The 288,358-nt window shown below is 45.4% G+C and overlaps 1 protein-coding gene across 7 annotated transcripts; it reads right to left on the bottom strand.

Annotated features, from left to right (window-relative positions):
* Nucleotides 1-37,644: 37,644 nt before the first annotated feature.
* PAX2 (paired box 2) lies at nucleotides 37,645-146,780 on the bottom strand. Of its 7 annotated transcripts, none has more exons than XM_036735727.1 (11): nucleotides 146,762-146,780; nucleotides 140,731-140,841; nucleotides 136,310-136,478; nucleotides 135,160-135,357; nucleotides 98,615-98,700; nucleotides 97,518-97,637; nucleotides 63,089-63,264; nucleotides 60,947-61,073; nucleotides 42,292-42,393; nucleotides 39,634-39,720; nucleotides 37,645-39,095 (listed from the first exon to the last, which is right to left on the bottom strand). In XM_036735727.1, exons 2-11 carry the CDS (start codon nucleotides 140,771-140,773, stop codon nucleotides 39,019-39,021), a joined length of 1,185 nt encoding a protein of 394 aa, XP_036591622.1. In that variant the 5' UTR covers nucleotides 140,774-140,841; nucleotides 146,762-146,780; the 3' UTR covers nucleotides 37,645-39,018. The 7 variants fall into 7 exon arrangements, with proteins under 7 accessions (XP_036591622.1, XP_036591618.1, XP_036591621.1 ...); XM_036735726.1 differs by lacking the exon at nucleotides 146,762-146,780 and adding an exon at nucleotides 87,874-87,942 and having other exon boundaries at nucleotides 38,955-39,076; nucleotides 140,731-140,836; XM_036735728.1 differs by having other exon boundaries at nucleotides 39,019-39,095; nucleotides 136,310-136,475.
* Between the last annotated feature and the right edge of the window lie 141,578 nt (nucleotides 146,781-288,358).

Here is a 288,358-nt window from a genome sequence, read left to right on the forward strand (position 1 = left end):
GCTGTTATCATCATTCCATTCACCCCAACTATTAGCCAGTTCCATCTTTGTCCTTCTTTTCCTTTTTTAATAAGCCCCTTTTTTGTCCTTATCATTCACAGCCCGTCTCAGTTTTAGTACTAATGACACTTTTCCCTCAGAACCATGTCACTCCTTTGTATTCAACCTGTTAACATGCTTTTGCTTCCAACATCTTCTATGTGTCTTTTAAAATTCTTGGTTGGTCAGTGAGTTCCCTGTGCATCCACATCAGGCTCTTTAGATGGCTCCCCTCTTTCATCCATCTTTCTTGTTCCTTGGTCTCCAGTTTCCCCCTTATGCCTGAGACAGAGTGAGCAAAGGAAAAATCTATTTAGAAGGAAGAATAAAGTTACATTCTATTTTTGTAACAGGGGAGACATATGTTCGGAATGCTGAAAGATGGATCTGCCCAAGGCATAAACAGACATCTTTCAAGCTTCCAAATTTACCCTAGTCCAACTAATGTCCCTCAGACTCTCCTGGTATTAAAGATGTGCAAACTGCAGCTCTAAGATCAGACCTCTAAGACTGGCTCTCCTTTCTAGAACTCTGCTGGCTTTGTTTATCCCAACTTCCCAATCCTTAGATTTCTCTATTGGTGGATGTATAACCAATAGTGCACCTTTCTAACAAATTACTAAGACTGAGTAACACTTAGATGATTCAGGGGTTCTGTAATACGTAATCACAACTTTATAACTAAACTATTCAAGATGCATAAATCAGCATAACGTACAGGATGGCCCTGAAAATCCACAAAGGCTTTCCTGCAAGTGGGACCTTCCTGTGTCCTTTTGGGCCTATACCTGTGTGTCTTCACAGCATCAGAGAATTTCAGAGACAGAAGGAGCCTTAGAAGTCATCAAGGCTGACCTCTAAACTCTACAACATCCTTCCAAAGTGGTTGTCCAGTTTCTGCTTGAAGCTCAAAAAAGGGGCAAGCTACTATGTGTGGAGGCAAGTGACTTCACTTTGGAACAGCTCTAATTGTGAGGAAGTTCTTCATTATATGAAGCTGAGATATGCCTCTCTCTACCCCGAGTTCTCCCCTCTGGGGACAAGCAGGACAAGTTTTAAGTGACAGTTCTTCAAATACTTGAAGAAGTTATCAAGAAGGGAATAAAGGAAGGGAATAAGCATTTATATATTGCCTATCACGTGCCAGGCACTGCGCTAAGTGCTCTTAAAAATATACTACTCTATCCTCACAACAGTTCTTCAAGGTAAGTGCTGTTATTTTCCCCACTTTATAGCTGAGGAAACTGAGGCAAACAGGGTTAAGTGACTTGTCCAGGGTCACACAGCTAGTACGTGTCTAAGGCTGGATTTGGACTTAGGTCTTCTTGACTCCAGGTCCAGGGTACCACCTAGGTGCCTCAGTCTTCTTGGTAAACGCCCCTAGTTTATTCAGGTGATCTTTGTGTGACATGCTCTCAAGTTCTCTTGCCAACCTGCCTTCTCTCAATGTTCTCCAGATGTCACTTTATTCTTCCTTCTAAACAGATTTTTCCTTTGCTCACTCTATCTCAGCCATAAGGAGAAAATGGGGGACCAAGGAAGAAGAAAGATGGATGAAAGAGGGGAGCCATCTAAAGAGCCTGATGTGGATGCACAGGGAACTTGCTGACCAACCAAGAATTTTAAAAGGCATGTAGAAGATGATGGAAGCAAAAGCAATGTCCTTCTTAAAACGGTCCAAATACTCCCTGGGAGGCTATGTTTGAGTATGCTCTTGAGCAACTGTGATTCTCTGTTCCCATGGGGCTGACCTATGGGTAAGGGTGGTTATGGAGAAACAGGCCTGGAAGAATGATGATGGGGGTGAACCAGTTTTAACAGATTCTGTTTTTTTAGACCTAAGTTGTTCATGGTTTCAGTTGGGTCTGACTCTTCACGATCCTGTTTGTCATTTCCTTGGCAAAGATGCTGGAGTTGTTTGCCTTTTCCTTCTCTAGGAACTGAGGCAAACAGAGTTAAGTCACTTGCCCAGGGTCACACAGCTAGTAAATGTCTAAGGCTGGATTTGAACTCAGGAAGATGAATCTTCCTGACTCCCAGTCCTGGGGTGCTCTATCCACTATGCCACCTAGCTGCCCTTAAACCTAAGGGCTTTGTACAAAGCACTTGAAGAAATTTCTGTCACCCCTACGTTTTGGGGGGAAATAAGAATAAAGGGTAAAGGAAGATGGTTGAGTAGGAATGTCAGTCAGAATTGTTTTCCAGAAGAGAAAAATCAGAGACCTTTATGGCCTTCAGATTAAAGGCCTTGGAGTCCTGAGTGTGGGGAAGCCTGGCCTTCAGTAAAGGGCAAAAGGCCTGGATCCTCCGTGAGGGACCTGGTGCATTTAAGGCCAGGACATTGGTTTCTCAGAGAGCAGTGAGAGAGGTGTTGGACTTTGGGTCTAGCAGATCAATCTGGATCCAAGGTTGCCTAAGGAAGCTATGCTTTTGACTGGATACAACTGGGCTCTGACTTTCCATTGAAGATGCTGCCTGGGATAGAGCCTTAGTCTTGATCGACTCAAGCTCTATCCCAGAGAAAGGAAGTTTCTGTACCATTGAATGTTATCCAGAGAACATGTGATTTTTGATGCCTATCTCTGTGGAAATAGATGGGGGTACCTGAGGCAGCTTTTGGGGCAGAACTCAGGAGAAAGGTGGCTTCCAGGAAAGGGAGCAATCATCAGTGAAGGCCAAAGCCTGGTCACCTCTAGAATATCACTTATTCACCTTTTCTGTCTTGCATTTTCAATCTCTCCCTCTACAATGGCCCTTTCCTCTCTGCCTACAAATCCAATGAAGTCTCTTCTACACTAAAAGACCTTTCCTCAACCCTGCTGCCTCCTCAAGTGAGTAGCCCATCTCCCTTTTTCATTGCCACACTACTTAAGAGTCATTTGTACTTGCTATCCATTTACTTCCTATTACCCCTTTCCCTCTAACCTTCTGCCCATATCATTCAATACAACCTACCCTTTCCAAGGTCATTAATCATTTCACCAACAAATCTAATGAATGACCCATCTTTTCTTGGTCCTCGTTCTCTGAAGCATGATTGATTTCTCTGACGCATGCTGAACTCTTCTCCTTAACCTTTGGTTTTTGTGACGTTACCCTCTCCCTGTTCTCTGCCTACCTCTCTGACTGTTCTGCTTTCATTTCTTCTTCCCTTTCCTCCCAGCTTTCAAAAGGTAGACAACTACTAAGGTTCTGTCCTCAACTTTCTCTTCTTCTTTCTATGCTTTCTTCCTTCGTGAATTTATCCATTCCCCAATTTCAACTACTACCTTTGTGCAAGATGGAAATCTTAGGGGTCATATTCTCTAGCCCTAGATTTCCCCTTCAGATTCCCTAAATGAGAACCATCAACTTGGAACTCCCTGGGGCCATATTTCTTCACCCATCACTATTTTCTGACTCGCCACCCGTGTGTTCTCCTGGCCTCTGCTTTCTACTTCTTCATCTGGAATCTGTATCAAATAAATATTATCATTGCTGGTTCTTTTTATGTAGGCAAAGAACAGGAAATCAAGGGAGCTTCCGTCCTCTGGAGCATGGATGAACAAAGTATGGTATACGAATGTGCTAAAATACTGTTGTGCTGTAAGGCATAATGAAGAGGATGGTTTCATAGAAACCTGGAAAGACATGTATGAACAGATCCAGAATGAAGTGAGCGGAACCAGGAGAACATTTCATAAAATAATAATTCTGTGAAGACAAACAATTTTGAAAGACTCAGGATGGGACTCTTGTCAACACAAGGACTAACCACAATTCCAGAGGACTCATGATGAAACATGCTGAACACTTCCAGAGAGTGAAGTGATGGACTCGAGAGTGCAGATTGAATCATATTTTGGGGGTCAAGCCTGGTCAATTCGAGAGTCTGTTTTGCTTGACTATACTAGTTTGTAACAGGGAATTTGTTTTTCTTGCTTTTTTAATGGGTTTTGGGTGAGAAGGTAGATCTTCACGAAAATAAAATAAAAATTTTATTGAAACATTCTCATTGCTTGTGGAAAGGGGATGCCAACCAACTGTGTTACTCTTTCACCCTTTCCTGTGACTTCCCAGGCCAAAACATACCTCTCTGGTCATCACTCCTTTAGGTGTGTTATTACCCTATTCAAATGTAAACTCCCTGAGGGCAGGGCCTATTTTACTTTTGCATTTGTATTCACAGCATTGTAATAACATGATTTTTTTAACATAGCTTCTTTGACATTCAACATAGCTCTTATTAAATGCTTTTTCATTCATTCATCAGTATCAGAGATTTGGGGGGCAGGTCCACATTTTGCACTCTTAAGGATGGTTCTTCTCTCTTTGACTGACCTCTAGGCTCAGACCCGATCTTTGTGGTCACTCTGACAGAATAGCTTTCAGGAGCTCCCTAGTCCTGGCCTGAGGTCATTGTTTGTTGTCTTCAGTCCCTGAGCATGCTAACTGGCCTTTCTTCTCTCATACTCATGCTCTCCTCCCATTCCCATGAATATCCTGGTGGATACTAGGTCCTTCCCTGTGTACTGAGAAGGAACCTGCTTCTCTCCAACACATCTGAGTTGGAGACCACTGACCTCATTGCTCATTCTCAGTGCCCATTTGGTGGTACAACGACAACATACATTTTAGAAGGAACTACTAAATCTCCCTCCCCAAAGAGTAGCCAGGTCCTTTTGGGCCTATTTTATAAAGCCACCCTTGGGGCTGCTTTTGTAAGCCAGCCTAGCTGCTCCAAAGGAAGAATGTGGGGGTGAGTAGAAAAGTTTCTAGAGAGCAGAGGTATTCCTCCAACCCCCAAACTCAGTGGGAAATGCTGATGTAAGCAGGAGGCCAACTATCTGGACACTGAGGCAAATGGGACCGATTGGCTGGTAAGCCAAGCATAGAGCCGAAGGCAGACTCATTTGAGCAGTGCAAAAAGAGAGCCTTTCTCTAATCCCATGAGGACTCTTTTGTGTGAGGGTAGGGGCCACTAGACCTTGCATGTACAACAATTAGAGGATTTCTAAAGTAAAGAGGCACTCTGTTCCAGAAGAGTGTGTATCTCCTGCTTCTACCATGAGTTTTATGGATGGTGCAAGTCCAGCTAGAGGCAAGCCAAGATAATTTCTTTTTCAAAGGTGAAAGCTAAACACTTGGGGCAGCTAGGTGGTGCAGTGGATAGAGTGTCAGGTCTGGAGTCAGGAAGCCCTGCGTTCAAATCAGGCCTTGGACGCTTAATAGCTGTGTGACCCTGGGCAAGTCACTTAATCCTGTTTGCCTCAGTTTTCTCATCTGTAAAATGAGCTGGAGAAGGAAATGGCAAAACCAGTCTAGTATCTTTGCCAAGAAAACCCCAAATGGGATCATGGAAAGTCAGACACAACTGAAATGACTGAACAACAACAATCCAAACACATAGGAAACTTCATTTATTTTCTTTCCAGGGAGAATCTCATCCCTTATGATAGAACTTTAAGGCTAGAGGCCTCTGCCGATCCCTGGGGAGAAGTAGGACCTCCTAGAAAGGGGGGAATTGTAATTAACCATTTACAGGTTACTCTGAGTATTTTTCTGTGAAGTGAGATAAACGCTGTTGTACGTATAGATAGCTAGGCTGGGATCCTTGAGCTGGAGTCAGGAAGACATGAGTTCAAATCCAGCCCCAGATGTTGAGGAACTATGTGACCTCAGGCAAGGCACTTATCTCCTACTTTCCTTGGTTTCCTTGTCTGCAAAATGAGGATATTAATAGCACCGACCTTCTAGGGTTGTTCTGCAGATCAAGTGAAACACTATTTATAAAGCACTTTATAAAACTTAGAGTGCCGTATCAATGCTAGCCATCGTTCCCATTACCATCCCATGTGCGGTGTTAGCTTGAGTGCCTGCAGGAGACGGGCCTCTTCTACCCACCTCTGTGGAGACCTGTGGAGACACAAGTGATAATCCGAGGTTTCTCGAGGAAACTCTTGGCGAGGGGGCAAAACAATCCAGAGAAACATGACTTCAGGACCCAAGATCAGATCTTTTTCATGTAAGCCCAGAGCTTGTGGTGCTAGGCCATCGGTTCTGCAGGGTCTAGATGAGATGCAGCCTTTGCATTCATCTCATTTCTAGTCAAGTACAGAGTTAATAATAATGCATTAATGACCTTTCAGGCCTGCAGCTTGGCCACTTCTTCTGAGCACCCACGATCCTTCCAGGTTACCCTCGGTCTCCGTGTCAGCTTCAGCAAGTTCCTATAGGCTCCCTGTTGTAGCACTCTTACTCTGGTACTGTATCTTTAAACAAAAATTCAAACCAAAATACAAACTCTTTTACCAAGCCCAGTTGGGAAATGGGGGGGAATTTCATCATATTCCTTAATTTTGACCTCCATCCTTGGCCTCTCTCCCAAATTCTGGTTCTGCATTTCTAATTCCCTGCTGGGCATTTCCACCTGGATGTCACAGAAATAGCTCAAACTCTACAAAATCAAAATTAGACTCAATATCTCCTCCTCTAAACCTTTTCTTTTTTTCTAACTTTCCTCTTTATACTTCCCATTCTCCCACTTACCAAGTTTGGAAATATCAAACCTGTCTCTAACTCCTCCTTTCTTGCCCTACAAATTCTGTCTGTCGCCAAGTCTTTTTTCATTTTGTTTCTGTAATATCCTTAGCATCTCTCCTCTCCTCTCCTCTCCTCTCCTCTCCTCTCCTCTCCTCTCCTCTCCTCTCCTCTCCTCTCCTCTCCTCTCCTCTCCTCTTCCTCTCCTCTCCTCTCTTCTCCTCTCCTCTCCATTTTCATGGTCCTCACCTTAGTCTAGGGTCTTGTTACCCCAGTGATGAAACAGTCCACATCTCATCTTGCCCTGCCCTGGGTAGTTCTCAGACTACTTTTTTGGTGATCTATAAATCATCATACAGGATGGTATGCATATAGGATAATCATAATCAGAATAATAGCTAGCATTTATAGAGGGATTTAATTTTTATAAAATGCTTTTCAGATTTTTAGATCCTGATTCAATTAAATTCAAATACTTCATGTAATACATTGAGGAAGATATAAAATTTAGATATCAACTTTTTACATCACATAAGCTAGTAGGGAGATAAGACACAAATACGAGTAATTATAATATATAATATTAACTGATAAAATGCAGTAAAGGGTTACTAAACAAAATGCTATGTAAAGTCTAAGGAGGAAGGTTGTTTATGAGAGCCTGAATATAGTGGAAAGAGTGACAGATTTGGAGTCAAAGAATTTAGGTTCAGATCTGGCCTGGCTCCTGGGGCCTCTGTATCCTCATATGTAAATTAGAGGTTTGGAAAACAATTGAAACCGAATTTTGTAAATTATAAATACCAAGCTTGGCCTAAAAGCAGAGCTATGAGAAGCTTCCTCCTGACCAATGTCTTTGTAGATGAGATAAGCTATAGATATCAAACATGGGAAATGTTAGACTTTCAGTATCTTGGTTAGTTTCGCTAAACTATTTTTTCCCCTCTTTCTTTTTTTCTTCTTAGTTATATAACTCTCTGGGAGAGGAAGACAGGTGCGATATACTGGGAAATGAACTTTATTCAGTATGCAATAGAGAATCACTCAAGATTTTTGAGCAGTGGAATGAAAAGACTAGAATTATCGGGTAAGAACAATTATTCTTACAGTGGGTTTGAGGGAATAGACAGTTGAGGTGAGAAGGTCCATCAAAAGGCTATTGCAAAAATCCAGGCTGGGGAGAACGAGGACCTCTCCTGGGTGGTGGTAATGGAAATTCAGAAAAGGGGACAGATAAAATGGTAGTTTGTTGGTTATAAGAGGTGAGGGAAAGGGAAAAGTTGAATACCCTTCTCTATCAGACTAGGAACTCCTCCTTCCCTCATCTCACCCTTCTCCCTGCTGTTCAGCATCCCTAGTGTTCCATTTCCTTATGGTCATAGGAAATGTGTGTCAACACTACGAGGGTCCAGCTCAGACTTAAAGAGGCAGAGGAGGGCTAGCCTTACTCTCTATGGTCATTTCCCTTTAGGCCACAGTTCTTGACCCTCTGTTGGGGATAGGAGACATCCTTCTGGCCAGTCTGTCCTGTGCCCAAAATGCTAGCCCCAGTTTTGACAGTCACTTTGGTCTTTGGGGAGCCAGATCCTTTTCTGTCTGGGCATTAGTTTCCCACCTATTTACTTCTGGGTGAAACTGTTCCAACTTGGAATCAGAGTGCTTTAAAAATATGAAAGAGGAGTATGAAAGAGGAATTTCAGCTGGGCATTACCAAGTCTGAACTAGGGGTCAGGATTGATTCCACGTATCTGCAAGGGTCCCATGGCTTTTGACACAAGCTTGCCCAAGAGAATAAGGAAGGGCTTAGAAGATGCTGTTAAGTACCCAGCTGTAACACCTCGGCCAACCTTGTAGTGTATTTATATCTAAGACCCCAAAGGGCTTGCAGCACTTTTCAATATACAGATCACTCGCTCAGTCAGATAGCATTTATTAAGCACCTAATATGGGCTACATATCACGCTAAGTTCTGGGGTCTTCCTCAGGATGGACAACAGAGGGGAATGCAAACAGGAAGGGCCAATTGGTTTCCCAGACTCCCCAGAGCTGCATCCTCACAAAGAGGTTTCACCTGATTGTCCTTCTCTCACTCCTTCCAAAATACACAACCCAAATGGGGACAAAATAATGGGTCAGCCTAATACCTATTTAGAGGTTCAAGACCTCCCTATTTCTGTTTGTTTTTTTTTTGGCAGGGCAAATTGGGGTTAAGTGACTTGCCCAAGGTCACACAGCTAGTACATGTGTCAAGTATCTGAGGCCGGATTTGAATTCAAGTCCTCCTGACTCCAGGGCTGGTGCTCTACTCACTGTGCCACCTAGCTGCTCCAGACCTCCCTATTTCTATCTGCTGCCTCCAGGCAGCCTCAGAATGGGGGAGTCACCGGCACTCTTGTTAGGGTTATTGAAAACAATAGTTGCTTTTTTGCCCTGCCTATCAAGTGTTTTGCCTTCTTGATGGTGCTAATAACTTGGAAGAAAGAACACGGTGCAACATGATGACAGGCTCATGCAAGGAGTAGTAACTAATTTATTAGACCAGAGTCAAGGAACTATATTTGGGGTACAAAAGATTTGGATGAAGTGGCAGCAGAGGGGACCAGTCCTATGTCATCAGCCATCTGCTAAATATTTCCACTGACATGTCTGAAATGCAATGCATCCTATCTAAACTTGCCCCTTCTCCAAATGTCCCTATGTCTTTTGAGAATCCTGTCACCATACCGTATAACCTTGGAGTCATCCTTAATGTTTCCCATGTCTTGCTACCCATATCCAATCAATTGCCAAGTCTTGTCAATTCAACTTCCCCAACATCCCTTGTATCCAGCCCCCTTTTTTCTGCTATGGTTTTGTAACCCTGACCAAGTCACTTAACCTCTGTCTGCCTCAGTTTCCTAACCTGTAAAATAGTGATGATAATAATAACACCTACCTCCCAGGATTATTGTGAAGCTAAAAAGAGATAACATTTGTAAAGTGCCTAGTCAACTTTAAAGCACTACATAAATGCTAGCCACTTTTGTTATTACTCACATGGAGAACACCCTAGTTGAGGTCCTCATCTGCCCGGACTCCCCTATTATTTCTGACATGGTCTCTCTGCTTCCATTCTCTCCCTCTCTAATTCATTATGCATTCACTTGCCAAAATAATCTTTCTAAGGTAAAATCTATCTATATCGTTCCTCTGCTCAAAATCCTCCAATAGTTTTCTGTTGCCCTGGGATAATTTTTTTTCTAATTTCTTATTTTTTAAATATTTTATTTTTTCCAATTACATGTAAAGACAATTTTTAACATTCATTTTAAAAAGTTTTGAGTTCCAAATTTTCTCCTTCCCTCTCTCACCTCCCTCCTCCCTGAGACAGTAAGCAATTTGATATAGGTTATACATGTGCAATCATGCAAAACATATTTCCATATTAGTCATGTTGTGAAAGAAGACATGGACCAAAAGAAAAAAAAAACATGAGAAAAATAAAGAAGGTGAAAAAAAGTAGGCTTTGATCTGCATTCAGACTCCATCAGCTCTTTCTCTGAATGTGGATAACATTTTTCATCATGAATCCTTTGGAATTGTCTTGGATCATTGTATTGCTGAGAATAGCTATGTCATTCACAGTTGGTCATTGTACAATACTGCTGTTAGTATGTACAGCATTCTCCTGGTTCTGCTCACTTTACTTGGCATCAGTTTGTGTAAGTCTTTCTGAGATCCGCCTGCTTATCATTTCTTATAGCATGAACATATTCCATTACAATCATATACCACAACTTGTTCAGCCATTCCCTATTTGATGAGCATCCCTTCCATTTCCATTTTTTGCCACCACAAAAAGAGCTGCTATAAATATTTTTATACAAATAAGTCTCTTTCTTCTTTTTAAAAAATCTCTTTGGGATATAGACCTAGAAGTGGTATTGCTGGATCAAAGGGTATTCACAATTTTATAACCCTGTGGGCATAGTTCCAAATTGCTCTCCGGAGTGGTTGAATCAGTTCACAACTCCTCCAACAGTGCATTAATGTCCTAGTTTTCCCACATCCCCTCCAACATTTATCATTTTCCTTTTCTGTCATATTAGCCAGTCTGATATGCATGACAGGGTAGCTCAGAGTTGTTTCAATTTGCATTTCTCAAATCAATAATGATTTAGAGCATTTTTTCATGACTATAGATTACTTTGATTTCTTCATCTGAAAACTGCTTGTTCAGTTCAAACTATTTATCAATTGGGGAATGACTTGTATTCTTATAAATTTGACTCAATTCTTTATATATTTGAGAAATAAAGCCTTTATCAGAGACACTTGCTATAAAGCTTGTTTCTCAGCTTTCTGGCTTCCTTCTAATCTTGATTGCATTGGTTTTGTTTGTGCAAACTCTTCTTAATTTAATATAATAAAAAATTATCCATTTTACATCTAATAATTCTCTCTATTTCTTGTTTGGTCATAAATTCTTTCTTTCTCCATAGATCTGACAGGTCAACTACTACTCTCTTTATCTGCTTATGGCATTACCCTTAATGTCTAAATCATGTACTTATTTTAAGCCTATCTTGGTATATGGTGTAAGATGTTGTTCTATGCCTGGTTTCTGCCATACTGTTTTCCAGTTTTCCCAGCAGTTTTTGTCACGTAGTGAGTTCTTGTCCCCAAAGCTGGGATCTTCGGGTTTATCAAACTCTAAATGACTATTGTTGTTTACTACTGTGTCTTGTGTATTTAATCTATTTCACTGATCCACCACTTTATTTCTTAGCCAGTGCCAGATTGTTGCCCTGGGATAAAATATAAATCAAGGCTTTCTGCCCTCTGACTCTAACCTTTCTTTCTAACCTTATTTAATATTGTTCCCCTTCATGCACTTCATGGTCCAGCCAAACTGTGCTATTGATTGCTCCCTAAACTCAGCATTGCATTTCTTGCCTCTTTGCATTGATGTAGGCTGTGTCCCATACATGGAAAGCACTCTTGCCTCATCTCTCAGAATCCTGAGAGTTTTCCTTTTTTTTGGAGGGGGGAAGGCAGGGCAATTGGGGTTAAGTGACTTGCCCAAGGTCACACAGCTAGTACATGTGTCAAGTGTCTGAGGCTGGATTTGAACTCAGGTCCTCCTGACTCCAGGGCTGGTGCTCTACTCACTGCACCACCAAGCTGCCCCTTGAGAGTTCCTTCAAGGCTCAGCTTATGTACTACCAAATGTGTTAACAATTAGAGCTATCTAAAATGAGAATGTGCTGTTTCAAGAGGTCCTGGGATTTCTATTGGGATTGCTGTTTGTCTTTTGTTCTCAAAGAGGACCATGATGTCAGGGAGGTGATGCCATGACATGCAAGTGTGAAGTCACCAGCCTCACATTCTCATCTGGACCTGTCTGGGAGTGTGTTGGTAAGCAAAATGGGCTCTTAGCACTCAATTCAACCAAGTGCCCTTGAAGAGTTTGGCTTTTGTTTCCTTTGATTAATTCAGTGTGTTTCATTGAGTCTTACTAGGTGCTAAGCCCCAGGCCCAAACCCCTATTAGGTGCTAAGCCTATGTGGGTGTGAAGCTCCCAGGGTACCAAGGGGAGGTGCTAACTCAAGAGCTAATCAGAGGAGCCTAAGTTCCGGTCATTCAGATGACGTTTGATGACATCTGAAACGGTATAAGAAGAGAAGACAGAGCTATTAGCGCAGGGCTCTCACTCTTGGTGGAGCGCTGATGCATGATGTGAAGACTCCATGCGAAGACTCCAGGCAGCTGTAGCTAAGAGCCCTCCAGCTCGTAAACCTGGATGTTGGGACTTTGTTAAACTCTGATAACTGTGTATGGGGATTTGAATCAGACAAGGTCTGTCTGTCGATGTTTTTAATTTGTTTGTATTTGCTCCTTAGTTCAGGGTGCTGGCTTTTCCCCCTGAACTAAGTGAATGGTATTTGTATGCTGAATTAAAGTAAGCTTGTCAACCCCTTGACATTGCTTTCCTTACTAAAGCAGATCAAAAGAACCTGGGCTATTGCAGAGTGCTGGTAGCGTGCTTGTTGTTGGGCTTGTGTTGGTCTTTCACCCTCACAGCAGCTGCTAGCCAGATTGTTGAATCAGGGACCAGTGGCCAGATATGGATAAGGACAACTGGAAATGGTGCAGAATATAGTGGAGGACCTTGGCTTTTTCAAGCTAACATCTTTAACAGGTCTCAGTTGACTGGGGCAGTGCCTATACAGTGATTAAAGTTTAATAAGAAATGAAGCAAAAAATGGTCTCATTAAAAAAAATTAGAGATCTGGGAGGGAAGACCCTTAGGGTTTCTGGCCAAAACGGAAACAATTGTTATCCTGTTGGGATTGGTGGGAAGGGGTTGAGTCTGGGCTGGGCTAGGAGACCTCTGAGGTCCCTTCCAGCTCTTACATTCTGTGATTCTATCATTTTGTGATCTTACCCCCCTCCCATTTTGTTGTTAGTGCTACTTTACTACTCAAATTAGCTTGTATTTACTTACTTAATTGACATATTGCATATCTCAGTAAAATGTAAGCTCTTTGGGGGCAGAGGCTTAATATTATATTGAATCTCCTGTGTCTAGTAGAGTGCTTTACACCTAGAAAAAGCTGGATGAATATTTGTTTAATTGAATTATTTGCTCAAGAATTTCTGGGATCTATCTGCTCTCAAGTCCTCTCATCCTTATAAAACTGAAGCATTTCAAATGGGACTGACAGACATAGCCCATACATTTGTCAGAGCCATACAGGTTTTAGTGTTGTGCTGAGACCAAGGCTTGCATGACTAGGCCCTAGTGTGGGGTATGGGGCTGTTCCTCATTTTTCATTCTTATGAACGGTCCTGCTATGAAAAATTCCCTTTGCACAAATTAATGGTTTTTTTAAAAAATTATTTAGTTGGGGTAATATTTCCCAAAGTTGAATTATAGGATCAAACACATGAACACTAGAGTAAATTTTAATACACACTGAAAAATTCCACTCCAGAAAGATCGAACTGATTGACGTTGACACCCCCCCACCATAACTATGCCTGCCCCTCCCCCAGACCTACCTGAATGTATTTGCTTCCCCTCCCTGGCCTGGGAGTATGATTGCTGCCCAGTCTCTTCAAATGTTCCTTTTTCTCACAGTCTAATGTGAGTGGATATAAAGACTTGCTCAGAGGTCAATGATCCGAGTCAAGTCAAGTAAAAAAAAGCATTTATTAAGTGCTCAGTATGTGTCAGGCATTGTGCTAAGTGCCGGGGATACAAAGAAACACAAAAAAACTGTTTATTGTCCTCAAAGGTCTCCTGTCCTAATGAGGGAGACAATATGCAAACAGTTATATACAAACAAGACATATACAAGGTAAATTGGAAGTAACTGGAGAGAGATGGTACCAGCATTGAGGATATCGAGGAAGGGCTTCTTGCCTGAGTCGGGATTTTAGCTGAGACTTGAAGGAAGCCAAGGAAGAGATGAAGAAGGAGAGAATTCTAGGCATAGGAGAGACAGTGAAAAGGCCCAGATTCAGGAGATGGATGGTCATGTGCTAGGAAAAGCAAGGAGGCTGGTATCATTGGATCATGGAATAAGTGGAGGAGAGTAAAGAGGAAGAAAGCTGGAGCTCAATGGGAACAGAAGATCTTGGGACAGAGAAATGGCAAGATATGGGTAGATGATATCTGGGGCCTAATAAGCAGAGTAAGGAAGGAAGAAAAGAGGAGAAATGAGACCCTCTTATAAAGGCACCTGAAGGCACCTTCTGTTTGCATTAGAGCATTGGCAAGAATCTAGCAGTTGCAAACACAAGTGAACAAATAGCATCAAATATCCTTGGAAAAGGCCCAGAAAAAGAAAGGGAGGGTCTATTGTAGTAAAAGCCTCATTCAGGAGCCTCCATGGAACAAGTAAGCCATGGCACAGCTAAGAGGCAGTTAGTAGTAAGAATCAACCACGTGGTAATAGCAAGAGTGACAGAGACATAAAGATCTCAGTTTTCAGCAAGAGTGGAGGAATAGGGCGATGTTCTACAGGGAGTGTCCTATGTTTGTATGTCTTCCACTGACAAATAATAGCTATGTGTACACTAGTTTGTCTACTGACTGAAGGAGAAGGTAAAAGTCAGAAAGAAATATTCTGTTCCTTTGCTTAACAGGGAAAATGAAAGATTTTTAAGATATGACAGTGTGGCATGGTGGAAAATCTATTGGATTTGAAGTTAGGGGACCTGGGTTCAAATCTTGCTCCTGGTACATATGTTATCTTGGTCATGCCACTCCATTTTGGGCCTTTTTTTCTTTGAAATGAGGGACTGAACTACAAATTTTCTCCTAGTTTCATGATCCTGTGAAAGAATGGAAAAAGTACTTTATGGGGAAAATAAAAAGAAAAATAATATGAAGAGTTGGAGGTGTCTAACTTGTGTTAGAAGGTTGTAGGATGGAAATGGGATACAGAAAGGGAAGGAAAGAAAGACCCACTGAACATCTGGAGCTATGTGATAGGTATGATATTCTTTCCATAGATGATGGATATGGACCTTCTAAGGAGAAGGAAACTTCTCATGTTCCAATAGATGATAATAGGTACATGGGTTCACTAGGAGAAAGACAATCCAATACTGGCCAGAGAAAGAAGAGGTGAGTTGTATTGGTTAGCAACTCCCTGATAAGAGGGACTGAGCCATAAATCATGCAACTCTGAATGGGCGGAAAGCATCACTTTGTCCACGATGTGCTCCTCTGGTGCTCATAACAACATGGAGCTGATCCTGACTTCTCGAAGATTATATTAGTGGAGTGAAAGTTGTAAGCAGTTTCTAATAAGCTGGACACTTGGTGATGAATTCTTTGGCTATAGTGATCCATGAAAAAAAGAAAAATACAAATATCCTTCAGTCCTATGTGGTCCATCTTTGCAGAGACAGTTGCAGAATGACAGAATAATAGGTCAGAAATGCTAAGAATCACACAGTTTTTAGACCATCAATAAATAGTAATTGAACTGTTACTTAACAAATATATGAATCCCTGTACAACTGGAGAAGTTGAATCATGTCAACCTTGACATTCTTGCTATAGATAAAAGCAAAAGGCAAAAGGAGGCTGTAGCTACTTATAAGTATGGCTCACAGATTCTCTTTGGAGATAGCTCTGGAAAGGCAAATGAATGAATTGGTACTATCATTCACCTAGAAGCAATACACTGCATCTCATGGAAGGCTTGGTTATATTGTTTTTCAGTGTTCATGGTAAACATTTATAAAATGACCACCATGAAGAAAATTGCAAGTTATGCCCCAGTGTCTGTTGGAGGTGATAAGGAGGAAGAGAAATTCTACAAAAAACTCTATAAATCTTTTAAAATTAAATCAATGTACTTTAATACTTAGACAATGGAAAATATGATTTAGGAGTAAGAAACAAGAAAGATCAGAGGCCTGTAGACTACATAGAATTCTCATGCCTCTATGTTATGAACAATTTTCAAGAAGAGAGTCAGGAGGTACTATACACAGCAAGCACTGACTAGCATCACAAAACATTAAATTTATTATATATTGACAAGAAGTGCCTTATTAACTATGTTAGAATCATCTCTAAATCAGCTCTTTGTTTACAATTAGGCCATTTACTAGTTAAAATAAGGGAAAAAATCAATACCTGATTAGAAGAATGAGTGAAAATGAGAAAATATGGTATGCAGTTGAGGTAACTTCAATCTGACCTATTTAAATAGTTGATTGATGGCAAAAATGGGAAATGGATAAAAGAATAGACATTGACACAAACTATGGTCATTTGCTTAGGAAGTTTAACTAGTGTAAATTGGTAACCCCAATGAAGAGATTGAAAGAAGCTAAAACTGTGTCAGATAGCAAATACTTAATCTCTTTGCCACACACAGAGATATGGATCTTCAAATGAGGGCAGCACTAGTTTAAAATATAAATTCATTTGTAAAATTTTTAAAAAGAGGATGATGAAAGAGCATGGCCATGATAGTATAACCTCATCAAACAGCAGGAAGAGGTAGAAGGCATTGGAAAGAAAAACATTAGCAAGAGATCCAACTTACTCAATCAGCCTGAAAAAATTTAAAGATGAAACTAGAAGGAAGATAAATAGGTGAAAATGGAAGAGATCTGTAAATATTTCCGTCCCAGACTTTTTTTTCATCAGAGCCAACACATTCAGACTCCAGCTTTATAGTACCCAAAAGAAAGAGCAATGACACTAAAGAAAACAAAGATTAGAAGAGCAGCTGGACCAGACCAGGTATATAAAGAGGAGGTCCGTGCTGGAGGCCATCTAATTTTGAAGGTATTAAGGAATTGATTTTCAAGATATCCAAAAAAGGGCAGAATATAAAAAAACTTGGAAAATATTACAAACATTAGCCCATATTTTTTAACATCATTATACTTTTAATGATGCTATATGGCTGCAGGTCATGGAACACTACAGTCTCCAAAGAGTTCAAGTTTAGAGTTATTGAAAGGGCAATGATGAGTATGAGTAGACTGCAGTATATTATATATATTATATAGATTGCAGTATATCATATATACTGAAAAAATAGTTAGAGAAAAAACTAACAACCACTGACCCACATGGCTATTTTCCTGTCCATACATCAATGAAATCACAGGTTCAGTCTCTATCTCCTACAAAATTATTATTAGAATAATCTAAACATATATCAAAAATACTTACAAGGCATCCTTGACCTTGGCTAAGGTTTGTCACAGCAACAGGAAGGACTTTGCAAATGATATTAGATCATATATCACATCTTTAGCATTACACAATTGACTGAGAAGTGCGGGGAATACAATGTTGATTCCCTTATGTTTATTGTTGATTGATTGACTGATTTTATTAAAGGGGCCATCCCTTTACTTACTTCTTAAAGAGGCCGATTCATTGAATGGGCATTGCCTCACTCAAAGTGAGAACTTGAAAAGACAATAGGTTAAAAAAGCCAAGGTCTCCCACTGCGTCCTGGGCAATCAACAGTCTTCCTGATTGATATCTGGCCACTGGACCCAGATGGCTCTGGAAGAGAAAGTGAGGCTGGTGGCTTTGCATAGCCCTCCCTCACTCAAATTAAAATCAATTACAAGTCATGTCATTATTTCTCTGATGTCATGGTGCTCTTCCAGAATGAAGGACAAATCACAACCTGTTGACTACTTAAAAAAGGCATTTGATTCAGTGGAGCCAAATTCCATCTTAATGGCTTTCCTTCAATGAGGTGTCTTCCATGTATGTGTTAAAAATCATACAAGATTACTTGAAAGATACAGCAGCTAGAGCTTTGTATGAGGACTCTCTGAGTTTTAATAATAAGAATGGCATAAAACAGGAAGACATATGTTCTCCAAAGAATGGGAGGTAGATGTTATGAATGTCTAACACAAGAATCCAAATGGAAGAAGGATTTCCTGTGGATGAAGAGGTTATCCAGGTCTTTCTGTTTCTAGACAACATTGAGATGATTGCACAAAGCACTAGAATGTTTCTGAGCTTCTAGGTGGGATTCCTTATCATCCAAAAGAATTTACTCTAACCATCTACACAGAAAAAACCAAGTAGAAGAACTCTTGCTATCCAGTCTATGCTATGCAGTTGGATGGCTAGCTCATAGAACCAGTCTATTAGTTCATCTATCTTGGACAGATACTGTAGATGAACAATGAATTGGTCCCAGAATTAATAGAAACATAGAATAAACTGGATCATGTTTGGGAAATTGCATGGTGCTTTTGATGACCTCAAATGTCTCCCTGAATCAAAAGTCTATCTTTTCGACATCATTATACTTTTAACGATGCTATATGGTTGCAAGTCATGGAACACCACAGTCTCCAAAGAGTTTGAGTTTAGAGTTATTGAAAGGGCAATGAGTATGAGCAGACTGCAGTATATTAGCAATGAAGAATAGCTCAAGAGAACCAGCATAAAGAATGTCACACAGAAGGAAATGCAACCAAAAAAGAGGTAGACCTATAAGCATTAACCAATGAAAGCCCACATGTTCCATTGGTGAGGTCAAGAAGCCTAGAGGAAAACCTCCAGAACATAGGGTGGACCCCTTGTAGAGACTTCATGGAAAGATCTAGACAGGAGGTTGTGATTTACACCATATCAGTAAGATAACAAATGCATTAAATTATCAAAGTAAGGTATCACCGAGACTTAGAAGGATGTGACTAATAACAAATTAAATAAAAGTAGCATTGTACATCAAGGAGATGTACTCATGTGAGGAAATCCATGAACCAGAATTGGGAGGCAAAATGGAGAATTTTTTGAGGCTGTGGAGTCAGAGGACTTGGGTTCAAATTCTGACTCTACTACTTGTACGAACTTGAGCAAATTATTTACCCTCCCCAGACCTCATTTGACTCAATTGTAAAACAAGGGGGTTGGATCTCTAAAATCTCTTCTAGTTCTAAATCTATAAGCCTAAAGGATCAATGGAGAGAGAAACAAAAACAACATTGTAGTGAGAGTATACTATAGACCACCTGGCAATAGAGAGGAAAGAGATGATGAGTTTGAGAAACATCACAAGTCTAGTATAGAAATATGATACATAGTAGAATCATCAGGCTATGCCCCTTGCCCTCTTCAGAAAAGACTGTTTGCCTTAGTCATTCTCTCCCTGAAACTTGCCAAGAAGGTTCTGACGCCTAATTGATTTTGAAATTCCCCACACATATACCTTCTTCAGAAAGCTTTCTCAGATCCATCTTCAATGAAGCTGCCAAATTGTAATTTCTAAAGTGCTATTCTGATCATTTAATCCCCCTGATACAAAAGCTTCAGTAACTCTCCATTGTTTTTAGAAAAAAAAATATAAATTCCTCTGTTTAACATGGAGAGTCATTCAGAGCCTGGTTCCAACTTATCTTTCTAGGCTGATTACACATTATTCCCTCTCATGTATATTAGACTTCAGTCAATTGGCATAATTGGGATTTCTTGTACAGAACATTCTATCTCCTGCCTCAAGCCTTTGAGTAGGCTGTTCTCCATGCCTGAAATGTTCTCCCTCTTTGAACCCCTAACTGCTTTTAAGGCTCACCTCAAGGTCTATCTCCATCCAGATACCTTTCCTGTTACCCTGAGTTGTTAGTATCATTCTACCCAAAGCTCTATATTTGTTGTATCTATAAATCCTATATTTATTTACCTGTAAGCATTTTGTATCTCCCCAGTAGAATGCAAGCTTCTTGGGGGGCAGGGACTGTCTCACTTTTGCACACGCATCACTTAGCATAGTGCCTGGCCCATTTAATAAATGCCTGATTGATTGTGGTAGGTGACTTACATTATCTGGTTAGCTTCTGGAGCTTATTTTCTGATAGAAGGAGAATATCTGGTAAATTTAAAATTTGTCATAATGATAACATTCTTCAAAATATGGAGAAAGTGATGAGGAAGACTATCATGCTGGACCTGATTCTGACTAATTTGGAGAAACTGGTGACCAGAATAAAATAAGCAAATGAAGAAGCATTTATTAAGTGCTTACTGTATGCCAGGCACTGTGCAAAGTTCTGGGGATAGAAAAACAAAAACTGAGTCATCTTTTCTCTCATTCTCATATCCCTTATAGGGATATAATAGGGGACGGCAGCACTTAAAAAGTGGCATGATGGCCTGGGAAGGGAGTTTCTGGAGAGTCATCAGGATGGTGAGTTGATCCTTAGGGAAATTGATTGGAACTTTGCAGAGGTAATGGAACAATGGTATTTTTGATTTGATTATTGTGCCTAGAGCAAGAGATAAAAAGTCAGATAGGCAGAGGCAGGTACTGGGTAATAGGCAGATAGTGAGATGACTTGGGTGGACAGATAAATGGGATATAAAAATGAAGTATAGTCTGGTCTAGGATCTGGAGTCAACTAGATATAGTGGGTTAGGTAAATTTGTACTCAGTCTTGCTGAGTTTCAGGGTGGTAACACCAAAGATGAATAGAAAAATTTTTCCAGGGTCATAAAGGGACATGGATTCTGGAGGTCTGCTGTGAAGAATGCTTGTAGAGGTGGAAGAAGTGAGACAGGATGGCCTGTGCAGATGACTGGATGTGATATGATGGTGTTACACATAACACCCTCTCTGGGCTTACTCTCCCAAGTAGGAGGTTAGGAGAAAGCCCATTTTCCAAGGGGAATGACTATTTCTCCTCTCAGCGTTCTAGGAATAGTCCTAAGAGGTTGGGGTTTCTATTGCCATCATTCACAAGCCTTCATCTGGCATGCTCCCAATATAAGATCAACCAGTTGATATCAATTAGCTTTTATCAAAAGATATTTGCTGAGAAGGTATAGCAAAAACATTTGTTACAAAGCAACTTCCTCCCCACCTTAAAACTGGGAGGTGAACTCTTCCTTCATACGCACGAGGTCCCTGGAAGGGGATGGCTTAATTCAAAAGGCCGTAAGTAGAGAAAATGGGGTGCTGAGGAGCACTTGAGACTCTTGGCCCTAGGAGCCCTTTTCTCCTTTTTGTGGAGTTCCCACCAAGTTAGATTCTAGGTGTGGCATCACCCTCTTGCTCAGGTGGGCTGGCTCCTTACAGGTTCGAGCTGATGGGTCAGTCCATTGGTGGTCTGGGTCAAGTAGGTCACTATATAGGCTCATCATCAGATTCAACGGGCACTGACAGATGCTCCAGTTGCTGGTGGGACCTCTCCAATGTCTCTGATGGATCTCCTGAATGCATCTGTCATCTATGAAGACTCATTCTCCTACCATCAGGAAAGAACAAACAGGAAAGAAACAAAGGCTCCAATCATTCATAGGCACATGGTGGCTGGCTGGGAGAGAGGACAGGTGTTGTCCCTCCCACTAGCTCAGAATCCCAAAGCAGTTCCCATCTTGATTGTTGCCAGGAAGGAATAGTGCAAAGGGGCGGAGGGTGGGTTTATCAGTTCTTTTGTATGCACACTCAGACCCAGCTCTGTGCCTCCAGAGTCATCAGTCCCTTCAGTGCTTTAGCCAACCAGAACACTCTTCATCACCGCACAGAATCAGCCACCCAATTATTCATGAATGGAAGTAGGCTCACCAAAACCACATGCTGGATTGGAAACAGGCAGGGAATATTGTATATGCTTCATATGACCCACCAGGAAGGCCAAGTTTGGGCATGGTCCAAGGATTGAGACCTCATTGGCCAGTCCACTCACTACACATGGTTTAATCTGGGGTCTGGTGCAAGAAATTATGGGAATCTTGGGAGGAAAGAGCCATTTTATCTTAGACTTTATGCTAAACAAAAAGAGTATAGTTGGACATAATGTCATATAGTGAGACTTCACTCTCTCAATCCGTATGTAAACTAGCAAGTCCTCAGCTCAGTTGACTACATCTCCCCCTCGGCATTCTAGGGGTACCCCCTGAAGGCAGTGGGGTTGTTCTAATGTCATCAGCTTGAGGCCTCATTCTCTGCCTTCCAATATCAATTGACAATCATTAGCATGGCATCAACATCTAACCAATGAACATCAATTAGCTTTTTTTCCTCTTTTCTTTTTTAAAAAGTTACAAACCAAACTTTAATATTCATGACTGAAATCCAAGTAATTGTGCCTATTAAGCAGAATGGAAACTGTTGTACAGGAAAATTCTGTGTGCCCTGTGTTAATGGAACTTTCAGGCTGCTGGACTCTCCAAAATCATGTACCCAAGCACTCAGTAAAGCAAAAAACAATAAAATAAAAAGATTCAGACTGTCCAAGAAGAGCCCCAAGTAGCAGCTTAACTGCATGGCAGATATACCACATTGGATTTTATGCCTTTAGAAGAAATTCTGCAGGAGCTTCAGAGGAAAGAAGACATTGTGGTTGTAAACTTTCACCTGGCCAATTTCAAATAGGTTCCAAGAAAAACAGAAGAACATCATTATAACATCGTTGCTATAAGTGGCTGTGGAATCAGTGGAGACTTCTTTCTTTAAAAGATATTTTTATTTCATTAAATATTTCTCAATTACATTTAAAAATTTTAACATTCATTTTTAAAAATTTTTAGTTCCAAATTCTCTCCATCCCTCCTGCCCCTCTCCTACTGCTTGAGAAGGCAAACAGTATGATATTGATTATACATGTGAAGTCATGCAAAACATATTTCTATATTATCCATGTTGCAAAAGGAACACATAAAAACTCCGAGAAAAATAAAGTGAAAAAAGTATGCTTCAATCTGTCCTCAGAGTTCATCAGTTCTCTCTCTGGAGGTGGAGAAGGTTTTTCATCATGAGTGCTTTGGCATTATATTGGGTCATTATCTTTCACAGTTGATCATCCTCAAAATATTGCTGTTATGAGCAATGGCGTTGGAGTCAGGAGTAACTGAGTTCAAATCCAGTCTCACACTCTTACTAGTTGGGCAACCCTGGGCAAGTCGTTTAATCCTGATTGTCTCCAAAAAATGTATTTGTTGTTCCTGTGTACAATGTCCTCCTACTTCTGCTCAGTTTACTTTGCATCAGTTTGAAAGACTTCCCCAGGTTTTTCTGAAACCATTCTACTTCTCATTTCTTACAGAATAATAGTATTCCATCACAGTCATATACCATAACTTGTTTGGCTATTCTCCACTCGATAGGCATCCACTCAGCTTCCAATTTTTTGCTGCCACAAAAAGAGCTGCTATAAATATTTTTCTACACATAGGTCCTTTTCCCTTTTCTTTGATCTCTTTGGGACTTAGTGATATTGCTGGATCAAAGGGGATGCACAGTTTTATAGCCTTTTGGGCGTAGTTCTTTGTCTTACTTCTTGCCAGCAAGGTAAGCATTTTAATCAGTTATTCCGACATCCACCCTCTGCCTCTGGGGTAGGACTCAGAGGACCTCGGGCAAGGTGGCCTGGGACTGTTTTTGCACTAGCAATTCCACAATCTAGTCTTTTGTATGAACCTCAGGGTTCAGTCATTTTCAAGAAAGCTCTTGGAGTGGTGGAAGTGTCTGCCAGGCTCCAGCTATCTCCTCAAAATGGAAATGTCTAAACTTCTACTGAAAGTTCTCACACTGGGCCTTGATACTCCAGAAGTTCACAGGGTTGGTGGTGTTCTGGTCTTAGATGGAATCCTCTTCTCCATTTGACATGGGGGCCTGGGTTTTTCTAGCAGACTATGGATGGTTGTTGTTGTTGAGTCATTTCTGTCGTGTCTGACTCTTTGTGACCCTGTTTGGGGTTTTCTTGGCAAAGATACTGGAGTGGTTTGCCATTTCTTTCTCTAGTTCATTTTACAGATGAGGAAACTGAGGCAAATAGGGTTAAGTGACTTTTCTAGGGTCACACAGCTAGCAAGTGTCTGAGGCCAGGTTTGAACCCATGAAGATGAGTCTTCCTGACTCTGGGAGCTCTATCCATTATGCCACCCAACTGCCCATCCTAGTGAAGCCTTGTATGGGAGGCCAGTGTCACAGACACCTCTAGCTTCTCAATCATTACCATACCAGGTAAGACTTCACTTATTTATCTAGGATTTCTGCCCAAATCCCTAAGAAGCACCTTTTCCTCCTCAAAAACTAAGGAAAGAGAGACCCTTGACCTAGTTTGTATCTCCTGACACTTTTGCTAGACCTAAAGGTTCTCTCTTGGACCTGTAACTTGGTGCTTCAGCACTTGTATGGGGAGTGGTTCTCAGCTGCAGCAGGGAGCAGGGTTGGAGAGGGAGGGGAAGGATGAGAGGAGGAGTGAGTCACCAAATGAGGATTCTCAGGAGGAATTCTAGGCTAGAACAATTAGCTTTTTTCGTTTCTTTTTTTGGGAGGGGAGAAGGCCAGGCATTTGGGGTTAAGTGACTTGCCCAAGGTCACATAGCTAGTAAGTGTCAAGTATCTGAAGCCAGATTTGAACTCAGGTCCTCCTGGCTCCAAGGCTGGTACTCTATTCACTGCATCACTTAGCTGCCCCACAATTAGCTTTTTTCAAAGGGACATTTACTGAGAAGATAAGTCAAGAACAGAAGTACAAACCCATCCCTTCCCCCTGCCTGCCCAAAGCAGGGCACACTTTCCTCTCTGTTTTCTCAATCCCTGGTAAGTGTGGGCACCAACTTGAAGTGGCTGCTATAAACATTCGTCCTGCCATATATATAGAAGAAGATATACATATATGTATATATACACATACATACACACATGTACATGCATTCACACAAAAGTCACATAAACACACGTTTCTAGATATATTCAGAAGCAGCTCTTGTTGGTGAATGGATAGAATCAGCCTCCTGCTTGTAGCATATGGTATCTCCATTGTCGGGTTGGATCAAGTAGGCTATTTCTCAGGGCTCCTCTGGCTCACTGGAACCACCAGTTGGAAATTTCTGGTATGGACTCCAGATCCTGGTCCCTTGGTGGCTCTTCTAACCTTTCTAAGCTCATAAGGTAATAGCCTAGTACATTCTTTCTCCTACCTTCAATCCCCTGAAAGTAAAAAGAACAAACACAAAGAAACAAGGTGCCATGTGTTCAAGACCACATTGCAGTCCTACGGTTTACCTCCTATCTCACTCTATCACAGGGAAGAGAATTATTTGTTATGTTAGTGTCTTTTATGTGCACACTCAGATCCAGCTCAGCAGCCAATTACAAGACTTTTCTTCATCATACCATAAGGAGGAAGGAAATAATTGCAGGATACCTGCACATGCTCTAAAGTGGAGGGAAGGATCCTTACAATGCCTGGAAGCAGGTTCCTTGAGCATCCAAGTGGGCTGGCACCAGGTAAAGCAGATTGCTCAAAGAACCAGTCTCCTATTGGCCTCAACTCCACTACAATCCCAAAGAAGAAAATAGGGAAATAGAGAGGAGGATAGGGAGGATCCCATGGTCCAAAATTCTACAGGGAAAGTTAGAATTAAATTCTGAATGCACAGAGGAATATATAGCTGTAGAGCTAGAAGGACTTCGGAGGCCACCTGATACAGTCTCCTCATTTTACAGATGAGGAAGCTGAGGCCCAAAGGGTCTAAACCCAAGGTTATATAGTGTCAGAGGTGAGATTTGAATCTAGATTCTCTGACTCCAGAGTTAGTATGCTCTCCAATCTATCATGCTACCTCAAGAGAAGTAATTACAAAAAGAGGAAAACTGTGAGCTGCATATATATAATAGATATATACTCCACACACTATACACACACACATGCACACACATATACATACTCTATATGCACACTATATATACACACATATATAAGCAACTCACGCTTTTTGCATATATAATAGATATACACTCCCTACATACATGTACCATATATACTCTCTCTATATAAGCCACTCACTTCATAGAGAATAGATATATACTCTATATATACACTATATATATATACACAATCTATATACACATACCACATATGCCTATATATGCATATATAAGCAACTCCCACTTTTCATATGTAGAATAGATATATATTCTATATACATACTACACATATATACTATATGCACTATATACACACACTATATATACACACATATATAAACAACTCACTTTTCATAGAGAGAAGAGATATATACTCCATACATACACACTACATATATACTCTCTATATACACATGCACTATATATATACACACACTTACATTGGCATATATAAGCAATTCACACTTTTATATATGGAATAGATATACACTAATAGTATATACCATATACTCTATATATACATATGTAGGCAATTCACACTTTTCATATATAGATAGAATAGATATATACTTTCCATATGCATACTATATAAAATATATATATATATATACAATATTTATACTTTCTATACACACACTATATATACACATATGTAAGCAACTCACACTTTTCATAGAGAGAATAGATATATACTTTCTATATATACACTATATATAAAATATATACACTATTTATACTTTCTATACACACATTATATATACATATATAACTCACTTTTCACATATATGAATGTATATAGAAGTGCATGCATGTATAGTGTGTGTGCATGCATGCGTGTGTGTGTGTGTGTGTGTGTTGAAGTTCCCTACCCAATCACATTGATCTCCTTAGGTGACTCACCTGCATTAAGACTTTTGGGACACCACATGCAGAGTCAATAGACATCATCATACGAGGCTGATGGAAGTATGCAGAGGACTCTAAGTAAATAGACAGACCTGTGAGAGACTCAAATGGAGAGCAGGCATTCTTGAAAAAAAAAACCCATAACCATTGGATCTCAGAGTTGAAGGAACCTCCAAGGTTATCCAGCCCCTGAAAAGCAATACCCTCTACAGTGGTCAACCAGCTCTGACTTGAAGACCTTCAGCGATGAGCCTGCTATATTCCAGCTCATTCCTCTCCGGAATGGCTCTAATAGCAAGCTTTTCCTTAAAGAGAGCCAAAATCTCCTCTGCGACTTTCACTGCCTTACTTGTTAGTGTGTCTGCCCCTCACAACCCAATCTACCTGCCCTTCCTAGGCTTGGAGGGGTGCCTGGTACGTGTCTTAGTCCCCCAGTCCCGTGCTGGTGTGTTCCCCAATGCCTAGAGGAGTTGTGGCTACGCCCCACAGTCCCTGAGTGAATGCTCTCCTCCAGACCAAGGCGAGTGTTTCTATTCTGCCCCAGGTCTATCTACTCCTTCTCAGCCCTGAGTGTGTTAGTCTCTTGGTTATTTCGTGTACTCTCCTCCAGAGCTGGCTGAGGTGTGTCTACTCTCTCCCAACCCCTGAGAGTGTATGTCCACTCTCTCCCAGCTCCTTGTGAATGTCTGATCCCCCCCAGCTCTAGGTGAATGTGTTTATACTCCCCCAGCCCCCTGTCAATGTCTCTTTCTCTAAGCCCTGTGTATTTCCTCTCCACTAGCTCTGGTTTGAGTGTCTCTGCACCCCAAAGCCCTGTTTCCCCACAGACACGCAGGGCTGGTGGAGAGCCAGCATGGAGATGTGTGCTTCCCATAACTCTTGCATGCTCACCCCTCCCAGACTGTGTTTCTATACACCACAGCCTTTTATGACTGTATGCCCATGGCCTCATGTGTGCATCTTCTTCAACACAGCCCTATGTGAGCATGTCTGCTCCCCCCAGCCTGGCCAACATTGGACTTGACTATTTTTATTTAGCTCTGCTGGGTCAATATCTCCATGCTGCTGCCTTAAAGTTGTTTTACTTTGCATTTTGTTAATCACTGGGTCAGCGGCACATTTTTCCATTTGATGATTTTCTGTCTCTATTTCCTCAGGTGTAAACTGCCTGCTCATCTCCATTTATTGAGGGGAGTTGGGGTATTGGGCTGTAGAGATTTGTATTGACAGTTACATTTTAACAGGCACCTCTGGCCTATCTGGGCCCTAAATTTACAATTGCCTTTTGAGGAGAGAGTGGTTTCTATTGTGTCCCAGCCCCAGATGAGTCTATCTACTCTCAGTGATTCTGTCTACTCTCCTCCAGGTCTGGGTTAGTTTAGGCAATCTCTGCTTGGACCACTGCAACAGATTCCTAACTGGTCTGAAGTCTGGGGGTCTGATCTTCCAGTCTATCTTTTAACATTGCCAGATTTAATCAGTTCTTGTAAAGCACATCTCTGAATATGTCATTCCCTTGCTCAAAAATCTTTCATGGTCCTTCAGCCTCCAAAATTCATTTGCTCAATTATTTATGAAATAAACATTGAGTGGCTACTATATGGAAGGCACTGTGCAAAGCACTGAGGGGGGATGCACAGTTGAATAAGACCTATCCTCTTCACTTGGGATGAGCTCTGGGTCTAACAGGGAGAACATAACGAATGCAGAAATAACCAGAAAACAAGGCAGAACATGATTAGGCCCATAGAAGAGGAAAGAACAAAGAACTTTTGGCGTTCTGAAGAAGGAGAGATTACTTCTGGTTAGAGAGATCAAGGATGGCTTCATGGAGGAGGTAGCACCTCAGCTGGACCTTGAAGGATAGGCAGGAATTGGATAGTGAGGGAGAAGGGCATCCTAATAAGGAATGGTTCAACCTTTAGCTGCTCATGCTCCTCCATGCAAGCTCCTCTCTTGCTAGGCCCATGCCTTCTTCTTCTCTGGTCTGTTCCCAGATCACCTCTCCATCTTTACTTCAACCATTCCTTCTGCTTGGAGTCCCTATCCCCTCACTGCATCACCCCCCAGATCTTTGCCTTATTTCATTCAACCCATCCTCCAAGACCCAGCTCAAATGCCACCTCTTTTGTGAAGCCTTTTTAGGAGCTCCAGTTCTATCTGTTCCCTCCCCTGGATTCCTAGAGGTTCTGCCATTTGCATCATGGAATTCAGCTCCCATCTTTTTTCTTATGTGAGTGAGCCTTGTCTCCTGTGAGTTTCCTGAGGGAAGGGACCAGGTCTAGCTCTTTTACTCCTCTTATCTCTTCCCAGTGTAGCTGAAGACAAGTTGACCACTGAAGGGAATGAAACCTACCCCCAAACACTTGTTGAACTAAGCCTAGCTTTCTATCCAGATAAAGACCAAAGGATTAGATGGTACCAGAGCTGGAAGGAACCTTAGAGATCAATGAGTTCAATCTTCACATTTTATAGATGAAGAAACTGAGGCTTCTAGAGGGAAAAGTGGTATGCTCATGGTTCTGGATCCAGGAACTGATCGTTAACTCAACCATCTTGACATGAAGTGTTGGTCACTGGGACGTCCCAGCCTGACTGACTTCCTGTCTTGATCTAGGAGGGCCATGAAGTTGAGAAAGACTGGGTAGAGTGGGATGGTAGATTGTGATTGGAGTTGGGTTATGTGGAGACTAGGACTCAGGAGGCTGAGGTGGGGGTAGGCAGGGGCCAGGGCCAGGGCCTGGTGACAGACGGACGGGTTGGGCCAGGCCGCCCTCTCCTCCCCCGATAATTAATCCCGCGCGGGGGCCGCGGGCGATGACAGGGCTGTCTAGCGTGCACTTAAGCATTAAATGACCAATTTCTGTCAGACTAACTTCCCAGCCTCCCCATCCCCTCCCCTCTTGCCCGCCCCCAGCCTGCACCCCCTCCCTCCACTCCCCGCACTCCGAGTTTTTCAGCAACTGATGGCTCCTGGTTCATTTCTGTGGAATTAATTGGTCCCTGAATGAATTCTGTTGACAGGGCAATTTATCATGTGTTTGGGCTGACAGTGCGGGGTGGGGGGGTGAGGTGGGGGGGGGTGAAGAGAGATGGACAGGGTGGGGGCCAGAAGGAGGGGGAGGGGGGCTTGGGTCGTGACTAAAATTGTCCTGAGCTAGGGGACCTGAAAGGCCCCCATCTCTGCAGTTTGGAGTCCTGGGAGGGGCTCCCACAGTTATAACCCCAACTCTTAGAAATTTCCAACCCCACAAGTTTGAGGAACCCCCTCAAACTTAGCTAGACCTCTTCCTTATCTCCCCACCCCCAACTCTCCAATTCTTCTACCCACTCCACCCCCCTGGGATGAGGAGGTTCAGCAGCTGAGGGCTCAGTACCAGCATACATTAACCCTCTGCATGCTAGAATGGGCCCAGGGATGCTGGTGGGAGAGTGGGGGAAGTAGAGGAGGAACTCTGCATGTGTATGTGTGTTGTAAGGGGGGAAGTGAAGGTCTGATTAGATTGCAGGTTGGGGGGGATGGTCCCCTGAGAGCTAGACGGGCAGCCGGCGTGGCTAACAGGGACCTTGGGGACCAGCTAATTAGGGCTAACTAGGGATTGGAGGGGGGTATCATTGGCCAAAAAAGGGCTATTCCTTTTGTCTTCTTCCTTAGGCCGCCAACCCCACATCCATCAGTCACCACTTTGACCAAGGCCCCATCTCCTGGATGATTTGCTGGGCACTGGAGGAGGTAGAGCCTCTACCCTTGGGACCTCTAGGTCTGAGGAAAGACACTAGATAGATTCCAACTCAAGAAGCTGTCTCCCAAATCCCTGATACACCTGGAATGATTGCCTTTTCCCCTCCCTGCCTCGTCTCCTTCAAGTCCTATCTCTTGCCAGAAGCTTTCTCTGACTATTCCAGCACACAGTGACATCTCTTATCTCTAAACTAGGGCAATCTTTCCTGTCTATACCATATGGTTTAGTCTTCAGTCATATACAATCTTACCTTATTCCTCACTGTGCCCTATGTGGTAGCTTTATCTCCTTAGACAGACTGTGAGCTCCCTAAGAAGGAGGGCATTTTTTCCTCTTTATTTTTTTCCTTATTAGAGGGACCTATGCCCAAAGACTCTATGCTGGACTGAAAGGAACACAATCAAGTTCTGCCTGACAGTGAAGGCAGGAAGGCCAGGAAAGGAAAGGGCTGGAAAGGAATGTGTTGGTCAAGGTGTGGTAAACTGAGCTGGTTTTCTGGAGGAGGAAAGGAGGAATATTGATCAGAGCTGGGAAGAGGCAGTGGAAGGACTGAGGGTTTGGAGGGGATGGCAAGGTGTCTTATCTGTGGAAGAGTAGAAAGCTAGGTCAAGCTGGAGCTGAGACTAAGCCAGAGTCATGACGGTGGACAATAAGAACAGGCAGTTGACTGAACACACTATACATTCAGGCTGTCTGACCTCCAATTGGGTATGTCATTCAGCAACCATTTAATTCATTTTTAGTAGACTTCCTATCAAGCAACTGGTCCCCAAACTGCACCCAAGCTTAACCTCGATCTTAGCTTCAACCTTTCTCTCAGCAGATGTCCTTGCTTCCTACCCTTTGTATTCTTGATCTCATTCCCTTTTGCCTCTTCCAGGATCTTGTTACTCAGTCATGCCTTCTCCAGCATCTTCAATCTTTCCCTCTTCTGATGGAAAATATATTTAGGTCTCCTTTATCCTAAACAATACTTTCCTTATTGCTCTCTTTGAGCTATTATTTTGTTCCTTCTTTTAAGTTCCAAACTTTTAGAAAGAACCATCTACAGTTCCTTTGGCATGCTTATCAACCACTCACTTCTCAGGCCCTGAAATTTGGAGGCTACTCCTTCACTCAACTGACAGCTTATTTCAAGGTCACCAATCACTTACTAATCACTAGACCCAATGTTGTTTTCCTTAGTCTTCATTCTTCCCGAGTTCCCTGCAGCATTTGCTGCTGTTGTTTACTCCCTTCTCAATAAATCAACTTCACAAATACTTATTAATCCCCTACTATGTTCTAGGTAAAGGCAACGTGGTAAAGTGGATAGAGAACTAAGTTTTTAAGAGTTAGGAAGTCCTGGGTTGGAATCCCAACTTTGACTTTCACTAGTGATATGACCCCTACTAAAATCACACTTCTATGTGCCTCATACAACTCTCTGGGATTTATCTGTCTAGATCTGTCTTGGTGGATGGAGTTATCACACTGGAAGTGTCCTATACTGACAACATCATAGGTCTTTGGTGTATTTGTATATGTCCAGGACACTGTACTTTGCACTGAGGAATGCAAAGATGAATAAGGCACGGTTCTGTGTCCTCAAAGAGCTTAACATTTGATTTATCATTAGGGGCTAAGACAGAGGCACAAATAAGTATGAAATACATTAGAATAGGATAATTTGCCACCTTACTCTCTTGCTCCCATTTCTTCTACTATGAAATATAAGCTTTAGCCTGACATTGAGGACCTTCCATAATCCGGCACCAATTTCCTTTTCCAGTGTTATTTCATATTACTCCCCTTTATATACTGTACATTGTAGCAAAGTTGGAATATTCCCCAAATTCAACATTTCATCTCCTATTCCTGTCTATCTGGATGAAACACCCCTTATCCCTGGAATGCGGTCTGTTCTCATCTCTAACTTTGCGAATCCTTATCTTTCTTCAAGGCTCACTTGAGTGCCATTTCCTTCTTCTAATCCCATAGCTATCAATGTTCTTTCTCTCTTCACATATTCTTACAGTATTTTGTTTTATCTTAGCTTTTACCCCTTCACTCTCTACCTTGTATATTCTTGTTATTATTGTTCAGTTGTTTCAGTTGAGTCCAGCATAGCTTTGTTGCTCCTTTGCTTAAAAATTCTTTGTCATAGGACAAAGTCTGAGCTAGTTTAACACTCAAGGACCTCCCCAATGTGGCTCGCCCTTCCTTCCTTGTTATATAGCTACTATGCTCCACACTTTAGCTATGCTGGACTATCCATCTTTGTCTGCTCATCTTTCCTGTCCCCTTATATTCGCCCAGACTGTTTCTTATGTCTGTAACACCCTCTTCCAATCTCTTTTGAAGTCCTACCCAACCTTCAAGACTCAGCTTTGATGCCACCTTCTTCATGAAGTGACATCCGATCTCCCTAACAAAAAATGATCTCTCTTTCCTCAGATTCCTTATAACATCTTGTTTAAATACCTCCTTTGCATTTATCAATAAACATTTATTCAATTCAATATTTAGTTATTAAGCACCTACTAAGTGTAAGGCACCACATCTGGTACCCAGGACACAAAGATTGAAACCAAACAGTCCCTGACCTCATAGAGTTTACTTTCTACTAGAACAATGCAACATGTATTGAGATGAATATAATGAACAAGGTGGGAAGGCTAGGAGGTGAAGTGGATAGAGCACTGGGCTGGGAATCAGGAAGACTCATCTTCATGAGTTCAAATCCAGCCTCAGTCACATACTAGCTGTGTGACCCCAGACAAGTCACTTATTCTTGTTTGCCTCAGTTTCTTCATCTGGAAAATGAGCTGGAGAAGGAAATGACAAACCACTCTAATATCTTTGCCAAGAAAACCCCACATGGGATCATGAAGGGTTGGAGAGAGACAAGGAGAGGGCCAAGGAGAAAGCCCTATGGGTGGAGGTTACCAATATTTAGGATGCCTGAGGAGGAAGGACAATGATTGGAGGAAGGAGAAAGAAATCAGAAATAGGGGGCATAGTAAAGAAAATAATCGATTGACAAAAATATAGCTGAGTACAGTAAAGAAGGCCAGGATTGAGAGGCAATTTAGTGAATTTGGAGTTAAGGTTGGGGATAAACTACAGAAAATTTTCTGGGGAGGAGAGGTTTGAATAGGGTAGAGAAAGGAGGGTTGAGGGGCTAGGAGGAGAGACAATAAGAAATGGGAAGAAAGTTAACAGAATACAATGTTATATAGAAGCCAGAGATTGAATACCAAGAAGGAGCATCCAAAATACCAAATGTTACAGAGGGATAAAGGAGTGTAAAAACTAAAAACAAGCAAAAAAAAACCCCTCCCAACAACTAGGCCACTGAATTTGGACATTAGGAAGTTATTGAAGAGAGCTGTTTTGCTGAAGTGGTAGAAGCAGACGCTAGATTTCAGAGAGCCACGGAATTAACGGTGAAGAAGTGGAGGGGGAGAGTAAACTTTCTAGGGCTGAGATTGGGTGGCAGCTTGAGTGAGTAGTGGGGTCAAGGACAATCTCTTTTACAGGAGAGGAGAGATGGTAGCATGTTCTTAGGCAACAGGAAAGGAGCCAGAGGAGAGGAAGAAACTGAAGAGGTATGAGAGAGGGAGGGTTATTGATGGAGTAAAATCTGGGAGGAGATGGTCCATTGTCTAGGTGGAGAGATAAACTTTGGGAAGGAGGGACATTGTCTTTGGAGGAGAAAAAAATTTGTGAAATTAAGAACATTTTGAAGTGTGGAGGGTATAAATTTAGGGAACTCATATTAGGTGATCTGGGCCTTCTGAGCAAAATCAGAGTAAGGGCAATGTTGTCGGCTGAGATGGAGCGGTGGTGATGAGGCTGGACATTCAAGGAGTAAATATATTTGGAATGGAAGCTGTGGGGAATGTGATAAATGGATGTTAGATAAATAGTTTGTGGAGCACTAGCAAAGACTTAATAGCATAAATTAGGCTCAACAATGAATTTGTAGTGTTAATCTGAGGTGCTCAGGGCCCAGCAATAGGAGAATAGATGGTGGAGGTAACCCAGAGATGAGGATTACCAAACAGGCCAGGACATTAGAATACAAAGGGCAAGAAAGTGTCAACAGTGGAATAGTCCCAATCTAATGAGATAACATGTAAAATGCCTTGCAAACCTTAAAGCACAATATAAATATGCTAGTAGCATCATTGCTATTATTGGAAGGAGTTCTGGATTTGGAGTCAGTGCTCCAGTTCGAATTTGAGCTTTGCTTCTTCCGACTTGCTTGACCTGGAGTAAGTCACTTCACTCTTTGTACCCCAGTTCCCTCCTCTGTAAAATGAGGGGAATGAACTCTAAGGTCCTTTCTCCCTCTAAATCTGGGATCCTATTGGCCAAGATTAAGTGTGCCCCTTTAGGTAACTGGTAGTAGTAGTAAAACATTAATGAAATGATTGATCTTAGGGTTCGGGATGGGTGTGGAGGGATAAGAAACTGGAGGTGGTGGGACAGATCAAATGAAAAGGGAAGGTTTCCTAAGGGGCTAGGGATCCTGATAAAAACAAAGAGCAATGAGTGAGGCAATGGGAGAGGTGGAGGGACAGGAGATTGTGATCAGAGTTGGGAATGCACATTCAGAACCTTGGAGATGGAGCAGTTCTAGATCATAATAGGGTCTAAGGGGAAGCTTTGGAGGCTGGTACCTGATGTGGAGATTGAGGGAGGACAAAGGAATTGAGACCTGATTATTTACTTTTTTTAAAGGGTCTATTAGAGCAGGAAGAGAGTAGAGAAGGGAAAACTGGTTAGGAGATTATCATAGTTAATGTTAGAAGTAATGAGGACTCCAACTAGAGTGGTCTTTTTATCCCTAGTGCCTGGCAGAGTATCTGGATTGATTGACCAATGTCAAAGGGGCAGTAGATGGCACAGCAGGAATTCAAACCTAGGTCTTCCTTCAAATTCAGAGTTCTTTTTAATACCCTCTGCTCCTTTAGCACCTACCATCTGTGTAGCTCATTTGGAACTGAGCGTGAGCACCCAGCCTAGAGTCTTAAATTCTTTTCTCATCATGTGATTCCTATCATTTAAGGAGGAAAAGATCCAGGTGTGTTACCTTTCCTTCCATCTTTCCCCTTTTCCTGTGTGGGGAACCCAGGCCTAGGTATTCAGGGATGTTTACTTCTCTTCTGTTTTCCTCCAGTGGCTAACTGCCCTGGCCTCCCACAGCCTCAAAAGATAGGATCTGGCCCACTAGGAAGAACCAGACACAGCACAGTGGTTGGATCCATAGGGTCTTTGTATGGCCATCATTCTCAGTGTCAGTGTCCCCAGCTTTGAATTTGGAGGTTAGGGCTGTCAGGCCCACCTGGTCTTAGACCAGCAAACCCCTAGAAAACTGGGAGATAAAAAGAAAAAAAAAACATTTCCCCTCATGTGTGAACTGCCTTCTTTTCTGTCTCCACCCACCATCACGCAGTACATGCCTATATCTGTCAGCCCTCATTCCCCCAACGAAGAAGTGGAAGGACTAATAGCTCTATCACCCAGCAGGTGCTGCCCAGACTTACACTTAGTCCAGCAGCCTCAAGATCTGCTTCCTCATCTCCCTTTTCCCACACCCAGCTGAGAGTTACCGATTTAAATCCACCTCCGCCTTAAACCCAGAGACCAGTTTAGTGGTTCCACCTTCAGAGACAGAAGCTACTCTTTCCACCTAAATACCTAATTCCAGGAGGGGAGGAAGGGGGAGGTTGAAGCCCTTCCTAACCCGACTGCTGATTGGCTGTTTGGGCGCTCCAAAATGGAAACTCCATCTCTAGTGAAGTGGCGGGAGGGTAGATTAGGCCATCAGCTCTACCTTTGACCTACCTGCCCATTCTGATCTAGTTCTGTAGGATATGAGTGGGAGGAATCACGAGAATGCGATAGGTGGGATCAGTGGGAGGGGTGAGTGTTGTGGTGGTTAATGAGGGACTTAATAATCGGGGCAGTGGGAGAGGGCTAGTGGGGAGTGCAGTGGAGGGTGTCAATGAAGGGAATCAGTAAAGGCCCTCCGAGTTTGAGAGAAAGAAGCCAGGAGTCTTTGGGAGTGACATACAAAATTTCATTTATTATTATTATTATTTATTTATTATTTATTTATTTATTTATTTCTCATGTGCACAAAAGGAATCAAACAGAACCGGCGCTGAGGGAGGCTGAAGGAATCTGGGGAAGGCTGAGGGAGGCTAAGGGTCAGACCTAGGCAGAGGGTGACTTTCAGAGTCTCCCAGGCTCAGGTCCCTGCCCTGTCAGTCAGTTGTTCCGGCTTGGGTCAGGGCAGGGTTCGCCCCGGGGCGCCGACAGTTCAGTAAAACCATTGTGTTTTCTCACTTTTCTCGGTAAAGTTCTGGGAGGAAGTTCAGAGACAGGCCAGGTGGGTCAGGGAGGAGGAAGCCTCCCTGGGGCTCCGGCTCCGGACTCTTCCAGTTAAAAAAAATTTTTTTTCACTTTTTATTGACTTTGTTTCTGTTATTTCGAGTCGTCACTATCCACAGGTGAGGAAACATGCAGGCACAGCCGCTCTGGGGAGGGGACCAGAGGAAAAGAGGGGAGAAAGAGAAAAGGAAAAGAAGGGAGAGAAGAGATGCAGAGTGGAGAGAAGGGGAAAGGGGAATGGAGAGGAGAGCAGAGAGGGAAAGAGGAAAAAGGAGGGGGAGTAGAGGGGAAAAAAGAGACTAGAAGACAGCTACTAGCAAGAGGGGCTGCTCAAGCCATCAGTTTCCCAGGACAGGAGGGTGCAGATATGGGGGCCAGGCAGGACTGAGAGCTCAAGGATGATAAATCAGGCCTGGTAGGAGGAGATGGTGAGGGAGAAGCCAGTAGTATCAGAGGAGACACACAGAAAGAGAAACGGGGTGGAAGCACGCGACCGAGAGAGATGGTTTAAAAGGGAACAACCACAGGAGAGGAGTCCACAGGAGTCATTTTGCATAGTGATTTCTTTTCTTTCAAACCTTTTTTTGCAACATAAAAAATCCCCCCCCCCGCCCCGCGCCCCTCCCCCACGTGCTGTGCTTTATTGGGTATGTATCTTGTGTACCCCCTCCCCCCATCTCCTCCCTCCTCCCCCCTCCCCCCCAAAGTGAGCGGCGACTCTCACAGCACAGACAGCAGGGCTTATCTACAGGCGGGCAGCGGGTGGCTTTAGTCACTACGATACAGGATGGCCCAGGCCGGGAGGGGCATTGGAAGGGTTTATATACACGAGGATTCGCCTTCACACAACACACACCGTCTTTCTATAAAGCAGCAGCCATAGGCTTTTTTTTTTTCTTTTTGCAAATACCATAATATTAAATAATTGTAGAATTTGAGGTCCCCGCCCAGTCCTCGCTGACTAGTGGCGGGCCTGCTGACCCCCAAGCCTATCTCAGGCAGCGAGAGCTCAGACACTGCCCTATGCTGACCCGACTTGGACCCCAAACCCCCTGGCTTGGCTCCGTGGGGGGAGGAGGAGCGGACCACGCTGGTCCGGGGCTGTTTCACCAGGTCAGCCCCAGACTGAGGGTCTATGTCCAGTATCAGGGCCGGGACCAGTTCTGGGATGGGGACTGGGACCCATTGCTCTAGGGTGACCCAGACCAACTGAGACTGAACACGATTGTAAAGGCTGAGATGGAGTGGGGAGGCGTCTGAGATGCAGGGTTAAGTGTGTCCCAGGGTTCCGGGAAGCCCATGGGGGCTGGGGAAACAGCAACAGGGGCGGTAGTGATGGTGTAGGGTGTGGCGGTTTTGGTGGGAAGGGGAAAGAACCAGACTAAGTCCAGTTAGCTGGAAGGGCCATTTGCCCTGTATCCCATCAGCAGAGATACCGTCTCGCAGGATTCTGGCCCCACGGACATTCTGCATCACATTCCCCCTTACGTCCTGGGCTGGGTGGGGGAAGGGAAAGCCCAGCGCACTAGGGGTCGGGTGGGTAGTTCTTTCCCTTAGTTTATAACTTTTTTGTTCAGAATTTTCTTTCCCCAAACCTTCCCGGCAAAGCGGCTTAACACCGTGTCGCTCTTTCTCCTTCTGGTTCCGCAGGCTGTGGGACGGGGAGGGGAGGGTCAGGGCTGGCCTGACCGGGTCGGGTTGGTGGGGGCGTGATTGCTGTCCCTGCTCTTATAGTCCAGCCCGCTTGACTTGGCTGAGGCCCAGGCGAGCACACCCATCATAGGCTAGGCGTGCTACACCCTGGCCAACGCCGCAAGACCCTGCCCCGGCCGGAAGAGGCGCACCGGGAGGGGAGGGGGCGGGCGCCAGACCGGGCTAGGGCACATCCCTACGCCTCCCGCCCGGCAGACCTGCAGGAGACTGAGGAGGGCGGCGAGGCAGAGGCCAGAGAGGGGCAAAAGGCTGGGTCTGCGGATACCTCTCGGGACTCAGCCCGTCCCGTCTCAACGGGTCCCGGATTTAAAGAAAGACTGCAGGGCAGGGAAAGGGGGAAATGGGGGGGACAGCGGTCAACTGGGAGGCGTAGCGTCCCGTCCCGTCGCGTGGCATGGCGTGGATCCTCCCTCCCTCCGTGCGTGGCGGCGGGAGAGAGGCCAGCGGCGGGAGAGAGGCCAGCGGCGAGCGAGCGGGCGAGCAGGCGGGCGGGTGGGCTTCAGACGGGGACAATGTGCAGGCCAAAGCTGTCGGCCTGAAGCTTGATGTGGTCTCCGCGGTAACTAGTGGCGGTCATAGGCAGCGGCAGCAGCGGCAGGGGCGGAGCCCCGGGGGGTGGCACTATAATAATAAGGGGAACCTGGAAGTTAACACAGGAGAAGAATGGGCTGGGTGAGAGGACAAACAGGAGAACAAAAAGGAAAAGTAACTCAAACCGAAAACCCCCGGGGCTGTGACATGGGGGGGCGAGGAGCGCCGAAATGTCCGGCTCTGGGGGTCTTGGCACTTTGGCCTCTCTCGGCCCCCTCCAGATTACCCGCCTGGAGGCAAACAGCGATAGCCTGGGAGGATCGAAACCTTTGGGCCCACCAGACGCACAAGGACCAGCCAGCCCATCACCCGTTTGCTGAAACCTCCAGCGACAGGGAATTTCTGGTCACAAGTGCACTTACTTAGGTTTGCCTGCCCTGCCCTGCCCAGCCCATCTGGGACAGGAGGAAGGAAGGAGGGGGACCGGTCTCTATGAAGGAGGAGTCTAGTTCGAATCTCAAGTCTGAGCCAACCAATCCCACCCCCCACCCTCCCACCCCCACCCCCATTGCGGACGTGAGTGGGGCTAAAAATCCGGGAGGGGGCAGGCGAGCAGACAGACAAGACATTCTGGTGGCCGTACTCACTTAGTAAGGCCGGGTTGCTGAATCTCCAGGCCTCATTGTAGGTTGTGTACTGAGGGTGGCTGTAGGGATTGCCTGAGAACTCGCTTCCTGCAGGGAAGGGAGAGGAGACAGGAGGGGAGTGAGTCCTAGGGATTGCAGACACTTTGAAGGACAGCATCATTATCATCATAGGAATGGGCATTTGAGTCTCCTGAAGTCGAAAAGCCTCCTCCCCTGACACCCAGGCCTGGCTTGACCCAGACAGACAGATGATGGCTTGGAGGGGTAGACAGGGGGAGCTTGTTGAGTGGGGTGAGGAAACTAGTTTGGTCCCAGGACCCCCAGGGCAGAGGTAGCTGGATCCCAAGAGTTCATCCAAAGGCTGCTGGGGGATGAGTGCATGCCTACTCAGCAACACTCTGTTTTGCTCCCCTCCTTTTCTGATGGTGATTCCCTTTACAGGCTGGGAAGCCTGGCATTATCTACTGCTCTTGTTACTGGGGAGATGGCACTGCCCAGTGGGAATCAGCAGGAGGACCTCAGATCCTCTATGTGCCAAACCAACTTGAAGGGCTTGGGCCATTCATTGAACCTAGACTTCTGGGTTACATTGCCAAGAATGGACCAGAGGGCAAGAGACCCATTTTCCCACAATTGGTGCTATTGAGAATGGCCTGGAATGGGGCGGGGGGAGTTGCGGTGTTCCATGCCCATGGACACAGAAAAAGCCCAGTAAATGCTTCTTATCCATTGTCATGCCCAGAGGATATCACAATGTGGTCAGAGCCCACTGCAGTGTGGTCGAGGTTAGTTCTCTAGGGCTACAGGGGACTGGAGAAGAGAAATATCATAGAGTACAAGACAGGAAGAACATAGATACTTCTTTGGTCTAACAAGGGAAGGAAGACCAATGTTTAGGGCCTCTGGGAGCCCTGAAGAGAAGGTCAGGCTCTCCAAAGGCTTAAGGGTGGGGGTGAGATGACTCCCGTTAGCTGGCACTGGCTGTCCCCCCTGCCTCCTCCCTTTCTCTCTCGTCTCAGAAAGGCCAGGCCTCTGAGTTTTTCTCTCACCCTTTCTCCTGTGTGATGACCCCAGACTGTTTACACTGATCCCGCAGCGCAGGTTAAGTAGAGGAGAAGGAGCCCCTCTCAGAGAGGGAGCTGGGGGGTGGGGGTGGGGGTGGAGGGGGGATGCAGCCACTGGAAAGCCTGTTTATTGACGAGGAGGGAAAGCATGCGTGCAGCAGGATAATGAGCTTCTGAGCTCAACTGTGACCAAGAGGAACTGAGCTATCTCCTTCCCCGATCGCTAATGAAACAAGTGTAATTTCCTCATCAGCACTGGATTCTGTTTAACGACTCCCCTCTTGCCACTGCGGCTCCCCTGCCTCCCACCCCCACCTTCCTTCACCCTCCCTCACTTCCCTATCCCCCCTCCAGCTCCCTAACTCCCTCCCACTGACTCACTTTACCCCCTACCCTCCCTTACCCCTTATCTGCCTGCTCCCTTACTCCTCCTAGGGGGTCTCCTCACTTCCTACCTTCTTCCACTGTCCTCATACCATCCCCCACTCATCTCACCTCTTCTCCCTTGAGGTTCCCTCTTTATCTCCTACCAGTTTCCTCATCTCCACACCTAATGCCCCCAACTCCTTTGGTATCCTCCTGTGTTTACAGGGTGTGGCCTGGGATAGACAGCACTACAGACATGCTCCTCTAAAGTCTCCAGCTTGTAGGAGAAAGGAAATTATCGAAGGGCAAAGGTGTGGAAGAGAAAAGGCACCTAGTCCCACCGTCTTCATTTTGGGAAAAGGGTTTTCATAAAAGAGATGCACTTACTGGGAGAGCCAACTCATTCTCCAGTGCCCTATCTTTGAGTCATGGGAAAACAGGGGCAAAGTTGTAAAGAAGGGAAATCACCTTCTGCACCCTACCTACTTCCCTCTAAGATGCTGCAAACCAATCTTGCCTCTTTCAGACAAAGGGGAGAGTTAACTGCTGGTTGTAGATATATAAACATCAGGTGATGACTCCCATACTGGGGTAAAGGGCATCTCTTAGGAGGAGGTGGTTTTATTTCTGGCTTGTCTCCCTAGAACTAGAGCTCCTCTGACCCAGAACATATCCCGAATCTTAGGCTGTTCCCTGCCAGAGTGAGGGAAGGAAGTGCTGCTCTGCGCTGCTCTTCCCAGCCTCCCCACTGGGGGCTAGTGTTAGCCAGGGTGGCTTTGTCTAGGTGACTGACATTTGTCCAGAAATGGTGCTTGACTCCAGGTTTCCATGGAAACCAGGGCAGGCTTTTCAAAGCCACCTCAGCTTGGCCTGGCCCTAGCTCTGGGTATATAGTCAGCTAGCTGGCCAGGGCCTGGGGTGGGCTCTGGGTACTGATGGGGGCAGCAGGTTAAGGATGACTGCACTATGGTGGTGGTATTGGGGGCAGATATGTATCCCTGCAACCATACGAGGGGGGGTTTTTCCAGGCTTGGGCTCCATTCAGCCTTCACTGAGGAGAGGAAGAGAAGGAAAACATCTTTTGGGAATAGCAGGGAAAGAAGTTGTATGACTGGAGGTAGAGGTTAGGAAAGAGAATCTGTACTCACAGAACACCTATGATTTAGTTTCCCCAAGCATGACCCCTCCCCTTCTCCCCAGCCTTTGACTGTGGCTTTTTATCACCTACCAGGCACCATTCCTGCCAGGGTAGAGGTGGGGTAGCTTCCCTGGCCAGTGGGGGGAACATGGGGGGGATAACCGGGCAGGGTGGTACTCGCCATGTCACGACCTGAAAAGAGACAAGGCACGGGGGTGAGGGGCTGGTACTTGAACCAGGTCACTCTATGAAAAGAAACTGCCACATGATCATGTGTGAATAGCAGTATGTGTGAGACTGTATCTATATATGTATGTACCTTTTGTGTGTTTGGCTACCATGTTTTCTCAGGGGCAACAGAGAACACAGGATACAGGGTTGGGAGAAAGGGAATTTTGATATTTTGATCACCTATATATATTTATATTTAAAAATATATATGTATTTGATTAACTCCAATATTTATTTGTATGTTGTCTCTCCCATTACAATGTGAGTTTCTTTGAGACAAAGAATGAGTTTGCCTTTTTTGAAATCCCCAATAGTAAGCACTTAACAAATGCCTCTTCACTTGATTTCCTGGTCTCTCTACTGCTTCCCAGTAGGTAGTTTCTCTGGTAACATCACCACCCTTTCACCACCACACCCAACCCTTCTTCCCTTGGACCTCCCAATTTTAGTCCATTGAAGACCTTCTAAGGTTCTAGGGAATGCAACTCTCTCCACATCTCCATCCTGATACTGTCCCTTCCTGAGTCCTTAAGGACATAACCTCACTAAGGACATTCCTTGGTTTCTCTACGGCAAATTCGGGGGCTGTCAGGTCAGAGCAGAAGAGGGAGATGTTTTGCTGTTTGTTTGTGTCACATTTTTCTTTGGAAAATTATGTAATCAGTTAGTTATACAAATTGAATGGAGAAGAATTATAAACTTAAACATACAATATGAGTTGGAGAAACTGTCCCAACGTCTTCCCTATGTTGGTGACCCTTTGAAGTGGATGACTTTACCTCCTACTTCACTAAGAAGATGGAGGCCTCCATCAGCCCTCATTTCCATTTTATGCATCTGCTTCTTCATCTTTTTCCTTCCTCCCTGTCTTAAGTTATGTTCCTTCTCCTCTCTAAATCCAATACTTTTATTTGTGCCCTGGGGAAAGGCCTGGACTTCATGAATCCCTCCCAGTTTCACCAGGACCTTTTTCAGATTACCCCTCCTTTACCATCTTTAACTTGTCCCCTTCCATTAGCACCTTCTCTTTCTCAGTCTACCTTTTCTCTCTACCTCTTGTAATCAGTCTTCTGACTTCACTGCTCCACTGAAACATTTCCTGAGGGTCATCAGTGACCAAACCTAATGATCTTTTCTAACTCCTCATTCTCTGCAATCCCATTGAAGTACTTGACACAGTTGACCCAGTTGGTTGGAAACCATTGAGTCCACCCTTCACTTTACAGATGGAGAAACTGAGGTATAGAAAGATTAAGAAATTTGTCCAGGGTCATATGGTCCACCAAGGTATGTTGATATTTGAGGTGTGATTTGAACACAGATTTTTCTGCCTTCAAATACAGTGCCCTATCTACTATTCCACACTACCTCACCTGAGAAGACCTAGATTCAAGTCCTACCCCTGATACATATTGGTTGTGTGATCTCAAATGAGTCACTTCTTATCTCTCAGTCCCCCCTTCCCCTCCCACCCCCCAAACTATGTAAGACTAAATTGCAGAGCTGGTGACAGTCTCCATCAGAAGTAAGAGCTCCCGATATGGATAAAATCACAGGACTAGTAAAAAATATTTTTAAACATTTTGCTGGCACCTTTAACTCAACATGTTTAAAACTCAAGGCATCTTTCCCTTAAAACAGTTCATTTCCCTGCTCCCCGGCTTTTCTCTTTTTGTCAATGGTATTACCATCCTCCCTTTTTTCTGTTTTGAAACTCATGTTTTTGAGTCATCTCTGCCTCTTCATTCATATCCTATCTTCCACATCTAATCAATAAATCCTATCAATTCTTCTTTTGATGCCTCTTAAAGACTTCCACTGCTACCATCCCAAGCTGACCTTCAGATCATTTGATATCTAGATTCCTTCTACAACCTTCCCAATGAGCTCCCTGACTCCAGAAAAGTCCTAAACTGTTCTACATACCTCTACCAAATTAAAAGTCCTTAATTATTATTTTCATCACATCACATCCCTTCTCAAGAACCTCCAAGAACTGGTTCCCTATTTCCTACCATATCAAATCTAAACTCTGCCTGACATTCAAGGCCCTCCACCATCTGGTCCTATATCCTCTCCATTAGCATCCTTCTACTACTCTCTAGCATGCTCCCTCCAGTCTAATTAGGCTGATGTCCTTATTATCTCCATACGTGAGCCATGTTCTTTGTCACTCCTACAGCTTTGTTTCTGTCATTTCCTATGCTTGATATGAAAGTGCTCCCCTCTTTCACTGGCTTCTCAAATCCTTTACATCCTTCAAGGCTCAGCTCAAGATTCTGACTCTTTCTTGAAGCTTTCCCAAACTTCTACAGCTTTCATTGATATCTCTATTTTTCTGAGTATTCAGACTCTGCCCTACACAATTTAGCACTTTAGCTTGTCCTTTTCAAGTAGACTGTAAGCTCCCCGAAGGCAGGGACTGTGTCTTCTTTTTCTTTATTCTCCATAGTAATAAGCGCATTGCAGGTGCTCAATAAATACCTTTTGATTAATTGTGCTGGTAATCAGTACCACACAATTTAACATTTAATTATTCTTTCATTGTTATGTCTCTGCTAGATGTAAAGGCCAAAAAAAAAAAGTGGGTTGGAATTTCAGGGACACACATTCTCCCTTCCTCCCAAAATTAAATTGTGGATTCGATTATTTTAGAATGATGAATAATGTATGTAAGAATAGCTTTGCACAAAATCTTGTATTGTATAATTCTTAGAAATAATTTTCTATATTTTAGATACAATTTAGAAATAAATTTCTAAAAATGCATTTATTGATACATGATCTTTAGAAAATTATTTTAAAAAATCTGCAGTAGAAAGATTTTTGTGCAAAGTTGTTTCAGTATCAGCATATTCAGTATTCCTGTAAATTCCTATAAAAGGAAAAGAAGCAGTCTGGAGCAATGCTGTTGACTCAATCCCTATCTTTGATTGAAACCACTCTCTCTGAAGATATCAGAAACTTCATGATCATTAAACCCAGTGGCCTTTCTTTATCCTCATTCTTCTCAATCTCTTGACATTTGATGCTATTGACAACCCCTCATTTCCCCACCCCCCACGTCCCTTGGTTTCAGGAGCATCACTCTCCCCTGCTTCTCCTCCTTCTTTTCTGACCACCCCTCCACTGTTTCTTTCCCCTGGATCTTGCTCTCTCTATACTGTCTCTCTTGGTCATCTCTTCCACAGCTTCACTTAACACCTCGATTCAGGTGACTACCAAATCAACATCTCTGACCCTGACTTCTCTTCCTACGTCTTCAGCTGCCTATAGGACATTTCTGCTGGGATGTTTCATTAACATCAAATCCAACATGTTTAAAACTGAGCTTATTGTTTGTCTTAATCCTGCTTTTCTTTCCAGCTTCACTGTTTCTGTCAGTGCTGCTACCATTTTCCCGATCTCCCATCTTTACAACACTTGGCTTTTCCATTTCCCTCACCTCTCCCATCAGAAGAATTGCCAAGTCCCATCAATTCTCCTATTGCAAGAACTTTCACGTGCATCCTCTTTTCCCTAATCCCACTGCTGCCACCTTAGTATAGGTTTTCACTGTCACCCACCTGGACTATTGCAATAACTCCACTACCTCCAGACTTAGGTATATTTCAGGTAGTGTCACTCTTTTACTCAAAACTCCGTAATGTCTTTTCATTGGCTGCCATATAATGTCCAAACTTCTTTGCTTGAGATCCCAGACTTTGCACAGTTTGGTGCCAACTTTATTTATATTACCCCCCTCCATCTACACTACTGTTCAGACAAACCAGATTACTTACTGTCCCACATACATGTCCTATACTTTGAATGAATGAATGAAAGAATGGTCTTTTATTAAGTATTTACTACATGCCAGGGACTGTGTTAGGCACCGGGAATACCAATACAAAAAACGAGACAGTCCCTGCCCACAAGGAACTTCCATTTCTATCAACCAATGAGCAATTATTAAATGTTCTCTGTTTGCCAATCACTGTTTTCCCACTTCTATGCATTTGCTCACACTTTTCCCTATGATCCTTTCAACCCCTCCTCCTACTGAAATCTTACCTATTGAAATCCTAACTTTCAAAAATCATGATCCTTCCGTCCTTAGAACTTACAAAGCATTCTGTTTGCACCTTTCTTTTATCATTTTGCCTTATAGTTACATGTTCATGTGTCTGTTTAAGACTGTACTTGACAGTAGGGCAGAGACCCCCTGCCTTATCTAAGTTATGTATCTCCTTATCACTTAGGTGATTAATACATGTTTATTGAATTAAATTAATTAAATGTATGGGTCAGATGTCTTTTGACCTACAGAAGATACTAACATTTACTTTTCTAGGAGCTTTCTTCTTGTTGAATTTTGACCTAGAAACTGGAGGGCATATTCCAGTCTTAAGGACAAAGCATTATGTAGTAGAAAGAGCAACAGGTCTGCCAGTGATGGATCATATGGCCTCACACAAATCACTTAATGTTTCAGAGCCTCAGTTTCCTCATTTGTAAAAAGAGAAAACCTCGTTCTGTGAGGAAAATACTTTGTAAACTATAAAGTATGTATACATTTGAGCTAGGTAGTCCAGTAGATTGAGTCCTGGACCTAGAGGCAGGTAGACCCAATTCAGACACTGTGTGACACTGCACAAGTCACTTAATCTCTCACCAGTAAAATAACATAGTTGAACTTGCTCAGTTAATACCTATTGACCAACTAAGAAGCCTTGTGCTATAATAGGAAGAATATTGGCACAGAACCTGGGTTTAAATCTCAGCTATCTTCATGACTTTGCTCATCAGTCCATTTTATGACTAGTGTGACTGAAATAGCAAAGGGGGATGTTGGTTCCTTGACCCCTGCCCACGCTGGCAAACCAGAGATGTTTAGCCTGGGGAAAAAAGACACTTAGGAGGTGACATGTTGGTGGTCTTCAAATATATGTAAGGCTATCATGTGGAAGACAGAATAGATTTATTCCATTTGGCTCCAAAGGGCACACAGGAAACAGTGAATAGATAAAAGTTGGGAGGGGAGGAGGCTGGTTTGTTGTAAGGGAAAACTTCCTAACAATTACAGCTATCCAAAAGTGGAATAAGCTGCCTTAGGAGGTAGTGGGCATTCACTAATGGATGGTTTTAGATCAAAAGTTGGATGGTGATTGGTCAGGATGTTGTAATGATTCTTTGCCATCCTTTCCAGCCTTTAGATTCTGTATTCAGTGATTCTATGACTAGATAATCTCTAAAGTCTTTTCTAGCTTTAAATCCTATGATCCTGAAAGTAGCATCCACTTATTCCTGTGGATGTTAGAAACAAGAAGCATATTATTCTGCTTGCCTAAAAGGTTTTGGGATGAAGAGTAAGGATTGATTTAAAAATTTTGGAGTTAGAAATTGGAACCTGGGTCCTTCCAGCCCTGGGATCTTTAGGTCTACAAAAGGGCTGAGAAAGGGCATACTCCATTAAGAAACATAAGTTGTAAGAGTTTAAATTTATCTGAACTCCTATGAAACTATATTTCAACTGTATTAGCGTATTTCCCCAGCCTACGTAAATTGTAATGCGGTTCTTAGTAATCTGTTTTTTTGCATGTGTAAAATTATCTACCCAACATTAGCAGTGAGGCCAGCAGGGCCTGCAGGGATGGAAAGCTGCTTATAGTTAATACACTTGAGGGATACCATTAATCAACATGTACATGTTGAATGTAGGGACCCTAGTGTTTATAAGAAAACTAGTCACTAAACTACTATTCTCTCAGCAAAATTGCAAGACCAACTTCGAACGTACAGAAACTTTTCCCACACTGCAAGTTACTCTGATAGGAAAAAAATCATGATTTGCAAATATAGTACAGTGAAGCAGAAAGAACACCTAAATTGAGAATCAGGAGACATGGATTTTGCTCCTGGCTCCTCCATTAGCTTCCTGTGTGACTTGAGGCAAGTCACTGTCCCTTTCTGTGCCTTAGCTTCCCATCTGTAAAATGAGGACATGGATTAGTTGATTCTGACTTCCCTTGCCGGTATGAAACTTGATGAATCTGTAAAATGCATTACCACCAAATGAAAAATGAATTCTTAAATGCTTTTGGAAGGGGCAAACACAGTCCCATATGAAGATGTGTCCTGTGGACCATTAAGCTAGTCTTTATGGGTGTATGTAAGTAGGGTCATATTGCAAAAACGTATAAATCACTCTTCTCAGGACTCTATTTGCAGCTGCTTCTATCCCTAATATCACAGGATTTTGTGCATAGTGAGTATGCCATAAATATTTGAATATAGGAATAAGTTAATGAGTGGGTCTCATCACAAAGAGCTGCCTATGCAGTATCTTCAAGTCACCATAGATTGCAGGCAGTTGTGTGGCACTGTCAGTGGCCTCACTTATAGATGATGCCAAAAGATCAGGAATACATTGACCCAACTCTTGTCAAAGGAGTCTATTCTTCTGGAACTGCCATTGTCAATAACAGAAAGAGCATCTTGGAAAGAAGTCTGTAAGTTACTAAGATCATCATATGGATGGGTTTTGGAATCTCTGCCAGAAAGAATCAACATAGCCCTGCTCTTTACAATGCTTATGCCTGGATGGACAAATGTGAGGGAAGAAGGAATCATAGACTAGGTGGTAGGGCATGTCAGCAATAAAATCTATGAGGTCCTACTAAAGGGAGGGAATGGTGGCGTGTTACTCTTGCCAATTGAAAATGCAGGTAACAACCAAAAAAAGCCTCATAGGAGTGCATAACAGAGAAATAGCCACATGTTACTTGCAGGGCAATGTATAGAGTATGCTTTTAATAAATGTTAGTTGAGTTGAATTATCAAGCAAATGAATGTTATTCATACTGGGATTTCTGTCTTCAAGAAACAGCAAGTGGAAATGCAAAGAATAAATTAGTGGCATGGAAACTGGTGTAAAACTCAATGGGGTGGAGTGGTAATGTCCTTTGAGAGTTTTACTAAAAAATAAAGACGGTCTTCAAGAAATACTAACAGTTGAGGATCTTAAAGTACCCAGAAGTGTGCGGAGTGCTGTGTTAGATGAGGATGTCTTCTGAGTTCAAATACAGAACTCCCTGAAGATTCTAAAGACAATTCCTTCAGCAATCACAGCATCCAAATCAGACAGTGCACTTATGTCAGGCATTCCTTACCAAATGGTCCAGATCAAATCAACTGCTGCAAATCTCCTGGATCCAAGATTCAAAGCAAACATGTAAGTGATGATAGCCTTGATTCTGCATTTGACTGGATTGCAAAACAAACTAATACCCAGGCACTGGTTTTAGAGAGATCTGTTTAAATAGTGTAGAAAAAGGTCACATTTGGATGTTTGGTCCAGGAAAACCATCTAAGATCCTGCTAAACACATATCTTATGCAACACGGTAGTAGGAAGGTCTTTGCCCTATACAATGTCCATCTCTTTGAGCTTTTTGCTGGCTTCAGATGTCTCTACCTTCTGAAAGATACGACAGAAACCAATCTATACTTGGAAATAGAATAATTCAGGACCTACAGAATCAATGAATGTATGGTAGGAGTAGTCTCAATTTAAGCTTCAGTTTTTATAAGTCCACAAATTAATAAACTTGCATGTTATAGTTATCTATTTATGTATCTTATCCCCATTTCCCCTTCTCCCCAATACACACTAGACTGCAAACTCCATGAGGGCAGGGTCTCTCTTTTATCTAAACTTTGTCCCTTCCCTAGCACCTAGAACATGGTTATACAATTGAGTTGAAGATGGAAAAATAAAGCATCAGAATATGCAATGACAGCACAAACGGCGTTATTAGACAAAGTACCATGGGATAAAGTTATATTCAAGTAGATTTAAAGGATTTTTTAAAAGCTTTTTTTGTTCAGTTGATTTTCTCATGATGAGTATTGGATTCTCTATCAGCTTGGCATGATTATATAGGAAGACCTATGTCAGGAAAACATAGTACCTTTGTTACTATAATGTTAATGTTTTCATTGAATTTTTGACATGCTTCTCATAAACTTCTCAAAAACTTTTAGCATTGCTTTTCAAAACCAAAAAAACTATGGTCTAGTTGTCTAAAGTTCAACAGCTTATAGATAATTCATTTGTAAGCGAACAAAATCATTTAAAAGGCAAATTCAATGAGTAAATTTATACTTAACTGAATAAATAAACTATACTTTAAAATCATACATGTGAAACACAGAGTACTACAGTGTCAAAGCTGGCACAGATCTCAAAGGCCATCACTATTGTCCAAGTCCCTCATTAAAACAAGTAAGGAAACTGAGTGACAATTTTACTACCAAACTAATATATATGCATATATTTCATATATGTGTGTATGTATACACACATATACACAGTATACACACATGTAACCATGTATGTGCATGTGTCTATACATGTACACATAAATACAATACACATGTTCTTGAACTAACCAAGTCAATTTACATTTATAAAAGGCACTATAAAAGAAGTATTGTATGTCATTCTTCTTCATCCCTAAATTTCTACCTCCCTTCTCTCCTTGTCCTCTTCAAATTTTCTAGAAATTTTAAATCCGTGGCCTCCTCTCCAGTCATCTCCAGCTCATTGAAGGCTATATTTAGATACCATGTCTTATACTACTTTTCTATCCTATCCCTAGTGCCTAGTCTTGTGCTGGACATAAGTCTGGGGCTCAGAAAATACCTACCGGGATAAAAAGACAACAGGACTTCGGAGTCAGAAAGATCTGGGCTAGAGTCCTAGCTCCTCTATTAACTCTTTGTGTGACCTTGTACAAGTCACTAACTCTGAGCCTCTGTTTCCTCATCTGTAAAAATCAAATGATTGCAGCATTTATAACTAGAAAAGACCATAGAAATCATTTAGGCTAAACTCTTAATCTACCTGCCTCATATAGCTGTTGTGAAGGTGTTTGTAAAACTGTAAGTTTGTTAGTTGCAAGCTGTTAGGAAATACGTAGATAGGGCTTTTTGTGGTCCAATTCTCAGTGGGGTACACTACCTTGTAGATCAACTGAAACTGATTCCCTGTGGGAAGTCACACTAGTTCTTTTCAAGGCTAATTATCTGTGGGTTTGGTGGGGCTGGTTCCTAAGAGAATTTCACCAGCAATGAGAGCTGGGAAGAATGAGCTAAGGTTTGGTCAGTCCTCAGAAAAGGACTCAGTGACCAGGCTGCGTAGCCTTAGTCTTGAGTCAGCCATCAACCAATGGGTGATGGAGGGTTGCTGCTTCTGCTTTTAGAGATTAAGAATTCTACAAAATAGCTTTTCTCTAACCACCACTGGGCTCTAGACTCAACCATAGTGACAGGGTCTCTTTAGGCCCAAGTAATGGGAGGCCCCAGTAAATATTCTTTCCACTCTGAGCCCTGCTAGGAACAAGACTGAAGCTGGAGAGCAAGGGATAAATGGCTCCCCAAAAGGAGGTACAGACAACTCCAGTGTTGGTGAAAGGGACTGCAGCTTGAAGCTAGGCTCAGGGCAGGGGTGGGTACTGTGGTATTCTTATAAAGTCTGGAGCCCCTCATGCTGGGTGGGCAGAGGCTAATCCTGTTTACACAGTCTCCTGATACTCCAGGTTTTCCAGTTCCTCTCAGGCTTTATTTTGTTCTCTGAGAGCACTGAATTGTCAGCTCTAATCCTTCCTAAAGCAGGGTGTTTTTCAGCCGCTCTGTGTAAGTGAAACCCTAATCCCAAGGAAAACGGCCACTTAAGCTGCTGGCGCATTAGGTCCGCCTCTGACCAGCCCCAGGATTTCCTCCCTCCCTGCCTGCAGGCCCAGCTGCCAGTCCAGAGAAGAGGAGAGGATTCCAGTTTGAAGGCTTCCAAAGCCCTCTCCCAAGTGACAATAGCAGAGGGTTTCACTCCCAAAGCTCAGGGCTAGGAGAGTGTTCCCTCTTTTGTCCTGAAGCTTCTGGCTGCACGAATGGGCAGAAATGGATACATTCCTATGGGTGTGAGAGGCTAGAGTGGGGAACAGGCTTCCTTGGTTACTTTGGGGAGAGGTTCATCTTCCTGTCATCTTGGGAGAGGAGGAGGAAGGGGGCTCTTCTTTTCCCTCAGGGTAGTAGCTATGGAGAATGGGTGCATACATGTGTGGAGGTTGGCTTCTCCATTTCCCTGAGTAATGGGTGGTAGATAGACCCTGCCAAAATATCTCTGAGCTTCTGAGAGCAGGGCTCCAAAAGATCCATGAAGCATTCATTTGGACCCCACTAATTAGGAAGTTGTGATCATTCAGATAGGCCCAGGCTGATTGGCTTTCCCTTTGCTCAGCAAACCCTTTCTTTATGGAGAGGCCAAATTAATGAGATAAACAAGATCTCAGGGACAAGGTCTAAAACATTTAAAGGTACAAACTTTTCCAGCACCAGCACTTTAGAGGCTGTGTTTACATGCAAACAGCTAATATGCTAACTACAAACCTAGCTATTCATTAAAACATGCTCCCAGAGGCCCTAGACTAGAAAACATGTTGTTAGCCTAGTTGGATGGTGAAATCGATTTCTTTGAAAATGCTCTATGATTCAGATGTGTCACTAAGTCACACTGGCCTCACTCCTTTAGACTAGGTGTTCATAATCTGGTATCTTTTGGACTCCAGTGTATTTTATTTTATGCATTTGAAAAACATTATTCTGAGAACGAGGTCTATCGGTTTCACCATTCTGCCAAAGGGGTCTGTGACACCAAGAAAAAGAAAAGGTAAAAAGCCCTGTTTTAGGTTCGATGAATCAATGAGACCATGAGACCTTCAGAAGGAAAGAGGAGGAAGATTATGAAATAAGAAAAATAACATGGATTCCTCAATGTCCCCTAAACACATTTCATATCTCCCCCATCTCTAACACTCAACCACAGTGTGCTCCATGCAGCACACCTCTGGGGAGATCAGCCTGCCATCAGGATTGGGATTTGGGTTGGCACTGGATATGGGTTTGGGAGAATGTGGGAGGTAGTTGGGTCTGCATGACACAGAGAGAAGTAGGGATAGAGATGGGGATGAGGGTAGATTTAAGCTTAGAAAGAGCTAAGGGATGTATGTGCATGTGTATATACATGTATACATACACATAATACACATGTTCTTGAAATAACCAAGTCAATTTACATTTATAGTAAGGGCACTATAAAAAAAGTATAGTATGTCTAAGGGATGGAGGTGAGGTGGAGGACATAGCTCTAGTCCATGTGAAACTTGGGCTGATTCCCTAGACTTTAGATTGAAGTGGGTGCCTCTGTTTTTGACTCCCCTACTACTTCATCAACAGGACACTCTCTTGCGCAGGGCTGCCTCTTTCAGGGGAGACAGAAAGAAGAGCGAAGGAGAGACCAAGAGTGGGAGGGAGGTCGGGGCACAGGTACTATTTGTCAATGTCTCACTGCTATGGAAATACTGCGGTTACTTAAGTCTGAAGCCTGGGGACTGGACTCCTCAGGGATACACAGAGGAATGTGAATCTCCTCTTCTGGACTCTTTGACCTAGCTGCCATGTCTTGGCTGGGGTGGCCTTCATGACACCGAAGAAGAGCTAGGATGCTGAGCTCTACTTTGGTCTGATCACAACAGAAAAGGACATTCTCTCTTTCCAAATTTCTGCAGCAGCCAGGCTGCCCTTCTCTTTTCAAGGCAGGAGAGGGAACTGGTGATCTCTGTGAAGAAATTCCTTTCTCCTGTCAGTGGTTTTAAGCCCACAGGCACGGGCAGGAGACCTCTTCACTCCTTAGAACCTTTATTACTCTCTCCTCCCAAAGAAGGGGTTAGGTTGTTTGTTTTATTGGAGGTGGGAGGTGGAGGGAAACCAGGGAGGAGAAGGTGACTACTTTGGAAAGGGAGGGGGTGTTAACAACAGGAAACAAAGAATTTTTAGGATTGAGGCTCTCAGGATTCATTGGGAGGGACAGGAGGTGGGACCTAGAGAATAGGAGACATTAAGAATGCCAAGGGGTTAAGTTAGGGGAGAGGGGAAGAGACACCAAGTCTGAGGATTCCTAGTCTCCCTGGGCTTGGGGCCAGGGGACGAATGAGCATTAAAAGACACTGAAATTATTGACCTGGGGTGGGAGTGTGGGTGGAGAGAACCCTGGTGGGAGCAGAATACTCCCATTTAGGCTTGCCCCTGACCTGCTGTGGGATTGTGCCTCTTTGACTATCTCAGGATTCTATATGGAATTTTGTATCTAGGTTTGGTTTCCTCCGCTGCTTCAGCAGAAGGGGGAGACAGTGTTGGGGAGGCAGGGCAGGTGGGGAGGGTTGCCGAGCTGTCAGTAGATGATTGTCTTTAGACTGGGTAGGTTCATTCAACCCCTTAGCCTCAGAACCTGCTGTTTAAGTTAGGACTGAGGTGGGGGAAGAAAGGGCCCTCCTCTGCCTGACAACCCTTAGTATCCACTGCCTTGTTTTCTATGACTAGTTCTCTACCTAGGCTTCATGGTTTCCTGAAGAGTAGCAGATCTAGGGGCAGCTAGGTGGTGCAGTGAGTAGAGCACTGGCCCTGGAGTCAGGAGAACCTGAGTTCAAATCCAGACACTTGACACATGTACTAGCTGTGTGATCTTGGGCAGGTCACTTAGCCCTAATTGCCCTGCCAAAAAAAGTTTTAAATAAAAATTAAAAAAAAAACTAGCAGACCTAGGGCAAATCACTTTTCCACTCTGTGAGCCTCAATTTCCATCCTTTGTGGGGAGAGAGACAGACAGACAGACAGATAGAGAGAAAGTGAGACCCTTGAACTATATGATCTCTGAAATTCCTCTCAGCTCTGACATTCTCTGATCCTTTGAATCTTTTCCTTTCCCTTCTTTTCTCTTCCTTGGTATCTCCCATGCACCTGTGCTTACCTTCCCCCCCAGGGGACTGAGGTGTACCTTGATACACGGACACTTTGACCACTTCCTGGGTTTCCTGGTTGGTGCAGAAACTCTCTGGGCATTCCATTTTAGGGGAGCTGACTGGGTCCTGAATGTACTCTCACCTGCTTGCTGGCCCTTCCCTCAGCTGTAGGAAGGAAGCTTGGCTTAGGGGTGGGGGTGGGGGGGGCCTGATTTCCCCTCCCAGCCAAGTTTCTCATCTTCCTGGTCCCCTTCTCCTTATCACTTCTAAGACTGGGCTCTGTTCCAGACCAGCAGCCTCAAGCAGTGGGCTGGAGAGAAGAGGCACGGCTGAGCTAGAGCGGCCCAGCAGAGGAAGGGAAAGTGGGTGATAAATTTAAATAACCAGCTCGACTGGGCAGCTTGCTGAGTTGTGATGCAGGGAAATTAAAATCTGGGCAGAACTTTCAAATACCACCCTGAAAAATTGGTCTCTTGGTGCCAGGGGAAAGAGTGAAGTGTAAGGAAGGAAAGAAAGAAAGGGGAAGTATGCAAGGTGGGGTGCTAGCAGGGCCTCTCCTAGTCACTCTTATGGTGACCCTAATTCCGTGTTTCCTGGGCCACTGGCCCTCTCCTTCACTACATACACACACACACAAACATACACATACAATCCAAAGGCTTCCCTCTCTTAACACTGTCTTTGTGGAATAACTGCCTCAAGTGGCTGGTTAAGTTTGAAATCAATCTCTTCCTTACCAGGATGTAGTAGTAATACCCTACATACCAAGCCCTCTTAACTGGGCCATTTTACTTAGAGCTGGTCTTCAAAGTGTCCCAAGGAAGGAAATGTCCCTCATAACAAGTCTAGGCCATACCAGGCTGCAAGCCATACACAGGCTTTCAAATTACCTTTAGCATACACCTGGCTGGCTGGTTCTCTGATGGGGCCTGGCCTCCTCTTCTTTCCCTCCCCACCTCTCCCCTCCCCCAAAGCCTTTCATTCTCTCCAACAAAGCAAGACTCTCAAGAATCTTTTAGTAGGGTTTGTAAAGACACTAAGAGCCTCTCCTAGACCCCCTCCTCCTCCTCCCCTGGCTAGTGCCCCTTGGCCCCTTAACCCTCACCTCATTTAACCCTAGAGATACTCAGAGCCTAGTTTTGACATCTTCCAACAACATACTTAACAGAAAAATGGGAAGGGAGCAGGAACTCCACCTAAGACACAATACTCCCAATCCCTATCTCCTCTTTCTAATTACAGATTCCCAAGGAGGCAAAAAGTGGAGGGGGTGGGGCAGGCAGGCCAGAGACCTTTAGGGCATCGAGCTCTGAGATGGCCCATGAAGACCTGAACAGAACCCAGGTTCTCACCTTGACAGCACCTCCAGCAGACTCTGCTTGTCCCCATAATAAACACATCATGAATCATTCATCTTTAATAGATTATGCAAATCAGGAGGACATAAAATCAACAAAGATCAATAACTGCAGCCGTTTAATTGCCAGCAAAAACATTTTAAGAATGAGCGTAATCTGCAGCCCTTTCTCGGGTAATGGCGCCATTAATCCAAACATTGGATCTTGGCCTAAGTGTAGAAAAATCATCCCCCTTCTCTGCCCCCTCCTCATGCCCTCCCCTCCCCCACCCCCCCCCACTTCTCTCTTTTTGGTAATTTCCAGTTTCGGAGCGAGTTTCCCCGTCATTACCACTGGTGAACAGCTCCGAATGTTAATGGTTCTGCTTTTGTTACTTCTCGCTTGATTGAAATGTCGCATACAGATTGAGATGTTAGTGCTAACTTGCCACCTGGGAATGTCAAGCTGGGTCTGAAATGAACTTTTCTCACACTTGGATCCAGATGGATCAGCCGGAGATGTTCCCAGGCTGAGCTGGGACTGTTCCAGGGCCATTGGGGGTGGGGGGGGGTGGGGGGTGGAGAAGCACGGAAGGTGGAGGCACTTTCTGTATCAGCCAAGTGCTTCTCCTGCAGTGGGAGCCCCCTGCACCCAGAGCCACATCCCTGACTCAGGCAGTCCCTTGGTGGTTTGGTGGTCCACTCAGGAAAAGGGAAGACTCCCTTGACTTCTCCTCTGCCATCTCCCTGGGGAGTTCCAGTTTGGGGATAGTTATGATAACACCTCTCAATCTGTGCCCAAGCCTGGAGAAAGGCAACCTGGAGTCTGCCAGCTGCTTCCAGCTCATTCGGTCAGACTGGCCTAGGAAAGCTCTAAGGTCAGGTTCCTAAGCACTTGATTGAATAGTTGTTCTGGGAGAAGCCACATTCTATCCTAGGCTACTCTGTCACCCCTTCAGAACTTGGCTTTGAAGAGTCAGGTTCTTTGAGCCACCCCTGGGCCTAGTGACTTTTGACAACTTCTAGCTCCCAAATCTTCAGCTGCATGACTACCTCTGTGCCCAACAGAAGGGCAGCAAAATGGTGGTCCTAATCACCATCTCATGGAGGACAAGGAAAAGCTGCTATTTAGGCTCCTGAGATAGAGGGCTAAGGCTGGATCTAGTCCTGCCCCTCATTCTGTGGGGCAGAGACATCTCTCCATCCCAGGACATTAGCCATCAACAATGTCCCCCCACCCTCCACTCTCCACTTCCACTAGTCTTGGCCAGGATTGGGGGCCTGCTCTACTCAGCAGGGGCTCTGATGCCTGCTCCCTGCCGATGCTGCTGGCTGTGACGCAGAGCGCCTGCAGCCCCTCTGCCAGGTCCCCATGCCGCCTCCGTTCCTCGCTTGGCGGGTAACGCCTCAGTGTCTCCCAATCCCCACCGAGGCCATTCTCAATCATCCTGTCTCCCAATGAACGGCACATTGGCTTTAGTGTCTCCAGAATAATTAGGTGAATTTTAATAACACCTCAATGTGTGTCTCTCACACTTGGGCACTTTCCTGGCCCGGAAACTGTTCTGCAGTGCCAGGCACCTTCTGTGGGGCAACCAGGAGCTTCTGCAGAACTGGGCCTTTCACTCAGCCACACCCCACCCTGCTACTGCCCCCAGCTCAGGCCACCCCACCATCTTCCTACTTCTCTGACTTGTTCCTTCTCTTTCCTTTTTGCTGCTTCCTCCTACCCCTTCCCAAGAGTGCCTCCCAAAGTTCTGTCCTTAGTCCTCTTCTATCTCTCCACATTCTGTCCCTTGGCGACTTCATCTACTCCCATGCCTTCAATTCTCACCTCTATGTAAATGACTCTTAAGTCTCTGTCTTCACCCTTCATTTCTTCCCAGAGCTCCATTCCTGTATTTTCAACTGCCTGCTACATCCCTTTACTTGGATATCCTGACCTCAGACTCAACATGTTGAAAACTGAAGGGCTCATCTGCTTTTTGGAAACCTGTCCCTCCCCATAGCTCAGCCATTTCTGTGGGTGGCTCAGCCATCCTTCTAATCCAGGGAGGCTCAAAACTGGACTCATCTTTGACTTTCCTCTCACCCTTCACTTCTAATCATTGACCAGCTCCTGTTGATTCTGTTTTCTCGATCATTTTTATCTGATCCTTCCTATCATTTCCACTACAACTAACCTAGTCTTCTTGCTTGGACTATTGAAATAAATAGGCTTGTGACTGGTCTTCCTGCCCTCAGGCCACCTGCTCTTCAATATAGTCAGTGTATTCCTTCACATTCCTGCCCAAGGACTTTTCCTAAGCAACATTATGATCATACAACCCTCCTGTGAAAAAGCTTTATTTGATTACCTATTGTCTGCTAAATGTGGGTAGCACAGGGGATAGACCTGGGGCTAGAGTCAGGAAGATCTGAGTTCAAATCCAGTCTCAGATACTTACTAGCTGTGTGACTTTGGGCAAGTCAGTCAATTAACCTCAGTCTGCCTCAGTTTCCTCAATGGAAAATGGGATAATACTAGTGCCAACCTCCCAGGGTTGTTGTGAGGATCAAAGAGATAATATTTGTAAAGCACTTTGCACAGTGCTTGGCAGAGAGAAAGTACTATATATGTATATATGTATATATACTATGCCTATATATAGTAGGTACTAGCTATTAAGGTTTAAACTCCTGATTCTGATACTCCAGGCTATCCACTATATGATTCCAACCCGTATTTCCAGATTTTTCTCATACAGCTTCCCTTCTTATACTCTGCGTTTTACCCAAAGTGAACTGCTCTCTGTAATGTTTTTCCTCCTCTCCATTTTTGTTCTACTTTCTCCCACATCCATGCCATTGCTCAAGCCATCTCCCAGACTCAGAAATGGACTTTCCAGCCTCACTTTCTTTCACAAAGCTTTCCCTGATGGCACCACTCCCCTCCACCCCAGTGAAAATGACACGTCTCTTTACAAAATGTTTCATAGCCTTTTGCCAGAATTTTCCTTGTGCACTTGCCTCACACTCTTGCGTATTAGTTATTTGTGTACTTGATTTTGTCCTATTCCCAGAAAATAGGTTCTTCATCTTGTCTATTTTTACATCCCTGATGCCAGGCCTAGTGCTTCACACACCAAAATAATGAACAAATGTTTGTAGCATTGAACCAGTTGCCCATAGGATATCAAAGGAACCCATCCTGCCCATGCTGATGCCTGGATTGCTTCGCCTACTGCCTGAGTGTGGCAGCCTGGCCAATAGCAATACATATGGCTCCAGGACAGGAAATGATGATCATCTGACTGTCCACTGGGCAGAAGACAGACTGGGGGGCTGGTGGTACCTTGGCCTCCTTATGGGACTCCCTCCCTCCCCAAGCCTCTAGTCATGGTCACTCATGTTCCCTGGCCCTGCCTGGGTACCACAGTGAAGAGGAGAAATAGGGCAGGAACCAGCAAACACTTATTAAATGCTTGGGAAGCTAGGTGTTGAAGTGGATAGAGCGCTGGGCCTGGAGTCAAGGAGACCCAAGTTCAAATCCAACCTCAGACCCTTAGCAGCGTGACCCTGGGCAATCACCAGACCTCTGCCTCAGTTTCCTCATCTGTAAAATGGAGATGATAACAGCACATCTACCTCCCAAGGCTGCTGCAAAGATCAAGTGAAATAATGGTTTTCGAGAACTTAGCACAGCGTCCAGCACACAGTAAACATTATTAAATGCTTATATTATTATTATGTACAGGCAACTATCCTAGCACCTAAAAGCTGGCTGAGGATGGGGTACCAAGTGCCTTTCTCTCCCCAGACAGGACATTCCCACCCCCCACCCCTATTTGCTCCAGACTCAGCCAAAGCTCAATAACTACTGCATCTTGGGTAAAATGGTAAACATGAAAGAGGAGCAGAAAGGCAGCTGGGTGAGCTGGTGGCGAGAATGAGCAGCACTGGCTCCCAGCACCGGGCCTAGTTACAGAGTCATAGATCAGCAGAGCTGAAAGGGACCCAAGAGATCATCCGATCCATTCTCCTCATTTTATAGACGAAGAAACCGCAGGCTAGAGGAGGAGATGACTTACCCAAGGTCACACCGATAGCGAGTATCTCAAGCTACTTCCCCCCCACCCCCCAGTTCAGAAGTGCTCAGGGGCCCCAGAACACAGAAAGGAAGCCAATTTCTCTTACTCCTTTCCCTACCCTCCATCTATCTGCTCATCTTGTTACTATCCCTCCCTCCCCCTTCAATGTCACTCACTGATGAATTCCCTCGCTATAAAAAAGACACCGTGACTCACGCACCGGACGCCGTCCACCCCTCCCGCTCCCCTCCCTCACTGAGGTGGGTGGCTTACCGGTGACCACGGGGTACGTCTGGCTTCCCGACACGTTGCTCCCCAGGTCAGGGTTTGCTGAGGCAGATAGACTTGATTTGACTTCATCAAGCCCAGGGGTCAGAGCTGGGAGGGAGTACTCATTCCCCTGGGAGGAGAGAGAAAAGCGACAGCTATTGATGCACTGAGAGAAAGAGAGAGAGAGAAAGAGAAAGGGACCATTCTGGTGCAGATGGGGAGGAGGACCAGGGGAGTCCTCCCAGATGGGGAAGAAGGAGGAGGCCTGGAAAGGGGAAGGTCTCAGAGGAAGATGAAGTGTCCCTACTGTGGGGGAGGGGGGGAGACTGCTTCCCAAGGGAGAGGGATGTGCGGAGACTGAGTTATTGCAGGGGAGTGGGGGTGGGGGTGGGGTGGTAACTTTGAGTTTCTAAGGGCTGTAAAAGAGCAGGAGTAGGCCTGGATCATTCTCCATTCCTCCCCAACCCAGAGCGTGAGGGGAAGGGTGTCCTTGTGGCTCCCTAGAGTGGGGAGCATAAGGGAGGAAAGAGGAAAGGTACTGGCTATGGTAGATATTCTGGGGTGAGGAAAGAGGTTCTTGAGGCCTGCTTGCCTGCCTGGCAAGGCTTGACTTTCTGAGTGGGTATGGGTTCCCCTTCTTCAAAAACAAACAAAGAGGGCTCAGCGGGCCCCCTTGCTCTCTGCTTGTGCACTGGGGTATGAAATTGGGGAGGGGGAGAGTCCACATGGCTAACAGAAGGGTGGGAGGGGGCCAGTCATTGACTCTGAAAGGGTGTCCTGCCCGAAACACGCGGCTAATTGCCTTTTTATTGCGGCAGCCGCCAAGCCAGACCCCAGAGCTGGGCAAAGGGGGAGCCTGCACAAAGCAGGAAAAGTTGGTCTGATTAATATTACGTTAAATTAAAACTGATTTTCTGCTCTTTCGGGTCCGTTTTTTTCCCTTCCGCTTCCTGGCCCCCCCAGCGGGCCCCCTCCCCTCCCTGGCTGGACGGGATTGCCTCGTCATTTCCAATTCCTTCTCGTATTGATCTTCCTGTAGAAATCAGTTTTGTAATTAGCTGCAAATTAGGCCTTCTACTGGGGGTGAAGCTGCCCCCTGATTTATCACCAGAGTAATTCGCTGTGATCGGAGAGAAATTAAAATGAACTCAATTAGGCTTCGGATTTGCTTTATGGGCCCTGCTCCGAGTTTCAGGGGGAAAAATGACTGTGCTAGTGTTTAATAGTGTAATGAAAGTAAATAAAGGTTATTCATTGTAATACAGCCGGGGACAGGGCGAGCTCACGGAGCCGGCCCAGAGCAGCCTGAGACTCCTTTGTTGGTTTATGGCTCGGGGCACCTTAAAAAGACTTTTGATTTTTGTTTTATGAAGACAAACAGCTTATGGGATAAAAGGACAGGCTGGGAGGAAGGCAAGTAGCTAGCTGGAAGCTGAAGGGACCTCAGAGCAAAGCTGAGCTGTGCTGTCCAGAGCTTCTGGGTGTGTGCCAGGCTGTACTGTGTGTGGCATGTGTTCTAAATGTGCTCTGTGTGTGTGTGTGTGAGTGGCCTCGATCTATGCATTCTGCACATCGAATACTACGTGGGTGCCTTTTGCTCTGTATGTGTAATCCCTGCTGAATGTCAATGCCATAGGCATGTATGTGGGCTCTGACTGTGTTTGTGCCTGTCCTGTCTCGGAAGCATGCCCCCAGTCCGGCCCTCTGATATGATGGGGAACAGCTGAAGGTTTCATTGGAAACCTTCATTGAGCTTCCAGCTCAAGCTGGCTTCCGGGTCACCTTGGGAAGTCTAGGCCATGGAGCAGGTGACAGCCTGGATGCTGAAGGAACTCAGAGTGAGTCCCCTCTCCAAGTGCTAAAGCCCTCCCCACTGTAGATCGGGGCAAAAGGGTTTTAGAGGCCTGAGCAGGTTTCCTGAAGGACTGTAGGGAGAGATAAAGTCAAAGTCAGGGGTAGGAGATGTGACCTAGAGTACCATAGAGTGGCGGGTTCCTTCCTGCCAGAGTATATGCACATGCCAAACACACAAGGCCATATAAGGGGTATGCGCATGTGTGTCTTGTGTCTATATTCTGGGAAGGCAGGTATGGTTCAGCTTAGGACTCTCACCCTTGAGGCCCTGGGTACTAGGATACCCCTCACCTGCTCCGATTTGATGTGCTCTGATGTCTGGAAAACATCGGGATAGGAAGGACGCTCAAAGACCCGATCTAAAGCTTCCAGCTGTTGCTGAGTGAAGGTGTCCGCTCTCAAGTGCTTCCGCAAACTGTCCACACCACTCTGGGAGTCTCCATTTGGGACAGAGCCCTCGGACACATCTGAAGGACATACAGCACAGGGGCATCAGTGCTAGACTAAGATACTGGAGGGGGAAGAAAGCGTGGGCAAAGGGGATGCTCAGCTTTGCGCCAGGACGTGGGCCATACTGCTGTCATCCCTTGACCCTGGCCAGCTCTCACCTTGTGTGGTGGAGAGGAGCCAGGAATGACAGAACCAAGGACCATGAGGGTGGAGGCAGTACTTGAGGGAATTGTCTCTGGCCAGGGATTTGGAAAGATGAGGGTGGGAGGAGGAAATGAAACTGGTGAAAGCTTGGGAATCAGGGAAGGATGCTGAGAACAGACTAAAGAAGCTTCCCAGGTATGAGTTCCCCTGGCCTGTGGGCCTCTCCATTCCCAGAGGCTAGGCCTTTTTTTAAGGGAGGAGGTGGATTTACAACTCAGGCTGGCAACATGAAGGCTGTGGAGAATCAAAGTCAGCTCAGTGATGAGTTGTGGTTCCACCGATTCCCAGGGTTGAAAATCACCAAATTTCTGTGGCTGAGTGTAACATGGCAACTGAGTAAAACAGTTAACTCCACTAGAAAGGGAGGAGGAGTTCTTTGAGCAAGGCTTAGGGAGTCAGGGTGGGGGCCAAAGAGGACAGGTGACCTGCAAGCAGGGGTTGGAGTTGGGGGAGGTGGAAACTAGAAGCAGAGGCTTCTATTGTCAGCCATCCTCTTCTCTAGGGTCAAAGTCCATCCCACGGCCAGGTGCTCCCCAGTTGCCAAGCTGTGGTCTAGCTGGAGCCTTTCTTCAGGACCAACCTCAGGTCCCATTTTGGGGATCAGATGAGTGCTTGGCTCTCCAGCCACTTCCCTCCCAGTCAGGGGAGCTCAGGTCAGGCCTGCCAAAAAACCCTATTTGGAGTAGCACTGCTCTGATTCCTCTTTTAGATTTCTTATCCTACATTTCCCCTGTGGAGTCTCAAGCCCAGCCCCAACCCTGGGGGTCTTTGACTTTGCTATACTCAACTCCTTTGGCAGAGCCCAGGGACTAGGACTGGGCCCACAGCCAGGGCCACGCCAAAAGCACAGGGGATGTTATATATATCAGTTTATAGGTGATTATATGATATGATATAATCAATATTGCATTATATACAGTAACACCGTACAGTATCATTCGTGAGACCATAGAAAATATTACATATTGATTAACCTCAACCTGCAGCCATTGTGTGTGTGAGAGAGAAAGAAAGAAAGCAAAGGAGGGAGGTAGGGGAGAAGGGGAGAGAGAGAGAGAGAGAAAGAGAGAGAGAGAGAGAGAGAGAGAGAAAAGGGGGCAGAGGGAGAAGGAGAAGAGAGAATGGGAGTAAGAAAGAAAGAAAAAAGGAAGGAAGTGAGTGAGGAAGAAAGGGAGAAAGAAAGAAAGAGAGAAAGAAAGAAAGGAAGAAAGAAAGAAAAAAGAAAAAAAGAAAAAGAAAGAAGGAAGGAAAGAAGGAAGGAAAAAGAAAAAAGAAAGGGAAAAGAAGGAAGGAAAGAAGGAAGGAAATAAGGAAGGAAGAAAAAAGAGAAAGAAAGGAAGAACAAGGAAAAAGGAAAAGAAGAAGAGAAAAAAGAGTAGGGGAGAGACATCGAATGAGGAAGAAAGAGAAGAGAAAGATGAGAGGAGCAGACGGAGAGTCTATGGCACGTGTATACACATATATGGGGAAGAGGGCAGGTGTGCATATAAGTTTGTGGGAGAAAAACATAGATGTACACACATGTACAAAAACAAACATGTACAGGACAAGGATAAGTGTGTAAAAGAGAAAGAGATATGAAAGGTGGCTCTGGGACATGCTTGCCCACCATCAAGAGTCATGACAGTTGGCCTGTGTTGAGCCTCTAGAGCCTTAGAACCATAAAATTGACCCAGAGAGGTTATGTCAACGTCACAGAGCGAGTTGGGTACAGAGCTAGGAATTTTGACTCCCCAATTTTCTTGGTGGTATAATATCCTCCTTTTTTTCTATTTGTATTGCATTTGTGTATGTTTCCATATGGATGTTTGTATATTGTTGTATGCATACAGCATGTTCCCATGGGCAACTGGGTAAGTACATTTCAGTGTGTGTGTAAATGGCCTGGATGGAAGTGCATCTGTATGTCTATGTCTGTGCAGACACTTTGGTAAGTGTGCATGTATGTGTATGTTTGTGTGTGAATGTGTGCATGTATGAGAGAGAGAGAGAGAGAGAGAGAGAGAGAGAGAGGTAAGCCCTTGTGGGATGGAAGCATCACTGCTGTCTGAATCTGGGCAGCTCTTTGCATATTTCACTGTCTCCCCCACCCTTCATGGAGTCCTCCTGCCTCTGAATGCACCTCCCTGAAAGGCCACATGGAATTGTTCCAGGCTGTGCTGGCAGGGCTGAGGTAATGTCTCTGTGTGTCTGTGTGCAAGTGCGGGGCTGCTGAAGTGTGGTCAAGCGATTTCCGGAGAATTGGGCATGTGCAAGCCTTGGAATATGGGTGCATACAGCCTCTGTGTGTGCACATGAATGCATGCATATATGTGGGGGGCATGTGTATAGCTGTAGCATTGTGTGTGTGTGTGTGTGTGTGTGTATGTGTGTGTGTAAGGGTTGAACTGCAGCTTTGTCCTCAGGTCACTGGCTGGAGGAGTCTCTCTTCCTTCATTTATTCAGGGGCCCTTCAGATCTTGACAAATCTGTCACTCTAAATTTGCGAGAGATTATGGTGCTCTCTCCCCAGCCCGCAGAGAGGTGATATATGATATCTGCTGCCCCTATTGATTGCCTGATCTGGTGGCAGAGGCCGGCGAAATGAACTTGAAATGAACATCATGCCTCAACTCATTGTGCGTATAATACACTACTTAATCCCACATTTTTCAGCCGCTATGGAATTCAATTGATCAATCATGTTCCACTGATAGTACTGTTTTAGGGGTTATTGCTGCTCCCTCCACGCACTGACCTTTTTATTTATTTATTTATTTTTGTAAACTCAGGCCCTGGTGATAAGACGGGTTACAGAGCCAGCCAAGGTGGGGGGGGGGGGGAGGAGGAGGAGGAGGAAAAACAGCAGCAGAAGCCAGCTGCAAAGAGGAGGAGGGGAAATGGGAGGAGGGATGGGAGGAGGATGAAGAAGGGAAGGGGAAGAGGGGGAACAGAAGAAGAGAAGAAAGAAAGAGAGAAAGAAGGATGAATTGAAAGGGAGGGAGGAAGGAGTGAAAGGAGACAGAAGGAGAATTGAATGGAACAAAAAGAACAGGAAAGGAAAGAGAGAAAAAGGAGTGGAACTATGTCAATGTAGGCCATTTTGGGGAGGGGTTATTGGCCCAGTCAAGCTGGGCCTGTTGTGTGTGCTTTAGGAAAGCTCAGTGTTGGAGCTCTCCAGAGGTGGAAAACAGCATCCAGTGGCGCTGCAGGGGAAGTGAGGACTGGAGGTAGGCAGAGAGGCTGTTCCTGGGCCAGAGAAATGGAAGGAATGAAAAGGCTGCCAGAAAGGTAGAAGTAAGTGTTATGGTGGAAGAAGCTGGGAGGGAGGAGGGAGATGTGGAGAAAGCAGGCCTGGGATGGGCTTCAGTGCAAGAAGGAGTATGAGCCAGAGAGATAAAGGAGATGGGAGGGTGGGAGGGAGGGAGGGAGAGAGGAGGGGAGGAAAGAAGGAAGAGAGAGAGAGAAGAAGGGAGAGAAAGAGGGAGGGAGAGAGAGAGAGAAGGAGAGATAGAGAGGAAGGAAGGAAGGGAGAGAGAGAAGGAGGGAGGGAAAGAGAGAGACAGACAGAGAGAGACAGAGAGAGACACTTCCCCTTTCACTCCTTCCTCCCTTTTGCAGAGGAACTCAGTAAGCAGTACTGGCCCAGGAGGCCTTGGACTTAGGCTAGCACCCAGAGAAGAGGCTACAGCTTAGTCCACTGTGCTCCTTCTTTCTTGCTTTCCAAATATCCATGAACTGTTCACCCACTGGCTCTTTTTTTCCTTTTCTGCCCCAGGGGTTGGCATCAAAGTTCCCCTAAGGGTCTTTCCCAAAGAACCTAATCTGCCTTTTTAGGAACGGGAAACAATCCAGGGACAGGATATATCCCGGAAAGCCTAGAGCAACCTAACTTTCAGACACTTGATTTCATGCACAGTCCCACATGGCCGGGCACCAGAACCATGCCCCAGTGAGGACCTGGTCACCAGAGAGCAGATGGTCAGTCTTTGTTTATGGGAGTGTGTAGTTCTATTACTAAAGGAACAAGAGGACTTTGGTTTTAGGTGTTCTCCCTAGTAAGGTAACACACACCCTGAGGTCGTGGAATAGCAAGGACTTTAGGGGAGCGAGCAAGTCTAGTATGCATGTATGTGTGTAACATTGAAAGACTCCATTCAACAGCCAAAGAATATATCCTTTCTGAATGACTCAAACTTGGGCACCTGGTCCTCTCTAGCCCAAAGAATAGGGGCCAGGGCAACCAGCCAAAGTGCCAAACCCAAGGATGCCAATGTCACAGTATTGATAACCAACTTTAAAACGATCCCTTAATGGGCACACGACTGCCAGAAAGAGGCCAAAACATGGCACAGGGGACAGTGTCGTAGTTCCATCCCCAAGTCTGGGCCAGCTACTTCTAATCTGTAAAAGGTATCATGATGCTGGCAGAGAAAGCATCACGTCAAACTAAAAGTGTCCTGTGGCTGGTGGGAGAATAACAGAAAGACCTAAACTATGGGGGCCTGAGCAACACTGGAAAGCCAGGGTAGACAAAGTCACCAGTCTCTGTTTCCATCCAATGCAGTAAACATGTAATAAGCACTTACTTTGTGTACTGTGGTACTGCTCTGTATCACATAAAAGTAAGACATACCCTACCCTCATGGAGTTTACAGATGTGACAATGCAAGATAAAGCTTGATAAATGTACCACAGAGGGGCAAAGTATCATTCCCTCCTCCCACCCCCATAAATAAGATGGGGAGAGATCAGGAAAGAAGGTGGCATTTACACTGAACTTTACAAGAGGCAAAAGAGGAGGCAGGTAGAGCCTTGAATGGAAGACAAAAGAGTCGAAACTTTAATAAGTAAGCAGTAGGGAGCCACTGAGGATTCTTGAGCAGAAAAGTGACACGACAGTTCTATGCACAACAAAGACTCATCTGGTAGCAGCAGGAAAAATGAATTGGAGGAAGGAGAGAGTGGAGACATAAACACTTTTTATGTGTCAGGAATAAAGAAGAAGGAACAACGGAAGAGGCAGTTCTGAGGTAGATCAGCAGGACTTGGCAACCGGTTGGATAAGGAAAGGTAAAGGGAAGGGAAAAGTCGAAAATAACTAAGGTTCAACTGTTGGGGGAAGGAAAGGGGAAGCGTTCAAGTATTATACAGCATCTCCTATGTGCTGGACACTGTGCTAAATGCTTGACAAATATCTCATTTAGTCCTCACAATAACCCCAGAGGTAGGTGCTGTTATTTCCATCTTACAGATAAGGAAACTGAGGCAAACAGAGATTGAGTGACTTGCCCAGGACCACACAGCTAGTGAGTGTGAGGGTGGGGTTGAATTTGAACTCAGGTCTCTTAATTCCAGGTCAGGGCCCCATCCACTGCACCACCCATTTGCCTCACCTAACTTATGAAAATAATAAAGTCTGAAGGAGGAATAGGTTTAGGGGAAAGATAATAAACTCGGTTTTAGACAGGTTGAGTTTGAGGTGCTATTGGGTAGAGATGACCTGTACGCAGTTAGAGATTCAGATCTGGAGCTCAGAAGGGTGGTCAGGGTTGGACATGTGGGTGCACAGACTTGAGAGCTCAAGTTATGAGAGCGAATGAGATTGTTGTGGAAGGGATTATAGAGAGAGAAGTCCAAGGGCTGAACCCTGGAATTCAAAACATCTACCTGAAGGAGCTGGGAAGAGGAAGAGAGGCCAGTGAAGAAGATGGTAAGGAATGGTTAGAGATATGGTAGGACAGTCAGAAGATAAGAGGGTTGTAGACAGTGTGAGATGCTTTAGAAAAGGTGAAGGAGAGTGGAGACAAAGTCCACTGGATTTGATACTTGGGGGACCAATGATAACCTTTGAGAAGGCAGTTTCAGTAGCATAGTGAGGGTGAGAGCTAGTTCAAGTGGGTTGAGGAGAGAATGAGTGGCATAGCTATAAGGTATAATAAAGCTTTTCAAGAAGTTTGGCAGTTAAGAGGGGGAGAGGGATAGGAGAGTGAAAGGAAGGCTGTTTTAGGATTGGAAAGATGTGAGTATTCTTGTTAAGAGATGGGAAAGAGGCACTGGAGAAGCAGATGTATGGTGTGGGTGGGAGTGGGTAACGGGTGGAACAAGATCCTGGACAGGGCAAGAGGGAATGGGAGCAAAGGTGCTGGATGAGAGATTGACCTTAGCTCACAGAGGAGTAGAAATAACTCTTCTTCTGTAATGAGAGGGAAGGAAGAAAGAGTGGACAAGGATGCCAAGGTCTGAGGAGTAGAGGGAGCAGTTAAGGGAATTTCCATCATGTGACTTCAATTTTCTCAGTGAAATAGGATGCTAAATCATCTACTATAAATATAACTATAAATAGGAAATGGAGATTCAATTGGACAGAAGAAATGGCTTGAGATAGTTAATATGGGAAATGAGAGAGGAAGTCAGAAAGAGTAAGGTAGAAGGACTGTCAAGCAACAGTGAAGGTCCAGATGAGATCACATACCATAAATTAATAGCAGGTGAACTCAGCTTGGTTTTGTGACTTCTTCCAGTGATTTCCAAGTTTGGAGTGTGGGGGTGGGGATGGGGAGAGTTACCCATAGAATGAAAACCAATAGATTAGCTTTAAGAGGCTCCACTTCCCTTTGTCTTCCTGTGTATAAAAAAGCACTCACCCTGAGTGTTGGGACCCCTCAGATCCAGACTGTGGTTGCAGAAGGGATGGTTTTTCTAGAACAACCATGTATACCGCTTCTCCCTTTGGAGACCAGAACCAGATGAGACTGAGGGTGATCTGGCAAATCTGCTTAGTACATATATTCTTGTATCCTTTTAGTATATGGGTAAACCTAGTGGTTTATTAATCATCAATAAACATTATAGTTGGATTTAAGGGGTAGAGAAATATGAATCGGTCAGAAAGAAAGGAAGGTCAGGGGTGAGGGGCATGGGGGAAATCCTAGCAAAGTGATTAGCAAGTTATGAAGCTGGCACTAACCATGGAATCATGTGATCTAGGACTAGAAATTACCTTAGATATCACCTAGTTCATTCCTCTCCTTTTTCAGATGAGGAAACTGAGGCCCAGAGGTAAAGCCACTTGTCTAAAGTCACACAGTAGCAGAGTCTGGATTTGAATCTGGGTTCTGTGCCTCCAAATTCAGTGTTTTCTCTATACCATTTTGCTTCTCAGACTAGAGGATCAAGGCTCAGTATGGAGCTCACAAGGGAGATGGACTGAGAGAAGAGTGAGGGTTTAGTGGCCAGAAGTTTATGATAAGAGTGAAGATATCACTTTGTCTTTGGTTTGTCGCTTGTACAAATTAATCAATCAGAGAGAAGAAACACTTGTCCTGTACCTCTGTCTAAGGCCTGTCTCCCATGTCCTTGGTCCAAAGCTACAGTTCCCTTTCTTGAACTCAAGTGAAGTGGTCTCCTCCCAAAGAACTCTCAGGGGTGGCTCAGGGGAGGGGTAAGGGGACACTGGTCCCCATATCCTAAGCCACACAGATGTGCACACATTAAGGGGCATCATTAGAAAGGGAGCAGAAAACAAACCAGCAAACACTCAGCTCCCCTCACCTAAGGCAATCAGCTTAGATTATGTTTCCACGTGGGCTAGCTTATGGCGTTATAGATGTGGAACTCAAAGGGACCTCAAGAGCGATCTAGCCCAAACCCCTCGTTTTACAGATGAGGAAACCAAGGCTCAGGAAGATTAAGTGACTTGATCAAAGTTACCCAGAGGTGGGAATCTGAGCCAAGGTCCCCAGATTCCTGAGTAAACCCTCTTTCCATTGTTTGTATCATGATGCTTCAAGCCTTTGTCTGCAAGGAGAGGATGTCTGGTATGGCTGGAAGAGTCTTATCTATGTTATTTACTATTTATATGATAATCAGCATGTTATTAAGCCTCAAAATAAGGGGTTTGGACTGGATCTCTAAAGTTCCTTCTAGCACTAAATCTGTGGTCCTATGATCTTGGTGGGGGGGGGGTGGTCAGGATAGAGTGAATATGGGTGTGTTCACCCAACCTCAGCATATAAGGACTAGGGATGCTTGTGGGAGGGTGAAACAGGTAGTTTTAGGGAAAAAATAATAAAAAGAAAGCTTATGCACCCACAGGATAGAAATTCACCTGAAGAGGAGACATATGCTACAAATAAAAGAATCACCCTCCCTCCCATCCCCGCTAAAGGATTTGGCTATTTCCTTGATGACGGTTGGTAAGGGCTAAGGGAAACGGGGATTGTTAGAGATGGGCCCTGAGTGGGGGGCTAGGGAGGGTGTCAGAAAGGGTCAAAGGGTCTGTGAGGAGAGAGAGAGAGGGAGAGAGAGGGGAGGGGGGGGAGAGAGAGAGAAAGCACTGAGGCAGGATAGTCCGTTTCCCAGGCTTGCTCTGGCTTCTCAGAGCTTCATTCTCACCCTTCTATTTCTGCCATGGCCCCTTTCCCCTTCTGCTTTGCTCCCCCTTAGGCATCCTCCCTGGATATCCCCAACCCTCCCCAACTGCCAGTTGTTGCAGTTTCAAACTCAATTGTTCTCCTCAGTCCTGAGGCAAATGGAGTCATTAATTACCTTCTATCGGCTGGGCCGAGTTCAGAATGCGATCAATATCCCCGCTTGTCATTCAGGGCTGCCTAGCCCCCCACCCCCCAGCCCAGGCTCAGCTCCTAGCTCTCAGGGGGGCTGGGTAGCTAGAGTTGAGCTGCCACCCTACCTTCTCATCCAGCCGAGCTGGGGGTCAGGTTTGGAGGGTGGAGCCTCCTCCATCTAATGTAAGAGCGACATGATAATGAAGAGGGGAGGAAAAATGAAGCAAAGCAAGGATTACTGGATGATAATGGCAGAGGTGTGTTACTGGGATGGTATGGGAAGGGAATAAAAAAATGGGGGCCCAAGGAAATGCTGGCTTCAACACCCCCATCAGCCTTCTGCTTGTATCAGGAAAATGACATTTCTTTTCCCTTCCCCCTAGCCTTCCTTTGAAATTGCTGGGAGGTGTGCTGGATCCAGACAAATGCCTGCTCCCTAGTGTTCCTGCAAGCCAGTCAGTAGCAAACACCCCTGGAATCACCCTGTGGTCCAGATATACTAGCAAGGGAACCCAGTAGCTCCAAGAATGGGTTCAAGAGGAAGGGACTGGAAACATTCTGGAAATCTGGCTCCAAATACCATATTTCTATGCAATATCAGGTTCTATTCTGTTGCCTAAACTAGAACCTCTTGTGATCCTGTCAATCCACATTTCAGTCAGAATAGGGAGGGGAAAGGGCAAAGGGGTCAGAGGCACCAACCCTGCTAAAGCCAGGTACTGACAGGGGAGGTGGAGCCAGACAAGATGAATCTCGAGGAAGATGGCCTGGAAGGGGTGGAATATTACATTCAGATGCATTTAGGAGACCTAAGTTCTAATTATGACAGAATTAGCCAATTTCACTAACTCATCTATGGGAATTTCAGCAAGGCACTTCCTCTCAACTTCCTCACATGTAAAATGGGAGAGATTTGGTTAAGGTTCAGCTTTCTGCTAAAAGCAAAGTTTCTTTCTGATGATTTCATCCCTTAGAAAGTAGAAGAAAGTGATGAGGGGAACTGCAATTCTGGACTTGATTCCAACCAACAAGGAGAAATGAATTGATGAAGGAGGAAAGATGTTGAGAGAAAAGTAGCCATGTCATCTTAAAGTTCATAGTAGACAACGAAAAGAATTCTGGTCACTGTGGGCCATGTATCTGAGACTTTAGGGGAGTTCTGAGAAATGATAAGGAAGATGAATCTAGAGGAATGGGAAGTGTTCAAAGAAGAAATTTGATGATATAATTGTGAATCATGCCAATGAAAGTGTTAAAAGCACCAAAGAACCAATGTGGCTATACAGGGAGCTCTCTCAAGCAGTCAGATCTTTAATAGTCTTGTACAAAATATGAAAAAAAGAAGCAGGTAAGAACTAGGAGTCACCAAAGCTGACTCCGATACCCCTGTTCTTTCCCCTTCCTAGCCTGACCAACCCCAGTTTGTTCATAGTATCATAAGATTATAGAATTGAGAACTGGAAGAGACCTGAGGGACCATCTAGTTCAACCCTTTCATTTTACAAATTAAGAAACTGAGACCCAGAGGAATGAAGCACTAGGTCACACAGGTATTAAGTAGTAGAGCTGGGATTCAGTGGAGAGAAGGTTGGACTTTTTCAAGTGGGAATTTAATAGAAAATTAAGGGGAAAGAAAAGAAAATGAGAAAGCATAAAAATGGCAAGCTTACAGAGTCCTCATCCTGAGGTAATTAGAGCCTTCCCATAAGTTGGATTTGCTGACCCTGGTTTCAGGGCACTTCTGTTCTGGTTATTCACATCACCTCTGTTTTCAGTGGATGGGCAGCTAGGTGGTACAGTGCATAGAGAAATGGGTTTGGAATCAGGAGGAGACTCATCTTCCTGAGTTCAAATTTGACCTTAGACCTTTACTAGCTGTGTGACCCTGGGCAAGTCATTTTAACTCTGCCTCAGTTTCCTCATCTGTAAAATGAACTGGGGAAAAATGGCAAATCACTCCAGTATCTTTGCCCCCCCCCCCAAAAAAAAAACCCAACCAAATAAAGTCACACAGAATTGGACACAGCAACAGCAACCACAATTTCAATGGATGCCAGACCAAGCTGTTCAGGCCCCACAGATTCAACTTGATAACATTACCAGATCAAATGGGATCCTCAATTCCATCCAGAACCTGCTTCTAAGTCTTCTTTTATGATGTGAGTCCCCAGGTCATAGAGTCATAGCTTAACAGTGGCAAAGGACCTTTTTAGTAAGTGCCTACTATGTGCCAGGCATGGTGCCAGGCAATGGAAATACAAAATCAAAGGGGGAATAGCCCTTGCCTTAAATGTACTTATATTCTATTGGGAGGTGGGGGTGTGAACCAACATGGATACATGCAAATATATGCAGAATATGCACAGAATAAGTACAAGGTAACTTAAAGGTTGGGGGAGGGGGGAAGGAATGTAATGAACTTCCTTCATCTGAGGGATTTTGCAGAATATGACATACTACTGCCTTACCTATATCATCATTCTAAAGATGAGGGTGGCCTAGAGAAAATATGACTTACCTAAAGTCATGCAGGGGGTATGTGGCAGAGCTAGACTTTTAATCTGTGTCCTATGATTATAAATTCAGCATTTTCCCCATAATATTTGCTGTCTACTAGGACTCAGAGGGCATCCCTTTAGTCCTAGGTTTCTATGTTGACATATTTGGGCATGGGACGGTTCCCATCCTCCTGGCTAAGGAAGGTGTTTCTCTATCTATCCCCAAAGATTCCTCTTCTCAGGCTGTTCCATACAGACTTTTGTTGCTGTTTTGTTGATTAGTCATGTCTCACTCTTCGTGACCCCTTCTGGGGTGTTCTTGGCAAAGATACTGGAGTGGTTTGCTATTTCCTTCCCCAGCTCATTTTACAGATGAGGAACTGAGGTAAACAGGCTTAAGTGACTTGCCCAGGGTCATGCAGCTAGTAGGTGTCTGAGGTCTGATTTGAACTCATGTCCTCTTGACTCTAGGCCCAGCACTCTCTCCACTGTGCCACCTAGCTGTCCCTAGCTGTACAGACCTAGCAAATCAATTGAACAAACAGTTATTAATCACCTACTACATACATAGCAGTTTGTGGGGTGAGGGTGGGGATGGTCTGGGCATATAAGGATGAAAAACAATAGCCTCTGCCCTCAAGAAACTTACAGTCTTCTACGGAGGATATGGCATATACACAGAGAAGCTTCATTTGAGCCAAGAATATTATAGAGATAAAGGAAACATTTAGATGAAATGCCAGTCTCAGCAGAGGGCATCAACATCCTAGCCATCTTGATGCATTACATCATCTCCTTCCAGTGATTCCAACCAAAGACTTCCTCTCTCTTTCTGTTTCCATATCTTCTACCTCAGTTTCTCTCTCTATCTGAAGAACTGAGGGAGGGCTCTAGCTCTCGGGTCATTAGCAGAATATATATGCCTAAGGAGCCTGGGTTCAATCATCAGGCAAGCTCGGGTTACCAGCCCTACCCATTTTCCTACATTCCCCCCTGTGGAGTGGTTCTCCAGAATTGTATCATTACAGGTTTACAATATCAAAATTACTTCATACATATAGTGACAAAAAAGCTTGTTCTTCACTGAGCTAAGATGACAAAAAGCATTTTTTAAACATGCTTAGAACAGGGAGAAAACAAGGCTAGACCCATTGTTTGGGAAAGATGACAGAACAACTGAACTACTAAGCTCCTGTGTTCTTTACCAAGATTGAGATTCAACCTGAAAAAAAGTGGAATAAATATTATAAGGAAGGAGTTGCCATCCATGATAGATAAAGGAGATAAGAAAGAATTGAGTTGTACACATTCAGATCTCCAGGCCCAGAAGAATTCTGTATGGGAGTACTAAAAACAAAGCAAATGTGACTGGGAAGCTACTGTCATTTTAAAGGAATCTTGGATAAGAATGAGAGAGGCACCTAAGGTCTAGAGATGAAGAACTGCCCTGAATTCCAGAAAGTGTGGATTGATAAACTTGAGATTGATCAATAGCAAAATTCCAGGACAGATTTTCCAACATATGGTTTGCAAACATTTAGGAAAGAATGAGGTGATCACTAGGAGCCAGCATGGATTCACTAACAAAAAAAGAACGTTAAACTACTCCCATCTCATTTTTGACAAGTTTAGACTGGGAAAGCTATAGGCAGAATGTATCCTTATTTCAGACAGTTATTTGACAAAGCCATTGTCATCGACAAAGAGGAGAAATGTAGACTATGTCAAACTTGAAGCCTATTGGTTGCTTTCTGCAAAAATCCCAAGTGTATCCCCTGCCACTGATTAAAATATAATTGGAAAATGTTTGCAAATACATAAAAATACAATACAACATAGATAATATTACTTAGAGGTTTTCCAAGTCAATATGCATTTCTATTTGAGTTTGACATCACTAGACTAGATGATGAGTTAAGTGGATTTCAGGTGGTTGGGGAATGACCATACCCAAAGAGCGTTCACTTGTGCATCAGAATAAAACTAGAGGGAGATTTCTAATGGTAAAGAACAGGACATTCTCTGTTCTTGGTCTTTGTCCTATTCAATATTTTTATTAAAGGTGCTGAAGATATGGAAGGAAATCTTATCAATTCTGAGTCAAGATTAAAAATAATTTCTATAAGCTAGAATGATGGGCCAAAATTAACAAGAAGAAATTCAACATGGATAGAAATAAAGTCCTACACTTATGTTTGAGAAATCAACTGCATGAAAAAAGGATAGGGTGAAACCTGGCTCAACAAAAATTTGTGTGAAAAATAGATCTTAAGGGTTTAGTTGACCCCCAAGCTCAATGTGAACCAAATCTCAGCTATGGCACAAGTTAGGAGACTATGAGCAAGTCCCTTCTCTGTTTTGTCTGTAAAATGAAAAAAAAAACAACTTATATTACATGCTGTCTACAAGGTCTCTTTCAGTTTAAAAATTCTATCAATATAGTGTTCCAGTCAAAAGGTGTTACAGTCCCACCAGAATCTGTCCCTCCAGACCATATCTTCTATAGGTATTTGGTTCTGGATATCACATTATAGGGTTCAGGCCTGGAGTCAGGAAGACTCCCCTTCCTGAGTTGAAATCTGGTCTTAGAAACTTACTACCTGTGTGACCCTGGGCAAGTCACTTAACCCTGTTGGCCTCATTTTCTCCATCTGTAAAATGAGCTGGAGAAGGAAATGGTAAAACCACCCCAGTGTGTTTGCCAAGAAAACCCCAAATGGGGCCACGAACAGTCAGACACCGTTGAAACGACTGAACAACCACCACCACATGGAGGAGGAACATTCTCTATAATACATCCTTAGGAGAGCAACCAGGATAAAACAGAGGGTGCTCTGAAGGGAGGGACCAAGTCTGACACAACTTTACTCCATACAGTATCTGCATCCAGTAGATTCTCAACAAATACTTTTGGAATGAACATATGGAACCATGCTATATAAATGAATCTGTCTTCAAATATGTGAAATTCCATCTCACAGAAGAGGGATTAGGCAGCCACCTGGGTTTGAACCCTTGGCATCTTTGGCTCTTTAGTCTCCTATACCCTTCACCCCTCACTTTCCCCCACCCCCGATACAATCAGTTGCCAAATTCTGTTGATTTTGTCTCTTCCCTGTCTCTTGAATTGGTCTCCACTTTTCCATTCCCACTGCCATCAGTTTAAGCCCTCACTATCTCTCCCCTGGACTATTAAGACACCTTCCTAATTGTCCTTCCTGCCACCAGTCTCTCCCTAATTTCAAATCATTCTACATAGACTGGCAGATTAATCTTCCTTATGCCCCTTTCTGATGTCACTCCACACCTCAAAAACCTTCAGTGGCTCCCCAGAGCCTACCAAAAGAAATGAAATGCCTGTCGAATTAAATAGAAAGTCCAAACTCCTTAGCCCGCCATCCAAGGCCCTCGACAGACTGGCTCCAGCCTACTTCTACAACCTTCCTCTCCTTCATGAACTTTTTAGTCTCATCAGACTAGACTACTTACCATTCCTTGATCTCATCTCTACCCTCCCTCATCTCTGTGACTTTGTTCAGGAAATCCTCATCACTTGAATATACTTTTTCACTGACTCTCATCTCTGCCTGTTGAAATCCGTTCCTTCCTTACAGGCCCAGCTCAGACGCCACCTCCTTGACAAAGCCTTCCTTGATTCTCCCAGGTAGAAGAGATCTCTCCACCTTGGGATATCGCCTAACCCTCTATTTGGACCTCTCCATTTTATTGATCATATTTCAATTCCTATTGTAGCTATTTGCACATATGCCTTACCTCCCTACTATTAGAGATGGATGGTAAGGCAAAAACAACATTGTGCTTGGGGTCACAATGGGGTTTGTAATTCCAGAACCACAATAAAATGAAAACAATGGTGTTTCTAGGGCCTTAAGCCTTAGTTCATCTTCGTTTTCCTACTGCCTAGCACAATGTCTTGAATGGCCTTGTGCCATGTAACTTGGGGGGGGGGGGAAGAGAATATTGGGGCAGAAGTTACAGAGGGTCTATATTAGCGAAAACTCTAACAATTATAGCTGTCCCAAAAAGGATATAGGTAGTGAGTTCCCGGTCCCAAGAACTGTTCAAGCAGAAGCTAGATGCCTGAATAGGAGGAAATCCCTATTATTGGACTAGATGACTTTGATACTGTCTTGCAAACTTTAAGTGTCTCAGATTTCATTCCCATCCAATATAACCCCCCTTCTTTTTGCTGCCCTCCTGCATGTGCCAGGATCACTTCCACTTTCTTGCTATGGGTCACACTCTCCCCCTCTCCCAGCACGTCTCTCTCTCCTTTCAATCAAATCCAACCTAACTTTCACTTTCAGCTGGAGCTTCGCCTCCTCCATTCTTCTGACCTAGTCCGACCTCCCCTTCCTCAGAAAGCCTATTGTCCTTGCACAACAGAGTTCATCATTTAATTGTTCTGTTTCGTGTGTCACATCGCTGTGACCAGACTATGAGCTCTCTGAGGCTAGAAACCATATTGCATAATCATACATCTTTTGCTCCTTTACAGAGTTGGCCTGTAGGAGGCCTTCGTAGGTTGATGGTAGGAACATATACAGCTCTTATGCTACAGACACCAAGTTGAACAGAGATTAGGAGAGGGTTTTCTTGGTATCCTACCTGTTTTTCCTTGTCAAAAGCCAGAGACTTCCAAGTATTTGAGGGGATTTAAGGGCATCCTTGTTTGACAACAGGGGGATGACTCCTCAGGCTCCTTTCCTTTGGGATTTCTATGCATGCATGCAGCCGCACTCGTGTTTGTGGGCTTACCTGTACCCCAGGGTACAGAAGACACCCAGGCCTCCAGGGGCATGTTGCTTATTGGGCTTCTTCCCCCAGTTTGAGATGAGGCAAGTAGGCAAAAGCATCCCCAGGCTATTTGAGGAATACAGAATAGAAAGTAGGTATGGACATTTCCCAGGGTAAAAAAGAGACTAGAGGCTGATTTGCAGGTGCCCATAGTCACTGAGTCACATAATTATGTGAGAATGATGGTAGGAAGAGGAGATGGGAACTCCTAGGTGGGGGGAAGAAGGGATACAGATGTGGGGGCCCAGGAGTCTGCAGATGGGGGAGAAGGAGGAGAATACATAGTGAGGAGAGGAAGTGCTCCAAGTATGGTAATAGAACCCACCTGGCTGCATCACTCTCCCTGCCGGAGTACAGTGGTGAGCCCTAGTACTGCCATGCGGATAGAGGCCGGGCCTGGCTGCCCCCTCGGTGCAAAGGGGAATGAAGGCCCGGGGAAGGAGCTGGGGAGAGCTCATAGCCAGGGCCCAGGTCCTCTCCCTCTCCTCTCCTCAGGCCCCCGTGGGGTAGTGGCCTTTCTTTTCCAGTATGAACGCCGGTAGAGCAGGAGCTAGAGGGGAGATCAGTTAGAAACCCCTCCTGAGCCTGGAAGGAAGGGGGCTTTGTTAGCTCAAAGGACAGAGGCAAGGCGAAAAATTACATACCACGCCGCCCTAAGTATGCTTGTTTAGAGAAACTGCTTGCATTTATGAAGTCTTTGGTGCGGAAAGCAGGGTTGCAAATGACTGCATCAGAGCGACAGTAAAGGCCATTAATTTCCTGTTATGTTTTCCTGTGTTGGGGGCTTTATTAATTTAATTTTACACTGTCGAACAACAGCGAGAGCTGACACTGCCACACTGCCAGGGCTGGGGTTTTCTTTCCTTTTGTGTGTGTAGCAGGGCTTTGCTTGACATGCAAATCAGCACCATTACCCGAACCAATAAAGATGTGGGAAGGGAAGGGGAGAGGGAGGGGAGGAGGGAGAGGGAGGGGGGAGGAGGGCTAGAGAAGGGAGGAGAGAGAGGGAGGGGGAGGAGGAGGAGGGAGAGGGAAGGGAGGAGAGAAGAGGAGAGGGAGGAGGGGGAGAGAAGGAAGAAGGAAGTGAAGGAAAGGGAAGATAAAGGAGAAGAGAGAGGGGGAAGAGAGAGAAGGGATAGCCATGTCCGGTCAGTCCTTATCCTCTCTATGCCCATCTGTGCCAGGCTGTCCAGGCTCCATCTTATGAAATCAGCAGTTTCTCCTCTAGAATTCATTCCACTCATCTTGGCCTCTCCCTTTTTAACTTCTCCCTTTCTATGGACTGGATCTGTCCTTCTAGCCTTCTTGGTTTTTGCCCTTCTCCCTAGAGTTGGTGACCACATCTCAATTCAGAGCCCTGTTCTTCCAGGGACCACTGCCATCTCTACCACTTTGTTGGGGTGGGGGTGGGGTAATGGACAATGGGATAAGGTAACAAAAGGAATGGTATCCCCAAGTCACTCAGTGATGATGATGAGGATGAGAGCTAAGATTTATATTGGGCTTGAAGATTTGCAAAATCATTTTCTTCCCCGATCTCATTTGAATTTTATAACCACCTAGGAGGTAGTTAGTGGGAGTGTTATCCCTTTTTAACACATTAAGAAGCCACAGTCTCAAGGAGATTACATGACTTAGCCAAGGTCACCTGGTCAGTGAGCGGCAGATGAGATATGAACCCAGGGCTTCAGACTCTAAGTCCAGTGCTTTCCCTATATGTTGCCTGCACACTCGAGCCATAGCAAAAGTCTTCTGCCAAGAGACCAATCTTAACCACAGATTTCTCTTTCCTTTCGGCTCACTTCCCTGCTTTATATGCAAACTGTTGTTTTGGTATAAAGTCCTACTCCATCTTCACAGCATCTGTGTGTGTGTGTGTGTATACACACATGTACACGTATATATGTGTACACACATGCATTCTATGAAAGAAGAAACTTAGCAGTCAGAGATACTTGAAACTCATCCAAGACTTCCACAGGAAGCCTCTTGTGCTGCTTCTCAATATTTTGGTCCAACAATTACCTCCTGAGAGGTAATAGCATGGCATAGGGATAGAGTGCTGACCTTGACACCAGAAGACCTGAGTTCAAGTCCAACCTTGGATACACCATGTGACCCTAGGCAAGTCTCTTTACTTTCAGTGCTCTAAGATTCCTTAAGATGATACAGCTGCAGGGAAGGTCCTGACCTGCCTTGGAAGAGGGTGTTTTCTCACCTGGGCATTTCCCATACCAGTGAAATCACAGGGCCAGTCTCTATACTGTCACCTCCTAAGAGATGACATTTACTGATCTTCTAACCTGCTGCCTTCTCCTACCCAAGTGGCCAGAGCAAAGAGGCTCATCATCTGAAGACAAAGCAACTTTCTGGGAAAGAGCCCATCACCACATGGACTCTGTGCCCCAGCTGGCCTACACAGCCTTCTGCAGGCTGTCCACACTGATCTCACTGAAGTTGTTCATACAACTTGACCGCCAGGATCTACACAGCCTGTCTGCGTGGGTCAGTCAAGGTCAGTATGAATCAGCTTAACACATTGCCCATTCAGAAAGGAAGCAAAGAGGGATTGGGGCTCCTGGAGTCAACCTTGCTAAACCCACTATCTCAACACCCCTGCTGGTCTCCCTTGCATGCCAGGATCTGCAGACTTGCATAGGAGCCAGAGTGTGTGTGTGTGTGTGTGTGTGTGTGTGTGTGTGTGTGTGCATTTCTCCCTCCCTCCCTCCCTGGCTGGCTGGCTGGCTTGCTGGCTTGCATGCCCACACTTTCTGCTTCAGGAGCTCTTTGGCAGGCACCGAGAGGCCTGTTGGATGAGATCCAGCGCTCCCTGAGAGAAGCATAAACTTCATAAACTGCATTGACTTTAATGCAGGTTCCTGGGGCTGCCATCCCTCAAGCTTGCCAGCCCTCCCCTCGTCCTCTGTCTCCCTCACATTTTCTCCCTCCTTGCCCTTCCACGAGCCTGTCCTTCTCCCCCAGAGCTCCCATTCCCCTTACGTAGACACAGGCACACACACCGCTGTCCAGCCAGCTCTAGAGAGGCCTGCAACTGGAGCTCCCTGCCCTTCCCAACAAAGAGAGGAGATTAGTGCTAGACCCCAACCTTAGTCCTGAGCGAGGATGCAACCACAGCCTCCACCCCAAGGAGCCACAAGGAGACCCTCAGAATGCCTCTGTCCACTGTCAATGAACAACAATGGGTGCTTTGAGAGGAGCAGGTTCCCTGGGTGAGGAGCTGCCGACAGTCAAGGGGATGCATGAGATGAGCTACAGGCACAGCCAAATTAGGAGGCACCTGGAGGCCTGGGGCTATATACCTCCAAGAAGGGAGGGGAAGAAGGGGAGACAGAGCTGGAAGGGGCTAGGAAGAGGCCTCCACACAGGTTGGGCTTTCTGAGGCCTCCCTTGTCTGCTGCTGTCAAGGTCAGCAGGTTCGGGTTCACCGAAGGGTCAGGATGGTTTGAATTACTGGCTCGGCAGCAGCTCGGCTGCTTGTGATCCATCTCCCAGTCCTTGAGTGGGCCCATCCCTCTCCTCCCCTCTCTCCAACGTCCCCAGCTAGACTAGAACAGGAGAGCCCCCCAAACCTCTGGAACCCAGGAGCCATGAAGGGAATCTACCTCCAGGGCCCTACTTTCTACAAGAGATGACCAGGCTACCAAAGGGATGCTGGGGACCTTGGCGTTACTCTCTAAGTGGGGACAATCCTCTCTCTTTCTCTTGCCTACCTTCTCCCTAAATCCCTGGCATGGCTAAAGGGTGTCCCTGCCAGCCAAACTACCCACTTGCCTGCCCACCCCTGGCCCTGGCTCACTGGTCTGAGGATGAGGAGTTAGACAAAGAGGAGATCTCTCCTCTCCCTGGCAGTGCAGCAATGCCTAGGGGACAGCCTCAGCTCCCTGGGCTCCTCCTCCTCCGGTCCAGAGACGAATGGGGGAGAAAGGGCAGCGCTGAGGCAGCAGATTTCCAGATCCGTGCCCTTGCCGGGTGGGGGAAGGGGATCAGACGCCTATCTGCAAGGAAGCTTCTAGGGAAGGGTAGCCAGGACTAGATAAAGTGTGCAAGACAGTGTGTCCGACGGGAAGGGGACCCTGTGAAAGGACCTGACAGCTTCTGCCTGGGCTGAGCACCCCCTTCTCACAGCATCCTGGGGCACACGTCGCTGTGTGTGGGATTTTTGAGTGTGTCCTTGTCATACAAATGTCGTGCCTAGCAGTCCTGGGAATTTTCCCCATGTTTTTGTTCTTTGTTCTAGATCTCAAAATGCTTCTTTCTCCATTCAGTCTCACTCTTTTCTCTATCCTTTGCACACAGACCAGCTGAGGTATAGAGGTGGTTAGTACTTTGGTCAAGGTCCCTGAAAGAGGAAGGCTTGCCTTCCAGCATACATTTCCATGCATCGAGGCATAGCCCTGTGTTGTCATATATGTACAGGTAATGGAAGGAGAGAAGGAAGGAAAAAAGGAAAGAAGGGAGGAAGGAAAGAAGGAAGGAAGGAAGGAAGAAGGAAGGAAGGAAACAAACATTTGTTAAGCACCTACTATGTGTCAGATACCATGCTAAATGCTTTACAAATTTTACTTCATTTAATCCTCACAACAACTCTGGGACATAAATGCTAGTATCATTCCCATCTTAAAATTGAAAAAAACTAAGGCAAACAGAGATTAAGTGACCTTCCCAGGGTCACACAGCTAATAAAAGTATAAGGCTGGATTTGAACTCAGATCTTCCCGACTCCAGGCCCAGCGCTCTATCCACTGTGCCACTGTCTCCAGATAAATTAATTTGTGTATGTGCACAGTACCCACAGTGGGCGCTCAATCAATGTCATTTGTTAGGTCGGTAAAGTACAAGCACAGATTCATACCAACTTATATATGTGTGTGTGCATATATAGCATGGCATAGTGAAAAGAACACTGGGTTTTTAGTTAGAAGACTCTGAGTTGGAATTTTAGCTTTTGCTACCTACTACCTGTGTGACCTTGGACAAGTCATTTCCCTGTCTCTGGGCCCCAGTTTCTTCAACTATAAGATGAGTGGGTTAATAGAATTCCAGTATTAGACTGGAAGGAACCTAAAGTCCAACTCTCTAATTTTACAGATTAAGAAACCAAGGCACAGTGATGTTGAAAAATGCAGAAATTACAGAAGAGCTGGGATTTGAACCCAGGTCCTCTGACTCCAAATTCAGTCCTCTTTCCACAATACCACTATGAACCTATTACGGTTAATGTTCAAGAATGGGCTGATGTCGAACATTCCCCAAAGAGGCCAACCAGTCTGCAATCTGCGATTTAAGTCAAAACAAGGAAAATTCTCCATACTACCTCCTTTGAGTAGGAGTGGCTTAATGTGCCACATCACATAGGAAACGTAGAATTAGGAAATTAAAGCCGGCTTCATACTTTGAGGTAGTATGGATAGAATGCTGGACTTGGAAGTTAGGTAGACCTGGGTTCAAATCCTGTCCCTACCCTTACTAGTCGTGTAAGCCACTTCCCTTCTTTCTTTGGGCCTCGGTTTCTTCATCTGAAAATGAAGGTATTGGATTAGATGGTCTCCAACCTCCCTTCTAGCTCTAAATCTATGACTTTACAGAAGTTTTCCTCTATCTTAATTGACATGAAACATCAAACATTGACTCATCCCTCAGGTCAGAATTGGACATTAGGCAGGTACTGAGCGTTAAGAAGCCCAAATACACAAATCTGTGAGCTATGCCTGTATAAAGGGTAGGGACACATCCTTGTGAATCTAGTTTCTGGATTGTCTTCTGACAATTCTCTGTAGTACAGGAGGTTAGACAGCATGTCCCTCCAATACTGATGAACACAACTTTATCTTACAGATGTTGAGGACAATCCATCCCCTCAACGTCTATGCTCCAGATGTGGCTTATATTTCTTTGTGCCAGATACATTAAAGTAAATCCTTCTTACAGTGCTTTTGAACACCTCGGAGAAGGTTCCATGCAAAGAGAAGGCTTTCATGCCCTGGAATGCAAAGGGCACCAGGTCCTCAGCTTTTCTTCTCTGCAGAGGTCAGAGAATTCCTCCCCCAGAGCAGGCCGGCAATTCCCTTGAGGTTTGCTGGAAAAGGGAATCAGACCTGGACACTGGGGAACAGAAAGGCTGGACAGTAGCCAGCCTGACTCTAGTCAATCTTGTATGTTGTCCGGATAGCTTGTTTTGTTTATCCAATGTAGTACTTTATATACACTGCCCAGGCCATTGGCATCCCGGGACTTATCCACCCTTGCTCCCAAGGGAACTGCTTCACAAGGTAATGTATTGTCTCCCTTGCATGGTATAGTGGAGAAAGAGCTGGAACTAAAGCCCTGAGTGAGAACCCAGCCTCTGCTAATTACTGACTCACCTGGAGCGAATGATTTTACCTCTCTAGGCATTAGGTTTCTTATCTGTAAAATGAGGAAACGGAACTCATTGATTTCCAAAGTCTCTTCCAGCATGAAATCCTGTGATCTTAGGAGTTCAGCAGGACTTACATGCAGAGAAAGACTCTGGGAAGCCTCTGAATTCTCTGGGCTTGTACATATGGCGCTACTATGGAACCCCATAGGCTAAGCAGCACTATCTATGGGGGCAGTGTGGCTTGTGTGACTCCAGATCACCCACACAGTTTGATATTTTAAATTCAATCTAACATCGAAGCGATTACAGGCATTATCCGGTTCTCCAGGAGACTGTTTTTAGACACACACTACTTACCCTATCTAGTCGTGTACACAGACATTCACTGGAAGCCAAGTGGTCCCAGATTACTGACCTCACCACTCCTGCTAATCCTTTCCTCATCCTTCATACCCAACAAGCAATTGTGCTCAACCCCAAGGGAAGGGGCTTCATCTCAACTTCGGCCTCCAGTCTCCAAAGTCAATTTCCCCCAGCAGTCCAACTTCAAGATAGCAGGCTGTTGTTCTTGGTCCCAGTACCCAAGAGGGTTTCACTTGGGACCTTTTCCCCTTCCCCTAGGTCATGGAAGTGTCCCCCTTTTCTGCTGACTTCTTCGCCCTTCCAAGCCATCCTCCTCCCTACACCAGCAAGAGAGGAGAAGTGTGTGTTTGTGGGGGCAGGTCAATAACTAGGGCTTGACTGGCTTCCTTTAATGAGCTACAAGAAGCCTACTCCAGCCACAGAGTCAGCCTACAAAAGGAGGTGTGAGCGGGCGGCCAGGAGCCAAGCAAGAGCCTAGCGGAGCCTCTCAGGTAATTGGTTTATCTATCTGGAAGCAGGGGGAGCAATCTCAGCACAGACAGACTAGCAGTAAAGTCTCTTCCTTAAGGCTATTTCCTTTGTCTTTTCAATTGCTTGCACATCCATGTGAGAGAGAGAGAAAGAGAGAGAGAGAGAGAAAGGGAGAGAGAGAGGGAGAGAGTGTTAAAGAGAGAGGGAGAGGGAGAAATGTTAATTTGTGAATTAATGGCTTTTCTCAGCGGAATTGTAAATTCAAATGTCACCTCACACGGTGACACCACCACCACCACGCCGCCGGTCTGCTGAAGAAGCAGTGATAAGATCCCCCACCTCCCTCAGCGCCCCTCCCTCCCCAAAGATAGCTGTGGAGTGGAACATGCTACTTTTAATTTGCAATAACAACACAACAGAGGTATGCTGTAATGACTGCCTTTCCCCAACCCTCCTCCCAGCTTCCCAGCTCCCCCTCTCCCAGGTCAGTTGGCTCTCCCATTTTCTTCCCCCACCCTTTACTATCCCCTTGCTGTTCCCAAACATAGCCTGCAGTTTAGTCCAGAACACTCAGCTAAGGTGTCCCCCACCCCAATTCCAGCAGGGCCTGACCACATTTGGGGTGAGAGGAAGCTCTTTGGAACTGAAGATGCTGCAACCCTCTCTTCTCCTTCAATAATCAGGGAATTAATGACCCTGAAGTTAAAGTGAGGCTGATAGTCAGGCCCTGCCCAGCTTTGGGGAAAAGGCTTCATTGTTTTCAAGCAGGAGGCGGGCAGCAGTGAGGGAGATTCATGGATGGAGATTGAATATGCAATTTTCTTTCACCTTGCCAAGAGCTGCCCCTGGGCTGTGCCTGGCCTAAATTTTTCCTTTTACCATCTCTGCCTTATCCGGCCCTCCCACCTCCCTTCCATTCTTTCCAGAAAATTACCTTCAAAATTGATTTCCACTTTTACAAACAAATATAATGGGAACACGGGAAAAAACTTGGGCCGTGATGAATTAGAGCTGTCAGGGGCTTCCAAGTCTCCTTTGCTTTTGTTTTACGGCCCGATCTGCTCTTTCTTTTTCCAAAGGCTGGCAGAAGTGCCCTCACCACCACCTTCACTGGCAGACCTGATAGTGGGCAGCACCCTGTTCTCTTCGACCAGCCCACTACAGTGCTTCAAGATCCGCCCCCCATCCTCCACCCACCTCACCAGTGATGAACCCTGTGCTCTAGACCCTGTGAAGTTCCAGGGAGGCCTGGTTCTCCTCCTCCTTGGCTCCCTGGCTGCTTAGATGGTCTCAACTGCCCGAAGGATGTCCTTGATCCCCAAGACCATGTTGCCCCAACCCCCATACCTCTTAAAGTCCAGACCAGATGCAAACCTCCACCTCCTCTAAAGTGGGCAGGATCAGTGTATACTTTGACTAGAGCAAATGAGAGACAGACAGACAGACACTGAGAGATCCTGAAAGGCAGGCAAGCAGGTAGACAGATAAATCCCATAAGACAGACTGAGATCCAGAAAGAGCAAACTCTACTTGAAAGAGCTGAATGGGGCTTGAATTTTGGAAAGGAAAAGGGGGACAGGGAACCCCAATGTTGGTTTCCACAATACTGTCTCATGAGGCTATACCTGGAAGGAGGCTCCAGAAGAGCCTATGGGTAAAGCAAAATGCTTTGCACATAGTAAATGCTTAATAAATGCTTATTCATTCATTCATTCAATCTCAGAACACACTCATGCCCCATGATAAGTTTTCAGCAAATCCATACCCCTATATCCAGGGTGAAATCCTCTCCTCATACCCTATTTCCCCTACTAAACTCCTACATGCTGTGAAAAGATCCTGTATCATCGGCCAGGACCCTGGTTGACCTGGTCACTGCAGTTGGTCTTGCCAGGGCTCACAAATTAAGATACCAGCTTGTGTCTAGGGCCTCCTTTGGGACCCAGCTTTCCTGCTCCTCACAGGTAACATATTTTGACCAGTCTCTTCAGCATTCTGGCCCTTGGTCCTGTATCTTCCCCTAACAGCTACTGCCATTATTCTGATACCTTCTTGCTCTAATCTGATCCTCTCTTTCCCCCTGCTAGACAGATTGAGATTTAAACAAGGATATTTATTTGTAGGGACAAGAGTAAATTAGTAGATAATACAGAGGGTACAAGAAGTGATCATGCAAAAAAAATTAGCTGGCCAGTGAACAACTAGATGCTTCTAATAACTCCATAGTAATTATAAGCTAGATACTCTTCAAGCCTCATCTGAGATTCAAGGCTTTATGCCTTCTAACTTGAAGCTAGAGTTATCAGTCTTCTATTTCTCCTCTTCATCTCTGACCATTCCTTCTTCTTGGTACCCTCCATCTTAGACTTGGTTCTGCCCAGCTTCTTACAGGGCTCATCCTATTAGCAAGTGAAAAAATCCATGCCCCTTTCACCGCCAATCAGCAAGAGTCATAGACACCTATCTGGTCTCCGATGCTCCACCTACACATTCCCATGTGATCACTAACTGTATCAGTAACTATGCCACTGTCCCCTCCCTCAGCTAAGGAGTTTTCCTGAACCAGGTATACAATTATACAAGTTATTTTAAATGCAATCCAATACAGCATATCTCCAAATTCATAAGAATATCCCCTTTCTTCACATTCTCACAGCTCAAAATACTTCCAGATACAAATACCATTCAGAGAAATGAAATTCTACCCAATCAAGATGTATTTCCAGACTTCTTCATCCAAGGATTTAATACATATATTCTCTCTCTTTCTGTCTCTGCTTGTCTCTATCTTTCTCAAAATTATATATAGACATCTGGACATAAACACACATTTCCTGAGTAAATACACACCTCAACATGTGTGAGCTATCATGTATGTGAAGGGAGACAGGGAGAAACAGAGATATCTTCAATTCAAAAACATTTATTAAGTGCCTACTATGTGCAAAGTACCATACTAAGTTCTGAGGGTACAAAATAAAGCCCAGTCCTCATCCTCAAGGAGTTTATAATCTAATATGGGGAATAAGCCATGGATGCAAATAATCATAATATGAGACAGCATGTGACAGGTACGCTGGAGAGATGAGAATATTGAGGACTAAGTAATCACTTCCAGCTGGGGGAGGCCAGGAAGGGCCTGATGGAGGAGATAGCAGCAGATTTGTGTTAATGCAAAGGGAAGATTTTAAAGTCAGCTGGCTGTGGGAGTGGTGGGGAGGTGAGGGAAGGGAGTCCATTCTAAGCATGAGGAAAAGCTTGAACAGAGATGAGAGACAAGAGAGGGCAGGATGTGAATGGGGTGGGTACAGAACGATGAAGAATCCATTTGGGCTGGAACAGAAAGTATGTTAAGGGAAGTAATGTATGATGCTGAGAATGGACCCTGAATGTCAGTGTAAGGAGCAGCTGGGCAGCACAGTGGCTAAAGCACAATGAATAGGCCTGGAGTCAGGAAGACCTCGCTTTTGAGTCTTTCCTGGAAAGTTTACTCGCTGTCACTTAACCACTCCATGCCTCCGTTTCCCCATCTCTAAAGTAGGGGTCGCACTAGTACCTCCCCCCTAGGGTTGTTATGAGAATCAAATGAGTTAAAATGTGTAAAGCACTATATAAAACTCACTTCTACTGTTGTTCTTGTCTGTATCTTATTTGTAGGCCGTAAGTTGCTGCTGGAGATTTTTGAGTGGATGAATGAGAGTAGGGGTAGGTGCATTAAGATTATTTGGGAAGGAGAACAAAGGGACAGATTGCAAAGGGGAGAGATTGGAGCAAGAAGACCAGTTAGAAGGCTATATAATGAGGGGGAAAGAAAAGAAATAAACATTCTCATAGTGTCTACTGTGTGCCTGGCACTGTGCTAATTTAATAATTATAATACATTTACAAGAGACAATTACAATAGTTAAAATAATAAAAAAAATTATAAGATAATGAGGCTTTGAGCTAGGATGGTTACCATGGGAAGGGAACAGAGGAAAAGGAAAGGGACATCTGATAGGAATTGGTAACTCATTAGAAATGTAGGGAATGGGGAAGGAAATAAGCATTTACTAAGCCCTTACCATGTGCTAGGCTCTGAGGTAAGCACTTTACAAATATTATATACAGCAAAAATTGACAAATAAATGTAGAGTAAGTTAAAAGATGACTTGGAGATTTTGAACCTGGGTAAATAGGAGTATAATGGTTCCTCAGCAGAAGTGGGGAAGTCACCAGGGGAAAGCTTTGGGGAGGAAGCTAACCATTCTGGTCTATACCTGTTAAGTTTGGTATACTAATAGAACATCTATCAGGCAATCGGAAATATGGGGCTGGAGTTTGGAGGAGAGGTTGCAGCTAGAAATAGAAATTTGGGAGTCATCTACACATTGTAGATGTGTTAATTAGCTCCACAGGAGTGGATTAGAACAGTAAAGAGAAGATTGTAAAGGTTTTGTGGAAAAAGAGGACTGAGGACAGACTTATGGGACACCGAAGTTAAAAGGATAAATGAAGTGAAGGAGTCGGGAAAGGAGACAGGGCAGAAAGGGTCAGAAAGATGGGAAGAGAACTCTAGATACAGTGTCACTGAAGCCATAGGAACAGAGTGTGGCAACAAGGCGGAGGTTTGGGAGTGAATGCCTGTAACCTCTGCTGGTAGGGAAGGAGGCTGGGGCTGGTGGATCACTTGAGTTGGGGAGTTCTAAGCTGAGATAGGGCCAAAGCACATGGCTTTCCACACCAAGTTAGGCACCAATATAGTAAGCCCCTGGGGCTCCATTTGCTACTGGGCTGCCAAGAGAGGGGCAAACCCACTCAGGTCAGAAGCAGCAGGTTAAAGCTTTTCTGCTCATCAGTAGCAGAATTGGCTCTCTGAATGACCACTGAACGTCCAGTCTGGGTGAGATAGGGAGACCCACTCTCAAAGAGAGGATGAGAGACAGACAGAGATAGAGACACAGAGAGACAGAGGCAGACAGAGCCAAAGAGAGATAGAGTAACAGACAGAGATAAACAGAGAGAAGGGCCCTGGTCAAACACTGCAAAGAGAAAAAGTCCTTTGGGTTTGTTGATAAGCAAGAGGTCATGAATGACTGGAGAAGTGATTTCAGTAGAGTGGTGGAAATGGAAGCCAGACTGACAGGACCTAAGGAGTGAGTGAATGGAAAGAAAATGGACTACTCTTTCCAGAAATTTAAAGGTAAGGGGAGAAGGGAGATAGAGAAATAGCTTGAGAGAGGTATCAGGGTCAAGGGAAGGTTTTCATAGAATTGGGGAATGACTGTGTTTGAGTATGTTTGTAGGTCAAGAAGAAGGAACCATAAGAGGGGTGAAGATTTAAGATACACAATACAGGGAATGATCGACAAGTCAAGGTTAAAGGAACATAGGAACATAGATTTAGAGCCAGAAGGGACTTCAGAAAGATCACTTTAGTCCAGACCCTCCATTTTATAGATGAGGAAATTAAAGCCCTGTGTGGGAGAGTGATTTGCTCAAGATCGCCTATGTTACAAGTAGCAGAGTTGAATTTTGAATCTGAGTCATTTGGCTCCAAATTTCTCTATCTTTCTACTATATCACACTTTAGTAGTTCTGGACAAGATGAGAGGGGGATGAGATCAAGGTGTACAGGAGTAAGGGTTAACACAGGCATGGCTGAAACTCCACCGAGCCTGGAAGGGACAGGGTGAAAGACAGGAGGGAAATGAGGACAAATTTAGAAGCATGGGATAGGGAAGTTCAAGTTAGTTGGTTATCTCACTAAAGTATTTTAGACATTTATTAGAAGGGAAGGAATAGGCCATCTCATTCAGTCCCCTCATTTTACATGAAAACTAGCTCAGATGAGGTAATTGAGGCTCAGAGAGGTTAAACTACTTGCCACACAGGAAGTGAGAGACAGCATCTGAATCCTGGTCCTCTGACTCTGGGATCAGGGTGTTTTACATTGTACCACTGCCTATCGATTTATTTACACCTAAACATGTTTATAGTATACTAAGAGACACAGCCACGGCTCGATCAAACATTTATTAGCAGATAGAGATGGACAAGGGCCAAACTTCCTGTGTATAGTCCTTTACCACACTGGTCCTGACCATGGCAACCCACTCCAACAAAGGGCCTGGACACAGAAGTGCTATGTGAGCTATGTTCAAGGAAGTTCCTGTCTAATATGACTTCACTTTCCCTCTTTTCCATGGTTCTGCCCATTATGCCTTTGAAATTCATGGCCTGTCCTCACAGGCCTACTCCCAGATACATTCATAACTACCTGCCAATAAAAAAGCCTGCACAGGCCTCCAGCCACTTTCAGGAACTACTGGGCTCTAGGGGCAGGGAGAAAGGCTGGTCCAGGACTACTGGACCTTATAGATCCCCCAGCTCTGCAGCTCTCAGCTGGGGACTTCTTTCTTCTCCCCCCTGCCCCCAACCACGGGCCCTGAGCAGAAGCCTCAGGTGTTACTCCTGTCCACATCCTAATCTCCCTGCTTGCTTTAAGTCAAATCAGCACAACACCCAGAGGGACGTCTTAGTGAAAAGCTTGCTGCGAAAATAAACGACTTTTTCAGGCTACAGCTTCATCCAAATCAGAAGGGAGATATTAAAGAAACTGATAGGAATCTGCCATTTGCAGCCACACAACCTACCAAGCATAACTATATTTGCTGGACACCACAATTCACTAGGTGTCTAATTAATTCAATGCAAACTTCTGGCCTCTGGCAACCTCACACTTGGAAGGAAAACACACACACACACACACACACACACACACACACACACACATACATGCATTCATTCTCCTTCCTCCTCACCATGCCTCCCCCCACCCCCACCCCAGCAACAGACACATGACCTCATTAGGATCCTAGTGGATCTACTTTGACTCACTTTCCCTTTCTCAAACTGTAACCAGTAACATTTAATGTACAGCAATGTTCCAAAACCCAGATGGAAGTTATTGGATAAAGATGTAAAAGGAGGACTGGCTAATGTGGGCCCACTCCCCCATCTCAATGATAAAACATACATTCTTATGTCTCTACTGCTATTATGAAAACATGTTTTCTGTTGGTGCCACCAAAAGCGCCAGGAAGCCCTCCACCCATCCAACCGAGCTAATATTAATTGGATGCTTAAAGATAAATATTTCAGCTGCAGTCATCAGGTACACTCAGAGTCACAGATGAACACACAGGCACACTCCAACTGACCCATTGCTTTACCACAACCCCAGGCTTGCGCTGGGTCACACCATCATAGCACACTTTAGGAGTGAATTTTCCCCACCAATCTCCCACTCTGCTCCTGGATGGCTGTCACATTTCCCAAACCTCTACCCTGGTAACTTCCCCCACCTCGCCCCATTGAAGGTCTGGTCAAGAGGCTTCTGACTCATGCTATAACACCACTTCTCTCCCACAGAGCCCAAGTTGATAGGTCCTATACTAATAACCCCACAGCTATGATTGCTGCAGATTCTAATAACGCTGTCCATATTATGAGTGCCAATGCCAATAATGCTCTGGGTATTATCACTGTGAACACCAATAACTCCTGCTGAGATTGTCTCCAATAATGCCAGCACATACTGCAGCGATTGTCCTCGCTAATGCCCATCCCTGTGACATTGTTAGAGCTGAAGAATGGGCCGCACTGTGCTGAGAGGGAGGGCTGGAAGGGAAAATCAACCTCCTTTAAGCCAAGAGGAAGCTCCTTGAGGCCTGCCCCCAGGAGCTGGTGCTCCTGATCTCAGTAGTTTCCTGTCAGCCTAATAGGCCTGCCCTGGGCCCAGGGTGGCCTCTCATGGAAAATGCCAATCATATCCAGTGCCAAATGGAGACCAAGGTGGTCAAAGCAGACCTACTCTCCTAGTGAGCTCCTAGGAGAGGAATGTGATACTTAAGTTCTTCCACTTCCCTCCTCCCATATTTTTGGTCTCCTTCTTGCCTCTGTCCTCCATCCCATCAGACCCAGTGGATGAAGCACTCATATACACCTGGGCATCTGAGTAGCCCCTCCCTTAGCCCCCTTGTACAGTCTGACTGCAGGCTGCTTTGCTACCTTTGCCTGGCTGGAGAGTTGGGCTACATCATCTTGACATATAATTATCTGCGCTCTTCTTAATCATCTGTGTTGCTACCTAACACAGGCTAGAACTAGTTGCACGTTGTAGGCCCTACATGAGGGCTGGGAGAGAACTGCCCCCACTTTCTCCTCTCTAGCCCTACTGCAGTACTCCAGTGCAGAGTCAACTGGGTTGGGGGATACTTAGCCTCCCCCTTGGAAACCCTCTCCTTCACACAAGAAGGGAAACTATCTTATCATTTCTCTTTCTCTTTTTTAAATCATGGAACCCTTTGACAGTCTGAGAAGCCTATGGACTTCTCAAAATGTTTGTTGTCTCCTTTTATAATTAAAGGAAACATCGAACTTCAGTTAGAGGCTCATGAAAATAAAGACGTAATTTTTTTTCCACCCAAATTCACAGACTCCCCTGAAATCTATCCACCTAGTAGGTGTTCCTGTTCTGGAGTAAGGGAAATCTGAGAGAGAGAGAGAGAGAGAGAGAGAGAGAGAGAAAGAGAGAGAGACAGAGAGACAGAGAGACAGAGACAGAGAGAGACAGAGAGACAGAGACAGAGAGAGACAGAGACAGAAAGAGGGAGACAGAGAGAGACAGAGAGACAGAGACAGACAGAGAGAGAGAGAGAGAGAGAGAGAGAGAGAGAGAGAAAGAAAGAAAGAGAGCAGCTAAGCTTCTGACCTCCCCTCCCACTCATCAGGTCAGTCTCCAAGGGTACCTTGGTGGGGAAAGGATGTTAAAAACCAAAAACAAACATGGTCAGTTCTCCAGGGAGAAAAGTAGTCTGCTCCAGCCAGGCCTAGCATACAGTGACTGTACTCTCCTGCCTTTCCCATACCCTGCTGCAAATTGGTTCAGTCTACCAGGTTCAGTCTAGCCTGAAGAGCAGAGAGAAGACTCACTCAAAATTCATCCCAGCGGTGTAATGGATAAGAAGGGAAAAGAATATGGTTGCATGGCTTGCCTCTATCTTCTTCCACACCAACACACCATCACCACCTCCCCGCCACCCCACCAAATAGCCCAGGCCTCAATATATGGAAGGTGGGTAGTGGGGAGAAGAGATGCTTTCATGGATTCCTGGAATTGGAGGGGATAGGAGGGATGAGGAAGCCTAAAGATCGAATACTTTTGAGGATTTGAAATAGATTTGAAAATCCCTCAGTTCATCTAATGTACCAGGGATTGGAAGGAAATAAGAATCCTCAAGTCTGGGTAGAAGCAATGGATACACACTCATTTTCTTCTCTGATACAACCCCTCCCTCCCCATAACTCTACCCAGGTTAGATTTGGGGGTGGGAACCTTTTTCTTACCACCTCTAACCCTAATTCAGCACCACCGTCGCCGCCAAAACAACCAAAATGAAATTTAGTGAGTGGTGTAGCCCGTGGCAGCCAAATGGGTTTGGATATTTCAGAAGAAGGCAAAATAGAGCCAGACAAGCTGTTTCCCTGTGAAACGAGGCCATTAGGGCTGCTGGAAGGAGTCCAGCACCAGGTCATCACTATCTTGCCAGGCCTGGGGCTCTCACATACTGTCCCCTCAGCCTGGGGTCCTCAAACACACTGTCCCCTCCGCCTGAGGTCTGGGGGCTTCCCCCATATTGTACCTTCAGACTGGGGGTCCCCTCAGCCTAGGGCTTTTATACACAGTGTTCCTCACTGTTATACACAGAGTGCCTTCGACCTTTAGCTCGAAGCCTAGGGCTCTCACACATGCATACATACTGTTCCCTTAGAGTAGGGCCTAGGGCAATCACACAGACTGTCCCTTCAGCTTGAGGGCCTTAAACTCATTGTTCCTTCAGCCTGGGGCTATCATACATACTGTGCTCATAGCTTAGGGCCCTCACACACACTGTCCCCTCAGCTTGGGGTCTGGAATCCTGGAACACATTGCCCCATCAGCCTAGGGCCCTCAGGCCTACTGCCCTCATATCCTGAGGCCCCCATATATATTATCCCCTAGATTGGAATCTGGGGGCTGTCACACTGTCGCCTCAGCCTGGAATCCTTACACAGAACCATCTCAGCTTGAGGCTTTCACATACATTGCCCCCTCAGGTTTGGGGCCACTCACTTATACTATCCCCTCAGTCTGGAGCCCAGAGCTCTTATACACATAGCCTCTTAACCTGGAGGCTTTGGATCCAATGGGAGTATATAGACAGGGCTTTGGGGAATGTGGAGTCTCAGGGGTTAGGGCCTCTGCTAAGACTGTACCTATAAGACTACCATCCAAGCAGACCCAGAAAACCCAACTGTCCTCAAAGAATCCACAATTTTCTAGCTTTTAAATTAAGGGGCAAGTGGATTTGCCAAAGGGAGGAAAGGGAAAAGTTCTCAGAAAGACTGAAATGTCTTTCTGCCCTCTTTTCTTCCCTCCTTCTTTTTCCTCCCTGCTATCTTGACTTTGTGTTGGAATGTTCCAAGCAAATGGAGAAAGTAATCATTTTATATGGGGGTAAGAAAGATACCACCCCCCCACGATTGTTTAAATAAAATAAAAATAAATAAAAATTGTTTAAATAATTTTCAGGTGTCATAGAGAAAGAACATCAGGGTATGACATCTTCCCCCACCTTGACAGTCTGGGGTCAAGTAAAAGGAATAGGAGGAGCTTTGGTACTAACTTGGTTTTACGTGAAACCTTCTTAAGGCAAGTAGTTCCTGTTCCACCTAGAATCAAATGGGGATAGGGTGAGTCCCAATGGTAGGTGAGCAGATGGTGGAGCTGATGGCAGAGCCTGCACCCTACCTCTGTCTGGGAGCCAGCAGGGTAGTGGGGGGACCAGGCTTCACTACTAAAACTGATCTCACCAAAGAGCAGCTGCAAGGCCAGACCAGAAACCGGAGCCCTGTGCCCGGGGACAAAGCACGCAAAGAGGAGGCCAAGTCTTTATCCTGCTCCCTACCTTCATCACGTTTCCTCTTCTCCCCATTGGAGCGAGGAATCCCCAGGATCCCATTGATGGAGTATGAGCCCACAGGATCATTGGAAGCACTGGAGACAGGAGGGGAGGCCGTGCTGGGAACTAGATAAGGCAAAGTGGAAAGGCTGTCAGGAGAGCAGAGCCCCAAGTCAGGGTGGGCAGCATTCGGAGGGAGCTCATAAATTCTTCCTCTTTCTGGTGCTTGATATGGGCCACCCCCATTGCTACAATTCAACCCTATTTAATTCTCCCTCATCTCCACAATCTGCTCTCTGGTAATGTTGGTCCGAACCCAGGCCTTCCTTACATCAGAGACAAGATACTCCCAGGATATTTTGAAGGGATCACAGGAGGCATGTCAAGATAAATTCAACTAAGGATAGAAAACTTAGCAAAGTCCATTCCACAGATACCTCCATATATAGCCTCGTCCCATTTCTTAGGCCAGATGAAATCACCTTGGAGCAGGCATTTTTTCCTTAGTTCTTACCCTTCAAGGCTGAACTCCACACCATGGACTTCAGATAGAAAGAAAAGAGAAGGGAGAGGGAGAAATCCAAAGTACACAGCGAGTAAATGAGAAAGATAGAGACGTAGGAAGAGGGAGGATTAGAGGGTAAGAAAGAGAGAGACATAGGAATGAGGAAAGACAAGGAGGAGGAAAGAAGGGAAAAAACCCAGGGAGGTAGAGATTCAGAAAAGGGAAGGAAAAAGGAGTAAATGAGGCAGGAAGAAGGAATAAAAGGGGAGAGGTTGAGTGAGGGTGAGACAGATAGCAAAAGGACAGTATTAGATGCGGAAAAAAAGAAAGGAAGGAAGAAGAAAGAGAAGTAAAGTGATAAGAGAAAGGAGGAGGGAGAGAAAAGGATTAGGGAGAAGATGGTCTGATAGCTTTCCAAAGGGAAATCCTAAGCTCCTTGGTGCCCTCTAAGAAAAGCGGGGGAGTTAGACCACGTCTAGGGGCCTCTGTTCCACCTGTCCCTTTGCTGCTGGTGCTCAGCTCACGGGGCATCTCTCATTTGTATTGCCTTGGGATCCTCCCAGGACCTACAATCTGTGCGTCCATCCCATCTTCTTACCTATGGTATGGCCAGGAGCTGTCACTCCTGTCCCCGTCCCATCTGGGGTTGGGTGGAAAGGCTGCTGAACTTTGGTCCGGATGATCCTGCAACAAACAGTGGGTCAAGTCAGAAACTTGGTTGACCCCAGTCCAGCCACTGGCTTTGATTTTTTTTTTTGTTTGTTCTCCCTAGCGCCTTAGCTTCCTCTCATCCATCTGCTCCCAGTTGCCCAGCCCTGACTGCTGCAAGGAGCAAGTTTTCCCTCCCGTTGGCTCTGCCAATCCAATCTAGTGTAGCTCAGTGAGGAAGCAATCTGCATTCTGTCCTACCCCTGGGCATCATCCAAATTGCAGCTTCATTTCAGCAGCAAGGATAGAAAAGGCAGACCAGGCAACAGCCCTATACAGCACAGCATGGCACAGTAGCTAGCATTTCCCATTCTGGGAGGTTGGGGGAGGGAGGCTTACACTCTCTGTGGTGGAGTCCCATTCTCCCCCCCCCACACTGCCTTTGAACAAGGCACATAGGAATTGGGGGTGGGGATGCCGGCAAGCAGGCTCCGACCTCATGGAAGTGCTCTGATGCATAGAGGAGGCAGAGGGGAAGGCACCCTAGCTTAAAAGGGAGATGCCAGGATGTTTCCAGGGGACCAGCAAGGATTGCTCAGTAGAAAGTAGGAAGAGGGCAAAAGATGGTTCACAGGTATGAACCCCTCCTTGGCATTTGTCTTGTCGCTGAAAGATCACACATGGTCCCAGTGTGAAGCCTTCACTGGAGGAAGTTGTTCTACTGTTGCTCCAACCTACTGGCCTCATACAGCCCAGAGCCCCAGTCTGGATCCATGGAAGATCAATCTCTACCCAGAGAAAATTTTTTCCCTAGATAGCCATTCATATCAGTTTGCTCAGCTGAATGACCTGCCTGGGCCTATTTGCTCATCAGTAAAACAAGCAATATTCGATTTGGATCTCCACACCCCTTCTAGTCTTAAATCCTATGATCCCATGAATACAGGTCAGTTCAATTCAATCAACATATACTGAGTGCCTACTATGTGTAAAGCTTTGGTTGGAGCTCTGTGAATTGACTCAGAGTAAAGGGAACCAGATAGAAGTCTCAGGTTTGAAGGATGATTCAGGTTTCCAGGGTGTCTGACCACCAACCTAAAAGACCCACCCAAGGACCAATGCTTAAGAGAGGGTCCCTCAAAACACTGGACAAGTCAGGTGTTCTGCAAAAACCTTTCTCAATGAAACTACTACTTTTTCCTTGGACGTTTTTAGGGGAATTGGTCTTAATTAAGGCTATCAGCAGGATTAAAATTAGTATTATTGTGAATGTATAGTCAACAAACAGTTATACCTACTACATGCAAGGCCCTGGACATTATTATTAATTGAACACTAGAGGTTTGTAGAGCACTGTGCTAGGTGATGGGGAAAAGCAAGGATGACAATACTCTCTTCAAGGGACTCACAATCTGCTTTTGGAAGTCAGATAAAAAGATGATCCAGAGCACAAACCAGCTTATGATTGGCTGGTTGTCACCCTTCATTCTCAAAGAGGACCAAAATGACATCACTATGCTGGAGTCAAGCTTCAATGCTAAGGCCAAATGAGTGCAAGAGAGAAGTGCTGTGGGAGTTTGTGGAAGGGGGAGAGCACTGTAGGTTGATACATCTGAGAAATGTCTGAAAAAGGACTCTTCCTTTTTAGTAAGAGCTAAGCTGGGTCTTAAAGGCAGCATATGACTTAGATAAGAGGTTATGCAGGTGTTGTGGAAAATGCACAGAAGGCCAAGCATGGCAGCATATGCCTGCATCCTCTGATATGGCGGGAGCCTGAGACTGGTGCATCAACTGACTGCAGGAGTTTGGAACTTCGGTAGGGCTAAAGCCCATTGGGATGTCTGTGCTCACTTTGGCACTAATGAGGAAAGCTCCCAGAATGGAGAAGAAAGGAAGGAAGGAAGGAAGGAAGGAAGAAAGAAAGGAAGGAAGAAAGAAAGGAAGAAAAAAAGGGAGGAAGGAAGGAAGAAAGAAAAAAGGAAGGAAGGAAGGAAGGAAGGGGGGAAGAAAGAAAGAAAGAGAAAGAAAGAAGGAAAGGAAGGAAGAAAGGAAGGAAGGAAGGAAGGAAGGAAGAAAGAAAGAAAAAAGAAAGAAAAGAAGGAAGAAAGGAAGAAAGAAAGGAAGGAAGGAAGGAAGGAAGGAAGGAAGGAAGGAAGGAAGGAAGAAAGGAAGAAAGAAAAAAGAAAGAAAGGAAGGAAGAAAGGAAGGAAGGAAGAAAGAAAGAAAGAGAGAGAGAAAGGAAGAAAGAAAAGAAGAAAGGAAGGAAGAAAGAAAGAGAAAGAGAGAAAGGAAGGAAGGCAGAAAGAAAGAGAAAAAGAGAAAGGAAGGAAGAAAGAAAGAAAGAAAGAAAAGAAGGAAGGAAGGAAGGTAGGAAGGAAGAAAGAAAGAAGGGAGGGAGGCAAGGAGGAAAGAAAGAAAAAAGAAGGGAAGGAAGAGAAAGAAAGGAGGAAGGAAGGAAGGAAAGGAAGAAGGAAAGAAAGAAGAGGAAGGAAGGAATAAAAAAGAAAGAAATAAAATTTCACTGAATTGGGAATCAGGAGTCTTGGGTTCTAGTTTCTGTTGTGCTATTAATTGGTTGTGACCTTCAGTTATTCATTCCTTTAGTAACCAGTTTCTTTATCTATAAAATAAGGGATTAAAGAATATCAAAGGTACCTTCCTACTCTAAAAGTATTTGTGTCTTTGATTCTAAATGAGAAAGAAGGAGGGGAAGAGCAGTAGAAGTAGAGAGAACGACAGGAGCAGAGACATATAGGCAGGAGTGTACTTGGGGCTTTTTTCTCATGTGGTCTAAATCTATTGTTTTCTGGGAGAAAAGGAATTTGGGGGTTATCCTTCAATTTCTGGGGTTGTCAATGAAGAGCCTTTGAAAGGTTGGGGGTAAGGGGAAACTGAACAAAGCAGTGCTTTAGAAATATGAATCTGCCACCAAAGCATAGGACAGATTAGAATAGAGGGAGTCCAGGAGGGAGGAGACTAGTTAGGAGGCCGTAGCAACAGAACAGGCAAAAAGTGACAAAGGTCTGGACTGAGACGTCAGTGATGGGCATGGAAAGAAGAAGACAGATTGGAGAAACATTGCAAAGGAAGAATCAAAATGAAGAATCCACAGGATTTGCTCCGTCACTGATGAGATGTGTGGAGGGAAGAGGAAGAATCAGAGATAATTCTGAGGTTTCAAGCCTGGGTGACTAGGAGATTAGTGGTACTATTGACAGAAAGAAGGAAATCAGGAAGAGGGAAAGATGATGAGTTTGATTTTTAAACATGTTGTGTTTGAGGTTGGCCTGGGGTATTGAGGTGGAGATATTCAGTGGGCCATTAAATATCTAGTACCGGACCTTCACAAGAGAGAGCAGAGCTAGAAATGTAAATTTAGAGATCATTTGTATTCAAGTGAGAGACTCAGCCTGGCCTGCGGTGGAGAGAGAGATGGCCTTGGAGCCCCGAAGACATGATGTCAAGGCATACCTCTGACACATACTCGCTGTGTGACCCAGGGCAATTCACTTAACCTCTCAGGGCTGTAGGCCAGAGATGTCAAACATGGCCCAGCAGCTGTATTCAGCCTGTAACGCTCCAGAGGATAGCCCCAGATTGAAATGTAATTGGGAAATATTTTTTAAAATAAATAAGAATACAACGAAGCATATATAATATTATATTTTAAAACTAAGTCAATACCGGGCCCTCAGGGATCCTTATGTATAGATTAGTGGCCTCATTTCTATTTGAGTTTGACAACACTGCTCTAGGTAACTATCTAAGCCTATGAGTTGTGCTAGCAGAAGGAATTTCCTCTTCTGGGAGGTGCTTATACCTAGGAAATCATAGATGATTCAGTCTTGATTCCTCTTCCTATCCTTGCATTTCTTTGAATGACAGTTGAAGTCACTGGAATGGATGACATCTCAGAAGGAGAGAGTATAGCTAGAAGAGTAGAGGGCTGACATCTGAACCATTAGGGATACCCATATTAAGAGGGTAGGAGGAGGACATGGAGCCAATGAGAGACAGGTAAGAGAGAACCAAGATAGTGTAGTATCATGGAAGTCAAGGGAGTATCAGGAAAGGGAAGCAGTCTCCGATGTTAAATGCAACAACTAAGAAGGATGAGGAGTGGGAAAAGGCCTGGGAATGAGATCGTTGATGGCCTTGGAAAAAGCCATTTCAGGACCACTGTGACAAACGGATTAAGTATCTAATGGGAAGTGCAGCAGTAGAGAGACTTAGACTATCCTTTTGAAAAGTTTTGGAGTAAAAGGAAAGAGGTTTGGCTCTAGCACAAGGGAGTAGAAGGCTAGAGGGAAAGAGGTTGGCTGGTTTTTTGTTATTGTTTTTAGATTAAGAGGGGCACGAGCATGTTATTGGGAGAATGGGGAGAGCCAGGGGAGAAAGGGAATGTTTGATCATGCAACAGAGGGAATCTTTGACAGGGTAAGGACTGAGAGAGGATGGGAGGGGGTGGAGTCAAGATCATCAGACAAGGGTTTCCACATTGGATTGAAAGGGAACATCTTCCCTCAGAGTGGAGGAAAAGGACCCAGGAATGGTAAAAACAGATATTTTTTCAATGCAAGAAGGCTGAATGAAGAAGCTCAAATGACCTTTCTCTGAAGGAGGAGGTGAGGTCATCTGCTGAGAAAGGAGTTGGGTAGAGGCTGGAGAGTCTAAAGAAGATAGAAAAGGGTGGGGAGTCTCCCAGGGAGTCAACGTGAGATGAATAAAAGGATTATTGGACGGCCAAGGCTAGTTGTTCCCAACCCAGGAGCAGAAGGCTCCAGAGCCTGACAATGGGCATCCTAGGTGGCTCTGAAGTCCCTGGGTTTGGGATACAGATTCTAGTTGACGGGCTATGGGCCAAGGGTAAGAAATGCTGAGGCTATGAGAAGACGTGGCTGCAAAGCTTAGCACAGATAGGGCTCTCCTTGATGGGCTGCTTGTCTTTGTTACCCAAAGCCTCTGACCCCCAGGGCACTAGTGCAGATTTAGCTGAGTCAGAAAGTGATGGAAAATCACTATTCTCCGACAGCAGTTTGGTGGTGCGTGGTGAAGGAGCTGGTCGGGGCTCCTGCTGTCGGGTTACTAATAGTCCTGGTGTCTCTGCCACCAACCCAGCGGGCACTCAGTCCCTGGGGCTGATCTCAGGATACTTGAGAGCTGGCAGTGTTGGGGAAAAAAACCCACCATTCCCCTGAGGGCCAAGCATTTCCTTCCTGCATCCAGGATAAGAGTTCAACAATGAAGAGCAATGTAAGAGATAAGTATAGGTCACAGGATCATAGAATTAGTGCTGAAAAGGAATTTAGGGGTCATCTAGTCCAACCCCTCACTTTACCGATGAGAAAACTCAGGGAGATTAAATAACTTGCCCAAAGTCACAGATAGGAAGTAGGAATCAGGATTGGAATCCAGGACTTCTGACTCCAAACCAAGTGTTCTTTCCATGGCATGGGACTACTCAGTTTCTGTCTCTTTGAAGGGCATAAGGGTAGAGCAATGCAGCAAATTTATTTGCCTACTGCATGCTCCACCATAGAGGCTGCTGGGTCCTCAGTTTCCTTATTTGTAAAATGAGAGATTTTGGGCTGGATGACCTCTAAGATCCTTCCTAGCTTGAAATGCTATGAAACTTATGGGGTGGCTCCCAATCAGGCTCACATGTGTATGTACATATATAGATATATGTGTATATGTATATATATATATATATGTACATACACATACACATATATATATACTCATTCATGGCCTCAGAAAGACTAGATCTCCGGATATCACTCCACTGCCACTCAGCAGGCCAAATCTTAGATCTTAGGGCCTAGGGTACTCTTGTTGAGTAGTTACTATTACCTCCTCACTCACCCTGCACCCCATCATTGGAGGGTACACCTAAGAAGTTCTGGAGACTCATTACTTTCTCTGACTCCATCAAGAGAGGGTTGGGCTAGCAGCTCCAACTTCTTTATCTGCTCTTCCCTCTCTATGCAGGCTCAACTAAATACATGCTCTGTGTTCTTTCTCTCCTCTTCACTTCAGACCTTCCCCCTAAGAAGGCTCTGGAATTCTGGTATGGGCCCCAACTCAAGAGGGACTGCCAGCCATGGGTCTTAAGGCCTTCCACAGAGCCAAGCCCTTCCTGTAGGCGCTCCAGGATTGGTGGGGAAACACAGCCCAGGCAGGGTGCTTCTCTTCCCCAGTGAAGCCTAGTCATAGGCCACATCATATTGCAGACCATATCGAAAGCCCTGACAAAGAGAGAAGGGTGGTCTACCTGGAGACAGATTCTCTACAAAGGATTTGTGGAACATTGAAGAGAATAGAGGCCTGAGAAGGAGAGGATAGGTGGGACTGCCTGGTCCTCCCCCTCTAGGCTCTGTCCTAGTGAGAAGACCTGTAGAGATCAGGAGTTGGCTCTTTCTCAGGGGCAGCTGGTACTTCGTTTAGGCCTGGAAGGCAGATGCAAGAGCTGGTATTCAGGAAGGTCACTAAGAGCCTCATACTCAAGAGAAGTCTAGATGTTTGGATAGGGCAACCTCCTTCCTAGCTAAGTCTCCAGGAGTCAGAGGGTCCATATGGGTTAAGAGTACAGACAGGTAAATTCTTTAGTACTTCTAATGAGAATTAAAATAATAGAATCTGTCTCATAATAAGTTTTTTAAACCGACACTGAAGAGAACAATCTCAAGCTTCTAAGAATGTGCCTAGGATATAATCTGGTCCCTCTTTTGTCTTTATTCTCTCTCTCTCTCTCTCTCTCTCCCCCACACACACTCCCTTTTCTCTGTCTCTCCTTTCATATGTAATATTTTTATATGCAATATATAATTCTCTCATTCCCTTTACTTTCTTTTTTTCCCAGCTTCTCCTTTTTTTTTTTGGTCTGTCTGTCCATTTGTCTCTGCTCTCTATCTGTGTCTCTGTCTCAGTCTGTCTTGGCCTGCACCCTGAAGTACCAGTGTGGCTATGTGAGTGTATTGATTCCCCGGAGCCGGAGGAAAGCAGGAGGTAGAGCTGGGGTGCAGGCATAGGGATGGAAATAGAAGGCTATAAATTATTTGTGACAGGAAAGCAATAGTGCCAGAGTGCTGAGCACAAGTCCTGTGTCACTATTAGATTCCTTTTAGCCTGATGACACTGTAAAAAAGGTTAAGTGTCTGCTGGAATCGTACACCTGGGGGGCCGGGACAGCCCGGGAGCAGAACAAGCCACCGAGAGCAGGTATATCAATTCTGCAGGCCAATAATATTCCTCTCATTGATCGCCACGCAAAGTTCAAAAATCTCATTACAGCCAGGCAGACCAGGAACTTTTTACAAATCAATAGAGTGATATAATGTATGTATACTTAGTACAAATGTATCTATTCATCTATCCATCCATCCACAGTCCGCCTCAGGGTTTCCAAGTTAACCTTCCCATCATATTATGTTATGTTATGTTATGTATAATATTATATTGCACGATGTATTATAATAAATGGCTTGTGAAAACTCTCCCTGAGGAGGGGACAAGAAGAGGTCCTGTTAGCATTGAAGTGACATCAGACATCTCACCTTAGACTGTGGTGGCATCCAGTAGCATCTTGTCTAGACCTAGGTCTATCAGGGTTTTTAGGAGGAATGCTCCTGTGCCTCTTTGTGGAAGTCCAATGGGGAAGAGAAGGAGCCTGGAAGAGTAGAACATACTCCCAGATTCTCCTTCCAGTCTGTCAATGACTGCCACATTCTGAGTCACTCCAGAGGATTGTATGTCTTGAGCTAGAAGGCACCTTAGAGGCCAACCGGGTTGTTACTAACTTTGAAATGGGGACCACACCACCAAATGAAACCAGGTGATGTTGGCTAGAGCATATCATGAGGATTTTGCCCGTCTTGGCCACAGAAGCTTGACCAATTAGACAAAACAGGCTGTCCTCTTCCCATGAAAATTAACTTTCTGGTGCTGGCTTGTTTAAGTCCTGAGCCACAGTGGCAATTGGCACAGAATACAGACCAGGAGGGGATGAAAGAGTCTTGGAAGAGAGAAACAGAGAGAAAGGGAGGGAGGAAGAGAAGAGAGAGAGGAGAGACAAAGGAAGAGAAAGAGGAGAAGAAAAGGAGAGGAAAGAGAAAGAAAAAGGAGAGGAGAGAAAGAGGAAGAGAGGAGAGAGAGTGAGGAAGAGGAAAAGAAGAGAGAGGGAGAAAGAGAGAGGGAGAAAGAGAGAGAGGAGAGAGAGAGAGGAGAGAGAGAGAGAGAAAGAGAGAGAGAGAGAGAGAGATAGAGAGAGAGAGAGAGAGAGAGAGAGAGAGAGAGAGAGAGAGCCCTTCTGACTTGGCAAATCCAAGGGCCTACTAGGTACACTATTTCTGACCAGCTGGTCCCCTATGTTCGCTGATCCTGAAGTGTGATTGCCTCAATCAAGTGGACAATGAGGCTTTTATTCAATGAATCCATGCTTTGGAGATCCATAGTCAAGTTCAATCCCACCAACAAAACTTCTTGTGATTCATGAAGTCAAGGGGATTTTGACCAACTAATCCATGTAATTGCCTCCACTCCCCTGGGTCCACAGGTGCCTTTCCTAAGCAACCCACTCTAGCCATGTGCCCCTAAGTCAATCAGCAGCAAAAGCATCATAAGACTTTTCCCAACAGGATTTCAAACATGAGCTATAGAAGATTATTTTTTAAAGATTCACTTCCACTAGAAATGACACCCACTTTTCTGCTCCTCAGAACTATTACAATATTCACCCCACACTGCCAACCTCCAGGGCACACCATTCACACCAGAATGCCTCCCCTCCCTGGTCACTAAAGTGTATCATTCATACCATACTGTTCCCTCAGAAGTCTAGGGTCCAATATCCATCATCCCACGCTATCCTCCAGAGCCCTAAGGTACACCATGCAATCTGCATTCGTCGGACCTCCCCTTCGTCCTTCTTCCCCTCCCCATCTCAGCTCCAAACCTTAAGACTCTGCATACGTATATAGCTGTAGTATAGTAGAAAGGACACTAGGCTTGGAATCAGGAAAAACTGGGTTTGAATCCTGGTTCTATAACTTGTTATCTGTGTGACCTTAGGCCAATCATTTAATCTTTCTAAGCCTTCAGTGTTCTCCTTGGTAATTTGGGGCTAATAATATCTGCGTTATCTGCTTCTCAGGTTGTTGTGAGAATCAAAGGAAATAGTATTTAAAAAGTGTTTTGAAACCATAAATTGCTATATAAATGTAAGTTATTCTTCTGCACTAAAATTCCACTCTGGTGCTTCATTGTGACATTGAAGACAAACACCCTGACAGGGCCTACCGAACAGGACAGACTTCAAGTCCTACCCTTGCAACAGACTGGTATACTGGGGCAGCCTCTCTCCATTCCTAGAGTTCCAACACCAGAAGACTGACCACACCACATGATGAATGGGGAGGAGGGGTGGCTGCCGCAATTCCCAAAATCATCTGATACAGATAAGGTTCTTCTGGCCAGGCTGCTTGGAGGGGTGACCCCCTACCTAGGTAGAGTGAGTACTCCTAACAATAAAATCATAGTTTTTGAAGAATTACTATGAAAATAAGAACTCTGTTTTTATGAGATCTCCAGTCCCAAATTGAGTCTGGCTTTGAGACTCTTAAGGAGTTTAGTGGCATTTTCCCCCAAGGAGCTAATGTGTGCACTCTCCTCTCTCTCTGGTCTCTCTCTCTCGCTCCTTCCCTTCTCCCACTTCTCTCTCTTTTCCTTTTCCTTCTCCCCTCTCCTCTCCCCCCTTTTCCTTTCTTCTTCTCTCTCTTTCTCCCCCCTCTCTCCCCCTTCTCTCTCTCTCCCTCCCCCTCCCCTTCTCTCTGTCTCTCTCTCTGTCTCTCTGTCTCTGTCTCTCTCTCTCAAACACACACACCACACACGAGAGAGAGAGAGGAGAGAGACGAGAGAGAATGAGAGAGAGAGAGAGAGAGATAGCCCTAGTCTCTCCCAGAGCTCAAAATCATATATCGCCAACTTTCTATCAGGTGTTTATATTTGAGATGTCCACAGACATCTCAAACTCAACATGTCCCAAACAGAATCCAGTCGCTTCCCCGCACCACCAAATGCACTTCTCTTGCTAACCTTCCTCATTTTCTTAACTTTTCCTAGGGTCTGATCATATCATTCCACTGTTCAAAAAGCTTTAGTGGTTCCCTATTGCCTCTGTGTTATGTTTGTCCTTTGTTTTTGAAGAGGACCATGGACATTAGGGAAATGATGACATGACTTGCAGTTGACTTTTATTTGAATGAGAAAAGGCTGTGCAAGGTCACCAGCTCACTTTCTTCTCCAGAGCCTTCTGGTTAGCATTTCAAGTCTTTTACAGCTGGCTCTGGTCTGTCATCTAGCATTCCTCTCACAAACTTTGTGGTCTGGCCAGATAAACCTACTTGCAGAAACTTAACAGGACAGTCAGTCTCTCACCGTTGGGCCTTTGCCCAGGCCATTCCCTATGCCTGTAATGCACTCTCTTCCATTTACACTTCTTAGTATTTCAACATCTGCCAAAGTTGACTCAAGTACACCTCATACATATGACCTTCCTGATGTTTCCACATACTAAGGCTTCTCTGATTGCCCTTCCCCAACAGCCTGAGGAATTCATCTTGTGTGTTATTGTATGTATGTAAGTATGTATATATGTAGATATACGTACACATATATATTATATATGTCTGTATGTGTGCATAAAACTAGATATTAAATTATTTATATATTTCTCTTTCCTTTGCCAAATTCTGAAACTTATCATTTTAGAGATCACAAAAAATGTAGGAAATCTTTTCAATTTCCTTTTTTTTAACAAAAGCTATAAGTATCTATATTATTAAAGTACAACCTCTTTGTGGGACTGGACTACATTGTTAGGCTATTTAAAAACTTATTGTGGGGGGTCTGAGTCCCTTGCCTCCAGCTTCTTCATTTCCAATGGTACATCTGGGGCCTCCAGAATAGCCCTGCTGTTGTCTCACGGCTTAAGAAGAATGAATTGAAATGCACACGTACGAGTATATGTGTAGCACCTGGCAGGGGGAGGGTATACCCCATAGCTATAAGACAGGTGTGCAGCATGAAATGGTGTTCTATGAACAGCAAGAGAGAAGTTGTCTCTCTCTCTCTCTCTCTCTCTCTTACACACACACACACACACACACACACACACACACACACACACACACACACGCATGCACACACACATGCACTCACATGCACAGGATCATAGAACACAAACTAGAAGGGACTGAAGGTGCCATCTAACCCCTCATTTTAAAATGAGGAAACAAAAGCCATGGAGGTTAAATTCTGACTACCTGAGGGTCACACAGGTAAGTGTCAGAGGGAGGATCTGAACCCAAATCCTGATCATGAGACTCTGTTGAGCCACCAAATCACTCAGTTTCTGTAGTGATTCAAATTGGGCTTTTCAGGGGACAAATGAGGTTCACTGCAAATCAAGACATCACATTCCTGATGCCCATTGGTCCTCCTCCAGACTGAAGGATGAACCACAAAACAACAATAATTCAGGGGGAAAGCATGCAAGCTTTGGCAATTTGTTACACCTATCAATTGGTTTGGAAAACCCATTTCTCTTGGGTCACGGTCAGGAAGATAAGCTTTACAAAGCAAGGACCAAAGTTTGTAAGCTAGAGGAAAGGAGGGGAGAGAAGGCTGGTGATAGTCCTAAGTTTTGTCCTTGGTCAATTTTTAGATAGCTGATCATAATTAGTAAAGCTTGCCTCTATTGATAGTATTCCATAGGCTATATTAGTCAGATATCATTATCCCAGACTCAAAAGAGAAAGTTTTTATTATGACATATGGAGCAAAACCGGAAATGTCACTGTCTTGAACATGTCTGGACCTCCAGAGTCATGCTTTGGTTTATGTCTTTCTCTGCCCCTTTGCCTGGAATGCCTAGCTTCTTTTTCTTTGCTGAACTGAATCCTCCTCATCCTTCAAGCCCTGGTCTAATCCCTCATCTTTGAAATCTCCAGACTGCTCCATCCCACAGTGATCACTGTTTGATCTCAACTGCAATAACACTTGGTGTTTGAGTCACTCGTTTGAGAATTAATGTCTTGTCCTATCACATCTCATATTGTACTGAACTGTTATTTGTCTTTTGTGTTGCCTTTTTTTAACATGAAAAATTATATTTTGGATGTGTTTCATAATCAGATGGTAAGCCTCTTAAGGGAGGGCAGGGATCCTGTAGCCTAGCACAGTGCCTTATGTGAAGTAGACATTTGATAAATATGTTGTTAATTGGTCAAGTCCTTGAGAAAGGGGAATCTAGGTGGCAGAGTGAATAGAGTGCTAGGCTTGGAATCAGGAAGACTCATCTACCTGAGTTCAAATCTGGCCTCAGACACTTACTAGCTGTATGATCCTGGGCAAGTCACTTAACCCTGTTTGCCTCAGTTTCCTCATCTATAAGATGAGCTGGAGAAGGAATAGCAAACCACTCCAGGATCTTTGCCAAGAAGACCCCAAAATGGGGTTATGAAAACCAACAACAACAAAACTGAAAAAGTTAGCAAGGTATGGCTGGGGAGGGGGCTGGAGGAGCTGGCCAGGCAAGAGTCATTTCTTTAGTGTGGTTATATTACTCCTGGTCAACAAAGATCACTAAAGTAGGTGCTAGTCAGTCACTTTGGAGCCAGGGCCCCTGAGCAACCTTCTGGTAGCTTACTTTGGCCTAAATCACCATAGCCTAGTCAAGATATGATATGCAGGGCCTACCTCACTGGAAACTCTAGACTCTGACTACAATAGACTTTCATATTATTATTTCCATTTTCTCCCTTCACATGTTCTGCCTTCCAGTCAAACTAAACTACCACCTGTTCCCTGACTTTATCCTGAATTTTCCTACTTCTGTGTATCATCCCACACTTCCTCTGCGTCCCTGCTTCTTGGAATCCTTCTCTACATTCAAGACCCAGCTCCAGTGCCAAATCCTCTATGAAGCCTCTCTTGATCCCCCAGCTAAATAGGACCATTCCCTTCTCAGATTTTCTTGGGACACTTTGTTTGGAGCTCTCCTTTGCCTATATTATAGCCAGCCTTTTATAATACTTATTTGCTTACATTTTCTATACCCCTTTTTAGATTGTAAGCTCCTTGAGGACAGGGACAGTGTTGTTTTTCAATTCAAAGAACAATTATTAAGTGCCTATTTTTTTAGGTGCTGGGGATACAAAGACGAAGAAAGATACAGTCTCTGCCCTCAAGGACCTTATAATCTGTAATACAAAATATACATATACATATATGTATAATTCATAGTACAGTGAGAGATCCAGACAATTCTTTTAAATAGGTAAACACACCCTTTCACATCCTTATATGATTTGGTTTTGTTATTATATGACACCCAATGCCTACCCCAACAGAGTAGGCACCCAACAAATGTTTGCTGTTGAAATCTCAGCCCCATAGAAGCCTACTGGGAGACCCAAAGCCAAGAGACTTGGCCAAGCATAGAGTATACATCAAGTTAATGGGCTAAGGATGCAGAAGCTGAAACCAGATCCTCAGTGAGAGAGTTCTTCTAGGGTTTCTTTCAGGAGAGCTGTGGAAGGTTGTAAGCAGCCAGCCAGCCAGCCAGTGTTTCATTAACCTTGGGCATGTACTGGTCCTATCCAGCCCCACCTTTGAAGTCCTTCAGGTGGCCACTATTGCCACCTCACCAACTTAAAAAAGGTAAGAAGTTCTCCCAGCTTTGAAAAAAAATTAGCCGCTGCCTAGAGAATTGGGGGGCTGCAATTATAAATAGCTTTATAAACATTTCTGATCAGTTCCTGGATGATAGAGCCCTGATGGGTGGTTGAGGAAGCTATACTGTTGAGTATATGCCTGGCCTTCTAAGGCTGACATCAAGGAGAAGCGCCAGGTCCTCCTCAATATGTCCCTCGGTGCCCATGGCAGAAAACAGAATTCTAGGCCGGGAGAACCATGGGGCTGATGGAGGGGGGATAGTTCCGATGGGCTTGTAAGGAATGAATTGAAAGCATATGGATTAATTTGACTTTAAGATATGCATAGGTTTAAAAATAAGAGGAAATGTGTTTGACAAACCATTTGGAAACCAGTCTGAGGCGCTTGCCAAACCAGAGCGTGACCAGATTAATCACACTCTCCACTATGCCTATTCTCGGATTTTGTCAGGGCCCTCCAGGTTAGAACCGGGTCTTTCTGTGACAGAGTGGGCTGGAGGAAGACCTGCTGCCCAGTTCAGCACCTTCCTTGAAATGTTCTGGCTCCAGAGGTTAGGGAGAAGGGCTAGGATTTTGCTTACACAGTATTTTTGTGCCAAACCTCCTTTCTCTAGAAGTGGCCAAAGTCACACTTAGAATGATGGGATCGTAGCATCTTAGAGCTGGAAAAGGCACATGGGGAGGCCATCCAATCTGATCCCTACCTGGAAGTGAGTCTTCTACGCACTCCACAGGAAAATTAGAACCTACTCTTTTCTATTGCTCCCTTTGCATGGACCCTCTGTAGATAATTGTACCCTGTGGCAGGAAAGGCCTCCTTAGGCCTTCCCAATTCCAGGCTCTCCCCTTTTCAATCCAGCCTGCACACTTCTAGCGAAGAGAAAGAGTTCTGAATTTCGTCTCTCACATTTACTCCATATGTTATATTATGTCACTTAAGCCCTCTGAGACTCAGTTTCCTCATCATAGAGTAGGGATGATAATATCTGCAGTGTCTACACAGGGTTGTTGAGGGGATCAATAAAATAACGTATGTGATAAAGGTTTTGAAAACCTTAAACATAAAAATAATGTATATACATATTAGTATAAATGAATATAATTATTTAGTATGAATATTTGTATGTTTATATTAAAATTATTTAAATTTTATATTGTATTATACATATTTAGTACAATGATTATAATTATTTAGTATAAATATTGTATGTTTACTATTAAAATTATTTAAATTTTATATTTGTATTATAAATATTTCGTATAGATTAGAATTATTTAGTATAAATATTTGTATATTATAATTATTTAAATATAATATTTGTATTATACTTAGTATAAATGATTATTATTATGATTCCCTTCTCACAAAACTCCAGTGGTTTCCCATCTATTAGATCAAGTTCAAATCATGGATCCCGGCATTCAAGGCTCTCCAAAGTACAATCCTAAACCATCTTTCCGCAGTACGTGGAAAGGAGATCAGCCCTCAGAGACAAACCCTAGAACAAATCCTGCGTGGAAATGCTTTGTTTTCCTCTCTAATGGGTCCTGCTCTAGGAGCTGGAAAGTAAAGAAACCTTAAGTCTTGTTGCTGCTGTTGTGGCTGTTGTTTGGAAGGGGTGGAACTCAGATGTAAGGGTCAGCATTTCTCAGGGTTTATCAATGGCTTTGGGACATACAAATTGGTCTCTATTTTGGTATAGCTTGACGTGGTCAGGATTGAGACATCTGAGAGGTGACCTGAGTAGATCTATGCATAGGCAGTTTAGCAAAAAACATACGCGGACAGGTAAATAGAAATATCTGTTCATGCGGTGCATGCATGTGCCTGTGATCTGTAAGCACGAACATTTGTCCTGTAAATGAGACTGCCTTTTTTCAGTTAGATAACTGTTGTAAGTTTTAGTATATTTCATGTGCACGGTGAGTTTTCTTACATATAGGACTCCTGTATGTACAGGTATGCAGGATGGTATGTCCATCTAATTTCTTGCATTTCTGAATGTGCCTGTACATTCAGAATGTATCTGTACCTATGTCTTTTGTGTGAGGGATTATCTGTGTAAACTTATTATATTATATGAGTGTATACATATTCATACACATACATATAAGTGTGCATGCAAATATAGACCCCGTCCTTGTTTACTTTCTAACATGTTTCACGATGTATATTGTCTGCATGCTTGCCTATACATCAGTGTTGATGTGTGTATTTGTGAACTTGTGTATCTCTATCTATGTCCAGGGTAGGGGAATGGGGAAAATGAGAGATATTAAACACCAAGCAAATATGCAATAAATTCCATTGATTTTACAAACTCCAACTGTCTTCAGTCTCCTTCTGTTCTTATCCTAGGGGCATTGCAACAAAACCCTATTTTAAATACCTTTGCTTCCCCCTCCCCTCCCCAAAAAAGTGTCAATATTTTATTTGGATTTTTAACTTCGCTCCATAACAGTTGTTTGACCTCCTGACTCCTATGAGTCACATAAATTCTGGGACTTTATTCAGGAGCCATGTTCCTGCTATTGAATAAGCAATTTGGGAGGGTGAATTAATGACTTGTGCTGTTGCTGGGAGTCCCTGAAGAAATATTAAAATTGCTTGCAGACTGAATCAATACTCAGCGAACACCCAGCAAGAAGACTTCGGCTCTAGAAGGGCCACAGGCTGTGGCTTGGGGGAGGAAGGGGATTCCTGCACCCAGCTTGGCCAGCCCCTTGCCCTCCCCCTTCCTTTCCCTGGAGCTCTGTCATTTCAAGTTATAGCAAAGCCTTGTTATGGCCCCAAATAGGGTAGAGCTGATCTGCCCTGTCTTGAGAAACCAGGGCTCAGGGGACAGTTTATTCTCCTAGTAATGAGAAGCTGGAGGCTTATTGCAGGTGAAGGCTCAGGCCATCTTGGAGCCCCTCCCAGCAATCGCTGCTGGCTTGGAAGGCCACAATGAGGTTGGGGAAGCCCAGATGGGGAGGGGTCTATTCTGGTCTACAGTTGTGTCCCTGCCTGCTGTCTATGCATAGGAAGGCTTTGCACAGCTGGTCGCTAATGAGAGAGCATTGGCGGTGTGTTCCTGACTCCATCTGTGTGTTTTGACCAATGTTTGCTATTGCTGTGGAGGTCCTGTGCTCACTGCCTGAATTTCCCTCTTTGTGGAGGCATGGGTATGACTGGGGGTTTGGAGTTGTATTGTATTGTATTGTGCCGTCAGTTTGTATTGTATTCTGTGGGTGCATTCCAGCAGCTGGCTTAGAGTTTGGGCTTTACGACATTATATGGGGGAGGGAGGAAAATAGGTGCACTTTGTATAGCATTGAGTTGGAAGGAATTTGAGTATTGTTTGGAGGTAATGTCTATGTTACTGTTTTGAATTGTGGCATGTGCCTTGATCATATCTGTGTCTTTTTTTTGGTAATATGTGTTTCAAAGGTTAGGTGAATGGGTGTCTCCTTGGTGATGTAGGTTGAATAATTACGTGAGACTTGAATGGCCCTTCTGGCATTAATTCACCTTGCCTATTCCAGAAAGAATGCCCCAGGACAAAACCTCTTCTCAAAAATCTCCAAACTAGCCGGTGAAAGAGAATCCAGAATCCTCCCTGTCAGTAACCAAGAGACATATCCTCTGATGAATAGCCCTGATCTCTATACCACACTAATAAATAGATTATTCCTCTAAGACCAGTTTCCCACTCCCACTCATGAGGCTGATTTGGACCATTTGGTCCTGGAGCCAAACCCTGTACCTGCAGAAGTCCCAGGACGCTGGAGAGAAAGAAACTCATACTTCCACAATCCCCCTTCTCATTACTACAACTAGCTGGAGTGAGAAAACTAACAACAGAAGTCTTCATTCTAGCCCTAAGAATCCCCCAGCAAGTCCCAGTCCAGTGACTTTGCCCGTAACTCTTTCCTTCGCACTTGCCACACCTGGCCAGCCAAGGACTCTATGATCTGACACACAAGAAAATTCCTGGAGCTAAGGGAATATGGACACTTGTACACCCTTGTCTGAGAGTACTGCAACATCTGCGAGGAGGAAAAATGAAGGTCCATGTGTTGTGCCGTAGCCTCCTGATCTGGGCCAGGTTCATGTACACCATGAATGGGGCAGCCTATGGACTTATTTCACATGTGTGGAATAGGCCATGAGTCTCTACATATGGCATGGTGTTCTGTACACTAAGTTGTAGGTAAATGTTTGAACTCACAGCTGTGCATGAATATAAGAACATATGGTAGGATGGGGGGAGGAGAGGAGGAGTATGCATGTCAGCATTTCTTCTGGTTCACATGTGTAAGCATGAACAGAACAACTTCCGAGGTCTAGACACCAAGAAGTACGAGTGGATATGTTTGCATGTATACTTACAGAAGAACCCAATGTCAAACCTGATGTGAACAAAGTATGTGCATTGTTTAAAAGTGGAAAAATGAGGGAGGGCAGTGAAAGAAGATCATGGGCTCTCCTTGGGCCTTTGGCCTAGAAGAGCCAGGGGCTGAAGAGTGTATGGCTGGAGCATCCTCACTAGAACTCTCTCTCTCTCTCTCTCTCACCCCCACCCATCTTTCTCCTCCCTTCCATTTCTCTTCTCTTCTTTTCTCTTCTCTTCTCTCTCTTCTCTCTGTCTCCATCTTCTATGTCTCTGTCCATCTGTATATCTGTCTCTCTGTCTTCTCCCTCCTCCCATTATCTTCTCTTCTGTCTATATCTTCTCTGTCTCTGTCTGTCTGTCTCTCTCTCTTTCTCACTCCCCTTCTCCTCTCTTCTCTTCTCTTCTCTTCTCTATCTCTGTCTGTCTGTCTCTCTCTGTCTGTCTGTCTCTGTCTCTTTCTCCCTCCCTCCCCTTCTCTTCTCTTCTCTTCTCTTCTCTTTCTCTTCTCTTCTTCTCTTCTCTTCTCTTCTCTTCTCTTCTCTTCTCCTCTCCTCTCCTCTTCTCTCCTCTCTTCTCTTCTTCTCTTCTTTTCTCTTCCTCTCTCTCTGCCTTCTCTTTCTTCTCTGTCTCTGTCTCTTTCTACCCTCTCTCTCCTCTCTCCCTCAGTATTGTGCCCTCTGGCACTGACAAGATCTTCTTCCTGACTCTGGCCATTTTCACTACCTGTCATCCTCATCTCTACTTCCTGGCTTCCTTCAAGTTCAGCTAAAATCTCATCTTCTGCAGAAACCTTTCCCATCACCTTAATCCCAGGTCTACTCTTTGCTGTTATCTCCAGTTTCTATTATCTGTATCTTATGTGTACATAGTAGCTTGCGTGTTGTCTCTCCCATTAGCTTCGTGAGCTCCTGAGGGCAAGGATTATCTTTTGCCCTTTCTTTGTATCCCCAGTGCTTAGCATAGTGCCTGGCACATAGTAGATGCTTAATAAATATTTATTGATTATGGACTATATTGTTTTAAATTCCCTTTTTGTGTTTTAAGTTAAAGGAAAATTAACTGAATTTCCAGAACATAGACTTAGTTACTCAGCAGATTTAATGTTTATTTCCTACTTATTAAGCCAGATCTTTAATCAATAAATAGATAGGAATTAGTCTGACCTTCCCATATTAGGGAGAGTGTATAAATTCAGGTATGTAAGTTGTGAGGAACAAGAGTTGAGAAATAAGAAATTTCTATGGGTTGCCCAAACTGGCTAAGCTAAATTTCTTGGTGGCCCCTCAAAGAGTGAGTGGCAAAGACATTCTCAACTAAGCTGAGGAAGAATGAGAACTCCAAGTTAAGGATAGGAAGGAGACCTCAGCCCCCTTCTAAGACTTCACCAAAGCTTTCCTTAAGAAAGGCAGGGGATCTGGGAATAAGGTCTCCACATAATTGAAAGGCAGGGTTGCATAGTGGATAGGGTACCAGAGTCAGGAAGATTTCGTTTTGAATTCAACCTCCATCACTTATTAGCTGCATTGGGCAATCTCTGTAAAACAGAGATAGTAATAGCATAGACCTTTAAGGCTGTTGTGAGAATCAAATGAGATGTATGTATGTATGTGTGTATGCATGTATACATGCATGCATGCATGTAATGTGTGTGTGTGTGTGTGTGTGTGTAAAGGCTAGTGGTGAGAAGTTAGGGTAGTGAGTAAGCAGAAGTAAAAAAAGAAAAATGGAGGGTGAAGGAGAAGGGGCAGAGAAGAGGAGAAAAGGGATTTGCAAACTTTGTAAACACAAACCTATATAAAGGCTATATAAATATAAGTGATTGTGGTTATTTACTACTTTGGAAAACCAGGGTTTCATTTTCAGCTGGGTGGGCACAAAGTGAAGGGAAAAGAATTACAATTAGTCATTAATTTGATAAATGTAAACACTTGAATCTCACATTTCAGGTCCCAAACTGAGACTTTTACATCTGGGTTATCAAGCAAAAATGTTTTTGCCACCTTTGCCTAGGAAGAATTTTGAATCTTATCTTATTAATTCTTATCTCAGCTTTGTCCCCGCAAGCAAAGCTATACGGAAGAACCAAAGCCAGAAACAAACTCTTACCCATCTCACCCATTACCCCTTTAGATAACTGAAAGTTTTGAAAAATTTGGGCAAAAGTGACTTCGGCTTGAATTAAAAACTGCCAATTTTTCCTTTAGTTTGTCGGTGCCTACATGACTGAGCCTGAGAAACCGTAAACCATTATGAAGTCTGGCCAAAGCCACTTATGGACTGAGTAGGTGAAGGCCATTGGTTTTGTGCACTGGGGTCTCAGGGCCAGAGCTGCTGTGGGCTTCTCAGGCTTCCATTGGATTTTGACAACTTTTAGGAGAAGGGCCCAGAAAGAGCCCAGTGAATTCTAAGTCACCCTAACAGCAATGAAGATACAGGTAGAGAGTGAAGAACAGTTACTCCCACCACCAGCTGCTTATAAGTTTCTTTCCTTTTAGCTTTCGCTCACCTTTATTTCTCCATCTCTCCTCTCCCCTTCCTTTCCATCCTCTCTCTTTCTTTTCTTCTCATCTCCATCCCTTCTTCCTCTTCTCTTCTCTCAAATTCTGACCCTTTCCTTCTCCTTTCATCTCCCTTTCCTGTCTTTCCCTCCATAGCATACAAGAAGCTTGGGAATACCAAAGACATCTGCCAAGGGTTTTCCCTATACCGTTTCCTTTTATATTAGAAAATATACCATCAAATGTAAAGTACCACAATCCAGGAAATCTAGAAAATGCCACCCTTAAGATTCTCACTAAAAGAACAGCAAGCCTCATCATATAGGAAGAGTAGGCACTCACCCATGGTTATACATTCCCATTTAAAGACAGGTTACAGGTGCAAAGTGAAATGGACAACCGGGTCAGGTGGATCAATCAAAGTGCAAAGAAAATCAGTTTTCCCTGAAATCTTTATGTAATTGAGGCAAAGGATTGTCTTTCTTTAAACATATGGAAAATGTCCTCAGTTATCCACTTAACTTGCACAGTCCCCAATGAGCTCCTCACTTGTTGATGGAAACTGAGGGCCAGAGAAAAGTGACTGAACAAGGAGGGTTACAGGTGGGATTTAAACCAAGGTCCTTTGAGTCCAGAGTGGTTTCTCTTTTGTCCCACACTAACTCCCTATGCACTTCATTATCTCGTACATTTACATAGTCACACCACATCTATAAACTCCCTGATATCATTCTTATTTAATAACTTGTGACAAAAGAGAACATTCCTTTTATTTGTTTTGTTTTAAACACACAAGGTGTTAATCAATTCTGATTTCTGCTTTGTCCACTGACCAGCTGCCTAATTCTTGTTCTTACTACTTGGGACAAAACAATATACCCCCCCAAGCCACAAAAACTTCCTTATTGGTTGCCACTCCTCTTAGAAGACTAGCCAAATTCGGCCAGCCCCAAAGAAGCTCCCTGAACATGGCTTTCCGGCCAGCTCCAGACTCCTGTCAGGTCAGAGAACCAGGTTTGGGGGTATCAGTCACGTTGGTTTCCTGTTTCCAAGGCTTTCTTTTCAGACTGTTGAAAGAGCTATGAGTTTTGTTGTAGGAAAGTAGCTTCTCTTTGGCTAGATCTCTAAGTGGAAAATGATCTATAAAAACTGAGAAATTCAATTAGCTGAATGTTTCTAACCCTAATCCTAAATGTTTCTAAGATCCAGATACTTAACATCACATAGACGAAACTTCTGGATGGCTGACCCTGAAGGCTGTCCAAGCCACAGGCTAATATGGCTACTTTGGCTTTCTTTATAATCAGATCAGATCAGATCACTGTAAAGCAGGCTGATCATGGTCCAGTCGAGCTGAGATATCAAGCTAATGGTGTCATAGCCAATTAGGTCTCAACACACAGATGCTGCCTCATCCAGACCATGCCAATGGGCAAGCGTGTGCTTGTGCACGCTTATGTCTCAGGTACATATTTTAGAAATCTATACATAACATAATTAGTCTTTTGCCATCTCCCCTCCAACCCACCTTACCTATCTTGCTTCAGCTAGGTGATGCAGTGGATGGAGAGCTGGGCCTAGAGTCTAGAAGAGCTTACTTCAAATCCAGCCTCAGACACTGGTTAGCTGCCTCACTTTCCTCAACTGTAAAATATGGATCATAACAGTACCCACCTCCCAGGGTTGGAGTGAGGATTAAATGAGATGATATTTGTTAAGTACTTGGCACAGTGCCTGGCACACAGTAGATACTCAATAAATGCTTACTCCCTTTCCTTTCCTCCCCAAATATTAATGTCAACTTCACGTAATCCCTCCATAAGAGGGGTGACATCACCAAAGGGAATTCATTTCTTATCTTTGGTTTTATCTCCTTTATTTAAAAAAGAGACATCTTTATATGCAGGGGACAACATGGCTTAGTAGAGGACAAGTCCTGGAGTCAGGAAGACCCCATTTCAAATCCTGCTTCTGACACATGCTAGCTATGTAACCGTAGATGAGTCATCCGTCCTTTATCTTAATGAACCAGGCAAATCTCTAATATTAGGGGTATACATAAGTTGCTGAAATGTATTGGTGAAGGGAATACACAGAGGAACTAAAAAATCAACTTCATGTCATTCCATTCAAAAGCACTTGGTATTACAAATTTTCAAATGACCTACCTGCCTGCCGGTCAACGTGCTGGTTGCTGAGGAACAAGCATGATGCTTCCCTCCAGTGTATATGTGTCTTTATTCTTATGTGAAGTCAGCTATTCCTATATGGGTTTGCAGTATCTTTTCTGGCTTGTATCTATGTGCTTCATTGTCTTGTCAATGTATCCTCATATTGGAGGTATATCTTAGTGGAAAAGACAAGAGCCCTAAACATTTTAGAGACCATTTCTAGTTCTGACCCACTCCAATAATGAAGCAGGACCATGGAGAAGGGCCCCAAAGAACTGATCTCCTCCAAAACCTCCCTGCCCTGCCTCACCCTCACAAACACCACCAACGACATTACTGTGAATGAGAGGGTGCCTCTAATGGACTTTGGGCTGCTATTGGAGGGGAGTGAAGAAGGTTTTCTATATTCTTTGGTGCTTGGATGCTTCTTTCCCCTTCTTCCTCTCTTCATCACTGGCTTTTTAATCTATCTCCCAATGAAAAAGGAAAATCTGCATTTGACCTTGAACCTAGTAGGTAACCCTGGCCTCTTCATTCTCACTGTAGCCTGAACTCCAAGGGTAGCAACATCTGAGATCAAAACAGTCACCTTCTCTGCTGGTCCCTGGAGGCTGGTAGTCGACCAGCCAGAGGGACTAACCTAACACTCCAGTCATGAAAATAAATCCCATTGTATTTGCATTTTAATTTTCCACATAAACAAAGGCCCAGAGTACATGGCTCCAGCAGCATCACTGGACTGAATTTAATTAGAAATGAAAAGTTTATAGGGCCCTCTTTAATGCGATTAATGCTCAGTTAACATTTATCACATACATATGCTGGAATCGCCTTTTCTAAGCAGCCACAGGCCATGAAATGAATTTCTTCCTACTTTTCTGTGCCTGCCTCAGGGCTGTCTCCTGGGGAGGCTCCTGGCTTCACTAAGCTGCCTCCCTGGGGAATAGGACCCACTTAGACTTCAGAGACTGGTTGAAGGTATCTGGAAGGAATGGAGAGAGGGAATCTTACCGGTAGGAAGGTCTTACCACTGGGTCACAGCAGATTGGCTGGTTAACCCTCAAAAGCAAGACTCTTTCTGCCCTCTTGTCCTCCTCCATTCTGAGGGTTACACTGTGGGCTTTGGGGGTGGGAAGAGAAGCTTACTGCCAAGGAGCCATCTCTATATCCCACTGGGGGCCCCCTCCCCCGATCTTCTCCCTTTTCCTTCCTCCTTCTTTAATTCAAAAGACGATTGTCATTCATTCAAGACTGTTGGAAGGCTTTTTTTAAAAAAAATTCCTTATAATTCCAAACTGATCAGGGAAAGGTAGAGGAAAAAAAAAGATAAACAATTCCTTCCCTCTTTCTATCTGTTCTCTATCCCTGGTATAGACAACCTGGGCTAGGAAAGTGGCCTATGCCTGGCCCTCCCCTCTCCAGTGTTAGCTCGTTAGGGAAACAGCAGGGGAGTGGGGGAACATGAAACCTCTATTGGTCCCTAGAGGAAGGATGGCCCTTCCTTATCTTATCAAATTCTCTTCGCTCTTCAATTATAGTCTATTGAGATTGGCCTCTTAACCCAAACAAGCTAACTTGGTTAAGGAGGAGTAGAAGGAAAAGGAGGAGGAGGGTGCAGAGAGATGGACGGGGAGAGAGTCCGAGATAGGTAACTCCGCAGGTGATAAAAGGAGATAAAAATTTTGAACCTTGGAAATCACTCGGAATTAAGCACTTTGGCAAGCATGAATGAATGATTCTTCCTAAAACATGCTCGATCATATTATACTCATATACACATACTCATACTTGCCCAATCATGAAAAATTCATCTTTTTTCAACATGTGCATACCAAAGCGTGAAACTTAACATGTAGAGCCAGAACATGTATGTTCATATGTGTGTGCTTCCCTAGACACATCATGATACTTTACTTACACGACAAGATTGATATATATATAGAGGACTCATGAAAACCCCTGCCTCTTATTCATCATCATATATGCCTGGGGGTGGATAAGCATTCAAAGCTATGGTAACAATGTACAATCTAAGCTAGAGCGGACATTTCAACAGGAACTTTCTTGACATCTCCACACAATGCCAGAGCTGCTGGGTTGGCCCACAAACTCCTGTTTCCTAGTAGACAAATACCAAAATCCAAAAGTTTGAGGGACTCATACTCCACACAGTATTACTAGCACATAATAACCAAGGCAAGGTTACCAAAGTGACCCTGTATGCTTTCGCTCCCCCCAGGGTCCCAGCACACACTCGGCGATGCCGGCCGAAGAGGAGCAATACAGAAGAGTGAGGAAAGAGGCCATTGGATGTCATCAGAATGCAGGGATCCCCTCCTTTCCATACATCAGTATTTGTGACTGCTGCCTCTGGGGTTCTGAGGCTTCTTGTCTGATTCCTGTGACTTCCTCTAAGAAGATTGGGCAAGTGTGCTGAGACCCTCCTTTCTTCTCTGCCTGCCAGATGGCTCTGGAGGAGAAAGCGAGGCTGGTGACTTTGCACAGCCCTCTCTCACCTAAATCCAATTCACTTGCATGTCATGGCATCACCTCCATGATGTCATAACCATCTTTGAGAACTAAGGACAAACAATAACAACAACCCTGTGTGAGCCTTTCTCCCATAAGAGGTCTCTCCTTAGTCCCCTAAACACATTCCACCACCCCACTCTATCGGAACAGAGCAAAAGCAAATCACACTGATGAGATGACTTCTATAAACAAGACAGAGACTCTATTCATTATCTGCATTTTCTCTCTCCTCCCAAGATCCTCTACCTTGCTCCCACTCTTCTCCTCTGTCCCAATGATCTCCATTCTTTTCTCTACCCTCCCAGGGCTACCATAGGCTTCTAGAACAAGTAGTCTTTCTGAGGGAATTGAGGTCATCCACTCTCCTTTACTCCCTCCATGTCTAGGATAGAGTGGGGGTAACTGCATTGCAGGCAACCAGACTGCAGGTCATTGAGGAAACAGTCTGTTGTGCCACTGGTACCTACCTCCTGCCATTGCAGCTACGCTGACTGGCTGCCTGGCTGTTGGACCATCAATGTCCGTTGCATGGCCACCATGCCTGGCACCACATGCTTCCTTGGATTTGCTCCCAGAACCTCCCAGTTTTCCTGGGGCTCTTCCACCTCCTCCTCTCAGGTCACTTCTTGGAAACTTCTTCACCTCTTTCCTCTTATAGACATGAGTTTCTTTCTCTTTCCCCTTTCTCCCTCCCTTCAGGCTCTCTGGAGCAGTCTAAGCAGTCTAAAGCAGGCAGTTCACCCAACCCACAAGATGCTCAATGATCTCCTGATGCTCTGGTTGCCTCCCAAGAGACCCGATCCCAAACAGTGTTTGTCCTTTGCAGACAACAAACATCCAAGAAGGCTTTAGCTCCAATAAGCACCTCCTCTGTCCCTTTTCCTAGGCTTCACAGTCCTTATGCAGCTCCCCTCCCTGTACTCTCTATCACCTGCTGTATTTACATATAAACCTTCAAAGAGCAGCATTAAACGCACAGGAGAATCTATCTGGCCCTTTCTATCTAGCTTCTCTTTTTCTTCCTCAACTTCCAGATTCACACTCTCACCGTGGCCTCTCTCCCTTTCAATTCCTTTTACCTAGCTTATCCCCTCCCCCCAAAAAACCCCACCAAAACACCAAACCTCCAGTCTCTTTTGCTAGGCCTTCACAATCAAAAGGAGTCTTTTTTTAAAAGTGATATCTAATCCTATGGACTCTCAACGTATTCCCAGCTTTAGTTCTCTCCAGGGAGAATTTCCTCAACCTCCCATTTATGACCACTCTCATATAATGACATATTTATAGCTGGAAGGGACCTTAGAGGCTAACTAGTCTAACTCTCATTTTACAGATGAGGAAACTGAGGCCCATGGAGACGGAGTGACATGCCCAAGGTCACACAGGTCATAAGTATTAGAGGTGGTATTTGAACCCTATTACTCTAAATTCAGTGCTATCTCTTGTCTTCCAATATCTATAGCAAATCTTCCCTCTTTGCTATGTCTTCAGATGCATACCTAGTCAAATGGTGATGGAAATGGAAATGCTTTGCTTCCCAATGAAGGGATACTGGTTATATCAAATTGCAACCAAAAAGCCATTCAAATGGCTAATTAAGATCATCAATGAGAGATTTACAGTTACTAGCATGGCTGGTCCATTTCCCAACCCTCCCTTGACCTTGTACTGTCCTGTCTTAAGGGGTCTGAGATAAGTGTTCCCCAGCTTGTTTTCTGTCCCAGATCTCCTCTTGTATCCCTTATAATTATAGGCAGCTAGGTGGTGCAGTGGATAGAGGGCTTGGCAGGGCTTTAGGAAGACATAAGTTCAAATCCAGCCTCAGATACTTCCTAGCTATGTGGCCCTGTTCAAGTCACTTAACCTCAGTTTCCTTACCTGTGGTATGGGGATAATAATAGCATCTAAAGACCTAACCTCCCAGGGTTATTGTGCGGATAAAATGAGAAAGTATTTGTAAAATGCTTTGTAAAGTGCTTTATAAATGCTAGCTTATTGCTGTTGCTGCAATGACCTGCTGGTGCTCTGGTACCTCCTCCTCTCCCTCAGGGCTTCTGTGGTTTCTGTTGCTTCCCTGTCCTCATCATGCCCTGCTTGACCTCTAGATCCCATCCAATTTCCTATCTAACATTTTCTTCCAAGCCTTCCTGGTTTCCCTGGCATCTTGGCTCCCTGGGGAAAGATTCTGCTGCAGGATGTAGGGCCTATCCCTTGGGAGGACTCTGCCAATGAGTGCGCTGGAGTTGGTGGTGAGGTGATGGCTCCATCACCCCCACCCTGTGTCTGGGCAAGCTGCCACACTGAGGTACTCTGGCTGTGACTGGCTAGCTCTGGCTGTGATGGCTGTGGCTGTCACTGTGGGAGGAAAGAGAGCACTCCACCAGAGCCTCTCCTCTGAATCAGTAAAGCTAGTTACTGACCGAGACTGTGAACTAGCTTAGTGTTCTCATGTCCTTACAAAAATGTTTGACTTTACTGTCATGACTGAAGAGAAAACCCTATGATCTGAAGATAGCTTGACTCTTGGATTCATACCCAGTAAAATGGCCATGTGACAGTTTAGCCTATTTCTTTTTATATTCTCATGAATTAGGAAGCCTCAACCCAGCACCATCCCTGTTGTATTCTGGAGGCACCAGATGATTCTCTGTCATACTTGGGACAGCCTCTTATCTACCACTGTCTATTTCAAAGTCCTCCTACCCATTCATTTCTTGCCCTCAGCCTTCTCCTTCCCCCCCCCACTGGAGACCAAAAAGGCACCTGCACAACACACACACACACACACACACACACACATACACACTTAGCTATATACACACCCACAAATAGGCATATCCACATACTCGCAGGCACACACATGAACATGCTACAAGAAGAATTTTGTCCTATGTCTGAATAAGGCAGGCACAGTATTCACTAAATTTCCAGACTTTCCCTCTGGTTGGGGATAATATTTCATTTTTGAGGCCCTGAATTCTATTCTCCCAAGGCTGAAAACTGTATTTAAATGCAGATTTCAGAGATGCTCACATTTCCATGCATCCCCACATCTTTCTCTTACCATATCCAAACCATCTTAAGTTTGTGAAATGATATTCATGTACCAGGGAAAATAATATAGATTGTAAAATACAAGAAATTTCCACTACAAATAATCACTACAACTACAAAACAAAATGATGCATCCTAGACTAGATGGTACCCAAGTTTACTAAACTCTCCCAAACTAATTAAAAATCCCAGATCAAGTCCTCTGCCCTGTGGCTGGGCCTGTGGGCCCTAGAACTAAAAAATAGATTCCATTCTACCCCAACATGCAAACCTAGTCTTGATATTTCTGTAAACTAGTCTCTTCCCTTGTACTTCGAAAACCTAGAAAATGAAAACATGAAGTAGAGCCTGTGGCAGCAGAGGAAAGATAGGAGAGCAGCTATGATTGCTACAATCAAGAATCCATGGATGGTAGCAAATGCTGAAGAAGGAAGAACTAATTAAGTATTGGATGAAGCAGATTTCTCAGTCCAAAGGACCAAGCAATCAGAGACCAAGAAGTTCAGGGGCTCTATGTCTCCACCCAGGGGATTAGAGATAAGCAAGGTTTAAAATATAATAAAGGAGAAAGCCCCGAGCCAAGAGTAAGGGTCTCCTGGACTCCTTCCAAAAGGAAACTGGTGCCCCTGGAAGTTTCCAAGGTCTGTAAGGCCTATGCCCTAGGGCAGATCTATTACACAGTAGACACAGACCTCCATTCACACAGCTGGGGCTGACATGAAGGCCAGAACACTACCACAGGTGTGTTCAAGTTGTGTTTACTACATCAAAACAACCAGTCAGGTAAGTTTAAAAAAAAGTGTTATTTGTCAACCTAGTTATTTGGTGTTGGTTAGCAGAATGCAGCCAATTTATTTACGTATTTATTTTACTTTTCGCCATGTTGTTTTGGTGAATGGGTGGATAGATATGGACTTAGATAAGCTGGACGTGTCTAGCCTCTCCAGACTCTTCCATATAGAATGGAAGTCCTACAGGGGCCCTACCATATCTTCCTCTGCTGCCTTGCCTTGGGCCCTGGACTTGGCACCTGGGACTGCTGGGGATTGGGGATAAGGATGTGCCAGGGAAATATTTTACCTTTTGACTTATATAACTTTTCTCTGAGTTCTTGGGTCACAATCATGATTTAAAATTAAAAGGGACCTAGGGTATTCTAATCCAACCCCTTCATTTTACAGATGACGAAACTGAGACTTGAGAAGCAAAATTACTTTTCCAATGCCACTCAGGCACTATTAAAGTCACAATTCAAAGCCAAGTTCCCTGATTCATTCTAATATTTCTTCCCTTACACTATGTTGCGTTTTTCTTTAAACCAGAATTTTCCCCACTATTCCTTGAACTTGGTATTCTATCTTCCACCTTTCTGCCTTTGCAAAGCCTGGAATGCACTCCCTCTTCACCCAGGCCTCCTGGATTGCTTAGCTTCCTTCAAGGCTCAGATACGGTGGCACCTCCTTTGGGAAGCCTTTTGTGACTCTCCTGAGCATTACTTTACTGCTCTCAGGCTCCTCAGATTATCCTGCTTTTGTTTATCTGGGTACTTATTATATCTCCCTGGAGAATATAAGCTCCTAGAGGTGCTTTTCATTTTTTTGTGTATTCCTAGAGATGCTTAAGAAATGCTTGTCCAAATGAATTGAATGTCCAAGCACATATGTATTTGTGTCTTAATTTGAGGGCTGGTACAGCAAGAAACAAAAGGGAATGGAAGAGCTATGAACAGAGTCAGGAATACAGGGAAAATATTTAGTGGGTATTGGGATCAGGAGAACGAAAGGGCAGACAGCAGTGCTCTCTCTCTGGGGTGGGGAAGGGAAAACTATCCTTTAGGTTAAAAAAGCCCCATTGAGAAACCTAGGGAGCATTAACTCCTGAGCATTGAACTAGAGCCTTCTTTTCTGAGCACAGTCTTGGAAGATTGCACCTTGGGGAGCTGACCAAGGGACAGCAAGGTCAAGGTCCATTTCCCTGGATAGCCTGCCGCCCCTAGTCACTGTGGCATAGCGGAAAGCCCAGTGCCTTTGAAATAAGAAAACCTAGATTTAAATCCTGACTCTGTCACTTACCATGTTTGCAACAATGAGCAAGTCATTTAACTTTTTCAGGGCCCCAGTTAGTTCCCTTATCTGCAAAATGAAAGAGTTGGACTAGATAATCTTGAAAATCCCTTCCAGCTCTGAATCCCATGGTTCTAGTTCAATCGTACATAGACACATGCCATGCCACCTATAGTAACAGGAATGCTCCCATCTGTCCTACGCGAGCGTGCGCGCGCACACACACACACACACACACACACCACACATACACATGCTGTTTACCTCCTACTCCCAACCTCCCATTTCTATTCTCTTTCCTCTCCCTCATGTTTATATACAAGAATTCTGTTTTGTGCACTCATGCACACACACACACACACACACACACAGAGATGTAAATACGCTTCTTTCCCCAGAACATAAAACATAAACACAAATCCCCTAGTCCCCATATCTCCCTTCCTCCCTCCAGGGGCCATCTCCTGCCTGGCCCTGTCTCCACTTGGCTAATTCCCCCTGTGGCCCCTGTATTGAACTGTTGTGTTGTCCATTTCCCAGTGACAAGGGCTCTGGTTACAGAGTTATTGATTGGTTTTCATGCAGACAGATGGGCCCGTCCCAGTCTCCCATCGAAATCCCCGGCTGTATGGGCTGATTGTTGCCACTCCTGGTGTAGGATTGCACCAGAGACCACCCTCCGAGCAGTCTCCTTCACCCAGGCTGCGGACGGTAATAAATGGAGCCAGGCCGAGCGATAATAAAAGCAATTGAGTGGGTTACCTGCGCGGACGTGAGATTTATACCTCCTCATATTTGATGTGATTGTTTTATTGAGTTCTCTGAGCAGTTAGGACGCAATTTATTTATTTATTTAGGGGGTTTTCCTCTCTTTTTCTTTGTAGTTCTCTTGGGAGCCCACCCGGTTCCTTCACTGGAGACAACCCCTCCCACCTTCCCCTTCTCTGGAGTCAGATGGCTATATCCTGCCGGCTCCCCACCATGTTCCCCCTCCCCATTTGGGGGGCACTAAGCTTCACAATGTAGAGGTTTTCTCCTCACTCAGGGGCTACATCCACTAAAATGGGAATCTGCACTAGGCCAGGAGACAAGACAGATGAATGGAAGAGCCTGACCAATGAGAAGGAAGCTAACAGCAGCAAACAGTTCCTAGAATCACTGAGAAAACTGAAAAAAGGACTCAAGGAAAGGAAGACCCAACCTCTTCCAAACAATGAGAAAGCCAGCTAGGTGTCTTGACTGCTTCTCAGTAGGATCAAGGGAGTCAAGGTCCCTGTAGTAAGGGAGTTTCCCACCAAAACCCACCAAGGACTGTGGGTCACCTCATGCTAGTTTGTACTTCAGTGGCATAACAGGTTTTTTTTTTTGCTAGATGTGGCCCTGTCTAACTATCTCAAGGTCAGAGAAGGCCAGTCGTTAACCTTCGAATTTCACTATATATGTATTCATTCCTGCATGTATAGAGGGCCCTCTTGGGCCCTCCAGCAGGCTAAGCAAACAGTCTTGGGGAGTCCTATGAAGCCAAGAGCCCTTCCACCAAATAGTTACAAGGGCATGATGACTTCAGACATTCCACTATCACTTAGCAGGGCACAGGACCTGGTGAAAGTCAAGTTCCTTTCCATGGCTAACCTCTAAGCATTGAGTGTCAGAAGAAAAACCACAAATATCAACCCTAGTGGCCCATCCAGAGATACTCTAATCAGCTAGAAAGTCCATGTCCCTGGCTGGCTAGTGGCAATCATTTGGTTTGGGAAGGCCTTTGACCTAGCAGCTTATGGACTAACATATCTCTCTGATGCCAGAGCCTCTTCAAAAGACCCAAGACATCTACCTATTAAGGGATCATGAATGCCGTAAGATGAATTTTCTTAACTATAACAATCTCAGTGGCAGCCTGGGGAGCAGCCATCACTCAGAATCCTAACCCAGTTCATTTATAGCTGGTGCAGAGAAAGAAGGATGTTGGATTCACCTTGGAATGGGCCACAAAGGAAGAGCATCACTCAGAAAGGCTGAGAAAACTGGACTCTATGATCCTAACTTGTGAATGGAGCTAGGAGGGATGAAGGAGAATGGTTTCAGCCAATGCCAGTTCAATCAAAAATGAAAACTCCAAGGGATATGCATCTCCTTCCTTTCTTGCAAAGAGTCTGGTAAAGTCTGGATTCCATCTCTGGTTTGCCCCCATTCTGAAGAAGCAGTAGCATTCCCAACCCAAAGCAAAAGCTAACATTAGCATTTTAGCTGGAAAATCTTTCCTGTCCTAGTCGACTGCTCGGTAAAATAGTTCAGGACTTTTTGCCTCTATGTAGCAAAGATCTCACCTTCCTGCTTTCTATTCCAGACTTCATCTAAAGTCGCTGGGCTGAAGAGCTTACAAACTCTTATTCCACAGATGGCAAGTGCCACAACATTTATAACAATTCAGATAAATTCCATGTGCTATGCAAATAATGAAATGCCCCTACTTTCTAGCACTGCCAGTGGCCATGTCAACAAACCCTCTGGGAATCTGCCATACTCTCAATGGACTTCCTTAGACATTTAGAAAAGGATGTGCTCCAGGAAGCTGTAGGTTGGGTGGGACAAGTCTTCATGGCAACAGAAGTAGAGATTGCCGAGACTGAAGAGCCAATTTTTAAAGCATGAAAAGCAATTTGGTTTATAAGCGCAACAGCATATTTCAAGTGCAGCGGCAGCATCTGTTTTGGGGAGGGGAAGATAAAAACCATGCAGTGTGGATCAGGTAGGCAAGGAATTGTGTAGCCTCTCTCCTTGCCAAATACACACACACACTCACACACACACACACACCAGCACAAACTGTCACCACACAGGCAGTAACTACTGAGCTCCACTGCTGCTTACTGCCCAAGTCTACCTCTTTTTCCTAGCAAAGGAAGGCCTCCAGCTTCCCTCCTGCACTGAGGAATTATTGCACCTCAGGACAGAAGGGAGGACAATGACCCTACCGCAAGCCATAAGATCTCAGGATTTGGAGCTATATAGAATCTTAGAGATCATCTCGGCCAACCTCCTCATTTTCCAGAAGAAGAAACCGAGACCCAAAGAAGATAAATAACTTGTCTAAAGTCACACTACAGGTAGTAAAGAGCAGAAGCATTTGTCCAATACAAGTCATTTGACTCCATTTGCTCTTTTCATTACACCATGCCATCTCTACAATGGAGCCCTCATCCCACATTTGACCAATGCATGGGAAGTTTCTTGTTTTTGTGGGTCTTTAGAGAGAATAGACTCATCTCAGAAAAAAAAAAAGAATTTTTCCTTCTTGAAGCAAAGCAAGCAAAGGCTGCCTTGACCAAAAGGAATAGGGCCTGTGGTGCTGTGGCCAGGAGCTACCCAGCAGCCAATCAGCCCTGGGCCACCAGCAGAGCCTTTTCTGAAAACAGAAACAGAAAGCAGCGTCTGCTCCATTGTGATAAATAGGAACATTCTGGCCTCTCCTTATTTAAAAAGAAACAGCGCCAACCTGTTCCCACCTGACTGTTGGACCCAGTGGATCTTTTCACCTAAGCTGCCAGTGGCATCCCCATTCTTCCCCTCCCACTGGCTTTCTATCTTGAACAACAAAATTCCCCACTGTGAACACTGCCACACCCCAAAGGAAGGTTCCACACCTACATGTTGGGCACAGAGCCTCACCTTGAGCTGCTCCCATCACTGTATACATGAGTTGTTCTTTCTCCCACTCACCCTTTTCCCATTTCACCTGCCTAGGTGCTTCCCCATTCCACATTCTCTCATCTCCAGCAGGTAATAGGTATATTCCAAGGGCTCTGGCACTTGTTTGGAATCCCCAGGTCCCTTACCTGTGCCTTCTCATGACAGAGTTGCCCAGGACACTACGCTTCAGTTTTTTAAAACAGCTTAGTCCAGCAATGAACAAAGCTGGTTACTTTGCTGCTAGGTCCCAGCCAAAGAATTAAACCTCGTTCCATTAAAAACACCTTTAATGTCCCTCCAGACAGCACTGTCCAGTCCTGGCAGTCTGTCTCCACAGCAGGGCTTATCCCCAGCTGCTCTCTTCCAATACCCAGTTCTTCTCTCCCTTGAAAAGCCCACAACCCAGACCCACACTCAGAAGCAACAGCCAGCAGAGGGAGGTTACAACTCAGCTTGGCTTTGAAAGCCAGGCCTCTTTCCCCAGGGCCTTAGCCATTCTTCTCCTGGACTGTGAGATATGACGGTCTTATCCCTTTCAGGAACACCCCTGTGCCTTCCCTAGTTCCTTCCTAGGGTGTCTGAATGTCAAACGGCTATGCTTTCAATACCTGGCTGAGCTAGACCCAGGGAGCTGGAGGGGTTTAGAGGGTGTATAATTAGCTGATCAGTATTATGTTACCCTGTTCATAACTGAATAACCATTTTAATACAGATGGCACACGCTGGGATAATTTCTGGGGTCGCCTTGCAGTACGTTACAGCCTGAGAGTGGCAGAGGGAATCTTCTTTAGCCAAGGTACATTCTACCAGCTAATTCTACCTGCTGTTTTCAAGATGATTTGGGATAATTCCATATCATTTGCAAAATATTAAAAAAAACCCTTGATATGTGATGCCAGATTCAGAAATCAACACCATCTGAATTATTAGCCTTATTCTGATAATAGCCTGATGAAGAATGCATAGGAAAACAGGCAGTAGAGAGCCACATAACACAGACACATACATACATATATATACACACACACACACACACACACACACACACACACACACACACACACTCCCTTGCCCCTCTGCATCTTTCATTGAAAGGTTTGGGTTTTTAAATTTTTGTTTGTTTAGCATTTTAAAATGTTGGCTAACCCTATTGTGGGCTTTCCTCTAGCTGCATGTGTGTACGCTTGTATATATGATTTGTGATCACCTCAGGCCCAGCCAGGCCTGGTTTCAAGCTATACTTTATCAGGTGACCAGGTGACCAGATAAGGTAAGCCATTCCCTAGCAGGTGTACATGAAGCCAGTGTACATGTGCTTTCTCAATAGGATCCCTGTGGAGGTAGGAAGGGGATAGGGTGGCTTAGAAGAGAACCTCGATGTGTACTCTGCATGAGTGGCTAAATAAGTACCTCAATGCAGGGTTGAACTCATAGTTGTGTTGGTGGGTACATCTCCTTGGTATGCATGGGGATGATAGGGCTGGTTATAAACATGGGTAAAGCAGGATATGAGCCTTCAGTATCTGGACTAAGGGTCATGCCAATACCCAAATACAACTTGGAGAGAGCCTATGATTGGAATGGACCGTGGGTGTTTATTTGCTGATGACTTTTTAAAATCCCATTAGGAAGATTAAAGCAGCAGAAGATACTGAAAAGAGTCACAGGGGAGAAAGCCAGGTGTCCTCTGTGACTCTTTGAGATAGGGGCAGTTTGTCCTGGACTTACTATCGAGGCCAAGTGTGTCCGGTGAGTTGGTGGTTTCTTTCTGCCAGTCACTGGGGAGGAAAATGTTTTCTCCACCTAGCTAGCAAGGCTAAAAAGCTTCTGGAAGCAGTTCTGATGGGGCTGGGAGGAGGGAGAAGGGAGGAGGGAGCCAGAGCTAGGGCCTGGGCAGAGTAGGGGGGCCAATGCCCCTGGGGAAAGAGAACTCTCCTTTAGAAAGGGAAGTCTGTTTAGAGGCGATGAATAGACACTGGTCATTTTAACGGCTCGGGCTACGGGTTGTGATTGTCTCTAGATAGTGAGGCGAGTAATCTTGGAGTCTTAATTACCACAAACACTTGGATTCATTTCCAGGACAGCTAGAGAGGCCGGGCTGGGACGCTGAGGCCAGGAAGCCAGAGAGAAGCCTTCTCCCTCTCCCAATCTGCCACCACCACAGTGGCCTCTCCTGCACCCTTGGTACCACCTGGCCAGAATCGCACCTGGCTGAAGGGGTCCCAACTTAAATGTGATGGGAGGATAGGTCAGAGCAGATTGATCTGGCTTAGAAAGGAATGGAAGCATACCCTAGTCACCTGGCCCTGACCCTGACCCCTAAGAAAGCACAGCAGTGACCTGGGACCCTGGTCCATCGGCCGGGGGCGCTCTCTCACCTGTTGATGGAAGAGACGCTGGGCACTGTGTCGTTGTCGCAGATGCCTTCGGCCAGCAGTCGGTCGCGAATCTCCCAGGCGAACATGGTCGGGTTCTGCCTCTTGTATTCAGCGATCTTGTCCACTACCTTGGGTGTAGCCACCTTGGGCTTGGAGCCACCGATCACCCCGGGCTTGATGCTGCCCGTTTCGTAGTACCTGTGGTCGAGAAGTCCAGCAGGCTTAGGAGGCAATGGGTAGTTTTCCCCCAGGGACCACAGGTCACAGCTCCTAGCTTCTCGACCTGACCCCACCGTGCGGCCCCCCAACCCCAAGCCCCTGGAGCACCCTAGTGCACCGCAGCCTCAATGTGCTATCAGAGGAATCCAGTCAAAAAGCATTTTGTTTCTCCAGAATAGCATGAGTCCTCTAGAGTGAGGAGGGAGGAAGGATTTAGGAGAGTTCTCGCGAATGGCATGTTTGGTTGGGAAGAGGGCAGGCAAACGCTGGACCAGAGGATAAAAGAAGCAGACCTCCACGCCCTTTCTCTGGGGGAAACGGCTGGAGGCAGAGATGTGGGAGGAGGCCGGAATATCCGCGCTCAGCCAAGGGGGGAACTGCCCATCTATTCCACTGATTTAAAGCGCGGAGCTAGAACGACCCACCCTTCAATCCCTTACCCTATACCCTCTCTGAAGCCCCGCAATCCATTGCTGCATCCAGGGCCCTCCTCGAGACTCCAGGGCTTTCGCCCCTTAGGGGCCCGCTTTTGTCCCCTCCCGCTGTTCTTCCTAATTGTTAGCTAAGGGCGACACTCACTCAGGATAAGCACCCCCATTTCTGAAAGCTTGGGATCTGGTGGTAGAGTCCCTGAAGTGCAAACAAGGGCTGCACTCATCCCACTCTCCCTTCTCTTCCACTTTTCTACCCTTCCCAGGCATGGGGGAAAAGAATCGAGGCCCCAGGGGCAGCTTTCAAAAGAGTACCTTCCTCTCTTTGAGTGGAACTTGTCCCAGGGCAGGATGGAGGGGTCATATACTCCCAGACCCTGTTTTCTCTATGTTTGGGGAAAATGTTCTGTCCGGAAAACTCGGCCTAAACGCAAGGAAGGGGAAGAGGGGGACTTCCAAAAGATCGCTTTGAGCAGCTCGGGGCTTAGGGTAGCCCTTACCTGCCCAGGATCTTGCTGACGCAGCCGTGGCTGACCCGCAGCTGCCGAGAGATGTCACAAGGCCGGACTCCCTGGTGGGCGAGCTCCACAATACGCTGCCGCACCACATCTGGCAGGGGCCGTCCGTTCACAAACACCCCCCCGAGCTGGTTGACACCCCCGTGCCCTGCTGGGGAGAGAGAAGAAAAAACACAACGCCCCACACACAGCAGAGACAGGCCGTTAGTCAGGGACAGCGGGCAGGCCAGACCCGACGGTGGGAGAGGGAGGACGAGGGGTGCTGGGAGCCAGCGCGAGACCGAAGGGACTAGGTTCTGAACCCGGGCTGAGAGAAAAGGCTGAGGAAAGGGGAGAGGAGGAGGGAGGAATTGAGAAAGGAGTGAAGAGATAGAGGGGGAAATGAATGAAAAGTGAAAGAAGAAGAATCAGACAAAAGGCAAAAAGGGAAGGAGAAAGAAAAAATACAGAGGGCAAAGACACAGAGGAAAATATGGCTCAGAAAGGAAGAGAAGAGGCTTGAAAGAGAGAACATAAGAAAAGGAAAAGATAAAGAGAAGAAAAGGAGAGAGAAGGAAAAGAATGAGAGGGAAATAAAAATAAATACGAAAGAAATGAAGCAATTAAAAAGCTGCAAGATTAAAACGAGCGGAAGGAGGGGAAGGAAAGGACAGAGAAAGGAGAAATCGGGAAGGAGCATAAGATGGGACGGGGAAGCAAGCAGAAGGGAAGAGGGGTAGCAAAGCGAGGACACAGAGGAAGGAGAGAAAGGAAGAGAAAGGACAGAACAGCATGATGTTCCTAGGACATCGAAGGAGAAGAGGACCAGAGGACCAGCACGAGAGAGGGGAAGAGAATAGGGATAGGGAGAGAAAAGGTGGGAGGAAATGGCACGAATAGGGAGACGTGAAAAAGGTAGGAAGGGAAAGGAAGGGATGAGGCGGCAGGGATGGATGTATTCAGGATCACAGTCCGGACAAGGAAGGGACTAATTTCTTCTGTGCTAAGATGAGAAGTTTTTTGGGGGGAAGCAGGGTTGGAAGGAAGACTAATCTTTCTGAGGTCAGAGCCCCAGACCTTAGGGAATAGGGGTCTGTGATCCAAGACTACTTAGGTTCATGTGGGGAATAGGCAGGAAAACAGACTGAATAGTGGTGCCGCAGTCTCTCCCTAAACCCAACGCTTTCTCCCGGCTGTGTAGCTCTTATGCTTTCCTCTTTTTCCATTTCTCTTCTCGTCATTTTTTCTCCTTTCTTTTCTCTCTTCTTCATTTCTTTTATTTTTTTCTCACTTAATGTTTCTTTGTCCTCTTTGTTTCAAGGGGAGATGGAGTGCAAGAAATCCAGGGAGGAAAAATAAAATAAAATAAAACCAGGGAGAGGAAATGCAGGCATGGGCTCTGAGGCTGTTAAACTCTGTTCGATCTGCCCCACAGAGTAGCCTAGTCTTGATCTTCCACCCCAGGAAAAAAAACTATCTCCCCACGAACCCGGCTGCTCCTGCTGAAATAACAGTCTGGTCTGGGAAAGGGCAAAGGATCAGAGAAAACGCCCCGCGCAGACCGCCTAGGCCTGGCTCACAAATCATTTGGTTCAAACAGAAGAGAGAGGCCGCTGGTCGGTGGCGGGGGCATTAATATGAAGGGACTGTCCCTCCCTGGAAATAGAGGAAGAGTGAAATTTCAATCCCAGTTACCTACAGACACACACATTCAAACAGCTGCTGGGGTACCTGACCCAGACTGGAGGTTGGGGGAAGGGAGAAGGTAGCGGCCATAGGGGGCATTGAGTCCTCCACTTTCAAGCCCCTTCCCTGGCCTGCATCTCCTCCTGGAAATAAACAAATCAGAGCTAAGAAGCCAGCCGTGGGCACGCGGGCCTTACTTGGCTCAGGATTCTTACAGCGGCAGCCCTAGACACTGGAGCCTTGGGCGGCTGACAACTTGAAGAACTCACTGCCCTAAAACAGAGAAGTTTTTCGGGGAAAGCAGGCGTATCTGTGCCTCCCAATCTGTTTCCCGCTTCCACTCCCACCCCAATCCTCCAACTACTCCGGCGCTTCCCGGTCCACCTGTCCCGATGAGCAAGGAAGGGCAGGAGCCCGGGCTTCTCCCAGGAGAGAGAAGGCCGCTCGCTCCTAACTCCCTAGAACGGAATGGAGAGGAAGTGGGGCTCTCCTCTCTCGAACCTTCTTCATCTACAAGGGCCCAGCTCCGGTTCTGTCCCCACCACTACCACACCCACTCCAACCTAGACCATCAATAATTCAGGCCCCGAGAGAACTCGCGTTACCGGCTTGAAAAGGCGGCAGCTGCGGGCAGATTAGAGATGAATAATTCAGCCTGCCCGGGCTTTGGGCCCGGCCTGGCCCCTCTGGCCCAAACTGAAGGGTGATGGGGTGTGGGAAAGTAGAGAATGGGAGACCGGAGCTAGCTAGCCACGACCTAGACTAGCTGTGAGCTTCGGGAGCCCGGCAGAAGGAGAGCGGGGCCGCGGGCCGCGCCGGAGCCCAAGTCCGAGCTCCAGTCTGCTCTCGCTCCCGCACAGGTTCCAGCTCCGACTCTGGCTGGCTGGCTAGCCCAGCGCTGCATTGCTTTCTGCTCTCTCCTGTTCTTCGCTACCTTTACCCCATCTCGATCCCCAGTTCCTGCATCCCTTCCTCTGGTTTTCAAGGCCGGGTCAGTGGTCACTGCTTGTCTCTACGGAAACAAGCCGTGGAAGGCAAGAAACCGCAGCCGCCGGGGCGAGCGGGGGAGCCCGCGGCCAGCCGGACAGGGTTAGGTTAGACTTCTATGAGCTTCCCAAAGGGGCAGTTTTACGGCCTGGGCTCAGAGAAAACTGGGGCTGTCCACAGACTCGGAGCTCCGGACTTCGTTTAACTTGTAATTATTGGGAGGGAGGCAAGAAAATGTTTTATTTAGGAAGCTTCGTAAAAATCGCTGTTAAACTCTAAATGTCTATTTGAGAAATCGGCTATCCCTTCTGTTCAATTATCCTTGGTACAGAACCAAACGAGGTCTAAAAAGTTTCCCTGTGAAAAGTTGCAAATTATCCTTAATTATTAAGCTCCTGAGGCAATGAATTTTCCATCTGAAATATTGCTGCTCTTAAAACACTCACTCACAAAATACCTTCAATTGTTTTCCAAGCTGAAGGCCAATAATAAGAATTTAGATTTCATTAAAATAATTTTCTTCCTTCTTTTCTGTCCTTATTTCTTTATTTTCTCTTATTTTCTTGGTCTTTCTTTTCTCATCCCACTTCCCCTTTTCTAATTTTTTTCTTTTCCTCGCATGCATCCGATATTTCTTTCATTTGTCATTTGCTATTCTTTTGTTCTTTTTTCCATAATTTCCTTTTCTTCCCCCCTTTCCTTCTATCACTCCCTGTTTTACCCAGAGACTGCAGGAAGACTCGGGCAGAGCTGCCCAGATACCTGGGCTTTCGCCTTTGGCCCTTCTGCTGCGCGGCCCGGAGAGGGCTCTGCTCTTTCTAGAGCCGATTCGCAATTTACCTCAGAAACCCCCTTTGTTTTTAGAGCAGTTCTCAGGAGGATTAACAAGACATTTTACTCCCCCCACTCCAAATCCAAACGGACAGGACAGGAGAAAGAAGGGAAGAGAAAGTGAAGGGAAAGGAAGAAGGAAAGGGAAGGGAAGAGAAGGGAAAGAAGGAATGAGAAGGAAGGAAGGAGGAAAAAGGAGAAAGGAAGAGAAAGCAAAGGAACAGAAGAAAAAGGGAAGAACAGGAGAGGAAAGAAAATGAAGGAAATGGGAAGGAGAATGTTTAAAACAAACAAGCAAGAAAAGCTCAGGCTAGGGTTGGCGAACCCTGAGCTGGTGGGAGCAATGATGGGAAGGGGCCACCCGCAGGCGGATTCACCTCGGATTAGGACTCTGCCCTTTCACTGTTGCTCCCTGCGCCAGGGGTCCCTCCTGAGTCTCCCTGATGTCCCGGACTCCACAGAGAGAAAGAAAGAAACGGAAGGATGCCCTGCCCCAGTTCCCCTCCCTCGGCTACCGGAGCAGAAAGGGGTCGCCGAGGGAGTGGTAGCGGCAGAAAGCCAGGCTAGATAAGGAAGAGAGGGCTGGGGCAGACCTGTCCGCCTTCGAAAGGAGCAGGTGGAAGGGGTGGGATGTAGCAGTAGAGGGGCACAGGGGATGGGAGAATGAAAAGAGTAGGGAAAGGAGGAGAGAAACAAGAGAAGGACAGATAGACGACATAAGGAAGATTTTTTTAAAAGGGTGAAAGCGGCAAAAGGACAAGGAAAAGGGGAGCGCGGCCGGAGAGACTCCAAAGGGGAAGGGAAAGGAGGGGGGTGGTGGTAAAGGGAAGCTAGTGGGGGTGGGGTGGGGGTGGGGGCGGGGGCGATCCCGAGCCGCGGGGTGTGTGGAAGGGGAGCAGGAGCTGGGCGCCGGTACTCACGGTGCATCGCGGAGAAGGGGTCTGCTTTGCAGTGCATATCCATGGGGAGGCAGAGGAGCTGGAGCAGCGCGGCCGCCGCCGCCGTGTCGCCTCGCAAACTCAACTTCAGGACTTGAGGAAAAAAGGGAGGGACGGTGGAGAGGCGAGAACGGGCCGATCTGCCGCGGGTCAGCCAAGCGAAGGGGGGGGGGGGGGCACCGCGCGGGGGCGGGGGCTGGGGAGAGGGAGGGGGACTAGGGGCTGCTACACTCAGCAGAGAGGACGCCTCTGCCCCGACCTGCAGCAGCCGCCGCAGCACTGGCCACAACTTTCCGCCTCTGCGCGGGCTGTGGGCAGGGAACTGGCCGTTCAGCAGAGTGCCCCCGGGGCAGTGACGCCGGCCGGGGGGCACAGGGGTCTCATGACCAGTACGGCGACGGCGGCTGAGGCAGTTGGGAGGGGGCTGTGGTCAGATCCCCCGAAACCCAGTCATTTGGAGAGACGGCAGTTGTAGAGGGCTCGGGGTGGGGGCGGCCAGGTGGCCCGAGTGCGCCGGCCGGGGAGTGGGGCCGCTTCAAGTCCCGGGAGTTGGTGAAGTTGGCAGAGAAGTAGCAATCCCCGGGATGTCCGAGCGCCTGAGGGAAGGGATGGAGGGAAAACAGGGCCCCCGCCCCCAGAAAAAAAAAAAAAAAGGCAGGCGCACGCTCGTAGCGTCTGGGAGCGAAGCTGGAGCTGGAGCCAGAGCCGGTGTCCGCAGCTCTGTCCCCAGGTGGGATGCGGCTGCGAAGAGGCTTGGCCCAAGTCTGGAGCCTCGGCTCCCGGTGTATGTCTCTCTAAAAGCTGCAAAGCCCCCTCCAGATCTCCCTCCCCCTCCCCACGCCGGGAGATGGATGACTTGTCAGACAAAGGCAATAGATTCCACCACTCTGTGATTCGCCAGCTCCGGAGCCCCGAGCCTGGGCGAGGAGGGCCCCGCGCCTGTCACTCCGGCGGCGGCGGCGGCGGCGGCGGCGGTGAGGGGAGGCGAGGGGAGGGGAGGGGAGGGCAGAGAGAGAGGGAGGGAGGAAGAAGGGAGGGAGTAAGAGAGGGAAGGAGGGGTGCGGAGTGGGGGGGGGAGTAGTGGTGAGAACTGGGGGAGCCGAGGATTAAAACTACAGAGAGAAACGAAACTCGCCGATAAGATAAACGTTAGATAAGGATAAAGAAGGGACTGGCTAATGAATATTCAGGCAACAGCGGAGGGGTTGTGGAGCGCACTGCGCTTAGCTCTTCCGGACCTACGTTCCCAACTCATCGAGTCCGGAGTCCCGGCCTCTCCAACAGTCAGTGAGTGTCGTTAGTGCGGCTGCTAGCTCCTTTCTCCTTAGGCTACAGCACCGCCAGTCCCTTCCTTACTTTCCTCTCTTCCTTCCTTCCTTTCTTTTCTCTCTGTATTTCTTTCTCTGCCTTGTTTTCTACCCCCCTTCAACTTGCTTTCACATCCTCCAGATTAGAAAGCCCAATTGATGAACCTCTGGCCATTTGCTGAGACTCATTCTGTCCCTTGCCTCCTTGGTCCCTGAGCTGCCACCCCCAGAGCAGCGATCAGACGGTTCTAGACTCGACTACTCATAGCTGTGCTAGGGCTGTTCCCATGCTAGATATTGCTCCCCTCTGCCCTGTCCCCATGATTACTTCTCTCATCTCTGCCAGCCCAAAGACTTAGATAAGAGCAGGAGAGGCTGCCTCGAGTAAACTGCCTTAGTGTGACCCAAATCAAAGACAAGAAAACACTAGGAGTTTCTCTCGGCTCTGTTTGCGTTTCCGTTTCAAAGGGAGCGGGTTTTGGAAGAATGTGGGCGGCTGTGCGGAGCTGGCAGCCAAAGAAGCGGGGGATAACTAAGTCTCTCCCCCGGTGGAGTGAAGAGCCCGCCGCGAAGCAAGGCAAGCGGCGCTCTGTACGGCTCTGTAAGCCTCTTTTCCGGGGCTCGGAGGAGGCCACTGCAGCAAAGCCGAGTACAGCGGAGGAAAAGCGGGACCTCCTTGGCTTCGCAGCAATTTCGCCCCAGCCTCGTTTGCTCAGATCTAGTTCAGCCGCGCTAGGCAGCGGAGGTCCCTTTGTCTCCTAACTGGTTAAGTACAGAATAACTGAGAGATCTCTATGAAATATTTCCCCTCTTCTCATAAATCATCTTGGCAGTTCAGCTGATGTTTTAACTCTCTTTCCTTCCCTCCCTTCCTCCATTCCTTTAGGTCTCCGAAAGGGCAGATTCTGCAGAGGTCCACGGTGGGATCTTCCTCTGCCTCTGAGTGGGGCTACAGGGTTGGGCAGTAGTCACCACCGCGTCTGCCTAGGAACATCTTGATTAAGAAAGTTCTGGGCACCGGGGCAGTCACCCAGAAGACCCCACCCTGTTTCTCTCGCGGGGACTACGGTCGGTGGCAACTCCCATATGGCTGACTGGAGACTGGACCGACTTAGGTCATAGGCCTGTTTTTTTGTTTCCCAAGGAGACTACCAATATTTTTCTCTGGGTCCCCCACACAGCTTGATCCACAATCTTTCCTCTAAGTTGGCCCTCTCCCACCTCTGGGAAAGTTCTAGAATGAAAATGTCTGCCCTCTCAACTCCCACTCAACTCCAGTCACCTCCTAATGAAGAGAAGGCTATCTTGGGCCTGAGGTTTCAGGGGCAGAGTCCAGGGTCAGTCTCTTCTACAGAGAACCTGCAGATGGCGCTGCTGGGTTTACTTTGGCCTCACAACCCCACGAACACGCACCGGCTTTCGAGGAGAAGCGAAGCAGTGAAGCAGACAAGAGTTAAAGGGAACACTGGAAGACACTCTGCCCCTTCCACCCTAAGGTGGGAACTGGCCTTGGTGTTGGTTAGAGGGAAGTAGGATTGTGAATGACTATTCAACTTGGAGGGAGAAAACTGGTAACAACAATCCCCCCATCTCTCCATGGGACCCTCTCCAGTCATTCTGGACCTCTTTGCCATCAAGCTATTAGTAAAAGGGCAGTTTTTAGGGCTGTGTGTGACAATGTGTGCAGGCCCAACTTTAAGTCTAAAATTCACTCACATTTCTTTAATTCTTATCCAGAAACTGAAGTTCTTGGAAGGTGTGTGAAAAACCCTCCCCAGACCCACAGTCACACTTGCTTCCAGGCAGCCAAATAAACAAACACATGTGTTAGCACATATTGATGTAATTGTATATGTGTGTGTAGGTATATATATGTGTATATATATGTATATAAATGCAATTTGTGCATAAAAAGACAGTCACATACAACACAAGTGTTGAAGGCTAAAAACACTAACAAACATGCTCTGGATTTGGTAGAAACTTATAAAAATAACGAGAGAGAAGCAGGCAAGCAGATAGACATACTTGCTGCACTGAGAGCCTCCTTCAACTGTCATTTGCAAACCCTATTTGCACACCCTCTTCAACTTTCTTCAAAAAGCTGGTTTCTTTTCCCATAGGCTGTTCTCAGGCAGCCTAGAAAAGACCACTGAAAAAGCTTCAGAATAATGAATTTAGTATAAATTTGACTTTCCTCACCTAATCCAGACTTCTATGGTAAGAGGCCCTACTTGAAAAGTTCCTTTTTAGCTCTCCTCTTTTTTTTCCTTCTTCTTTCCCTTCTTCTTCTGGTTAAGATGAATGGGGTGTAGCAAAAACAAAACAAAACAAAACAAAAACAAAAAAACAAAAAAAAACAACTAATAGCAAAGAGGGAGAGAGAAAAGAGAAAGGAAAGAAGAAAGACAGGAAGAAAGAAAGGAAGGATGAGAGAGAGAGAGAGAGAGAAAGAAAGAAAGAAAGAAAGAAAGAGAAAAACAACCCAACCCCAAACACCACCAGGGCTCCGACCTGTCAGGGTTGGTTGCTTTTCCCCTCCGCCTCTAAATGAACCTTTTCTCTCTGGTGTTTTCAAAGCAGCCCCTCCACCCCCCAACCTAGGGGCATTTACACTTCAAACAAGGCGCCCGCCTCCCTGCGGAAATTTAAAGGAAAATAAACTTTTGGGGAGTTGCTCTGATACCGATCTCGGGATTTGCTTCATTAGCCGCCTCTCTGCATCTGATCTGTCCAATAAATCTTCCTTGTGGATCTCAGCTCTGACTCTTTCCCCTCTCTTCGCTCCTTAGGCACTCCTGACTTCTCCCTCCCTCTCAGAACAGGCAGTTTGGCTACATACGATCCAGGCCCTCTCCAACCTGCTCTTCTCCAATACCTGGTCTTCATCAGGAACACAGAGGCCTCTGGGGCTGCAGTCCAGGGGTTCTCCTTTGGCTTATGTGGCATGCCCTGTATGTCTGTGCTGGGATTTGGGCTACAAGAGTACGTCCTTGGTTTGGGGCTACAAAGGTGTCAGTAGTACCATAGTGGGTGCTACCAAAAGGTTGTCTAGGTGTGCGGGTTTGTACATATGTAAAGGGTACGAACCATAAGTGCAACTTGCATGCCCATAGATTCCAGACCAGTATTATTGCTGTATATACACATGCACCATAGCCTTGCTATCTATATCTATATCTATATTTATACCTATATCTGTATCTTCTCTTGTCCTTTTGCACATGTCCTAGTGGGTACCTGGGGAAGAACTTCAGAGGATACTGAGAGTAACCCATTCTGTTTGTGGCGAGAGCTCCGGTGCTCCCCACCCATCACTAGGGCCCTTTACTTCCCCTCTTGCCCCCTTTCAGAATCCCAGGCTGGGATTTCTATGGGGGGAGAAATGGAGGCCAATGCCTTTGGAAAGGGGGGTGGGGAGTTGAAGGCTTCCCCTTTTTTCCTTGGATCTTATCACAGTGCTCGGGCCTGAGGGTCGAGGGTTGTGTCCCAGGAGGCCGAGAGTGTCCGGATCCCACAGCTGTAGCCCCTGCATAATGCAAGAAAATCTTATCCTTGCCCCTCCCCCCCCCCCAGTGGCCCTGCCGCCTCCTGCCTCCCTCCTTCCTTCCCTCCCTCCACCTCCCGGGGCGCAGCAAGGGGAGCTGGGGCTGGGGCTCTGAGGGAGGGGATTAGAAATTCCGAAATTAAATGTATCTCCCCAGGAAATGCTCCCCACAGCGCGGACCAAATTAAACGCATTAAAGTTCAGAAAAAGCTGTTTAGAACCAAGGGGGGAAAAACTAGTCCAAGGGGAAGAAAAAGCGAACGAGGAGGAGGAGGAAAAGGGAGGAGAAATAAGGAGGGGGAGAGAGAGAGAGAGAGAGAGAGAGAGAGAGAGAGAGAGAGAGAGAGAGAGAGAGCTTTGCTCAATGGCGGGTTCACTTCTTTCCCTAGTTAAACTGATTGGGAATGGGGGCTTCCAAAGTTAGTATGAAAGCTCATACACACATTCATACAAACACAGACATTTGCACACGGAGACACACGAGGGCACACGCTCATAAGTCCTCAGACATTCAAACCCAGATTCAGGCACAGTTGCTGCCACTGCAGCCCTTGCCCATCTCAGCCCAGCCCAGCCCAGCCCCACTCTTCCTCCTTTTCTCCCCCTGCCCCTCCCCCTCCCCCTTCCCAGCCCTCTGGTCACGTTGGAGGATGGGTTTTTTTTTTTTTTTTTGGAAGAGCTTCTGGTACAATATGGAGCACCATGGGCTGCAATTTCACACTCCACAGCACATTTCCCCTAAAGCTACTTTCTTTTTTTTTTCATCTAAGACCCCCTAATTTCTGCTTCTCTCGCTCCCTCGCTCTCTCCCTCCCTCTCGTTCTCTCTCTCCTTTCTGCTTTTGTCCCTAATATTTGGGCTCCTTGTTGGAGGCCCAGGAGGCTGTCCCTCGCCCCTCTTTTCTTTCCACTTCTCCCCCCGCCCCCTACTGCTCCAAGCATTTCTCAGCCTGGTCTGTTTGTCCTGCTGAGCCCCGCGCACGTGCTTGGCCCTTTATCCTTACCGCCCACCTTTAACCCTGAGCTCCTTTACACTAGCAGCCTCTACCCAGTGGTGCGACCTGTCCGGCCTTTCTCAGCCCCGTGGAGGAGGTAGCGACAATTCGAGACATCTGGCCACCAAAGCAGCCTCTCTGAGAGTGGGCTGGAAGGGCTGAAGCCACTGCGTGCCGCTCTACTGGCGACTTGTGATGAAGGCCAAAGTGGGCTGAGCCAAGTGTGCAGGCCGGTAGTGACCACAAGGCCAGCCCACAAGAGGGAAAGTGAGTAGCACCTACTCGCCGGGACTGGCTGGGCTGAGGGCAACCGTTGAGCAGTAACCTTCTGCCTTTCATGCTATGAATAGTCAATTCCAACAGTGGTTAGGGTCCTGAAAGCTCAGTGAAGATGGCCCAAGCAAGTCTCTAGGAGTAAATACATTGTGCCCACGCATTCATGTACATACAGACAAAAATGAGTTCCCAGGGAGGGAGTTCAGGGATCCCAAACCACGTATGTTCGGAAGGTCTAGGCAGGCCTCGGACACATCCCTGTGGGGCCTCTGCCTCCCAATTTAAACTGAAGAATGCTTGGGCAACGCTCGTCTTTCCTGCATCTCCCTCTCGCCCCAAAGGGGGAGGCAAGAGGCAAGAGCTGTAGCCATGCCTGTGGGGCTGAGGCTGTAGGTTTTCATAAAGGCTGCTACACTCTGAGAGCTTCTAAGCGATCCTTCATCTTTTGCCTGCTATTTCATCTGTAGTTTTTTTCCTCTTTTTCCTACTACTTCCTAACACTATCCCGGTTGGTCAATTTTCTTTTACTGTGTCCTCACCGTTCCTCCCTCCTTGTCTGGCTTTCAGCGCAGATTTCCCTCACAACAACGCTGCTGCTAGAGGAGCAGTCAACTTCTCGGCGGGTCCCCCCTCCTTCCCTCCCCAGCAGCAGGGTTAATTAAGGCCTTTGGCGTTGTCCCCTCCCCGGGCCAGTTCGGTGAGACCGCCTGGAGAGCTAGACCGTGGGGTGGGGGGCGGAGGGAGTAGGTGGAATGAGAAAGGGGATGGGATGAGGTTTGAGGAATGAGAGATCCTGTTCCTCCCGTCCCGTCAGCTCCCGTCTCCAAACAAAGGAGAAGAGGGACACAAACCCCGAAGCCAGACATGACCAGAGCCCTGGGTTTGGTTGAGGTGTTTCTAGGGGTGTGCTACTGAGAAGCCGACTGGCCAGAAACGAGGCCGGAGAGGAGAGGGAAGGTGAGGGGGAGTGCAGGGAAGGTGAGAGAGAGGGGAGAGTAAAAGGGAAGAGAATTGGGTGTGAACTAGGGAAACCCAGAGCATGGAGAAGGCACCTGTCTCTTTGGAAGGGCTGAAGAGGTTATTTTGGATAGGAAAGAGCTTCCCAATCGGGCAGTTGGACCATCAGTCAGGGAGAAAGCAGCCGAGCGAGGAGCTGGGACTAGGGATATTGGTGGAGATATAATGATTAACCGTCCCCCTCCCCAGTCAGCTTTGAGCCCTCAGTACAACTGAGTGGTAGCTGGGGTGTGGAGGGGGGAGTGTGGTGATAGAAGCCGGGACTGTGGGGATAGAAGCCGACTCTGCTGCTCCTGGCCACCTCAGAGATCAGAGGGGCGAGAGGGAGGGAGTGCTAAGCAAAAGGGGAACGCAGCCCTAGGAAGGGGAGGGGCTGAAGTGGGGGGGGGGGTGTGCAACAACAGATGCAGAGTAGAAAAGAGTGAGGGAAATAGTGAGAAAGCCGGATTTACAGGCGAGGGAAGAAGAAGAAAGGAGACAAAAAGAGGGAGAGGAAGAGGGAGAGGAAAAGTGGGAGAGGCACATACAGAGGCGGAATTCCTGAAAAAGAAGACGGTTGGAAGGGGGAGGGGAAATAGAGGCAGGACAGGAACTGAGTTTTCTTAGAGTTATGATGAGGTACCAAATCTACTCTCCCTCAACCAACCTCCTCCCCCTTTTCCTTCCTAAGGACTCTGAGGGAAGCAGGAGGAGGATGGGAGAGTCTGGGAGACTGGAAGGGTGGGAATGAAGGTAGTGAGAGAGAGGGGTAGAGAGACTGGCAAAAACGAAGTGAAGCAGAGATAGCGACAGAGACAGGAACCGAATAAAAAAGATGAACATGGAAAGAAACAGACTCAAGGTACCAAAAGGGGGAGGAGGGAGAAATAAAGGTGACACACATAGAGTCAGAGAAAGAGTAAGGAGCAAAGTGAGAAACATCAGGAAGAAAGGGAATCTCTGTTGACCTGCGGAGGTCTGTATATCTTTCCTCCGTCCCTTCTTCCTTCTTCTACTCTTTCCCCCTCTCTGAGGTGGGAAAACAAACGTCTTTAGCCCTAGCTGAGAGTGCATGTTTATGTTGCTGGATCTCCTAATGCTTTGCATGGTGTTTACTCATGACGGTGAGTGTATGGTTCAGAGGTGTATTTGTGCTAGTGAGTTATATGTGTATTGGGGGTGAAAGTATGGAGCAAGATACACTCAATCTCAGAGAGAGAGAGAGAGAGAGAGAGAGAGAGAGAGAGAGAGAGAGAGAGAGAGAGAGAGAGAGATCTGATCAGGAAGGTTCTTAAGGGTCTTTAAATTGTAGTGCCTGTTTCTTAGTCAGAATTCTGCCATCAAGTTCAGATCTTAGCCCCTAACATGAACTTGAAACAAAAGGAGTAAAATGAATCAATCCATGCAGACGTAGGTCAAAATCACTTAATATCCAATATGTTAAACTTTTTTTAAATTAACCGTTCTTTAAAGAATGATCCTCCAATTTCTAACTTTGTTGCTCCTAGAAAAGAGAAGGTACAAAGTAAATGTAGGAGCAGTTTCCCGTTTGCGAACAAGGCAGCTTTTATCTCCCCTCATCTCCCGCATGTAGGGGAATAATATTCCTGAAGGCTAACTGCCATTTCTGATTCAACTAGGATGAATTTTCGATGTATCTCAATGTATATCTCTGTGGGGTGTTTTTTGGGGGGTTGAGGTAGGGGTGAGAAGCAAGGTGTGTATTTGTTCAACTCAGACATTAGCCACCAAAAAAAGGACTCAGAAAAAACACTGCTCACTAGATTCTCCCTTTGCCCCCTGACTTTTACAGGGAGGCTAACCACACGAGCAAGGGAGGAAAGAGACTGAAGAAGTGTCTCCTCCAGCAATGATGCCAATCAATCCATTTTGTCAGTATAGCAATTATACTATATAGCAAACCAAACTCCCGTGGTGTTGAGGCCTTAGGGGACCAGGATGGTCAAGTCAGGCTGAATCCTAGTGTCCTTGGCCAAAGAGGGTGATCTTCCCTGCTCCTTCCCCATAGAATAGGGAAAATAAGATGGATCTGAAGATGAGATGTCGAGAGAGGAAGAAGGATGGGGATAGAAGTGGGAGAGCTGAAGGGAGTGCGTGAAGGAAGAAAAGTGAGAAGAAAAGGAAAGGGGGTGGGAAGGGGACACGTGAGAAGGAAGTAGAGGGAAAGGAGTGGGAGGGGCACTAGGATAAGAGTGGAGAGAAGAGTGGAGGGGGACAGAGAGTGGAATTTTCAAATCAATATTTTAATATTTTATTATTATGCGAAAATAAGCGGTGAGGCACTGAGAATGCAACTGGCAAAAACGAAATCTTTTTTCTCTCCACCTCCCAGCGCTTATTCATCCGCTTCCTCGTTTATTACAGTTTGTTTTCAGAAGGAACAGGCTCAGTTAAACTCAAATAAAACCCGTATCCTTCGGAAATCCCGCTTGAACAGCAGCGCCGGGTCTTCGCAGGGTTTGTTCGGGTGCGTCTTTATCATACTGAACTAGCAGGATCCGGAGGGGCACGGTCTAGGGCCGTAGAAAGTGGGGTCCAGTTGGAGGAATGCCAAAGGCCCCCTAAACCTGGCGTGGTTCTGTGGCTGGCCCTACTACACTGTAGGAGAAGAGGAAAGGAGAAAAGTATGTGTAGGGGGCGGGGACAGGAGAGAAAGAGAAAAAGAGGGAATGAGAAAAACAGGGAGAGAGAAGGAAGTCCGAATGGCTCTCCCCAGCAGCCGGGAGGGGAGCCGGTTCCTTCTTTATAACCCCGGCCCTCCCTCCCTCCCTCTTCTGCTCCCGCTCCCGCTCCCGCCTCTGTCCCTCCCCCCTCTCCCGAAGCCACAGGGCGGCCGAGAGCGCAGAGCGCCAAGTAGAGGGAGGGAAGGAGGGAGGAAGGGGCGCGGGCCCCCGGCTCTCGGCCCAGCTGCCTTGGTGCCTGCATTCCCATCTCCTCCAACTAGCCCCGAGGAGCAGGGAGCCGGCTGGCAGAGCTGGGGCAGGTGCAGGTAGGCTTGGGCACAGGAGGGTGGGTGGATTTTTATGCCCCTTGGAAAGCCGGGACGAATCCCTGACTCTTTCCCCAATCCTGTCGGTGTCTGTCTAGCCGCACCATCTATTTTTCCAACCCCGGAGGCAGGAGGTGGTGTCCAGAAACTTTGTGAGGACTAGGGGAGCTAGAGGGACCGGTCTGGCTCCGACCAAGGCATTTGGGCAGCCTCCTCTGCTCCCGCTGGTTTCGCGACTACTTATCCTTCCCCGCAAAATCCCGCAGGATCGGTAGGAACTGCTTAGGCATGGGGGTTGCTTTTCTGGAAGGAAAATTGAAGCTAAATGAAGCAAGGTCTGTGTATCATTTCCAGAAAAAAGGGCAGGAGCTATGTTAATGATCCCGAAAGGCAACAAGCTACACTGTACAAGACAGGAGAAAAGGCGAAAGCCTAGGTAGGAAGAATCCCAGAGGAAGGAAGAATAGGAAGGAGAAAAGGACAGACAGAGACAGAGGGACAGAGCCCAAGTCCTAGACCCGGAGAGAAAGGGGAGAGGTTCCCAGTAAGGCTGAGCTATTAGCTCTGTCCTTGGGCTGCATATTTATACGGTCGAGGGGGTGCACAGATGGACTCTCAATTGAATTCCATCTTCAACACCATCAGAGATTGATTTTCTACTCGCTTTTAATTTTGCCATAATTAATTAGATCATTACAACTGTTTGCTATTGATCTCCCTACTTAAACCTTCGGTGCGGAGGGGTTTCTCTGGGTCCCGAAAACCCCGGGGGAGACCGGAGGAAGCACAAGTCCGGCAGCTCAGCATCCGAGGTGGAGGCCTAGATCTCAAGCTGGGCAGGCCTGAGAGAAGGCGGCCTATGGGGCAAGGAGGCCGAAAAGCGAGCTAGGTTTACCGACTGGCTTGGGTCGTTTCGTTGTCAAAAGAAAAGAGGTTTGAGCTGGCCCTTCAAAGAGGCGACGTGGGCAGGCAGGGTGGCAGAAAGAGGACAGTGTAAGAATAAAAAGGAAAACTAGCAGGAGCTGGGATGGGTGGGAAGGGAAGACATGAGAGTGTTGGGTCCCATTCTAGTTAAGCAGGAGACACGAGACCCACAACTTTGGGGAACTCTCAGAAAGCCTTGACCCTTCAAATCCTAACTGGCCCTTCTCTCTGCTATCACCACCTCTCCCATCTCTAGTCAGGACATCCCAAGTAACTGAGACGGCCTAAAGATTTTAACCGCAAACTCAAATTGAGTTTGGAATCTGTCTGTGTTCCAGGGCAGACTGGAGCTTCAGGGCCCCTGGGAAGAGGGAAGGGTGTGGGAAAAGGCAACCACTCTACTAACTGACCCACTCAAGCAGCTGAGCACTCCTGACGCTTCTCATTAGCACTCCGGGTTTCTCAGGACCCCCTTCATTCTTCCCAATGTTGGGCAACTTACCAGGAAGGATAGTCCCCTGAATAGGGCAATCACTTCCATGCCACTGGTGTCAAGCTTCTCCGGGGAGGGGGGGGGGGTTACCTCCAATGACTTCTCACACACACTTGCACAGACCTCTCCCCCCCCAACAACGTGCCACTACGCCCAAACTTTCAGCAAGTTAAGCGGCATATTTATAAGAGAAATGAAGTAATTTTTTTAAAAAAAGGAAAAGCAAGTGGAAAAGAGAAGGTAAAGAATGAAGGAAAAAGAACGCAAGAGGATTTCTGTTGTAAGTCCAAGGAGAATTTTGAAAACTCACTTTTTTTTCGAAGAAAAGTTTTTGGTGGTGGATTTAACAAACTCAAGGGCACAAGGCTGGAGGCGACCCAAGTAGCTGGGAAAGGGCGAGCCGCGGAACCACTGTTCCTGTGGTCCGCGGCTACCACACACCTCACCTCCCCTTCCCCCGCCCCTCACTGGGCGACCCTTAGAGACTGAGGGCACCGAAACTCAGCCGAGCTTCTCCCACAGACTGAAGTAGTTGCCCCTCCCCCCTTCTCCAAGCCTCTAGAGAGATCCGCCCTCAGTAGATGGCCCGCCTGCAGTCCGGCTCTCCAAGCCAGCCGTCTCCCACCCCTACTCCCCCATCTCTAACTCCCTCTCTCAAAACAGCCCCCACCTGGGTGCGCACTCGGGGAAGACTGGAGGCGAGGAAGTTTAGGGGCAGATGGAGGGGACAGAGGAGGCCGGAATTTCACTCCCTCAACCCTCTTTGGGTTTAATGCGGGTCCCCTAACCCACCCCCACCCCTTACCTGTACGCCCCGCGCCCTGAGCCATTCTCCGCGTCCGCCTTGTCAGTGCGACCGCAGCAGTGCAATCTGGCCTCCTGGGCTCTCAGCCTTTCCCACTGCCGCTTGCCCGAGATCGGGCTCAGCCACCCAAAACTGACCGGCTCAGATAACCTAGCTAACTCTCCTCTCGCGCTGGCGCTCTCTCGCTCTCGCTCTCACTCTCTCTCTCTCTCACAGCAACACTAAGACAGAGCCACACTCCAAGAAGCCACATACTCAGAACTCCACGCATTCACACAAAGTAAGCCTCGAGGACACAAGCCTACAATTGCTCACCTAGACACCCCACGATCACCACCCATCTACACGCTCAAAAGACAGTCGAACCCAGAGAGATACCCTAGGTACACAGTCATTCACTATCTTCATTCACCCACTTCCCAGCACATTCACCCAGTCACACTCCCCTACACTCTCACAGACACACACATTCTCTAATACACTCACACACTCTCTGGTATACTCAGTCATACACTCCACATTGCACACTCCCAGCATATTCACACACATCCTCAGTCATACATTCCATGAAATACACTCACAGTCACACACTCCCTCACATCCTTAGTCACACACTCCATTAATACTCACAGTCACATACACTCCCTGACATACACAATCACACACTCCCTGACACACACAGCCACACTCTCCCCCACATCTTCACAAGTCACACACTCCCTGACACTTAGTCACACACTGACAACCTTAATCACACTCCCTGAAATACAATCACATATTCCCAGAGATCCTAGTAGTCACATACTCCTCCACATTCTCACACTCATCCACTCACAACTCAACCTCACACATTTCTGGACACCTTTACATGTACTTCCAACTATCTATTGCACTCATTAAAGAAAGTGTATAGACTTTTGAACTTATAGGTAAGGGTCTGTGAACCTTTAACAAAAATAAAAATCATAAAGAAAGGAGGGTCCCATGGGGAGGATACAGTTTGGGGCCTGGAGGAAAAGAGAGGAAAGCCAGACCAGGGCCCACTGTCCTCTAGTCAAACAACCATTGGATGCTAGGCCTCTTTTCTCCCTGAGCCACTTTGGGAAAGGGTGCTGCTAGTTTGGGGTTGAGAAATTAACTTCATGTGAGTGAAGCTCTCTCTCTTTCACACACACATATATGTATTGTGTGTGTGTGTGTGTGTGTGTGTGTGCCCTCATCCAGTGGACATTCTAATACACGTAGGTGCTGTTACTGACATACATCCTATCAATCACTCATATCCTAATACCCCTCTCACTCTTTCTCTCCCATACTCATAAACCCTTTCTCACAACTACACATTCATAATCATTCTGTCACACCTCCACAATCTTGTACACCCTTCCCCATACCTATATACCACATCTCACAGCTTCACAAAATCACCCATACCACACCCCACACAATGACTCCATGACCTTGTATTTCCTGTGACACCCTTGCTTGTACACATAGAGGTACAAAGGCTCTCACATTCTTCAGGTTCCTTGGGTAATCAGTCTGGAAAGCTTGAGGCTCCATCAGAGATGCCCTGCTCAGGCTCCACACTCCACCCCAGCTTGCCCCAGTAGAATCAACCCACCCCAGAAGTAGGTTCCCTCCTCTCTTCTCCCCATCCACACCATTTGCAAAAGGACACTTGAAAAAGATGAACACTGAATCCTTGTCTACAGATTTTAAATCACACATTTTTCTAAATGAGGATAAAAATTCAACTCTTAGGGCCAAATTCAGGTGCCAGAGTCATTGGTTAAACCTGAGTAAGGCTTTCCTTTTTTAAAGTCAAACAATGACATAAGCTCAGAGTTTAAAACCTACACATACTTCTATAATCCAGCCAGCACAATTCACTCCACCCTGCTCCAATCTCCAGTTTGGCTTACCCAGAGTCCTTCCATGGCTGGACAAATAAAAGCCTAGACACAGAGAGAGATAGTTCCAGGGATACACACATCTTCTCATACAACTAAAGCCACCCATCAGTCTGACAGTCACACTTTCCCAAGCACACGCAAATTCAAAGGTTTCTCCACTCACAGATTCACAGTTTCACAAAGCTGCACCATTATACACTTCCCCTCGCAAGCAAATACATATCTTGCACTTTTATAGGCACTACAGAATTATTTCCTAAAATATATATCAAGAATCTTTTATGAAGATTGTCTCACACAATGTATCTTCAAGCACAAGGTCATGCACAAATAAGTGCCTAGAACTGAGAGACACTCAGATGGAAGTCCTTATTCCCTGGCTTGCTCCTGGCCCTGTAGGCCTCCTTGGTGGAGAGTTAGTTGAGCAGAGGGGACAAGGTGGCCAGAATAGTGTGTGTTGGGGGTGAGGTTCTATAAGAGAGGAGGGATGGTGTCTAGATAGAACCCTAAGTGGGACCTGGAGTGGGAGGGTATTGCTTCTAGGAAACCCTTGCACACCCTTTCTGTACTATCCAGCAATAGCCCAGGGCTTTGGGAAAACATTTAGTATAAGAAGAAAAAGTGGCCTCAGGGAAAGGACCAGGACCTATTGAGTTTCTGGTTCTTTGTCTCCAGATGCCTAGATCCCCAGCCCAGCTTTTTCTCTTGGACATTTTTGCTCCCTCCCCCATTGATTTAAAGTCTCTCTCAGGTTCTCCAAGGAAGTCTCAGGAAAAATGACCCACCATCCTATTGATTCTTCATTAGTATCACATTTTCACATTTGCTAAATTGGTTTTAAAAGCTTTCCCCGCCCCCCCCCCCCACATTGTTATTGTCTTGTCAGATTCTGTGGTCTGAGGGCATAACAGTTCTTTAAAAAATCCCCACCACCACCACTTCCTGATACCACTGTGATTACAGTGCCCTTAGCCCCTACTCCCAGGGGTTTACAGACATCTTGATGAGTAGGATTGTGTTTTGGTATCTTCTTTAGGAAAAGAAGGTGACTGGAGATCCAGGCCCTGGGTAGAGGTGGAAAAGGGGATATGGGAAGGGCTTACCTTGCAGGACCCCTCAGCTGGCTCAGCCTCACCCTTTTCTCCTAGAGATTCCAAGAAGATACCCTAAGATCTTTTACACATAATCCAGCCCTCTAGGGTTCCTTTACTGAATTTTGGAGCAAGATAAAGAAAGTTTTAAAATCACTTTTTGTTTATCCATGCCACCCCCCCCAAGAATAAAGGGTAAATAGGAAAAGTAGACCTCCACCCCACTTCTCCCCCCTTTGGCCTAGAGGGAGAGCAGTATGCTTTGTACCAGCAGCAGAAACCCCAACCCTACACACAAGTTCTGGTAATCATTAACTGTTCACTGGAAGGGAGGAAAGAATTCAACTTAAGGGGAGGTGAGGGACAAAGGAAAAGAGAGACAGGGAGAGAGACAGAGACAGAAGTGGAAAGACAGAAAGAGAAAGAGAGGGAAGGAAAAAGAATGAGGAAGAGAGAAAGAGAAAAGTTAGAGAGAGGCAAAGAGAAAGAAAGAAAGAAAGAAAGAAAGAAAGAAAGAAAGAAAGAAAGAAAGAAAGAAAGAAAGAAAGGAAGGAAGGAAGGAAGGAAGGAAGGAAGGAAGGAAGGAAGGAAGGAAGGAAGGAGGGGGAAAGGGAGAGGCAGAGAGAATGGAAAGAAGAAAGAAAAAGGAAAAGGCAGTGGAGGCCAGCGTCTACTCCAGAAAGCCTCTGACCTCAAATGTGCCAACTCTTGGGCCTGCGGGTTCCGGGAGGAGTGGTTGGTGCAAGAAGGTGGTAATGGGCAGACGGAAGAAAGGCAGGGGCAGCGGAATGTGTCTCCCTGATGTGTTTATCCCCTAATCAGTTCATTAGTTATAAACAACATGACATTAGAAGTTAGGAGGCAGTTGATATTAATTTTTATTTAACTAGCTGATGTTTAATCCGTCACGCCAGGCTGGGGAGCAGCGAGAAAGATCTTCCTGACAGAAAACCAGTTAGAACTTCATAAGGCGCAATCAGTGTCCGGGCTTTGGAACAAACGAGAGAGACAGAGACAGAGAGACACAGCTAGAGATAGAGAGACAGGGACAAAGAGGCAGTCAAGCAGGAAGGGAGCAAGCGGCCCGAAGGTAGAAGGGTGGGTTGTTTTCTGTTGTGGTTGTGGTTATGGTTTTTTAAGAAACGGGAAGACAGACCAAGGGCAGAGGGGAACGGGCCAGGAATTTAAAGCACCTCCCCACCCCCACCCCCACCCCCACCCCCACTCGAAAGGATAGAACAAAAGGAGAAAATCCGAGATGGGCAGGCGGGGTGAGGGCAGAAACGCCACCCGCCAGCAGCTCCGAGTTTTGCCGGAGGACTCCCCACCTGGTCACCGCCCAGGCACAGCCGGGCAGTGACGGACTGGGAAGTCCTGCTGCGGAGCGCCGAGGCCGGACCAAGCTCACCCAGGCCGAGAATAGCGAGGACAGGCTGCCTGGGATTGCTTGTGGGGAAAGAGTGCGCATACTCCTCTGTCTTCCTGAGAAAGTGTCCTCTGTAATGAATGGAGCTGCGACTGGGGCTGGGGCTGAGTAGAGAATAAGCGTGGAGAGGGTGAGAACCGGAACTGCGGGCAAAGTCATTGCCTCTTCAGGGGTCTAGGGAGGGCAGAGAAGTTTGGGTCGGGCGGAGAAAGCTGCAGAAATTTTCGAGGATGGGCTGAACTAATTGTGACCAAGGCTTAAGTTTGGTAAATAACTCAAGTTTGAGAAAGTTTGGAGCGTGCCTGCTCAAGAAAGTGTCTGAAAATGAGTATCTCTGAAAACGGGTGACTGTATTTGTGTGCGCACCTCTAGGTGTGAGTGGGTGCGTGCACCAGCCGTGCACACATGGGTTCAGCACACATAAGCACGTGCAGTCGGCTTTTCTCCACATACAATTGTAAGCCGCCCTGGTTTCGTCACGGTTTTCTGAGCTGGGCGCGGGGGCGGGAGGGAAAGATGGGGGGGAAGTAGGGGGGGGCTGTAGTTTTCCTACGCGAAGGGCCTGTTTGTTAGTGCAGGGGGATCCTTGTCGATTTGGGGACAGATCCAGAGAATCTCATTATTTGCATGTTAATCTGCCTCCGCCGCGCAAAGGAAATCGTTTAAATTCCGAAGAAAATTGCTTCTTGCCAACGGTTAATAGTTAACTCGTACGGAAAAGTTCCCAGGGAAAGGAATGAAAGACAGACGGAAGGAAGGAAGGAAAGAAAGAGAGAGAGAGAGAGAGAGAGAGAGAGAGAGAGAGAGAGAGAGAAGACAAAGAAAAAGAAAGAAAGAAAGAAAGAAAGAAAGAAAGAAAGAAAGAAAGAAAGAAAGAAAGAAAGAAAAGAAAAAAAAAGAAGGAAGGAAGGAAGGAGAGCGAAGGGAGAAGCACGGGGGCCGGCGGGTACTGCGACCTAGCGAGGGCTGCCTCAGATCTTCTCCTCTTCCCAGCACTCAGCTAGGTTCTATTTTTTTCTCAGCTCCCGGGCCTCTGGCTGCGGACCTCGCGCCCGCGACCCGTCATTAGAGTAATTTAGTTCACCAGACCCTTTCTTTTGGAAACGGCTCCTTGTTTTGGAGCTCAGTTCAGCACATGACTTCTTCTAGGGAAGAAAATGATCCCAAAGGGAGCTTTTGAAGGAGACAGACCACAGGAAGGACGAAAAAGTCTGACAGGCACTGAGAGACCAGTAGAAAGAAATGCATGTATAGACCGACATTCTTAGTGGAGATATACATAAACAGGGAAGGAACCCTAGCAAAAGTAGCAGGAGAAGGCGGGGAAAGGATAGATGAGAAGTAAAGGATAGAGGAAAGGGAGAGGCGGAGAGAAGTAAGGTGAGGAGGGAAGTGAAAGGGGAAAGGAAGGAGAAAGAAAAGAGAGAAATTAAAAGGGAAAAGTGGAGAAGGAATAAGCCAGAAATGGCTTTTGTTTTTAAGCATTAGCGCCCCAAGGGAGCTTTGGCAAGGAGCTAAAGCGCGCCCCGCAGTGGCTGGGCCCTAAGGACGCACCATAGTGAAAGCTGGGATTACTCTGGCTCTGGCTGCCGCAGACCTAGACTCCAGGTGAGGACTAGGATTTGAAATGGGGATTTCGAGTTAGGAATTCGCTTGAGTGAAAGAGCCGCACTTGCGGGGGTGGGGTCGAGATAAATCCCAGAACTGTCCTTTCGAAATTGGAGGAAGGGGACCTGCTACGGTCAACTTGACTATGACCTGAGGATCTGAGGCAGAAGGCGAGTCCTAATTCCTCATCAATCACTTTTTCTTGAATGCTCAGTGTAGGCCGCGTGCTTTTTGCAATATCAGACGGAAACTGAGGAGTTCTGGGACAGAACCGGGCAGAAGCTGTTTACCCAGTTTGGAGAGGGTTAAATAAAAGCTGCTCTGAAGCTCTGATTCCTACCTAGTCCATACAGTTGTCCTCTGGGCTGGTTTCCACTCCACCATCACACACCAGGGAATTTAGAATGTTGGTTTCAGGGAAGCAGAGTCAGGAAGAAACTGTATCCATTGGCCAGCGGAGGGCGCATTTCCCAAGCAGCCTCTTTCCTAAAGGGCAGAAGAGGTATATAGATCGCAGAACCCCGCAGAATTTTCCTGATTCTTTGGGGCTAGGGAGAGAAGGAAAGGGGAGGCAGAGAGACAGACAGAGGGTGAGAAAGGAAGAGAGAAGAGAGAGGAGATTCTTTGGTGAAACTTTCCCTGGACACTTTCTCAAGCCACCTCAAGATTAAGAGCTTGAGAGGATATACTTTAACAGAAAAGGAAACTGAGGCTAGGGGCATGACTTGCTCAAGCCAAGGAGCTAATAAGTGTAGGAGGTGAGGCTAGAACCCTTTTTTTCTGATCCCAAGGTCAGTGCCTATTAAACCACTCCATCTTCTTTCTGCTCTAGCAAGTTTTCTTGTGACCATCAGAATCGCCCATCTGGGCCACCCTGAGCTTATCCCCCTGCTCTGCCCCTTTTGCCACATACATATTCATCTCTAGACTGGCCCTACACCCTGGCCCTTCTAGGAATTACAGGCCAGGAAGCCTGGGCCTCTTATACTACATACAAAAACAAACAAGATACAGGGGTGTGTGTCTGTGTGTCTGTGTGTGTGTGTGTTTTTGTAATGTGTGAAGGCGAGGGGGCAGACTTGCTTCGCACTGAGCCTCCCACACTCTTCAGAATTCTCTTTGTACTATTTGGCTATTTGTGATTAGAGGCTCACATCTGGGAAATAAATGGCTAGATTTGAGGGGTCATTCTGGTTGCACTCAACTTTTCCAGTGACCAAAATGAACAACCTCATCCTATGGGATAGACCAAAGTTGGCCCACAGGAGGCATTTAGCAGTCTGCCCAAGCAGGGAGCAAGGGAACTATATAGGGCACGACAGGGAAGATTTGGCCTCTTGGAACTGCACTGCATCCACTTGGAGAAAAGAAAAGATGAAGGTTTTAAAAAATTCCTTACCATCTGCCCTCACTTCCCACCACCCCCACCCCTCCCCTGACTGGATTTAGTGTTTGTAGAGCAAAGAAGATAGTCTGTCCTTGGGGCTGTCATGCCACCTTCACTCTTCTGTCAGCCAGCTGTGTGGAACAACCACCTTGGCAGAACAGTTCTTAGGGTTGTAGACTTTATAACTTAAGTGATTTTAAAGATTGTATAGTACAGCTCCCTCTTCCTACAGATTAGTAAACTGAGGCTCAGAGTTTAAATGACTTGCCCAAGGTCACATAGGTCCTCTGCCTGCAGATCAGAGCTCTTCAGAACACTGAACCTCTTGATGCCTAACCTTAAATCAATCATTCATTAGTTATTGAGCCTCTGAATGAATAAAACCTCCTTCCAGGTTTGGGGAGATAGAGAGGCTGTCATGTCCCTGCCCTTAGGGAGCTCAACAGTCCATTTCAATTCAGGAAACATTTATTAAACACCAAGTATGTGCAAGGCTGGACACCCACTCAAAAAGTCAACAAAAGCAGGCAATTCATAGTAGGTATCAAAGCAGTAATCAGATGGTAATAGAGGGAGAGAGATCAGAGTAGGCTATGGTGGTCAGGGAAGGCTTTGGGAAAAATTGATCTTCAGCTTAGCTTTCAAAAGCAGGTAGAATTTGGAGAAGAAGAGGAGGCACCCGTGGGATAATCCTTCACCTATTTTGATGAAGCTTTCCCTGAATGTAGATGACCCTCAAATCCTGGGAATCAGAGAATTTGGCATCCTGAGCTGGATCTTAGATGTTTGTGGATTAGAGAGGAGAAATTAGAATCAGCCAGCTAGCCAGGGGCTTTCTCACTTGAGGAGGCCCACATTCCATTTTGATCTAATTCTGTGGAATCAAGAAGTCCTCCAGACTGTTTGAGTTCTCACAATTTGTTAATCCTTTTCTTTTCCAGACCTAACTTCAACCCTCACTGTGCTCCGGTTTCCTCTGCTTTTTGCTTCCACCATCTTGACTTTCCTCCTGTTTCTCTGAGGAGAGGAAACCAGAGCCAGCTTGGACAGGGCCAGCGGTTTGATCTCTGCTGGAACCAGTGGGAGGGCCCCTCTCCACTCCTGTCTACTCACCCATGTAGGAGATCTAGTACGTGTGTGTGTCTGTGTGTGTGTCTGTGTGTCTGTGTGTCTGCGTGTCTGTGTGAAGAATAGGGGGTTCTTGAGTCCACTTAGCTGCTTCTTTAAGCAAATAATAGATTTCATCCAAAGTCCATGGAGAACCCTAAATCTCCCCCCACTTTTGCATCTTATTCTGGTGAGCCATAACTGACTCCTTGATCCTTCCCACCCCCAGGCCACTGCCTGGTCTCTGGTGGGATTGGTCTTTGTTGGGTTGTTCAAGAGTTCTGACCCTGGTCCAACAGTTATAGATCATCTTCACAGTAGGAACCCGTTTCTAGAATTGACCAAACAGTTGGTGGCCCCTCTATACTAACCCTATATACTAATTCTATTCTAATCTCTATACAAACCCTGCCCGTAAGCCAACCTGATTCTGCTCCAGGCTTCCCTGAGCTGGCAGGAGTCAAATGCTACACTCCAAAGACCAACCTGAAGAAGGAATGGCCCTTTATAAAGAGACAGAGGTTTTAAAAAGGAAAAGAAAAATCTCCAAGTCACTGTTCCCTGGCTGATTATTGAGGGGGGCTGTTCTCCTGGTCTATATCTACATCTATATCTACATCTACATCTATATATCTATTTATCTATCTCTATGTATCTGCATGTCTGCATAGAATCAATGAATTGTACAATGTAAGAACTGGATACCTGTTTAGAACTCACCTAGTTTGACCTTTTAACAAAGGAGGAAATCGAGACTCAGAAAAATTCTGTGTTTGTCCGCATCTGTACATACATATCTCTGTCTGTATTCTACGTGTATGTGTATGTATTCGTGCATGTCTATATATTGTGTATTTGTGTTTATCTCTCTGGGGCTATGTATATCTATACCTGTATATATGCTCCTATGTCTGGGTATAACTATGGCTTTATATATGTATGTGTATACAAGATGTGACTATAAAATAATAAGATGGCAACCATCGGACCTGAACTTGTGCTCCCATATGAACATAACACCCCATTTAACTGGTCGCCTTGGGAGGGCAACCACTTGTTCCAAGAAGGCTTCCATTGCAGGGAATGTTCTAAGAATTCACTCCTGTTTGTGAATTGCCTTTGGAAACCACTGTACAAACTTCTGAATATCTTCTATGCCAAAAAAAACTTTGTCCTTCAAAAGATAGATTTTTAAAAATTGTCCACAGGGCTTCCAACAAAAGTGTGAAGTGTGAGTAGAGAGATGGGTTTGGGAATCCTGCTTTTGTCAAAAAGAAAGAAAGAAAGAAAGAAAGAAAGAAAGAAAGAAAGAAGGAAGGAAGGAAGGAAGGAAGGAAGGAAGGAAGGAAGGAAGGAAGGAAGGAAAGAATGAAAGAAAGAAAGAAAGAAAGAAAGAAAGAAAGAAAGAAAGAAAGAAAGAAAGAAAGAAAGAAAGAAAGAAAGAAAAAACTGAAGAGACTGCAAAGGGATGGAACAAACAGCTATTTTCTCCCGTGTCCCACTGCAGTTAGAAAAGAGGAGTTAGTTGTGGGAAGTGCTCCGAGAAAAGGAAGTCTTGTTGGGATTTGTGAGCAGCTTCCTAAAAGGGCACGCTTTTGAAAAGGCTAGTCCTGATTTGGATGAATGAGTTCTAGTCTTTAAAAAAAAGGTCTCCCCACTTTATAGACATTCCCTTGTGTATTGGTTATACTTGTCTGTGAGTCAATGCAAGTGAATGCATGAGAAAATGAGTGTGTATGTGTAACCGTGAACGAATGTGGGTAGTTGTGTGAGTTGGGTCTGCTTGTGTTGCTCTACTCACACCTTCCCCTCCCCAGCCCCCACCCCACCCCCTGGCACCCTATTTCCTAGCTTGGCCTGAGGTGGAGGAAGAACAGAAAGCTGGCAGATGGGAACTGGGGGGAAATTCCTGAGAACAGTCCCTCTCCTCTACTCCTCCCCCCTCCTTTTTTCCTCTTAAATCAGGTATTTTACAAGGATGATTCTAGGAAAACCACCCTTTTTAGCTCAGTGATCGGGATCTTGGTAGCGAGTAGGGGTTGGAACCTTCCCGAAGCTTCATAGAGAACTAAGCAAATCTACAGAAACCCGGCTTCACGGCCGCACTCCGGGCCAATCCTCCGGATCTTCCTGGTTCCCAGAGCGGGACTCTAGGCATCGCTCCCCGTCTCCCTGCCCAGACCCCGTAGCTCCTGGAGAGCGCACAGGCTCGATTAATAATCATAAACCCCCGCTCACCCTCCTCTTAAAATTAATAACTCTGTAATTAGAGTCATTTCACAAGTCTCCCGAGCTGCTGGAGAGGCCGCGGCCAGAGCCGGGCAGCGGTTCTCCCCATCCCCGCGCTACCGAGAGACAGCGTTATTAGCAGACATCTGCAGGTAGGGAATTAAAATTAAAATCGCTCTCAACAATCCAATACACTTTTTATCAGCCATCTCTCTGAGAGCCGGGCCCATTCATCATCGGAGGCATTCTCCCTGAAAACAGGACCCATTCAGATTTTATACAAATTATCATATTTATCATCGTCTCCAACTCCGGAGTCACATCTCCGCAAAGTGTCTGCCGTCTCCCTGGGGAGCCCAGCCCGCCGAGCTCCGGAGGCGCAGCAATTCTCCTGGCTCTCTCTCTCTCTCTCTCTCTCTTTCTCTCCCTCTCACTGTCTCTCCAGCTCAGTCTATCTGTCTGTCTTTGGTCTCCAGCTATCTCAGTCTTTATATTCATCTTTGTCTCTTTATGTACATCTGTCTCCCTCTCTTCTGTTTCTCTTCATCTCTGTTCCTCTCTTTCCATCTCTTTGTTTCTCTCAATTCTGTCCCTCTGTTCTCCATCTCTATTTATCTTTATCTCTGTCACTTTTCTGTTTCTCTTCCATCTTTGTTTCTTTGCTTCTCTCCATTTTTGTTATTCTCTTGCTGTGTTCTCCTTCCTTGGGTTTCTTTCTCTTTATTTCTCCTCAGTTCTCTCCATTTCAACCTCCTTTGATATGTCTGTCCTTCTGTTTCTCTCCATTTCTGTTCATTTCTCTCTACTTATCTCTCTGGCCCTGTCTCCCTGCTCCTGTCTCTCTGTCTTTTTGTGTGGGCCTGGCCCATAGTAAAATAAGCCTTGCACAAAGATCAAAGGCCTAGGTATAGCAGAATGAAATAATCCTGTCCTTATAGGCTGTGGTCACTAGAGAATTCCACTTTGCCTTAGCTCTCTGCAGCCCTGGAGACATAGGCTGACCCTCAGCCCCAGGATCTCTCTTTAGTGGTGCAATAGCTATTCTGTGAGTAATTGAATGGAATCTGGGCATCTATGCAGGGTGCACACACACACAAGGCACACAAGGAAAGAGACAGACAAATGTGCAGACGAAGTAAAGTATGCAAATATGCACAAATATGCCTGGACACCTTCAGGTTTGAACCTAGAATTGCTGAAATACACTCGAATAAATAAATGGTCCAGGCCAATTTCGCTACACCATCTAGAGCTCCTCCACTTTCCCTCTTTCCTAGATCCCCTTCTATCCACAACCTCCACTGGCTCTTCCAGGATCCCTGTAAGATGGAGTCATAGACACCACTCCCCTGCTCCTGGATGCCTTGACTTATCCTTAATTGAGGACTGCCACAGTTCTCTGCCACTCCTCACCACTGCCACCCCCCCCCCCCCCCGCCCCTGCTCAGTGCCTGTGAGGCAAGGTTGGAAGCTCTCTAGATTAACTTTTACTCAAAAGGGAAGGGAAATCACAGCAGCAGGGGCAAACACATGGCACAGACACTGAAGGACTAAGGGAGAGATTTCAGAATCTGGACTTTTAACTCAACCTTCACTAATGCCCATGTCTTAGCTATGGGCAATTTGACCTACTTTTGTCTCTTCCCCTTCTCTGAATCTAAGCCTGACCCAAGCACTCTATATTCTTGGGTCCCTCAGTCTTTCATCAGTCCTCCCTACCCTGACTTTCTTAACCAATTCCCTTCCTGCTCAGCTAATTCCAAAAGATTTCATCAAAATCCAATAATTGCTGTTGATCAAGGGGTTGCAAGACAAAGTCCTATCTCAGGCCTAAACTTGATATTTATTTTGTCAGCACTGGAAAGGGGAATATGTGGCAAATGATCCCTGGCTCTGAGAGAGAAAGGTGGAAAGCCAAAGAGGGGATGTGCTCTTGCCATCTGTGGTCCATTCTATACACACTTCTTTACATTTAGATGCACTAGACTCAGACTTATACAAGCAAATGCACAAAAGAAATTCACAGATTTACACAGACTGACATATTTGGTCAAGCACATCAAAGACACATTTGTGAGTTTCAAATGTCCACATAAGTGTAAGTATTCATTACAAGGCAAAACAAACATACATTTACCTTCTGATCTCTTTGCATCTCAGAGACAGAAAAGAGAATGTCGTGTCAGACCAGAGATAATATGCATACTCCATTCACTTTTGTGGCCTCTGATGCACAGGGAAATAAACTATCTATGGCCCTGAGGTGCCTTCCAGGTCCCTATCATGAGAAGTATGTTAGGGTCTTCCATGTACACAACTTGATTTAATATGCATTTATTAAGTACCAACTATTGCAAGGGCCTGTACTAGGAATTTCAACAAGATAAACAGTTTCCTTCCTTAAGGAGTTTGTATTCCATGGGTTTACAAATGTATATATGTGTGTCTGCATGCACAGTTGTGTTTCTAGAGGATTCATAAAAGTATGCATTAAGAGAAACACCACTAAGGGGAACAGACTTGAGTTCTGGTGGAAGGACTTGAATGTTCACCTGTCAGTTTGTCTTTTAGTCTCTACTAGACACTCATTCTACCAATAGATATACTTACCCTGTCCCAGAACAACCCTAAAACATAATTTAGGATCATAATATTGTATACTGAGAGCTAAGTCTAATTCCCTTACTTTATTAGTGAGAAAATAGAAACCCAGAGAGGGTAAAGGATTTGTGCAAGGTCACACAGTTGCAGAGCTGTTATTTGAACCAGGCCTTCTGATTCCAAATTTATTGCCTTTTTGTTGCTCTAAACTAAATTTGAATGCTTGGGGAAAGCAACAACAATAATAAAAAATAACATTAATAATACTTTACATTGTGCATAACACTTTACAATGCGCTATGTGTATAGCACATTGGGCTTTCAAAGCAACTTCCCATTACCTGATTTGATTGCCACAAAAATTCTATGAGGGAAGTAGAGGAAGAATGATTGTTCTCATTTTTTCGAAGGTGGAAGTTGAGAGGTTAAATGATTCACTGAACTATGAGCTTCATAAGGGACCGGTCTTAAACCTTGTATTTCCTCCAGCACTTAGTCAAGTTCTCTGCATACAGCAGGTGCATAACAAATATTGATTTAAATCAACCAAAGTCACATAGTGGCAGAGTCAATACTAGAACCCAAGTCTTCAGACTCATGACCCTGACTAGACAACCTTGTTTCTAAATACAGTTGCTACCCCAACAATTGCACCAGTGTCTGTTAGAGTCATTTTTTCTTCTCCCCACTAAATCCTATAGTTGCTCAGAAAGAATAACCCAAAAGGCTGCCAACCCACATAGAGGGAGGCAGAAGCAGGAACAAAACAATTCCCTGACCTTGCAGCAAGAATTCCATCATTGATGACATAGGGGAGGGGAGTTGTAACCCAAGAATCAAGTTAACAGAGACTTCACTCCATCTCTTAACCACCTCCTTTCCTAAAGGCCTGCTCCTTCTTTAGTTGTAGGCAGGAAAAGGCCTCTGTATCCTTAAGTAATGGGGGAGGTGAGAGGTGATAATTAGGAAATAATACAGAGAAATGTGGGGAACATTTTCCTTCCTAAAAATCTGTGGTCATATTGGTGTTAGCAAAACTAAAATATGGCCCTTCTTCCAGATACTAGCTATGACACTATCTAGCTGAGAAGCCTTTGGCATATGGTTAAAACTGACTCACTGATCTGGAGGCACAGAGGAGATACCCCATAGAATTTAGGCCCTTTGAAAACAGGATTTTCTTCTTTTCTCTCTGTATCCCCAGTAACCTACCTCAGTGCCTCGCAAATAGTAGGTGCTTAATAAGTGCTTGTAATAGAAGGGGGGGATTCCATCCTAAAAAAATATCTGTGGGTGGAGGGCTGTCAGATGTATCCTTGCCACCTGCAATGAGCCCATATGCTCATATACAAGCACACATATTGTTTGAGCACAAAGACAAGAACACAACCTCTGCACTAAGTCTACATTGGATAATCTAGTCTTCTCCATTTTAGATTTTTAATTTACAGCTCAGGGTGGTCATCATCATCATCACTCTTCCAGTGTTTCACCATACCCTCTCAAATGTATAACCTGCTTCATGCAAGTTATAAAATGTTTTCACATTCATTGACTTATTTGATTTTCCCCAGGTGGCAGGGCAAGAGTCGTCGCCCCCTTTTACAGATGGGGAAACTGAGGCCCGGAGAAGGGAGTTACTTGCCAGTCATGAGACTTGCCTTTGGTGGTGGATGAGTCTGGAGGATGATTCACCCCTCCTTGCTCCGCCCCACCTGGCCTTCAGTGGAGACCGCTCAGACCCGGGCTGGTGGACAGGTACCTCAGTACAGACCCGTATACGCTCAGCCCTTGTAGAAAAGTAGTTCCAATACCATGTTTGTTAACTAGGTTATCTAGGCTGTGGAAGATTTTAATGTTGAATTTTATAGCTTTACCACGCTCTGCCGTCCTTGTGAATATTGTAATATTGCATTTTTTACAAGTTACTCTTCTGTTAATGTTCCAGCTAGTAACTTTTATAATCCTCCTCAATGAAATTTTTTTGTATTCTTCCGCACCGTTAACCCCGATGGCGGCGCCTCGGCCCCTGGCAGGAGGCAGAGACGAGATGAATTCCTCTTTAATCAGAAATAATAATAATAAAAACACACGCGGCTCCGCTGTCTTGCTCTCTAGCTTCCTTTCGAAGCCCGCAAAAGCCCCTAGGCTCAGGGGGTGGGGTCAGGGGGCCTGGGATCCGGGCTCCGGAGGAGGAGTCCGAAGTCCAGGAGGTGGGGCTCAAGGCCTGGAGGCCTAGAGCCAGGGGTGAAGGTCCGACTTTTGCGGGGTGGGGTAAGAGATCCATGCGTTGGGACCTATGGTGGTGTCCATAGTCCGAGTAGGGGGCGCTAGGGGCAGGGTCTGGAGGGAGTGGATTCCAGGTCTGGTGAAGGGTCCAGAGGTCCATGGTTCAAAAGTCAAGTCGGGAACTGGCTGCGGGTTTCGAAGGAAGGGGATGAGCCTGACGTGCCTTAGAGCTCCCAGCTCTGTCTCTTCTTCCAGATCCTCACTTCTCTGCACCCTCGTCTTTGGGGAGCCCAGTCCGGAGGGGGCAGATACTTCTTTCACCCTCACATAGCTCTCTTCTACTCTCGCTGCCCTCCCCCTTCCGCTAGTCTCTTACTTCTGTTTCTGCCTTCATTCTCTTCCTCTGTCTCCACCCTTTCTGTCGCCGCTCCCTCTGAATCCCTCGCCCCATCACATCCTTCCCTGCTCTTCTTTTTTTCCTTAGAAAACCTGGGGCAGCTGGAAGAGCTAGATGTGTTTTGGGGGAATGGGGTGGGGCTGGTGGAAGAGGAGAATGGAGAAGACGGGGACATTTCTATACAGTGGGAGAAATCTGGGTGGATGACAGTATGTCTGTGTCTTGTGTATGCCTCTGTTTATGACATGTACGTGCCTTGTTTGTTTCTCTGGCTGTGTATGTGATTTTCTCAATGCTCTGAGGTGTGTGTGTTGGGGGTGGGAGGATGGAGGGAGTAGGTGGTGTTCCCTAGACTCATAAGTCTCACAGCTTGGGAGAGGGAGGAGGGAAGTATTGTGGGTCTTAAGTGGCAAACTAGAAGAACAGTTTGGGGCCTGAAATCAGGAAGACCTCAGTTCAAGCTGCATGACCCTGGACAAGTCACTTAACCCTATTTGCCTCAGTTTCCTCATCTGTAAAATGAGCTGGAGAAGGAAAGGGCAAACCCCTCCAGTATTTTTGCCAAGAAAACCCCAAATGAAGTCATGAAGAGTCAGACACGACTGAACAACAAAGAAGGACCAATCCCCTGGGTCCCTAGGACAGAAGAGGAGTGGTCCCTGGAACCTTAGTGTGAGGGGAAAGCTGTAACAAGCTATGGCTGCCATCATGTACTCTAAAGACAGAGGAATCGAGTTGTTTCCTAGGCCAAAGAAGTTACCCCACAGATAATCCCCTCAGAGGACGTGGCAAGAGGAAGTAGCCTAGACACCTTGAGGTGGGTGTGGGTGTGGGTTGTAATTCTGTAAGGAAGACTGTCATCAAGGTTTGTGAAACCCCAAGTAGTGACCTCACCCAGTTTGAGGGATGCCACTGGGGGGGGGGCGGGGATGGACTGGATGACTTGCAAAAGGCCCAAGGACTCAGGCTCCGAGTTCCTTTAGGTGTCCGAAGAGAATGTTTGTAGCCATTATATTGGCAGAAAGACCGAGGTGCACAGGCTTTGTTTTGTGTTTAAGGAGGTTGAATGGGGTTGGGGGGTGGGGGGAAAAGGGCTGGCTGACCCTTCTCCCTCCACGTTCCCTGTGTCCTCTCGGGCAGAAGAGCCTCAGTCAGACTCTATCTAGCTGTGGAGCCTACCATCTGGGATTTGGAGCAGTGAGCGCTCCCGAACATCTGGAGTGTTGACTACTTCGGAGCCTCGGGCTTTGGCGCAGAGTAGGGTCGGGAAGTTCATTCAGCATCATCCACCTTGGTCTAGGCAGGCCAAGAAAGAGGCTTCTTGTCCGGCAGAAATATAACTAATAGAAGCAGGAGCGGAGAGCAGGCCGGAGTGTGGAACTCAGACTGAGATGTCCCCTCTTCTCTCTGTGGGGCTGGAAAGAGGCACCGGGAAATAGTTATATCTCTCCCCTTTGCTTGTTCCCCCCAAAGCAGTTAGTTTCGTATGACCCCAGGTTCCCATTTTGGGGAAGGGGAACACTGCAGCGGTCGAAAGGGGGAGAAATCTGGAGTCCAGGGAAGGGAGAGAGAAAAGGGAAGGGGAAAGGTCATAAAGAAAAGGAGGTGGGGGGAAAGGTGGACTATGAAAACTTGGGGAGGGCTGAGAGGAAGGGGGTGAGTTGGAAGGGGTGATGAAGGTCTGGAGGGAAGGAGGCAAGGTTGGGGAGGGGGCCTGGGGGTTCTGGGAGTGACGGTGGGAAGCACAGAGGCCGGGAGCGCTGGAGACAGTAAAACATCTGTAATGCGCAATTCGCTGTTGCTCGCTGATTGCTCCTGGATTAAAGATTAAAATCTAGGCTTTGGCAGATGGGGAGAGAGAGGAAACTCTTACGAGCACGTTTTGCATCTGCATTTCATTCTGCTACTTCCCATGTTCCCCGCTTCTGGAAGGAGCCTAGCCCCTCCCGATCCCACACCCCTTAGCTTTGTTCCCCCACCCAGTTTTCTCCACCTCAGTCCACTCTCCCCTCCCTTGTTCTATCTTTCTCATTCTCCCAGGCCCATTCCAATCTTCCTACTTTCTCCCTGCCTGAACTTGACCTCCAGCCCAGCTGGCTCCCCAATTACTTTCTCAGAGCCGCCATCCCAACACAGTGCTTCCTCACTGTGTGTACGGAGGGGGGAACCCCTCCCTTTCCGGCTCAAGGTTCTAGGTTCCAGCATAGTTATCTTTTTCTGTCACTCCCTTTGCTCTGGCTCAGTCTGCAAAGTGTGGGGGGGTGGGGGGGTGGAGAAGTCTGCCCCTTCCAGACCATTAGTATCCATTTTTCTTTCATTGGAGGGATGTTCTCCAGGCTCCCTCTCCTATCTCTACCCCAGTTCTTCTGAGGAGGAAAAAAAGCTATGGAAGGGTGTGATGAAGGAGAGGGATTCAGAGGAAGAAGATAACAAAAACAGACACTAAATCTGGGGCTCTGGAAGGGGTTAACTCTTCCCCCTTTTGCTCCCTTCACTAGTTGGAGGAGGGCAGAGAGCAAGAAGAGGGATAGGAAATGGACATGAGACATATCATAACCAACCATCAATAACAGATCAGAATGTAAATGGCGGCCAGAGGTCATTGTAGCTGCTACCTGAGGGCACTGTGGTGTGAGTCTTGGTTGGTATAAATGACTATGGGAATTCTGAATCCCACAGTGTGTGTTCCTATTGTCAGGCTCCTAAGAAAGGAGATGTTCAGCAGTCCTTTGTCAAATCAGCTGGGGCTGAATATTTGGAGGTTTGTGAGTCCCAAGATGAATATCTTAAATGACCCTGGATGGGAGGCAGAGTTCAGGGTAAGTAAAATGAGAACATATGTATATGATCCACTTGACACTGGACCTGCCTCTCCCAAGGATCCTAGTGCTCTTGTCTAGAAGCGTCTTTGGGCTTGAGATCTATGGATGGGGGTGGTGGCTGGAGGGCATTAGCCTGGGAATAGCCTAACCCATAGAAAGCTCTATAGAGGAAACTGGTAGGGGCAGTTAGAATAGTGATAGGGGGAGTCAGTCCTAGAGAGGTTCTTCCTGCATTAGGATGGTGGGAGGGCCCCCTAGAGCTTCCTATCTTTGCAAGCCCCAAGGAGCCTGAGGTAGAACAGAAGAAAAGCTGAAGAAGGATCAATGGGAGGAGGGGTAGTGTGGCAGATGTAATTAATTACTGCATATTAAAATGTTTGTTTACAGAAATGAACAGCGACCGGAGGTCTGATGGTAATTAATTCTGAGCCATTTCCCAGCCCTGTTTGGAGCAGAACACCTCAGAGGGGGTTGCCTGTAGTTTGGGGGGGGAATTCGGAAGATTTTGGTTGCCTCAGGGAGACTGGAAGACAGAATGGGGTGCTTAACCTCCCTCTGCATTCTCCCTCCACCTACCCCAAGTCCTGGAGATCACAAGCGAGTAGGCCAGACCTCACTTCTTGATATTTAAGTCTTGGTGGAATGGATTGCATCTGCTTCTAGAGAGGAGGCTCTCCCCACTCCCAATCCCTGGCCAAGGAGGGGACAGGAAGATGGGAAGATGGGAGATGAATGTAGGAAGTTGGGAAATGAGGCCGCATAGGAGCTCATTTCTCATAACATGTGGGGCACAGACATTTCCATATCCCAGGGGGACTCAGAAAAGATGACAGGCAAAACTTGCTTTTCGCCACTGACTGCTCCAGAGGGCTGAGAGTCCTGGTTGTCTTTCCAGTGAGAGAACAGTAAGAAAGGGGCATTTGCCTGCAATACTATTCAAAGAATAGTCCTTTCTCTCCTACCCACCTCACCCCCAACATACAAACACTGCCTAACATTAGATAAAGTTAGGGCTGGAAGAGATGAGAAGATCCTTTGGTTCAACCCCTCCCCCATTTATAGCTGAGGAAACTGAGGCTTGCCCAAGAGAAGTTAAGCACCTTGGGCAAGCAGGGTGATAGAGCCAGGAATTTGAAGCTGGGTGAAATGACTCCAGGCCCAGTACCCTGTCTACCTTACTCTGTCCTCTCTTAATTCATTCCTGCCTTTATAGCTCTTGCATAACGATCCCAGCCTTGTGTTCTACTATACTGAGAGAAGGAAGAGGCCCAACCCCTGCCATCTGGAAGCTTACAGCTTAATAGGGGAAAGAAGAAAAACCTCAGGACACTACAATTAACACAAGATCCTGTTCAAACCAAGTCCTGGATGGTAGAGTACAGACAGTATTACAGAAGTTCAGGTAAAGGTGAGATCAGTGTGGTCTGGAGTGGGTAGGTAAGAGTTCATGGAAAAGGGGAGGCTTGAGCTGAGCTCTTCAGGACGGACAGAAAATGGACAGACAGAAAATGAAATGAGAGTGCTTCCCTTCCCACTCTCTTTATTGAAGGAGAGGAAAGGAAAGGGAAGGAAAGTAACATTTTTGTAGCTCCTACATTGCCAAACCTTTTACAAATATTATCTCATTTGATCCTCACAGCAACCCAGTGCTATTACTGTTTTTGGTTTTGGTTTTTTGGGCAGGGCAGTTGGGGTTAAGTGACTTGCCCAAGGTCACACAGCTAGTACATGTGTAAAGTGTCTGAGGTCAGATTTGGAGCCAGAAGGACCTGAGTCCAGGGCTGGTGCTCTACTCAGTGCACCACCTAGCTGCCCGAACCCTGTGCTATTATTATTATTATTCTTATTTTGTAAACTGAGCCATACAGAGGTTAAGTGACTTAGTCAGGGTCAAACAGCTAGTAAGTGTCTGAGGCCATATTTGAACTCTGACCTTCCTAACTCCAAGCCCTGTGTTCTGTCCACCAAACTGCCTCAACAGTAATTGTCTAAGTGACTAGGAAGTGTCTCTCACCTGTGCCCCCAGGACTTCCTGGCTTGGTCCTTTTCGCTATCAATTTCACCAACAATATAATGCTGTCTATCTGCCCCACTCTGGGGTCAAACTGATAAAGAGAGGAGAATGAGGGGGATGAAAGGATGAGTAGAGAGGAGCAAAACCCCATGGGGATGAACAAAACATTTGCTCAAGGAGAGAACTAATTAATCAGAAGGAATAAGAAACTGCATTCATGCCTGTGTTATGAGAAAACCACTGTTCTGCTTTCGGTGGCAGTTGTCTCATCACTGTATGTGTGAGTGTAAAGTTTTTCCTACTGCAAACCTTCCAAGATGGCATTCTGGAAGACCACTTCTCTAGTGACACATCAAAGATACTAGGATTGGTTACCTGCAGTGAGGAAGGTGTGATTCATCCTGTTCATGATCTGTCAGTCATCCATGAATATGCAACAGATTGACAGCTAAGGGTACCTTTCAAAAACTTAGGAACTTAGTGGGAGATTCAATGAATTGTCACTACCCCTTACTGCAAATTTTGGAAAAGAGATCAGACCATCTGCTTGTTGTTGGTAGGAGCTATTACAATAAAGACAGGTTCAAGGGAAGGTCCAAGATCATAGGATTATAGATTTAGAGGTGGATGAGAATGAGACATCTTATAAAAAATCATTTAGGCCCATCCCTTCATTTTATAAATGAAGAAGTTGGAGCCCAGAGCAACTAAGAATCAAAATTTGAACCCAGGTTCTCTTCTTAAATTCATTGCTCTTTTTTCACTGACCCATACCTAGAGTCAAATAGCACTTAGACCTGTTTAATCAAAGGGAAGAGCTAGCCTGAATGATAGGTTGGCATATGTACCTCAGGCAAATTGATCTCAGGAAGAGAGAAATTGGCCCAAGGTGATTGGATCCTCCAGGGTCCAGAGTTAGAAAGACTTTTAGGATAGTAAAGGAGGTGATGGGATCGAAGGTCTTGAGATAGAAGGCCTGAGGATCTTTGGGGCCACATTTGAAAAAGTGACTTTCTTTCCATGGAGTCCAGAGAGCAGGGTAGGGCTTATGGGGGTGGCAAAGGATCCCAGAGCCAGAAGGGACCCTGGGGCCCTGAGAGTTAAGTCCATTCTTAAGGAATGAAGCTGGGCCAGCCAAGGCTACTTGAGTCCAAACCTTTGTTTCTTTTTTCCTCCCTTTACAAAAATGTATAATCAGTCAAAACACATTCCTGTGTTGGCCATGTCTCAACACATACTTTAAGTCGATCACCACTATAACTGGAGGTGGGCAGCATGTCTCAGTATGAGTCCTGTGGAATTATGGTTGGTCATTATGCTGATCAGAATGCCCAAGTCTTTCAGAGTTATTTGTCTTTACAATATAATTGTTATTGTATAAATAGGTCCTCCTGGTTCTGTTTACTTCACTCAACATCAGTTCATATAAGTCTTCCCAGGTTTTTCTGAAACCATCCCCTTCATAATTTCTGACAGCACAAAAGTATTTCATCACATTCACAAACAGTAACTTTTGTAGCCATTCCCCAGTTGTTGGGTCCTCTTTCAATTTCTAATTCTTTGCCACCACAATAAGAGCGGCTATACTTTTGTATATGTGGGTCGTTTTCCATTTTCTTTGATCTCTTTGGGATATAGATCTTTGCTTTTCTCCATCCCTTTCCCCATCACAGACATGAATAACCAGGCAAAATGAATTCCTTTGTTGGGCATGTAGTGTTGGTATCACTGAATAAAAGGGTATGCATGGTTTAATAATTTAATGGAAATAGTTCCAAACTCCTTTCCAGAATAACTGGATGAAGATCCCCACTCCACACCGCCCCCTCGCCGGGCTCTGGGATGCTTTTTAATAAACCTTCTACTACTCACCACAACCCACTGTGGGCCCAGCCCTGAACTTTGACCTTCCTGAGGAAAGAAGGCACTTTTCCTTTGTGGCTACAGGATCCTGTTCTGGACTTCAGACATTCCAATCCCAAAGCTGGCAGTCCCTGGGGCAAATGGGTAGCCCAGTGGATAGAGCACTGGGCCTGGAGTCAGGAAGAACTGATTTCAAATCCAGTCTCAGATACTAGCTGTATGACTCTGGACAAGTCAGTTGATCTCTGCCTGCCACATTGTCCTCGTCTGTAAAATGGGGATAACAGCACCCATCTCCCAGGGTTGTTGTGAGGATCAAGGGAGATATTTACTTGTAAGTCTCTTAGAATAGTGCCTGGCATAGAGTAGGTGCTTAATAAATGTTTGTTCCTTTCCCTCTTCTAAAAGTCTTTCTAACTCTGAACCTTGGAAATCTGCTCAGCTCTTCTTGGGGTCAGTTTACTCAAAGGACATATACAAAACTGTTGTTCAGACTGATTCTGCCCTTTGGTAAAAACAGCCCCTTTGCTGATGGCTCTAAGTACCAACCTGCTTCTGCATCAAATGTAGTGAAAAGAGAGCTGGATTTAAATGGAAAGGACCTAGACTCAAATCTTGTTTCAGACCTTTGGACATGCTCAAGATAACTGTATCTGGGCTTTTGTGTTTATTTTCTTTTTCTCTTAGTTGTTTTAAGTAAAGTTGCCCTTTTTTAAAAATCCCCAATCTTGGTCTAGCTGAATTGAGGGGAGAGTGGCTTGTCTGGCCTGGCCCAGACGGGGCAAGGTGTCTAGAAATAAAGGATTGGGTGTGGAGATGGTCCCAATCTAAGATCCTGGAGGAAATAGAGGGAGAGATCTGGGAACAGCTGAGAGGCCATTGGCCTCTTTTCTCCAGATGATAATAATTGACATTTATGGCGTCTTATGCTCTGCAAAGTGTTTTATTACATACATTATCTTTTTTGATCTCCACAACAATCCCATGAGGTAGGGACTGTAGAGATTATTTTATCTTCCAGATGAGGCTGAGAAGTTAAGTAATTTGCCTGTGGTCATTACAGTCAGTGTTAGAGACAGGATTCAAATGCAGGACTTTAGAATGAAGAAGTGCAAGGATCATTCCAGTCAGTACACCATCTGACTCCCTGCTATTTTTCTGGGTGAGAGTGTATGCGTCTTTGATAGCATATTAGTATGTAATTCATGACCAGGTGTGTCTGTGTGATGAGTATGTATGTTACAATCTGCTTATGTATGAATCTCTGCATGTGTTTTGTATGAGTAAGCATCAGTATGTGTACGTATGAGAAACATGTATTTATGTGTCTTTGTTAGATTTTAGGTATGCACATGTATATGTGTAACTATTGATATGTATGTGAATAGGAACCTTTTTCAGAACCCCACAACTCACACACACACACACACACACACACACACACACATCTCTTCTCATCCACGGCCCTATTGCCCTATTCTCCTTTTAGGTAAAGGGTGCTATGTGTTCTTTTTCCTCCTAACGCTATGCAAGGTTTACTAGCTTTTGGAGAATAGTTCCAAATTGCTGTTAAAAGCTGAAACAGTGACCCAACAGTTTCCTGACCTCAGCTCTTGGGGAATATGGCTGGCTGCCTCTGTCCTATAGCTCTCCCTTTGGTCTCTTTTAGAGGGAAGACAAGTCCAGTTGACTCCCCCAACTTTTGAGCCAGCCCATACTAAACTCCTCTCTCACTTCTGGCTTCGTGTTCTTACTAATACATCATACCTCTTTCACTCAGCAAACTTCTATTTGCGCCTAGTCCTATTTGCAGAGCTGTGGAACATGAGTTTTTGAGGGCAGGACAAGACAGAAGGGAAGAGCTATGTAACTTGTCTTAAGAGTTTTCTGAGGCCAGGACTGTTTCTTTATCTCCCCATGTTGTGGTAGAACACGGGGCTGGGCACTTTCTTTGCAGGGGTCAGGAGGCTCAGCAAATATTTGCGGGATTGTGTTGGATTAGATCCAGGCTTTAGCATCACCCATGAAGAAAAGGAGCATGGAGACTAAGAGAGAAAAATGTGATCTAGGAGGGCCCCTGTCCTGTTGGCCCTTTCCTAGGTCTTTTGGCCTAGGCCTTGAAGGGGAGGGGAGGCATGAGCAGAGCTGTCGGTTCCCATCAGAGCTAGGGGATTGTTAGAGACATGAGGAGGCCCTGCCGGTGTTTCTGTGTCAGAGAGTTTTGCCGGCTCTGTGACCCATGCAAAGGGGGTCGGGCTGCTCGTGGGGAGCGGCCAACAGTGACCAACATGTCGACTGCATCATCGCTGCCTGGTCGGGTCACTGGGTTCTGACTCTTGGAGCTCAGAGCTTGAGCAAGGGGGGAGGGGTGGGGATAAAGAAGGAGGGAAGGAAGGATAGAGAGTAATAAAGGAGAAGAGGGTAAGGGGGAGAGGATGGGGACTTTGGGGAGGAGTTCCCTTTGGAGAGGAATATAGACTGAGGAGGTACATTATCCCTCCTGTGGGAAAAGGATTAGGAGTGTTGGATGAGTAGACAGAGGATACTGAATGTTAAAATATTGCCTCAGTTTCTCCCCTGTGGATTGAGAGAAAGGGGTAGGAGTGTGAGATAACTAGACAGAGAATATCAAGTATGTTATTGCTTTAGTTTCTCCCTGTATAGAAAGAGGGCCATGCAGGCCTGAACCCATGTTTCATGCCTGGCATGAGGCCTGGCAGCCAAAAGTGGCTGAATGACCCAGGTTTTAGGATCAGGTCTCCTGAGGTAAGTGATACCATCTGGGCTAGGTCACAAGGGCTCTTGGGTCCCTTTGAAAGATCAAAGATCTAGGATAGGGGATCGACAGGCATTGAGCCTGGACCCAGGCACATGAGGATGAGGAGGTTGTTCAGAAAGGGGCTTTGGGGCCCTAGGGGTGGGGCTGGGGCTCCAGTTTTAGCTAATGAGATGATAATAAGAGAAGTGAAGGGGGGCAGGCGCCCTGACCTCTCCTCAGCCCTTCCCAGTCCCATCTGAAGTCTGTCCGAACTGTCTCAGTACTTAATGATTCTGACGGGCTGCATGTGCCCACCATTGTCTGAGCAGAGCTGATGGCCTCCCTCCTGAGCCTGCCGATCATTCACCACAGCCTCCAGCTGTTCCCATCCCTTTGGATAAATCTCCGAAGCCACCACTACAAATTGTCTCTGAACAGCCACTCAGAGACCCCGACTCTGTCATTGTCTTGGGACAAACGGTCCCTTCCCCCACAGGGCACCGCCCCTCCCCGCCCAGACCTGCTGCCGGCTGGAGAGCAGAAAAGGAGACAGAGCCCAGCGTCCAATCCCATCTTCTCCAAGAGGCTATTCCCAGCTCCCAGAACCCATTCTAATAGCTGCTTTCTCTGAATTTCAACAGTCCTCTAGCATACACTTCTCTGTGTGTCTCTTGTTGTATCCTTGTGTGTGCCACAGTTCACCAACTAGGTGATGAAATCTGGAAGGCAGAGGCCTGTCTTGTTCCGCCTTTGTCCCCCTCCACCAGGCAGAGAATAGGTTAGCATGGGTATTGGGGGTGGAGTAGGGAAGGGGACCCAGACGGAAAGATAATTGACCCAAGATGCAGAATTAGACTCATTTTCAGACATGGCCAATGTGAGAGTTTGTTTTGATTATGCATATCTACATACATTATACATATACATAGATGTATAATATATCTGCATAATATACATATACACAAGGATACATACATACATAGACACACACGTCTTATTCAGTCTGGAAATGTAGGAGCAGGTTCTCACAGACTCAGTCCCACTGATTGGCCCAACAGTTTGACCTACACTGTTTCCAACCTGGCTAATTCACCCCTCCTCAGGCAAGTTGATGCACTCATCTACAACTTATTATGCCGAACTTAGTGTAGATACCCAGTCAACTTAACCCACTGCAGTTCAGAGCCCTAACCCAAGACATCTGAGAGCCTCAGGCTTCCCAGTAGCTGAGACAACAGGTACGTACCTGTTGGGTACACCAGATCAATAGACATATTTGTTACAAAAGATTTGCTTATCTTTTTTTCGGGAGGGGGAATGGGCAGAGAAAAGAAATGCTTATTAGTTGAAAAAAAAAATCAAAGACTTGTTGAATTGCACTAAATTGAAAAGCAAAAAAATGACAATAGATTTAGATCTGGAAGGGACCCCGTCCCTTAGGTTACAGGTGAGGACACAGTGGCCCAGAGATGTAAAGTCATTTGCCCAAGGCCAGGCCAGGTAGCAAGTGGCAGAGCTACCCAGCTCCTCTGATCCTCTCTGACTTCATGGTCCTCTTTGAGGATGAAGGACAAACAACAACAATGATTCCCAATGTGTTCTTTCCGATGCACTATACTGCAGAGGCAAGAGAGGGGGAGATCCAGAAGCCTCGGGACCTCTAGAGCTGTCCTGGATATACTTGGAGCCGAAGACGATTACATGCCTACTTTTGCTGATTGCGTTAAAATCATTAGAATGAAGGATCTGAAAAATAGTACATTATAGGGGGAATTAGAGAGAGCTTGGGAGACAGGACCCTGAATCCCCAGAGGGAGTGGGACAAAATTAGCTTAAATATATTATTATCCAAGCATACACTGACAAACATACATGGATATTTGGGGGATGCAACCTCTAGGAACCACGTTCACCCCAACACTCCCCACCCTTTCCCCTTCTCCTTTTTCCTCCTTCCCTTTCTTTCTCAGTTTTCTTCTCCTTCCTCCCTGCTGTCCTTTTATCCACCACCCCCACCCCCACCCCCATCTTGAGACAGCAGACTGAAAGCACCTTATAGGCTATAAATCACCCTATTGATGAGAGATGGCATTGTACTTCCAAAGATCCATGATTTCATCACTGTGGGGGCTCCTTCCTTTTTTATGAAACAGCTTCATGAACTGTTGTGGCCAAAAACAAACAAAAAGCACCATCTGACTTGACCTTATGGTGATGAGACGTTCATTGTGATTGTTGTCACTATAGTTCTTCCAGGTTCTCCCTCCCTTGTCACGGTTCTCCCTTTCCACATACACCCAGGCAGCATAGAAGGGACTTAGGTTTGAATGAGTGGGGCCTGTAGTTTCTTTAAGGAAATATCATAATGACCTTTGATTCCCTGAATCCACTGTTCTGAGGGCGGTATCCAGAGCAAAATAAAAGGCCAATGCACATAAGTTTAAGGGCTAATAAAATAGCAAATGCTGCTTGCTACTTTCATCACCTTTTGGTGGTGTTTTACTATGCATTCATTCAACAAATATTTTATGTCCCTAGAAGGTACTAGACTTCGTGTGAGTATCCAAAGATATGGTCCCTGTATGCATATACATGTAATAGCAGTTAGAGTGTGAAAAGAGGAGTATATATAATGTTGTAAGTACAAGTAAAGGTGAAATCACCTTCCCCTTGAACATGGGCCATGTTTTTCTGACTCTAGGACACTGTTCAAGGGACAGAGATGGCTGAATTTACAGTAGGAAGTAGTAGGAAGTAAGGTTGGAGATAATGTAGATAAGTGTGAGCTAAAGTAACTGGCTCCAGCCAGACTGTGAAAGGGCCTTAAATGCTAGGCTTACCACAGGTTGTGTGCCTATTTGTGTTTTTGTGTGATTAGTGTTTGTATGGGTGTGTCATGAGAAGGGTAGTTATTGAGGGTTTGTGATATGCTTTGGCCCTGAGTTGTAAGTGCCGATGAGTATCAGTGTCTTTGCTTGGCCTCTTTCTAGATTCTTCACAGTCCTCTTCGGTGTCCTACCTGCCTTCAGCCCCAACAAGGCCTTACACTGGTGGGGATGGGGGGCGAGAGGGAGGGGAGTCTGTCAGCCCTCTGGCCTGAATGTGAACAGAGTGTCGGGAGCTGAGGGTGACAGGGCTAGGGTTAGGTTGGGGAAGTTCCAGTGGGCAGCGGCTGGGAGTGGGACTGGAAGGGAGGGGATCGAAGAAAGGATGGGGCGTGAGTGGGGGTGGAAAATGGAATTGCCAGCGACGGTGGAATGAATGGATGGCGGGTTCTCTTTTGTAACCGCGAATAATTAAGATGGATGTGCGGATGGATTAGCTGTCCTGCAAGGTCAGGAGCGGATGGCCGGATCACTCTATTATTCCGCTGCGCTGCAGCCATCGGGCTAACGCCTTTTTCATGATATTTTGAACATCCGCACGGAAAAAACCGAGGAGTATGCGAGCGATACAAATGGATCGTGCAGTGGAGAAATCCGTCTTCGTCACCGCCGCCGGGGGCCGCCGGGATTAATGCGGCTGAAGGCTCCTCTGGGCTCCGCCAGGGAGACGGGCGGAAAAGCAAGAGAAATTGGTTTGTACCCCTGGGGCTGCGATTGATGGGCCGGGCTGGGCTCGGCCTGGCGGGGCTGGGGGCCTCAGTTGGGGGGAGGGGAGGCAGCCCACAAGGTAAAGGAAGAAGCGGGGACTGGGCCAAAACCCCAGGGCCCCCACCTCCAACTCTGCCTGGAGCATAGCAATGGAGAGGACCCTTGCCCTCCCCCAAACCCCTTCTCCCGCCGCACAGTGACACTACAACCAAATGTGAACCCCCTCACCTCTTGGGCTGGACCCTTTTAAGGGGAGGGAATACCCTAGCGCCCTAGGGGGCAATTGGCCAACAGGAAGGGAGGAGCAATTAGCAACACACTGAATTCCCATTGGGATGGGTGACCCCACACTGATATATCAGAGACTAGGGCACAGATGTGTAGGCCTAACCAGTTGTGAGACACATCCTGCCGGTAGGGAGATCCAGTGAGAGAGGGGGTGGGAGGAGGCCCTTCCATTGAAGAGGAAAGTAAGCATCTCAAGTGCTGGAGAGTCAGCTCTAGTTGGGGGGCGGGGTGCCTGTAAAGGAGGGTGAAGAGTCAAGTGAGATTGCTTAGGGAAGGCTTCTGAAGGAAGTGAGCTTGGGGCTATTTTAAAAGGAGAGAAAAGCTCACCAGTTGGTGGAAGGAAGGTAACTGTGAAAGGTACCAAAAGATGGACAAGCAGTTCTAGGGGACTGCATTTATTCCTGGCCTAGGCCCCCCCCTTATCTGGGGTCTTTTATAAGAAGAGCCGCTTTGGGGTCATCAGCAGTCTGTTCTGGCAGTTTCTGCTTAATTCATTGCTGAAGATCACAGGGAGGTCTCAGAAGGGCTAGCTTTATTTAACAGTGTGCATCCTTATGAAGGTTGCTCATTGGTTTAGGTCTATCAGAGTGGCCTGTTGTCCTGTGCCTCTGGGGATGATGGTCTGTTGCCTAATATCTATAGGAATTGTCTGCTGCCTGACCCTATGTGGATGGCATGTTGACTAAGGTCTGTAGGGGCGACCTGGTATCTCAGCTTTCTGTGGAGCCACATTCTGAGAAGAGGTATCGAAATTCATGACAATTCTATCTCCTATCTCCTAAGCTTACATTTTGTTTCCTTCTCTCCACTTATTTGACTATTACCAGAGCTGAGGACCTCCTTACCTTTCCCCTGGACTTTTGCAGTACCCTCCCAATTGGTCAGCTTGCCATCCATCTTCCATACAAGCTGATATTCCTAAAAGCACAAGTCTGACCATGTTATTCCTTTGTCCCAGTGACTCTGTCTTGCATATTGGATAAAATATAGATTTTAAAATTTGGTGCTAAAAGACTTTCACAATATGATTGCAACTTATCTTCCCAGACCAATTATACATTACTCTCCTTCATCAGTTCTACATTCCATTCAAATTTAGTTGCTTGCTCTTTTCTGAACAAGACACTCAATCTTCTATATTTGTGCCTTTGTGTAGGCTGGTACCTATGCCTGGAATGCATTTTCTCCACATCTCTGCTTCGGAGAATCCCTAACTTCTTCAAAACTGATCTCAGTCAACAAGTGCCTCCTGCACCTGAATGAGGCCTTTTTCAGATCTCTTCACTTGTTCAAGCCCTCCCTACAGCCCAAATTTCTTTATATATTTTGTATTAACTTACTTGTCCCCCAGTAGAACATGAGGTCCTTGAGAGCAAGGACTATCTTATGCCTGTCTATATATCTCCAGCTACTGTCAGACTGAGTAGGCTCTTAATAAGTGATTGTTGAGTAAGTGTGGAATGGGAGACATAGAATGTAGGTCATATGTAGGCTCAGAAGAAGGAGAGCTCTCTATGGGCTCTGGTCATTAATTAGGGTGGTAAAGAAAGGCTTTGCAGAGTGGGTAGGGCTTGAGGTGAGTCTTAAAGGATCAGAAAGATTTAGAAAAGAAAAGTGGAGGCTGAAATGAATGGCCTCTCCTGGCCCCCACAACTTTCCAGAGAAGGCTAAAGAGAGAGCCCAGGGAGATTTAGTGGCATCTCAGCATTGTGGATACTGTTCTGAACTTGGAGTCAGGAAGACTTAGGTCTGGACACTACCCCCTGGTGATACTTAATACTTATGTGATCGTAGTCACGTCACTGAACCTCTCTCAACCTCAGTTTTCTTATCTGTAAAACGGGGACAAGAGTGTAGTACCTACTATACAGGTTTGTTGTGAAGCTCAAATGAAATGACATATGTAAAGTGCAATATGGTTCCTGTAACCGAGCTCCACCATGTCTGCCATGAAAGACCCAGATAACTGCTTTGGTTCCTAGAACTCACGTCTTGGTTCATAAACATCCTGTCCCATGGTCTTCAGGAGGCATTTTCCCTTCCTTCCTTCTTCATGTCTCTTCCTCCCCACACACACATAGTACCTTTCTCTGGAATACCTTCCATTTGCACTGTCTTCTTTGTATGGTTATTTATATGTTGTCTTCTCCATGAGAATGTGAGCCCTTAAGGGAAGGGACTGTATTTTTGCCTTTCTTTATAGACCAATCTCTTAGCATGGTGCCTGGTATATAGTAAATGCTTGTTGACTAACTGCCTAGAAGAAGCCTTAGAGGCTGGTTGGTCCAACCCATTTTGCAGATGAAGAAACCCAGAAGTAAGAAGTTAAGTGACTTGCCCAAAGCCACACAGGAAGTAACCATTGGAGGTGGACTGTGAACCTGGAACCTCTGACTCCAGAGGCTGTGTTCTGCTATGAGGCTATTAATGAACATCAGCCTTGTCTGCCTCCCAAATGGAACCCTACTCTGAACCCCAGTCACTGTGCCTAAATCTCTATTACCTGTTGTTCCAATGTCCCTGACATCCATGGCTGCCAGACTCTTCTGGTCATTCACCTATACATCCAGATTTTTCCAGTCACTCTTTGCTAAGGCTTTCTCAGGTTTCCTCTCCACCTTAGTAGATGTGACCCTAACATCCAGATACCGATTCTGGTTGTACACAATCTGAACTGTCCCATCACCTTTGGAGTCCCTGCACTGACAGGGAGAATTACATAGGCAGATGGTATGCTGTAATACTTTAAAATATTAGAAGTCAGTCAACAAGCATTATCTCTTTATTTGTATTTTCTTTTACTTGCTTATCTACCTATTTTTGTTTCTTTTTGGAGGGACAGAATTGATAGAAGGTTACACTTGGAGTCAGGGAGATCTGGGTTTGAATCCTGCCTCTAATACTTAATATCTGTGTGATTCTGGCCGAGTTATTTAATGTCTCTGAGACTTAATTTCTACTTCTGTCCAAGGAGGGGGTTGTACTTGATGGTCTCCAAGGTCCCTTTCAGCTCTGAATCTGTGATCCTTTGATTCTATAATTAAGTGTCTGTTATATTCCAGGCACTATGCTAGGTTTTGGGACTACAATGACAAAAATTAAACAAGTATTGCCTTCAAGGATATTACATTCTATGAGGGAAGAGACCTTATATATAAATAAGCATGTATAAAATAGAAAAATAGGTATAAGATGAACTGAGGGGGTGGGGAAAAGGAACTAGCAGCTAAGTGGTCTGGGAATAGCTTTATGTGGAAGGGGGTGCTTGAGCAGTTTGGAAGCAACAATGGATTCTAAGAGGTAGAGGTGGAAGTGAAGAGGATATACAATCCAGATATGCTGGACTGTAGAATTTGGGGAAGGGAACAATATAAGCTGGAGCCAGGTCTTTAAAGACCAAAACCAAAGCTCATATTCTGCAGGGGTAGGGAACCTGCAGTCTCAAGGCCACATGCGGCCCTCTAGGTCCTCAAGTGTGACCCTTTGACTGAATCCAAACTTCACAGAACAAATCGATTTGTTCTGTGAAGTTTGGATTCAGTCAAAGGGCTGCACCCAAGAACCTAGAGGGCCACATGTGGTTTCCAGGCCACAGGTTCTCTACCCCTGGCCTAGACCCTGGCTTAACCACTTAAAGTTTGGGGATTTCTAACCCTATTTCAAAGAGCTACTTGGTAATCTCCTTGTTTGAAGCAAATGCATTATAAAGGCTGCACCTGAGGACCTAGAAAGCCACATGTGGCCTTGAGGCTCAGGTTCCCCATCCCTGTTCTAGAGCAATAGGGAACCCTTGAAGTTGATTGAGAAGGGGAATGTCATGTTCATAGCTTCACTTTAGGAAAAATCATTTTTGCAGCTGTGTGTGTGGTGGATGGGGCAGGGTATTCTTGAGGTAGGGAGAACGATGATCAGACCATTACAATAGTCCAAAAGTGCTGAAGGCCTGAAATAGAGTTGTGTGAATGGAGGAGGAGATGACTGTGAGGGATGTTGAAGTTGAAACAGGTTTTGGCAACTTGAGTGGACGTGTGGGGTGAGTGAGAGTGAGGAGTCAAGCTTAATGCCAAAACTGCAAATCCAGGTGACTACAAGAACAGTGGTACCTTTGACAGAAATAGGGACATTTGGAAAGGAATGGGTGGGTTTGGGGTGGGGGGAATGATGAGCTCTATTTGAGGTATGTTGTGATTGAAATGTCTATGAAACACCAAGTTTGGAATAGCCAATAGACAGTTGGAGATGCTCAACTGGACCTCAGGGAGAGAGTCTAGGTACCTAGGATGATAGACTCTAGAACTGGAAGAGACTTTGGAGATGATCTAGACCAATCCCCTCATTTTACAGATGAGAAAACTGAGATCTAGGAAAAGAAAGTTCTCTGCCCAAGATCATGTAGTAGGTACCAGAGCTCTGGTTCTTTGACTCCAAATCTAATGGTATTTCTACTGCACCAAAAAGTCTCTAAGCTTGTAGAATAGTAATGGGGGGGATAAGGTTGAAAAAGAAGATTGGTACCAAAATTATTGAAGGCTTTGGATAGCTGAATGAGTAGATTTAACTTGCCTCTCTAGGTATTGGGAGGCAATGGAAGTTTCTTAATTTGGACAGTGATATGATAAAAACCAGAGACAGCTAGGTGACAAAGTGGATAGAGCACTGAGCTTAGAATAAGGAAGACTCATTTTCATGAATTCAAATCTGGCCTCAGACACTTGCTAGCTGTGCAACCCTGGGCAAGTCACTTAACCCTGTTTTCCTCAGTTTCCTCATCTCTAAAATGAGCTGAATGAAATGGCAAATCACTTCAGTATCTTTGCCAAGAAAACTCCGAAAAAGGGATTATGAAGAATTGGACATGACTGAAAGGACTCAACAGCAACAAATGATGAAAACCCATGTTTTAGGACAATTCATTCTAGAAGAGGAAGAAAGATTGGAGAGGGTAATGAGGATCCAGATCAGGTTAGTGTCAGTGAAAGAGGGGATGGATTTCAAGTCAAAATTTGGTAGATTCAGTGAATCATCGATACTTTTTGAAAAAACAATTATTGGTATTTTATATGAATCAAGCAAACAACAAGTATTTTTAAGTGCTTACTATAAGCCAGGCAGTGTGCTAAGCACTGGGGACATTAAAAAAAGTGAAAACAGTTCTTGCGCTCAAGGAGCTCATATACAAATGAGAGATACAACAGGTAAATAGCTAGGTATGTACAAGATATATACAGAGTATATGGGAGGTAATATCAGAGGGGAAGGAATTTTGTATATGTTTACATATAAATATATAATAATTTATATTTTATAATATATTCATGTTCAGGATATAAATATATTCATATGTATATGCATATATATAAATAAAACCCCTTCTTCTCTGATATTACCTCCCATATAATCTGTGTATTTATATGTGTGTATAAAATCTCTCCTCTCCCATACCAAACAAGCCATCCCTTGTGACAAAGAATAAAAAAGAAAGAGGGAAAAAAACAGTTCAGCAACATACACACACACACACACACACACACACCCCAAGTCTAACAGTGTATGTAGTGTTTTACATCCATTGTCCTCTGCCTATGCAAAAAAAAGGAGGGAGGTGAATTTTCTTATCTTTTCTCTGTCTAAACTTGGTTATTTATAATTATAAAGTGTTTGGTTTCATTTTTGTTCTTTCCATTTACATTGTGGTAGTCATTGCATATTTGCTTTTTGGTACTGTTTGTTTCATTCTGCATCAGTTCGTGGAAATCTTCCCAAGATTCCCTGAATTCCTGATTCTTTCTTTCATCCTTTCCTGCAGTACAATACTATTCCATTGTATTCAAGTACCACAATTTAGACTTATCAATTTTTCCTTCTCTATTCTACCCAACCCCCACAAAGACACATCTAAAACTTGAGTTTTACAGCCTGTGTAAATGAGAGAATGAATGTGCCATGGGTCAGGCAGGGCAATCAGAAGGAGGAGAAATTTCTGAGGGAAAAAAGGATGTTTGGTTTGGGGCATGTTAAGTTGGAGGAGTTTGTCAATGAAGAGTAAAAGAGATGAGCTGTTTTTAAACTGGGTAGGAATTCAGTGGATGAAGAGGAGGAGGGAAAGGCATTGCAAGTACTAAGAACATTGAGAACAAAAGCACAAAGATAGAAGAGCATTATTCACATTTAGGAAGGACAGAAAGTAGTCCAGTCTGACTAGAGCAGAGAACACATGAAGGAGAGTCAAAGGAAATGTCTAGAAAAGTGGGATGGTGCCAAGTTGAAGAGAGTCTTAAATGTCAAGTAAAAAAAATTTTCCAAAAGCACAGGTAGCACTGTGACTTCTTGCTCAAGTTTCAGTAGGTCCCTCTTGTCACTGAACTCCTCCATTTGGCACCTAAAGCCCTTCACAGCCTGGCTCTGATCTTCATTAACAGGATTATTTCACATTATGCCTCTTCACAAACGATATATTTCAACCAAAATGGCCTGCTTACTGTCCCTATAGATACTGTTACTGCCTTTGTGTCTTTTTTTCTCCTCACATTCATTTCTTCAAATCAGTAGTAGAAGTGGTAGTGGTAGCAGTGGTTAGCGACGGTAATGGTGATGGTGGTGGTAATGGTAGTGGTGGTGGTGGTGGTGGTGGAGGGTGGTGGTAGCAATAGGCAGCTAAGTGGTACAGTAGCTAGAGTGCCAGGCCTGGAGTCAGGAAGACCTGAGTTCAAAGCCAGCCTCAGACATTTATAAGATGTGTGACCCTGGGCAAGTCACTTAACTTCTGTCTGCCTCAGTTTCTTCATCTATAAAATAAGGATAATAATAGCATCTAACTTCCAGGATTGCTCTGAGGTAAAATGAAATAATCTTATTAAAGGGCTTTGCAAATCTTTAAATTGTTATATAAATGCTAGCTATTATTATTAAGCACCTGACATTTATAAATCCCTTTAACGTTTGTAAAGTTTCTTAAATAAAGTCTTTCCTGATTCTTCTAGTTGTGAATGTTCCCTCTAGTTATTTTGTGTTTACTTCTCTGTATGTAGTGTCAGGAACTAAGTATTTGACTCAACCATGAACACCTGATTTCAAGTCTGTCTTGGACAGGAACTAGCTGTATCACCCTGGATCAGTCACTCTACCCCCCAATGCCTCAGACAATTCCTCAGACTTCTATACTAACAAGAAGTAACTCTGCATTGGTCAAGGAAACTTTCCCTTCCGGGACATCATAGATGCCTTTCCAGATCGATACTTTCCTTTGTAAATAGTTTATTCCTTTATTTTTTGTTTTGTCTTTGCGTGCCCAATGTCTTGAACATATATTCTAGTTGGATTGAATTGAATTGAACCTGTGATTTCCCAGGGGACATCCTATCCATCCTGCCTTGTCCACACTGTTCATGTTGCAGGCTGACCCACAAAGGGCCTGAATAGCCCCTTCATACCTGGAAGTTCTTTCATTTTCCTAACCTATGTCCCTCTTGCTGCCATGTAGGCATTTTTTTTTCCTCAGTGGAGATGAGCAGAAGCTGATTTTCTTCCTCTCTCTTACTAATGGAGCAGAGAGAATAGTCAATCAATCAAAGAACAGATCTCTCCTGACAACTGCCCCTGCCTAACCCTGTGTGATGAGACAGAGAAGGAGAAACCATGGCCCCTGCCCTCCGGGAGTGCACAGTCTAATTGTGAACCTCTATTTTGAGACATAAACATAGAAAACAGAGGCTAACACAAATGCCACCAAATTGTATCATGATAAGGGCTATCTGAGTGGTACAAAAAGAAGCAAACTCTGGGAGCCCCAGAGGAGGACTGGCTTGGTCAGGGAAGACTTCCTGGAAGTGTAGGAACTTGAACTAAGTCTTGAAAAATAGATAAGAATTGTTTGGGCCCCCAAAGGGGAACATTCTATGGCATGGTCAGGAACTAGCATGATGTCAAGCAGGGAGAAGAAAAGAGTAAAAGCAGGTTTGGAGTTTTGAGGCCCCTCTGGCCTTCAGAAGAGTCAGAGAAGGGGTGGGTGGGGAGGGAATAAGCATTTACATAGTGGCCTTACTCTGTGCCAGGCACTATGCTAAGCACTTTTTATAAATATTATCTCATTCAAGATAGTCAGAGAAATCTCTGACATTTCACTATCTCCTGAGAATCCTCCTTTATCCCAAGCTTGGGAGTATGGGAAGGCTCAGGATCTTGAAAGGAGTCCTCAGATGCCTTGAGCTCCCTCTCTGGCCACCCCCAGACCAGGCTAGCCTCACTGTGCCCCCGTGCTCCCCCAGCCAGGGACCCTGTGAACAAATCCCCATCCATCTGTCCTGGCTGCCCTGCGGGTCACCGCCTCCCCACTGCCGGGCAGCAGCAGCAAGCTCCTTAGATGATGGATGGCCCGCCCCAACGTACATATTATTATGAAATGGGTTTATTACACTCTAAATCTCCCGCTAATGTGCCGCTGTTTAATCCCCTTATCCAATTCTCAGTCTCTCAGGCTTGGCCGAAGCTCACTCCACCCAACTCTGGGCCTGAAGGGTTTATTGGACAATTTTTGACAAGGGGGGGGGTAGTAATAAGAAGAGGAAAATGGGGAGCAGGGAAACCATTAGGGGTGGGTGAATGGGTTGCAGTGGTTCAGGACTGACACCCACTGCACGAGGCTGGGGTTGAGGCTGAAGCCAAAAGGTAAAACTGAGGATCATTGTGAAAGGGGGCACTCCTGGGCCCTGGATCTCAGGAGTTCAAGGCCATTGGTTCTTTTTTTCTCTTGGTCTCTTGCTTTTTGTCTCTGAGTATACCTCTCGGTCTCAGTCTCTGTCTCCGATTGTGTCTTTTGACGGTCCACCCACTCTCTTTTCCTCCCAAGAAAACTCCCCCCTTGCGGGTAGACTCTGGCCTGGGCAAAGGGAACTAGTTTTGCTAAACTGGGGCAGGGGAGAAGGATCAGTGACCCCTGATTCCCCCTCATCCTTAATCAAGTTCCCCTCCCCCTGGGGCTCATTTATCTGTAGATGCCATTTTGTGTCACTTATGGATGCTACCTCTCCACATCCAATTACCAGCTTCCCTTACTTCTACAATTCTCTTTTCCCAACTTCTGACTTCCTCCTCTGATACCAGCAGGTTTTCCTCTCCCTCTTTCCTTTACTTCCCTATGCTACTTGTCTTATCTGGTCCCTTGCCTGTCTCTGGCCTTCTCTCTCCTCTCCTCTCTAGCATCATCCTCTTTGTCTCTTTCTATCTCTTTAGTCCTCCTTCCTTCCATCCTTCTCTCTAGCGTTCGATGTCTTTTTCTGTCTCTCCCTGGCTCTTTCCTGGAACAGTCCCTCTTGCTCTTACTCTCTGGCCCTCCCTCTTTCCCTCTGGCCCTCCCTCCCTCTCTGGGTGTCTCTCTCCTTCTGTCTCTCCCCGTGTCTCTCAGAGCAGTCCCTCTCCACTCTGACACACCAGCCTGTACCACATCCAAGGCTTCCTGCTGTCAGCTGGGGAATAGATAAAGATAAATGATATTATGTTAAATTCCACTTAATGACAAATTTTTAATTTTCTGAACATGGTCATTTTCTGGCTAGTGAATCAAGTGTAGGGAGCTAATTACATGAAGATCTGAACAAAAATAACTCCTAATTTTCAAGGATAATGGAAGAGAAATGTTGGAGATTAATGGCACTATTTATCTTTTTTAAATTTCTATCTTTCTCCGTGATAGCCGTGCTCCCCAAGGAAAATATTCATAAAATGAAATTGAAGTCGTAACTTAATAGGTTATTAAAATTTTTGAGTGCATATCACTTTCCTTCCGCAGCACTGTAAATTTAAATTGAAGTTTGCGGCTCCCCGAGTCACCAGCGGAGTTTTTTTTATGATGGCACAATAGAGGGAAACATGCATCTTTGTCAGGAGGTATTTGCTAGTCTAATTTTATGGCAGGCCGGATTATCAGACGGGAATGTCAGCGCCGGGGGAGGCTGACAAGCCCGCAGCCGCCAGCGATGTGTTTCCATTAGCGCCCGGAGCCGTCCGGGGTTTCTCCGGACTCTTATTTTCCATTTCAGTCTTTTATCTTGATTTAAAGTGAGGGCGCCCAATATTCAGGGCCTGTCATTTTTCTCCCTCTCCCTCTTCCTCACTTTCTCCCCTCCCACTCTCCTCTCTGCTTCCTTGCTCCCTGCCCCTCTCTCTTTCATCTCTGTCTCTCTCCTGTTATCTCTCTGCCTCTACCCCCTCAACCAACTCCCCCCTCTTTGGTAGCTTCAGTGTGGGGACAGTGCCCCAAGGGGAAAGGGGAAGAGAAAAGGGAAGGGAGGAAGGTGGGGGGGATATGCAGGACCATGAGAGTTGGTTATAAATTTGAAAACTATGGCTCCCTCCCCCTGGGCCTATCAAATGGACACTCTAATGTGAGCCGCCTGTGTATTTGTTCGTGTGCCTGTGAGGGGCTCTGCAGACAAGAGGCCCATCAGGCCCCCTAATTGAGTGTTAATGGAGTTGGGGGGAGGGAGGGGAGCGCAGCTGGCGGCTCAGGGGACCTCAGGGCAGTGAGAATTATCACCACTCTCTGTCTCCATCTCTGTCTCTGTCTCCATTTTTGTCTCTGTCTATTTCCATCTCTTTCTCTCTTTCTGTCCCTCTACCTCCATTCCCATCTCCATAGGTCTCTATTTCTCTCTTTTTTCTGTCTGTCTCTCTCCATCTCTGTTACTATCTCTGCTTCCATCCATCTCTGTCTCTACTACCCTTTCTCACCACTTTCTGAACTTGCTTGTGTTGTCTATAGCCTACCTCCCACCCCACTCTGAACTTCCTTGTCTCTGTCAGTGGCATCATCTCCTAGTCACCCAGGCTCAAAGCTCCGAGGACTCTCTAATTTCTCTGGCTACTTCACCTCTCACATCCAATCGGGCACCCAGGCCCATTGATTCTACCTTATTTCTCACACCTGTCTGCTCCTTTCCTTTCTCAATGCCAGCCTAGTTCAACAACCTACCAGGTCTATGGCAATAATCTAATAATTGATCTCCCTGATTCCAGTCCTTGTTTTTCCAATCATAAGATCACAGATTTCTAATCATGAGATCATAAGTTTGAAAGGAACTTAGAAATCATCCAGGCCAACCCACTGTTTCTGCATCTGAGGAGACTGAGGGTCTAGGGAAGGGAACTCACTCAAGGTCACACAAGTAGCAAGAAGCAGAACCAAGATTTGAACTCGGATCCTCTGACTCCAAATCTACCTCTCTTTTTCTATTGCACATTAATACTGGTATTTCCTGAATATATTGCCAGGTTAGCCTTCTTAATACCCTTCTTTGCTCATGTTATTTCTCTGCTTTAAAACATTCAATGATTCCTTACTAGATGTCCTAGGAGTTTGGCTGTCAAGGTATTCTTCAACCTGACCCCAGCTCACCTCTTCTGCTTTTCTTCTCCAGCTCTCCTGTGTGCTATCAGCTCCAGTCAGGCTCATTTCCCCACCATTCCCACTGAACAGCAGGCACATTACCATGGCTATCATGCCTTCATTCATACTTCACTTCTCTCCAAACCCTACCCTTCCTTCTAGGTCCAGATGAAGTTTCACCTCCTCTATGAAGCCATCCTTGACCATTCTAGCCCACATTGATCTCCCCATCCTTGGATCTCCTAAAGCCCTGAGAATCTGTCCCAATCATTCATACTCATATGGTTTGCCTTGTATTGTCAGATAAATGTTTTGTAGATGTTAGACTTTTCTCTTAGACTAGATAGACCGTGTGCTCCTTGGGGCCAGGGTGAGGGAACATTTCCTCCTCTTTCTTTCACATATCACAACCAAAGCACAAGCTTAGACATACAGTAGGTATTAGAAAATATAAGTTGAACTGAGTCAGTTATGACAACTCCCTGTGGAAGTTTTCACAAACTTACTCATCACAATTATGACTAATAATAGCTAGCACTTACATAGCACTTTAGAATTTACGTTATATATACCAGCTCGTTTGAATTTCACAGCAGCCCTGGGAGGTAGATGCTGCTGTTACCTGTATTTTACAGATGCAGAAACTGAGGCTGAACAAAATTAAGTGACCTGCCCAGGACACACAGCCAGTGTCTGAGGCATTCTATCCACTGTACCACCTTGCTGCTACATGTTACTGCCATGTATGACTCAAGCACAATGTCCGTATGTGGCATTTTGGTAGAACCCTGGAGTAGAAGTCAGTGCTCAAAGAAACATAAAACCGTAGGCTATGAGAGGTGGAAGTAACTTTACAGGTCAGTTGTTGTTCAGTCTTGTCTGCCTCTTCATTCGCGACCCCATTTGGGGTTTTCTTGGCAAACATACTGGTTTGCCATTTCCTTTTCCAGTTCACTTTACAGATGAGGAAACTGAGGCAAACAGGGTCAAGGGACTTGTCCAGGTCACACAGCTAGTAAGTGTCTGAGGCCAGATTTGAACTCAGGTCCTCCTGATTTCCAGGCCTATCCACTGAGCCACCTAGCTGCCTTCAACTTTTAGACAATCTAGACAGAGACAACAGTAGGGAAGTAACTCGCCCAAAGTCGAATGATGAGTCAGTACTACAGTTTTGAGAGTAGAATCCAGGTCTCCTGACTTCCAGTATGGAGCTATTTCCACTATTCCACATTGACTTCTGGTCCTTGGTTGTATTTCTGACTCCATATGTCAGTCAGGGCTCATCGCTTCCCTCTCTTGGCCTCAGTTTTCCCACATGTGAATTGAGGAGAGTTGTCCTAAGCTGCTGTGCTTGACTTTAGTCCAGAGCACCTCACAGATTTCCTAGGGTCTATCTAGGTTTCTTGCTACTGCCAGCATCATAGGATCGTGGATCATAGCATGGTACCTGGCACATAGTAGGTGCTAAATTAATGCTTGTTGAATTTTTAAAAACCACAGGCTTTTAAAACTGAAAAGAGACCTTAGAAATAATTTCATCTACCTTGATCATTTTACATATGAAGAAACTGAGGCCCAGAGGGGGAAGTAACTTGCTTATGGTCACAGAGGTCATAAATAAGAATTGAGATTTCAAGCCGGGTCCTCTGACTCCCTCTAAGAACCCCACAGGCCTGCTGATCTCTTTCCAGCTATTGAACTGGTCATGGGGGCCTCCCTAGGTGTGCTACCTCTACCATATTGCTGACCTCACTGTGACAGGCTGACTCCTGGGTGGCAGTCCCAATCATGCCCTGTGTTGTGGGCCTGTCGTTGGCTTATGCCATTTCCACTTGGCTGCACGTGCCATACAGGTCAGGTGGCTGTGGCCAAGACTGCCCCCACTCCGTGTTTAGCGGTGGAGCTGAGCATAGTCTGTGTCTGGTTCCCCAGCCACAGTCTCTCGTTAGAAAGAAATTAAAAGCCACTCAATTTTGGCTAATATCCCTCTGAAGGCCTTTAACTCCACCTGTGACTAACCCATTCATAATCGCTCCCGTTTAGTGGCTCAGGCTGATGGAGCCGCAATTAATTTGGGAGGAGAGATAAACGGCCGTTCCTCTTTGTCTCCCTTTCCTTCCTCCGATCCCCTTCTTCCTCTCCACTGCAGTCAGTCCCTCTCACATGGGCTCTGTCTCAGTCTGTCTCTAATATATGCTGTCTCTCCATCATTTTTTTTGTCTCTGCCTGTCTGTTGGTCTTTCTTCTTTCCTACTCAGTGTCTCTGCCTTTCTCTCTCTCCCTCTCTTTGTCTCTTGTCTCTGATAGTCTCTCTCTCTCTCTCTGTCTCTCTGTCTCTCTCTCTCTCTGTCTTTCTCTCTCTCTCTCTCTCTCTCTTTCTCTCTCTCTCTCTCCATTCATTTAATAAATATCAAATTCCTACTTCATAGAATGCACTGTGCTAGGCTCTGTGGGACAATACAAAGATAAGAAAGAAATGGTTCTTGTTTTGCACAAAGCCCTCTCTCTGATTCTCTTGCTCATACTGCCTCAGCCTCTCTGTGCTTGTCTCCATCATTCTCTCGGTGTCCCACTTCATCTCCCTCTGTGTCTTCCAGAGCTGCTCCATCTCTCCTCCCTTCTACCCTCTTAAGTTTCCTTTTTTCCATTTCTTTTCTTTTTTTGTCAGTCCCCCCCTCCATTTTCCTTCCCATTTATTCTACCTCTGTCTCTGTTTGTCTCTTTGTGTTTGTCTCTCTTTATCTCTGTCTTTCTCACTGTCAGTTCCTGTGTTTCTCCCAGTTCTCTCTCTTCCCTTGTGACCATCCTCTCTTCATCTCTCTTCTGGGTCCCTGAGGCACCTTTTTTCCCAGACACATCTCCCCTCTTCTATATCCATCCCCACATCCATCCCTCTGTGCCCCAGTGATGCAGGTCCCTTTGTCTCCCCCTCCCCCCTGGATGATTATTAATGATAAAAGCTCAAACATCACATCAGTAATTTCTGAGTGAGTTTTGCAATGAAACTGGGGCCTCCTCAGCCCCTCCCGAGTCCCACAAATTCTACTTTTGCAATTTCACGCCTTTGGTTATCACCAGGCTGCTCCGTCCCTCTCTGCCTCCCCGCTCCCCGCCCCCCCTGGAGAGAGCACTTAAGCTTGTTTTCATTCCCTTCTTCTTTATTTTTTTAATGTCCACTCTCTCCGGAGTCAGTAATGTTCTCCCTCTCTTTCCTCTCCCATTTTCTGCTAATTCTGCGCCATCTGCCTCAGCATCTGTTAAAAATAAAATTTCACTCGCACACTGAGAAAGCCCTCCCTGCCCCTCTCCCCCGCCCAGCCCCCCAGCTTTGGTACTGGGCCATCAGATGCTGCCTCCTCTCTTGGGATCCACCCCCCCAGGTCCCTAGTCTGGACTGAAGAGAGGAGAGCACCATGGGGGGTGGGCTGGTGGGTGGACCAGTGGGTGGGGTCAGTTTGAGGGGGAAGAAGATGGGACAGGATCCCTTACCATCCCCACCCACTTACCTGTGTTTCATCTGGTTAGGCAGGCTCTGAACTGCAGCAACAGGATCACCTGGACAGGTGGGTGCCAACAGGTTGGGGTGGGAGGGATGGAGCAGCCAGTGAGATGACACCACCCTTTCCAGGACTGTCTCTGGTTGCCCTTGTGAAGGGGGGGGGGACATGGGTATACTTCTTTTTACAATGGTTTGGCCCAGACATGGTCTCTGTGTACATGACTTTAAGGAGGTTAAAGGTGAGTATATCATGGGGAGACAGTCATCAGACTCCTCTTCCTCTGTGTATTGGGTCGGTTGTGGGACTCTCTCTGTGTGTCTATATAACTGGATATGTCCCCAGACTCTTCCCCACAGGGCCTCAGATGAGAGCTTGGCTGGGGTAGAGGGCTCTCTGTGCCCAGCTGTTCCTCTCTAGTTCTAGTGCTATTTGAGGATCACATTTTATGTCCAGGAACCATGGGGAAGAGGGGGAAAGGGCTTCTCATAACCCATGATCTTAGGAGGTGGCAAACCCTGGGTGTGACAGAAAAGGTTCCCATGTCCTGCAGGATTGGTCTGGGTCAAGTTGTGTGTGAGACCATATCTTTTGGTGATTGTGTACATGCCTAAAATGATGATGAATCCATGTGTTAAATCCATATATTTATGTGCCCAATGTCTTTTTATGACCACATGTATATTTGGAGAAGGTAAATGTATTTGTATGGTAGTGATGTATAATTGTGTTTTGTAACTATTTTGTGTAACTATCAGGATATTGCTGTGTGTATATAAGTATATACACATGTGTATGTAATTCCTTGTATGTTTGTGTGTGTCTGGGGCTGTCACTTCCTGCATTACATATATGTGAAAAAACACATCCAGATAGCTAGGTGGCACAGTGGATAGAATGCTGGGCTTGGAGTCAGGCAGACATGAATTTAAATTCTTCACCAGATAACTTACTAGCTGTGTGACCCTGGGTAAGTCATTTAACCTCCCTCAGCCTCAGTTTTCTCATCTGTAAAATGGGGGATGGCAGACCCCATGGATTCTAACCCAGATCTAAATGTATGGTTTCATGATCCTGTATACTGTGTACTGTGTTAAGTGAACATGGCCATGTGCATAGTCTGTTAGCTATAGACAGCATCTTCAGTGTGCATAGCCATGTTATGTATGTATAGGCATGTCAGGGGAATTTGGCTTATTAGGTTCGTAGAGACCTGTTGGATGTTTACAAATATGATGGGTTTGTCCAAGCATGTTAGCTATGTTTAGGGGATTGTTGGGTTGGGTTAAGACCAAATAAAAAATGTGTGTGAAAAGGCTTTGAGAAACTAGAACACTGCACTATAGGAGGAGTAGCTATGTTATAACAGCCTTATTTGCTATTAGATAGAGTTGACCCCACAATGCTCTGCCAGCTCTGAATCCCTCATTTCGATTCCCTTCATCCAGCCACAAATTCTTTACTTTTGTCTTCTGTACCCAGACTTGAGAACTCTCTTACTTCAGCCCCTACACCATTCCCAGTAGCTTATCCAAGCATCTTACCTCATCTTCGCAGTACATCAGCACAGCTCCTGATCCCTCCCAAGAGATCAATCTCCTGCCTCAGCCCTGTATTTCAGTTCCCCAAATGCTGATCAGAAAAGTGCCCACCCTTTACTCCTCTAGTTGAATTTACTCCAACTATCCAATTCCTCATCTTGGTGTCTAGTCCTTCATTTTAGCCCCCAATCCCTCATATGGCCTGCATTTCCTCCAATCAGCATCCAAACTGCCAACTCCCTCTCTACAGGCTCACAATTCCTCATCTCTGCTTCATAATCCCTTCAACCACATCATCTTTTAGCTCTGTCCCCAGTCCTTTAAATCAACCCCCAATTTCTCAGCCAGGGTCCCTAAAGAACTTACTCCACCTTTTGAGTTAAACTGATGGGGAGTAAATACCAAGGGAGAAGGGGCCCAAGGAGGAACAGTTAATAATGGATTTAGATTCCCTGGAGACCACAGAAAGTCTTCCTCACTCTTCATCTCATTGTCCCTGGTTCTTAGAAAGTTTCAAAAGTGTTTTATGTGAGACAAGGAAAAGGAGCAGCTTTGCTTCTCTGCCATTTCCCTCCTAGTCTTGCTTTTTAAGAGTACTGTGGGGGGTGGTATCTTCTTAACCGCACGCTCTTGCCCGTTCTCTCTCAACTGGTCTGAATTTTTTACATGACCCCCACTTCCTGCCTGATTCTTCCATTGGTGGATAGGGGCCATGTTAGGGCAGAGGAGAAAGAGAGCTGCTATTCTGACTTCCAGGCCTAAGAAGAATCATCTATAAAGGGTACAATTCTTTCCAGGAGGGACGGAAGAAATCTAGGTTAATCTTTTGGATCCCGCTAACCTGGGAACCTGGACGCCTGCCATGTGAACCTACGGGATTATCCGTTTTTCATTCCTTCCTCTACCCACCTCCACAGTCTCTTTACACGCCAGTACATACTAGATGGACACGGAAGACACTGTAATCCCTCTGTGCCCCGAGGGGAGCAGCCGCATTTGTGAGACAGATTTTTACAAAACGTTTTGACCCTGTTTCTCTCCCCCGCATCCCTCCGCTCCCCCCTCCACCCCTTCGCATCAGTGTCACGTAATTAAATAAGCCTCTGTGGGGCGGCGGCTAGGCTCCAGGCGAATGACTCAGATGGACGAGGAGTGGCCCCCAAGCCTGAACAGCCTAGCCATAGGGAGGGGCCCTTGGAGGACCACGAACCCCAGCTCTGGGGCTGCAGGAAACCACTGAAGTCTGGCAGGACCATAGCCAGGACAAACGCTCCACTTCCAGATGGCCCGTTTGACCCTCGGTCCCACCCCCCACCCCTTACTATTTCTTTCCCCTCGGAGCACCTAACTCAGTCCTCCCATCCCCCCGGTCTATTCTTCAGTCTGGAAGACTAATACACAATTCCCTTCCCTCTCTTACCCTCAGTCCATCCTCCAGCCTGGGGAACTGAGGCACAATCAGCCCCTAACCCCTCAACCTTCTCAATTTCCTGCATGAAGCAGATCTGAAATGAAGCAGGGAGTTGGGGTGGGGAGCGTGGTAGTGAGAGGAATGAGGCAATCGGTGATCTCTCTGATTTAGGAGCGGAGCAAGTGCAGGTGTCTCTGAAAGTTTGCCTTTCCGTTTCAGCGACTGTTCTGGGCGTTCGGGAAGTGCGGAGTTGGGTTTGCGGGTACAGCTTAAATTCGTTTTCCTCGCGCGTAGACTGCTGAACCCCGCCTCTGTCCGAGGTGCTGAGCGCCTTTAGACGTACTGTTCTGTAATTGTGTGTATAACAGACTTTTATCATTTTAAGGTTTACAAAGCGCTTCACTTCCAACAACCCTGTGACTTTCTTCCTCTTCACAGAGGAAGAAATTTTGGTTCCTAGAAGTGAAATGACTTCCCCACAGTTATACTGTGTGTGTGTGTGTGTGTGTGTGTGTGTGTGTGAGAGAGAGAGAGAGAGAGAGAGAGAGAGAGAGAGAGAGAGAGAGAGAATTGGAATTTAGGCCTCCTTACTCCAATTCTTCCCTTCTTTCCACTGAGCCATGCTGTGTATGTGTATTTGTTGCTCTGGAGAATGGATGCTTTTTCCTCTTCCGTGTTGTTCCTGGTCCAGAAGTTACACCCATTGGAGTCACACCTGAAAATACACAAATGTGGCCACAGGCTGCTCCCCTCCAGATGACTGGACATTCTCAAATTCAGAACAAACTCCTTCTGTTGATTGTTGGCATCTTATTGTGAAAAATGGCAAAGCAACAAGCCAGTTGCAATACAGACCCAAACATAGGAACCTCAGCAATGGCTTAATGAAGTAAGGGAGCAGTTAATAACACTAATAGTTTACATTTTGTGGGATGAACCTAGGGGTTAGAACTAGAAAGGATCTCAGATGATATCCAGTTCTGATGCCCCAAATCTGCCTCATTTTACAGATGAAGAAAATGAGGTTCGAGGAAGTTAATGTTTTGCCCAGGATTAGAGAGTCAGCAAGTGATATCATGGATCATACCATACAATATTTTTAAGTTTACAAAGCACTTAAGTTAATAAGGTCCAGTGGTGAGGGATTAGGAACCTCAGGTGCACTATTAGTCATTTAGGTTGAAAGATTGGGACCATTGGTGAGGGAATGGGTATTTCAGGTGAAAAATCAGAGGCTGAGGTTGGACATTGAAGATCTTGGTTGAAAGATTGGAGGTTGAGATAGAAGATCTGAGGACTGAGCAGATAGTTCAACTGTTATTATCCCCATTTTACATATGAGAATACTGAAGTACTGAGAGGATGAGTGACTTGCTCAATGTTACTTAGTTAATAAGTGGTAAAAACTGCAAATGGTATTTGAACTTAGGTGTCTGACCCCAAGATCTGCCCACTCACATAAGGGTGTGAAAAATATAAGGAATTTTATTATATTAAACGATAACATTTATTGGACACTCCATCTTAAAGTGCATTGCTTTTATTTATCAAACAAACCAATGAAACTACATCTTAACTAAACTTATTTTAAAGTTAACAATTAAATTCCACTTAGAAATATAAATGTTGAAAAGAGCTCTATTTAATCAAGCCCTCTCCCTTCCTCTAAAATATAGGACCACTTATTCTTACTTATTTCTTGTCTAAAAAGGCATCTCTCCAAACTATTCCAGTAACCCTGTACTTTGCCATTATGGCTTATGGTGGAATTTAAGAGCTAGGAACTGGATGCTCATTCTTTTAAAAATTTAACTTTTTGACTTTCTGTCTTGAATGGACAAGAGCATTAGAGCTACATACAACCTGGTAGGGCACAGAAAATAAAGTGGTCAGGGAAGTGAAGGGGCAGGGACCAGATTTGTGATCCCATTGACACAGGGAACTTACAGATGAGCAACTCCTTCTGCTGATGCAGGTGGGCCCCTTTTCTACAAATTAGAGTCTTAGGGAGTTGCCTAAGAGAGTGTGGGCTCTGGATCCTAGGCAGCTTCATTTTTGGCAATAGGGCTTTTGGTACATTTGTGTGTGCCTGGACACACTCAGCACATCCTGTTCTCATGCCTATGCATACCCTGCACACTGCTGCTACTACAATATTCTGTCAAAACACATAAGACTGGATTACTATATTCAGGCAGTGCTCCTCTCTATTATCCACATTTTGTAGAAATTTCAAGATTCTGTCCCTTCCTTGACACTCACTTTTCACCATACACATCCCCTCCCTCTTCCTATACCCAACCCCTGAAGCCTCCTGGAGGATGGTATTCTCCTTCTCCGGTGGTGCCTGAACCCATCTTGATGAAGTACTTCACTGTCTGCTCTGTCTTCCAAGCCTAATCCCTGTGCTTCTCTTTAAGCCAAAGACCCATTCTCTCTCCTCTCAGAATGGTGAGCACAAAGAAGCTGTAAAATCAATTTCTATTTAATCCATCTTGGCTCCCTGGCTGGCTTTACCTTCATGTACTTCTGGTGGTCCAATTCTAAGGGGTCCTGGCATCTCCATCCTGTCACTTTCATCTGTCTAGGTCTCATTGTCCTAATTTTTAAAAATTTTGGGGTGGTACTAAATTACTTCTATGATCTTCTAGTTCTGGTGTTCTATGATTTTGTGACTGTATGTATAAGGGTGCCTGTCCACATAAACAGGTATATTATGGCAACAGAATTGAATTTAAAGACAGGTTTAAAATATTAGCTCTAACGGTACCTGTATGATGACCTTGGGTAAGTCATTTAACTTCTCAGACCCTAAATGTCCAGACCTGCAAAATGGAGATAATATTTGAACCTACAAACTTATCTTACAGAGTCCTTATAAGCAAAGTGTTTTATAAAGAACATATAAATGTAAACTATTACTATTATGTTGTTCTGTGGTGTTGTTACTCTAGCAAAGGATGAGTAACAGTATCTCTGCGTGCCTGCTAATTTGTATTGTGGGAGTGTGTGTAACCAATGCAGTGCATATGTGTGACTAAGTACTACAGTTGTATCTGTAGCAGTGCGTGCATGTGACTGTTGTGGTATATGACAGAGTGTATTATGTGCACCTGAATGGGATTCTCTGTATGTGACTGGGTATAACTGTGGGGATGTCACAGTGCGTGTATGCCTCAGATTGGTAATGTGTAACAATGTAGATAATAAGTCTATGTGAATGTGCTGTAGTGTATTAATGAATAAGTGTATGTGAAATTGGGGAAGAGCTGATGTAATAGTTCTCTTCTAGGAGAAGAGATAAGTTAGTTTGAAACAAAATGGTAGACAATAGATTGCCTTCATCCTCTGGAACTTATCTTCTTCCTTCAGACCTTCCTCCAAGGCTAATTTGAAGGCGGAATCATCCCATGGATTCTCTGTGCTTGTGTGAGTATATGTAAATATGCAAAAATATGTGCCCATATGTGAGTGTCTATGTGTGTGTGAGTATATGCACATACATGTGTATTTATAGACTTTTTGTGAGTGGTGCTAAGGGGAATAAGAGGGAGAATTGTCTTGAAGTTGAGCAGGGAAGAGGATAAGACCCAGGAGAATCTCTCTTGGAGTGTAGTTCTGTGTGTTTAAAAAAGCCCGGAGTTGGGATACTGGGGGGCTTGAGTTCTAGGCCTTCTTCTACCACTTTGAGCAAGTTGATTCTTCTCTCCAGACCCTAACTTTGCCATTCATAAAATAAGGGGGTTGTATGGTGATCTCCAAGGTCTCTTCCAGCTCTGTCAGTGTGAGTCTTAAGTCCCCATCAGGTTCTAGCTTGAAGCAGCTGCAAAATTAACAGGATTGATCCAAAGATGCCTCAGGGACTTTTAGTTCAAATCTATTCTTGACCCTTGTCAATCATGGAAGCCCTTGAGCTCGAGCCCCCCCCATACCCTCTTCTTCCTCCTCCTCATCCTGTCTCTGTAAGTCCTGAGTTCTGGCTCATCTGCCACAGGAAGTGATACTAACTATATTAAGGAAAGGGTGTGTGTGTGTGTGTGTGTGTGTGTGTGTGTGTATGTGTGTGTGTGTGTGTGTGAGAGAGAGAGAGAGAGAGAGAGAGACAGAGAGAGAGACAGAGAGAGAGACAGAGAGAGACAGAGAGAGAGAGTAAGTGCTCCAAAGTGACTGTGTTTGAGAGTGACTCTGTGCTACTATGACTGATTAAGCATGTGACAGATTCAGCTTATACATATAAAAGGGTGGCTTCATTGTGGCTGTGTAAAACTATGAGTGTATGGGTCTGTTTGTGTGGATGTGTGGTATGCCTGAATGTTACTGGATATATTGTGCAAGTGTGTCCTTGAGTGGGAAGTTAGTATCAGTGAAGCTGAGAGGGAGGAGTCAAGAGAGGACACTGAAGGAGAGGTCTGAAATTGGAGAACTTTTCCCCCTTTGTCTCTTCTTTCTTTCCACAGAACAAATTCCCCTCATTTCAGACCTACTTATGTGAGGTTTTGGTTTGTAGAGTATAATCTTTCCATATTCTCTCCACATTTAGCCAGGTACACCAGTCTCTAGGGGATCCAGTGTAAACAGACCCAATCCTCACCTGCCCTGGCCTGGTAGAATATGAAGTAGGTGTGATGATCACACAGACTACATGGGCTGGGGAAACACTTTGGCAGGGAGTGAGAAGAACTTGTGATTAGAGTTTGAAAATTGTTCATTTTCTAGAGAAGGGCCTACCATTTTATATTTGACTCAGTATTTATGTGGAAAGTATTCACAAACAAAATAATATACATTGACAGAGTCACAAACATATATACTCACAGTCACCACAATTGTATATACATTTAACCATATGCAAAATCATACCATAATTATACGGTCTAAATATACGTGAATACACAAAGAGAACTGCACAATCGCACCCACAGACACATATACAAACATACATACTCACACATAACTCCATCATGATTACACAGTGACATATTCACACATATGTAAATACATGAACACAATCATGTAATTATATAATTCATATAGATACAATCATGCATATATACTTGGAAACACTGTAGAGAGGCTACTTTTTGCAGGAGTAGCTAAATATTATAATAAATAAGAGTAGCTGACATTAGCTGACATTAACATGCCATTTTAACATTTGCAAAATGCTTGCACACATATTATTCTACTGGAAGGCCTCATATAGAAAGTGTTGGAGGGAGACATTGAAGCTGAAGTTTGGAAATCGACAGGATTGAAATGACAAAAGCCCAACTTGGTTATCATTCCTACAGGAAACGACTTCCTTTCCACTTCTCCATCCCTGAGATCCTGACAGCTTCTAGGAAGCTGCCACAAAAGCCAGTGAGAAAATACTAGGAGCTTTGAAAGTCACTCTGGACTCAGAAATGGAGATGGGAAGAAAATAGGAAGAACTGAGAGGCGTAGGCAAGGCTGGATTCTCAGGCAGAGCTGCCCTGACTTTCAAGGTAGCCCCTCGGCAAATTATCATCCACACAGTCTTCTTCCTTCTCTTTGGTACATGGCCTGAAATCCTACCAATAAGCTTTGGTGGGGTTCACCATCTCCTTTTTTGGAAAAGTTTAGATGCCCCTGGAAGACTTAAAGGTGATACCAATCACCCATACTACAGTCAGGATTAGTTTAATCAGATTCCTTCCTTCTGGCACCAGCTGAGATCAGCTGTCCTGATAGAGTAGGGAGGTTTGAGAAGAAAGGGAAAGATAATTTTTCAGCCTGGCAGCCTTTGGGAGTGCCAGTGGAAGGCTTAAGGGCACCCTGAGGGTACTGGGGGTGAAGAGTCAGAGAAGAGCGAAGCTGGGAATGGAAGAGAAGGACAGAAAAGGAGAAAGGAAGAAGCCAAAATAATCTGCCCATTTAGGAATTTTGCCATTAGCTGCTTCAAATGCAAGGGGAAAAGAGGAAGCTCTCCTCCTGTCTTTCTTTTCCCCCCTACTTCTTTCCCTTCTCTTACTCATCCTTCTGTCCCTGTCTTCCTCACCTCTTCTCTCCTCCTAGATAGGAGACTCCAAGAAGACTCTTCCTGCTCCTTTGTTTTTCTTCTCTCTTCTCTCCTTTCCTCTCTGTCTCAGTTCCTGTCTCTCTGTGTGTCTCTTATTCATTGAGGGGGCCCTGAACACTTGGATTCTGTTTCCTGTGCAAGCCTCTTGGGGTCCAAGCCCATTTACAAACCTCATTTAGGTAGGTAACCCACAAGTGTCCAGAGCGACTCAGTCACTATCTCTTTTTGTGTGTGTGTGTGTGTGCGCGCGCGCGCGCGCGCGCCTGAAAAGCCATGTTCAGGATAGTAATCTCTTCCGAAGGATTCAAAAAGTTGACCAAGTCTCAATCTCTCTGAATCTCTGTTTCTCTCACCATTCCTCTATGTGTCTCTGTCTTACAGCCTTGCCCCGGGCGGTCTCGTCAGGAATAAATAGAAGCTGACACAGTCATTTGCTTAAATCTTCTCCGCATTTTCACCGCATTTCCCTCCCGAGGATTCTCTAGAAACAGCCCGGGTCTGAAATGTCCCTGAGGGCGACCCAGACCACCACAGGAGCATCAAACCATTACCGGCCAGGAATCACGTGTTTACTCCGTGGAGAGATGATGTGAGAGCTGGGGAGACTGAGACAGAGAGACAGTGAGTACTATGGATTTAGAGTTACCCTGAGTCCTGGGGAGACAGAGACAGTGCAAACAGAGGGTGGGGAGCATACAAAAAGGGAGAGACAGAAACAGTGTAAACAAGGGAGAAGCAGACAGACCTCCAGATACAGAAACAAAGAGACAGAGGCAGAGAAAGTGAGAGAAAAAGAGAAAGACCAAATGAGAAATGGGGAGATTTCGGAATAAGCAGGTGCCTTTCAATCTATCCTTGATCAAAAAACAAAAACCAATTTTCTCCCTTCGGGGTCGATGGTAGTGGTAGGGGTGGAAGGCAGTATTTCAACTCAATGACTTTAATCTTCCTTTCCAAAGCCAATCTTTATAGGGACCCTACAGACTGGATTTTTCAGTAAGCACAAGAGAACTCTTACTCCCAGATTAAGGTCCCTGGAGTGAGGTGATATTGTCATGGAACAAAGAGAGAGGCAAGGAAGATGGTATTGGGGACTGAGCAGTTTCATTTACAACCCAGGTTTATCCTTACTCTGATTGATACCTCAGTTTCTCCATACATATAATTATGTATTAGACCAGCATTTGTTCTCCCTCCCCACCACAACTCTCTGCTTTATGACTAGTTCAGAGTAGGCCTATGATGGGGCACTAGAATGAAAAGCTTGTATGGAAGCACCGGGTCCCAGCCCACGATTTGTCTGTGCTTCCATAAACCTCAAGGAAACTGGCTCCTTCTCTTGAACTTGACTCCGTGTGTGTATCTAATTATATTTGTACATATGCATGTTTATTGGAGAAGGACTCGGTAAACCATTCCAGTATCTTCACCAAGAAAACCCTAACTGGAGTCATAAAGAGTTGGACATGACTAAAAAACTGACTGAACAACAGCATGCATGCTTATGAGGGGCAGATCATGCCAACTTTGGTCATGGGGCAGGGCAATGCTCCCAGGAGCTCCGTGATCATTTAATAAGGTTACTCTGTCCTCCGTACCTTGGTGGGCCTCAGCCACAAATATAGCCCCAGGAGAATAGGAAGAGATGGGGGAGGAGAGTCGTTGAGAAAGGTGAATAAGAGGGGGTGATTGGGGGGTGAAAAGTGCAGGTTCTCAATGTGGAGAAGTGGGGAAGGCCTCCAAGTGACCCCCTTCACTGATGGGGAGGATCAGCGAAGAGGGTCAGTTAGGGGGGTCGATGGGGGGAGTATGTAGTAAAAAGCAGCATTTACTATAGTGGGAAGGGCACAGGACTTACTTAGAATAACAGGGTCTGAGAACAAATTCCAGTCCTGCTACTTACTACACAGACTGTGTGATGTTGAGAATGTTAACTCACGGCCACCCTGGGCTTCAATCCCTTCATCTGCAAAATGAGGAAGCAGGAGATCTTTAAGGTCGATCCCAGCTCTAAATCCCGTGATCTGGGAGGCGTGAATGAGGAGGAGATTGCAGCTGCAGACCAAGGTTGTACGTGCATCAATGATCAGGGGCCTGAAAGGAAGGGCTCATTGTGACACCCACTGGAGTGATGTAATGTACATTTGATGGGCTCAGGGACTCACATACATGAGCACTGGTGTTTTCTGAAGGCTGGGAAAGGGCTTCCCAGTACACATACACACACACACACACACATGCACACACAGAACAGTGTCTGTGGCATTGACTGTTACATGTTTTGCCTTCTCTGCTTCCATCCTGATCCCTAAAGAGCCTCAGGATTTGGTCACCATTGGGATGCTCTCCTTCCCCTTCCCCTACTCTTTGATTCTGTGTGAAGGAAGGAAGGGACAGGGCTGGCTCACACTTGCAGGGAAGGGTTTCCATGAGGAAGGGAACACATCCTTGAGCATGCTGCTGAGCAAACATCTGGGTATGAGATCACATGCATGCACTTGTGAAAACACACATCAATCACACCAACACACACATACAAACATAGCAGTCTTTAATATCTACTCTCACTGTATCACTTTGGTTTTGCATGTTTTTTTGGTATTGGAATTCATAGGAAAAGATATGTTTAGATACAACATTCGATTCTCAGATACATATGTTGGTGATTCATTCCCTAAAAGGTCCCTCCTTAAGAGCAGAGTGGTGAGTGTATAGACTATGTGAGGGACCCCACATAAAGATAGGGGATGACCATATACATGTGTTTGAATGGGTCTGTCATTATTATGACTTTGAGGTTATATGTATAACACTGGCAATATTTTTCGATCTCTGTATTTTAACATATGTCTGTGTGATTGTGAAGGGTGAATGTGGGACTATGGTGATGGGGAGGGAGACACTGCAGGTGTCTATGACCATGTGGAGACTGGTTTACTTCTAAATGTGACTTTGTATGAGGAGAATTTCCTGGAGAGTCTGTAGGGGTAACTCTGGGAGGGTTGTACAGGTGACTGCCACTTCGTAAGATTGGGGGGGAGTGACTGTAACTGGGCTCTGTGCGACTGTTTCTCTATGTGTGACTGATGGTGTACCTGTTTGTTACTGTGCTGGGAAGCTAGATAACTTGTAGGGCCTATCTGATTATGTATGCTGGAGGGTAACATATATGAAACTGTGTCTGAGGGGCTGGGGATATCTGGGTAGAACTGAAAGAATCTGGGGTAGGGGTAGGGGAACTGTATGACTCTATGGGGAAGGGAATGGCTATGTATATGGGTGTTGTCTGATTGTATCTGTGTTCTACTGTTTTTGGTAGAGGTGTCTATTTGACTTAGTGCTGGGGGTGCTGTATGGTGGTGTCTGTTTGAATATGGGGGATATGTGACTATGAAACTAACTCTAGAATTTGGAAAGACAGTAGGGTGCATGATTGGGTCTTGGCTTGGGGGTGTGTTAACTCTGTATGTGTGTGTGTTTGGGGGAGCATTATGATCTTGTAATGATGTGTGTGGGCCATTTGAGGAAGGTAGAAACTGTGTCTGTTTTTGTGCTAGGGGGTGGTGAAAGACTATCAATATGTATGTGGGGGTGACTACATGTCTATACCTGACTATAAGTGGGAGCTGTGTCTTTGAGAGCCCGTGTAGCTTTAACTGTGTATGGCTTTTTGACACAACTGAGAAGGTAGTGTGATTGTATGGGGAGGGGGTTGCTATATGACTTTGTATATGGGCACAGTGTAACTATGCTTTATGGGATTACTGTATATCTGTGACTGTAGGGGTGTGTGTGTAACAGCGAGGATGTGTATAGCTGTGGCTATGTGTGATGGGGGTGAGGGAGCTAGGTGGGGCTACGTGATGGTAAGCGTAGGGGTGATGTTTCTGTGTGTGACTATTGTGGGGGCTGAGGGGACTATGTCCATGTAAATGGCTGTGTGTCTTGTCTGTGTATGACTGGGGGGGGCTGTGTGACTCTGTGTGTGAGGGGGGTGACAATGTGTCTGTGTGTGACTGTGTCTGGGGGGGGACTGTGCTATTTAAATAAAAAAGGAAGGAAGTGAATCAGGGTCGTTTCCATTTTAATTGTAAAACAGATAAGCACTAAACACTTTGAAAAAGTAAATGACTTGAGAATAATTACTCTCTATTACCCGGCGTCCCAGGGGGGCAGTTGGAGGAGCCCAGATGGCTACAAAAATGGGATTTAGCAGAAAATTGAAGACATTATTCACCGTAACACATTATCAATTACCTTCGTATCAATTACAATAACCTTACATTAGGGAGCGGCCTGGACCCTCCAGCCCTGGGTCTGAGGGGGGAGGAAAGAGGGAGGATTCTTCGGGGGGTAGAAAGGGGGGGCCAGAGGAGGTGGAGAAGTCAGGAGAGAGGGGAAGGAAGAGAAGGAGGGCTGGCAGGTTGGTGCTTTAGTCACTCTCGGACAAAGATGTGACTGGAGCAGTCACCCCTTCCCTCTCACCTCCACTCCCCCAGGATTCTGGCCCACTTCCCAAATTAGCTCTCCTGGATTTAAAAAGACTGAAGGAAATAGGAGGAGACTGAGGGCCTGAAGGACAGGAACAGTGAGAGTCTGAGAGAATTGAGGGAATGAGGGACAAGGACTGAAGAAATGATGGAGTGTAGATCTGAGGGCATTTAAGAGATGAAGGAGTAAGGGAGTAGCTGAGAAGTTTGAGGGGAATAAGGGGGAGCTGAGAGTCTGAGGGACTGAAAGACTGAAAGCACTGAAGGGACTACAAGAACCAATATCAGGTCTACAGGAGGGAGGGACGGAAGGAGCTGAAGGGGGTGAAGGGCCTGAAGGAGTCTGAGAGGCTGAGGGGACTTTGCAGCTAGAGGAATAAGACAATAAGGGGCTGTTTGAGGACTGAATTAATGAATGGTGAGAAGAGAGATTCCAAAATGGGGCTCAGAGTCTTGAGGGAGAGGTGCCTCTGGACCCAGTGGGGTCAGGGCTAGGCGGAGTCTTAAGGGCATGGGGCTCTCAAGATGCTTCGCAGACCTGAGGTGCCTGAGTTCTCCAGGGTGGGAGGATGAGCCAGGGAAGAGGGGAAGGATACCCTTAGAGCCTGATATAAGGAACTGAGAAGCCCAAGGGGATGGCCAACACTCTCTTTTCCAGCCTTTCCCCTCCCCAGCAGGCAGTTGTGTTGGGGTCATTGGATGAGTCCCAGCTGTGGGGGAAGCTGGTCAAAGGTTGCCATGGTGAGTTGTAGCTAGAGGATGGTACTGTGAGTGATGAAGACAGGCTGACCAGGTTGAAGAGAGCAGAATGGAGCTATTCTTCATGTCCCCAGAGAGGGCATCTAGGACCAGTGGATAGAAAATAAGAAGAGAGAGATTTTGGTTCAATATAGGAAGAATTTTTAAAAGCTGTCCAATGATGTCACAAATTCCTTTTCTGCTTCAGAAACACTCAAGCAGAGGCCAGACAACTGCATGGTGAATCTTACTATCCATAGATTTTTTTTTTCTGTCCTCCACTAACATCTACCCTGATGCCTCGTGAAGTAACCCTGGGTTCTTGAGGATACAACAGTGGTGTAAAAACACTCACAATTCCAGAAAGGCTCTGAGCACAGGCTCATCAATGGTCTATATATGTCTGTCATCCAAAGACTGGCCCAGCTAAGTTCAGAGTGGCTTATCACCAGAAGGCTGACCACTAGGTAATGACTTTTTTTTCAACCGCAACAACTGACAAGGACCATCTATTAAGGCATAGAGGGCTGAAATAGAAATGAGAACTGGTCACAGACACCCCCCCCCAAATGTATTAGTCAAATTAGATTTAAGTGACAGAATTAACATGATGTTGGGATGAGATTTCTGTGATTTATAGACCTATCAATTCTATATTTTTGTTTTTAATTTTGCCAATTCTTTAACAAGACTTCTTTTGAAAAACCCACCTAGGTGAACTGGGGAAAGGCTTTAGTTCCTATCCAGCCCTAAGGGGTGGGTGGTTGGGTGTATGCAGGATTACTGAGCAGAGCCTCCTGGAGGCCAGAGGTGGTACTAGCGTTGACAGTGATACTGAGAGAGCCAGCCAGACGTTGGCAGGTAGGGAAGATTTTTAGAGGAGAACCCTTGGTAGGGTGCACAAGGACTCACTTTCAAATGCAATGCTATTCCTTCTCACCTGGAGTGCTTCCTCACATGCCAGTCCTCCTGCCAGGGATGGTGGAGGGGGTATGAAGTTGGTTCAACACAAGTGTCTGGGATTCTTTTGGAGAGTTTGGAGGCCCCAGTCCCCAAAGGGAAGGTTTATTTAAGAATAGGGTTTGGGGTTTTTTTCACTTTGAAGGCAGCTGGATAATTTTGAATATATGGGGCTTCACATTTGTGTGTCTATATGTTTTTGGGGGGACAGCTATAGATTCCACAGCCAGAAGGGTCCTCTGGGTTTGAATGGGGAAAGACTAAGAGAGAACAGTGAGCTCATTGGAACTAGGTGGCCCTGAGTGAGCATATTCTTGTTTTGCCTCTAGCAAAGGAGATGTTAGGAGTATCTTGGGCTCCTGGGATATTAGGGAAATGAAGAAGGTAGAGGTCTGATCTCTTTATTGTTTCAAAGAGTTGGGTCAGCCCTGGGAGCCCTGGCTTCCACATCCTATCAACCTGACCCTCGTGCTTCAGGGAGTAGTTAGAAGAGACAGGGATAGAGGCAAGGAAAGGGAGAGAGACAGGTTGAGAGATAGGAAAAGGCAGGAACAGAAACAGAGTAGGAAGGGGGGGTGGTGGTGCTGGCTCTGGGGCAGGTGGAGGGGCAGGGACTGAGGCTGAGGGAGGGGCAAGGGCAGGGGTGGGACCAAGAGGTTTCCAAACTGTTTATGATGCAAATATGTGTAAAAGCTGCACATTGGCTCCCCTGAGAAAAAGAGCTTAAAATTGAAGTCTAATGATAACAAATGATCGTTAATGAGTTGTCTAAACATAATAGATGGAAAGAATTAAAAGCCCAGAATAAACAGTGTTTCATTAACGCACAATAAAGAACCACACGTGTTCCAAAGCAGGGCAGACAGATACTCCATAAACCTCGCCCCCCACCCAACTCCCCACCACTATGGGAGGATCACACAGGCTACGCAGGTTAGGTGCGTAAGGGTCAGAGTGCATAGTTCATCTCAGGGCCTACTTGAGGATGATATGTGTTTCTTTTTACCTGCGTGTGCACATGTGCGTGTAACTATGAATTTCCTGGGCAGGGCCTCTTGTCTCTGGGTAGCTTGGCCAACAGAATCATATGATCATGGAAATTAGAGCTGGAATGGACCTTAAGAGATCACTAATCCACCTAACAAGTATTTATTAAATACCTACCGTGTGGCACAGTGCTGGACCCTAAGTACCAAAAGATAAAAATGAAAGTCCCTGCCTTCAAGGAACTTCTATTGGGAAGGTACAATATGAGCACAGATCAGTACAAACAAGATATGTACAAAGTAAATATGAAGTGATTTCTAGGAGGGGCTCCAGCACCTGAGGGGAGGAGGGGGATCCTCTTATAGGAGGTGGTACTGGAGCTGAACAATGAAGAAAGCAAGGGATTCTAAGAGGTTGAATTGAGGAGGGAGGCATTCCAAGTATGGAGAACATACATGTTCAAAGACATAGGGATGAGAGATGGAATACTGTGAATGGAGAATAGTAAGTAGGCTGGAAAGCCGACTTGTCTACTGTGAATGGCTGGAAAGTGGGATATATGAAGATAAGAATAAGTGATAAGCCTGGAAAAGTGGGTAGGAGCCAGATTGTGAGAAGTTTTAAAGGCCAAATGGAGTTTTTATTTCCTCTAAAGGCAATAAACACACTGGAGCTTCTTCAGTGAGGGGTGACATGGTCAGATCTTCTGTTTAGAAATAGCAATTTGGCTGCTGGATGGAGGATGGATTAGAAAGAGGAAATATTGGAGGTAGAAAGACAAATTAGGGTTAATTCATAACAGTCTAGGATAGAAGTGATGAGGACCTGAATTATAGAGGACAATGGTGATGACTATTTGGGTGAAGAGAAGAAGAAAGATTTGGGAGGTGTGAAGGTACAAAAAAACTCGGTGATTGAATATGGGGCATGATTGAAAGGGAAGAAAGAAGTATTAGTCCAAGAGTGTGAATATGGGTGACTGGAAGGATGATGGTTCTCTTCAAAGGAAGTATGGAAATTAGAAAGAGAAGGTCTTTTATTTGGGAGTTTTTTGCGGGGAGGGGAAGTTCTGTTTTGGACACATAAATTTTGTTATACCTATGGATGATCCAATTGGAAATGCCCACTAGGCAGCTGGTGTTCAGAATTGGAGCTCAGGTGAGAGTTTAGGGCTGAATATATCTGGGAGTAATTTGCATAGAAATAGTTACTGAATCTATAGTCACTGATGAGAGAAGGAGGAGGAAGAGGAGGAGGAGGAGGAGGAGGAGGAGGAGGAGAGAGAAAGACAGAGAGGGGACAGAGTTCTGTATACTCCCACATAGGGGGCATGATGGTCCAATAAGGGAGACTGAGAAGATGAAGAATCAGGAGAGTGAAGTGGCACAAAAACCCCTGGAGAAGAGAGTATCCAGGAAGCAGATGGTCAGCAGTATCAGAGGCTGTAGAATGATCAAGAAGGATGAGAACTGAAAAAAGGACATTGGATGTGGTGATTAAGAGATTTCTGGTTACTTTAAAGAGAGCTGTTTCAGTTGAGGAACAAGGTTGGAATTCAAATTGAAGGGGTTGAGAAGTGACTGGTGAAAAAGTGGAGGCAATCAGTGTAGGTAGACAGCTTTTTCTAGCTCATCTGGTCAAACTTCTTCATTTTACAAATTAAAAAACAAAACAAAACAACTGAGGCCAGAGAGATGAATGACTTGCATAAAGTAGTAAGTAGCAGAGACAGCTACTTGTGCTCTAACACTAAGTCCAGAGAATCTTCCATTGAATTGAGGGGTGTGTGTGTGTGTGTGTGTAGATCACACTATATGAATCCAGCTTTAACATGTCTCAAATCTCTCCTTACTCATGTAGCTACTACTCTAGTTCAAGCATTCATGACCTCTGGTCCAGACTTCTGCAACAACCTCCTCCTAATTGGTCTTCTCCCATGTTGTCTCTTCCCTCTACAATACCTAACTCTACACAGCTGCCAAAGTGATCTTCCTTAGGCACGAGTTTGATCATGCCATTCAATGGCTTGCTGCAGCCTCTAGGATTAAATGTTAACTGCTAAGTTTGTCCTTTAAAACCTTTCAGAATCCGTTATTCCAGGTTAATCCCTTTCATGCACTCTACTTCCAGCCAAACTGGCTTACCAGCTGTTCCCAACCTCAACATGCTATGTCTTGCCTGTGGGTCTTTATATAAGCTTTCCTCTTATGCCTGAGATGTACCCTCTGTTCAGCCCCACCCCTTTTACAATCCTTTCTTTCCCTCAAGGTACAACACAGTTTCTATATCCTTTTAGACAGTTTTGTCTGGTCCTCTATAGTTATTAGTGTTCTGTCTCCTCGAATTAACTACATGTTATATCTCTAGTAGAGTGTAAGCTTCTTGAAGACAGGGACCAGTTTTCATTTATTTTTTGTTGTTTCCATTGCCTAGGATGATGCTTTGCCTATATATACAACAGATATACAATAGATAGCAAATAGATGCCTGTCAAAATGGATCAAATTGTATGCAGCATGCAGAAAACAACACCGGACTGTTGTCAGAAGACCTGGGTTCTAGTCATGCTAGATTCTGCCACTAATTTTCCTTCTCTAGGTCTGTTTTCTCACCTATAAAATAAGAGGATTAGGCTAGATCATCTCTAAAGTCATTCCAACTTTAAAATACTTAATCTCAATGTGTGTGACTGTGGATCTTTGGCTCTGTGGGTGCGTGTGAGTTTGAGTGTGTGTGTATTAACGTATTGAGGGGAAGGGGTCAGGTGCCCAAAATATAAATGAGTCATTTGAGAACCCAAGGAAGTGAAAAGGGGAGGATGCTAAGTATGACTACAGAATCATTATGCATCCACACATTTGCATACAATAACAACAAAAAGAATCATCGAGTCTCTATACATTGCTCTACTGGTTGGTAAAACACTTTCCTTACCATGTCATTGTGAAGTAGTCAATATAAGTGCTATTATCCCCATTTTACAGTTGAGGAAACAAGGACTCAGAGAATTTAATAACTTGAGTGCTGAATTGGAAATCTAAGGACCTGGGTTTGAATTCTGGTGGCTTTGTGACCTTCAAATCCCTGGGACTCAGTATGCTCATCTGTAACTGGAGGGGGTTGGATAAGTTGCTCTCCAAGGTCACTTCTAGCTCTTAATATATGGTCCTATAATTTGTCCAAAGTTACATAGCTAGTAAGTGTCAGAGTCAGTACTCAGCCCCAGGTTTTTTATTCCAAGTTCATGTATGAATACAGACTGTTGGAGGACCAAGGGGAGGGAGTACAGAAATTAGGACTTTTGAGTGACAGATTAATGAAGTCATTTATAAGACTGATGGAAGTAAGCAAGCTGCCTGGACATAGAGATACACTGACAAAATCTCATAACCCACAGGAGGAATGTTCCATGAAGAAATTAAGTGATGGGTATGTTAAATTCAACCCAATTTTTTTTAATGATTACTTTCCACTATACACAAAAAGCTGTGGTAAGTGCAATGGTAGATATGAAAGTAGATACCACACAGGCCCTACTTGCAAAGTTCTAATAGAGAGGAAAAACTTGCCCACAAATGCCTGTAATACAAGGGAGAAGTGGGGCAAGTAGAAAGAAGAGGTCCAGGCAAAGCACTCACAGAAATTGGAGAAGGGAAAGCTCACTTTTAGCTGAGGTGAGGATGAGGTGGGGTAAGGCTGAGTAGAGAGGGTGATACCTCAGTTGGGTTTTTGAAGAAAGACAAAAACACCAATGTGGGAATGACAGAGATGGTAGGTGTGGGAAAACCATTCCAGGCAAAAGGGATGTTATCAACAAATGCACAGAGAAGGAAGAAGGCAGGTGCAAGGATAGGGAAGGACAAGAACCATGGACAGGGACAGTTTACCTCAAATATAGTGAAAGGGATATATAGTATGAGATAAAACTAGAAGGGTCAGATTATGGGGACTTTGAATGCCAGATCTGGAGTTTATACTTCATTCCATAAGCAATGTGGGGTGACTAATAGTTACTGAGTAGAGCAATGACAGAACAAAGGTTTCTTGAGCATCAGTGAGGAAGGATTAGAAAAATTAGAAGATAGATTGGAGGTAGAAAAAACAGTTCAGAAGCTATTACAACAGTTAAGATAAGAATAAAAGACAGTATGAATTAGGGTAGTCACAATAGAAGAAAAAGGAAAGGAATCAGAGGTAAAAAAAAATCAACAGATTTGGTGACTGATAAGAAGTGAGGGGTAAAAGAAAGAGAAGTCAAAGGTTTTTTAAATTTGTTTTTATTTTTTCCTGACAACATGTAAAAAAAAACAATTTTATCATTCATTTGGTAAAATTTTAGTTCCAAATTCTCTCCTTCCCTCCCTTCCCTTTGCACTCCTTGAGATGGCAAACAATTTAACTCAAACCTTTAAAAGGATTTGCAAAAATGACATAAGAGGTGGGTAGTTACAGAGGGATTGTGGAAAAATAGGCACACTATAATGTTCAGTTCGCAGTATCAGTGGGATATATAGGTACCTCTTTGGTAGTTGGAAATAAGGAACTGGAACTCTGGATAAGGGTTAGATCAGGAGATGGAGATTTGTGAATGGTCCACTTAGAGGTCATAATTGATGCCATTGAAATAGATGATATTGACAAAAGAGTGTCCAGTGGTACAGAATGTAAGGGTCTAGTGATGGTATCAAGAAGAGGAGTGAGGTGGTCAAAAGTTAGGCTGAGGACAAGGGCTGAAAATAAAGCCTACAGATTTGGTGAGTAGGAGATTTTTAGTGACCTTGGAAAAAAAGTTCTAGTAGACTAACGGGGACAGAAATTAGATTCCAAGGGACTGAGGTATTAATAAGGTGATGGTGAGGCAGTCTAACCATTAAGGGGAAGGGAGAAGTAAAGCCACAGCAAGGTCAAGGAAATTAACTTTTAGGGAAAGTAAAGTAGCATTGGGGAGACCTAAGCATGTTTTTAGGCTGAGGGGGAGAAGCCAGTAGAAAGGAAGATTGGACACATATGAGAGGGGATGATTGATGAGCAAGATATTGAAGGATAAAGGAAGGAATGGGTCCAAGGTATTGGTATTGGGGTTAATGTTGACAAGGAAGGTGGTAACCTTTTCTTCAGAGACTGCAAGGAAGGAAGAGAGCCTGGATCAAAACGTTGAGAGATATAGAGGAGTTTTCAATTTTTCTCTGATTGATTTTGCACCTACACATTTGTGCATGTCCTTGAAAGTGCACATCTGTGATACAGTGATTGCAACTGCAAGCATTTTGTGCCCCCGCCATAGGCATCTGAGCCTCTCCATATTACATTTATTGGGATGGGAAGACAGGACAATTTCTTTGAAGTAGCTGGCTAATACCTCCTTTCCACCAAACAAATGCCTTGGAGAGGCTAGTTCCTAGGCACAAACTCATTCTTGAACCCAGACAAGTGAGTCTGGGGCTTGTGAGCCTTCCTGCTCAGATTGGGGTAAAGAGATTCTGTGGAGAGAGGAGTTAGCTTAGGCAGAAGGCTTAGCAGTATGAACTTCAGGGTCCAAAGACCAGTTAAGTCACAGAAGGGCACACCATCATCACGAACACACACCCTTGCGCACTGCCTGGCTTTTCTCACAGCGCCCTTCCTGTGACCCCTCCCTCTTGGAGCCCACCCTGATTGGCTGCAGCGCAAGCAGCTTCGGCCAACCAGCCCCCTCAGCGCCAAGAAAGTTAATTTGGAGTTCTGGTCTCCTCCCAGGATGCATTTGGGCGGACGCCCGTAATGAGATGCATAATTGCGGAGGCCTGCCAACAAAAGCAGGCTGGATGTAATTGAGTCAATGCTCGGCCATTAATAATCTGACAGTAACACCCCCCCACCCAGTAGAGGCGCCCCCTCCTATTAATGATTCTCCTCCCTCCCACCCCACTCCCCTGTTTCCCTGTCTCTCCTTTTACTGCCCCCTCCTACCTCTACTCAGCGGAGCATTGCCCTGCCCCCTCCAACTATCCCATGCCGCTCCCCAGCACTGCCCACCGCATTACACTTTTAGCTCCACCTTACTTATTCTCCCAAGGGGATTAGAGTACCGCGGACCTATATACTTTTCCAGGTCATGTGCCCCCTTATGCCTGTGCCGATGCACTCCAATCCTCCACCGTGAGGAACTCCTGTGTGCCCCCATGCACCTGACGCCAGGGACCTGTTCTCTCATCTTACTCTTGTCCAGCATACCTGTCACCCATACACCTGTCTTCCACACCTGTCTGTAACTGTATACCGAGTTGATCACTCTTGTCATCCCATAAAGTGTCCTCCAAAACCTGCCCTCATACATTTGTCCTCTATACACTTGTCCCCATAATAATATACACCTGTCCAAACACATTTTTCTATACATCCCACATTTACACCATCAGCAGCAGCAGCACTGGCAGATTGGTCTTCAGTCCCTACCCATCTTACTGTTTCCTCCTCCTCATTGTCCTCCTTTCTCCTTCTCCTTTCCCTGTTCCTCCCCTCCCCCATCCCCCAACTGGATTCAGGAGGATCCTTGACAAAATCCTCAAGGCTGACCTGCTGACTTAGGCTATAATGGTTGGATTTCAAGCTAGGGCTCCCTGAGGTCCCCTTTCCCACACACACTTCCTGCCTAAAAGAAGTGTGTGTATGGGGGTGGTGGGAGGGAGTTTGTTAGTCAAGTGGTTTTATGTGGACATGGTTCATACCTTGCTTCCCCCTCCATCTTTCATTTCTAAGTTTGTCTGAGAATTTACTATTTGGACACCTAGCCTTTGGAGAAAAGGGAAAGAGGGAAGAGCAGAAGAGATTCAATCTTTCTCTGGGCCCTTCGACCAAATCAGTGCCTTTATATCACAGATAGACAGAGGTGTGTTCAAGGACAAGCAGGGCCCTAAGTGAAGCCTACCTCCCTCCTCTCCTAGGCATCTCCAAAGGGGCTTGGAGAAAAAGGGGAGGGAACTTCCCATGAAGCCCAGGGAATTAGAGAAGGGGGCTTCCCTTGTGGTCCTGAGGGGAAGAGAAGGGAGGGAGAAGGGTGGGGAGACGAACCTTCCTCCCTTTTCTCAGCTTCGGGGTTCCCTTCAGGAAAGAGCTGCAACTTAAACCCTGGAGGTGGGAGGAGCTGGAGTGCAGACTCTTTGCCTCTCTTCCAGTCCTAAATGTCTCCCTTGGGGGAAACATATGTGGAGGTGAGGCGGAAATGAGCTTCTCTTCCCTCTCTCCCCTTCTACAAAGGTCTCCTCCAAGCCTGTGGGCTTCCTGGAGGAGGAGCTCTGCGCCCTCTCTCTCACTATGAAGAGGAAAGGCGGGCGCGCAGCTCCTTGGAGAATCCCCATCACCGCAGAAATCGCCGAAATTGGCTGCAGCCAGTGAAGACGCCAGGAATTTGCACCTTGCTCTGTGACCTAAAGCAGAAATGACATGAACATTGACAAATTTGACAAGGAAATTTGTGCAAAAAACAACTTCTGTTTGGCTGGCCAAGCGGCAAATATGTCGGATGATACGCTTTATTAAGCAATCCATTTCTCAGCAATAGCGGCGCCATCTGCAAAGGTTACCGCGCATCAGGCGCCGCACAGAATTTCATCTGCGTCTGCAGTCGGGGCCGCACGCGGACACATTTTTCATGTACATGCGATTCCGGATGCAAATAGAATTCGTGATGAAGGAGGTGACCTTCCAGGCCGAGCCTGGCGCACTAAAGTCACTAGTAGAGCCAAAGCCCACCCTATTTGGGATAGGGAGGAGGGGGGCCAGGAGAAGTAGGTGGACCACGGGGAAGGGTCAACTGGACACTGTTCAAGGGGAGGGGAGGGCAGTGCAGAGGGAAGGGTAGGGAGTCCACCTACCCCTCCTTACCTGTTCTTCCATCCCCTCCTTGGGGGCTGGGCAGAGTGGGAGAGGAGAGGACCTCTGAGGATGAGAAAGGGGAGTGAGGCTTAGGGGTGATGTCTTTTGCCCCTCTTCTCATAAGCGGGGCACTGGAAGCTGGCTGCTCCCTCCTCTTCCACAGAAGTCGAGGTTTCCCTTCTCTCTAACTCTTCCAATCACCCTACCTTCTCTCCCTGACTCTAGCCATACCTCCAAATACAGAGAGTCAATCACTTTCAAATAAGCATTTATTAAGAGTTTACTAAGCCACTGTGCTAAGGGCTACAAATATAAAACCACAGTGAAACCTTGCCCCCAAAGAGTTTTCGTTCTAACGGGAGAGACAATGTACAGATAAATAGGTCTAAACATGATGTACAAGTGTCAGCATAACTGTGGGTAGAGAGGTGACTGCAAAACCAGAAGACCTCAGTTCAAGTCCCGGCTCTGACCCAAGGCAAGACACAGCCCCTGATGGCTCCAGGAAAGTCTTTTAACACTATGAGTTACAGAAAAATTGCATCAGGACAGATAGCTTCCTCAACTATATCGATAAAATCACACATTCCATCCCTAACCCAAGTTCCTACATAGTGAATAGGGAGGAAGTGCACTGGGGAAGGGGGAGGGGGAGGGGAGGACTAGGAAGGGTGGGGTGGGGTGGAGAATCCAGAAAGGCTTCTTGTAGAAAGTGGTGATTCTAAGAGGCACAACTGGGGAAGAATTGCATTCTGGGCAGGGGGGACAACAAGTGCAGAGGCAACAAGGAGATGGGAAATGGAGTGTCTTATTCAAGGAACCACAAATAGGCCTGTATGGCTGAATTGAGAGGGCAAGGAGAAATGTAATTTGTAAGTGAACTTAAAAAGGCAGCAAGGGATAAGATTGTGAAGAGTTAAGTGTCCAACAAGGGAGTTTATATGGTGGCCATGGGAGTTTACTGGACAGAGAGGAGGAGATAATCAGACTTACATTTAGGAAAGCCACTTTGGCAGCTGTTTGAAGGATGGATTGGCACAGGGAGAGGATTGGGGTAAGGAAAGCAAGTTGGCTATTGCAGTAGTCCAGGTGAGAGTTGATGAAAGCCTGGACTAGAGGGATGGATATTAGAGCAGAGCAGAAGCAATGTGAATGAGATCTTGTGGATATAGAAACAACAAGCTCTGGCAATTGATTGGATATGTGGTGGGGTATGGGCAGCTAGGTGGCACAGTGGATAGAGCTCTGGGCCTGAAGTCAGGAAGACTCATCTTCCTGAGTTCAAATCTAGCCTGAGACATTCAGTAGCTATGTGACCCTGGGCAGCTCACGTAACCCTGTTTGCCTCAATTTCCTCATCTGTAAAATGAGCTGGAGAAGGAAATGGCAAACCACTCTAGTATCTTTGCCAAGAAAACCCCAAATGGGGTCAGAGGAGTCAGACACGACAGCAATGAACAAACCAAAGTAGTATAGGACATAAGTGTGAGAAGTCAAAGATGGTGACACAGGATTGCTCCTGGGTAGCTGTAAGGATTGTTATAGGGAAGTCTGAAAGCATGGTGGGTTTAAAAGGAAAGGTGAGTTTTGTTTTAGACTCATTAAGTTTAAGATGTACTTGAGAGTCAGCTGGAAATGTCCAATAGGCAGGTTTTGATGTGGGACTGGAGTTCATGAGAGATGCTAAGGCTGGGTATATAGATCTATGAGTCATCTGCATAGAGGTGATAATTGAATCCCTGGGAGCTGATGAGTCCACCAAGAGTGAGAGAAAAGAGAAGAGGGCCCAGGACCCAGCCTTGGAGGGGTAAACCTATTGTTAGTAGGCCTGCTAAGGGTAGTGAATCAACAAAGGAGACTGAGGAGTCTTTGGACAGTGGAAGAACTAGGAGAAAGCTGGAGAAGGAAATGGCAAACCACTATGATATCTTTGCCAAGAAAACCCCAAATAGGATCAAGGAGATACAACTGAACAAAAACAACATCTCCATTCTCTGATAATCTGTAATTTGTCTACCTTTAAAAACACAGTTCTTAGGGTTACTCCAATTCTGTTTGTGGTCCACTGGGAATTTGGAGTCTCTCACCAATTACTATCTCTCTTCAGTCCTTGTTCAACTTCTTTGAATCCCCACTGATGGCTATTCAGGGTCTGTGTACTGCCTCTTCCACTGTCCTTTTTACTCTGGAACCATGAGTGACCTGACCTTCATACCAAGGAGAACTTCAGAGACTGGCCACTTGTAACCCTGCTCACATTGTTGGTAGAAATCACATATGATTAGTACTGTGTGCATATAAAATATTTTTGATGTTGTAAAATTATAATAGTAGCTATGTGAAAAATTCTGAAGTGGAAGGGGACACTTTAAGAGGACTTTAGGAAATAGATGGGGCTGGAAGCCTGAGCCAGAATGGGTTTAATCAGTCATTGGACTAAAGACCTGTCAGTCATATCTGCTCTGCAAAGGAGCTGATAACTAGGGAGTGTTTCTCAAACAAGGAGCAGGAAGTCCCAGAAAGAAAGGTGGGAAGGGGGTGGGGGTGGGAATTCATGTTTGAAAAGAGAAACAAAGGGCCACTAATTTGGTGTTGACGGACTCCAGGGATGATAAAACATAGTTCTTGGATTCCTATGAGAGCCTCAAACTGGAGGGGAGGGATCTAAGCTTGCCTACATAAAAGGATCAGCATGCAGTGCAGGTTCCAGGCAGCACACAATTAGGAGAGAAAGCAACATAAATCAAGAAAGCCTAGATTCATACCAATGTCCTAAGCAGAACCTCGATCTGAAGGGACCAAAAGTCCAATTCCAGTTTGAAGTTTGTCTGGTTTAGCCTATGAGGTCCCAACCCTCAACCTGATCCTGTCTTAGCAGTGCCTTAAAGTTTTCTACTCATCAAGAAAGTGCTGTCAGGGCAGCTAGGTGGCACAGTGAGTAGAGCACTGGCCCTGGAGTCAGGAAGACTTGAGTTCAAATTTGGCCTCAGACACTTGATACACTTACTAGCTGTGTGACCTTGGGCAAGTCACTTAACCCCAATTGCCCTGCCTTCTCCCCTCCAAAAAAAGAAAGTGCTGTCTCTTTTCCCTTTGTTCTAGATTCACAGCTGGGTTTACTCTTACTCTTTGTTATGGGGTAATAGTGCACCTCATCTCAGCATCTAGTTGGGTCAATAAATAGAGTACTGGACCTTGAGTCAGGAAGACCTGGGTTTAAATATGACTTCAGACAGTTACTAGCAATGTGATCCAGGTAAGTCATTTGATGTCTGCCTCAGTTCTGCCATCTGTAAAACAGTGATAATAACATAACTCTTACCTCCTGAGGTTGTCATGAGGATAGAATGAAATAATATTCATAAAGTGTTTTGCAAACCTTAAAATATTATATTAATGTTATTATTTCAGTCCTCCATTCTTAAAGGACTGGGCTTTCCAATTGCCACTTCCTCCTTCCTTTCTCTGGAAACCTCCTCACTTCTAGAAGGAAGCCAGTTGTTCCTCTCTGTTTTCAAGATATTGACTTTTCTACTAAGTTCCTGTTTCCTGTTTGACAGATACCACCAGCTGTCAGCTAATTTGTGGAAAACAGATGATTGACAGGACAGCAGCCCAGTGACTGATGAGGTTTTTCCTGGCTCAGTTGCCTGCTTCCACAGGTTCTCTCTGATAACTCAGGTGCCCTCCACTCCCCCCCAACCTCCCTCCAATGATCTTCCAGAACCCACTCACTGAACATTTATAGTAGAAAAATAAATTACACAGAGTAATAATAACAGACAGTTTCCACCTACATGATGAAGAGGTCTTCCTAAAGAGACAGCTAGTGAATGTAGTTCAGATAAAATAACTTAAGGAGAAAGCAGTGAGTGGGCCTTCCAATAGCTGCAATCAGAGACAATCAATCAACAAGCACTTATTAGGTGCCTACTATGTGCCAGGCACTGTGCACTGGGGTTTTAAAAAGAGGCAAAAGACAACCCCTGCTCTCAAGGAGCTTACAATCTAATGTAGGAGACAACATGCAAACAAATATATTCAAAGCAACTTATATACAGAATAAATAGGAAATAAGAGAGGAAAGGCACTAGAATTAAGAAGGGTTGGAGAAGGTTTCCAGTAAAAGAAGAGATTTTAGGATGTAAAGGAAGCTAAGAAGGTCAGTAGGCGAAACAGAGGAGAGAGAGTGTTTATGGCATGAAGGACAGCCAGGGAGATAGAGTGTCTAGTTCCTGAAACCTTCCCCCTACAAGGGATATGATTACAAAGTTATGCAAAGTCAATTTAGTATAGCAATATCTCCATGGAGGGCTTTCCATTGGAATATAAATGTTCTTGACTGCTGACATTATGTTTTTGTTTTCATATTCTCAGCACAGTGCTGGGCACATAATAGGTAATCGATAAATGCTTGCTGAATTAAATTAGAAGAATCTTGGTGATGGGGTTGGGAGGAAGGGACCTGCCTTCTTCAAGCAGGGTCCTTCTGTTGTCCCATAGTCCAGCTGGTCTTTGTCCCTAAAGGGGAGGGGCATACCATTCTCCCCTTCCTCAAACATGCTCACCTTGGAGATTCGGGCCTTGGCTCACCAGTTCCCCCATTTTGGGGGGGCTACCACCACTGATAATGTATATCAGGCACCTTGAAAATGCAAAGTGCTATACGAAGTCAGTAGATATCATTAATATTCATCCTAGGTCCTTTTCACATAGTACTCATATGGAAGGGGGCACACTATCCCAACTTGTCAGCCCTGATTTCTGTAAATAACTACACTGGCCTCCTCTAGGGCTTCTAAATTTTACCACTGGGAACTTCAAGGAAACATCTTGATGTTTAAAGCAACTAACAGAAGGGAGAAACTGAATAATTATAGAAGTCTTCAAAGCCAACCCTGGTCTTCCAAGCCAAAGAAGAATGATTTAAACTGAGAATTTTTTTGTGGTTCTCCTAAGAAACTGCCAGCCTCAATCCTGACTAGGTTGGATGCTACTTGAAATTCCCAGCCTTCTCACTTGTGGTAAATTTAGCATAGCAAAATTCCTAAATTTCTCAGCCTGTTTAGAATCTGCTTGCCAATCGTGCTTCCAGGTATGGGCCTCCTGGATTTTCTAGCTAGCTCTTATATTCCTGGGGTTTTGGGCAGGCCATCCTTGGAAGACTTGGAAGTCTCATCTCCTTCATCTTTCCAGGGGCTCGACTGCTATCCCTAGAAAGCCTACCCTCTACCTGAACTCATTCCTCTCTGTCTTAACTTATCTAGGGGCAGTTAGGTGGGACAATAGGCAGAGTACTGGACTTGGAGTCAGCATGACTTGGGTTAATGTCCTGCCTCAGACACTTAGTAGTTATTTTACTTTGGTTAAGTTGCTTTGCTTTCTTCAGCCTCATTTTCCTCATATGAAAAATGCCTCCAGGTATATTATCTCCAAGTAATAATACATGTGTCCCAGGACTATCGTGTGAGGATCAAATAAGATAACATATATAAAGAACTCTGCAAACCTTAAAGCAAAATATAAATACTAGCAATAATAATTATGATTAAAACATATTCACCAGTCAAGTATTAGATCTGATTCTTCCCCCCTTGCTTCTGACTTCAGGACCTAGTTCCTCTCTGCTGGCCTTATAGCACCTTTCCCACTACTAAGGCTACCTACAGATTAAATTCTTTCTGATTTTAACTGGCCACCACATCACACCTCCCACTGAGGGTTTATTTCCTGTCAGAAAGCCACTGAGACGCAATCTCTCAACTCATTTTCAGAGCAGAGGTAATAGACAGGCCCTGAACCCAATGACTAATGGCCCAGGTAAATTGCTCCACCCACTTCCCAGGTTCTCTTTGATGACTCATTCCTCAGATGTTTCCCCCCCCCATTTCCCAGGGAGTGGTCCTTTCTGGAATTCAGGTTCACAACAGAACAATACTTTACACACAGTAATAACCACTGACCATTTCCACCAAAGGTAAGGGAGGGGTCAGTTTTCCATGCTTTCCTAGACAGGACTATGGTGAGAAGTAGAAACTGGAGCCACTTTTAGCAGCCCAACTTATCTGGGGCCAGACTGAATTCTCTTAGAAAGGGAAATCTGTCTTCCTCAAACTTCTTTCTAGGTTTTTGAATTTTGCTACCTCCTTCCCCTCCCCTCATCACTTCCTTTTCCCCCTAGTAGCTGCTTAGCAAAGCTCTTCTGGAAAAATCCCAACCTTATCTCTGCTGAACAAGGATTAAAGTGTTTGGACCTCCCTGGGCCAAGATGGAGAGGATTAGAGCCCCCTAGAGGCTCAGTGTGGCGATGGCAGTGCTTAGCCTCTGGTGGACCAGTCTTGGGGAGACCAGGCTGACAGAAAGGTAAAAAATGAGGATAAGAATGGGCAACTGTGATTAGGTGCTTCCTATCGGGACCTTTCATTCAAACACCCCTTCACTGACCCTCCTCCCCAACCCTTCCCACTGACCTCTCCTACTGGGTCCCCTACTGTACCCCCACTGACCTTCCCTTGCTGAGCCCCATCACAAGTCCTTTGACCAATCCTTCTGCTAACTCCCCTAGGGTTCCCTCTCATGGATTCATTTCTCACTGATCTTCTCTTCCTGACCCTAACCTCAATCACTAACTCCCCCAACTTCCCCTTTAACCCTCATAATAGATTCCCCCACTGACCCTTCTAATTAATTCACTGACCCCCTCTAATCTCCCTCACTGCTGCCCCTTTTAAGTCTTCCTGCCTCACCCGTAATTGATCCCCCTCAATTAATCCATCCCACCTCTCCTTCCTGAAGAGGCAGGACTAACTGTGGGTAACTTTTAGGAATGCCCCTAAGGAATCGACTCTCTGGTGGTGGTTTCCCTACTGTTGTATAAACTGGGGAAAGAGGCAGAATGGTTCAGTGGAAACATACAAGTTCCACTCCCAGCTTTGCTAATTACTATCTGTGTGACTTAAACCAAGTCACTTAACTCCTCTGGGCCTCAGTTTCCCCATCTGTAAAATAAGAGAGTTGGACTAGAAACCTCCAAGATGTGGCCATGTGATCATCTGATTCTCTGAATTGACAGAGGTCTCAGACACATAGTTAGGTCAGAGAGTCTATTTACTGGACAGGACCTAGTTCCTTCTCCCAGTTGCTTATGCCTTATTTTGACCCTTCTTCCCTTTGCTAGAGCCCTGAAGAGCTTGGTCTCCCCCTTCCCTCAAAGGAGGTCCCTCCAATCCCCCAAGAGGATAGGGTTTCAGAGCAAATGAAAATACTAACACCATCCCTATTCCGACCCACATCCAACAGGGAGAAGACTGTCTTGAGTACCCCTATTCCAACCCCACCATGTGCCAGTATAACCCCCAGTACACTCGACCTTCCCTGAGCCCCTCAATATTCCTGATCCCCCATGCAGTCTCCACCCTCCACCACTTTTCCCAGTTACCCCATGTGAACCCCTCCAGAGTCTTCTAGGTCCAGGCCTTGCCAGGTCTGCCACCTTCTGGCAGGATAAGAAGCCTCCACAAGGGGCTGAGTATGAAGCTGCTTCAACTTTCCTGAGGCCTGCAGTGGGGAAAGGGGAACGAGGAGGGGGTACTAAGCTAGAAGAGAGTGAAGAGGAGAGAAGGAAGGGACCGCAAATAGTTGTCAGGGGTCACTCCCTTTCCCCTTACTACCCCTACGGAGGTGAGAATGGTTTCACGTATCTGGAGCCCCTACCCCCAAAGTGGGTCTTCTCTTTTGGATAGCTGTTACTGAGGGCTTGGGCCCCAAGTGATACTCAGAGGGATGGATGGGGCGCTAAAAGGCCGAGGGAGAGTCCGGAGCCTATAGACAGTCTGCTCCCGGGACCGGGCCCCTGCTTTGACTGCGGGCTTTCCTTCGATCCTGCATAATTCCCTCCCCACCCCCCTTCTCCCGTCCCCTTTTCCTCCTCCTGCTTCAGGCTTCCTGTGGCGCCTCGGGCAGGGCGGGGCCGAGGGCATTCCGGGGGGGCCGTGATCCCTGACGGACTGAGGCCAGAGCTTCGTTAAGGCTTAGGGTGGGGGTGGTAACCAGGCTATAAGGGGGTGTGGTAGAGATGCCCCAGACCGTGTTGGGTGATAGGGATTGTGGCCCAGTTATAAGGTGCTCCTTACATATAGCACATGCGGATCCAATGAGGTTCAAATCCTTTTCACTAAAGAGGGGACCTAAGAAGGGTTTTGTCAGCCAAGGGGTAGGGAAGACATTTTTTAATCCGAAGGGGTTGATGTAGCTGCTGGCCGGGGGAGGGGGGTGCGGGAGACAGGAGAAGTCAGCAGCAGCAGCAGTTTCGGCCCTCGATCCCACCTCTGGCCCTCATCTCCCCAAAGAACATCAGAGAGGGAGAGAGGATGATGGAGTTCTTGGGGACCCCTCTTTCTAAGAACCTTGTCCCCTTTACCCCATTGCTCTCCTCTCAGCTCATCAACCAGAGCACCCCTCTTCCTAGTCTTCTCAACTTGCCTTAGCCCTCCTTCCATTCCCTCCTCCTTTGGCCAGGCGAACCCCCTTCCCCCACCCCTGTGGCCGGGCGGGCGGGCACGCTCCGCTCCAGGAAGCCAGAATGTGTATTTCTGCAGATGATTAAATCAATGCGCCCTGACAGGACTTGTTGGAACACGCTTCTTTATTTTGCGCAATTCCTTCCCCGCGTCTCGGGCATTTATCACCCGCGCTGCTGTCAGCGGCTAGATTGTGCGGGCGGGGGCGGGGGCGCTGGGGGGCGCTGAGGGGGCGGGGGCAGGGGCACAGGAAGGCGGAGCAGGGGCCGGGAGCAGGAGAGGGGGCGCGAGGGTTAGGAGGTCTGGGGTCTAGGGATGCAGGGGGCCTGGGGTGGGCGTTGGGGGTGAGAACAGGGAGCTCTAGAGGTCGGGGTCTGTAAACTCGGGTGAAGTTACCCCCGCAACGGGCATTAAGGGGATGACAGCCGGGAGTTCTGAGGGTTAGTGAAGATGGGGCACATGGGCTGGGGCAGAGTAGGGCATTCTAGGGTACTGAGAACTCAAGAATAGGGGTAGAAACCTGGAGGAAGGGGCGAGTCAGGGGCCCTAGGAGTTGGGAGGGGATATTGGAGGCCCGAGCCCAGGAGTTTGAAGCCGAGCCACGGGACGCTTGGACTGAGGACTCCTCCCCACCCCCCCCAGCCCCATCAACACTGTACAAATAGAGATAAATAAACAAAGAGGAATCAGACTCCCAATCCATCTCCAACCATTCCAGATTCTACTGGGAATGGAAGGGGGAGGGGGGCACGGAGGCGAAGGCTACCTCCAACATACAAGAACGAACATACATGCATATAGACACACTCAAACATACATATGTATATGCTATACACAAATGTATGTATACACATATACACATGCACAAACATTTACATACACACACCGAATGGGGGCACCCAGAGAAGCAGGGGTCTGCCATACAGAAGGGCTTATCCTGCCAATTGGAGATGGTCATCTAGTGACCTTCAGTGACCCTGGGTGGGAATCTTGTCTCTACATACAGTATTAGGGACTGGTTTCCCTGTGCATTCCCCCTTCCTCGGGGAAGGGAATAGCAGGGGAGAGGAAGAGGGAGTGAGAAGAGAAGGAAGGGCTCGAAGAGGAAAATGGAGCAGGAGGGGGAAGAAGGAAAATGAAGAAAAAGAGGAAGAGGCAGGGGAAAAAGAGGAAAGGAGGAAGAAGAGGAGAAGGAGGAGGAGCAGTAGAAAGAGATAGGGAGGGGAGGAGGAGAAGGAATAGGAAGGGGACGGGGAAAAGGAAGGGGACCAGGAGGAGGAGGAAGGGGCGGGGGCGGCGCCAGGAGGGAGGCCGGTGACAGGTGCGCTGTACACGGTCTCTCCGAAGCGCCGTAGCCGCCGCGGCTCCGCCCGAGCGTGACTTTACAACTAATCCTGTTTGTAAGTTATTATTTATCTTCAGGAAAGTTTGTCAAACTTGGGCTTTGATTTTTCGCCCTGATTTCCCTCTTGTGGCGCGCTCTCGCACGCGCTCCCATATAATTTATGACTGCCTCTGGTCCTGATGACAGATTATTAAAAGTAGAATTAGTTTTTCGCGCAGAATTTTTCCACTGGGAATTGGGAAGGCAGCGCTCTCCGCGGAAGGTCTCCGGCGAGGTCTCCATTACTAATAGAAGTTTTTTGATGGGGTGAGGAGACTAATGATTTGAATTTACTGTGGCAGCAGTCACGTGGGCTGGAAGGCATCAGCCGAAGAGACAAGAGGTTAACTTTCTCCCTGTGGAGAGGTTTATTGGATTGTTTAGCACCAGAAGGATAATGTTTTTGTCATAGACTGCTGGTGCCGCGCGCGCTGCAGAGCTGTGGCCGCCAGCGCGGGGGAAAGAGAGGGGGAGGGGGCGGGGGGGGGAAGGGAGAGGGGGAGAGGAACTGGGGGATAGAGGAAGAGAAGAAGGGCTGGGGAAAACGGGAGGGAGGGAATGGGGAAAGCAAAGGAGAATGGGGGCATGGGGGGAGAGAGGCTGAAAGGAAGGATGATGGCGAGGGAGGAGGCATTGAGAGAGAGGACGGGGGCAAGAGAAAGAGAGAAAGAGAAGACAGTAGGGGGAGGGGCCCTGGAGGGGAGGAGGGAGAGGGGGAGAGGAAAAGACAGAAAGAGAGGAGCGAGAAGGAAGGGGGCAGGGTTGGAGGGGAGGAGAAAGGGGAATCTAAGAGAGCAAGAAAAGGGGAAGGAAGGGAATAGAAAAGCAGGGAGGGGTGAGGGAGTGGGGGACAGGAAAGGAAGAAGCCCTAAATCCAGTAACCCCGGCCTGGGGCAGGGGGTGGCGGTGGTTGTGTGTGTGTTTTGTTTGTGTAAATCTGAGGCGGCCCCTTGCAGAGGGCAGCGAACGAGGGAGGGAGGGCCTAGGCGGGCGGATGGCGGCCGGGCTAGGCAGGGGCCGCGGGGCCGGGCCAGGCCAAGCTGGGCCGGACTGGCAGAGGGGCCGGTGGGGAGGTGGGGGCGGGGGGGGGGGGGGGACTCGGCGGCGGCGGCGAGTTCACCTGGCCGTCCGCTCGCTCGGAACTTGTACTCCCAGCAGCCTCTACAACATGGGAACCGGAGGGGAGTCGCTGCGCAGCTGAGAGTCTCGGCTTAATCTTATGCACCATTAAGCACTCAGCAGCAAGCCCGTCCTGTTCATATACATCATCCACGCTTAATAAACATAATGATGACATAAGATGTAATTCTAGATGAATTTTCATTTTATAGGGAAATGGAGAATTCCTGTAGAAGGGAAAAAAAGTAAATTATCTGGGAAGTGCAAAATAAATGATGTTGCTCCCAGAGATGAATAGAGGTGTTAGAGAGAGAGACAAGAGAGAGCAGAGATACACAGAGACACAGAGAGACGCAGAGGCAGGGAGCAGAGCTAGGGAGCCCGTGTGTTTGGGGTGAAGGGCTCTGGAGATGGTGAAGGAAGGGGCTCGTTGAGAACGGTGGGCCACAGGGTTGGCGGAGGCGGTGCGGGCTCCTATGAGAAGCTCTGCAGGGGGCCGCGCCAGGCCAGGCCCCAGGCTCATCCATCCCGGGAGGGATACAGAGCTTCAGAGACACTTAGAGGCGGAAATTGAATCTGATGGGGGACTGGGGGGGGGGAGGTCGGAAGGAGGGAATCGAAGCCAGTAGAGTTCCCATGCTTGCAGTAGGGTAGGGGTGGGGGGAAGCGGGGGCTGTCACTGACTCGAGCCCTTCTTTTCTCTCCCCTCCCTTCAAGCTGGGTCACCACAGGAACTGGGCGTTTGGCTGAACTTCTGGATGGGGGAGCATCTCGGGCTGCCCCGCCCCTTAATCCTGGACTCCTTTTCAACCCTCTCCCCCTGGGGGTTCTATTGGGTATTTTGTCAGGGAGTCTGACTAGCCACTATAAGGCCCTGTGCTGAGAGAGAGAGAGAGAGAGAGAGAGAGAGAGAGATGAGTGGGGGCAGTAAGTAGAGTCAATGAGGGACCAATGAAGGAGGATCAGTGTTGGAAGGTCCATTTGGAGGGGTCAGTTTGGGGTTCAATGAATGGTTAGTGGGTGGATCAGTGAAGTGGGCCAATGGGGAGCACTGGGAGAAAGGAAGGATTAGTAAGGTGTGGTTCCTATGGAGGAGTCAGTTTGGGGGTCACTGGATAGTAATGTAGGGAAGAGGGGAGCCAGTGAGTATGGAGGTGAAGCTCAGGAAAGATGGAGGGATAACTAAAGGATTCAGAAAGAGCAGCCAAGGAGGGGGATAGTCAGTAGGATATAAGCGAAGGTTTAGTGGAGAGGTGTCAGTGAGAAACAGATGTAGTGCAAGAGGGAGGGTGTTGAAGGGTATTGTTGCCATATTAATCTTTTCACATCTCCCATTACTTAGAGGGTCTGTGCTCTGTGGGAAGGGAGGTAGGTTTCCTGGGAATAGAATGAGGGAAAGGCTAGACATTTCCCTCTACCCCCACGCAGCATATATCCAGAAGACAGGAGTCTTTTGGAAAGATCAGAACATTCAGTTATGCTGTTCCCTTTAAGCTTGGGGTCCTGCCTTTCCCTCCAAGGCAAAGTTGGGAGGTTGCTATCTCCAGGGGCCAAAAGTGAGGGAGAAAGGGAATAATACACCAAGGGGTCTGTCACAAGGGGACCATGGGAAGCCTTAAGTGGTTTCTTCTTTGAGTTTTGCCGGGGGTCCCAGTGACTTGTATCATACATATGCTTATACACAGTGTTGAGTTTACCACATCACATTTACACAAAGTATCATGTTTACACACTCATCCATTCATTAAACAAACATTGAGAAGATCCTAAGTGCAGGGCCTAGTGCTATGCAAGATTAGGGCACTGAGGACAAGGAAGATAAGATGGTGACCCCATCCCCAGGAAACTTACACTGTAGTAGCGAATATAAGACAAGGGTACAGGTACTTTAAATGAACATCAGAATGTGATAAGAGAATAAGAAAAGTGCCTACCTAATGCTATGACTTTTCCTGGGAAGGAAAAATCAATTCCTAGGGTTTGAGAAGGCTATAGACAAAGTGCCACTTGAACTGGGTCTTGAATTATGGTTAGGATTTATCGGCTGGGCTGAGGAGGCTATTCCAGGCTCAAGGGATGGAAGAAACAAAGGCGCAGCAGCAAGAAAGCATGGGAATTTGTGAGAAGGTGAGCTTTCAGTTAGGCTAAGGCAAAAAAAAAAAAAGGTAACCTGAGATAAGACTGGAAAAGGTAATAGGCAGATTGTGGAAGGCCTTGAATGCCAGACTAAGAAGTTTAGACCATTTTCATAGTGTGCCATTCTGTAAGCTTTGAGCTATGCCTTAAGGAGAGAATTCTAGCACTTTGTGAAAGATGGATTGAGGGCAGGAGCCAGAGCCTCAGCTAGAGTACAAAGGGTCCTGGAGTCAGAAGACCTGGGTTTAAATTCCTCCTCTGAAACTTATTCATTGTGTGATGTTCCACAAGTCATTTAACAATTTGAATCTGTTTTTTAGTCTGTTTTGATCCTGACCTGTGATTTCATCAGTGTAGGCAACAGCCCCCATGTGGTAGATTGGCAACTCATCTGCTATTTATAAAGTCTGAGAGCTGCCTAGGATACTAAATTTAAGGGACTTGCCTATACTTACATAGCTAGAAGGCAGGACTTGAAAGCAGATCTTCTCACCAAAGGTAGCTAGGCAGTCCAGAGGATAGAGTGCTGGGCCAGCAGTCAGGAAGAGCTGAGTTCAAATCCGGCCTCAAATATTTATTAGCTGTGTGACCCTGGGAAAGTCCTTTAACTTCTCTCTGCCTTAGTTTCCTTAACTGCAGGATGGGGCTAATAATAGCAACTGCCTCACAGAGTTGTTGTGAAGATCAAATGAGGTAATATTTGTGAAGTCTCTAATTTTACTTCCTGTCTTCCTACAGGGTCAGATTTTTATGCCATCTCCCTTTCTTCTTTATCTGTAAAATGGGGGTAATAATACTTGTACTACCTACCTCACAGGGTCGTTGTGAGGAAATACGTGGAATTATCATACAGTGTTCAATCTCTGTACTCCAAGGACAGGATGTGGGAGGTATAGGCTTCTCTGCTGATAGAGGGCTGTTCCCTACACAATACAACACTACCCCACCCTCACACACAGCATCCTATACAAATCAGCATGCTTCTGACTTTCTCATCCCAGGAGTGACAACCTTGATTTATTGACTGAAAGTGAAGGGGTAATTCCTCCACCCTTAGATTAGCCAAACCTACAAACCTTGGCAATTTCTGTCCATACCAAGCCACCAGATTGTTATAAAGCCTCCTTCTCTTCATGTATGTACACACATGTGTACACATGCGTGCCTATGTTTAGGGAGATGTATTTTTCATTCTATACCCTCTAGGCTATCCCTATTAAAAGAAGATGATTACAAGTATGATAATTGTAGACATCCAAACACATGGAAGACACAAAGTCACACACAAGGGATACACAATCGCTCTCATATGCATAAGATTACACTCCAACAATCACCCACAAAGTCACACCCTCACAACCACAGACAGTACTCACGGGCATGCACACAAAACTGCTTCCACATACACCTACCTTTCTAAATCCCATTCTCACAGTCACAAGCTCGCTTACACTAACACCCTCCAATACATTACCGAAGGATGCACTTCCAGGGTTGACCGCCCCGGAGGAGAGCAGAAGTTGGATCCAGGGGCTAGCCAACTAAGAAACCTATTTGGGGCACCAGGACAATCCTCAGGTCCCGGGCCCGGGCAGGGATTGGGGTTAGGTCGGAGATCTAGAGGTGATGGGGGTGGGGAGTGGGGGCGGTGGAGAGAGGCGTCCCGAATTTAGGTTTTCAGCAGGCAGCGGAGGGGGAGGAGGAGGGGGAAAAGGGAGGGAAAGGGCGGAGGGGGAGGGGGGCTGGAGGACGCACAGATATTGACTGAGCTGCTAATGGAAGCCAAAGGGCCTCCCGGTCAGGGCCCCCGTCGCGAGCATAAACGCACACACGTGCGCACACGCACACACTCGTACATGCAGGGGAGGAAAAGGGAGGGGAGGGTCTCTGCCCGCGGCCCCCGCGCCTCCCCCGGAGCCGGAGTTTTAATTTGGGGCGTAATTTCGGTGCGAACGGTCGGGCGCCTTTCGCTGGGAAATTGGGAGGAAGGCAAACAAGAGCTCACTTCATTAAACAGGGGCAAACAGCGGAGAAATTGCACTTACTTATGGAAATGAGTTTTAAACATGCAAAGCATTTGCTGGGGCCGCCCGCCCGCGCTCCCTGAGACTCTGTGCCTTCCTTCGATGCGGGAATAATTCACTGCGGGCCAATTAGGGCAACGCCCTGCCCCGCCCCATCCCGCCCCTCCCACAGTGACCTGGGGACCCACACAGTGGCATCCACACACTTACACGCAGGGCATACCTATGGTGACACTCTCTGAAACATACCCTGACAACAGTCAATGACATATACAAAGCAGCTCATAGACGCTGGAACACACACTGATCCGCCCAGTGACAGACAAATGTGCATGCTGGCACAGGGTTGCACCGACCCACTCCAACATACACCATCCTAGACATTTTCTGAAGGGCCTAGACTTGGCTCGGGGCTCCCAACCTGGCTGAGATGAAGAAAAAGAATGGATATTTTACCCAAGTCCAAGTTCACCTGAAGGATAAGCCCTTTTGATGCCTTAGCTCTTGGAGCTCTGGGAAGCAAACAACCTCTGGGCTGGGTTGTTCTCATCCCCTCTTCTCTTCTTCTGTCTAGGGAGGATGGAGGTTCCTTCCTTCCCTTCCACTCAGGTATCAGTTATGGCACTGAGGCTGACCACCCACTGCACCAATCTGAACCACTCCAGAGTTAAATCTCAGCCTGGGTCTTTTGGCCACAAACTCCCTCCTCTCCCCCTGCCCCGCCCCCCACATTACTAAGGATCACTAGACGGACCACTCTCCAGCTCTGAGAACTTCTCAAGAAGCCTCCTCCCTACATCTCTACCTCCATACTCTTCATCTGTCCAAGCAAGTCAGTCTATCTACCCTCACACAACACCAATCCCAATAGCCTCCCTGGGAAGCTGACCACTTTGCTTCCCCTAGGACCCAGAGACCCACTGGCTAGTGATAATAGGCAGAATAGAGGTTAGACTAAGAAGTGTTTTATGAGGCCTAGTTCTTCTTGTCAGGGATTTTTTTTTTTTAAAGAGAAGACCCAGTGTCTGAGCTTGGGGGTGGTGGGGTGGAATAGACTACATGAGCAGACACAGGGTTTTATCCAGTTCTTTAAAATTCCAAAGGAAAGATGTTATGTCATTATGCACTCTGTCTTATACAGTTCTCATGGTCCAACCTATATTCTGGCCACAGTGGGTGCAACCTGTTCAAGGTCATAGGGAGGGAGTTTAAAGCAGAACTCAGAGACCCAGGAGTTTTATCTCCAGGACCACAGGCTTCCAAGGACATGAAAACTAGGGTTGCATCAAACCTGACTTCCCCAGGGACTTTCTTCTCTGACACATGTTCTATTCATCCTTCTTCCTCTCACCCTTCCCCTACCTGGGCCTAAGTGCCACACCACCCCCTCTACCCCCAATACAGAGGATGGTCTCCCTCCCTCTCTGTCCTTTTTCTGTCTGTCTTTCTGTCTGTGTCTTTCTGTGTCCCCCTCTCTCTAACGGGCACACGTCAGAGAACATTATGTGCTCTGCAGATTTGCATAATTCAAGAAGCATCAAATTAAATTTGCATAATTCCTTTGATTACACTTGTTATTAAATGTAAGTGACATTGATTTACAAAACGGCCACGGATAAGGTTAATAGGGAATGTCACCTTCCGAAGGGTGAGTGCAGGGTGAGGGGGGGGCCAGCTGCAGGTCCCTCCTCCCTACTCTGCCCTGCCCTGCACCTGCTGTGCGTGGGGGGAGGGCTTGCCCACTATGATGCCCTTCCCCAGATCATCCTCCTGATATTCTCTCTTCCCTTTGGAGGTGCTGTGGGGTCAGGGGACAATGGATTTTGGGGGGGTGCTATGGGACGTGGGGTTAGGGAAATGTATAGTTGGGGGATACAAACTGAGGAATATGTGGAAATGTAAGTGATGGGATCAGGAGCTGTGGGTTCAGGGAGCTATGGGGTTAGTGACTGTGGGATCTGGATCTGTGAGATCAGGGGGTCGTGGGATTCATATTAGTGAGGAAGGAATCTAAGAGATCATGTGGTCCATATTGGGGCTGCGGAGAGAGAGGACTGTGGCCTTGGGAGCGATTGAGTCAGGGGTAGGGATCAAGAGCCTTGGGCTCAGGGGCTGGGTAGTACACAGGTCCTGGGGTAATAACAATGGTCTCATATATACTTCTTATTTGAGGTATTCTCCTAACCTCAGATGAGAAGGAAAACTGGGAATGGACAGCGTTGGACAATGAGGACACAGCCCCCGGAGAACCAGTAGGTAGTTGCCCTTGTGTGGGATAAGGGTAGGGACTGAATACTTCTCAGTCATCAGAGGCTCTATATGTATGTCTGTAGCATCAGATCATACTCCCTTTAGAACTGGAGAGGACTTCAGCGAAGACCTGGTCCAACCTCCTCATTTTACAGATGTTCTATAATTACTCTCACATGTCATGTATTATGCTGAATATAGCCTACAGGCAAAGGGAAGGTCCAGGGCAGTCACTGAGGCTGGGACAGGAGATAATGCAGCTTTGTGAGATCCTGGACAGACAGTGGGGAAAAGCTGAGGGCATCTTCCAATCCACTTCCCCTATTGAAGGGCACCTAAGAAGAAGAGTGGTTAATCCATTGGTATTAACCCTCTCCAAGGGAAAGACAGGAAGCAAAACTCCTCTGGACAGTTTTGGAAGACATGGATACACAGGGACATTGAGGTTCATATGGAAATGGATACAAGTATGGACACAGTGTACACATAATCACAGATCGATACATGGAAATAGAAACATACAGCATATGAACATGGTTACAATATCAATAGATACATGCATGAATATGGATACATATGTGGACAGAAATGCAGGTACAAGCAATATACACTTTTACATAAGACACAAATACTTACATGGATGCAGATGTACATATGAGTACGTTCTTCATGTATGGATATGAATAACACAATAGACATAGATACACGATGAACATAACATGCATACACGTGAGTGCACATACCATGGACATGGCTACGCAGATAGACACACGCATATATGCAGAGATATACTCATGACTCTGGGTACCTGTTGTCACATAGATCATAAAAACAGCTCCCTTTTATATAGTGCTTTAAGGTTTGCCATTGCTTTATATACATTATCGCATTTGTTCCTCATCAACCCTCTGAAGGAGGTAGTTATCCTCATTTTGCAGATAAGAAAAAAATGAGGCTCAAAGAGGCCCCAGGGTCACATAGAGTAAGTATCAGGATTTCTGATTTCAAGCCTAGCATTCTACTTCCCTGTGCACAGACACATAAACAGAAACACATAGATAACTACATGGACAAGCCAGGTTGTATAGCTTGCTTAGTTTGTAGTCAAGAAGATTACACCTGGGTGTCATCCCACTTAATAGTTTTGTGACTGAAGGCAAGTCACTTAACCTCTCCAAGACTCAGTTTCCTCATATGGAAAATAGGTGTGATAATACCTCACAGCGTCATTGTGAAGATTGAAATAATGCACTTTGAAAACTTTCAAGCGCTATTAAGCATCAGCTATTATATACATGAGCATTGTTCCTGTAACTGAAGATTGACACAGATGACCTGCATAGACATAGGTGGTGTCTGCACCATGTACATGCATGCATAAAGGACACATTCTCATAAAGTCATATGAGAATGTCCTTGGATACACATAGGTACCTTGATAGCAGCACATCCTCACTGGCCTGGATCTGTCTCCATGTCTATGTTGATGTCAACAAAGCTGGGAGCATATCTGGAGAAAATGGGGCACAGAGCAGGAACAGTACAAAAGGTTTTGAGGTTGGGGGGATAGGATTGGGATGGGCACACCCTGGGGACTCCTGTTGGTACAAAGTGGGGAAGCTGGGTATAGTGGGGGTAGCAGTAGCCAAAAGCACTTGGCATAGTACCTGGCACATAGTAGGTGCTATGTTAATGCTAATTCCCTACCTTTCTTCCCCCTTTCTCTCTTCCTCTACACCCTGTCCACACAGATCTCACTCCCCTTTCTCTCTGTATACCATCACTTTCCTCAGGAACAATATTGACAAGGCAGTAACTAGTCATTAAAGCCACTGGGCCCTTTAAAAAGGAAGGAGAGTTATAGGCTGGCTGTGTGGGGGATGGGGACCCTGGCTTGATCTAAAGTCAGAGGGAGAATCCAAGCCCTGGGCTCAGAAGAACTGACCCCAGAGCTTTGCAGGCTGAGTGGGAGGGCAAACCTAGGAACCCAAACCATAGGTACACATGTGATCATGAGACCAAAGCAGACTCCTAAGAAGGTACAGGCACACAGCACAGATGTTGACATATGGAAACGTATGTGGGCACATGCATTGACACAAAGACACACACACACACACAACCCCTAAATGGACACACAACATACCTGAGCACTGAATTCGGCAGGAGAAGCTAAGGCTGGTAAAGAGCTGGGGTGGGGCTAGAGAAAGCAGCCCCTGGTAGATTTGGGCAGAATATCCCCAATGCCAAAGCGGTCTTGCTAAAAACAAACAAACAAACAAACCATCAACAAGTATTTATTAAGCACTTACTTAAATGCTAGCAATACAAATACAAAGGCCCGGAGAAATCTTTCCCCAAACCTCAGTCTGATGGTTTGTCCCCTGAAAGATATCATTCCCTCTATGACGGCCCTAATCCCCAAGCACATGAAAATATACTCCTGGTTCCTTTGTCTCTAGCAGAAGGGGCTCATGAGCATTGATCTCTAGAATCTGGAGAGTCTGGACTAGATTGTCTGTTTGTTTGTTTCCCTCAGGAAGTCTTGGCAGGTCCATTCATCCCAAAAAGATGAAGTTGGACCTTCATCCTACTCTGCTTTTGAGAGATAGGAATTGCTGAACTGGGGATTGTGGGATTGAGGGGTCATGAAGCTGACCTCCACAGGGGGTGTGATAAAGGTGGAAATCATGGAGATGGGCTATAGAATTGGGGATAATGGGCCTGGGGTATCATAGAACTGTGGTGGTAACAGCTGGGTGAGACAGAATTAGAGGATGTGGAGTGGGGAGACCTCGTATCTAGGGAGTAATAAATAGAGCCAAGGGTCCAAGAGAGATTCAGCAGATTCAGGCCCTAAGAGCGTGTCAAACCCATTGATCTTTTTTATCCATGGCTCAGACACTCAGGTAGAGGGATAGTTAGAAAATATTCCTATGAGTCATTTGAATAAGCAAATAACAAACCAAAGTGTGTGCTGATTGGTGAGCAGATGCCTCAGTGCCCATCACTGAAGCGCAGCAGAATGTCAAAACTTATCCACACATATACATTCGCATAACACACAGACTGCACATGGATACATTTACATTTATGCAATATGGATGGATTCATTATGATTTGTTCTCATTTGCATATCACGTGCATGTATGCAACACACAGCACTCACACAGGCGTATATACAACACAGATAGTACCTATTTCTGTAATCTCCTATCTGCTTTCCTGCCCTTCTACTCCCCCAGCCCCACCCCAGAGGGGGTGACTTTAAGAAGTGCCTTTAAGAGGAAAGTCAGCTCGTTGATTGGAGAACAGCTAAATAAATTGTGGTACATGAATATAATTGAATATTACTGCGCTATAAGAAAGGAGAAGTATGAAAAATTCAGGGAAGCATGAGAAGGTGCATATGTACTGATATAGAAAGAAGGAAGAATATATACAATGACTACAATAGAAGGGGCAGCTAGGTGGCGCCATAGTGCATAGAGTGCCAGCCTGGAGTCAGAAGATTTCCTGAGTTCAAATCTGGCCTCAGACACTCACTGGCTGTGGGACTGTGAGCAAGTCGTTTAATCCTGTTTGCCTCAGTTTCCTCATCTGTAAAATGAGCTGGAGAAGGAAATGGCAAACCACTCCAGTATCTCTGCCAAGAAAACCCCAAATGAGGTCACAAAGAGTCAGACATGACTTGAACAGTAACAATACAATAGAAATTAAGAGAACAAAACTCCCAACTGAATGCTATCTAACTATGATGACCCAGCTTAGCACGAGAGAAGGGTCAAGAAAATGTACCTCCCTTCCTTATTTGCAGAAGTGGGAACCTATGGGTATGAAATGTTGCCTACACTGTCAGACATAGTTGATGTGTTGGTTGGTTTTGTTAAACGATTCCCCCCCTCCCCATTTCTTTGTAATTGTTTATTCCTGAGGATGGTTAGGTGGGTATGGGGCCGGGGGCGGGGAGGGGAGGAGGCGGAGCTAGGTAATGTAGAAACAAAAGAGGAGCAGCCATATATCTGGGATACTTTCAACTCATCACTACCCCATGTATGTTTATGTGTGTGACTTGATGTCTACTGTGTCACATTTATCTCTCAGTGACCATTTCCCAATGTGTCTCTTAAGTCTCTGGATGTATTTCTGCCTATGTACATGCATGTCTCTGTGTAAGTGTATCTCCATGTGTTCATTGTACTCTCTCCAAGTCTCTCAGTGTCTCTGGGAGGCACTTTCTTGTGTGATGTAGGGGACAATGGTCCTGCTCAGGGAGCCTCAGGCGCCTTCCTCACACCAGGAGGCACTGCTCAGATTCTGCCTCCCGCTTAGGAACAGGAGCCCCCAGGCGGTCACCTCTCTTTCCTGTCAGAGTCGATGCCTAGAACAGCCCTGGCCAGCTAGATGGAGGGGGCAGGTGGGGGGGTGGCTCCGTCTGCTCCCCATATGGGTACATTGTCTGTCCCTGCCTGAGGCACACGGACACACACAGACACACACGGCATCCGCCTCCCCATTCATTAGCCTCCACATGGGGGCTGATTGGGGAGGAGGGCAGCTGAGTTTCTTTCAGATTGAAGCCTCCGGGCCCCCTTCCCTCATCCCCCATTCCTGTCTGAGTTTGCCAGCCTCAACCAAATGTGTGCACAAAGAGATGGCATGAGTGTGCGTGTAAGCACATAGAATCAGGTGTACTCATGAGGGTAAGTCTATATAAGTAAATGTGAACTGTACAAAATCTGTGTGAACACGAGGAAACATATGAGCACATTAGGCACTTGTGAATGGGGGTACCTGTGAGCATGGGTACCTCTGAGGGTTGTATGTATACGTGAGTATGGCGATGTGTGAAGACAGGGATGGTTATCATCATACACGATCAGGATCAAGTAGAACAGGCCCTATGTGGAGGTGGCTGAGGGAGAGCACAACTTTTAACTTGAGAACAGGAGAGAGGCCACAAGTGGCAGCTTTTCTAGGTCTTCTAGACCGGAGAGCAGAGCTACTTTCCCCTTCCAGGACACAATTACCTCAGGGGATCTACAGCCCCTTATCTGCCCCCATTCCACATCTTTCCCATCTCATCTCCTTAGAATTCCCCTCGGCCAGCCTACTGCCACATACCCCCAACATAATAATAATTAATAATAATAATAATAAGGGGCAGCTAAGTGGCGCAGTGAGTAGAGCACCAGTCCTGGAGTCAGAAGGACCTGAGTTCAAATGTGACCTCAGACACTTGACACACTTACTGTGTGACCTTGGGCAAGTCACTTAACCCCAATTGCCCTGCCTTCCCCCACTCAAAAAATAATAATAATAATACCCCCCAACATAAACATAATACCTGTCTTGCCTGACTCATGCTCTCCTCCCACTCTTCCTATCCCTCTTTGCTTGGCCAAATTCTATCTATTTCTCAAGGCCTCATTCCAGTTCTGCCTCCCTTAGGGAAACTTCCTGACCATACTAGTCCACAGAGGTCCCTTCTCCCCAAGACTGCTCCATCACTTTTAGAGGCAGACATCCTAAGGTGAGCCTAGATAGTGGGATCATCCTGAATGTAGGGAGCAGATCTGTTTGCCATGTCCTATGGGTGGCCTGTGAGGACAGATGGATTTTTATGGGACTCTTTCCATAAAAAGGAACATTGAGGAAGAGAAGTTACTTTCGATTAGCCCCTAATAGAGAAAACCATGGTTCAGATAATCTCAAATACCCACTCTTTTTGAGTATGAGGTCCCTTTTTGATATTAAAAAAAATTGTCGCCACATGATAGTATCTATCTCATTAATATCTGTCTTGTGTATAAATAAATGAGATCAAAAAGCTACCATGAATTCAGGAGGGCTTTTAAGTGAGTTTGCATTTTATTAATCACAACAGTATTTACATTCATCTGAACAACAGCAATACATGTATGTGAGGGTCAGCATGGCATAACGGATAGAGACCAGGCCTGAGAATCAGGAAGACCTGTGTTCAAGTGCTGATGCTGATACTGGCAATGTGACCCTGGATAGGTCACTTAACCTCTGAGTGCTCCGGTCAACTCTCCGAGACTCGAGAATTTCTCTATAGCATTGAAATCACCGGTCCAGGACCTATCCTCAGTATCACATTTCAAAATATTACACATAGTTGTATACAAATGTATCATATATCTGTATATATTATGTAGATATAATTATATAGATATATAGAAGACTCATCTTCCTGAGTTCAAATCTGGCCTCGGACACTGTATGTATGCTGTGTGACCCTGGGCAAGTCATTTAATCCTGTTTGCCTCAGTTTCCTCCTCTATAGAACGAGCTAGAGAAGGAAATGGCAAACCACTTAAGTGTCATTGCCAAGAAACCCTTAAATGGGGTCATGAAGAGTTGAACGTGACTGAACAACAATGATGTGCATGTGTGTGATATATATAGTTACATATATATACAGATGTGTGTTTGAGACATTTTATTCAATCTATAGAAGATGTATTTGCTTATTTGTTACAGTGAGTCGTGCTGAATAGCTTCTTGGAGCTAACTAAGTATAGATCAGTGAGAAAATGTTTGGTGATCCTATGGCTTTGTGGGATGCCTTGTAATAATGCTTTGGACCCCTAGGAAGCTACAGCCCATGGGTTGGGAACCACTGAGCTAGAGTCGTTTCTTTCAGACCCATAGGGTCATAGGGTCATAGAATAAAACCTTCACTGGGTAGCAATTCATCTAAGTTTAGGTAATAAAAGGGAGCCCATGAAAAGAAAGCCTATTGGTTTGATGAAACTGAGGCCGTCCCTGTGTGCAGAAAGGTGGGGCTCCTTTTCCTAAGGAGGGGGTAGATGGAGGACATTAGGGCCGAAATCCATGAAATCAGAGTCCAATAGGGGACATGATTAAATAAGACCCACTGGAAGCTATCTAAAACTAATTAAAAGTGAGAAGCAAAAGGAAGTTGGGCAGAGGGAATGACTGAAATTTAGGAGAACATCCCTCCTTCTATAACTCTCCTTTCTCCTGAGCCCTGCTCTTCTCCGACTCCCTAGTCCCCTCCCCTTTTCTCAGACCCTCACCTTTCCTCCTCCGTATCCTTAGATATCTTTCTCTCACTCTCAATCCCCACTGCTTTCTCTGATCCTGTCTCCCGATTCTCACTTCTCCCATCCTCCAGTCCTTTCTCAGTCCTCACTTTTCTAATCCATCCCCCACCATCCTGTATTTCTACCACAATTACTCTGATCCCTACCCCTGCTTCTCAGCTCTCTGTTGACCCTAATATCCACTTCTCCCCCTCAACCTTCATCTTTTCTTGAATCAGACTTCCCCCTCAAGACATCCCTTCCCCAACACTCTGAAATGAGCAACAGTCATATGAAATTTGGGTATGTTTTGAGGTGATGGTATTTGAATGAGTCTTGACTATGATGCTTTCTTTTCTTCCCTATGTGTAAGAAGGATAGCATCTTGGGTCGGTAATTAGTATTCAGGTAGGACTACGTGAATTGAAGCATGTAGAGGGCAGGAGTGATTTCATTTTTGTCTTTTCACCCCCAATATTTAGCTGTCTTTTGTGCCTAGCATAGTTCTTTGTACACAGTAAATTCTTATTAAATATGTGTTCATTTTAATTGAATGTAGTGAAAACAAACACTGAGCCAAGCAGGGAAGTGGAAGAGGGGTGAATCCTGATTAGTTGATGGTTTGATGGGACTCTTAAAAAGCTAATAATATAATATGAATTGACATTTATATAGCACTTTAAGATTTGCATTATTATATATTATATTATATCACAATGTATCAACATATTTTATCATATATTATAATATTTTATATTGTAATTATTATCATTATTAAGCTTTGACATTTACATAGCAATTTAAGATTTGCATTATTATTATTTAAGATTATATATAGTTATAATATGATAATATTACCTTATACATAATAATCATCATTATTATTTAAGATTTGACATTTATATAGCACTTTAAGATGCGTAAAACTTATCACATACTTTATCCTATATGAGCCTCACAATAATTGGGTGAGGTAGATACCACAGGCATCATTATCTTCATCTTACATGTGAGGAAACTGAGGCTTAAAGAGATTAATGACACAGCTAATCTCAGAGGCCATATCAAGTCCAACACTTTACACCCTGGTCTGTGTTGCTGTTCAAAAGAGGGTATGACAACCTAAGAAGCTGGAAGTTGGGTGACCCCAACTCATCCTCAAGGGAGTCCTGGGCTTTCTCAGGAGGTGCTAAGAAAAACCCGAATATTATTTACATAAGCTATAACTCTTTTTCTTTCTACATCCTTATCCCTATCTTCCCCTTGGTATGTGTTGTAACCTGGTCCTACTTCATCAGGGAACAGAATTGGGTGTCCCAGTGTGATTTGCAAAGTCTTTATCAAACCTGGGGGTGGCTATGTACGTATTATGTATGTATGTATATATGTATGTACATATGTAAAAGTTCCAGGCGCCATAGCGAGAAAGGTCCTATGAGGCTAGGCTGTGCCTAGGCATAAAGACAAAACAATTGCCTAATACAATGATGGAACAGTGAGCGAGAATGTTCTTGTTCTCATTTCTAAGGAAGGACTAGACCAGGGGTGAGGCACCTGTGGCCTCGAGGCCATAAGTGGCTGCAGGTTCCCCACCCCTGGTCTAGAGTCATGGAAGAGAAGAAAAAGGAAGGGAAAGGAATGGCAGGGAATATAAAATAATGTGTTGGTTTTTTTAAATCCATAATTAATGGAAATATTAAATTTCAGTTAGATGCTAATAAAAATAAAGATGCAATTTTTTCCCCAAGTTCATGGACCTCTGCTTTAGTCCTATACCCTCATTTCACACATGAGGAAACTGAGGCTCATTGAGGCAACGTGACTCCCCCAAGGTCACACAATTAGTGCTAGCTCCAAAACCAGAAGCCAGGTCTTCTAACTACTAGTCCCATATTCTTTCTACTGAGGCAGCTAAGTGATGCAGTAGATAGAGCACTGGGCCTGGAGTCAGTAAGATCTGAGTTCAAGTCCCACCTCAGACACTTAGTAGCTATGTGACCCCGGGTAAGTCACCTAACCCTTATTTGCTTCAGATCCTTGTTTATAAAATGAGTACACTAGAGAAGGAAATGGTGAACTACTCCAATATCTTAGCCAAGAAAACCCCATGGACAGTATGGTCCACAGGGTCACAGAGAGTTGGACATGACTGAATAATAATCCTTTCTACTACAGTCAGTCAGTAAGCATTTATTAAACACCCACTATGTGTCAGGCACTGTGTCAAGCACTTATGTACACCAAGACAAGGTCAAGTATAGCTCTAGTTTAGTGTCTAGTCTCATCAGTTCATGTCCAACAGAAGACCCTAAAATCAGATGGCAGGTTGACCAGACACTCTAAATTAGCACCTACTCCGCTATGCATGTCTTCTATCAGCAGATAGAGCATTGGACCTGAAGTCAGGAAGACCTCAGTTCAAATCTGGCTTTGACCACTTAATTAGAAACTGCCTCAGTTTCCTCAACTGTAAAATTTAGATAATAATCACACCTATTTCTCACATTTGTTGTTGAGGATCAAATGAAATAATATTTGTAAAGGGATTAGCAGCGTGACTGGCACATAGTAGGTGCTTAATAAATGCTTGTTCACTTCCCCTCTTCCTTGGTGCTGAGTCACAGTTTTTCTCTGTGACTCTTATGTATAAAGGGGTGTTTTCTCAGGGCAATTACTAAAGACCACAAGTCACAGAATCTTATAGCTGGAAAGGACCTTGTTGTTGTTAAGTTGTTTTTTTTTTTCAGTTATGTCCAACTCTTCATGACCCCATTTGGAGTTTTCTTGGCAAAGATACTGGAATGGTTGGCCATTTCCTTCTCCAGCTCCTTTTACAGATGACGAAAATGAGGCGAAAAGAATTGAGTGACTTGCCCAGGGTCACTCAGCTAGTAAATGTCTGAGGCCATATTTGAACTCAGGAAGATGAGTCTTCCAGACTTCAGGCCTGACGCTCTATCCGTTGTACCACCTAGGGACCTTAAGGGGCATTTATTTCAATCAGTCCTCTGACTAGTACATATTCTAGAAATGGTTATCCAACTTTTACTTGAAGACCTTCAAAGAGAGGGGAAACCCACTATTTCCCGCAGCAGTTCATTCCAATTTTCGATAGTTCTACTTTGGGAATTTTGCTGTCTTTCTTCACTTTCTACCCATTGGTCCCAGTTCTGCTCTATGGGAGCTCAAGCCTAAATAGGGAAAGTGTTGTGGGATAGTAGAAAGATCACTGGCTTTGAATTTGAAGTACTTGGGTTCATATCGTGCCTCTGAAGTTTACTATCTGTAAAACCCTGAGCAAATTGCTGAACCACCCTGGGCCTCAATTTCTGCTAGGCATGGCACAATGGAGAATGTTGGATCTGGTATCAGAGGACTTCTGTCCAAATCTCATCATTGCCACTGACTGCTGTGTGACCTTAGGTAAGTCATTTAGCCCGCCTGAGCCTCAGTTGGACCAAATGACCTCTGAAGTTCCTTCCAGCTCTACATCTTTGATCCTGGGGGTCAAGCAATAAAAGGGGAAAAGAATTAGGGCATGGTGGAAAGAATGTTGGATTTAGAATCAGGGTACTTCTGTCCAAATCCCAACATTGCCACTGACTAGTGTGTGACCTTGAACAAGTCCTTCAGTCCATCTGAGCCTCAGTTTCCTTATCTGAAAATTGTAAGGGCTGAACCAGATGACCTCTAAGGTTCCTTTTAGCCATAACCATAATCCTATGATCCTGTGTTATCCCTCTTCTAAACACCCTTCAAACACTTGAAGGTAAGTATTTGACCCCAAGTCTTTTCTAATCGGAAAAAGGCATCCTCTTGGCCAGGCCAAGACTAGGAGAAAGATGAACCCTTGGATGAAAGAGACTTAATGAATCAAATGATGGAAAAGGGATTTGTGTCCAAAAGTCAGTCAGCCAGGCAAGAGAGAAGGTTTCTGAATGTGGAGTGGTCTGGAAATATTTCAATTTAATCAGAGCCACACCCCTCAACACACATCATTGAGGATCCTGGGCAGGGGGGGTGGGGGGGGCGTGGAGAGGAGAGAGAAACAGAATGGGTTGATCTAAAGGCCCCACCAAGGGATGCAGGCAGGAGGAACCTTTTGTGGTCTCTGTGACTAGGGCATGAATTAGAACTAAGAATTGGGATGAAACAGTTACTGTCTTTATTATTAGTGAAAATTGTTTGTTATCTTTCCCACCTTGCTGTCTGGCTAAGGAATGTATGATAATACACAAATCGTAAGGTGGGTTCTGGACAGGCACTGCCCTGGGGCCAACTGACCTGTTCCTTGAGAACACAGGGGAGTGGGTGGGGCTGGCAGCTGGGCTGGGACAGGTGTGGATGTTAATTGGACCCAGCAGGTATCAGTTTCTCGGAGCTCTGCAAATAGGTTGGGAAGTTAAGGTCCTTGGCAAGCACCCTCAGGCCCAAAGCAGGAGCTTGCTGGGAGGTACAACTGGCTGAGTTTTGGAGGCAGAAAGTAGGAGAGTCAGTTCTCAGCATTGGCAGGGGGCTGTCATGCTCAGCCCGCAGGAAGTGTGGTTCTGGGGCCTCATGGTGAGGCCTGGCCTAGACTCTGAGTAGGAAAAGGAAGCGAGCTAGCAGCTCTTCACTGGGTGAAATGGGCTTTTCTTTTATTTTTCTTTTTCATGGTGGGTGAAGGAGACTCAAGGTCAAAAGTAAAGGTCCAAAAGAAGGAGTTTAGGGAAGAGGTAAATATAAGATTTGTCAGACGAGTGGAATGAAACCTATCCAGTTTCATCACCCAGGAAGATTCCTACCACCTGTTGTTTAAAAAAATTTTTTTATGAGATCATAGACTTAAAAAGAACTTTAAAGATCATCTTGTTCAGTGTCTTCATTTTACAGATGAGGAAACTGAGGCCCATAGAAAAAAAAGTCTGATGTCACAGAAGTAGTGTTAGAACCAGGAATCAAGACCAGTTCTTTGACTTCAAATCCTGTGCTCTTTCTACCCTGGAAGTATGGTATCATTGTTAGGGGAAAGAAGGGAGAGAGGTCAGGGCTGACAACTTTCCCCTGTGACGACTGTATAGACCAGAATCCACTCAAAAAAGGACTGTTCCTGAATCTCCTTTATATCCAAGGAAGGATGAGCTGTGGCTAGATCCAGTTATATTCATTTGGAATCTTCTTGGTTTTTGTCTTTGTGTTCCCTGCAAAGGATCTCGAACATAGCACTTAATAAATGCTCAAAGAATCAAAGTGAATACTAGTTCAGCCACAACTAGCTCTGTGACCTTGTATAATCGTCATCACCACCAACAACACCCTCAGTAAGCATCTAATGCACCGACTGACTATATGATACTGTGCTAAGCACTTAGGGATACAAAGAAAGGCAAAAACAGGAACCCCGCCCGCAAGGCTCTGACATTCTGATGGTAGAGACAACGTGGAAACAACTATGTCCAAACAAGATATATGCAGCGTAAATGTGAGGTAATCTCAGAGGGAAGGCATTGGATGGGAAAGAGAAAAGGAAAAAGAAAGGCTGTTGCCAAAGGTGAAATTTAAGCTGAATTTTGAAGGGAATCTAGCTCAAAGTCCAAGAATTTAGGCTCCTTCCACATGGTTCTGAGCTCAAGGCAGAAAGCCTTATTCTAGAGAATAAAGCCATCCTGTCTCCTGCTTAGTATATAGCCTTCCCACCTCAGAGTTTGCTACTGGCTCAGGCCCTGGCATCTTTCCTTCATCTTGAATGCCGGCCAGCCTTCCCAAGAAGATGAGCGGAGATGGGGTTGAGTTTGGTTGGATAGGAATGGAGCTAGTTAGTTCTAGAAGTAATATTGGCTTCTGTGGATGGACAAATCATGGAGATCTTAGGACAAAATGCTTGGACACTTGCAAGCTCATCAGTTATACAATTCATTTTAGTGATGATGATGATGATGATGATGGTGATGATGATGGTGGTGATGGTGGTGGTGATGATGGTGGTGATGATGGTAATGATGATGGTGGTGATGATGATGGTGATGATGGTGGTGATGATGGTGGTGGTGATGATGGTGGTGATGATGGTAATGATGATGGTGATGATGGTGGTGATGATGGTGGTGATGATGGTGATGGTGGTGATGATGGTCATGATGATGGTCATGATGATGATGATGATGATGGTGATGATGATGATGATGATGGTGATGGTGGTGATGATGGTAATGATGATGGTGATGATGATGATGGTGGTGGTGATGATGGTGGTGATGGTAATGATGATGGTGGTGATGATGATGATGATGGTGGTGATGGTGGTGATGATGATGGTGATGATGGTGATGATGATGGTGGTGATGATGGTGGTGATGATGGTGATGATGGTGATGATGATGGTGATGATGATGGTGGTGATGATGGTGGTGATGATGATGGTGATGATGATGATGATGGTGGTGATGATGATGATGATGGTGGTGGTGATGATGATGATGATGGTGGTGATGATGGTGGTGGTGATGGAAATGATGATGGTGATGATGATGATGATGGTGGTGGTGATGATGATGATGATGATGGTGATGATGATAATGGTGGTGTTGATGGTGATGATGATGGTAATGATGATGATGGTGATGATGATGATGATGGTGATGATGGTGATGATGATGATGATGATGATGATGATGATGATGGTGATGGTGATGATGGTGATGATGGTGATGATGATGATGATGATGGTGATGATGATGATAGGTAGCATTTACACAATGCTTTAAGCATTTTGCGAAGCTCTTTACAGATATGATCTCATTTTATCCTCACAACAACCCTGAAAGGTTTGTACCATTATTACCTATTATTTTTCCCATTTTACAGATGTGGAAACTGAGGTGGGCAGATTTTTGACTTGCCCATAGTCACACAGTTACTAAATGTCTTGGACAGAATTTGAACTCAAGACTTCCTCACTCCGGGTCCAGCACCACCTCGCTGCCTCTGTAGTTTCCATTTTACCTTTTCCCCTTAGTTATCAGAAAAGCCATTTTAAAGATAGAATGGAATCATTGAGCTAGAAAGGACCTTAGAGGATTTCTATCTAGTATAGCCATTTTATTTTACAGATGAGGAAACTGAGCCCAGAGAGGTCATAGATCACAAATTTAGAGTCCAATGTCTTCATTTTATATTCTTCTATAAAGAATATAAATATTTAGAAAATACAGCACATTTTCTGGCCTCAGCTCAGAGAGGTTAAATAATTTTCCCAGGGTCACATAGATTTTTGCCCCAGGTTCTTGGGCTGTAAATCCAGTGTTCTGCCCATAATGCCATGCTGCCTTGCTGAAGATTGTACAGGTAATTGTAAGAAGTGGCAGAATTTAAACTGAAGTCTTTAGTAAGACTAATTCTTTTCCCTATGAGCAATTTTTTTTGTATTGAGTGACAAAGGAAAAAAGTGTTTGTCCTTCCCCAGTCTAGTAGAATTGGGGGAGTCAAATTCATTGAATTGAATTGAACTCTAGTTCTAGCACTAACTAGCTATGTGACCTTGGATAAGTCACCCACTCTTTTCTGGATAAACAAAGACTAGTGGTAGCTGGAGACTGGCTGTAAGGAAGGAGGTCTGTGATGTAATTTCAAGCACTGGCCCCTTTTCTGCATACTGCAGGGGTTCTAGGCTGGACTGGGGGTAGAATCAGGGCAATGAACACAAGAGGCAAGATTTCACTGTCATGTAGTAGAAAAAACATTGTATTTGCAGTTAGAGAGCCTGAGTTTAAATTTCAGCTCTGCTGCTGTCATCTGTGTGACCTTGGGCAAGTTCATTGACCTCTATGGGCTACAGTGTCCTTATATATAAAGTGACAATGTTGGGTGAACTGATTTCAAAGGTCTCTTCAATCTCTGTTATTCCATGAGCCTATGATGACCTCTGCCAGCGTTGGGAGAGATGAGCTGAGGAGGGAGGGGCTAAACAGGTTGAAAAAGGTCTCTAAATGGACATAGCTATACTCTTGTCTATTCTCTCCAAGGATGCTTGACCCAGACAGTTTGAGTTGGAACATGGAGAGATTTCACTGACACCCAGACAGACACAAAACTATGATAAGTGTGATATAATTAGTGAATCCTTTATGAGAAAGCGATGGAGCAGCAGATCCAGGGTCAGGGCTGTGGACTCCGTACACAAGACAGCAAGAAGAGGCAGAATTGTTTCATTTACATTAATTCCATATGTGGAAATGCATATTTATGAAACAGGTAAATTAGAGGAGGAAGATTCCTTTTACAAAAGCATCCACTACAGGACGCTCAAACTCAACAGGACCAAGACAGAACTCATCATCTACCTGCTCTTGCAAGGCTACCCTTTCCCCTAACTTCCTTATTTCAGTCAGAGTACCACCATCCCTTCAGTCACTTAGGGTCACAACCTTATAGTCATCTCTAAATCCCAAGGCCTGGGAAAGTCCTTAATTTAGAAAGGCCAAGGTCACCCACTGCATCCTGGGCCATCACCAGTCATCTTGATTTTTGTCCTGCCCCTTGACTTTGATGACTCTGGAAGAGAGAGTGAAGCTGATGACTGTGCACAACTCTGCTTCACTTAAATCTAATTCACAAGTGAGTCAAGACATCACCCTCACGATGTCATTGGTCCTCTTTGAAAACGAAGGATGAGCAACAACTCCTCACTCTCCTGAATTCCAAGTATCCATTGAGTTGCCAAGTCTTTTAGATTCTCCCTCCCCAACATCTATCTTATCTGTCCTCTCTTCCGTCATACAGGCACCATACTAATTGGAGCCCTCATCATATCTTGCCTGGACTATGACAATAGCCTCCTAATTGCTCTCCTTGCTTCCGTTCTCTGCTCTCTCCAATCAGCCCTCGACAAAACTGATATTTTGAAGGCACAGAATTTACCATGTCACTTCCCTGCTCAATAAGTTCTATTGGCTCCCTATTTGCTCAAGGACCAAATATAAACTTTTCTGGCATTGAAAGCTCTTTTCAACTTGGTTCCAACTCACATGTCCAGGTTGGTTATTCATAATTTTCCTTCCTCTGTGGTACAGACAAACTGGCCTTCTTGCTGTTCCTCATACGTGATATTCAAACTCCCGTTGTTTTACAACTTATTGCCCAAGCCTGGAATGCTCTTTCTCTTTAATTCTGCCTTTTGGCAGAATTTGGAAGGCCAGCTCAAGAGCCTCCTCCAAATGAAACCTTTCCTAACCCTTCCACCCCTAATGCTAGTGCCTCTACCCCATGCTTTCGAAATAAAAAAATACTTTGTATATACATGTGTGTGCACGTATGTCAGCTCCTTGGTGACAGGCACTATTTAATTTTTGTCTCTTTATCCCCAGTAATACCACAAAAGGATTACTATGATGTCTCATCAGGATGTGACCTTGTATTTTCTATGGCTATGCCAGTGGAAGTTAAGTTCTGACAGGTTCTACCATGTGAGTATGGCCCCAGGAGCAGACCAAATCTGTTTTTCAAGGGTGAGCATAGTCAGCCCCAGGAAGCTGATCACCAATAGTCTGGTCACCTGGTGATAAAATCCTTCATGCCATGGAAGTCTATGAAGCACATAAAAATTAAAACTAGTGCTCAGTTCTGTGCAGTCCTCTTCAGCTTCTGTAATAATAGTGGCAGAATGATGGGGGTAAAGGAGAGGGTAAATGGTGGGAAGAATCGGTCAGTCAATCAACAAGCATTTATCATATGTTGCTACGTATAAGGCAATGAGCTAAGGGCTGGGGAATACAAAGAAAGGCAAAAAAATAGTCCCTGTCCTCAAGAAGTATTGACAACATGTAAATAATAGGTATGTACAAAGCAAAATGGAATAGATAAAAATAATCTGAAAGAGGAAGGCTGAATTTTGAAGGAAGTCATGGAAAGTGAGGCAGAGGGGGGCAAAGTATTTCAGGTATTGGGGACAGCTAGTATGAAAGTATAGAAATAGTAGAGATTGTAAGCCTTGGTACCTGGGAGAATAATGGTACCCCTCAACAGTAATAGAGAGGTTGGGAGGGGAAAGGGTTTGGGGGAAAAGATAATGGTTTTGTTTTAGACATGTTGAGTTTAAGATGCCATCCAGTTTGGTATATCCAAGAAACAGCTGGCAATATATCATTATAGCGCAGCAGAGAGACTAGAGCTGAATATGTCAATCTGGAAATCATTATTGAACCCATGGGAGCTAATGAGATCACCAAGTAAATAGAGCAAAAGGAGGGCCCGGAGAAAGCCATGGGAACACCCAAGGTTATGGATGAAGAACTTGAAAAGGAGTGGTTGAACAGATAGAAGGAGAGACAGGATAGCTTGGTGTCTCAAAAATCTAGAGAAGCCTTAGAACTATGTACAGTTTTTAGATAGCAGCAAACATTCATTTTATTCTTGGTACTCTAAATATGAGGTTCTTATCCAATGACTTTTGAATGGCCATATTACTGGAGGAGCTGAATCATATCTATTTTGATATTTTTGCTATAAACAAAGCTAGAAGAAAGAAGGAAGTTATAGCTTAAGAGGTTTACTCACAGGTGTTCCTTGGGAAGGCAAAGGAAGGAATTGGTGGAATGGGTTTTGTTGTATGCCCGAAAGCTACAAGAAGCACTATCTCATGAGACATATGGTTCTCATGTAATCCAGTACTAAAGATAAGTATCTGCAAAAATACCACCATGAAAATTTTACATACTAATATTGGGTGTTGAGCATAAAGAGATAGAGGAATTCTATGAAGAACATATTAATACCCAACTTCAATGCAAAACTAGGAAAAAGCCAGGATGGAGAGAAATATATGGGAAAACATGGTTCAGGAGACAAAAGACTACAGAAGCCTCATCCCTCCATATCATGAAAATTTCCTTCAGTGAAACAATTGGTAGATATTAAACATGGCAAACAACAAATAAAATCACAAAGAATAAAATTGGCCACATTTTCATAGACAGGAAAAAAACTTATTATGGACATTAGAGTTATTCCTTGTTTCCCCACAGTCATACCATTGACTCAGATAAGAATCTATAATAAATAAGAAGGAAGAACAGTAACAAGGAAAATATGTGGCATAAAATTTAGAAGAGTAAACCCTTAGTTATTGATTAAAAATTAAAAATGGAAAAGAGATAAGAAAAATGACATCAGCATCAACAGTAATTTCATCCAGAAGTTAAGCCAATGCAAATCAGCTGTTAAAACAAGGCAACCAAAAGAGCCCATGAAATGCATTGGTCAACAAACACTTGACTTACTTGACAAGTGGAGACAGATGGCTGCCAAAGGCAACATTGGGTTAAAATATAAACTTATCTGTAAAATTCTATGAAGAAGGGTGATGGACGATCATGAGTAGCATCCTCTCACAAAGCAGAGAGATGCAGTGGAGGGTAAAACCAGTCTAAAGAAAGCTTGGCACGATAGCCATCTAAGCAAAGCCTCTCAAGGGCATTCAAGGATGAAAATGGAGAGTGAACTACATACAGGAGAGAAATGGAAAATATTTGCAAAAATTATTATGGCAAACTCCATCAAGGATAATATAACCACCACACTTGGACTCTAAGTCTCTGAGATGCTTACAGAAGGAGGAATGGCACTAAGAAGAACAAAGATATGGAAAGCAACTGGATCAAATATATGGAGAGGATGTCTGGGTGGAGGTAATATGATTGTAAGGGCATTGAGGGGCTCATTTATTAGGTCAGTCGGTCAATAAGCATTCACTAAGTGCTTACTATATACCAGAAACTAAGCTAAACCCTGAGGATGCAAAAAAAAGGGGGGCAAAAATACTGTCCCTTCCATTGAGGAACTCACCTTCTAATGGTGGAGATAACATGTAAACAACAACGTTCATAAAAGATATACATGGAGTAGATGGAAAGTGATTTCAGAGAGAAAGCACCTACACCAACAGGCATGGAGGGGGCAGGGTTAGAGGACAGAGGGGGCCTAGGGAATGTGGTTTTTGAGCTTAGTTTTGAACCAAGAAAGCTAAGGAGCGTAACTGAGGAGGGAGACTATGCTAGGCAAGCAGGGAAAACCAAAGCGATTGCATAGGGTTGTGTTTAAGGATCTCCTAGTAGGCCAGCATGGCTAGATCATAGAGTGTATGGAGGGGAGTAGAGTGTAAGAAGAGTAGATGGATAGGAAGAGACCAGGTTTTGATCCTAAGGTAATAGGGAATCATTGAAGTTTATTGAGTGGGAGAGGATTAGGGTAGCTAGACCAATTAGAAAATTATTGTAATAGTCCAGGTTAAAGGTGATGGGGGCCTTTAACTCTCTGGTAGAGATGATAGCTATGTGGTGGCAGTGGATAGGGTGCCAGGTCTGGAGTCAGGAAGATTCATCTTCCTGAGTTCAAATCTGGCCTCAGACACTTACTACATGTGTGACCCTGAGTAAGTCACTTAACCCCGTTCACCTCAGTTTCCTCATCTGTAAAATGAGCTGGAGAAGGAAATGGCAAACCACTCCAGAATCTCTGCCAAGAAAACTCCAAATTCAGTGATGAAGAATGAAACATGACAGGACAACAAAGAGATAACAAGATTTGGCAGTGGAATAAATATGTAGCACGAGGGAGAGTGAGAAGTTGAGGATGGCCTTGAGATTGCAAGCCTGGATGTCTCAGAGGATGATTGTGCCTTCACCAGTAACAGGACAGTTGAGACAGTTTGGGGAGAGAAGGGGAAGAGAGAAGAGAAGGAGAAAGGGGAGAAGCATTTACGTAGCATTTACTATGTATCAGGCACTGTGCCAAGTCCTTTACAGGTATTATCCCATTTGATCCTAATAATAACCCTGGAAGATAGGTGATGTTATTACACTCATTTTATGGTTGAGGAAACTGAGGTAAACAGAAGTTAAGTGACCTGCCCAGGGTGACACAGCTAGTAAGTATTTGAATCTGGGTTTGAACTCAGGTCTCCCTGGCCTGTGCTCCAGGTCCAGTGTTCTATCCACTGTAACACCCAGCTGCCTCTAGGTAACAAGATGAGTTCTGTTTTGGACATGTTGAGTTTGAGATGTCTTTGGGGAATATAATTTGAGATGTCTAAGAGATAGTTGGTGGTGAGGAGCTAGAGCTGAGGAGAGAAATTACAGCTATGTTTAGAAACCACAGTCCATTTAGATTGGAGAATCATCTGCAGAGAGGTAATCATTGAAGCCAAGAAAGCTGATGAAATCACCCAGTAAGAGAATACAAAGGAAGAAGAGAAGAGTGGGAACATTGAGAGACACACATTTAGTGGGCACGACTTGGATGAAAATCTAGCAAAGGAGAGTGAACATGTGTCACCAGAACCAGGAGAGCACAGTGTCATGAAAATCCAGGAAAGAGAGCGTATCCATCCAAAGGAGGTGGTAGTCAACAGAGTCAAAGATTGCAGAGGTCCAGAAGGATGAGGATTGAGAAAAGGTCATTAACTTTGACAACTTAGAGATCACTGGTAACTTTGGAGAGGGCAGCTTCAATTAAGGTATGAAGTCAGAAGTCAGACTTCTTTGAAGGGGGAAAAATACATCTTTATTTTCACTAACCTCTAACTGAAAATTAGGATTTCCTTCAATTAAGACTTTAAACAGAGAATTTAGAATGAAGTGAGAGGCAAAGAAGTGGAGGGACCTAGTGTAGAAGAAATCTCAAGGAAGTAGAGATACCAAAGGTATGGAAAAATTCTAGACCTCATTGATTAAAAAAATACTTGAGAAAACATCAACAACTGGTGACTTATAGGCTACTCTGCCATCTATAAAAAATCTTAATGAAAGTCATCTATATATGAATGGAAGGCATCCCTGATGATGGTGCTGGTGAGGAGTAAACAAGTTTCACAACATATTCAGCAATGGACCACATCTTTATTATCTCACAATTGACTAGAAGATGTAGAGACTACAAGATCCTAATGTGCTTTTTTGTTGAATATGAAAAAAAATCCAACTTCATACAATAAGATAATGCTTTACAGCCTCCTTTTTTTTACAACAAACTCTCCCATCCATAAATCAAGATCTTTCAAGATTCTTGGAAGATGAAACCACAGAAATAACCCTGTTCAGCGGACGTCTGATAATAAACATCAGGCAAGGCGTAAAACAGAGAGATGTACAATGACCAAAAGTATTTGTCACCATAATGGACATCCAGCATAGAGTCCAGGTCAAAAAAGGATTCCTAGTGGATTGTGAAGTCCTCCAGGTGGTTCTGTTTACTGATGACATTGTATCAATTACATCAAGCCCAAAGACGTTGTAGGGCCTCCTGGAAGAGGTCTGTAACCATTCAAAGGAGTTTAGCTTGTCCATCCATACAGAAAATATCAAATAAATGAAAAGTATCTGTTGTGGAGATTTCAACATTTATCTAATTAAAAATCCTATAGAGCTTGTCCAATAGTGTGTATATATGGGACAGATGATACATATGGACAGTGGGCTTGGGTTGAAAAGAAGGAGAGCAGGTTGGATTGCGTTTCAGAAATTGTAAAGCACTTTTTACTAACCTCTAGCTTTCTATGATAGCAAATGCCTATCTTTTTGATACAAATATTTTACCAATATTTCTATCTGGCAGCAAGACTTAGAATGCTACTGCCTCTGAAGAGCTAAAGATAAGAATCACACTGAAGGTAATGGAAAATCTCCTGGTAGATATGATCAGGCATATAACCATGAGGAGGAAGAGAGGGAGGGGAAGAGGAACAGGAGAGGAGACAGAAGAAGGAGAAGAAGGAGAAGAAGAAGAAGAAGAAGAAGAAGAAGAAGAAGAAGAAGAAGAAGAAGAAGAAGAAGAAGAAGAAGAAGAAGAAGAAGAAGAAGAAGAAGAAGAGAGATTAATATTAGAGAATTGGATGACAGAAAGATATTATTATGGGCTGGTTATGTGGTGAGAGTGAGGTGGATGGCCATAGTATTTGGTACCTTTAGGATGCTGAAAGAAAGCAACAAAAGTCTCCAGCATGGCAAACTTTTGGGAGAACATGGACAAGAGTTGCATAATTGGAGGGAACTCCAGAATCAGTAAGAATGTGGATTCGATTCAGTATCTCTAATGCCTATCACAGTGCCTAAAGTATAATAGGTGCTTAATAAATGTTAATTCATTGATTTCTTTCACTAGTAGCCACCTTGCTGTTTTGTAAATGTTTCCATTTGCCCACACTTTTTCCAATATGGTTTTATCTTTCTTGTTCTTCAGGAACTAGTCAGAAGAACTGGGTTTATAGCCTAACTCCTATAATTATTATCTGTGAGATCATGGATGTCATTCAACCTTTGAGCCTCTTGTTACCTTTCTGTATAGTGGGGATAGTCAAAGTTGCCTCTCCATCACGTAAGATTGTTGCAAAAAGCATATATATATATATGTGTGTGTGTGTGTGTGTGTGTGTGTGTGTGTGTGTATGTATACATATATAGGGATATATACACACACATGTATGTATATGTGTGTATATACATGTATATATATATGACAAGGGCTTTGCTGGGATAGGAAGAATGCTGGCAGAAGACTCTCTATGTGTTCCCATCTCTCCCCTCCTTTCTCTTCCTCTTCCATAAGTGACTCTTTGAAGCTTATCAAAGCTCCAAGAACATTTGTATGGCTGGAACCAATAAAAGGGTTACCCATGTTTACCCCCCTCCCCAGAAAATGCAGTAGGAGATGTAGACAGTGTGGAGAGACAGTCTACATCCTGAGGTGAGGAAGAAGTAAGAGAAAATCACTCGCCCTAACCCAAACTGGAGTCAGAGCTGGAGACCCTTGGTGGGAGAGTAAGAAAGTATCTCACTGGAGAAGCGTTTTGGGATTCCACTCATGCAAATCTGTGAGAGCAACTATTTCACCACGGTTGTCTAAGGGGTCCTTTTGTCTGCCACCCACTGTGAGGCAAGTGAAAAAGACAGATCAAAGACAATGAACAGGTCCCCTACTCAGCCACACCAACTGAGGTGTGCAGCCTCTAACAAAGGACTTACCAGAAACAGCAAAAAGGAGAAACAAAGGAGAAGTGTCCTTCATCAGATGACAGTGAAGAAATGTTAGGTGAGCAGTGAGGACTGAGCAATGGATACAGACAGAGATGGAAAACTAACTGGGATTGACAAAGGTGGAGGTGAAATGGAAACAACCAATGCAAAACAGAGTGAGCTGTGACTGACAGCTAAACAGTGGTGCTTTTGCCCAGTGACATCTTAGGAGTCAAGAAGCTAGCTGCCTAGGGGAGAAGGGTGTCAGTTTCCAGTATCATTTTTAAGGTAAGCTTTCCTTTGGTGGAGGGGTTCTTAACCTGGAGTCCATGGTCCCAATCACCTTCACATTCATCTGGTAATCCTTGACATGATTCTTAATCTTTGGAGATTTTTTAAAGATGTGAATAGATGGGAAGAATAGAATTTGAGTTGCGTTCAAAATTGTGTAATTTTAAAATATACACCTAATTTAATTTTATTGTAGAGTCAGCTCTGAAGGGTCCATGGATATATTCAGGGGGTCCACGAATTTGAAGGGGGAAAATATATCTTTATTTTCACTAACCTCTAACTGAAAATTAGGATTTCCTTCAATTAAGAATTTTAAAAAACCATCAACCACATGATTCTGAGAACAGGTCCATAAGCCTCATCAGACTGGCAAAATGATCCTTGAAAAAAAATTGTTTCGAGCCCCTATTTTAGTATCTTTGAGGCATGAGCCTCCAGGATTTGTTCCCTTTTTCCCCCCACTGGTCAATCAATTAATAAAAATTTATTAAGCACCTACTATGTTCCGGGCACTGGTGCTAAGCACTGATACAAGAGCCTGTGAGAGGAAATGTTTTCCTTTGGTTGATTAGCAGTTAAAAACAATTATACCTGTGCAGATTGGCTACTGGTCTGTGGGTCCATGATGATGACAATGATGATGATGATGTGTGTGTGTGTGTGTGTTTGTGTCCAAGGTCACATAATAAGAGGCAAAGCCTAAGCCCAGCTCTTGTCAGTCCAAGACTGACCTTCTTTTCAGGTCATTTATTTCCACCAATAACGAGTTTCATAGAAATGGGCTTTGGGATGGGGTTACATTCATAAATATGCGATGTGTGTACATATATATGTGTATAAGTATATACAGGTATGTTGTGTATATATATATATATATATATATATTGTGTTGTGTATGTTGTGTGTGTGTATATATATATATATATATATATATATATATATATATATTCTTGTTGTTATAATTGTTTTGCTAAGGAGAAGGCCAAGTAGCTTCTTAGGACCTAGGTTTCCTTATCTATAAAATGAAGGGATGTAAGGGAAAGCAAAGTGTGACTTTTTACTGTTTTTTTCTTTTGGAGTGCTTCTCAGCACTAAGGCAATCAAGTGCCTTTGATTGAGCCTTGCCTTTGTTTATAGGAAGTCCCACACACTTTTGCTAATTAGGTCACAAGAGGTGTGAAGCCCTTGGGCCCTGAAGGAGGGTATATATCCTCTGAGGTTAGCATTTTGCACCATGAGGCTCACTCACTGGAAGAGTGTCGTGTGATCTGACCAGACGAGACCCTGACTAGCTGTTGGAGCCCCCTGACTTTGAAAAACCCAGATGTTGGTGCTTCTCTCCCTGGTAACTATGTTTGTAATGTCTTGAACAGACAGCTAGAAGCCTGTCTGCTGATTTGTGTTATTTTGCTCTCTTTATATAATTTCTGCTTGTAATTTCTATTTGTATTCTCTCTGAAGTTCAGGATGCTGACTTTTTCCCCTGAACTAAGTGAATGATAATTAAAGTGAGACTATGAACCCCTTAATTAAAGTTGCTTTCCTTAGAAAAGCAGATCGAAGAATCTATACTAGCAGCCCTCCTGTGTGCTGGCATTGCTGGCCTTACACCTCCACTGCAAGCAGCATTGTTGTTACAAGGGGGAGAGAGAGGGTGAATTCTCATTTCCAAGGTCCTTTCCTATCATTCATGACAAGGAGAGGAGAAAGGAAACAAGCATTTATGAAGCACCTACTGTGTGCGGGCTTTGCAATTATCATCTCATTTGATCCTCAGAACAACCCACTGAGGTGGGTGCTATCACTATTCTTGTTTCACAGATGGGGAAACTGAGGGCTGGAGGTCATATAGCTAGTAAGGATCTGAGTCTGGATTTGAACTCAGGCCTTCCTGACTCTAGGTTTAGTGCTCTATCTACTTCACCACAACTTGCCTTCAGCTCTTCAGTAAAGTTCTTTGCAGGAATAAATGAGCACCAGGACAGAGAGGAACCAAAGGATGTGATTTATTTATATTTTCAAAATTTTTTTGGCCAGATTATGTGTATGGTTGCATGTATATATGGACACAGCAGCATGGTAGAGTCGGGACTAGGAAGGGGAGAAGAGAGATTACTCCTTTTGAATAAGGAACTTGCTAATGAACAGGAAACAAAGGATTTGGATAAGGAGGCTCATCTCTGGATGGAGAAGTACAAAGAGTTGGTTCCATAAGGATCCCTGCTAGGATGATTCTTAATTATTATGTTAATAATTACCTTTGCACTGCTGTCATGGCATTTTCTGTCCTATACTGTGAGATAATAGAAGAAACACTAACTTTGGAACCAGAGGACCTGGGTTCCAGTCCTGGCTCTGCTACTTATTAGCTTTGTATAACTTTGAACAAGTTACTTTACCACCCAAGGCCTCCATTTTTTATCACCTTTAAAATGAAGGGAGTATGTTCTATTATCTCTAAGTGCTCAGCATGGTGCCTGGCACATCGTTTATTGTTGTTTAGTCATTTCCATCGTATCTGACTCTTCACGACCCCATTTGGGGTTTTCCTGGCAAGGATGCTGGAGTAGTTTGCCATTTCCTTCTCCCGCTCATTTTAGAGATGAGGAAACTGAGGCAAAGGGGGTTAAGTGACTTGCCTAAGGTCACACAGCTAGAAAGTGTCTGAGGCCAGATCTGAACTCGGGAAGATGAGTCTTCGTGACTCCAGGCCCAGTACACTGTCCACTGCACCACTTAGCTGCCTCCAGTCATATTGTGAATAACCTTAAATGGCAGGATAGGGAGTTTTCCTAATCATCGCAGTATTCATTTGAACCTAATGAACAGATTACCTCCTGAGCCCACAAGAGACAGTCCCTTTCCTTATAGTTCATGCTTTGCAGTTTGATACCGAATTTATTCATAAGATGAAGATCATTTCATTCCACCATCTCATTTTACAGATGAAGAAACGAAAAGCTAGAAAGTAACATGGTTTGGTCCCAATAGGAGAGCTGAGATTAGAACCCAGGTCCTTTGACTCTAAATCTAGACTCTGGTATCTTCCCCTTCTATGGTACCATGTGTTCACTTCTCTCTCTTTCCAGCCTAACTGGGAGCTGCAGGGACTGCTTCCCAACTCCTCTGCCTCTCCACAGAACCATTGGGCAGATGCCTGGATGGAAACCCGACATTCGAGGTCTGTTAATTGATGAACGGGTGAAACCTAGCTGACCTGTAGAAGTATATGCCTGATGTGTGTGAGCATGGGCCTTTGGTGAACGTCTACATGTGCGGATGCAGTTGTGAAGTCTGAGGGCGTTGGGCTGGTTCCTGAGGGGGTAGCGTTGAGTGGAGCTTGGGGAGGAGTCTTCTGGGCAGCGCCTGGGTGCAGATCCAGCCCAGTGAGGCTCTTTTCAGCGTTCTGCTTGGAGTAGAGCTTCCAGGAGTAAAGCCTGGCCCGCAGACACTGCAGAGGAAGGCCCCCCATTGTGGGCGGGCTGGGAGGGAGCTAGGGTGTCTGCGTCGCTCACATTACAAATCAATTCATTACTGGCACTCGCAGTGGCCGCCGATCTTCAAGGATCGGGGGTTTGATGAAGAGGATTCATTTCAAGAAATAAACCTTTTAAATTAACCACGAGACGAGGGAAATTTCTTTATTTAAAAAATGCACCGGCCCCTGCCTGCTTTGTTTTCTCTCTCTTATTAATGTCATTATTAATAATCCCCCCCAGGCTCCTCTCCATTCCCACCTCCCACCCCCATCTCCTGCAGGAAGGAAGGGGAGTGACTCAGGGAACTATGGGCACCTCCCCTACGCCTTCCCCACCCAGTTGTTGCTTCTCATCGGATTCTTCTCACATATATTATATATTATATATCCCCTCTCCTACACCTCCTCTTCCTCTCAAAAACCCACTCCCTCCAATCAAAGGCATTGTGATATAAAGGGTGAAACCCTAGGCCTAAGGGTCAAGAGATCTTCCTTACAATCCTAGATTTGCTGGCTTGTTCCCTTGGTTAAGTCACTTCATCCTTATGGTCTCAGTTTTTCTCATCTATAAAATGGGGTAGTAATCTCACCTGTTCTCCTTTATAGGGATATTGGGAAAATCAAATGCTGGGGTGTGCTGGTATATGTTTAACAGTCTCCCTAGGGGAAAAATGTACACAGGACACACTTTTAAGTTTAATCTTCACTATTAACATTTTCTTAAGTCTAAATAATCAACAGAATAATAAATCAAGCCCTGATTTGTAACATTTGTCAATTTCCAAGGTATAAATGCTCACAATGAAAATTTAACAACTGGCTCTTTCCACATAGTTTGAGTTGGAGCCAGCAAACTCCTGGGGAGTGATGTATGTGGAAGTCCTTTGAAAAGTACAAAGGTCCAGGGCCCTGCCTGATCTTTCAGAGAGAATTGATGATTAAATCCTGTAATGATGTTTTCATTATTTCATCCAGGTAACACATTTGCCCTGAAATAGGGGCCTTCTGGAGACAGTGCCTTAGTCCATGACAAGAACGATAGAGGTATTTCAGGACCTGTCAAAGGCCATGGAGCAATATTATTGAGTGGTTGGGTCTTCTCTTTTCCCTCACATCTTACCCCTTAAGCAGCTACTTCCACCTATGACCCCTGGGGAAATCCTTTTGCAGACAGGGGAGCAGACAGATCAGATTCATTCATTCTCCCATGCCCTCTAGTAAGGGTCAGGAAGAACCAAAGACCCCCCAGGAGTGTCTGTCATTCATCAGCCACTCTGGGGTTAGTTCATCTACCTAACAGAGGAGAAGAGGGACGCTCTAGAGACAACAGGATCACAATCTCCTGACTCCCTCCTTGATTCTCAGAGGATAGGCTGAGCTGGCAGAGTCAGGAACAAGGTACATAGGGTTGGTAGAAGGGGAGAGAGAGAGGCCTTGACCCAGAAGCATCAATGGAATTCATTGAGGGCCCAGAAAAACTGGAAGTGTGGAGAGCTGAGGACCCTGGAAAATATAAATCTTGGGAGAGGAGGGAAGGGTGGGAGGCATCAGACTTCATTACATCAAGTGGTTTGTACCCTGTTGACAGATTCATAGGAAAATTGAAGGAATTCAATGGATAGAGCACTGGCTTAGGAATCAGAGGGCCTGGAGTTCCATCTTGGCTCAGACAGGGTGGACCAGTCAGTGGTATCAAAAAAGGAAATTAATCCCTGTGGGCTGCATATTGGCTTAGAAAACCACAAACCAACATTATCTATGAGGTATTGTATGTTTATATACTTTGCTAAACATTTCCCACTTACATTTCAAGCTGTTTCAGGCAGCACTCAAGAGTTTGGGGCAGTGAGTGTGATACCTCTGGGGACCCCTAAGGCCCCCCCCCCACCAATTCTATATCAATGATCAAAATGATCCAGCCCAACTCTTTCACTTTGCAGATGAGCAAACCGAAGCTCAGAGGGCAGAAGTAGCTGACTTCATGTCCCTCCCGTTCATGCATTGGTCAGACTGGCCTATCAGCTGTTTGCCCACATGCAGGATTTCATATTGTAATACTGGAAAAATTAGGAGCCCCTGAGAAACCCCTAGCTACTGACAAGCACCCCCAGAAAGAATGGACTCAGATCTTTTCCAACTTAGCAGATATCCCTGGGGCCCTGTGACTCCTCCAAGGAATGTCAATAGATAGGACCATCCCACTGAAGGATAACCTGGCAGATCCTTTCTGTCTAGTAGATATCCTTGGGGCTCCGTGACTCCACCAAGGAATGTCAATAAGATTATCCCACTTAACAATAACCTGACTGAATCTTTTGATCAGCCAGGACCTTTGTTCCTGTTCCCCCCACCCTGTGACCTGGCCTGTAGGTTCCAGGAGATAATTAACCACTGTACCCCCACATGTCCTATATAAGTAACACCGTCACCCCAACACGGGGCCATTGATTTGGGTTGCAGCCCCGATGGCCGCCGGCTAATAAATTCTCCATCTAAAACTTACACTCTGTGGCATGTCTCACTCACTTCTGGTACAACAGTCTCCAACCTTTATGCCTTTGCATAGGCTGAACTCCATGCCTGACATATTCTTCCATTATATTGCCTTCTCTTGGCATTCTTAGCCCCCTCCAAAGGTCAGTTCGAGGGCCACTTTTTACTTGATGCTTTTTCTGAGCAGTGACCACCTCCTCACTGTAGCAATGAAGAAATCAAGACTCACTTCCCCAAGTTCACTCAAGCAAGAAGTAGCAAAGCTGAGATTAGAATCATGGTTCTCTGACTCTGGGCCACACTGCCTCCTCTAGCAGAGCTGGAACTCAGACCCAGGAGGAATCCAAAGATAAAGTGGATAGGGTGCTGGATTCAAAATCAGCGGACTTTAGGTGAAATCTCAGATTTGCCACCTTGTACCTAAGTGACCCTGGGTAAATTGCTAGACCACTTTGGGCTTCCATTTCTTATCTGTAAAATAAAGGGTTTGGACTGGCCAGCCTCAATGATCTCTTCCAAATCCATAAATTGGTCCTAATTGTCAGCATTTTCCCTCTCCCACCCTGACAATTGCTTTGTATGTACTGTATTCATTTATCCGTGTTCATACTGCTCCCCCCTCCCTACCTGCCTCAGGAGAATATAAAACTCTTTTGAGAGCTGGAGATGTCTCCTTTTTGTCTTTGTGCCCCCAACCCAGTACCTTGCATGTAGTAAGTGTTCAGTAATGCTCCTTGATGAAGTGACTCGCCCATAATCACACAGTGAGTTACTAGAACATTGATTTAGAGCTGAAAGAGTCTTCAGAGGTCATCCAGATGAATCGCCTTATTCTACAGATGGGGAAAACGAGGAATGGTGTAACCTTGTCTAAGATCACACAGGATGAAAGAGCTGGGATTTGAACTCAGGTTCTCTGACTCTATATGCAGGATGCTTTCCACACAGCCCTCGAACTGACCTTTGAAGGGAGCTAAGGATTCCAGGGGAAGGAGGTATCGTGGAAGAGTATGTCAGGCATGGAGGTCAGCCTATGCAAAGGCTTAGAGGTTGGCAATGAAATTCTGCATATGCTGCCTCCTGTAGCAGAGTTTGAATTCGAACCCAGGTCAGCCAGCTCCTAGTTAAGCGAGGACTCTTTTGCCAAATGCATACAGTAACAAAATTGATGTCTGTCTGAAGTGCAGGAAGTCTACTGGGGTGGGGGGGCCTGAGGCAGAGCAGGGAAAGAGAAGGCCAAGATAAAAGGGAAGGACAGATTGGAGGGCACATGAAGGAATGAACAGGGGAAGAACAGAGCGATCAGGGATTCAGGGAGAATCTGAGTTTCTCATCCTGCAAGCTTTCCTCTGGTTTTTTTCCCCCAGCAGCCTTTGTGGTGCTTGCTACAGCTGTCTTCACTAAGCTCACTGACAGATCTGTGTGTCTCTCACCGGGGTTGACTGATCATGGCTTCCTTTCCACAAATGGGAGAGAGAGACTGAAGGATGAGACGCAAAAAGAGAAAAGATAGCTAGGAACGTAGCCGATCCCTGGGAGAAGGCACTCATCCTGAGGGTCCGACTGTGGTCTGGATCGGCGGCTCCTTCTGCACATTGTCCACTGAATGTAACACATCCAGTTCTATGTCACCCAGCGTCATTCCCTCTAAGGGGCGGACATTAGTCATGGGCAGCACAGACCCTGCTCCTACCACCAGTACTGTCTAATCCAGGAGGGGCTCTCCCAGATAGTCAAGAGCAGAACCCAAGAATCCTGAATGAATTTGTTACTGTTCTCAGGGCTGCTTCTGTCCTCCCTTCAGACCTAGAGGCTACGTGAGAGTCAGCACTGTCTCTTTCTTCCTCAGATCAAAGGATTATAAAATAGCCACTTGGTCTCGAACATTTGGGTTGGGACATTCCCTTCTACTTTCATTCTTTTGCTCCAGGCTGCCTCTCCCGTTAGACCAGGAGCTCTCTCAAGGCCAGGGCTGTGTTGAAGTGGATTGAGTGCCACCTTCCTCAGTTTCTCTCTTTTGCTCCAGCCCACAGTCCTGTCATGAGGGACTTTGGCAGAGAGTTCTGTGATCTCCATGCCCACCCTGCCTGACCCTCACCTCAGAGGGGCTACACCCTTAGCAGTTCTCCTGAGGGGCTGAGGAGGAAGAAAGTCCTTCCCTTCCCCCTTCCTGATTGCTCTTCTTTCCCAGGGCTACCCTCCCCCATGCTGCCACGGGCGTGAAGGTAGAGGGGGTGTCCCAACCCAGGTGTGCCAGGCCACACGGCCATCACATAAATGGGGAATTGTTTTTAGGTTAATAATGCTGTGTTAATTTTCCCTTAAAATATTGTCTTTGACCGTTAAATGCTCACACTGTTATAAAAAGAACGTAATAAATGATCTTGAAGCAAATTCTCCTGCCAAATGTCATAATTTATTTGCATAATTAGCTCTTAATTTTAATTCAATATGCAAATCCACGCTTCCTTTCTACGGCAGCCGCCTGTTTCCCAGCCGGGCGGCCATGGATTTATTGTGACGCCAGCTCGTCTGTCAGAGGCAGGAGGCTGGGGAGGGGCCTTCTGGGGACAGCCTGGGGGCCAGGCAGACAGACAGACACATAGACAGATACACAGACAGACACAATCAGATGCCCAGTGACATACAGACACATATAAGAACATTCAGAGTCTTTTTCACTTATACTCAGGGAGACCTCCAAATGCATAGGCATGCTCACTCACCCAAGGACATGCTCATGCAAACACCCACCCACCCACCCACATGTACATACAACATATGAAAGCAGATGCTTGTACATAAGGATGAGCTCCAGAGGTCACGGCAAGATGAAAAGGCTGCAACTATCTTGGGAGGGATTAAGGGTAAACTCAACCAAGGGGAGATCTGCTGTGAGAGAAGATGGGGTATCCAAGGAGGCAGTAAAGAGAGTAGGGAATATGGCAGGAGTGGGGAAATGTGGACAAAGAACAGCACAAAACTATAGGGAAAAGGGGGACAGAGTCAAATTTGGCCACTGGACGTCGACTTGCCCAAAGATTATGGGATAAGGGAATACATTTCTCACTTGGCCAGTCTCAAGCCAGGCTTCCCACATCTGTAACTAGGCATATCCTGATTAAGAAATAAGAATAAGAATAATAAAACCAGACAAAATGATTCCTTCCTTAATCAATACCTTATGGCATCCCCACTTGAAACTCTATCAGGTTTGTTCAGCAAGGGAGCTTAGGGATTAAATAGTCCAATACCTAGAGAGAAGAAGGTCACATGGTAAGTCAGTGGCTTCGCTTGAGTCAGTGGCTAAGCTGGGACTCTTTCCCCTACACCCCAGAGACACAGTGAGATGGGCATCAGGGAGAGGTTCTTGGCCTCATAAATCTGCCTCCATAAAAGTTTGGCTTGGATTTCCTTTCTCCCTTAGGAAGAAGGCAGGAGGGGGAGGGTTTCTAATGGAAAAGGGGGTTCTAGGGGGGGACTCTGAACTATGCTAAACTGGAGCTGTCTCCTGGGAAGTGTCAACGTATATGTGTTGTCATGGGGGGTGGTGGGAGAATGTTTTTGAGTGTGCAAATGTGTATGTATAAGAGCATGTGTGTGAATCAGTGTAGGATGAGATGGGCTATAGTTATGCCAATGTGAGAGTGCACCCCCACCCCCACCCCCAGGAGAGTGCCGGGTGCGGCCTCAGCGGAGTTTCTAACCTGGAGTGATGGCTTTCCTGATTTGCCACTTTAGTACTCTTGTTAATGAATTTTTAATCTTCTTAATGACATTAAACACGGAAAGTAATTAAGGAAAACAAGTTTGAAACTGCTGACTTCAACCCTTTATTCACAACTATTTAATGTAGAATTAATTTGATTTTGCCCATTATTCAAATGAACGGGCTCCCTTCTCCCCAGGCCTGGCCATCCCCTGGACCCACGCATCCCCCTCCCTCCCCAACCATTCCCTGGGCCCTCCTCCCTCCTCCCCAGACACCCGCATCCCTTAGGCCTTATCCTGGTCCCTGGCCCCTTATCTACCTTTTCAATATCCTCATATCCTTGTCCCCAGTCTCAAGTCCTGGTCTCTTGCCCATCTCCAAGGAGGCATCAAGGCACAATGAAAAGGGTATTGCATTTGTAGTCAGAGGACCTGGACTCAGTTTCCATCTCTGCCTGTATGACCTTGGACAAATTGCTTAACCCATTTGGGCCTCGGTTTCTTCATCTGTAAAAAGAGGGGTTTATGTCAGGTTCAGTGACACACATCTACCAGGGAGCCTGAGGCTGGCAGATCTCTTGAGCAGAGGAGTTCTGAACTGAAATCAGCTGTTATCAGTAGTGAAATTGGGCCTGTGAGTAGCCCCTGCACTCCCAGTCTGGGCAAGATAAAGAGACCTAGTTTTAAAAAAAAAGAAAGAGAAAAGGATAGGGTTGTATGAGACCTCTGAGATCCCTTTCAGTTTTAAATCTGTGATCCCTCCAACACACATACGCCCCAGTCTCAGGGCCTCGATTTTTGCCACTACATCCTTCAGAACTCATGGGAAAAGCCACTCTTGACATCTCCCCTCCTATCCTCCAACCTCTTCCCACTTCAGGCCCCCATAGGAAAGAGCTTCCTGAGTGTGTGGCAAGTGTCTGCCTGGGGCTGACTGCTTCATGATGGAGGCAGAGCCTCTCTGGATTTGGAGAAAAGAGAAGATGTCTCTGTGGGCCTTTTCAGATATTTTGAGCTATTCAAATTCAGGTTTCCTTAACCCTTCTAAGGTCTGATGAGTTTCCTTTTCATCTGAAAGGGCTACACTTTACATTTCAGTGTTTCTGTCTTTTGCCTCTAAATAGGCAACTCCCTTACATGGACATGTGAAATGATTTGAGTGTATCTCATCTGTACCATGTGTTCATGTGTGCAGCCTGGTACCTGCTGTTGGGTACAGAGAGTCAGTGGGGAAGGTCCTTCCCTTGCCACATGCCTGCCTTTGTTTGCTTCTTGATCTTCTGGGGAACCAATCCATCAACGAACATTTATTAATTGCCCGCTATATGTCAGGCACTGTGCTAAGCGTTTGGGATAAAAAGAAAGGGAAAAGACTTATTATTCACAAGTGTAATGGGAGAGACAACATGCATACAATGTACAAACAAAATACATACAGGATAAACTGGAGGTAGTCTCAGAGGAAAGGTGCGAAGATTAAGGCATGTAGTGTTCAGGCACGGTGAGTGATGAAGGCTGGAAAACATTAGTGATGGGGAAGACATGCAACACTCAGGAGTGGGTTGAATACTTTGAGAAGGTTCCAGTTAAGGCTAAGGGAAAAGTAGAAGAAACCAGCACCAGGAGAGTGAGATTTCTCAAGGGTAAGGGAGAAAGGACCCAGATCAAGTTCTGGATCTGGAACTGGGCATCTCTGAAGGAAATGTGTCTTTAACTAGGTACAGCTGGACTCCTTTCTCTCTGTCTATGATGCTGCCCCTGGATAAGACATAGGGACAAATAGACCTCAGATCTAGGGGGACAGATCTTTTGCACTCTTGGACACTCGTCAGAGGGAGCATAGCTATAGAAAGTTCCCTTCAAGGAGGGAAGAGAGATTAAAAGGGGCAGAGAATCTGAGGATTGTTGTTCAGGACAGAATTCCTAGCTCTTGGGGGCCACCAGGAATAGGGTTAAGGGAGTTATCACAAAAGGTCACCCCCTCTTATGTCAATCAATCCATCAACCAGTATTTATTAAACATCTGTTGTATGTCAGAGAGCGTGCTGGCTACTGAAGATACACAGACAAAAATGGAAAGTCCTTTGCCTTAGGGGGCTTACACACTCTCAGGGGAGACCATATGTATGTATGTAAGTACATGGAAGACAAAAAAATGCTTCCTCTAGCACCTCCTTCAGTGGTGCCCGGGGGTCATCTAGTCCTGGGACAAGGTGAAGAAGTCCTCAAAACAAAATTAGATCTGGGGGCAGAAAAAGCCTAGAAAGAGTCTAAGAAGCAACTTGGGGAGAAAGTAAAAGGAGGTGGGGTGCACCTTGGGGTGTATTTAGATTGCACTACGTGGTATTTGATTTTATTGGAGTAGTGTGTGGCCAGGTTCAAAAACAGGTGGGAGCCACCTGATGGGCAGAAGAAAACAGAGCCCTTCTGTCCTTCCTTGGGCTAAGCCTATAGCCATACCTCTGAAGGCCCCCCTTCTCCCTATCCATATCTAGCCTCTCCCAGCTCCTTCCTCCTGTGTACACACACACACACACACACACACACACACACACACTCACTGACAAATACACAGACTAACATTCACACTAATGTTAGTGTGTGTATTTGTCATGCATACTAGAATCACACACAGATACACACTAACTTTCCTCTAGTTACTCACTACCCTGAGTAACAGTGGAAGACATTTCTGAATACCCCTGACTCAGTCTGTCTCCTAGAAGGAAGGAAGTTAGGTCCTTCTATTAGAGCCTGTATTAAAGCCAATGTGTTTGCCATATTAGCTAATTATCACCTTTGGGAAAGGCGGTAGCCAGGTCAAAAGAAGGAATCTAGGACTCAGGATCCAGAACTCAGAACCCAAGATTGGCTAGAGGAAGGCCTGAGAAAAACAAGGAAATGACTGTGCACCACCAAGATTGCGAGACAGAGGCTGAGCGAGACAGAGACAGAATAACATCCAGGCAGGATCCCCCTACCCTCTCTCTCTCTCTCTCACACACACACACACACAGAGCCACATCTTGGCTCTTGGAAGAACATCAGCCCCCACCCTGTGTCCGCAATACCCCCCCCAACCTCCCCCCACCCCGCCTGTGGCCCAGCCACTCTGCACTGAGCTGTAACTCCGATCAGCATTGACGCCCGAGTCTCTCTTGCCCCTTCCTCCCATTCCAGAGATTTTATGGGCTGAGACGCTTGCTTGCTGGCCTCTCTCTCTCTCTCTCTCTCTCTCTCTCTCTCTCTCTCTCTCTCTCTCTCTCTCTTTCTCTCTCTCTCTCTCTCTCTCTCTCTCTCTCTCTCTCTCTCTCTCTCTCTCTCTCTGTGTGTGTGTGTGTGTGTGTGTGTGTGTGTGTGTGGGTCTCTGTCTTTCTGTTTCTCTCTCTCTGTGTCTCTCTGTCTGTCTCTCTGTCTCTGTCTCTCTCTGTCTCTCTGTCTCTCTGTCTCTCTCTCTCTCTCTCTCCTTTCCATCCTTCTCTCTGTGTGCCTGTCTTTATTTCTCTCTCCTTTCTGTCTGTCTCCTCTCTATCTGTGTCTCTCTTTGTCTCCCTCCTTCTCTTCTCTCTCTTTGTCTGTCTCCCTTCTGTCTGTGTCTCTGTGTCTGTCTGTCTTTCTCTCCCTCTCTCTCTTCTCTGTCTCTCCCTCCATCTATTTTTCACTTTCTCTCCTTCTATCCTTCTCTTCCTTCTCTCTGTCTATCTGTCTCTGCCTCTCCCCATCATCAGCCCCATCTTCCTCTTAGAGTGCCTATGCCTGTCTTTCTCTTCATGGCTGGGTATGTATCTATCTGTTTAGTTACCAGTATGAGCAGGGTCTTTGGATTGTAGGACACTTCCAGGTACAGAGGATCAGGGAGCCTCCCAAGGAAGGAGAACCAAAGCCAGTTGGATATGTGTTGGGTGGGTGGGTGGGTGAGGCACAGGAGGAGAGAACCAGAAATGAAGCTCTTGGGCTTGGGGTGAGTTCAGAAGCAGGAGAATCTGAACATGAGAATCCATAAACAAGGGAGCCTGGAACTGAAGGTGGCCGAACTGGAAACTGGGTAGGAGTCAGGGAGGTCATTTGGTTCTCTTCCCCCAGCCATTGCCCCCCTTCAACAAAGAGGCCTGGGGAGAGTCTGACAGAGTGCCTGAATTGTTTTCAGTGCCCACAAACACATATGCACATGCCCTCACAATGAAGCTGACACACTCATAAAATGTTAGAGCTGGAAGAGACCCTGCATATCATCTGGTCTAAGTCCATTGTAAAGATGAGCAAAATAAGGCAGAGCTGAGGCGACTGGCCAAGGGTCAAACACACAGTTAGTGACAGCCAGGAAGAGCCTCCAGGTTAACTTCCACTTCTGCACTCTTTTCTTGGTCATATACTATGCTCCTTCCCATGCTCACTCATGCTCGCACATACATGCTCACACATGAACACATGTGCTCATATCCACAGACACACACTCATAAATAGTCCCTCACTCACAGACACACGGACACACATGCTCCCATACGTGCCCGCGCTGGCACGCACGCGCACACACACACACACACACATCCCACAGGCGCCCACAAGCACAGGGCAATGATTAATGTCCCCTCAGAAAAAGAAATTATATCGAATAAATTAAACTACTGTGGCAGCAAATTGAAAAATAAGGATGTAAATGAGGTTTGAATACTTAATATCTGAGACATGGGGGGACGACGAGAAATTGCTGGGTCCCCGAGAGGAGAGAGGATGCTCCCCTCCTCACCCTTTCAGCCTCACCCTTTCACCATGAACCTGAAACTGGGAGGGTCTGTGCACGGGGGTCCCAGTTACCATTGACCCAGTCCACTCTGACTTAGGCAAAGGGACCCAGAGCTGAAACCTCCAGGGAAAGTTACAGTTGAAAACCAACCTACACACCCCACACCCCGCATCCAAATTCTCCGAACACAAATTCTAGGACGCAGCCCTGATACATATCCCTGATACCCCGCCCCACTCCCCAAGACCCAAATAACCTGGCACACCCAAACAGTGCTTCTGGCACACACACACACACACACACACACACACACACACACACACACACACAGAGGCACCTTGACCTACTCCATACAAAATGATCTGCTTTTTGGGCTTGAGTCCCTCAGAAAAAATTGTGTGTGTGTGTGTGTGTGTGTGTGTGTGTGTGTGTGTGTGTGTGTGTGGCTTGTTGGGGCATAGGGGGCTAGCTCTCTATCCCCAGGGCTTGGACCACCTTTTCCCATCATGAGAGTCCTTTATGGGTGGGGTCCTAGGATTCTAACTCTAGTCCTTAATCTGCTTTTTTCTAAGTTGGTCTCCCTCTTTCAGCTTTGTCTTTTGCTCCCCAATATTCCACCTCCCAGTCACCCTTCCTGGCCTATTCCTCTTTTCCTTCCTACCCCCATCCATGCCCCCCTTCCTCCTCTCCCTCCTCTCCCTCCTCCTTCTCCCCCTTCTCTTCTCCACCCCCCCCCCCTCGTTCATATATATTTAGTATTTATTTACAAGGCCGGTTTTTCCCTGGGCGGGAAGCCAGCCGTGCACAGAAATCCTTAAGATGCTATAAAGCCGCTGAGGTATAAAATGGAAAGTGGTTAGCGCGCTGTTCGGAGATTTCTCACCGGCCTGGGCTCTCCTCGCTCTGCCCGCCCCCACTGTAAATCTCCCCGAGTTTAGCCTGATGGTTTGTGCTGTTTGCGCCAGGCCCCTGGATGGGGCGGGCCAGGGGTTAGACTATACCCCCCTCCTGTGGGGTCTTTTTTAGAACTGGGGTAAATCTGAGGGGCCCCTTTGCGATCATCCCTCCTTTAGAGGGATTGAGGCCATGCACCTAAGCCTCTCCTAACACCCTACTGGGGTGGGAAGGTAGAGGGAGCCCAATGCATGGGGGCGGGGATAGTGTAGGAGGAGAAAGAGATGGAAAGCCATAGTCTGAGTCTCTCTTGCCATCTCTGACACCATATTGCTATCTCTAACTGCCCATTCTTGAGCCCAGGTCCCCAGCCTTTATCTCTGTCTCCCATCCAATATTTCCCATTCCTGACTTTCCCATTCTGGATCCTCTATTTTTGACCCCCATCTCTGAAGTTCATCCGTGTTCCCCCATCCCTGGTCCCTATTTCTGACACAAATCATTGCCACTCCTGACCTACATCCGTAACCCTAGTCTCTAACCTCAAGCTCTGATTTTCGTTTCCAAGCTTCTACATCTGACTTCCAAATTCCTGTCCCTGACCTGCATTCTTAATACCCATATCTCAGTTGCATTTCTGACTCTCATCTCTGTAGCTCTATCTTTGGCTCCCACCATACTCAACCTCCTAAACCCAATCCTGGACTCCAACCTCCATCTTTGACTTCTACATGTGTCCAAATCCACGATCCACTCACCTCCCACACCTGATCCTACATTCTTTTTCCTCATTTCTAACCCCTCATCTCTAGTTCTTCATATATGAGCCTCTTATTTCTGATCCCCATCTCTAGCTCCTACCCCTGACAAACATCTCTGATGTCCTCTCTAGATGAGATGCCTTACCCATGACCTTAGTCTCTGACCACTCCATCCCTAATCTCACCTCTGCCGTCTCTGACTCCCAACTCTAACCCCTCTGTTCTGACCCCATCCTGATCCCCATTTCTGAGCTATTTTTCTGATCTTTATTACCTGACTGCAGTCTTTGATTCTCCATTCTTTACTCTTCTCTCTGATCTCCTTACTGGCCCCTACTTTGAGTTCCCAACTCTGACTTCTATCCATGCCCTTCATTTCAGACCCAAGTGTTTAATTCCTCCTTCCCTAACCCCTTATCCCTACCACAATTTCAGGGCTCTATCTTTGACCCTGTCTCTGGACCTTCATCTCTTGATTCTCTTTCTCGGTGCTCTAATTCTGATCAGTCTGAACCCATTCTTACTCCCATGTTTTACCCTCTTCTCCAATTCCAACCTCTGACTCCTATCTCTGATTCCCATTCCTGACCTGAACACAGAAGTACATTCCTGATTGCTCATCTTTGATTTGTCATCTTAAACCTATCCTTGGTCCTAAAAATGGAGGCGTTTTTAAACTTTCCCATCATTAACCCCCATTCTTGGTTCCCATTTCTGGTCTAAATCTCTGCTTTTCATCTCCAAAATCCATCTAACCCTCCACACCTGATCCCCATCCCTAACCTGTAGTGTGACCTCCCCACTTCTGATCTTCATCCCTGATTCCCATACTTGATCCAAGCCTTGACTCGTATTTCCTATCTCATCCCTGACCCCATCCCTGAACCTCAGTTTTGAGCTCCATTTCTCATTCTGTATTCTTGATCCCCCATTTCTGATCTTCATCCTTATCTTCCCATCTCTAGCTCTTCATTTTGACCTCATTTCCTAATGTTATCTCCGATATTCATACTTGATTGACATCTCTTATTTCCTGACAGTCTCTCACACAGTGTCATATGCTTGACTCCCCACACAAGCCCCCAGTTTCAGCTCTTTTCCCTGGCCCTGTCTTTGATACCCATCCCTGATCCACCATCTCTAAGTCAGTGATGGGATTCAGCCGGTTCACACCAGTTTGGTAGAACCAGTACCTAATCTACCTAAATTCGGTAGAACCGGTTGCTGACAGGGGTGGGACCTACACCCAGCATGTCAGTAGCAGCAGCACCTCAGCTCAGTTCCATGGAGAACCAGTTGTTATTTGAATCCCACCATTGCTTTAAGTCCCATCTTTGACCACCATCTCTCCAGCCTCTATTCCTTTCTCCCATCTCTGTTCCCCATCCTTGATTCTCCTTTCTAACACTCACGTTTGACTCCATCTCTAACTCTTTATAGCAGCCAACAAACAAACAAAAAACTCTTGCAAATTTGGGCTAAATTAAGGAAGGCATAGAGGGAGCAGGACTAAGGACATGATAGGTTAGGAAGAATATTGATCATCTGCAGAGTATCCAGAACAGAGCAATCAGGATGCTGAAGGGCTTTGAGATCATGCTATACAAGGACCAGTTATGAAACTGGGAATGTTTAACCTAGAGAAGAGAAAATTCAGAGGGGACATGAAATTTATCTTAAATTATCTGAAAGACTGTTATATGGAAGAAGATTAGATGTTTTCTGTTTGGCCCCAGAAAGCAGAACCAGGAACACTATTGGAAGTTGCAAAAGGTGGGAAATTTAGGCTTGACATAAGGAAAACTCCTTAATAATTAGAACCATTCAAAAGTAGAATGAGTTGCCTCAGGAGGTGATAGATCTTCTCCTCAATGACGGTCTTCAAATCACAGTGTTCAAACTTGTCCCCAAAGAAGAAGTGCAAATGTACCTCCTTTCCTTCTCTGCAGAGGTGGAAGACTCTGGGTCTGGAACACCTATGAGGATGTTGGATGAAGCAGTTGATTTATTGGTTACTTTTACTGAAATTTATTTTTCCTCTTTGTTCTTATTTGTCATAAGAGATAACGCTCTGGGAGAGCTATATTGGGCAACGTAGCTGGTACAAGAGACTGGCTAGTTCCTCAATACATAGATAATATAAAAACAAAAATATTAGTAAAAATTTTTAAAAATAAAGGCATTCAAACAAAGTATGGATGGACACTTATTGATGTTGCAGAGGGAATTCTTGTATAGATAAAGGTTGGATTAGGTTGCGATTCCTTCTGAGTCTGAGATCTTTGAACCCCATCTCTGCTCTTCATCATTGACACTGATCTTATTTCTAACTCCCATCCTTGGCTTTCTTCTCTAACCTTCCCCAATCCCTAGCCTGTTACCCTTGACCTTTAAACACCATTCTATCTACCCTTCTACTGCCCGGCAATTTGTACCCTTCATTTCTAATTCTTATCCTTAGACACCAAATCTTACCCTCATCTCTGACATCATCCTTTGATCTCCATCTCTGTTCCCTAATTCTGACTCCCATCTCTGGATCCCATCCCTGACCTGCTTTCCATCTCTAACTCCCAACCCTAATGCCCACCTCCAACATCTATATTTCCATCCATTTTACTCTTGTCTCTGACTTTCATCCTTCACTCTCCTCTCTGACACCCATTTTTGGCCCCCACCCCTTAGTTTACTACTTCTGTCTCTAATTCTAACCCCTTAATCCCATCTCTCTATTCTATATCTGTTGTTCATCCCTGACCCTACTCTGCCCCACCTATTTCTGACCTCTAGTGCCGATCCTCAGTTCTGAACATCAACTTTCATCTCCATCTCTGGTCCCCATTCCCACCCATCTCTATCTCCAATCCTGAATTTCTTTATCATTATCCCTGTCACACACACACATCTCTTAACCCCCATCTCTGATCCCCTTTCTGTTTCCTCATTCTCAACCCTCGTCTCTGGCTCCTATTTCTGACCACATGGATGATCTCTATTTCTGACGCCATCTCACTCTGATTCCAGACTCCAGTCTCTGACCATTTCTGACCGTCCTCTCTGATTCTCCCCATTACTGACCCCCATTCCCGGCTTCTATCCTTTACTCCCATATCTAGACTTTAAACCCACTACCGTCTCTGAGGCTCATTCCTTATTTCTATCTTTGACACTTATTCTTGACTTCTTTCCTTGATCTAATATGTGGCCCATCTTGAAAGTCCAATTCTGATTTATCTTTTGTCCCCAGTCCTGGACCTCCATCTCTGACCTCTATCACTGATTACTTTCTCTATAAATCCCATCTTTTAGTGCATTCCCAGACCCCCAGCTCTAACTCTCAATGCTGATCCTCTTCTCTGATCTCTCCCCTTTCTGGCTCCTATAATTGAACCTCATCTTTTACTCCCATCACTGACCCCTATTATTGATCCTATCTCTAGCCACTATTCCTTATTCTCCCCTTTGATACCAAACCTTGAACTCCATTGCTTACTCTCATCTTTAACCCCTAATCTTGACCCCATCCCTAACTTTCCCATCCCTGCCTTCATTCTTTAATTCTATTCTTGATCCTCTGCTTTAAACTCCTGTTTCTAATCTTTTGCATTCCCCATTTCTGAACCTAATCACTAACTCTCATCATCCCCTCCCCAAACCCCATATCTGACTTTTATGATTCATTCACCATCTTGAACTCATCTATTCCTAACTTCCATCCATAATCCTCAACCTGAGCCCCATTTCTGGGTTGGGTTTCCTGAACCTATCTCTGACCCTATCCCGACCTCATCCCTTATCTCTGACCTACATATCTGGCCTTGATATCTGACTTTCCTATATGTAACCTTCATCCCTAGCCTCTCATCTCTGATGCCCTTGACCCTGAACCTCACCACTGATCCCCCTAAGTCCTCCAGGCTCCATTTCTGACCCCCATCACTGACCACTATCACTGATTCACTATCCTTGACCCCCATCATTGATCCTATTCCTGATTCTCTTCTCTGATATCTATTCTCGACCCCATCTTCTACCCCATGATTATTCCCTAAACTTTACCTTTTACTCCCATCACAGACTTCAATCCCCAATTCTCCTCACTGATCTCTAACACACCTCTAATCCATTCCATCTCTAGGTTTTATCCCCATATCACACCCTTACCTGTCATTTTTGACCTTTATTGTTGACCTCTAACTTTCATCCCTGACCTTGCTCTTTGACCCTCATTTTTAGCCCCTAAATCTGACACCTCATCTCTGACTTGATACCTTTGACCATTATCCTGGACCCTGTATCCTTGATCCTCCTATCTGACCTCTTCTCCCTTCCCTTCCCTTATCCTTACTTTAATCCCTAATCTCCTCTTTCTTGACCTGCCATTGCCAACCCCCAATCCTGACCCTTATCTCTGAATCCCCTATTTCTATTTATGAACTATGAACTCTTGTCCCTGACCTCCTACATTACCTCGTCCTTCCACCCACTCCTCAAGAGCCCATCTCTGACCTTTATCCTGGACCTTCCTCTCAAACCCCCATGTTTGATGCCCTATTCCTGATCAACTTCATGCCTTATCTCATGTTGTTTACCACTACCCCAGTTCACAATCTGGACAACTTGTTTCTAACCTCCCACTGCTGGCCTCCTCTTTCCTGTTCTGATGCCTTTGTTTCAATTCCTGACCCCTACCTCTATGACTTCTCCCTCCCCCATTTCTATTATCTTTTTCTGGACTTTCCCACCCCTGACAGTCCCATCTTTGATCCCCCCTCCCATCACTATTCTTCCAAGAATACAAAATTTCCTCCCTCTATTCACTGTGGTGGCCCTGAAAGAGAACAATTATTGTCCTTATAATCAATTCTATGCATACCTGTGTCCATTCGTCATTCATTCATTCGCTTACTCCTTGGTTCATTTATTCACTTTAATTAACTCACGAAATCACGGGATCATAGGTTTAGAGCTAGATTAGATGTCATTGAGCCTAACTGCCTCATTTTACAGATGAGAAAACTGAGGCTCAGAGAAAAACGAAATGACTCGCCCAAGGGTCACACATCCAGTTAGCATCTGAGTCAGGGTTTGAGCTCAGGTCTTCCTGACTCCACGTCCAGCACTTCATTCACTATGTTATCTACTTGCCGGCCGTCATTCATCGAATGCATTCATTCACTCAGTAGAAATTTACTGATGGCTGCTGCGTGTCCAGCCCGATATCTGACTAGAATATGGAGGAGAGTGGAGGAGTCTCCCCTGCTCTTGGGGAGAAAAGATTCACACGAAAGAAAAGCTAAATAACAATTTAAGAGTTAAATGGGAACCGAAGAAATAACTACAAGAGCCCCTTGACAAACACTTACTCGAGCGATTATGGAGAGATGAGAGGAAGAGTTCAGGTGTGTGAATCTGGTCTCTGGAGCAAGAGTAGGAGCTCAAGGACCCTTGATTGGACCTCCACCCTTCAGCATGAAGAACTCAGGCCTTAGCACATAGCAAGTAGTAGTAGTAGTGGTAGTGGTAGTGGCGGTGGTGGTGGTGGTGGTGGTAGTAGTAGTGGTGGTGGTGGTGGTGGTAGTAGTGGTGGCGGTGGTGGCGGTGGTAGTAGTAGTAGTAGTGGTGGTGGTGGCAGTGGTGGTAGTGGTAGTAGTAGTGGTGGTGGTAGTAGTAGTAGTAGTAGTAGTGGTGGTGGTGGTAGTAGTAGTAGTAGTGGTAGCAGTACTAGTAGTAGTAGTAGTGGTGGTAGTAGTAGTCGTAGTAGTAGTAGTAGTAGTGGTAGTAGTGGTAGTAGTAGTAGTGGTAGTGGTAGTGGTAGTAGTAGTAGTAGTAGTAGTAGCAGTGGTAGTGGTAGTGGTAGTAGTAGTAGTAGTGGTAGTAGTAGTAGTGATAGTGGTGGTTCTAGTTAGTGGTGGTAGCAGTTTTCAGTCCTTTCAATCATGTCTGACTCTTTGTGACCCCTTTTGGGGTTTTCTTGGCAAAGATACTGGAGTGGTTTGCCATTTCCTTCTCCAGCTCATTTTTCTCACATGAAGAAACTGAGGCAAACAAGGTTGGGTGACTTGCCCAACTTGCCCAAGCTTATAAGTGTCTGAGGCCAGATTTGAACTCAGAAGTTCCCAACTCCACTGTACCACCTAGCTGCCCAGGGCCTTGAATGCTAGGTTTAAAAGTTTGGGCTTTATTCCATTCACAGCCTTTGATGGTTTCCAAGCATGAGGTAACACAATCAGAGGTAAGAATTAGGAAAGATGATGCAGTGAAATGGAATGAAAGGCAGAAGGCAGATATCAGAGCCTGGATCAGCAGTCAAGGATCATGGGCTCCAGGCCCAGCACTGCTACTTACTACCTGGGTGACGGAAAAGTCCCTTAACTTCCCTGGGCTTCTGTAAAATAAAGGAGTTAGCCCATATCCCTAAGCTTCCTTCAGCATCTATAACCTCTGCTTTCCTTCCTTCCAATTTCTGCCCCCTCCAATCCATCTCTTACAAACCTGCTAAAATAATCTTCTTAGGGTACATGTCCAGCTGTGTCACCCGCCTTGTCACCATTTCCTAAAGGACTTCTGCCTGGCTGTGAAAGTGCTCCAGAGTCTGGCTCATTTCCATCCTCACCTCATACCACTCCTCTCGACCCTTTCTGGAGTGCACAATGTCATCTCTTAGCCTGTACATTGTCCCCTCATCCAATCCCTTCTCTGCAACTGGCTGGATTGTATTCCTCCCTCTCAGCATCCTTGCCTTGCTTTAAGGTTCAAGCTCAGGTGCCACCTACCCCCCTTCCCAGTTATTAGTGCCCTCTCTCTTATTAAATTACTGTTTTATGAAATGTGCACATCTTCTAGCCCTCTCAGTGGAGTGTGAGAGCGTGAGGACAGCATTGGTCCCTTTTTCCCTTTCTACTGTCAGTGGGAAAACAGTGCCTTTCATGTCGTGGGTTAATGATAAATGTTGGATTAAATTAAAATTCTAACCCTATGCAATTACTTGGGAAGACTAGGCAGTGTAGATTGAAGAAGAAGACATTGGAGATGGGAAGAATAGCTGTTAATAATAATAGCTCACCTCTTTTCATGGTGGCCAAGAATTGGAAATTGAGGGGATGCCCATCAGTTGGGGAATGGCTGAACAAATTACGATATATAAATGTAATGGAATACTCTTGTTCCATATGAAAAGGATGAGTAGGCGGACTTCAGAAAAACCTGGAAAGATTTGCATGAACTGATGCTGAGTGAAATGAGCAGAACCAGGAAAACACTGTACGTAGTAACAGTAACATTATGTGATGGACCAACTTTGAAAGACTCAGCTCTTTTCAGCAATGCAATAATCTAAGACAACTCCAAAAGACTCATGATGTTATCCACATCCAGGAAAGAACTATGGAATCTGAATGCAGATTGAAGCATAATATTTTCTCTCTTTTTTGTTTTTTTTTCTTTCTCTTGGTTTTTCCCTTTGGTTCTTCTTTACAACATGACTAATGTGGAAATATGTTTAATATTTCAGATTGTACATATATAGCCTATATCAGATTGTATGCTGTCTTGGAGAGGAGGGAGGGGAAAGAGGAGGAGAAAATTTAAAACTCAAAATCTTATAAAAGTGAATGTTGAAAACTAAAAATAAATAATTTTTAAAAATAGTAATAGCATACACTTATATAGTATGTATAAACACACATTTATATATGTGTATATATATATATATATATATATATATATATATATATATAACTTTAAGGTTTGCAAAGCATTTTGCACATATTATAGCATTTGATTCTTACAACCCATGAGGTAGGTGCTATTAGAACCCTCCCCCCATTTTACAGATGAGAAAACTGAGGCTGAGAGAGGTTAAGTAACTTGCCTAGGGTCACATAGCCATTAAATGTTTGAGGTGGGATTTGAACTCAGGGTCTTCCTCACTCCAAGTCCAGAATTCTATCCACCATGCCACCTATGAGGCTGAGTTGGAAGAAATGCAAATGAATAGCAGAAGCCAGTTATATAGAATTGGCAGGCCCTTGGCTACTGATACAAGGTGAGTGATGTGGAAGATGGAAGAGTCAAAATTGGGAGGTGTGGATCCTGGGTGATTGGGAGGGTTGTGGTACCATTGACAGAGATTGGAGAAGTCAGGAAAAGGACCAGCAAGAAGTTGGGAGAAATACTGGGGCTTGGAATTACTGAGCTTGGAGTCTGAATGCAGCTGTCCAGCAGGCATATTGGCAAGACTGGACTGATGTTTCAGAGAAAGTGGCCAGGGCTGGAATTTCTACTTGAGAGTCAGCCACATGGAGGCAATTGCTGACACTGTAGGGATAGTTAAGGTGGTGGAAATTGTAGAGAGACAAGAGGGCCAAGGACAGAGGCATGGATGATGCACAAATTTGGGGCAAGAAAGGAATGAGAATATTTTGCTATCTTCAGTGGGCACTATGCCATCAATAAGTCAACCAAGAAGCATTTATGAAGTGCTTACTACATGCACTGAGGATAAGAAGTCAAAAAATGAATCAATTCCTACCTTCAAGAAGCTTACATTCCAATGGGGGAGACAACAAGTACATGTGTAAGTGTATCCAGAATAAATATAAAGAGAAGAAATACAAGATACTCTGGGTGGGGAGATAGGACATGAGTAGCAGCATGACTGGGAGCATAGATTTTGAGTTGAAGGGGACCCTGGAGGTCATATACTCCAATCCTTCATTTTGTAAATGAGAAAACTTGGACCCACTTAGGTTTTGCCCCAGGTCAGTAAATAGCAGAGCTGAGATTCCAACCCAGGTCTTCTGACTCCAAATGGGCATCTGTGCTGCTGCCTCCTGGTGGGTACAAGGCACCCACTCTGCAGATGCGGGTGTCCCGGTGTGGAGTGTCACCTTGTCTAGCTCTCTGCTTCTTTCTGCTCACCTAGTTCTGGATAGAAAGTAGGATCTCATGGAGGTTTATCCTCAAGCCCCCAACTCTTCCTTCCTTCCTTCCTTCCTTCCTTCCTTCCTTCTCTCCTTCCTTCCTTCTTTTCTTTCTTACTTTCTTTTTCTTTCTTTCTTTCCTTCTTCCTTCCTTCCTTTCTTTATTCCTTTCTTTCTCTTTCTTTCTTCCTTTCTTTCTTTTTCTTTCTTTCTTATAAATTAACTTAGTTTTAGTTTTCAACATTCACTTCCATAAGATTTTGAGTTTTAAATTTTCTCCCCCTCTCTACTCTCCCCCTTCCCCAAGACACATGCAATCTGATATAGGCTCTACTTAGTCATTCATATTAAACATATTTTCACATTAGTCATGTTGTAAAGAAGAATTAGAACCAATGGGAGGAACCACAAGAAAGAAGAAACAAAACAAAACAACAAAAAAAGAGAGAGCGAATAGTATGCTTCCATCTGCATTCAGACTCCAAAGTTCTTTCTCTGGATGTGGACAGAGTCCTTTGGACTTGTCTTGGATCTTTGCATTGCTGAGAAGAGCTAAGCCTATCAAAGTCAGTCATTGCACAATGTGGCTGTTACTGTGTACAATGTTCTTCTGGTTCTGCTCACTTCACTCAGCATCAGTTCATATAAGTCTTTCTAGGTTTTTCTGAAGTCCATCTGCTCATCATTTTTTATAGCACAATAGTATTTCATTATATTCATATACCACAACTTGTTCAGCCATTCCCCAATTGATGGACATCCCCTCAATTTCCAATTCTTTATCACCACAAAAAGAGCTGCTATAAATATTTTTGTAATGTGGATCCTTTTCCCATTTTTATGATCTCTTTGGGGTACAGACCTAGAAATGGTATTGCTGGATCAAAGGGTATACACAGTTTTATACCCCTTTGGGCATAGTTCCAAATTGATCTCCAGAATGGTTCGATCAATTTACAACTCCACCAACAATGCATTAGTGTTCCAACTTTCCCACATCTTCTCCAACATTTATCATTTTCCTGTTTTGTCATGTTAGCCAATCTGATAGGTGTGATGTGGCACCTCAGAGTTGTTTTGATTTGCATTTCTCTAATCAATAATGATTTAGAACATTTTTTCATATGACTATAGATAGCTTTAATTTCTTCATCTGAAAACTTCCTGTTCATATCCTTTGACCATTTATCAATTGAGGAATGACTTGGAGTCTTATAAATTTGACTCAGTTCTCTCTATATTTTAGA

Source organism: Trichosurus vulpecula, chromosome 8 (assembly GCF_011100635.1).
Source record: "Trichosurus vulpecula isolate mTriVul1 chromosome 8, mTriVul1.pri, whole genome shotgun sequence".
Classification (NCBI taxonomy): Eukaryota; Metazoa; Chordata; class Mammalia; order Diprotodontia; family Phalangeridae; genus Trichosurus; species Trichosurus vulpecula.

Coding starts and splice junctions, on each gene's coding strand:
- PAX2 (XM_036735726.1), bottom strand. CDS start 140,773: ATGGATATGCACTGCAAAGCAGACCCCTTCTCCGCGATGCACC. Junction 42,394..60,946: donor GACGTACCCCGTGGTCACCG/GTAAGCCACCCA, acceptor GTCTCTTTTCAG/GTCGTGACATGGCGAGTACC. Junction 39,721..42,291: donor CCTGGCAGGAATGGTGCCTG/GTAGGTGATAAA, acceptor CCTTCCCTGCAG/GAAGCGAGTTCTCAGGCAAT.